Source organism: Hippocampus guttulatus, chromosome 3, assembly GCF_054856545.1.
Source record: "Hippocampus guttulatus isolate MCC_2025c chromosome 3, RoL_Hgut_1.0, whole genome shotgun sequence".
Classification (NCBI taxonomy): Eukaryota; Metazoa; Chordata; class Actinopteri; order Syngnathiformes; family Syngnathidae; genus Hippocampus; species Hippocampus guttulatus.
In genome coordinates, this window is record NC_141263.1 from 29,229,881 (window position 1) to 29,482,500 (window position 252,620).

The 252,620-nt window shown below is 58.7% G+C and overlaps 27 protein-coding genes and 1 long non-coding RNA gene across 97 annotated transcripts in view; 15 read left to right on the forward strand and 13 right to left on the reverse strand.

Annotated features, from left to right (window-relative positions):
* The window catches only part of vps13c (vacuolar protein sorting 13 homolog C), a 44,929-nt gene extending 7,610 nt beyond the window's left edge, over nt 1-37,319 (forward strand). For 8 of the 9 annotated variants that reach the window (XM_086108061.1, XM_086108065.1, XM_086108063.1 and 5 more), the window contains 77 exons: nt 337-396; nt 516-575; nt 1,122-1,202; nt 1,299-1,356; nt 1,549-1,676; nt 2,077-2,183; nt 2,476-2,650; nt 2,727-2,789; nt 2,997-3,132; nt 3,202-3,302; nt 3,381-3,523; nt 4,099-4,291; nt 4,363-4,477; nt 4,583-4,719; nt 4,884-5,013; nt 5,497-5,614; nt 5,765-5,897; nt 6,213-6,285; nt 6,366-6,460; nt 6,532-6,685; nt 6,924-6,997; nt 7,101-7,160; nt 8,273-8,420; nt 8,701-8,817; nt 9,231-9,334; nt 10,199-10,366; nt 10,739-11,043; nt 11,117-11,267; nt 11,331-11,442; nt 11,525-11,661; nt 12,161-12,335; nt 16,771-16,850; nt 16,936-16,995; nt 18,630-18,789; nt 19,337-19,456; nt 19,539-19,642; nt 19,717-19,884; nt 20,312-20,616; nt 20,717-20,864; nt 21,609-21,747; nt 21,815-21,933; nt 22,214-22,371; nt 22,709-22,962; nt 23,055-23,371; nt 23,517-23,753; nt 23,824-23,955; nt 24,216-24,305; nt 24,565-24,720; nt 24,917-25,181; nt 26,143-26,303; nt 26,386-26,507; nt 27,114-27,417; nt 28,196-28,585; nt 28,819-28,926; nt 28,999-29,154; nt 29,233-29,358; nt 29,433-29,566; nt 29,883-30,009; nt 30,324-30,559; nt 30,680-30,824; nt 30,893-31,033; nt 31,134-31,215; nt 31,290-31,359; nt 31,481-31,592; nt 31,990-32,103; nt 32,169-32,302; nt 32,406-32,487; nt 32,566-32,679; nt 32,755-32,830; nt 33,255-33,418; nt 33,516-33,561; nt 33,639-33,762; nt 34,466-34,580; nt 35,459-35,550; nt 35,625-35,748; nt 36,319-36,402; nt 36,497-37,319. In XM_086108061.1, the coding sequence (XP_085964187.1) occupies nt 337-396; nt 516-575; nt 1,122-1,202; nt 1,299-1,356; nt 1,549-1,676; nt 2,077-2,183; nt 2,476-2,650; nt 2,727-2,789; nt 2,997-3,132; nt 3,202-3,302; nt 3,381-3,523; nt 4,099-4,291; nt 4,363-4,477; nt 4,583-4,719; nt 4,884-5,013; nt 5,497-5,614; nt 5,765-5,897; nt 6,213-6,285; nt 6,366-6,460; nt 6,532-6,685; nt 6,924-6,997; nt 7,101-7,160; nt 8,273-8,420; nt 8,701-8,817; nt 9,231-9,334; nt 10,199-10,366; nt 10,739-11,043; nt 11,117-11,267; nt 11,331-11,442; nt 11,525-11,661; nt 12,161-12,335; nt 16,771-16,850; nt 16,936-16,995; nt 18,630-18,789; nt 19,337-19,456; nt 19,539-19,642; nt 19,717-19,884; nt 20,312-20,616; nt 20,717-20,864; nt 21,609-21,747; nt 21,815-21,933; nt 22,214-22,371; nt 22,709-22,962; nt 23,055-23,371; nt 23,517-23,753; nt 23,824-23,955; nt 24,216-24,305; nt 24,565-24,720; nt 24,917-25,181; nt 26,143-26,303; nt 26,386-26,507; nt 27,114-27,417; nt 28,196-28,585; nt 28,819-28,926; nt 28,999-29,154; nt 29,233-29,358; nt 29,433-29,566; nt 29,883-30,009; nt 30,324-30,559; nt 30,680-30,824; nt 30,893-31,033; nt 31,134-31,215; nt 31,290-31,359; nt 31,481-31,592; nt 31,990-32,103; nt 32,169-32,302; nt 32,406-32,487; nt 32,566-32,679; nt 32,755-32,830; nt 33,255-33,418; nt 33,516-33,561; nt 33,639-33,762; nt 34,466-34,580; nt 35,459-35,550; nt 35,625-35,748; nt 36,319-36,402; nt 36,497-36,601 (10,611 nt within the window). In that variant the 3' untranslated portion in view covers nt 36,602-37,319. Of the gene's footprint in view, nt 1-336; nt 397-515; nt 576-1,121; nt 1,203-1,298; nt 1,357-1,548; nt 1,677-2,076; nt 2,184-2,475; nt 2,651-2,726; nt 2,790-2,996; nt 3,133-3,201; nt 3,303-3,380; nt 3,524-4,098; nt 4,292-4,362; nt 4,478-4,582; nt 4,720-4,883; nt 5,014-5,496; nt 5,615-5,764; nt 5,898-6,212; nt 6,286-6,365; nt 6,461-6,531; nt 6,686-6,923; nt 6,998-7,100; nt 7,161-8,272; nt 8,421-8,700; nt 8,818-9,230; nt 9,335-10,198; nt 10,367-10,738; nt 11,044-11,116; nt 11,268-11,330; nt 11,443-11,524; nt 11,662-12,160; nt 12,336-16,770; nt 16,851-16,935; nt 16,996-18,629; nt 18,790-19,336; nt 19,457-19,538; nt 19,643-19,716; nt 19,885-20,311; nt 20,617-20,716; nt 20,865-21,608; nt 21,748-21,814; nt 21,934-22,213; nt 22,372-22,708; nt 22,963-23,054; nt 23,372-23,516; nt 23,754-23,823; nt 23,956-24,215; nt 24,306-24,564; nt 24,721-24,916; nt 25,182-26,142; nt 26,304-26,385; nt 26,508-27,113; nt 27,418-28,195; nt 28,586-28,818; nt 28,927-28,998; nt 29,155-29,232; nt 29,359-29,432; nt 29,567-29,882; nt 30,010-30,323; nt 30,560-30,679; nt 30,825-30,892; nt 31,034-31,133; nt 31,216-31,289; nt 31,360-31,480; nt 31,593-31,989; nt 32,104-32,168; nt 32,303-32,405; nt 32,488-32,565; nt 32,680-32,754; nt 32,831-33,254; nt 33,419-33,515; nt 33,562-33,638; nt 33,763-34,465; nt 34,581-35,031; nt 35,270-35,458; nt 35,551-35,624; nt 35,749-36,318; nt 36,403-36,496 lie in introns of those variants that run through there. The other variant, XM_086108067.1, reaches the window with a different exon arrangement.
* A 1,448-nt stretch (nt 37,320-38,767) lies between these two features.
* Nucleotides 38,768-45,555, forward strand: LOC147208168 (homeodomain-interacting protein kinase 3-like). 2 transcript variants are annotated; one of them, XM_086108072.1, is made up of 8 exons: nt 38,768-39,236; nt 39,300-39,491; nt 39,912-40,099; nt 40,256-40,379; nt 40,439-40,567; nt 41,021-41,104; nt 41,214-41,386; nt 42,055-45,555. In XM_086108072.1, the coding sequence occupies exons 1-8, from the start codon at nt 39,078-39,080 to the stop codon at nt 43,127-43,129; spliced, it is 2,124 nt and encodes a 707-aa protein (XP_085964198.1). In that variant the 5' UTR covers nt 38,768-39,077; the 3' UTR covers nt 43,130-45,555. The 2 variants fall into 2 exon arrangements, with proteins under 2 accessions (XP_085964198.1, XP_085964197.1); XM_086108071.1 differs by having other exon boundaries at nt 38,768-39,491.
* A 4,972-nt stretch (nt 45,556-50,527) lies between these two features.
* On the reverse strand, nt 50,528-75,557 carry adamts17 (ADAM metallopeptidase with thrombospondin type 1 motif, 17). Of its 6 annotated transcripts, XM_086108076.1 has the most exons (25): nt 75,409-75,557; nt 74,570-74,696; nt 73,482-73,811; nt 71,732-72,045; nt 71,116-71,284; nt 62,987-63,144; nt 62,759-62,842; nt 61,608-61,765; nt 60,750-60,793; nt 60,366-60,471; nt 59,986-60,126; nt 59,762-59,912; nt 59,071-59,172; nt 58,208-58,353; nt 57,474-57,643; nt 55,333-55,460; nt 54,733-54,853; nt 54,482-54,562; nt 54,108-54,265; nt 53,888-54,017; nt 53,661-53,796; nt 53,174-53,414; nt 52,667-52,819; nt 51,853-52,045; nt 50,528-51,634 (listed from the first exon to the last, which is right to left on the reverse strand). In XM_086108076.1, the coding sequence occupies exons 3-25, from the start codon at nt 73,537-73,539 to the stop codon at nt 51,486-51,488; spliced, it is 3,291 nt and encodes a 1,096-aa protein (XP_085964202.1). In that variant the 5' UTR covers nt 73,540-73,811; nt 74,570-74,696; nt 75,409-75,557; the 3' UTR covers nt 50,528-51,485. The 6 variants fall into 6 exon arrangements, 4 of the variants coding, with proteins under 4 accessions (XP_085964202.1, XP_085964200.1, XP_085964201.1 ...); XM_086108074.1 differs by having other exon boundaries at nt 53,888-54,265; XM_086108075.1 differs by having other exon boundaries at nt 53,888-54,265; nt 74,570-74,699; nt 75,409-75,556.
* Nucleotides 74,736-79,021, reverse strand: zdhhc1 (zDHHC palmitoyltransferase 1). 2 transcript variants are annotated; one of them, XM_086108080.1, is made up of 10 exons: nt 78,666-79,021; nt 78,366-78,579; nt 78,122-78,297; nt 77,700-77,801; nt 76,957-77,069; nt 76,735-76,872; nt 76,436-76,539; nt 76,310-76,371; nt 76,132-76,237; nt 74,736-76,057 (listed from the first exon to the last, which is right to left on the reverse strand). In XM_086108080.1, exons 2-10 carry the CDS (start codon nt 78,576-78,578, stop codon nt 75,746-75,748), a joined length of 1,326 nt encoding a protein of 441 aa, XP_085964206.1. In that variant the 5' UTR covers nt 78,579; nt 78,666-79,021; the 3' UTR covers nt 74,736-75,745. The 2 variants fall into 2 exon arrangements, with proteins under 2 accessions (XP_085964206.1, XP_085964205.1); XM_086108079.1 differs by having other exon boundaries at nt 76,735-77,069; nt 78,666-79,020.
* Nucleotides 79,022-86,539: 7,518 nt separating this feature from the next.
* hsd11b2 (hydroxysteroid (11-beta) dehydrogenase 2) lies at nt 86,540-91,514 on the forward strand. The gene is made up of 5 exons (XM_086108084.1): nt 86,540-86,760; nt 88,297-88,509; nt 88,889-89,074; nt 89,968-90,105; nt 90,183-91,514. Exons 1-5 carry the CDS (start codon nt 86,595-86,597, stop codon nt 90,620-90,622), a joined length of 1,143 nt encoding a protein of 380 aa, XP_085964210.1. The 5' UTR covers nt 86,540-86,594; the 3' UTR covers nt 90,623-91,514.
* A 640-nt stretch (nt 91,515-92,154) lies between these two features.
* Nucleotides 92,155-98,425, reverse strand: gpatch1 (G patch domain containing 1). Of its 3 annotated transcripts, none has more exons than XM_086108082.1 (19): nt 98,269-98,425; nt 97,811-97,945; nt 97,617-97,702; nt 97,349-97,515; nt 96,831-96,987; nt 96,223-96,468; nt 95,942-96,098; nt 95,786-95,862; nt 95,324-95,537; nt 94,933-95,196; nt 94,693-94,877; nt 94,502-94,629; nt 94,338-94,426; nt 94,114-94,247; nt 93,727-94,036; nt 92,718-92,795; nt 92,581-92,636; nt 92,345-92,490; nt 92,155-92,267 (listed from the first exon to the last, which is right to left on the reverse strand). In XM_086108082.1, exons 1-19 carry the CDS (start codon nt 98,351-98,353, stop codon nt 92,204-92,206), a joined length of 2,778 nt encoding a protein of 925 aa, XP_085964208.1. In that variant the 5' UTR covers nt 98,354-98,425; the 3' UTR covers nt 92,155-92,203. The 3 variants fall into 3 exon arrangements, with proteins under 3 accessions (XP_085964208.1, XP_085964207.1, XP_085964209.1); XM_086108081.1 differs by having other exon boundaries at nt 92,345-92,493; XM_086108083.1 differs by lacking the exons at nt 97,617-97,702; nt 97,811-97,945; nt 98,269-98,425 and having other exon boundaries at nt 92,345-92,493; nt 97,215-97,356.
* Nucleotides 98,426-106,193: 7,768 nt separating this feature from the next.
* cebpa (CCAAT enhancer binding protein alpha) lies at nt 106,194-108,974 on the reverse strand. The gene is made up of 2 exons (XM_086108092.1): nt 108,566-108,974; nt 106,194-106,892 (listed from the first exon to the last, which is right to left on the reverse strand). Exons 1-2 carry the CDS (start codon nt 108,797-108,799, stop codon nt 106,335-106,337), a joined length of 792 nt encoding a protein of 263 aa, XP_085964218.1. The 5' UTR covers nt 108,800-108,974; the 3' UTR covers nt 106,194-106,334.
* Nucleotides 108,975-110,595: 1,621 nt separating this feature from the next.
* Nucleotides 110,596-114,808, forward strand: cebpg (CCAAT enhancer binding protein gamma). 4 transcript variants are annotated; one of them, XM_086108096.1, is made up of 2 exons: nt 110,596-111,449; nt 113,410-114,808. In XM_086108096.1, exons 1-2 carry the CDS (start codon nt 111,330-111,332, stop codon nt 113,863-113,865), a joined length of 576 nt encoding a protein of 191 aa, XP_085964222.1. In that variant the 5' UTR covers nt 110,596-111,329; the 3' UTR covers nt 113,866-114,808. The 4 variants fall into 4 exon arrangements, with proteins under 4 accessions (XP_085964222.1, XP_085964220.1, XP_085964221.1 ...); XM_086108094.1 differs by having other exon boundaries at nt 110,604-111,448; nt 113,401-114,808; XM_086108095.1 differs by lacking the exon at nt 110,596-111,449 and adding an exon at nt 111,456-112,936 and having other exon boundaries at nt 113,401-114,808.
* Nucleotides 114,809-117,340: 2,532 nt separating this feature from the next.
* On the forward strand, nt 117,341-130,133 carry fhod1 (formin homology 2 domain containing 1). Of its 6 annotated transcripts, XM_086108102.1 has the most exons (25): nt 117,341-117,558; nt 119,882-119,988; nt 121,092-121,156; nt 122,195-122,262; nt 122,343-122,448; nt 122,538-122,632; nt 122,723-122,834; nt 122,910-123,151; nt 123,233-123,468; nt 123,556-123,597; nt 123,730-123,750; nt 123,881-123,934; nt 124,337-124,494; nt 124,584-124,739; nt 124,994-125,151; nt 125,233-125,925; nt 126,100-126,255; nt 127,152-127,334; nt 127,402-127,521; nt 127,605-127,766; nt 127,920-128,110; nt 128,192-128,384; nt 128,458-128,608; nt 128,677-128,856; nt 129,692-130,133. In XM_086108102.1, exons 1-25 carry the CDS (start codon nt 117,361-117,363, stop codon nt 129,769-129,771), a joined length of 3,927 nt encoding a protein of 1,308 aa, XP_085964228.1. In that variant the 5' UTR covers nt 117,341-117,360; the 3' UTR covers nt 129,772-130,133. The 6 variants fall into 6 exon arrangements, with proteins under 6 accessions (XP_085964228.1, XP_085964226.1, XP_085964225.1 ...); XM_086108100.1 differs by having other exon boundaries at nt 124,994-125,925; XM_086108099.1 differs by having other exon boundaries at nt 127,920-128,384.
* A 265-nt stretch (nt 130,134-130,398) lies between these two features.
* Nucleotides 130,399-137,574, forward strand: slc9a5 (solute carrier family 9 member A5). Of its 8 annotated transcripts, XM_086108109.1 has the most exons (16): nt 130,402-130,732; nt 131,448-131,750; nt 131,830-131,993; nt 133,615-133,693; nt 133,793-133,970; nt 134,455-134,675; nt 134,802-135,004; nt 135,309-135,398; nt 135,477-135,547; nt 135,625-135,751; nt 135,819-135,910; nt 136,086-136,212; nt 136,278-136,412; nt 136,497-136,554; nt 136,673-136,807; nt 136,874-137,574. In XM_086108109.1, the coding sequence occupies exons 1-16, from the start codon at nt 130,462-130,464 to the stop codon at nt 137,284-137,286; spliced, it is 2,667 nt and encodes an 888-aa protein (XP_085964235.1). In that variant the 5' UTR covers nt 130,402-130,461; the 3' UTR covers nt 137,287-137,574. The 8 variants fall into 8 exon arrangements, 6 of the variants coding, with proteins under 6 accessions (XP_085964232.1, XP_085964234.1, XP_085964231.1 ...); XM_086108106.1 differs by having other exon boundaries at nt 130,399-130,732; nt 135,365-135,398; nt 135,819-136,212; nt 136,295-136,412; XM_086108108.1 differs by having other exon boundaries at nt 130,399-130,732; nt 135,365-135,398; nt 135,819-136,212; nt 136,295-136,412; nt 136,700-136,807.
* Nucleotides 137,575-142,007: 4,433 nt separating this feature from the next.
* On the forward strand, nt 142,008-147,256 carry plekhg4 (pleckstrin homology and RhoGEF domain containing G4). The gene is given in 5 exon segments (XM_086106504.1): nt 142,008-142,360; nt 142,458-144,317; nt 144,447-144,534; nt 144,599-144,757; nt 144,760-147,256. Coding segments are annotated over 5 exon segments (3,183 nt in total). The 3' UTR covers nt 145,483-147,256.
* A 272-nt stretch (nt 147,257-147,528) lies between these two features.
* Nucleotides 147,529-155,133, reverse strand: wdr59 (WD repeat domain 59). Of its 3 annotated transcripts, XM_086108111.1 has the most exons (25): nt 154,938-155,133; nt 153,748-153,797; nt 153,089-153,224; nt 152,926-153,011; nt 152,662-152,742; nt 152,551-152,588; nt 152,364-152,452; nt 152,163-152,279; nt 152,007-152,084; nt 151,774-151,930; nt 151,479-151,558; nt 151,268-151,397; nt 151,074-151,204; nt 150,839-151,003; nt 150,676-150,771; nt 150,517-150,615; nt 150,329-150,450; nt 150,097-150,250; nt 149,880-150,007; nt 149,724-149,805; nt 149,549-149,661; nt 149,352-149,469; nt 149,138-149,280; nt 148,923-149,065; nt 148,468-148,835 (listed from the first exon to the last, which is right to left on the reverse strand). In XM_086108111.1, exons 1-25 carry the CDS (start codon nt 154,989-154,991, stop codon nt 148,600-148,602), a joined length of 2,826 nt encoding a protein of 941 aa, XP_085964237.1. In that variant the 5' UTR covers nt 154,992-155,133; the 3' UTR covers nt 148,468-148,599. The 3 variants fall into 3 exon arrangements, with proteins under 3 accessions (XP_085964238.1, XP_085964237.1, XP_085964236.1); XM_086108110.1 differs by having other exon boundaries at nt 151,074-151,397; XM_086108112.1 differs by lacking the exons at nt 151,774-151,930; nt 152,007-152,084; nt 152,163-152,279; ... (3 more) ...; nt 152,926-153,011; nt 153,089-153,224 and having other exon boundaries at nt 147,529-148,835; nt 151,074-151,397; nt 154,938-155,132.
* Nucleotides 155,134-155,143: 10 nt separating this feature from the next.
* nob1 (NIN1 (RPN12) binding protein 1 homolog) lies at nt 155,144-157,742 on the forward strand. Its single transcript, XM_086108113.1, has 9 exons — nt 155,144-155,314; nt 155,878-156,010; nt 156,079-156,212; nt 156,285-156,356; nt 156,419-156,559; nt 156,628-156,831; nt 156,938-157,035; nt 157,113-157,257; nt 157,346-157,742. The coding sequence occupies exons 1-9, from the start codon at nt 155,246-155,248 to the stop codon at nt 157,610-157,612; spliced, it is 1,263 nt and encodes a 420-aa protein (XP_085964239.1). The 5' UTR covers nt 155,144-155,245; the 3' UTR covers nt 157,613-157,742.
* A 367-nt stretch (nt 157,743-158,109) lies between these two features.
* Nucleotides 158,110-160,892, reverse strand: snrpa1 (small nuclear ribonucleoprotein polypeptide A'). Its single transcript, XM_086108115.1, has 9 exons — nt 160,696-160,892; nt 159,510-159,657; nt 159,335-159,413; nt 159,209-159,255; nt 159,033-159,135; nt 158,831-158,910; nt 158,609-158,684; nt 158,373-158,466; nt 158,110-158,303 (listed from the first exon to the last, which is right to left on the reverse strand). The coding sequence occupies exons 1-9, from the start codon at nt 160,775-160,777 to the stop codon at nt 158,188-158,190; spliced, it is 825 nt and encodes a 274-aa protein (XP_085964241.1). The 5' UTR covers nt 160,778-160,892; the 3' UTR covers nt 158,110-158,187.
* A 4,772-nt stretch (nt 160,893-165,664) lies between these two features.
* Nucleotides 165,665-169,619, forward strand: asb7 (ankyrin repeat and SOCS box containing 7). 5 transcript variants are annotated; one of them, XM_086108121.1, is made up of 5 exons: nt 165,665-166,497; nt 166,741-166,811; nt 166,910-167,151; nt 168,269-168,874; nt 168,972-169,619. In XM_086108121.1, exons 2-5 carry the CDS (start codon nt 166,774-166,776, stop codon nt 169,100-169,102), a joined length of 1,017 nt encoding a protein of 338 aa, XP_085964247.1. In that variant the 5' UTR covers nt 165,665-166,497; nt 166,741-166,773; the 3' UTR covers nt 169,103-169,619. The 5 variants fall into 5 exon arrangements, with proteins under 5 accessions (XP_085964247.1, XP_085964248.1, XP_085964251.1 ...); XM_086108122.1 differs by having other exon boundaries at nt 165,665-165,920; XM_086108125.1 differs by having other exon boundaries at nt 165,666-166,497; nt 166,949-167,151.
* Nucleotides 169,620-169,704: 85 nt separating this feature from the next.
* On the forward strand, nt 169,705-183,904 carry lrrk1 (leucine-rich repeat kinase 1). Of its 3 annotated transcripts, XM_086108118.1 has the most exons (37): nt 169,705-169,815; nt 170,650-170,792; nt 170,928-171,099; nt 171,156-171,338; nt 171,413-171,546; nt 172,300-172,526; nt 172,598-172,725; nt 172,808-172,971; nt 173,043-173,180; nt 173,397-173,509; nt 173,940-174,010; nt 174,086-174,215; nt 174,591-174,703; nt 174,830-175,053; nt 175,174-175,332; nt 175,429-175,601; nt 175,676-175,787; nt 176,262-176,421; nt 176,608-176,786; nt 176,861-176,958; nt 177,122-177,293; nt 177,504-177,658; nt 177,922-178,061; nt 178,326-178,596; nt 178,925-179,094; nt 179,182-179,382; nt 179,454-179,593; nt 179,807-179,944; nt 180,005-180,202; nt 180,293-180,444; nt 180,664-180,781; nt 180,852-180,971; nt 181,051-181,245; nt 181,340-181,554; nt 182,181-182,543; nt 182,631-182,732; nt 183,343-183,904. In XM_086108118.1, exons 1-37 carry the CDS (start codon nt 169,806-169,808, stop codon nt 183,527-183,529), a joined length of 5,868 nt encoding a protein of 1,955 aa, XP_085964244.1. In that variant the 5' UTR covers nt 169,705-169,805; the 3' UTR covers nt 183,530-183,904. The 3 variants fall into 3 exon arrangements, with proteins under 3 accessions (XP_085964244.1, XP_085964243.1, XP_085964242.1); XM_086108117.1 differs by having other exon boundaries at nt 173,940-174,215; XM_086108116.1 differs by having other exon boundaries at nt 175,174-175,601.
* An 872-nt stretch (nt 183,905-184,776) lies between these two features.
* On the forward strand, nt 184,777-187,286 carry selenos (selenoprotein S). Its single transcript, XM_086108127.1, has 6 exons — nt 184,777-185,064; nt 185,944-186,063; nt 186,163-186,269; nt 186,360-186,449; nt 186,613-186,688; nt 186,763-187,286. Exons 1-6 carry the CDS (start codon nt 184,953-184,955, stop codon nt 186,846-186,848), a joined length of 591 nt encoding a protein of 196 aa, XP_085964253.1. The 5' UTR covers nt 184,777-184,952; the 3' UTR covers nt 186,849-187,286.
* Nucleotides 187,287-187,826: 540 nt separating this feature from the next.
* On the forward strand, nt 187,827-193,519 carry chsy1 (chondroitin sulfate synthase 1). Its single transcript, XM_086108119.1, has 4 exons — nt 187,827-188,403; nt 188,652-189,147; nt 191,323-191,739; nt 191,855-193,519. Exons 1-4 carry the CDS (start codon nt 188,114-188,116, stop codon nt 193,013-193,015), a joined length of 2,364 nt encoding a protein of 787 aa, XP_085964245.1. The 5' UTR covers nt 187,827-188,113; the 3' UTR covers nt 193,016-193,519.
* A 725-nt stretch (nt 193,520-194,244) lies between these two features.
* lins1 (lines homolog 1) lies at nt 194,245-197,077 on the forward strand. Its single transcript, XM_086108120.1, has 6 exons — nt 194,245-194,779; nt 194,847-194,936; nt 195,318-195,450; nt 195,522-196,046; nt 196,121-196,289; nt 196,387-197,077. The coding sequence occupies exons 1-6, from the start codon at nt 194,462-194,464 to the stop codon at nt 196,787-196,789; spliced, it is 1,638 nt and encodes a 545-aa protein (XP_085964246.1). The 5' UTR covers nt 194,245-194,461; the 3' UTR covers nt 196,790-197,077.
* Nucleotides 197,078-197,789: 712 nt separating this feature from the next.
* On the reverse strand, nt 197,790-199,896 carry LOC147208186 (uncharacterized). Of its 11 annotated transcripts, none has more exons than XR_015100574.1 (3): nt 199,461-199,896; nt 199,056-199,099; nt 197,790-198,976 (listed from the first exon to the last, which is right to left on the reverse strand). XR_015100574.1 is itself a non-coding variant. In XM_086108129.1 (3 exons), exons 1-3 carry the CDS (start codon nt 199,593-199,595, stop codon nt 198,692-198,694), a joined length of 363 nt encoding a protein of 120 aa, XP_085964255.1. In that variant the 5' UTR covers nt 199,596-199,896; the 3' UTR covers nt 197,790-198,691. The 11 variants fall into 11 exon arrangements, 2 of the variants coding, with proteins under 2 accessions (XP_085964255.1, XP_085964254.1); XR_015100570.1 differs by adding an exon at nt 199,184-199,277 and having other exon boundaries at nt 197,790-199,099; XR_015100567.1 differs by adding an exon at nt 199,184-199,277 and having other exon boundaries at nt 197,790-199,099; nt 199,372-199,896.
* A 681-nt stretch (nt 199,897-200,577) lies between these two features.
* Nucleotides 200,578-201,597, reverse strand: LOC147208187 (interleukin-17F-like). The gene is made up of 3 exons (XM_086108154.1): nt 201,301-201,597; nt 200,951-201,138; nt 200,578-200,884 (listed from the first exon to the last, which is right to left on the reverse strand). Exons 1-3 carry the CDS (start codon nt 201,331-201,333, stop codon nt 200,623-200,625), a joined length of 483 nt encoding a protein of 160 aa, XP_085964280.1. The 5' UTR covers nt 201,334-201,597; the 3' UTR covers nt 200,578-200,622.
* A 2,793-nt stretch (nt 201,598-204,390) lies between these two features.
* Nucleotides 204,391-207,026, reverse strand: gtf2a2 (general transcription factor IIA, 2). The gene is made up of 4 exons (XM_086108155.1): nt 206,815-207,026; nt 206,187-206,291; nt 205,927-206,053; nt 204,391-205,472 (listed from the first exon to the last, which is right to left on the reverse strand). The coding sequence occupies exons 1-4, from the start codon at nt 206,884-206,886 to the stop codon at nt 205,447-205,449; spliced, it is 330 nt and encodes a 109-aa protein (XP_085964281.1). The 5' UTR covers nt 206,887-207,026; the 3' UTR covers nt 204,391-205,446.
* A 529-nt stretch (nt 207,027-207,555) lies between these two features.
* cog8 (component of oligomeric golgi complex 8) lies at nt 207,556-211,540 on the reverse strand. 2 transcript variants are annotated; one of them, XM_086108153.1, is made up of 6 exons: nt 211,134-211,540; nt 209,790-209,997; nt 209,326-209,688; nt 208,804-209,247; nt 208,288-208,456; nt 207,556-208,155 (listed from the first exon to the last, which is right to left on the reverse strand). In XM_086108153.1, exons 1-6 carry the CDS (start codon nt 211,460-211,462, stop codon nt 207,896-207,898), a joined length of 1,773 nt encoding a protein of 590 aa, XP_085964279.1. In that variant the 5' UTR covers nt 211,463-211,540; the 3' UTR covers nt 207,556-207,895. The 2 variants fall into 2 exon arrangements, with proteins under 2 accessions (XP_085964279.1, XP_085964278.1); XM_086108152.1 differs by lacking the exon at nt 211,134-211,540 and adding an exon at nt 210,102-211,127.
* Nucleotides 211,541-211,827: 287 nt separating this feature from the next.
* Nucleotides 211,828-217,117, reverse strand: katnb1 (katanin p80 (WD repeat containing) subunit B 1). Of its 2 annotated transcripts, none has more exons than XM_086108146.1 (18): nt 216,975-217,117; nt 216,256-216,348; nt 216,045-216,175; nt 215,847-215,964; nt 215,367-215,467; nt 215,225-215,266; nt 215,070-215,153; nt 214,876-214,991; nt 214,718-214,786; nt 214,412-214,562; nt 213,957-214,293; nt 213,833-213,883; nt 213,471-213,751; nt 213,260-213,403; nt 212,788-212,864; nt 212,640-212,714; nt 212,429-212,545; nt 211,828-212,350 (listed from the first exon to the last, which is right to left on the reverse strand). In XM_086108146.1, the coding sequence occupies exons 2-18, from the start codon at nt 216,296-216,298 to the stop codon at nt 212,209-212,211; spliced, it is 2,079 nt and encodes a 692-aa protein (XP_085964272.1). In that variant the 5' UTR covers nt 216,299-216,348; nt 216,975-217,117; the 3' UTR covers nt 211,828-212,208. The 2 variants fall into 2 exon arrangements, with proteins under 2 accessions (XP_085964272.1, XP_085964273.1); XM_086108147.1 differs by lacking the exon at nt 216,975-217,117 and adding an exon at nt 216,632-216,785.
* Nucleotides 217,118-217,368: 251 nt separating this feature from the next.
* LOC147208191 (uncharacterized) lies at nt 217,369-217,941 on the forward strand. Its single transcript, XR_015100578.1, has 2 exons — nt 217,369-217,467; nt 217,551-217,941. It is a non-coding gene; the product is annotated as an uncharacterized LOC147208191 (long non-coding RNA).
* On the reverse strand, nt 217,496-226,372 carry kifc3 (kinesin family member C3). Of its 4 annotated transcripts, none has more exons than XM_086108145.1 (19): nt 225,961-226,372; nt 222,925-223,139; nt 222,781-222,850; nt 222,481-222,653; nt 222,190-222,300; nt 221,753-221,953; nt 221,536-221,682; nt 221,254-221,401; nt 221,047-221,177; nt 220,748-220,859; nt 220,465-220,634; nt 220,277-220,381; nt 220,036-220,166; nt 219,833-219,959; nt 219,508-219,637; nt 219,200-219,429; nt 218,974-219,114; nt 218,641-218,770; nt 217,496-218,148 (listed from the first exon to the last, which is right to left on the reverse strand). In XM_086108145.1, exons 2-19 carry the CDS (start codon nt 223,057-223,059, stop codon nt 218,126-218,128), a joined length of 2,415 nt encoding a protein of 804 aa, XP_085964271.1. In that variant the 5' UTR covers nt 223,060-223,139; nt 225,961-226,372; the 3' UTR covers nt 217,496-218,125. The 4 variants fall into 4 exon arrangements, with proteins under 4 accessions (XP_085964271.1, XP_085964268.1, XP_085964269.1 ...); XM_086108142.1 differs by lacking the exon at nt 225,961-226,372 and adding an exon at nt 223,746-223,969; XM_086108143.1 differs by lacking the exons at nt 218,641-218,770; nt 225,961-226,372 and adding an exon at nt 223,746-223,971.
* Nucleotides 226,373-226,486: 114 nt separating this feature from the next.
* Nucleotides 226,487-240,341, reverse strand: LOC147208193 (cyclic nucleotide-gated channel beta-3-like). 13 transcript variants are annotated; one of them, XM_086108134.1, is made up of 26 exons: nt 239,336-239,920; nt 239,268-239,293; nt 238,052-238,156; nt 237,827-237,973; nt 237,720-237,735; nt 235,971-236,097; nt 235,743-235,883; nt 235,633-235,674; nt 235,181-235,271; nt 235,069-235,099; nt 233,819-233,924; nt 233,316-233,399; nt 233,095-233,246; nt 232,762-232,953; nt 231,479-231,849; nt 231,069-231,155; nt 230,915-230,979; nt 230,733-230,855; nt 230,225-230,366; nt 229,984-230,143; nt 229,793-229,890; nt 229,623-229,706; nt 229,422-229,540; nt 228,889-229,035; nt 228,620-228,806; nt 226,487-228,278 (listed from the first exon to the last, which is right to left on the reverse strand). In XM_086108134.1, exons 3-26 carry the CDS (start codon nt 238,139-238,141, stop codon nt 228,123-228,125), a joined length of 2,958 nt encoding a protein of 985 aa, XP_085964260.1. In that variant the 5' UTR covers nt 238,142-238,156; nt 239,268-239,293; nt 239,336-239,920; the 3' UTR covers nt 226,487-228,122. The 13 variants fall into 13 exon arrangements, 10 of the variants coding, with proteins under 10 accessions (XP_085964260.1, XP_085964263.1, XP_085964258.1 ...); XM_086108137.1 differs by adding an exon at nt 240,204-240,328 and having other exon boundaries at nt 229,623-229,642; nt 229,793-229,867; nt 238,052-240,105; XM_086108132.1 differs by adding an exon at nt 240,204-240,328 and having other exon boundaries at nt 229,623-229,642; nt 229,730-229,867; nt 238,052-240,105.
* On the forward strand, nt 240,296-243,414 carry LOC147208194 (annexin A2-like). Of its 3 annotated transcripts, none has more exons than XM_086108150.1 (12): nt 240,296-240,441; nt 241,072-241,134; nt 241,225-241,318; nt 241,411-241,505; nt 241,578-241,896; nt 242,009-242,088; nt 242,166-242,225; nt 242,297-242,390; nt 242,472-242,567; nt 242,653-242,711; nt 242,772-242,894; nt 243,087-243,391. In XM_086108150.1, exons 2-12 carry the CDS (start codon nt 241,084-241,086, stop codon nt 243,144-243,146), a joined length of 1,131 nt encoding a protein of 376 aa, XP_085964276.1. In that variant the 5' UTR covers nt 240,296-240,441; nt 241,072-241,083; the 3' UTR covers nt 243,147-243,391. The 3 variants fall into 3 exon arrangements, with proteins under 3 accessions (XP_085964276.1, XP_085964275.1, XP_085964274.1); XM_086108149.1 differs by having other exon boundaries at nt 240,307-241,134; nt 241,578-241,691; nt 241,806-241,896; nt 243,087-243,414; XM_086108148.1 differs by having other exon boundaries at nt 240,307-241,134; nt 243,087-243,392.
* Nucleotides 243,415-252,620: the final 9,206 nt, after the last annotated feature.

Genomic DNA, 252,620 nt, shown 5'->3' on the forward strand with positions numbered 1-252,620 from the left:
GGGCCGCGCAGAGCCCCTGCCTTTAGCTCATTCACTCCCAAAGACGTTTTTCAACGTCTTTTCAGACGTGGTCTAGAATTGGCTGCTACCGAATGAGTTAAGCAGCCCGCCATTGGTCAAATTGGAGTCGAAGTCGTCTTCGGATAAATTCCACCTAAAGATCTAGTTGACAAGGACCATTTTACGAGCAACGGAGGCGTGCGTACATGTACAGATCCGCATCGGCGTCTTGGTTCACATATTGATCTAGGGCCGCATAGAGTTTCAAAGTCCAGTTGTGTGGGTGCGTGTGCGTGTGCGCCTGTGTGGTCATGTCGACGTTTGTGTGCATTTCAGGTGTCGGACCCGCAGCGCCCCCTGTCCGTGGGACTCACCCTGGCAGAACTCAGCCTGCAGGTAACCCCTCCGCCATCTTACATGCGCGCCGGCGTCAGTTCTGGAGACGCCTCTCCCAAATCAGCCTCCAAAACCTTTGTCCTCGTGCACGACGTCTGAGTTTGGGGATTTCCTACTAGACTACCGATGAGAGCTGGAAGCTGTGCATCCTCAACGAAGCGGCAAAGATCATCCACAAGGTAAAGCGCCGTCGAGTTTGCGAGAGCACTTTGAAACGGCGGCTCACGCCTCGGTCACGTCTCGGCCGGATGACTGTCATCCGCGTGACTTTGGAGTCGGCCGATCCTCCGCAAAGTGTCTCCAGTGGCTCCAAAATGCCGCCGCTCGCCTTTTGACCGGAACTCGTCAGAGGGAGCGCGTCGCTCATTGGCTCATTTGAGAGTTCTTTGGAAGATCCTGTGATTGGCCTGGCCTAACCTGACCTCTCGGAGCCCCTCCGCCCCCGCCACCTTCTCCTGTCTTTGTGATGAATGTACATTATTGTTTGCCGTTGTCTGAATGATTTTTTTACTCCATGTACGACACTTTGTCAACAGCGGTGGTTGTTTTAGAGCGCTCGAGAAATACACTTAGGTTGACAAAGTGCTGGAGAAATGCAGTTGAGTTTGAATGCGAATCCACCCCACCTGCCGACCTGCCGCTGTCAATCAAACATCGGGCCCATTTTGCTGCCTGTAGCATTAGCGTGACGATAGATTGAATAACAACTGCTTTTGATGCGTCAGCTCGGCCGTCTAGAGTGTTTGTGTGCCTACTGGAACGTCAACAGTCAAATCTTCTACCGCGGATCACGGCAAGAGATTGTGGTGAGGTCCTTTTGAAATACGATTAAAAAAAGAATTTAAAAAAAACATAAGCTTGACGTCCTTGTGTACAAGTTTCAGCTGGCTGATGTTTTCCAGAATCAGCTCAAGAGTGGAATCACCAGCAAGGACCAGGAGCTGCCTCACTACCACTACAGTAAGTACATGTGTCCTTTGCACCACTCGAACGCGACCCTTGCATGGACCAGGAGCTCGATTTTTCTCTCTATGCTCGATATTTTTTTTGTTTGTTCCCCACCCCCCAGCCCCCAGCCTTTTGCTGAACCTTCTTAGCCAGTCGATCTGCATTCGCATTCAGAGTGTTCTGTCTCGCCAACCCCCACCCCAGTTTTCAAGCCCATCTTCGCTTCGGCCAAGATCCGCATCAACCCCAATGCCGAGCAGGAGCTGGACTCTCCAAAAGCCCAACTGCACCTGGAGGTCCAAAACATCGACATCCAGATCACCAAACCTCAGGTGCCATCAAAAAAATCTTCAGCAGATCGGACCATCAAGATGCGTAGTGCGCCCGAGCTCCTCGTGTTACCCGAGTTGAAGATTTGTCATCTTCATGCGTGACTTGGAAGAACGTCCGCTTCTGCTCGTTTTTCGATCGCGGGCCACCCGATTACGGAGCCCATGCGCGGGCAACCTAAATCTGCCATTGGGTGTTATGGACGCCCACGAGAATTGCCGATATCGCCCGTGTCACTATGACGGCGGTGCCGGAGACGGTCGCGATGACGGCCATCGCCGTGACGACAGTTGCTATGACGAGCGCCACGGAGACGGTCGATGTGATGTGCTGTGGCGATGCCGTCGTTCCGGCGATTGTCGCGCGGTGGCCAACTTTGTTTGTCTGCGGCGGTTGTTGAAGTATGTGACCATGGTGGAAATGCTGGAGTCCGTCGACCGCATGGTGAAGAACGCCCCCTACAGGAAGTTCCGGCCTGACGTCCCGGTCCGCGCCAACGCCGCCTTCTGGTCAGTTGTTCTTCACGTGTTAGCCACAATCAAAGACATGCAATTTCTATCAAATGGCTTTCATTCCAAATCTTTGAAATATATGAATTGGAATCCCCTGGCCTCAAGTAGGTCCTTGTTCATGTGTCGGGCTAGAAACACAACACATTCAACAATACCGAAACATCGTGCCTGTAGAGCTTCAAATTAGTTGTTTTTTTTGGGGGGGGGGGGGTTTCCCCCCCATCCCGGTCCTACTAAAGACACACTCAGGATTTTTGTGTGCGTGCGTGGGTGTTTGCCTGTGCACTAGGTGGCGCTACGCCTTCAGCAGCATCCTGGAGGTTGACATTCGCCGGTCAAGCCACATGTGGTCCTGGTCCAACATAAGACGGCACCGCCAGCAGGTCAAGACCTACAAGACGGCCTACAAAAGCAAAGTCCTGAGCCAGAACAAGCTGAGCCCCGATGCCGAGTGCCAGCTTCAGGTCCAAACGCTCCAAGCAAACAAATCCTCTGTTGAGGCTTTTGCAACTCACCCGGACTACTTTGTGCTCATACCAGGACCTGGAGAAAATTCTGGATGTGTTCAATATCACCTTGGCTCGACAGCAGGCCCACATGGAGGTACGCTACAAATTCAAGCTAGAGAATAACAATAAATATGTGGAGATCCCCCCCCTCCCCCCCAAGTCCAACAACCCCCCGGAAAGAAAAAAAGGACCTGAAAAAAACTGTGGTTGTGCATAGCAGTCTTGCCAGTGTTGGGGGGGAGCAAGCATAACGGGAGCAAGCCAGCTGTCAACAGCACAATGCCGCCCGGTCTTCCCGCAGGTGGTGCGCTCGGGGCAGAAGGTGGCCGCCAAGAAGGCTTCGGGGGCCCACAAGCAGGGCGGATTCTTTAGCGGCTTCTTCGCCCGCAAGCCCAAGAAAGAGGAGCACGAGTCGGAGGAGAGCAAGGAGACCGAAGGTCGGTAGGGGGGCGCCGGGACGGCAACGCCCTCGGGGACGTGCGCCGACCCATCTTTGTCCTCCTCAGGCTCGGCTTTGGACGGCATCATGACCGCCGAGGAGAAGGAGAAGCTCTACGCCGCCATCGGCTACAGCGGAAGCTCGCATAACCTCGCCTTGCCCAAACAGGTGCGCCAGGAAGGTTGACTTAGTGATCAATCAAACGATTGCGGCCGAGATTTTGACACGTGCGATGACGTTGCGCAGTACGTCGCCGTGGAGCTTACCTTCCAGCTGCTCCGGACCTCGGTGACGGTCAGGGAGCAAGCCCGCGTCCCGCAGATCCTCCAAGTGCAGATGATCCACCTCAGCAGCAAAATCTCGCAGCGACCGGGAGCCCAGGCCCTCAGGTGGGTGGACCCAGATGCCGTTCCGAGCGCGGCGGCGGAACTTTCATGCAGGGCAGCAGAGATGGACCAAGATTTACAGTCGAGATGCTGAAATTCCGAGTCCAAAGATCTCCAAAGCATTCAGAAATAATTTGTGATGAATTGACCAGCTGTTGCTTAATCATTGCACCTGGTCACCTGTGTGTATTTATTTATTTTTCTTTTTGTCATATTTTGACTTCATTTTTGTCGAACTATGTTCGCCTCGTGAAACAAAGTCAAGTCCACACTTTATTGGCAAATGTGCAACATATAGCACAGATGAAATGTCTTTCCTCTCAACCGCAGCAGAGAGCGGAGCCGCTGCGGGTAGGAAAATCAACATCGATTTTATTATTATTATTATTTTTTTTTAGTGCTCATAATATTCCACCTTGATGGTTTTGGATAGAGAGGTTCAAAGAGCGTACGAGTAGATGGGCATGAGAGATGGTGAATGAATGCTGCGGAGGCATCGCGGCAAGCCTACAAGGGAGTTGATAAGCGCACGCTACTCGTAGCGCTCGTGAATTTGTGGCGCGTTGACGTTTGGGCAGGGTGGAGGCGGCCCTGCGGCAGTGGAGCGTGACGGGCTTGGACAGCGGCGGCGGCGCGCCCTCCCTCATTTCGTCGGCGGGCGACTCGGCGGCGGCGCTGCTCCGCGCCGCCTTCGAGCTCAACCCCGACGACAGCCCGGCCGATCACCTCGTCCGCGTCCACTCGCAGCCCGTGCAGATCATCTACGACGCCGTAAGCCGGCGCGCCAACCCGCTCTCGCGCCGACGCCCTCTCAAGCGTTCTCGAATGTGCGTGTGTTCTAGATGACGGTGAACAGCTTGGCTGACTTCTTCAAGATGGGCAAAGGCGTGGAGCTGGAAGTGCTCACATCAGCGACGCTTTCCAAACTGGAGGAGATCAAAGAAAAGACGGCAATAGGTGGCCGGCCGGAAAGCCTCTTGGGCTCCATCGGGGGGGGCATTTCCATTTGGGGGGCGGCCGGCCTCCCGTTTCTGGCCACTTGACCTTGTGGCATCTTTGCAGGTTTGTCTCACATCATCGAGACGCGCAAGGTTCTGGACTTGAAAATCGACCTGCGACCCTCCTACCTTCTGTTGCCCAAAGACGGTTTCTACTCGGACACCTCCGAACTCATCGTCGTCGACTTTGGAAACCTGCAGGTCAGCGCCTCTCGTGACACACAAGAACGCGCACACACACACACACACACACACACACACGGACAGGTTTACTCGGCATTTTGGGACACGATGGGGGGGTTGGAAGATGCATGGAAAAGTGGATTGTGTATGTTAAATAGAGCGCGTGTGCACGTGTGCCACAGTTCAACAGTGTTGATGAGAACGCGCGCTCGTCCTCGTCGTCCTTCTCATCGCTGGAGGAGATCATGGAGCGAGCGTACGAGCGATACAGCGTGGAGCTGAGACGAGTCCAAGTCCTGTACAGCAAGTCGGGTACGGGTACAAAGAAGAGTGAGCGGGAGGAGAATCAAACCTCCCCATCCAAAGTCGGGCACTTCATATTTTTGCACATCTCGACCAATACCGAGGTCGAATATTTGATTGTTGAGCAGCACTTTGGCCGTTCGTATTTATTTTCACTTGACAACAAAGCGGAAATCGGCAAAAAGTTTTGGCCATGTGCGAAAGTTATTTTCTTGATCTTGTGTCTCGGGCAAAAAAAATCCATCAGCAAAAAAGTGGCCCATTTGAAAGAGCTAATATCCACTGATTCAATTGTGGTCAATTGAAGTCCTCGCTCGTTATTGCTTATGGAAGTCATAGGCGGGTGTTTGTAGTCGTGGTGGCACTTGTAATCATAGTCAAAGTACAGTATTTCGAATTGATCCTAGTTTTAGGAGCAGCGGCCTTACAGGTGATGGTGTCAGTAACGGGAACTGTTGAAAAAGGCCGCGTGCGTTTTGTTTGGGCGTCCAGGTGACGAGTGGAAGTCGTCCCGCTTGCAAAATTCTTCTGGCCAGCACATCTTGCGGCCCCTCGACCTGACGCTTCACGTATCCAAGTGCATGGTGGACAAGGACGTCCGGATGCCCAGGTACACGCCGGCCTTCCCGGACGCCCGCCTCAAATGAACTGCAATGACAAACGCGTGCCAGTAGATGGCGACGTTGTGGCCCATCTGTACCGTTTTGCATTGCGAGTGGACCCCGTCAGGCGGTTTGGCGAAATAATCATTGCGCCGCAGGTTGAAGCTTTCGGGGGAGCTGCCTCTTGTGCACGTCAAGATGTCGGACGAGAAGATCCGGAAGGTTGCGGAGCTGCTCCGCAGCATCCCGCTGCCCCGCCCGCCCTCCGCGTCAGCCACGCCCGCCGACAAGGTACAAGCTTTGGACATGATCTTTTCTGGCAATCCAAAAATGGTTCATTCTAATTTCAATCATTGCAAGCAATACATTTTAGTGCTGAGGAGTCATTATTAAAGAATAATCAATAATCAAATGAATCGCAAACTATTTGTTTAGATATGGACGAATCATCTCGCGCTCTCAACTGCTCAATACCAGTCACAACCGGCAAAAACATCAAGTCCAGTCCGATTTCGCATCGCCCCTGCAACCGGTTGAGAATTGCCAAAAATAATAACGGGCCAACTGAACAATGAAGACACCTTGACTCCATTTGCCCCGCTGCAGGTGCCGACTTTGGCAGAGTCGCGACCGCCGGCCCTCTCCCTCCATCCCGCACTCCTGAGTGTGGCCGAGACGGGTAAGATGACGGTCCCGGTCCCTCCCGGTCGCTCCCGGTCCCGGCCCCAAACTGATGCCGGATCTTGTTTCGCGTCTCAGATTCGGACGGCAGCGAGATGTCGCCGGAGGATGAACGACAGCGCTGGGCTCCGGAGGAGCTGACCGACCTCGAGTTCAAGTTCGAAGTCAAAGAGGTGCGCGGCGCTCGGGAGCGTTGCGGCGGGTGGAACGCGGCGTGAAGAACGCGTGTGGGTGTGGCCGTCAGGTGCTGCTGGAGCTGACGCGGCAAGTCGAGCGGGAGAAGACGGTGCTGGCGCTGCGCGTTTGGCAGCTGGGGGCCCAGGGCAAGATGAGGACCTTCGACACCAGCGTCACGACCTACCTAAGGAGAATCGCGCTGGACTACTGCGACGTGCCCGGTCAGTGGAGAAAGTCTACACGGATCCCTGCTCGATCCCCCCCGCCCCCATCCATCCATACTGCCGCTCGGTGGCACGCTAGAAGCAGCACGGATTAAGGCAGTTACAAGTGTGGTCACGGAGCTTAAGGCTGACGCGTAGTGCCAAAAGCCATAGTGTGCCGAGTTGCTGCTGCTTAACGCGCGCGAGCAGCAACGCGTACAAACGCTGGGCTGTTTTCCACACGTGGACCTTTCAGACGGCGGCCCTCTTCACCTGATCGGCTGCTCAGAGCAGCACCACGCCGACCTCCTCAAGGTGGACTTCATCAGGGTGAGTTGGCCCGCCTGCACCTGTCACTTGAGCTGAGCAGCCCAAGGTGTCGCCGGGTGCCTTTTCTAGCCCCCCCCCCCTTTTTTTTTTTTTTGTCCCGCAGGCGGATCCGAGCGGGCCCGGCTTCCCGACGCTCTTCGGCAACACAGAGCAATCGCTCAAGGTTAGCTACTTCTGCTCATAGTAGAACTACTGCCACTACTACTGGTAGTATGAGAAGTTATACCGCCACTCCGATTTTAGCAGCCTCAACTCCTCGTGCTTCGGCCTCAACTCCTGCCACTAGTAGTAGCAGTAGCTGCAGTAGTATTACTGCTGCCACTGCTACTTTTATTACTGAAACTATCAATAAGTTGTCTTACTCGTCACATTTTGTCCCATGAGTGTAAGATACCCAACCCACGACCCGAGGGCCAGTGTGGCCCGCCATCACAACTTTTGTGGCCTGCGGCATGTATGAAAAATAACATTAGGCATGGCCCGCAAGGCTCATTTAAAAAAAAGTAGAGAGAGAAAGAGCGTGGAGGTGGGCGGTGTGAGAAAGGAGGGTGTCGAGGGGGGGGGGGGGAGTAGGTGCCACTCCTGCTAATAAATTGATTCACATTCTGAACAGTTTTTCCAGATCTGCAAAGTTACAAATGAACCACTGTATTTCCGACGAAAATAATAACATTGTCTGGCTTCAAAACGCTGATGAATAAAGGTCATTTCATTTTACGAGCATATTCTGCTGCTCAAGGCCCAATTCATGAACGTCTCACCTTAATCATTCTCGTGCAACTGTTTTAAAAAATGGTCAGCTTACACCAGTTCTGAATGTGGAGATGGAATTCAGCATTCCACCCCCCCTCACTTTTTCGACGCAGGGGTGGATCTCTAGTGAAATACATGGCTGTTGGCCACCCGAAAATCTTGAAAGCAGTTTTTGCCTTATCACCTTGAACAAAGAAAGCTGGTATGTAAGCGTTTCCCAAAGCAACTTGAAAATGTAAACACGATGTCACCGCTTGCTGAACCCATTTCTGTGCGTTTCGTAAGTTAAAGTTGAAACATTTGGAGGTGGCCCTTGCATCCATGCGTTTGTGTGAAATATGTAATTTGACATTTGTACCCAGTCGTAGGACAGCTGTAGATGTGAGCTGTAATTGCAAACTCGTCGGGCAAAAATTGGCTCTACTGTCGTGGGGGGGCGGAGGTTCCTGTGTAGCGAGACACGGGTCCTTGTACTACCGCTCTGTTCAATTGAGCGCAAGATATGACTGTGCTGTGTCCCAGGTGGAGTTTTCCTCCCTGGACTTTCTTCTGGACGCCAAAGCCTTGCTGTCCACCATGGACTTCCTGTCCAGCGCCGTCGCATCGCAGCTTCCTTCGGAACGCAGCGCAGACGCCAGGAAGCCGGTGGACAAAGACCGAGGCAGGACAGGTGAGGCCCCGCTTCAAATGTGCCCCATTAAGGCGGGCCTTTTCCTGCCTCAAATTGCTCGGGGTTATATAAAAAGAACAAACCGTTCTGCCTGTAATTCATTTCTGCATTTTTTTTCGTGAGCTTTAAAGGACCAAGACAAAGAAAGTTGTTTTCCATTTCATTGTACCAAACCTGCTTAAAAAAAAAAAATTAAAAAAAATCTTTCGCTCTGGTCCTTATTATGATTTATTTCCTGCCCCCCCCCCACGCCCCTCACTTTTTTTTCCCTTGCCCTCAGCGTCGAAAGGCGTCAAAGACGCGGAAGTCTTCAGCTTGAAGTTGTTGGCCGTGCTGGGATGTTTCCACGTGGAGCTTTGCGACGACCGCCGCAGCATCGCCGACATTCGAGTGCAAGGTGAGCAAAGACTCGACTCGACGGAAAGCTTTCCTTCTATTCCGGAGCCTTGACCAAGAGGCTCCGAGTGCGCGGTGCGCGCCTCCCTCTTCAGATACGACCGTTTGAAATGAACCCGATCGTGTGCGAGACTTGCCGTCCATTTGAAATGCGAGCTCCGCCGTCTGACGCGCCGCGACCAAGCGCACTCAGACGGGCCGAGAGGCGTCAAGACTACTCGGAATGGACTCCGTGAGGCGAGGTTTGCCTGCCACGGGTCCGTCCGGCCCCAAACGGGGCTACGTCGGCTTAGCCCGTCGTCGGCGCAAGATGGCGCGTACATGAGGGGTTTTCTACGTTTGGCGCTTTCATTTGTCTGGCTGTCCCGCGCGCTGCCATTTTTTTACGTTTGGCCGGCTGCGGCCGCCCCGCAGGCATGGACGCGTCGGTGTTGGTGCGGGCCAAGCAGACGGAGGTGTTCGCCCGCCTCCGAGACATCGTGGTGACCGACGTCAACCCCAAGTGCGTTCACAAAAAGGTCGGAAGAGAAGTTCCTTTTTGATTTCAGTTTACATTCATTTCACTCCGAAAACAAACAAACAAAAAAAAAGCGCCCGTTTTCATGCTGGAATTGATTTGGTGAAATATGAGATGCATTTCCAATCATATTCAAATGTGAACAGGGATTATTTTATCAAAGAATGTTTTGGCCTTTGGTCATCATTCTTTGATTGTTCAAATGACTTTGTTTTGCTTGCTCTCTCATTAAAAGAATGCACTCGTTGTAAGGACGAGTGAAATATACCTGGCTCTATACGCAGTCCTTTCATGGATTGTATTTGATAATTGGCGCGTTAAATGTCAGAAAATGAAATGTTAACACCATCCACAATGAGACATAACATTTTCTTTAATTGTGAAGATTTAAAATAATAATAAAAAAAAAAAACTATTCGTACAATGAAAAGCATTTCATCGATAGACTACAATTCCAAAGTGGACTCAATGAAATTATTTCACGACAAAACAGATTTTAGTCAATAATCATAACAGTTGGGAGTAAAATAAACAACGGCGGATGTAGTGTACATTTAAAAATTGGATTAGGATTCAATGACCACTGACCAGATTCCAAAAATGAGGATGAATATAATCATGAGAATACAGTAGAAACTTTTGAACGCCAATGCGACGCTTGAGGACAAGAAGTTGCAAATGTCAATGCAAATGATTGCCCATGAACATTGAACCATTTGTAACGATCCAATCATATGTGATGGCATTAATACTCGCTGACACATATTCAAAAGTGAGGAGAATTATTCTTAGTTTCAAAAGAAATCTTTTCCTTCACTGTCTGAGGCAGTTTCAATACTTTGTTTGTTTGGTTTTTTTTGTCTAGGCGGTGTCCATCGTGGGCGAGGAGGTGTTCAGCTTCAAGCTGCGTTTGTTTCCGGGGGCCACCGAGGGGGACGGCTACAAGGACACGTCCAAGGCGGACGCCGAGGTCACCCTGCGCCTGGGCTGCATCAGGATCGTCTACCTGCACCGATTCCTCATGTCGCTGCTGGTCAGTGTGCGGCCAGAGATATGCTCGCTGCCGATCGCTTTTGCTGCGGTTGCACAATGGGCCCCGAGTGACCTTCGGGGGGAGGGGGGAGGTTTTTACGGCAGGAAGCCTTTCGGGGCAGGGTAGGTCGGTCGTGATGGCCGGAAAATGGATAAGATGGGTAGGAAGGTTGGGCGTGCCTCCAATTGGCTTTCCCGCTCACCCAGAGGGAGGTCGCTCCGTAGGTCCAAAGGACGGTAAGGTGCGTCGTGTCAAAGTTAGCGGGATGGTTCATCTCGTCGGGCGCCGCCGCTCCGCGTCTTCTCCGCTGCCGTTCATCCCCGGACCTCGCTCTCCTCCGCCCTTCGCGTCTTTGTTCCCCCCCCCCCCCAGATGTTTGCGGACAACTTCCATACGGCCAAAGAAGCGGTGAGCGCGGCCACGGCTCAGGCGGCGGAGAAGGCGGCGTCCGGCGTGCGTCATTTGGCCCACAAAAGCTTCCGCCTGCTCATGGACGTCAGGCTGAAGGCGCCGCTCATCGTGGTGCCGCAGTCGTCCGGCTCCCGCAACGCCGTCCTGGTGGACCTCGGCCTCATCACCGTGTCCAACAGCTTCGGCCTCACGTCCGCCCAGGGGTTCTCCCTACCCGCCGTGGTGGACAAGATGGACATTAGGCTCACGCAGCTCAAGCTCTCCAGGTAAGCCGCTGGCGTCTCGCACTCTCCGCCGGAACGGAAACGGGAACCTCTCCGACTCTTCCGCCCTCCGCAGAGCAACCCTGAGGGCGGACTCCTCTTCCACCCCGGACATTGAGATCCTGGAGCCTATCAACGTTGAACTCGCGGTCACCAGAAACACGGCTTCGTCCTGGTTCGCCAAGATCCCCGGCGTGCACGTGCAAGGGGTCCTACGCTCTCTGAAGGTAACGGTCGGCCGGCGCGGCCTCGACGCCCCCCGCCGCGCTAACGCCGAGCGTGTCCGCCAGGTGAGCGTGGGGGAGGAGGACCTGGGTGTGCTGAGCAAAGTTCTGCTAGAGAATATCGGCGAGGGAAGCCGAGAGCACCGCGACGCGGCGGAGGCGCGCGACGGGGCTCCAGGTGACTCGCGAGTCGTCACGGGACTCCAAAACGAAAACATCGTCGGGACTTTTCGTGACCGGACCGCTCCCTTGGTCCGCAGAGAAGCTCGAGCTCGGAGAGCGGCAGGTGGCGCCGGCGCCGTCCGGGCGCACTGGCGGCGGCGCGGTCGAGGCCGTCGCTAACGGGGAGCCCCAGGACAACCCTGTCAATGTCCTACTCAACTTTGAAATCACAGAGGTAAAAGAGCAGCCTCGAGACGCTCTCTTGTTTCGCTCTGCTTTTTTTTTTTTTTGGTCTTCAACCCGCTAAGGCAAACGAGCTCAGTTTTTCCATTGACATCGCCGACTTAGAGGCCATTCAGGGTTCAGCGTCTTGCACAAGGACACCTTGACGGCAGCTGGATTCTAAATGTCAAAGCGTTGACAAACAAATGAATGCGGGCCATTCAAAAGCAAAGTCAAGAACTCAAAAGTAGCTTACTCACACTACTGAAAGAACAGAGAGCGCAAGAAGCGGATTTCGGAAGCATGCACTCGAGAAACCGCTCGAAGACCTTAACTCATTCACTCCCAAAGACGTTTTTAAACGTCTTTTCAGACTTGGTCCAGAATTGTCTGGTACTGAATGAGTTAATGGTAGATCAGGGAGCGAGAGCCTCATTTTTCATCTGCATTTCAAAGCGTTTGGGCTGGGGGCAGCAGACGAATGCGAGTTGACGACGCGGTTGCTCTCGAAGGTTCTGCTGAGCCTGAAGAAGCCGAAGCAGGAGCCGGACAGCCGGCCGGAGACGGAACGTCCTTTCCTGGTGTTCCACCTAGGTCACCTGGGCATGCACACCAAAGTGAGAAAGTACGACACCTGTGCCACCACGTACATCAGCGAGATGACGCTCACCTGTCTGGAGTTCAAAGGTAATCGTCCCCGCCTTCCAACAGCAATCCCTAACCCTGAGCCCCCCGTCTCCCCGAGCCGTCCGACCGCGCGGCGATCGTCCCCCGTCGGGGCCTTCTTTCCCGCCGAGCTACCCAAACGAGCTAACTGCCCCGCCATCCGATCCGATCCGATCCGATCCTGGGCAGTCGGCCCCCGTCAGGGACTTGCCCCCCCTCCCGGGTCCCACACCCGGCACGAATCCCGTTGGTGTCTTGCAAGGTTCCCCGCCAACATTTCCTTCCCACACCTCCCGCAAGCCACCCTTCTCCCTCCGCGACCCCCCTCCACGCGCCACGCCCGCTCCCTCCCTTCTCCCTCCTCCCTTCTCCCCCTCATTCTCTCCGTCCACTCTTTCACAGCCTCTCACGTGTCTGGCATAGTTTGCTTTCGTCACCCACCTTTCACACCCTCCGCACTGTCTCCTTTCTCCCTTCTCCTCATACGCCCCTCCCGTGCAACTCCTTTCGTGACTTATTTTATTCCCTTTCGACCCAAACCTCCTCCCACACTTCCCACACTCAAACTCCACCTGTTCCTCGTTCCTGCGGTGTATGCGTTTTTCGTGCATGGTTAGACCAGCTCTACTCCTGCATACTTTTCCGCACCCCTCATACCTACATACCGACCCGTCATTCACTCTCCTAACATTCCTTTCCAGTCTCTCCTCGTTCCTACCCACCTCATATCTGTGACCCTTCTGATTTTCCCATTTATACAGGTGATCCATTCGCTCGCTCACTCTCCGCTTCCATCCTTCCCTGTCACTCGTCAATCTTTCCACCTCCGTCCAGTCCATTCCTGCATTCCTCATCACTCTCTTCCAGTACAACACCGTCTTCCTTTTGCGCCCCATCTTCTTCCCTCTTCCTTCCAGTTCCTCCCACCATCCCAATACCATAGCTTTTGTTAGTCTTTCATTTCCCATACGCATCACATGTCCGATTCTCTGCAACACTCGCCTCTCGATTTTCCATTCAACGGATTTTACTCCCAGCATTTTCCTCACGTCATACATATTCACTCCCCTTTCTTGCATTTGCCTCAGTGGTTCCCCATTCCTATCACTCCACACATACCTATAGCACCTATCCATCCACTTCTGTAGTTTTCCCACATCCTTCTTCAACCACGTTCTTACCTGACAGTCATACAACAAGCTGCTCTCCACACACGCCTCTACTACTCTCCCTTGCCACCTCTTTGATAGTCGTGTCCCTTTCACACTCCCCCATAGCTGTCCTGCCCTTTTGATCCTGTTCTTCACGTCTGCCTGAGTACCAATCCAGCTTCCTAACACTCTAATCTCCTCCCCCTCTTGCGTTCCAAACTCCAGCACCTCCTCCTTCTCCTCATTGTTCCTCTCTTCCCACTGAGTCATCACACTTTTCACCCTCCTTACACTCTCGTGTATCTCTCCTTTCGTTCCCACTATAGTAGTGTCGTCTGCAAACAAGGCGCTCGATACACGCACTTCTTTTGTTTCCGAGCTCCCTCTCTCCCAGCCATGTTCACCTGCGAACGACCCTCCCGGTATCCACCTCCACACCACCATTTTCTCCTCCCTGTTATCTCGGTTCCTCGCCGCCAGCGCCTGCCTCATCACCGCCTGATGGTAGATGTTAAAGAGGATCGGCGATGTAGAGCATCCTTCTCGCAGCCCTCTTGCTGGCAACCATCCTCCACTCACTCCCTCCCTTCCCCTCACCTTACACTCTGTCGTCTCATGCAGGTCCATAATGGTATCCAGACATTTGCCTTTCAGCCCATACCGTTCAAGCAACATCCACAACGCTGGTTTACTCACTCTCGGATACGCCTTTTTCAAATCCAACAGTCTTGCGCATGGCCAGTCGCCATCCTTCATATCCTTCACCCCTTCCTGAGTCACTCTCTTCTTACAATCTTTTACATCCTCCTGTATGCGTACCATCATCTGCGTCACATCCGCTGTGGACCTCCCTTTCCTAAAGCCCGCTTGGTTTTCGTCAAGGAGCCTCAGGTGTTCGGCCCACCAACTCAGTCGCTTCGCTAACATTCTTCCTAACACCCTGCTGCACATACTCAGCAGGCACACTCCCCTGTAATTGTTTCTGTCATTCCTGTCCCCCTTCTTATGTAACGGTACCATCAGTCCCACTTTTACACTTCTATCCCACTGGTCCGCCCTCTGCTCAAACATCCTCCTCACTATCTTAATCCCTCTCTCTATCACTTCCTCACACGCATTCCGTAAAAATTCCTATTCTCACCCCATCCTCTCCCGGTGCCGACTCTCGTATCTCCCCCACAGCCTCCCTGATTTCCTCCCTCTCAGGCACCTCATTCATGATCTTATTTGCTTCGCTCGCTCTACTATCGTCCCTGAGATCTACGGCTCCTCGAACCGCCTCTTCAATCACTCTTGGTTCTTCCTCGTACCTCTCCCTCGACACACTTTCAAAATGCTCCCTGAACTCATTTGCCGTCACGGTCGTGCTCCGAGCGGCCGGTTTATCCCTCTTTCCTAACTTCCTCAAACATTTGTACATTTCGCCAAACCTCCCTCCAGAACATGCTTCCTGACAGTCCTCAATCACTCCTTCCCACCAGTCTCTTTCCAGCCTCCTCAGCAACTTCTTCAATTCCTTTCGCGCTTCCTTCACTTCCGCTTTTAGTCTGGTGAGCTCTTCTTCCATCTCCCCCACTCCTCTCCCTCCTCCCCTCACTCTTAGCCTTCTCCTCGCATTCAGTGTCTCCATTATCTTATTCCTTCTGTCTACCCTCTCCCATACCCTCTTCTTCATCTCTTCTATCTCCTCCTCTCTCCCTACCGTCCAAGGGTTGGATATTTCTCTTCTCTCCCTTCCACATACCTCCACTGCTGTTTCCACCATTATTTTCGCCAGCTCCGTCCACCCGCACTCCTTTAGCAGTCCTTCCTTGTTCAACTCCCCCAATTTCTCTCTTGTCCTCTCCTCATATTCTTTTTTCTTCTCCTCCACTTTCAACACCTCCCACTTCGCTTGCACCACTCTCCTCTGGATCCTCTCTTCTGTCCCCCATCTCTTCCACTTCCCATTCACCTGCATACACACCGGCCTATGATCCGACAATTCATACTCACTCATAGTCCACATCCTTTTCACCATGCGGTGTCTCTCATTCCCTTTCACCAGAAATCCATCCAACTCATACCATTTTCCACTCGCCATGTGTCGCCACGTCCCCCTCCTTCTAAACCTCCTATAGCTATTAACATATGCCAGATCGTGCTCCTGACAGCATTCTATTAGGTCCCTTCCGGCTTCATTCATCCTCCCCAACCCATGCCCCCCACACACTCCTCCTATCTTCACATTCGTTCCCACACTTGCATTGAAGTCTCCTCCAATCACCAGTCTTTCACTCCCTCCCATCGCCACCCGACTCCCCATATCTCGTCGGCATCTCTCCATTTCTCGTTCATCCGTTCCCCAGCTCGGTTGGTAGACTGATACCAGCCTGAGCCCTCCCAGCACCACCGCCACCACTCTCTCTCCCAGCCCCTTCTGTTGTCCTTCCTCTATCCACATCCTCAATGCCGTTCCCCTCAACATCACTCCGGCTTTCCTCCCATGAACAAGCGCTACCCGTTCCTCCTCCTCACCCAACCACACCACCCCGGCTTCTTCTGCCTTTAGTTCCGTCATCAGTACCACTTCCCATTTTTCTTTGTTGACTCTTTCTGCTACTCTCCTCAACCTCAATCGCCTCACATTCCATGTGACTATCACTCGTTCTCCATTCTTACCCCGAGCTTCAGTTCTGTTTCCCCTTTCCCGTCCCGCCCTTCCTTTCCTCCTGTCCCCCCTTCTTTCATTCCTCTCTCTTCTTTTATCGTTCCTGCTCCTCGCTCCCCTCTTCCTGCCAGGGCCTGGATGGGGGGTGAATCCCCACCAGTCTGTCTTTCACCCATCCTCCCACATGTCTTTTGTCCATCCCGCCCTGCTTGCGCTTCCTTCTCACCATCCCCATCTCACCCCCTGGGGAACCTTTTTCCCCCCTCGTCGCGCCACGTGCGGGTCCTGAAAGGGCCCTCGCCTGACTTTTGTTTAAGGAGGGTTGTGGGGCGGCTACTCCCACTTCCCTCCGTTCCGGCGGGGCGAGCATCGGGTGTCTCTCCTTCCGGTGAGGTCCCTTCTCCTTCCCCGTCAGCTGGTAGGTCTTTAGCCGCAGCAGGGGCTCGAGACCCCCGGCGTTCCCCCTCGCGCCACGTGGAGGCATCCCACCAAGCGAGGTGCCCCGCCATCCTACATCCTACCAAACTACCTCCTCGTCTTCCGATCGCGTCCCGGCCGACCGATCTTGCCCCCTACTGCCGTCAACCGCTTTCCCCCGCCTCGTTGTTGTCGTGCCGTCTTGGATCTGGTGCGCGCCTGTGATTTTGTGCTCCAGACTCCGCCGGAGATCCTCTCCGTCTGGTCAGCTCGTCGGCGCAGCCCGGCTCCGAGCTGCTCAAAGTCCAGTACTTCAAGGTCAGCAAATCGCAGAACTCCTACGCGCATTTTGGCGAGCGCCGGCCGTGTCCTGACCCGTCTTGCAATTCCTGATTGCGCTCAGGCTGATCGAGAGGGTCCGAACTTCTCCAGCGCGTACAAGAACACGGAACAGATGATCAACGTGAGTCGCACAAAGGAAATGCCGTCTTTCTGTTCCGTGGCATTCTCTGAAAGCGTTCGGAGGATTTCTGCGAGTGACGCCCCGCTACAATAACACAAAGTCCGACCGTAGTCCGGCCATCCGTGACGTGATCCGCTTCTCTTCGGGAGGGTCGCGGGCGTGCGCCCCGAACCGGTTGCCAGCCAATCGCAGGGTACGCGTACGCGAGCGACCATTCGCAAGCGTACCTCGGGGCGACCGAGCCTGCCGTGCAGGATTTTGAAACGTACCCGCAGAAAAGCCAGGCGAGCACGGGGAGAACACGGAAGGCCTCGGCCGGATTCGATCCGGCGATCTCTGCGGGATTTTGGGTTCCGCGTAAATCCAAACGGAACCGTGCTCAACCTCGCCCAGCCGCTCCAAGTTAGGCTCGGTCACCCGCGGGGCGTTCCCAACAGGCGTAGGTAGGATGGGCCTTCCTCAGCTTTTTTTTGCCACCTGTCGCATCAGTGTCTTGTCTTGTGACGTTGAACGCAGCGTCCCAAGTTCTTTGGAACAGGCAGTGTACAAATTCATACCAGGAACCTGCCTTCGGGTCCGGACCAGAAACCACTTTTTGCCCCGATGTGGAATGAAATCAAACATTCACAAAATCCAACTTTCTAAACGAACAAGATGAGAGAAGACACACTTGAGACTAACTTCCCAAACTAAAGGGGCTTCCTGTCACTTTTGACACGGTGTTCTGGGGTCATTCATCGGGGTCGTTGCGTACTGTACTCGTGAGAGGTCCGGGAAAACCTCGGGGTGAGCCTTTTGAGCAGAACTTGAGCCCCAAATGTGTTCATCAACCAGAAAGAGTCTATATGCCTCCATTTATCATCAGTGGATGACCCATGACCTGGACGGTCTACGCCAGGGGTGCCCGACCTTTTTTGACCAAAGATCTACTTTTCGATCAACCGACCTCCCGCGATCGACTACGTTACCGCGCACGCCCGCATACGCACACGCGTGCCACAATGAGCAACAGCCACGACGGCCCCTAAGATGAATGAAACAGAAAAATAAAGTCGACGCGAGAGTTGATGAGTTTGTGAAAATGAAATCACCGCCTATCTTAGTGGGCGACCTGACGCGGAGGCATGCGACGCGCCTTTGCAGCCTGTACACTGTCGTAGCTCGCGCGTGCCATATTGAAATGCTTCCGATCGCCATTCTTTGGCAGTTCCATCGACGAATTGCACACGAAATGAACTTTGAATGGTACTGATAATAATAATTAAAGCTACAGCGCAACGGCTCTGACCGCCAGCCGCAATTGCAGACTGCTGTGCGCTCGCGGCTTCCGGTGATCAGTTTGAGGTGATATGCTTTATTTTATTTTATTTTTTCAATACTTGTGGTGAAAGTGAGACCGATAGGATGACTAGGGTGCAGAGTGCATTATCACAAAATATATATTGATAACAGGCACAGAGACACACAAAGGTTTGGGGGGGGGGGGGTTCCTCTACCCCCCGTCGTGATCGACTTCGGACCAGCCCGCGAGCTACCGGTCGATCGCGATCGACGTCATGGGCTCCCCCCGGCCTACACCAAGCCAAAGTCCACATGATGGTTTGCAAACACCTTGAGCTCTCCTTGCCCCGCAGGTGACCTTCAGCTCGCTTGACCTCACGCTGCACACGCAAGCGCTCCTGTCGACTGCCAACTTCCTGTCGGGGGCTCTGTCTTCAGGTAGCGCAATGGCGTCTCCCGAGAGGACGCTCGGGCCCAAGACTGAAGACGGCAAAATGACGGCCGCCAAGTCGGGTAAGTCCGCCGTCGCGCACCCCTCGTGGTCCGCGTGTGACGTCACCCGCCTCTTAAAACAGGGGTAGGGAACTCGGGTTCCCCGGAGAGCCATATCCTTCCTGTTTTTGGTCTCTCCCTCCTCCAACACACCTGATTCAATTGCTCATGAACGTTTCAGGCTTCAACAGAGCTTGCTGATGAGCTGATCGTTTGAATCAGGTGTGTTGGAGTAGGGAGGGATCAAATACAGGTCGGATAGGAACCCGAGTTACCTGCCCGTCTTAAAATACGGCCAAAGTCATATTTTGTGCCCTGAAATATCTCCTCACCTCCAAAAACCGGCGACTTCCTTCGTTAAAACCGATCATTCAGTTTGATCCCCGAAATGATTTTTTTTTCTTCTAAATGTTATCAGTATTTGGTTCCCAAGCAAAAAAAAAAAAAAGCTGACAGCGCAGGAATGTATTTGCCGACCGCTGAAAATGTTGGACATTTTGGGGGAGGGGGAGGTCTGGAATGGAATCGTGGCGTTTCCAGGTAGCAGCACATTTCTCTTTGCTGCCAGACACCACTGCATCATCGGAGCTTGGCGAGATCATCTCTCTGAAGGTGATGGTGGCTCTGGGGGCCTTCAACGTCCTGGTGTGCGACCAGAGCAGCAACATAGCGGACATCAAAATCCAAGGTAGCGAATCCAGCCCGCCGGCCCCTTGGGAGACTCCTCTCTCTTGCGCGTGCGCGCTTCAAGTTCTTGCCGCATCCCGCAGGTCTCCACGGCTCGCTGCTGGTGCAGGGACCTCAAACTTACATGTCCGCACGCCTGAAGGACTTTGCGGTCTTCAACGTGGATCCGGCCAGCATCCACAAGAAGGTGGCTCCGAACCGGCGTCTGGTATTTTGAGCGTGAAGCTGAGCGCCGCTTGAATATCCGTTGACCGTCCGCAGGCCATCTCCATCGTGGGGGACGAGGTGTTCAGCTTCTCCGTGAGCCTGACTCCCGAGGCCACGGAAGGATCGGGCTACGCCGACACGTCCAAAACGGACGGCCGGGTCAAGCTCAACGTGGGCTGCGTCCGGGTGGTCTACCTGCACAAGCTGGTCATGGCCCTCCTGGTGGGTATTCTCGGCCGGCCGTTGGTTGCCCCGCTTATACGCGCAATCGCTTCGGTGGCCTCCATCCGTCGAGCTGCCAGATCTACTCCATCGATGTCCTCTCGTCGCTCTCGCTGCCCGGTGGATAGAGTCAACCTACCGTACAGTTTGTCGATTTATTTCTCGCACAACCTCTCTGCCAGTGTTCCCATTTTCAAATGATCGCTTCTACAACATTCCAAGAAGATCCCATTGTCGCCTCGCTCGTAAACAACCTTCAGAACAGGCCCGCAGGCCTGCTACCGGATCGGTGCTGCCAAGTGTTGCCCGCTAGTTCTTCCTCCTCCATTTGCTTCCTACACAGCACCCGTCGGTCTACGCGATCGACCGTATCGCCACTTTGGATCCGTTCTCCGCGAGGCTCACGTCTTGTGCGTCCCCCCCGTAGAACTTTGCCAACAACTTCCAGACGGCCAAAGCGGCCGTGAGCGCGGCGACGGCTCAGGCGGCGGAGAGGGCGGCGTCCGGCGTTCGGGACTTGGCTCAGAAAAGCTTCCGTCTGTCCGCGGACATCAAGCTGAAGGCGCCTCTGATCGTCATCCCCCAGTCGTCCGCCTCCTACCACGCCCTGGTCATGGACCTGGGTCTGATCACCGTGTCCAACTCGTTCGACCTTCTGCCCATCGACGGATGCCCTCTCCCGGCTGTGATTGACAACATGGACGTGCAACTTACGCAGCTCAAACTCTCCAGGTCAGTCGCTTCTTTGATCCATCGTTAGAGACCCGAGACCGAAGTGTGAATGAAGCCAGCACAAAGGCGTGCTTTTCGCCGCAAGTGTTTTGTCCATCAGGAACTGTTTGGACCCCGCCTCGGGCGGAGCCTCCAGCGAGCTTCTCGAGCCCGTCAACCTGAAGCTGAGGGTCAGCAGGAACCTGGCCGCATCCTGGTACAACAAGATGGCTGCCGTGGAAGTGGACGGGGACCTTAAGCCCATGAAGGTGGGAACGCCGCTCGGAGAATATCCTTGGGGTGGGGGTGGTGGTGGTGGGGGGGGGGGGGGGGGGGGTCCCCCTTCTTTTCAGAAAAAGGAGGACAGGCATGAGTTTCGCAGCACGGTGTGTCCATTTCAGTCAAAGGAAGCTCAGTTTCAGGTTTTCTAACTTGTTGTGACTGCATCCGGTCCGTGAGTGCTCCTCCAAAGGTACCGAGCGCCCTCGACGGCTTCGTCAGCTGCGTCGGTTGCCCGAGAGTCTGAGATCACTGTGAAAGTGGAATCTGGCATGGCGGGGATGTTTTTCCTTCTCAACATTTCAAGATTCAATGCAGGCAACTGGACTGGGCTTCTTTCTTGAAAAATGTTCCATGTGAAGGCTCCCTATTTGTTTCTCTGTGTAGATATGTCCACTGTTGATCCCGGTAAGGGGAAGCGGATGGATATGTCGCTACGGTTGGCCAATGAGCGCTTTGCATACCAAGCGGTCACCTTCGTCCTCTGGGTGGCAAAATGTCTCGTTGCTCTCCCCTTTGGCACGTGCGGTGAGAGCGTCTTTGGGGGATCCTCACGTCAGGATGGTTGTTGTCAGCAGATGATGAGCGACGGATGCCGTCGGCCTTTTTAATAGGGATGTCCGACCGCAGAGAAACTTCAAATGTTCCCGTTGACACGCAGTTTGTAGGATAGCCTACTTTCCTCTTTGGCTCCGGAACGCTCCAAAAGAGGATGTTTGCCTTGTGGCCTGTAGGTGGCACTGAGCCAGGAAGATCTGAAGGTGCTGCTGAAGATCTTGACAGAGAACATGGCAGAGGCCGACAGCCTGCGGCCAAGTGACCCGAGACCGGGAACCGCTTCGCAGCTTCGAGTACCCGCAGGCCCTCAGCCAGGTTCTTGCACGGCCCATCTCGTCCCCGGTATTTCACCGCGATTTGACTTCCATGTTTGATGTTGCAGGCGGCGCTGGCAAGCAGATCATCTTGGATGAGGACCGGGATGAAAGTGTGGAGTCCATCAAGTTCAACTTCAGGATTGAGTCACTTGGATTGGTTCTGTACAAAGATGAACCCGAACAGGTTGGTCCACGGCTGCTTTTGATCTGATCAAGGCCGAGAAACAGCTGAGGACTGCGAGAAGGGGGCTCTCCCTGAACAACGAATTGAAAACATTGTTCTGGACTGATCTCAGCTGACGGTAGCCTGACCTCACCTTTTACTTCCGCCGAAATCAATTTCTGATCATCTTGTAGTCCGATATCATTTCATTGAGGTGCTCTGTGCTTCGGGGAGAGCGGCATTAGTTTCGGTGAAAAGAGGCTCTGTTTTTTTCCCCGGTTCACTCCGATGTTCTCTGCAGTCTTCCGACCGGGAAAATTCCCGCCTGGGCGAGTTCGCCCTCCACCTGCTGAAGGCCTCCGGGAAGCTCTGGAACAACGGCAGCATGGAGTTCGGCACCATCTTGACCAACTGCACTTTGGACGACCGCAGGAGCGGCATGGACAGGGTCACCTCACGGTAAGTGCCCCCACGGGGTGGGGAATGAGGCGCACACGTGGCTTGGGTATGCCCCGGGTGACATCTACAAAGCAAGACGTTACGTACCTACACACGTCTCATATAAGCCTCAAGTAGCGAGTAAGTCCCAAGTTACTGTGGCAACAATCACACGAGTCCAGTCGGATCACTTCCAGGGAAAGGAGCATCTGTTTGAGGGGAGCGGGATCGGTTTGAGACAAAAGCTTCGGATCGGTTCCTGGGGGGAACCTATCGATGAGGATCCATTTCACGGGGACCCGATTTAGTTTCAGGAAAGGGATGGTCAACACTATGCGGTTCCGGTCTTGGTCCTCAGGATGGTGAGCCGACAAGACTCTGAGAGCTCCGAGGCCATGATCGACGTGGTTTACCGGCAGAGCGGCGCCGACCGCTCGGTGGTGGCCGTCCTGCACAAACTCTACGTGTGCGCCAGCGTGGAGTTCCTGATGGCCGTGGCCGACTTCTTCCTGCGGGCTCTGCCGCGGCGGCCCCCCCAAAATATCGGCGCCGCGCCGAGCGACAGGCTGCCACTCAGACCCGCCGCAGAACCGAGGAGCGAGGCCGAGACCGGTAGGGAAACCCCTCGCGGAAGCGAAAGGACCGCCCACGGCGGCCCGCCATCCTCCTACCTCAACCCGACCGGCTCTTTGCGCTGCGCTTAGTGTTGCGGACGAGGACGAGCGTCCACGCGGTGATCGTGGACCCGCAGGTGGTGTTCGTGGCCAGCCTGATGAAGGCGGACGCCCCGTCCCTGCTTGTGTCCTTCCAATGCGACTTCAACCTGCAGGAGCAGGCTGGAATCCGGACCGCGACCGCCCAACTGAGGGCCCTCAAGGTCCTGGCCTGCCCCCTCATCCGCAACAAAGAGGACAAGACCGTTACCACGGTTTTGAGACCCTGCTCCGTTGTCATGGAAACCAAACAAGGTCCCAGCCAACCCCTGAGCGGCTCCGTCACGGTGGAGGAGGTCGTTGTCAAGGTACGTAGTCAGGGGTGGGGCTTCAAACAAGGTTTTGAGGCTGTAAAGTGGTAGTCTGTGCTTCTAAACCAGTTTTTGGGTGAGGTCTTTGCATCGGGGACAACATTTGTCTTTGGCCGCCGCGGTGTTGTTTTTCCTCGCCCAGATTTCCCCGTTCATCCTGAACACGGTCAGCACCATCATGGCGGCCATGACGGCCGGGCAACGGGACCGCGACAAGACTGGAGACCGACGGGAAGCCCTCGAGGACCTGTGGCTCACCAAGAAGGTCTACGCCTGCAACTACTGGTTCCTGGGCGTGGACCAGGCCAGCGAGATCACCGAGAACTTCAGGGAGCAGGAGGACCTTAACGTGGGCCAGCACTTTGCTGCCCACGTCAAAGTAAGAGCCGCTGCAAATTCACCCGTCATCTGAGCCGGACGAGGTTCCGATGAAGTCCCTGGCTTCCCAGCTCTTCCAGGTGACCCTGGAATCCGGTCTGGGTCACCGTACGGTCCCCCTGCTGCTGGCCGAGTCCTCTTTCAGCGGCTCGGCCAAGGATTGGTCCTCACTCTTGCAGCTCAAAGCCAATATGACTCTGGAGGTAACCGGTTTGATTCTTGGAGAGTTAGGGATGAAGTTTGTTTGTTTGTTCTTGTTTTATTCTGTTTTCCCACGATTGTCTTTAACCGTCCGGCCGATGAATTGGTCGGGCCTTAGTGTCGATTTATTATTATTTTTTTTTTTAGTTCCGCTGTCTTCTCCGGCTGTCCTAGGAAATCACAAAGTCCCAGCGCCAGAGCAGAGTCCTTGGGCAAAATAAAGCGTATGACTTTGGCGATGCGTTTGCCGGTGATGTTGCAGGTGAACTACTTTAACGAAGTCCATGCCGCGTGGGAGCCGCTGATTGAGCGCCTGGACGGCGGCGCTCGCAGGTGGAACCTTGACCTGGAGGTAGGTGATTGTCTCACGATGTCAACCGGGTGATCGTACGACCCGAATGACGACTCCTCCTCATTTCACACCGAGCCAGAATGACTTGAATTGTCATCAACCGGAAGAAGACGCACGCGCGTTTCCATTTTATTTTCTTTTTTTTCCTCGAACATTTTTGTAACTGATTGGCGAAATGTAAATCTGATGATGAACCGCCGCGATCCGCGCCGTCTGAATATGAAGAGCCACTCATATTTGACTTGTCGTGCGCACGCAGATGAAGACCAATCCCGCGCAGGATATGAGTCCGGTCCACGGAGACGACTTTGTGATCCTTCCGGAACCGCGCGTGGCCGTCAACATCTGCTCCGGCGACGCCCTAAACGTCACCTTGTCGCGCTGCGGCCTCAACGTCTTCAGCAACCTGGCCAAGGTCAAAGTCAAATGCAAAATCAAAATATATATACAGTATATTTTTTCAAATTCATCGGCAGATTGATGGATTATCGGAATCTTACTTGAGCAAATATCGTAAGCGGCGCGTGCCACATCCAGATCGGCCGAGCCCGAACGCGCTTCCGGCGCACGATGACGGCGACCGTGATGCCCGATTCCCGCGTTGTGTTCAGGCGTTCTCCGAGGGTGCGGCGTCCACCTTTGACCCGTCCATGAAGGAGAAGGCTCCGTTCACCGTCCTCAACGCTCTGGGCATCCCGCTCATAGTGCAGCACAGCGCCAACTTGAGGCCGGTGGGCGCGGCGCAGCACGGCAAACTGCACGAGCTGCCGGCCCAGCGCAGCATGGACTTGGAACATTCCGTCTTCGAACCCTCGTCTCGGGGCAAGCTGTCGGCTCTGCAGCGTCAGGAGAGCTGCTTGTTTCATCTCACCATCGGTCAGAACGTGTTTTCGCTATCGCTATCATGATGATGATGATGATTGTTAGGCTCCGTGCGCCGTTAGCAGGCTTGGCCGATTTATTCTTAGAAGGCAAATTTTGCATCTCTTACTTTGTTGAAGAACTTGAGTGTCTGCGGCCATCGCAACAGGATGCGGGAAAAGGTCTTGAGACGCCATGCCCTGGGCCACTTTGCTTTTGGGTTCCGCGTCCAAAGATGAAAATGAGGCAAAAGTTGAGAATTTCATGCTCTTGACATCTCGGCGTCCGGCGAGGCACCCGCCGTTCACGTGAGCTAAAGTCGTGGCACACGTGACCGACGGCCGCTTGAAGTCGCTGGCGGGTCACCTTTTAGATTGAGCGCTTCGGCGCGCTTGGAGGCTATTCGGCAAACGCCGAGACCGCCGAGCCGTCCGCGGGAGAAAAGCAAACCGTCGGGCAGCCGAGAGAAGAGGGAAAATCCGCGGCGGCCGTCGCGCACGCTCGGGACCGAGCCGACGCAACGATTTGGAACGGAAGTAAAGTGGAAATTTGTCAATTTGGAAAAGTACGGACAAAGACGAGGTTGGGGTCGTTGGGGGGGAAATCCCGTGAAACGAAAGAGCCGCACTCCTCCACTTTTGTCTCATATTCATCTTTTCGTCCGAAACCGAAACGGCGTCCCGCAAAAACAAAGGAACGGACGGCCCTTGCCGTTGTGCGGGGGCCATTTTGTGAGAAGACCTCGTTGCAACGTTAGGGGAAGGGGAGGAACGTAAATCAGCCCCCGACACGCGTCTTTTTCAAGGATCAGCCGGAAATTGAGTCGACGTGTCCGTCGTCAGAGGAGAGAGCCAAAAGGTCCCAAGAGCGCACGCCCCGAGTCGGGCAGCGAGTTGTCAATTTTGAGCGGAAGCGTCCAGTCGGACGGCCGGCGATTGTCTCGTCTTGTCATCTGCGCTGTTTTTTGACCCGGCAGTGCCGGCGGGCTACAGCGAGATCGCCAACGTGCCCGCGGACAGGCCGGGCCGCCGCCTCTACAACATTCGCGGGCCCGAGCTGCAGCAGTCCGTGTCGCTGGTGGTCCAGGTCGACGCCGCCGACGGCAACGAGCTCGTCACCGTGCGCTCGCCCCTGCAGGTACGTCGTCGGTCGCCGTCGCGGGCCGCCCCCCGTCGTCGCGCTGACCCGCCGGCCGATGGCCGTTTGCCTCGCCTTCCAGATCCACAACCACTTCTCGGTGCCGTTCGGCGTGCTCAAGTTCTGCCCCTCGGCCCGCGCCCTGCGACCGGTCGGACTCGCCCACCCCGAGAAGGAATTCCACATCCCGTTGGACGCCTACAGGTGACGTCGCCGCTCGCGCGGACCTCATTGCGAGCGGGAGCGGCTACGTTGATTGGCTACGTGCATTGCGACGTTTTGCCCGGGTTGCAACGGTCGCAATTGCCGGTTGAATCGGAAGAGCTCATCGGTTCTTGATCAGGACACTGGTCATTTGGGATGAGATTGAAAACCAACGAGATTCCATGTTTTATGATCAACTCAATCGTTGATAAGTTTAAGATCGAATCAATGCTGATTCTGATCCAAGTCGTGAGTCCACCTGAAATGAGAAGGCATGATTGCGACAAGGCACAAATGCTCACTTTTACGATGATGTTTTATTCCTCGCAACTCCTTCCACTTGGTTCCAACTTCAACCTATTTCCATTTTTCTCATTCCACAGAAATGTACGTTTGTTTTTATTTCCTCAAATTTCATCATTTGGCCATGGGGGAAAGTTGACCTCTGAAAGCAACTATTTTCAAATTTTTTAAAACATCCGCCCTACTTGTAATTCACGCTAAATCATTCCGTTGACGTTTTGCGCGGGCGGGTCAACTATTTTATGCGTCCCCTTCAAAACGATGAGATGACAAATGCTTGCCCGGCCTACTTTTGGGGCGCAGGTGTCAGCTGTACGTTTGCCCGGCGTCGGATCTGTCGTCGGAGTACGGTCCGTCATCCACGTGCGTGTCCTGGAAGGAGGAGGTGCACCGCAGCTCGGAGGTGCGCTCGCTGCTGCAGTGCCCCCCGCTGGACGGAGGCGGCGGCGTACTTCCTCTGATGGTCAGCACGCTGGCCACGCCCGACACCCTCAACCACATCGCCAGCCGCGGCGAGGACGACTGGGACCCGGCCTACATCCTCCACCTGCACCCCGTGGCCACGCTCAGGAACCTGCTGCCCTACACGCTCCGATACATGATGGAGGTAACCAAAGAGCACTTTGGACACGCAACGAGGTTTGGGGGAGGGATCGAACTCCTGCCGTCTGTTTGCTGCTCCGTTTTGACTGCGCGCTGCTATTTACGCTTCTTTTCGACTATGATTCAAAAGAATCCGACTTAAAGGGAGACCAAAGTCACACTGGTCGACTGCTTCTTTGCGACTCGATTGGGAAATGAGCATCGAGGCAAGGGAAAGGGCCGCCGCCGCGCGGCGCTTTGAGTGCTTCGCTCTTCTCACGGGGAACCAATCGCAATGAAAGCGAGAACAAAATCCCGTCCAAACTCATTGGAAATAAGTGCAACACAAGCAGGAACTGCCCCATTCAAAGATTTTGTTTGGGAGGGCGGGGGGGGGGGGGCAATAAGCATTAACTCATTCAGTAGCAGCCAATTCTAGACCGAGTCTGAAAAGACGTTTAAAAACGTCTTTGGGAGTGAATGAGTTGCATACTTGGCCAATTAATCGGATTTGGATCCAAATTTGAATGGGAAAAGAATGACGGCTCATCCACTCCAACCGTATCGGAAACGATGAGAGTTAAGGCAAGAAACGAGCGGCAAACGGAGCACAACCACTTCGGCTCCGCATGCAAACTTGAGCGGCGAATGCTCATCCATTCAAAGGTTAGCGGAAAGCAGAATTCAAGCCAGGAGGAGGTTTAACAAAACACTTTTTTTCATTCTAACTTCACGACAACATAGCAACGCCGGAAGCGCCGAGCTGCCGCGGCGAAGTTGAACGCGTGCGTTTCCCTCTGCAGAACTGCGCCAATTCTTACGAGCTGGCGGAGGGGAGCACGTCGGACCTTTTGAACGCCCGCCTCTCCGGCGAGATCGTGTCTCTGGTTCTGCTGCGCTACCAGGGCCGCGACTGGCACGGGCACCTGCGCGTGGACCGGAACATGCCCGAGTTCCTGGCCGTGTGCCTGACGTGCGACTCTGACGCCGCCGTGACTTTGGACCTGAGCGTCCACGCGGCCCCGGCGCCGGGTCGCCTTCTGCTGTCCGTTTTCAGTCCGTTCTGGATCATCAACAAGACGCGCCGCGTCCTCCAGTACCGGGCGGAAGACGTCGGCGTCAAGCATCCGGCGGACCTCCGAGACATCGTCCTCTTCTCGTTCCGCAGGAAGAACATCCTCGGCAAGAACAAGGTCAGACGGCCACCGCGACCGCTCGAACTTGATTGGAAATCCTCGGCATTCGGGCGGGAAGCGGGCCGGGCGCCGCCTCCCGATTAGGACGCTCCATTTTGACACTGAGGAGTCCATTCCGACTTAGCCGAAAACCGCCGGCGTTAGGGCAGCCGTCAGTCGCTCGAGCGGGATGAAGGCGAGAGTCGGCTCAGGCCGCGAGTTGAAACGTGTTCTCCTCGCCGTGCTCCCAGCTTCAGCTGTGCGTGTCGACCAGCTCCTGGTCGGACGGCTTCTCCCTGGACACGGTGGGAAGTTGCGGCTGCGTGCGTTGCCCCGGCAAAAACAAGAGCGACTTCCTGGTAAGACCCCGCCCGCCCCTTCCTGTCGAGATGAGATGAGGTGAGGTGACGCGAGGCGTTGTCGTGGGCCAGGTGGGCGTGAGCATCCGGATGAGCAGCTTTGCCCTGACCAAGATGGTCACCATGAGTCCCTTCTACACGCTGGTCAACAAGTCCTCCTACGAGCTGGAAGTCGGCGAGCTCGTCGGCGCCGCCGCCACCAAGTGGCACTACGTCCCCTCGGCCGAGGTCGGCGCCGCCTCGGGCCTAGACGGCGGCGTCGACCGTTGTGCCCATTGTGACTCGGATCGCCTTGTCGCCTTCCAGTGCCTCCCGCTGTGGCCCGAGAGCGCTTCGGGCAAGTTGTGCGTGCGCGCGGTGGGCTCCGAGCGAGCGTCCCAGTTTTTCTTCTTTGACCGTCAGGACAACGGCACCCTGCTCAACGTGGACACGGTAGGACGCGTCTCCCGCCCGGCTCGCGCCCGCCTGACTTTTCTGACGGCGTGCGTGCGTGTGCGTGTGCGCAGTGCGGCGGCATCACGGTGGACGTCAACGTGTCGGACCACTCGAGCATCATCGGCTTCGGCGACTACTACGAGGGGGCGGCCCCCGCCCTCCTGCTCAACCACACTCCCTGGGCGGACATCAGCTACAAGCAGAGGTCGGCGCGCTCTTTCGCCCCGGCAATGCCTCTGCGGCCTGCTTCTCTTTTCTTCTTTACCTTTAGCCTAAAGCAAAAACAAAAACAACCTTTTGTCTGGAATTTTGCATTTACGTAGAAGGCTAGTGTGTTCAGTGACAATGTGATCCAAACAACCCCGGGTGAGGTCCCATACTTCAAAAGAGGTGCCTCGATTTGACACCCGGCCGATCGTTGCTCCGTCTGGAAACGGAGTCATGGAGGAAGGGTCAAATAACAGGCCCGACTGCTGCCCGTGATGCATCTCTTTCTTTCTCTCTCTTTCTGTCCTCCTCAGCGGCTGTTCCGCCGTCCACCGGCTGAAGCCCGGCGAGGCGCGACGCTTCGCCTGGGACGACCCGGCCGGAGTGCGAACGCTCAGCTGGAGCTGCTCGGAACATTCCGGAGAGACCGACCTTCTCAAGGTCCGCCTCCTTTTTCTTCTGCGCTCGCGCTCGCGCTCGACCATCTGCCGGCTCGCTGGCATTTTCGGTCGAGAAATACGACGCGGGTCTCCTAACGTGACGCGGGGCTACACATCTCGCGCGCGCGCGCGAAACCGAGGTACGGGGTCAGTTCTTCCGAGGTGAGACTCCCAGGTCGTCGTGGGAAATGAGAACTGCTTCTCAACAGACCTACCCGCGTAAAGGAATAAAATAGCAACCCGACTCTGCGCCGCAAACGCAACGCGGGACTCCAAACGTGCGCGTGACTAGCGTCTGCCGTTGCGCTCGCCCAGGACGAGGTGGGTCAGTTCTCGTACGACGGCCTGTCCGAGGTTCACTGGGTGTCCTTCCTGGACGGCCGTCAGCGCGTCCTGATCTTCACCGAAGACGTGGCCGTGGTGACCAAAGCTCGCCAGGCCGAAGAACTGGAACAGTACCAGCTGGAAGTGCGCGTCTCGCTCCGGAACCTCGGACTCTCGCTGGTGGACGACGCCGGCCGCCAGGAAGTGGCCTACGTCGGCGTTCCCAGGTCTGTGCGCTAAATACTCAACTCAAGCTTTGAGCCGCGAAGATTTGAAAACAAATCGCAGGATCTTCCGGAGAACTCTCAAATGAGCCGGCGATGTCGTCGGCGTTATCGCGTGCGCAGTTCCGGCGTGGTGTGGGAGATGAGGCGCAAGAACCGTTGGAAGCCGCTGAGTCGGAAGCACATCGACTTGTTGGAGAAGACGTACCAAGGCGTTCGGAGCGGCCGGCTGCCGGCCGGTTGGACCAAGGTGGACGCCAACCTGGAGGTGAGTGGCCCCCGCCGACCGCCGCCGATGGCATGACGTCATGGCCCGTGATGGTCGGCGGTTGCCAGGTCAACCTCGGCGCCGCCGTCATGATGATGCGGCGGCCCTTTTCCTGCCCGCTCCGGAGGAACTTCCTGTCGGGCATCCAGGCGGAGTTCAAACGCTCTCGGCACCAGCGGAGCCTTCGGGCGCAACTGCACTGGCTGCAGGTCGGCACACGCTCGTCGCGCACTGGCGCGGCGTCGTACGCGCTTCACCTCGTGGATCGCCTTGTTTGCGGCATACTCGTGTGTGTGTGTGTGTGGCCAGGTGGACAACCAGCTCCCGGGCGCCATCTTCCCCATCGCGTTCCACCCGGTTCCGCCTCCCAAGTCCATCGCTCTGGACTCAGGTGCTTCCTTCAAACGCTTCCCGCGACTTGCCGACTCGCCGTTGTCCTCAACGCTGGCTGTCCCGCCCTCACAGAGCCCAAGCCCTTCATCGACGTGTCCGTGATCACGCGCTTCAACCAGCACAGCAGCATCACGCAGTTCAAGTGAGCGTTTGCGTGCGTCCGTGGCGTACGAGTCGAACGCGAGCGCATACGCGCACGCGGTCACGGTGACATCCCATGATGACATCACCGACGGTGCTCTCACGCAAGCGCCTTTTTTCAGGTACTTCATGGCGTTGGTCCAAGAAATGGCGGTGAAGATCGATCAAGGCTTCCTGTCGGCCATCTTGGCTCTGGTCACGCCTGCCGCTGACCCCCGAGCCGCCGGACAAAAGGTAGACACCGACCGGCCCCGACACGACACGTGACGCGTATCGCGCGGAGGACGGCAAATCGCCAACGCCGCAAGGAATAGAAATGTCGGCAAATGGCCGTCGTATCTCGTCCCGGACCGAATGGCGACCGAGGACGAAGACGTGGGGCCCGTCGTATTTTGCCGGCTTTCCTCTGTCACGCCGTGAGCGACGATCCGCTCGAGTGTTGTTGTCGTGGCGTCGCCGGCGGTCCGCATGCCTTCCGCGTCGCCGCCTTTCAAAGGCTCATCGCGCGCGGTCGGCAGAGAAGCGCGCGAGTCCACCTCGGACCGTGTCGCAGGCTCACCGCGCACCCGGAGAACCGCGGGAAGAAAGTCGGACGACTCCAAAATGGACCGCGGAGTTGCGTGCCTTTCAGAGTCAACTGATCCAAAAAGACGTTGAGCTGCTGCAAGCCGAACTGATGGAGAGTTCGCTGAGTGACGCGTCGGGACTCAACTTCTTTGAGCACTTCCACATCTCGCCCATCAAGGTAGGCGCCGGCGCCGGCGGGGTCCGATCCCGAGAGTAAGCGCTTGCCCTCCCGCCTGCCTCCAGCTGCACCTGAGTTTGTCGCTGGGCTCCAGCGGCGACCACTCGGGCCAGGACGCCGCCGCCGCCGTTCAGTCGCTCAACCTGCTCCTGAAGAGCATCGGAGCCACGCTGACCGACGTGGACGACCTCGTCTTCAAGTAAGCGGCCGCCGGCCGGCCGGCGCTTCCCGCCGCGCGACGGACGGGTCCCGCCCGATGCGCCGCGGCGCTCTGATCGGCCGCCGCGCTCCGCTCCCGACAGGCTCGCCTACTTCGAGGTCAAGTACCGGTTTTACCGCCGGGAGAAGCTGATGCGGACGGCGCTGCGGCACTACAGCGAGCAGGTCGCTCAGGCTTGCCGGCCGGCCGTCCCGGATCGCCGTCGTCCGATTGCTCAACGCGTGTCGTTTTGCCGCGTGCAGTTTTTGAAGCAGATGTATGTCCTGGTCCTGGGTCTGGACGTGCTGGGAAACCCGTTTGGACTGATCCGGGGTCTCTCCGAGGGTGTGGAAGCTTTCTTTTACGAGCCTTTTCAGGTACGAGCAAACGCACGCGTACTCCAGCGGGCGCGTAGCGCAGAGCGTGACTCGGCCGTGTCTTTGCGACGTCAGGGGGCAGTCCAAGGTCCGGAGGAGTTTGCCGAAGGTTTTGTGATCGGAGTGCGCAGCCTCCTGGGTCACACCGTTGGTGAGAGCGCAAAACAGACGCCCGCGGGGCCGCAAACGTGAAACGGCGCGACAAAGCGCCTTGCGGTACTCCAAAAAGGATTGCGCTGACAGCGGGAGTCTGCCGACAGGCGGCGTGTGCTCCCTTTTCTCGTCGTTTGGCACTTTTCACTATTGTTTATTCATGTATTTATTTATTATGGGGGTGGGGGGGGGGGGTATTTCAAATGTGTGCCATCAATGAGTTTTTCGAGCAGGTTTGTTCCCGTCTTTTACTTTTGTAAAAATGTTTCCTTCTGGTTTTGTTTTTTCTAGTTTCAGTATATCGAGATTAAAAACAAAAACAAAGACCGTTTTCAATTTGGGATTCAAGTTGAAGTTTGGTCGATGCCGTTGTTTTTTTTTTTTAACGCGCCCAATCGGGGCGTCTGACACCCGTCCCGCAGGTGGCGCTGCGGGCGTGGTGTCCAGGATCACCGGCTCGGTGGGCAAAGGCCTGGCGGCCATCACCATGGACAAAGAGTACCAGCAGAAACGCAGGGAGGAGATGAACCGAACCCCCAAAGATTTTGGCGGCAGCTTGGCCAAAGGCGGGAAAGGACTTCTCAAGGTGGGGAGGAGGCCCGGCCTTTAACCCCGCCCCACGGGTCCATTGCGATTTCCGCCGGCGTGCGCTGACTTCCTCGCGTCGGTGTCTGTGCGCGCAGGGGGTCGTCGGCGGAGTCACCGGCATCGTCACCAAACCGGTGGAGGGTGCGTAGACGCTCGAGCCTCAAGGCGGTCGACGTCCGTCCCTCTCACCTCCCTCCCTTTCGCTCCCGATGGCGCAGGGGCCAGGAAGGAGGGCGCGGCGGGTTTCTTCAAAGGCATCGGCAAAGGCCTGGTGGGCGCGGTGGCCCGGCCCACGGGCAGCATCGTGGACATGGCCAGCAGCACCTTCCAGGGCATCCAGAGGTACCGTCACGCGGGCCTTCTCCAAACTGTGACGCTTTTGTCCTTTGTCTGGTTAGGGTTCGGTTTTAAGAGTGGGTTCGGGAAGGGCGTGGTTTTAAGTTGAATTGGACTTTTTCACATATGGCGTTAAAAAGGGTCATGAAGTATCGTGTGTCGTCAAGTCAACTTTCTTTTCTTTCCTTCTTCTGCGTGAGCGAAAAAAAGGCCCCAAAGCATTTCAAATTAGGGCTGTCACGTGATCCGAAATCGCCGTCGATTTTCAGCTGATCGCGTGGAAAAGATCCCTTCACTCCCAAAGACGTCTTTTTCAGACTTGGTCTAGAATTGGCTGCCACCGAATGACTTCAACTCTTTTCTGGACATTTATTGCACAGCGTTGGTTTTTTTTTTGAAGTCGCGACGCAGTCGGCGGAACACCCACAGACACGTCTCCTCCGCTGCGCGCGGCTCTCCCCGGTCCGTATTGCGTTTCGGGTCGGCGTACGTGTCGCGGCTCTGGTGCCTGGATTTGCTCTTTTTCGAAAAAAAAAAAGGGGGGGGGTTGCGGGGGGACTGCGTGCCTGTTCCATGCTGCCTCGAAAGGTCAAATCAGGTGAGACGCTCTCTCGGATGTGCCCGCCACGCTTGTGGTCCTCGTGGACGTTTGGTCGTGTCTCGGTGTTCCTTTGAGTCATCCGCTTTGGTTTTTGCATGCGTGCGGCAGGGCGGCGGAATCCACAGAAGACGTGAGTAAGCTTCGTCCGGTTCGACTGATCCGAGAGGATGGAATCATTCGACCCTACGACCTCAGCGAATCGCAAGGCTTTGACCTTTTTCAGGTGAGCGCTCGTTTCTCCCGCCCTCCTTCCGATTGGTCTCTGCTCCCCGTCGCGCATTTCCAAAATAGTCCAAGATCCGATCTTCAATCAGACGACGCGTAGCCTGCTTAAAAGAAGGCCGCGGCTTACGTTTGCTAGCTTAATGCTCAGACCTGATGAGAAATGCCGTAGACCGGCTCGTGAAACTCGACCTTGCCGTCGCCGAACCTTTTTTTTTTTTTTTCCAATTTGTTGAGCGCAAACGGTAGCGACGCCGACGCGTGACTTTGCCTTCCAGCTCGCTAGCTCAGCGCTAACACACAACCGCGAGCGCCGGCGAGCAGCTGAACCCTTTGCGCAATTCGGAATGTCGTCGTCCTCCTTTCTTCTTCGACTTCTGCGTCTTGTTCTTTCCTCCGGAGCTGAAGTTAACACGTTTCCTTTTTGTGTGTGTTTGACTGACATGCGGCAGGATGGCGACTAAAAAGAGCTCCTTGGACTTTTTCTTCTCTTTTTCGTCCCAAGATGTTCACGTGTTGCTGCATGTTCTTCACTTTCTTACTTCCTCCTTTAGATGATTCAAATCTTTATAAATGACTATTGTGCCATTATTATTTATGTACGTATGCATTTATTTTTTAATGTATTTATTACCAGTGTCCCTCGCATCCGTCTGTTGGAAAATAAATAAAGTGTCCGGCGGAATAACACGTTGGCTGTGTGTGTGTGTGTGTGGGTGTGGGTGTGGGTGTGGGTGTGGGTGTTTGCGCACACACGCATGCGGTCATTTTTGTGTGTTTGTACACGCGCGTGTCTGTATGTTTGAGTGTGAGCGCGTGTCTGTGTCTCGATATAGTTTGACCTTGACCTTGACCTTGACCTTGCGTTTGCGGCGCCAGCGCTCTGAGCTCAAGCGGCTGGAAGGCGAAGTGTTCCGAGATCATTGTCCTCATCCCGGCCACCGAAAGACCAGCATCATCGTCACTAACAGGTGCGCGAGGCCGCCGCGCGACACGCCGTTTGTCCTGCCGCGCGCCCGTGCTGACGCGTGCGCGTCTGGCGTAGGAGGGTGGTGTGCGTGAAGGAGATGGACTTTGTGGGCCACTTCAACAAAGACTGGGAGTGCTTGTTTGAAAACTTCTGCTCTGCCCCCAACGTCTCCGGAACGCGACTCAACATCTCCTGCAAGGTAGCGCGACACAACAACACGCGGAGTCACGCTGGCGGGAACGGCACCTTGTGAGTTTTTGCGGGCGGGGGGGGCGTTCTTTTCCATTTTAAGCCCCGATGGGATTTTTGAGCTCATTTTGTGCAGCCAACGTGACGGTAATCTGTCCAAGCCCAAATCTCGACGTGTGCGGGGGAGTCGTTATTCTGACTGAGGAACATAAAAAAACAAAAAAGACGGCAAACATGTCCTTCCCGCCAGCTGGTTTTGTTGAAGTATTTCCCAAAGCAAGACCGTTTCGTCGTTGCGAATGAACATGTGGTATCACACGAAACAAGCGCTCTTGGGTGCCGAACTCGCTCATCGTTTTGTTTTGTTTATCGAGCGAGCTCCGCGGCTCACGCGCTCACTTAACTCATTCGCTCCCAAAGACGTTTTTAAGCGTCTTTTCAGACCGGGCTGCTAATGGATGAGTGTTAAGGTAAGTGGCGCCAAACAACAAGTCGGCGCCGCAAACGCAGCCGCGACGTCGTCGTGCGAGACGGTCGCGGCGTGGCGTCAGCGCGTGTGACATCATCACGTGTCTTTCAGGAGCATCACAAGTTGAAGCTTCCCAAGAAAGATCCTCAGCCGTCCACTCGCAGCATCGACTTGAACGACGCAAACACGGCTCAGGTACTTCCCGCGCGTGCCCGCGTCCGTATGCAGACTCGGACTTCTGATGCGCGTGTCCTCCCCCCTGTCGTTATGTCGCCGCGGCGACCCTCAGAGGATGCTGGCCTCCATCTTGGACGCTGAAGCGGATCACCGGCAACGTCGCTTGAGCAGGCAAAAGTCGCAGCGCTTCCTCAAAGCGACGACCGGCGAGCCGTGATGTCACATCCTGTCCCGTGACATCACTTCCGGCGTATGACACGGACGCCGACTGTCACGTGACTTCGCGGGAGAGCGGCGAAGTCCCGTTTCGGTTTGGACCGCAGGCGTGTCACCGCTTGGATTTTTTTTCCCATCGCGGATGCGAGAAGATTTTTCTTCAGAGGGGGGGTGGGGGGGCTTTTTGAATGAAGTTGCAATTGCTTTTAGCTTCAAACTTGCAAGTGTCTCATCACCAGCAGACACGAGGACGAGCATATCGGAAATATCCTCGGCTCGCTGAAAAGATACGCGCGAGAGATTTTTGATCGACTGGTATTTTGGAGGACATCGGGCAATTTTTGCGGATTTTGCGGGCAGCCGACGTTTTGAATGTTTTGAAATTGGAACGCGTGCGTGCTTAGGTGACGTCAGCTTCGCAAGCATTTTCTTTTTTTTTTTCTCTCCATTTCTATTCACGTTTTTTTTTTTTTCACGCCAACGAAAGCCATAGAAGGAGTCCGGCAAAAGTGGATCAAAAGACGCCAAAAACGTTGCTCCCGACCGGAGCGTCGGCGCACGCGCGTCATTTGAGGCGCTCTCGTTTGATCGGTGGCAAAAGACGTCCGCGTTGACATTTTGACTTCTCTCGCTGCGCTCGGTCATTGTTGTCATCGTTGGAGGCTTTTCTTCATCTCGGGCCAAAATCTCATTAAAAGAAAGATTTGATTTGCACTCGAGGACGTGCGCGCGCGTGTGTTTTACATTTGCGTTTGGAATTGCAAACGTGTGTCCCGGTGGAGCCATTTGTTGGAAACCAAAAGGGTCTTTTCCGGGCCCGCCGCCCTCCATTGAACCCGATTGCGTCCCGCTTTTGTTTTTCCGGATGCCCTTTCTGTCGTCGTCTCATGGTCCGAGGAAGCCGCGGTCCCGCTCGTTTTCCATGCAAATAGATCAGGATCGTCGGCGGGCTTTTGCGGAGCTCGACGATGAGCCGATCGTTTGGATCGGGCGCGTCGCAGCGGGGAGGGACGGAAAGCGCGCGTGCTCTCTGGGACCGCCTTCTCGCTCTCGAAACATCGGAAGCGGCGAGGGGGACGGCGAATAAATTCCAAGGGCGCCGATGCGCACCCGCTAAAGCACCGCAAAGGGTTTTGCTAGCGCGTGGCTACGGAGCCCGGTCCCGCGACGGCCGAGTTTTGTCTATTTGCGAGGGGGCGCTCCCACGGCGGCCGGCCGCCCACGTCGCGCCTCAGCCCGGCGGGGCGGCGTAGCCGGGCGACATCGCCGACCGCTGCGACGTCATCAGTGGGGTATGATGTCAGAGGTGCACCTTGATGACATCTGGCAACTTTGATGGCGGGCGTGTGAAACAAGGGAAACTTTCTCGCCGTCCCCCCCCTGACAAAGATTTCCGGGTGAGTTCATTTGTTTTAATACAAACCGGCCAAATGTTGCCCGGTCGCCGCCGGACGCGTCGCCGCCGTCCCCCGTCGCGCCGCCCTCCGCCGCGCCACCGTCCTCCCGACATCCTCCGCACATGACACAGGTAAGAATGCGCACCTCGCCTCCGGCAAATGCTCACCGCGAGCGGGCGAAGGTCCGGACCGGAACCCGCCCGGACCCGGATGCGGGTGCCAGCTCGTCCCCGGGCTCCGTTCCGCAACTCGGGACGGCCGCCCTCGCGAAGCCCCCGCGCCTAGGTCTCGGCGCTCCACCCGGCGGACCGGCGTCCCTTATCCGGCTCGGGTTCCGTCTTCTCGGCCGCGAGGCGGAACGTCTCGTCTCCCGACGCATTCCCCGCGCCGGCGGCCGTTCGAACGCTCGGGTGTTTGTCGTTCCGCCGCCCGGGCGGCGGCGAGCGCGCGGGAGGCCGCTTTCCCCGGACGGACTCGGCTCCGCCCTGCGGGTTCAGCTCGTCCGGGGCCGGGGCCGTCCCGCGTTTCGGCCGGTATCTTTCTCCACGATGATCCGCGAGTCGAGTTCCATCCGCCGCGCGAGTTTCTGTTCCGAGTACCGTGAACATTTCCACTCTGCGCTTCGGGTTCCGTCTCGGAAATGCGGGTCTCTTTCGGTGAGCTCGGCGATGTAACGCGGGCGGAAGAATCTCCGGGTTTCATCTTCTTTCTTCCGCCGCGGGTGTTGGGACTCGTCCTCTCAGATGCGGTTTCTGCGCTCGGTCGTAGTTCGGGGCTCCGAAGCCTCGGCCGCCGGTCCGGGATTTGGACGCCCTCTCGACGCGGGAGGCGTCTCCGCACTCCGATCTGTCCTCCGGACAAGGCCTCCGGTCTCGGGTCTTCTCACGCCCACGTGAAATATTCTCCGGGTTCGCCGCGACGTGGCTCAAGACCGACGGAATCGGACTCTTTCCGGTCCGGGACGCGCCGCGCCGCGCTTCGGCCGGATCCGCCCGCCCTCGGCTGACCTTTGCGCAGTCTGCGTTCTCCGCACGTTCTTCGGCGTGTTCTTCCGAGGCGGACTCCCGGGATCTGGCCGAGATGGAAGGTTCCGTGGTGGAGAGCAAAACCGGCTTCTACCACATCCACAAGCTTCTGGACCGAGGAACCAGCAGCCACGTCTTCAAGTGTAAAAACCTGGCCACCGCCAAGGACGTGGCTCTCAAAGTCCACAAGAACTACGCGCTGTTTGAAAACGAGGTGGGTCTCCATCCGAAGCTCGATTGGCCTTTTTCCGCCCCGGCTAAATGTCGCCGCCGTCAGATCGAGATGCAGGAGATCGTGAGCGTGCTGGACCCGGACAAGAAGAGCATCGTGGAGTTCATCGAGACCTTCACCTTCAACCGACACCCGTGCCTGGTCTTTGAGCTTCTGGACACCAACTTGTTCAGCATGGTGCTGGATAAGAAATGGAAGACCTTTGCGCCCAACGACATCCGGCCCGTCGCCCAACAGGTAGACGCCAGAGGTGGGTGGTGGGCGACTCCGATCGGACCCGACGGTTCTCGGACTTGAGGACGACGTTCGACAAAGTGCTTCTGACGTGAGACTCGATTTGACCTGACGCGGGGGGGTCCGTTGTTTGGTTGTATTGCGCTTTTTTTTTCCGATGCCGAAACAGTAACTGGGGATTTCGTGAAGCGGAGGACTTTCTGACTCGGCGCCGGCACGTTGATCGTCGTCGACCGGCGAGTGCTTTTGGGAACATTTGGCACGGCAACCTCCGGGCTGAAATTGGCCGTTTTTCCGACGCTCTTTTGAAAGCGACTTGCGGCCGCGCTCTTCGACCGAGGACGCGTGACTTCCTCCCGCCCCTTCACGTTGCCCGCCGTCCGAGGAGAGCGCACGCCAGTCAACCGTCCGATCTATGTTCAGCTTCTGACAGCTTTTGATGCCCTCAAGAGTATCGGGGTGATCCACACGGACCTCAAGTCGGACAACATCATGCTGGTCGACCACGGCGCCGCGCCCTTCAGGGTCAAGCTGATCGACTTCGGACTGTCCATCTGCACCGTGGACGCGCCCCTCAGCTACGGCGTGGCCCTGCAGCCCATGGGCAACAGGTCTGCAGAGCGCCGGGCCTCCCCCCGTCCGTCTCGGGCGGGCGGACGGTCCTCCCTCGAGAAGGCGGCAAAGTCCGCCCCGCGCCTTCCTTCCGTCTCGGGCGGAATGTGGAGTTCATCCGCTCCGCCGCCGCTGATGTGACTCTCCCCCGACAGGGCGCCGGAAGTGGCCCTCGGTCTTCCCTTCTCCGAGGCCATCGACATGTGGTCCCTGGGCTGCGTCCTGTCCTTTTTGTACCTGGGAAATTACCTCTTTTTGGCAAACTCCAACTACAACATGGTACGCCGCGCGCCCGTCCGGCCCATTCTTGCAGCGATGTGACTTTGGTGCGCTTCCAGCTGCGGAGCATGATCGAGGTGGTGGGTCGCATCCCCGATCATCTGCTGACCGCCAGCAAAAACACTCGCAAGTATTTCAAGAGGAGCGACCGAGACAACGACGGCGATCATCCCAAATGGCGGCTCATGGTAAGCCGCCGTTTTTTTCCCGCCTTTGCGCTTTGAAATGCGCTCAAATCGCCAATCTTCTCATCGAGAAATCTTTGGATCGACAAAGTCGGAACGTGACGGCCGGTCGGCGGTTGCGGAGGGCGGCGGGGGGCCGGAACGGCCGACCGGCTCGGTTTTGAATCGCGCCCGGGGCCGGCGGCCGCCGTTCGGCCGCTCGCTCGTCTCTCGGCTCGAACCCGTCATTTTTTTTTTTTTTTTGAGCCGGCCCTCGCTCGCTTCGCCGGCGTCGGCTCGGTCCCCCCTTGGGCCCCGATGCGGTCCGGCGGGTTTGAAGCGCGCATACGGGAACGGCTCGTACTGCCCGCCTGCCAAACGAACAAACGAGGTGCAATTTGAAAGGTTGGCGAACGACCGAATCGGGGTTTGCCAAATCCCAGCGCGGGCCGCTAAAGCCTCGGCGTTGGTTTGCAGACCGAGAGGGAGTACCAGGACAAAACCGGAGTGCGTCCCGAATCTCTGCCGTGGTCCTTCAAATGTTTGGACGATCTGGTCGGAGTAAGTGAAAAGGCCGGCCCGCTCCTTCTTGTCCGGCGACCCCCAAAACGGCCTTCTCGCGGGTCGCCCGGCAGAAGCCATCGCTAACGACCGTGACGTGCGCCCGCAGCTCAAGCCGGAGGTCGGCGAGCCGGCGGAGTTGGAGGATCGCGAGGCCTTCGTGGACCTGCTCAAGTGTCTTCTGCAGATGGACCCCGAACGCAGGATCACCCCCGAGGACGCGCTCAAGCACCCCTTCCTCACCATGAGCCACCTGAGCCGGCACAAGGCCGCCAGCTCGTAGTAAGAGAGCAACTCGCCTTTCCTTTGAAACGGAGACGGAGCGCCATCGCAATGGCAAAATCAGGGATGGCAATTTTCCGCGGATACCCGCCGTTTTATTTCTTAAATTGATTGTTTTTGAGAATCGTCTAAATCCTTTGGGGGGGGGTCACTTACCTTATCGTGGAGTTTTCACGAGCTCTCCCGATCAGTCTTTCCATCTTCCGATTGTAAACAGCCCTGCGATTGGACCCGTACGATGCCTTACTTGTTGCGATCGGTCGCCCCGTCCGGGCCACGCCCCTTTCCGCCTTCTTCATCACTAGCCGTTGGCATCCCTGCAAAATGCAGACGCATCGACAAATTCGGCTTCGCTTCCCGCGTTGCTCCGTGAAATTGCCGAAAAAGGAGGTGGGGGGGGGGGGTGGAATCTTCTCCCAACTTGGGCAAGAAGTTTCCTCAGTGGCGGTCGAGGCTCGGTCGCCGGTAGTAGAACGTCGGCGCCGCGTTTTCTTCCCCCGACTTGATCTCTCGGCGGTGCGCTTCCCAGTCTGTCCCCCCTTGCCATCTTCTGTCTAGGGGCGTTAGCAAGCCCCCAGCCCCACCCGCGGGATGCGCCGGGCTCGGTAACGCCGTCGCCTTTCTGTTTGATTGATTGATTTTTTTATTTATTTTTTGCTTCCTTTCAGCGTGACCGACAGCTTTGACAAAATGAAGTTCTGTCCGACAAGTACCTCGGAGAAGGAAGAGCCGGAGCGTCGGTCCGATTCGGGCGGATCGCTCAAGTCTAGGAACTGGCGTCAGAGGCTCTGCGGTTTCCTCGCCGCCAAAAGGACGGGCGCTCCGGCGAGGCCGGCGAATTCTGCCGCGGCCGACGACCAGGGCCCTGCCGATCGGGGTCGGGAGGGCCGGCCGAAGGCCCGCTGGCGGCAATTGGCTCGGGTCTTCGGGACCCGCGGGAAGCCGGATCGACTCCCGCCCGCCGCGGGTCCGCGGGGGCCGAGTCGTCCCGATCGAGGTCCGGAGCTTTGCCCCGAGAAGATCTGGTGGCATAAAATCTGTCTCTTCTTCCGAATGAATCGCATCGTTCCGGAAGCGCGCCGCGTTCCCCTCCGGCAAGGCGGAACGCCCGTACGGGTACGCGGCCGGCGGGACCGGGGCCGCCGTTCCGGCGGCGAAAAGTCACCGCGCGACGACGGGTCGCCGAGACCCGACGAGTCCGCGCAAACGCGCGACTCGTCCCGTCTTCGCCGCGCCGGCGAGTCGACGCGAGTTCACAGACGGTCGGCGGGAGCTCGCCGGGACCCGTCGGCGCCGGTCGGAGACCGGTCCCCGGGAGCTCGGGAGCCGCCGTCGCGGGCGAACGACGACAAAGGGTCCCGAGCGAACGAGCGGCTGTCGCCGGCGAAGCGCTCGTCCCGACCCCAGGACGCCAAGGCGCCGGTCGCCGAGACGCCGCGAGCTCGCGCCCGGGCGACGCGCGTTAAAGACCACCCGCCGCTGCCGAACAAGCCCTTGCGAGCTCGAACTGACAAGTTGTCGCACGGCGACAAGTCATCGCGAGCTAAAAAGGACGCCTTGCCGCCGGCGGACAGGTCGGCGCGCGTCAAAACGGACGAGCCGTCGCGACTTTGCAAGTCGCGGGTTAAAAGGGATCCGGCGTCGCCGGCGAGCAAGCGGCGGCTGGGAAACGACGCCGCCTCGCAAGTCGGCAGGCCGCGAGTCCGTCGCGGCGAGTCGTCGCCGGTTTGCAAGCCGACTTGATCCGAGCGGCGGGGAGCCGCCGAGTCTCGTGACCGTCGACCCCCGCCGCCCCAAAAAAAGACGACGCCCGTCACGGCCGTCGGCGGCTTGACCGGCGAGAGCGCCCGAGGCGCGTTCGCCTTTTGACTCTCCGTGAAAATCACGCGTTTAGGGTGCGACGGGGTGCCGCCACGCCGGCCTTCGTCGTCATGGCGACGTTTGCAAAAATTGTTGCCCGACACCTTCGACTTGATCGGCAGGTCCGGCGCGCTCCGCGTCGCGTCTTTCTTGCGCTGCGATCGGTCCGACCCGAAGCCGTCGGGGCGGGCGACGCCATCCTCCCCGCCGGCCGCGCTCGTGCTGCGGAACCTGCCGGGGGCTTTCCGACCGACCTCGTTTCCTGCCCTGAAACCACTCGATGGAATCCCAAATGATTCTTTGGAACTTTTGGGGGGAGCTCTCCAAATTCCCAGGGCTTCAGCCCAAAAATTCAGAACGTTGCCCAAAAAAGAAATTGATTTTGCCCATTGATCTCAACTTAGCTGGCCTGTGTTTGGTGTGAAACTGGAGCTGAAGTCGCAATGTTGGTCCGCTTGCTTTTTCCATCTTTTTTCAAAGATAGCACCTTTTGACTGTCAAATCCAAAGTTCCGTTGGTTCCGGGTCTGTAGAATCGAAATTCCACAATAGAAAAAAAGAAAACAAGGAGTGAGGCCACTGATGAACTGACTCGCGGGCACCTTGGTCCGCAATCTCGAATGATGTTTTTTTGTTTGTTTGGTTTTTTTCCCTTTGGCATGTTCCCCTTTGCAAAAAAAAAAAAAAAGACGCCTGTTGTTTTTCTTCACTTCCACAACCTGTCCTGCGGAACTCCGCCTCCCGGCGCCTCAGCAGCAAATCGTATCCTGGCGTGTGAACGTCCTCCAACCAGAAGGCCAGCTCGTCGGCGGACACGGACTCCGCCTACACAAAATCACACAGTTTGAAGCTGCTTGCAAACCTCGCGGGGACCAAAGGAGTACTTCTTTGACTGACAGCATTGTTGAAAGGAGTTGGCCGCTTGTTTTCATGTGCAAAAGATGGGAGTGGCCGCAGGCCCGGAAGCGTGGCATTTGCGCCGGGGGGGGGGCCTTACCTGCACGCCCGCGGCGCCGTCTCCCGCTCGGTGTCGGTACCGCTCCGCGTTGCGCGAATGCCGCAGGTCGGAGTGAAGCGGGCTTCCCGCGGCGTGCGGCCGCGCCCCCGGGGGCGAAGGCGTAGCGGTGCTCCCGCCCTGACGCCCGCGCACGCAAAAGCAAGCAAAGTCTCGCTCGCCGTCTGCGTGTTGCTCGAGCGTGTACTCCCGTGCGTTCCGAGGAACAGACTCCGGCCAAGACCACCATCATCGCCACCATCCCGCGGGGCTCCAGTGACCTTGAGGTGCGTTTGTCCCACCGTGGGGGAAAAAAAATACATATATGTATTGAGATGGAGATGACATGGACTTGAGACTCCAGTTCATTGAGTCCACCATAAGGCAAAGCAACCGTCCATCCAGACCATGGTCTGATGTAAATTGTTTTGGGCCTTCAACTGCACATAATCGCTCATCCGATTTCAAAACGACATCAATGCACGGATGAGGATCTCGAGCACATCTTTGCGTTACCCGCAGGAGATGCGAATCACGCTGAAGTACGCCAGCAAGGCCAGGAACATCATCAACGAGCCCGAGGTGCACCAAACGGTCAGAGAGTGGGTGCCCATGGAGGTGAGGCCGGCACCGCGGAACACGCGGCTTCCAATCAACGACGCGCCGCGCTGTTACGCCTCTGATGCACAACATGGGGCGAAAGCGACCCGGTCGAGTTTTTGGTTTGGATCAATTTCCTCTTTCGGTATTCAAGGTATTCCTCCAGTCACTTGTTTTTGACCATCACACACAATGATTTGATCTTTTTCCTTTCTTACTTTTTGAATCGGAAGCATTTTTCCATCACTACCCTTTCGGACGGGTCAACGTGGGTCTAAAATGACCCACGTTAATTTTCCATGTTCGGTCGCACGTGGGGGAGTTTATTTTTTTTTTAACGATGTCACTTTGATCCAAAATGTTCGTATTTGCTCTTCCAAGTATGCAGTTGGGTTTTGACGAACACCGCTCACGATTTCCACTTTTCCTTTGTGACGGTCTGAACAAGCACCGCTTTTGTATTTCGACCGCAAGGTTCCACACGCGGGCCAGAAAGACCCACGTTGATTTACGAGCTGTTGCGTTTGGAGAGGGAAAACTGTTCAAAGCTCCGCACGGGTCCCTTTGCCCATCTCGAACACGCGTCTTGTTTTTCAACTGCTCTCACGTTGCCGCAAAAGATATTTGGTGACAATTGTGAATTGCACCGATTGGATTGGGTGTGGTCGACTTTGAGCGTGACTTGTTCGAAAGTTGCAGGTCATTATTAGGAGGTAGCTCACTGGCTGGAGTGGCGTTTGCTCGTCGCGGTGGGGGGGGGGGACGCTGGGGCGTCGGCGACTGAGCTCAGTCGACTGCTGAGCCAAGTCCTCAAAATACATCTCTGCGTGTGTTTGCATGTCGATGTGGATCGGAAAACATTGTCGTGCTTTTGATTTTCTTGATCCAGGGAGCTGCTGATCAACCTCCTTACAGAAGACTCCTCTGATACAGAAGACTCCTCTCATCAATCTCCTGAAGAGGAAACTTCGATGTTCGTTTTGATCTGATGACACGAGACCGTCTGTGATGCAAATGGAAAAACACCGCTTGCAGGATACTTTGTCCAATAGACAAATCCATCCATGGCATGACCCCCGAAACTGAGTTTATTTTGTTTAGGTTGACCTTGTGTGATGAATTTGGCGCTGTTGCGGTCAATATGTGACATGTGTCCCTCATCCATTTTTGGAAGTTGACCCAAAGGATTTTATTGCCTGCAGCCGGCTCAACGAATAAAGCTCGACGGATAAAATTTTTAGTTGTCAGTGTAGGCCTACTCCTTATTGCGTTATTATATCTCTCTCTCTCTCACTGGATAGTCAAACCTGGGTTTTCGTCCATAATCCGTTCCAGAAGGCTGTTCGAAAACCGAAACCACGCTCATTTTAGATAAAAAAGGTGTATTGAACATGTCTACTCACAATGGAAAGCGACACGAGGAAGCGTCACATCCTCGTCTACCCGACGAAGCGTCCCTCCTCGTGTAAGGAAGGCGAGAGCAGTCAAATGGTGCATTTAAGTGCGCTCAGTTTGTTCCAGAACCGAATTTCTGTCGTAATCCGAAACACAAAAAACTCCAACAAATTTTTGGTCAAAAACCGATTTGGTCGAGACCGAGGTTAGACCGTATGTACACAGGGTCTGCGTCAGGTGCTGGGGAACCAGAGCACCTTGATGAAAAATGGGCTACTGGAACAAAGCGGAGATGGGCGAGATGCGATAACATGGCTCTGTTGGAATGCTACGACTCGAGCAACCCGAGTCGGAGGGGTTCCATGCAGAGAATGCGGGCTGAATGGTTACTTCGAAACCCACAGTCACGGTTGACCACCAAACAACGAGTAGCTCAGTGTTCCAACATCCACAAACGGCAATTGCTGTCACACCTTGAGATTGATGAGGTACAACGCAAATTCCAATGGTGAAGGGCCCCAGGCTGCCAGATCAGAGGACCAGCGATTCGGAGGCAAGCCCCAATGAATGCAGATGATGAATGAGATTGGGAGGCCAGCCCCATTGAATGAAATGCTGAGCGAGGCAGCAACTGACCTGAAAGCGAAGATCATGGCGAGAATGAAGGCTGAGCAACCTCGAAAGCGATTACAACGGCTATGTGAAGTACCACCTGAAAGTCTCATGGAAAGTGTGAATGCAGCACTGAGGACGATGCCGACCGTAACGATCACGGAAATCAATGAGCTGAAATAGGCTTCAGCATCAGTGATCCTAGAGATGCTTGGCTGTAAGAGCAACCATGGGAGCCAGGAGATACGTTCGCCGCCATGGAAAAGACGGTTGGAGGCTAAGATCAAGGCGTCTCGGAAAGATGTGAGTCAATTGACGGAGGCCCAGCGAGGTGTGATGAAAAGGCCGATACCCGAGAGGTACGTCCAGATGACCATACCTGAAGCACTCGAAACTGCCAAACAAAGGCTCCGAGCCTTGTCCAGCCGCCTAAAGAGGTACGCGAGAGACAATGAGGCCAGACGAATAAACGGGCTGTTCGCCACACAACCTGCGAAAGTGTACGCTCAATGGCAAGGGCCTAACAGCAGAGCAGACCCACCATGACTGGAAACGGAAAGGCATATGGGAGAAGGAGGTCGCACATAACAGCAGTGCACAATGGCTGGTGACCCTGAGAGAGGAGCACAGCAACCTCCCTGAACAGAACCCAGTTACCATACCAGTGGCAGACATACAGGAAAGAGTCTCAGATATGAAAAATTGGACAGCACCAGGCCCGGACATGGTCCACACCTACTGGCTAAAGAAACTCACAGCACTCCATGAGCGCCTAGCAGCACAAATGAACCAGCTGCTGAGGGATGGGACTCACCCAGGATGGCTAACCGAAGGGCGAACGATCCTGATCATGAAGGATCCCTCAAAGGGTGCAGTCCCATCCAACTATCGGCCAATAACCTGTCTCTCCACAACATGGAAGCTCATGTCAGGCATCATTGCGGCTAAGATAAGTGGACACATGGATCAATACATGAGCGAAGCACAGAAGGGCATTGGTAGAGATAGCAGAGGAGCCAAACGTCAGCTCCTGGTTGACAGAACAGTCGCACAAGACTGCAGGTCCCGACATGCCAACCTGTGCACAGCCTGGATTGATTACAAGAAAGCCTACGACTCGATGCCGCATACGTGGATCACTGAATGCTTGGAGTTGTATAAGGTGAACAGAACCCTAGGGGCCTTCGTTGCGAACTCGATGAGGATGTGGAAAACCACACTTGAAGCCAACGGCAAGCCACTTACCCAAGTGTCCATCAAATGTGGCGTATACCAAGGTGATGCACTCTCCCCACTGCCGTTCTGCATAGGACTGAACTGAACCCTCTAAGCCAAGTAATCGCCAAGACAGGCTACGGATACCGTCTCAGAAATGGAGCTACGATCAGTCACCTCCTTTACATGGATGACGTAAAGCTGTATGCTAAGAGCGAAAGGGACATAGACTCCCTGATCCACACAACCAGGATCTACAGCAGCGACATCGGGATGTCATTCGGGCTTGAGAAATGTAGTCGGATGGTGACTAAGAGAGGAAAGGTCGTCCGCACTGAAGGGGTCTCACTCCCTGAAGGAACAATAGCAGACATTGAGGACAGCTACAAGTGCCTCGGTATACCGCAAGCCAATGGCAACCTCGAACTGGCAACACGGAAAGCGGCTACGGCCAAATACCTCCAGCGAGTGAGGCAAGTCCTAAGAAGCAAGCTCAATGGCAAGAATAAGACCCGGGCAATAAACAGCTATGCCCTGCCAGTGATCAGATACCCTGCAGGAATAATCAGGTGGCCGTTAAGACCCGAAAGCTCCTAACCACGCATGCAGGGTTCCATCCCAAATCCAGCACCCTGAGACTGTACGCAAGCCGAAAGGAAGGAGGACGGGGACTAGTGAGTGTGAGAGCCACTGTCCAGGATGAAACATCCAAGCTCCATGAATACATCAAGGAGAAGGCTCCAACGGATGACGTACTCAGAGAATGCCTCAGACAATGGGGAACAGAGGATGAGGTGCTGGAAGAGGGAGCCATCGTGGGAGGACAAGCCCCTACACGGGGCTGAAGTGGCTGATCTCAAGAAGTCCTATCAGTGGCTAGACAGGGCTGGCCTGAAGGACAGCACAGAAGCACTCATCCTGGCTGCTCAGGAGCAGGCCCTGAGCACCACAGCCATTGAGGCCCAGATATACCACACCAGACAAGACCCAAGGTGTCGGTTGTGCAAAGAGGCACCTGAGACGATCCGACACATAACTGCAGGGTGTAGGATGCTGGCAGGGAAAGACTACCTGCATGGAACACCACAACCTGGTGGCTGGCACAGTCTACCGAAACATCTGTGCGTAGTATGGACTGGAAACCCCAAGGTCAAAATGGGAAACACCTCCGAAGGTGGTGGAGAATGACAGAGCGAAGATCCTGTGGGACTTCCAGATCCAGACTGACAAGATGGTAATGGCCAACCAACCAGATATCATATCGTGATCATAGACAAAGGGCAGAGGAAAGCCGTTGTAGTGGATGTCGCGGTCCCAAGTGATGGAAACACCAGAAAGAAGGAACACGAGAAACTCGAGAAGTACCGAGTGCTCAGAGAGGAGCTGGAGAGAGCCTGGACGGTAAAGGTGACAGTCGTGCCTGTGGTGGTCGGAGCACTCGGGGCAGTGACCCCCAAACTAGATGGGTGGTCGCAACAGATCCCGGGAACAACATCGGACATCTCCGTCCAGAAATGTGCGGTGCTGGGAACAGCGAGGATACCGCGCAGAACCCTCAAGCTTCCTGGCCTCTGGTAGAGGACCCGAGCTGAATGAGGGACGGACCCCACCCGAGGGGTGCCACAACGGCTCCATTTAGCCCAAAAAAAAAAACGATCAGGGCAGACGAGTGGCTTTGTTCGAGTGAACATTTTGCCGTCCCTAGTTAACGAGTTAAATCAAAGGACCATTTAACTCGTTGACTAGTGAGTAGGGTGACATCCACTAGTTCCACTAGTGCGACATTTTGACTTCACTAGTTTGACTAGTGAAGTCAAAATGTCGCACTAGTGGATATTTGGGGCATCGCTGGTGAGCAAGTAACATTTTTGGACTCACTAGTTAGATATCAAAGCTTTAGCGGTCTTAAACTAGAGCGTCAATGTTTTATCCTCCACTAGTTAACGAGTGGATATTTCAGCTCCCACTAGTTAACTAGTGCAGGAAATCTTAGGCCACTAGTTAATATGTTAGAACAATCCACGTTTCACTAGTTAACTAGTATGTTAATACTAATACGAGTAAACTCGTAAGAACCTTTGAACCTCACTCGTTTGGTCCAGTGGGCCACTAGGGCATAAATAGGCTGACTAGCTGGGAAGTTCCCTCTGCTTGTGTGCTTCCAGGCGTCACTAGTTGGACAAAAGTGGCACCCGTTGCCAAAAATGAGTGGCTAGTGAGGATTTCCGTGCAACTAGTTTGACAAAGTGCGTCACTCGGGCGGCCGAGTGTCGAACTGGTGCTGAAAGAGATCGAACTAGTGTAGCACGCTCATGTCTGATATCAGGGATTTGGAATAAATGCTCAAATGGCTTGCCATAAGAAGCCATCTGGAGGTCCATCTCACAGTGTTGTCGACTCCGCCGACACAAGCTTGCGTATTGTCATCGCGACACGGGCTGTTGGTGGAGCAGTCAAGCGGAGTGCTTGAGGCCGGTAGACATTTATTGTGTCGAGCACCATCAAGTACAGAAAGAACGCGAGGTACACAAAATGGCAGCTGACTCAAAACAAATATCAACAACAATCCGCAAAAATCGCCATCGTGTTAAATAACCGCAAATACAATCATAAAAATCATCATCAAAGTAAGAAGATAGCACCTTTGACGACCCTTCCGCTCTGGGAGGAGCCAACCGATGACATCATCGTGTCGCGACAACTCCAAATTTGCTGTTTGGAGTTGTGCGGAGTATGTTGTTTTTGGGGGGCGGGGGCGGTGGCTGTTCACTTCCTTCTCTTTGCAACGCACTCAGGTTGGCGTCAGTCAGCTAATTCATTAGCGCCGGAAGCGTTACGAGGTACGTGAAGCACTCCCCGATTCTGCCCACCTCCCTTAGCGACATCGGCTAAGCGCACGCGGCAACGCGGTCCGGCAACCGTTAAGAGCGGAGTAGCGTGCGGTACTGGATTATCTACGGCATCATTCATTTTCAAATTGCGTGCGGCGGAGACGCCTGCCGCGGAACGAGTCGAAGTTGCCAATGAGAAGAACTCAAACGGAGAAGGAAGGGCAGGAAAAACAAAGTCGACGTAGAAATGGAAAAAAACAAAAAAGGGACAAAAGAGACACAAGGAGAGCAAGCGATGGCACTTTCACAAGTAGAGAGGCAAAGTAGTCGTAAAAAAAGCACAAGCGGGCAGCAGCTCCGCAAATCGGGAACCGTTGTAAGAAGTGGAAAGAGAAGAAGCAGACAGGATCAACAACCAGAAATAGTCTCGAACGTAGCACCGGACAAAGCGGTTTGAGAGGAGAAGCCCAATCCGAATGGCCGCGCCGGGCGGGTTTTTGGTTTTGTTTTGCTTTCGGGTGTCCGCCAAAACATTTCCAAGTCTTCCCGTGCCGTCGGCTGTCGGTCCTCCGCCGTCACTCGGCGGCGGGCGCTCACGAAGAGGTCCGGCCGGCGTAAAAGTCTCCGCAGGTCCGGCAGCAACGTTGGTACCAGCGCACGTCCCGGCAAAGGCTCTTCTCGCGGATCACGCGGCAGTACACGGGCCACTGGTCGCCGCTCGTGCACTTGTAGGTCAGCGCGGCTGAGGTGGGGGGGGGGGCGACAAACAAAGGACGTGGCCGCAAAGGAGGACGAGTCGGACCGGAAGAAGCGGAGGCGGCAAAGCGGGCGAGAAAGCCATTCGGCGCGGCTCGGACGGAAAGGCGGAGGAGCCCGAGGAAGGCGGCAAGGAAGGAAGCGGGGAGAGGAAAGAGGCGGGGGCGGCGGGGGCGAGCCGGCGAGCGCGTCGTCCCGACCCACCTAGCCTGGGCGAGGTGATGGTGTTGCCGTCGACCTCGGCGGCCTGGCGGCGGCGGCACTCCCCCTGGGGCCGGCAGGGTCGGTAGGTGGGCGGGCGCAGGGCCGGCGGGCACTCGCTGCCGTGGCGACCGCTCACTTTGTGCATGCACTGCACCGCGCGCGACTGCAGGCCCCGCCCGCACGACGACGAGCACTGGCGGCCGCACCCAAAGACAAAAAGGCCCCGTTAGCCCGACGGCCCGATTCGGACGCGCGGTGACCTTTACAAGTGGCCCCGAGAACACAATGGGAACGCGGACCGGGAGAAAGACGCATTTGTATCGTTTGGGCGACAACCCGCTCGTCTTCCGCTTGAAGGACGGAAAACAAAAACGCGTCCTTCCCGCGCGTCGCCCTTCGGCCGCTTTGAATCCAACGCGTTCCCGCAAACGAAGACCTCGCAGGCACATGAAGCGGCGGGACCGCGATGGCCTCGTTTGCGCGTGTCGAATTTTCTCTGGCCGCTCAATGCAACTCCGTTGCATTCGGGGACGGCGCCGCCAAACCGGTCGCCTGAATTCGAGTGACGTCGTGGCGTCTCGGGACCTACGCGAGGGCCGTCCGAATTTGGGAAACGAGCCCGAGCGGGTCGAGAAAGCGAGACTTCGCATCGTTTGGATCGTGCGGCGCTCCGTCGGAGACTGTCGGGGAGCGCGCGACGGCGGCCGAGTCTCCGCGTTGGAAAAAGTCGGGTCGGGTGACCATTTGTCCAAAAAAACACGGATGGCGGGCCGCGTCCGCGCGGCGCGTGGGCTCTCCCGCCCGAAACGCGTACCTTGGACCACTGGGCGGTTTTCCACTCGAAGCAGCGCGAGTGGTCCCGGCAGGGCTCCCGGTGGGCCGGCCGCGTCAGCGGGTCGCAGCGGCCGCCGGCGTTGCCGCACGTGACGCTGCGAGTGCGCGCCCCTTGGCCGCAGCCCTCCGAGCACTGAAGTGACAACGGGAACGCCTCAGACAAAAAAAAAAAGCTTCCTGGCAAACGCGGGTGGGGGGAAGATTGGAAGACAAGTGGCGGGCGTGGCGAGCGTGCCGCTCGCTCGCCGGTGAACAACCTGCTCTCCCTCTCGGCCAATTTGATGAAATGCCGTTTCATCTCGCGGGAACTTCCCCCCCCCCCCCATTTCCTTTCCTTTCAAGACAACATTGATTTTTTAGTTTTTTTTTTAACACAGAAAGAAGAAAACTGACCCCCCCCCCACACTTTCTCAAATGTGAAAAAGAAGTGTGGATTTTTGTCATAGGAAGGGTGGCTCGATGTTGCGCAATTTGGCGAGCGACCCACCTGCGACCACTCGGAGGCTTCCCAGACGCCGAGGCAGAGGCGGCCCTCGCAGGCCTGCAGGTGCGGCGGGCGGGGCCCCGGGCAGCGGCCGCCGCCCCCGTCCTCGCCCTCCCGCTCCTCCTCCTCCTCCCCCTGCGCCTCACGCGAGCCGTCGCGCCGCTGCTGCGCGCAGAGCACCCGCCGCCGCTGCGTGCCGGGGCCGCACGTGGCCGAGCAGGGGCCCCACTCGCTCGCCGACCACCTGAAGCGCGGCGCACAAACAACATTGCCTTTCAAAGTGCGGTGAGAGGAAAGGGGGGGCGGGCTTTCCCCAGCCAAGTGGTTCGCCGCCCCGCCCGCACACCAGGAGGCCACTAGCAACTGGGGAAATAGTCCCCCCCCCTTATCCCTGTGCATGTGCAGGTGAATCTTCCCCAAGTTCCAGCGGGCGCGGAAACGCTCCTCGGCGGCGGGGAGAAAAAAGGGGACGGGAGGCTTCGGCGCGTACCGGAAGTGGCAGGGTTGAGGGTTGCACGGCCTGACTTGCGGCGGCGGCCGACGCTCGGCCCGACAGAAGGAATCGTCGGCGGCCTCGGCGGACCGGTTGGCCAAACGCACGCACGACACCGAGGTCCTCCGCTCGCCTGCGCGCGCGCCGAGAGCAGAGGAAGGCGGCCGTGTCAAAGTCGGGGAAGCGCCAGGCGCGGGCGCCGCGCCGCGCCGCGCGCGCGCTACCTCCTCCGCATTGCGCGGTGCAGGCGCTCCAGCCGCTGTGCGTCCAGACGTAGAGGCGCCGAGGGGGGCCCGGGCGCTCCGTGGTGTACTCGTAGTGAATGGCGTACGTCGGGTCGTGGAACAGCAGCACCTGGCCACGGCACAACACAGGCGCGCACCGAGCCCAGGCGGACGGAAAGCTTCGGTCGTGGCTCTTTTTTTTTGTTTGTTTTGGGGTTACCAGGAGGTGCAGCGGGGCGCGCGTGGGCCCCCGGGCCGACATTTTCTCCCACAATCCTCGCCTGACGTATCGGACGGTGGCGCCGGCCACCTGGAACTCTCCCGGGAGCTCGATCTTCCAGTCGCCGTTGATCGACTTGCCGCCGCCGTCTTTCAGGGCTGGAGCGGGCGCGGGGTCACAAGGTCACAATGTCGCGGCGAGCGAGGAAAAAAATGGGACGCGCGCGCAACAAAGGCATCTTGGCCGAGGAAATGCTGACAGCAAAAATTCAAGAAAAACATGAAAAGAAGGGACAAATTGCCACCGCCCCCGACACAAGATGGAAGGAAAAAGGACACGTTTCCCACAAGGGAAATTGCGCCAAAGTTTCTTACCCAGGAAGCTGTGCGAGGGTTTGTCCTCCACCACTTTGATCCGTCGCGCTCCGGCGGGAATGACGAGCGCCTCCACGTAGCCTGGCGCGCGCGCACACACAAGTCGCAGCAGGCGTCACGCTTTGTCCGGGACGTGCAAACGAGCCCGCGGCGGCCAAAAGAAAGGAAACTGAGCGGGCGGGGCGTGTCGGGTGTCAAGAGAAGAGTGACCAATCGGCTTTTGTCACGGGGCGACGCGGCGCGCGGCGTACCCATGCCGCCGCTGTGGTTGAAGTCTCCCCTCACCACGGCGCACGATCGTCCGTCGCCGTTGCAAACGCCGCAGGCGTCTTCCTCGGACGACGAGCCGATGACGCCGTCGCAGCCGATTTTCTGGCGGGCGACAAAGACCACGGCAACGAGAACCCAAATTCCTTCCTTTTGAAACGGGCCAAACCCGAGGACGTCGGCTCACGTCGAGATTTTTTCGCGCGGCTCGACTGACATCCCGAGGCAAAGCCGACGACGCTCAAATGCGCGGAGACAATTTTGGCCGTCGAGTCGCACGACGCTCAAGTCTTGGAAAAAAGGCTCCGATGTTTTCGGGCAGTGAGTTGCCATCTTTAGAAATCATTTTAGGAAAACGTATCACACAAAATAGAATTTTTTTTACCTAAATAGGTGTCAAAACAAAACAAAAAATGCTAATGTGCCGAAGCCAAGTGCACCGGGCAGCGATTCCCTGTCAGACCGCTAGAGGGAGCACAAGAACCGGCAGCGGCACTCACTCGGCTGCGCGTCAACCTCCGCTGGCCGCGACTCGTCCCCTTGAAACGTGACGTGACAGCTTCGTTTATTTTAGCTTAGCATACCTGGCAACTGCCGTTGACGCACAGGTCGGCCTCGTACGGACCGCACGGCGTCCCGTCCATCACCCTGTCGGCCATCAGCACGGAAATGTCACGACCCACCGGACTGCAGAACAACACGCATGGCTTCTCTAGGCGCAAACACGCGCACGCAACGAGACACACACACACACACACACACATTAAGCATGAAACGTGGAGACGCTGACACACCCTGACTCTCACAAGTATATGCCCACACATGTACACAAGGGCGCGCTCAAACACATGCACATTCTCTCTCACACGCACGCATACTAAAAACTAGTGCTGTCCAGCGATTAAAAAAGTCTGCGATTAATTGATTAGGGTTTGTAATTAATCTAATTAATCTATTTTTTAATCTCATCTAAAAATTACTGAGAAAACCCCCATTTTCATTTTAAATTCGTTACATTATTGAGGCAGATCAAAAGATAAAAGAAAAAGTGGCATTATATAATAATAATATATAATATTGCGGCCCGGTAGTCCAGTGGTTAGCACGTCGGCTTCACAGTGCAGAGGTACCGGGTTCGATTCCAGCTCCGGCCTCCCTGTGTGGAGTTTGCACGTTCTCCCCGGGCCTGCGTGGGTTTTCTCCGGGTGCTCCGGTTTCCTCCCACATTCCAAAAACATGCATGTCAGGCTGATTGGACGCTCTAAATTGTCCCTAGGTGTGAGTGTGAGCGCGGATGGTTGTTCGTCTCTGTGTCCCCTGCGATTGGCTGGCAACCGATTCAGGGTGTCCCCCGCCTACTGCCCGAAGACGGCTGGGATAGGCTCCAGCACCCCCCGCGACCCTAGTGAGGATCAAGCGGTTCGGAAAATGGATGGATGGATGGATATAATATTATATAATAAATAATTATATAATTATATAATAAGTATTTTATTGATTTATTTATTTTCAGCAGACTTGGGACAGATGCAGTCCTAGCCATTTACTTTCTGCTGTATTTGAGACTAGTCAAAGTCTGACCTGCAACCTTGAGTTTCGACCAATAGGGGGAATATCACTGTTTTGTTTGTTTTTGTAAATCTCCAAAGAATTACAAGTAAAATAGAACATCAGGTCCTTAAAAAGTGCTTCGGTGAACACATCGAAAACAGTAAGAACAATTTTCTGAGCAATATACTGTAAGTACTCAACACTGAACTCGGTTCAGATAATAAACAATAAATAAAACAGACCCTTGAATCACAGTGCTGTAAGAAATAACACTGTTCATCATGACAAACTAAAAGCGCTGAATTAAACTTCAATCACTTCTCGTAGTCTACAGAGGACACATCACCTATGGCTCGTACGTGGCGTGTTCTCGAGTTTAGTTTGCCCGAAGAGCTTCGCTACGGTCGGCTCGCTCGCTATCTTGCTCACGCTTTCGGCCGTGGCTGCGCTCCCGACTGGGTGCTTTGCATTGATGTAGGAGGCTAAATTTGAGCTGCTCCGGTGGTACGCAAACTCCTCCTTACAAATCGGGCACAACACTACCTTTCTCAATTGTGCCGCCAGGGCGTTTTTGGAATGTAAATTGTCCATTCATTGTGCGGAGAACTCTCACATGCTGCTCCATTTTCGCCTCCCCTCTCCTCTCCTCACCGCTGCTTACTAAGCCCGCCCAACTCCAATGGGAGCCAATCAGCTGATGCTAAACAAGCCCAAACATAATGGCGGCCAATCAATGTCCGCTTCAGGCTGTGACTGACAGTTGTTTCCCCACCCTCAACAACTCGGCCACAGGAAGCCAACACATAAAAAGGGATGTTAGAAAAAGGCAACCCACCGACAGAAACAATAAAGGCAGAGATTAAAATCGAGATGAATGCGATTAAAAAACAGAACGCGCTTAACAGATTGTTATTAATTAATCGCAATTAATCATTTGGCACCTCTACTAAAAACACGGCTCCACGAACACACGGACGCTGACACGCATCCACAAGGGGGCGCTCTTTGTGGCTCTCAAACACACACATTGCCCTTCAAAATAGACGTGCGCGGTCACGCGACACACACGTAGTCGATGCCGACACACGGGCACGCGCGCGCGCACGCAGACGATCCCGCGCACATCCGCGTTGGCGGCTTTGAGGCCAGTGGCGCGTGCGCGCGTGAGCATCACCATCGTTGACGACGGCGGTCAGCATGTCGCTCTTCTTCTTGCCGGCGTGTCGGTCGTAGGACAAACACTGAAGGTCCCTGAAGCTGGGCGCCCCCTTTGGGCACGGAGGACCTTCGCAGGCTTTGTGCTCCACGCTGGCTTTTTGGCAGGGGTGCCCGCCCGGTCCTGGCCTGCGCGCGGGCGCACACACACACACACACACACACACACACACACACACACACAAGCTGTTGTCATGGATACCAGTGATACTATTACCAGGTATTGATAACACGCCGATAGCTTATGGACCGAAAACGTCTCGGACACTGAAATGTGTCCATGTGACTACAAGCAGGCCGGCGTATCCTACTGCATTTAACAATTGTTTTGTTTTCCTTTGCTCGTGAAATATCCCCGCATCGCGAGTTAGAAAGCATTCTGCGGTTAGTGCTGTGTATTCATTTTGCGAATGACGCTTGTGCGAGCGCCCGTTTCGTGCTTTTGAAGCCAACTCGCTTGGGACCCGGTCGCCGCGCGTTGTCGGGAGTGAGACGTATTGCACCGAATCACCTTGAAGTTAATGCGGCGGACATGGCTTGGCGTGGCAACGACAAGATTGCTCGGCGGCGACGCAGAGTGAGCCAAAAGTCAGTCGTAGCGGGATCATCATTTCTCGTCAAACGCATGGGCTGCCGGCGGAAGAGGGCGCGACGCACGCGAGTTCAAGGCGGAGGTGCCAGTGTGGTACGCACGGGGGGTTGTCGCACTTCCTCTGTCTGAACTGGACTCCGGTGGCGCACGTGCGACTGCACATGCTCCACGGGCTCCAAGGGCTCCAGTCGCCGTCCACGTGCTGCGGGATCGGGGTCTTACTCACGCACTCCCCAGTGCGGCACCACTGACACACACACACACACACAAAAGGATGCACACACACATGTTAGACCAGAGGTGGGCAAACTACGGCCCGCGGGCCGAATCCGGCCCGTTGGTCTTTTTAATCCGGCCCGCCGAAGGTCGGTCCACAATTAAGGTTCGATGTGAATGATTGCATTCGTTTCAATTGGACTTGTAATGACAGGCATTTCACCGCCAGGTGGCGCATTGACTTGAAGTTGCAGAACACAGGGAGGGGGGGGGGCGGGATCTTTTCGACCACCTAGGACCTCTGTATCGCTCTACTTCTACTGGTCTGATCACAACCCATCTGCAGAAATGCACAGGCTAAAATAGGTCATCAACAACACTGTCGTCATTTTAAAAAAGTATATTAATACTTTCATGCTTTTGTTCTGTTGATGTTTGATATGGACTGTCAAACAAATGCAGTTTTTTAAATTTTTTAATGTACCATAGCTCGTGCTGACCTGGCCCTTCTGTCAAATTTTAAAAGTCAATGCGGCCCCCGGGCCAAAAAGTTTGCCCACCCCTGTGTTAGACACACAGACGCTACGCAAAAACACGCACATGCTCATACACACATGCTCGCCAACACCCTTGCACGCACACACGCAAGTTGACGGACATTCACAGTCACAAATGCACCTTCACGCAAACATGCGCACGCACACACACACACACCCACACAAAAGGCGAGAGAGCGCTGGCCTGCCACCTTGTCCGGTCCACACTGAGTTCCGTCCAGGGGCGGGTCCAGTTTGGTCTTGCAGGAGGCGTCGCCCTCCACCAGGCACCATAAACCGGCGCACATCAAGTGCTGCGGGACACACGCACACACGTCATCCTGGCGTCCCAAAGTCCGTTCCCGCGTTGGCCGGATCCATTGGCCGGCCTGCGTTTATCACCGCGCTCCTCGAGAGTCCGCCATGTCTCGCGCATTCCGAGTTCATCGAAGGCATTTTGGGTTGAGGCCACTCGCGGTGAGGTCGTTTGCCCACGCAAGGAGCCGCTGAACAACACGAGCGTGCGGCCGATGCGGCGAGTTCCAGTCCCTCACGGCGTGCGTTTAGCATTGAAGTTGGGATGAGTGGGCCATTTCGAAGATGAACTCGCGATTGGACACGATGGGCGAAAGGACAGACGGAAGCAATCGACGGGCGCACGGACAAGACGAACGCACAGCGGCGAGGATCGACATGACGCACGGACGAATGCGCGGACACGGCGGATCCGCCATGACGCCGGTCGGTTGCTTTCATCTGTCCTTTGGTGCTCGTTCGGGCCCGTCCGGGGCTCATCGCCGCGCCCGTTCGCGGGTCCGTCACGGCACTCGCGCGCCGGTCCGCGTTGACCGCCGCGGCGTCCGGTTTGCACGCACTCGTGGCGCGCGACGCGGGCGTAGCTACCTCCATGTCGGAGCAGAAGGTGGCGTTGGTTCCGAAGAGGATCTGACACTGTTCGTCGACGCTGTAATGCATCCCGGGAAGCTTGGGGGGAAGGCGCAGCTGGTAGCGGCTCCTCGGGTCCGTGTGCACCAGACACGCGCTCGACTTGGACCTGGCGCCGAGACACGCAGTGCAGCGCCGTCACCCGCGTAGCTCGCCAATATGCAAAGGAGGAAGGATGTCACCTGAGGAACTTCTCCAGGTCGTCGCGGCTGCACGGCGACCACGACAGGTCGCTGGGGTTGCGTCCCTTCACCCACTCGCCGGACATGATGTAGGCGTGGCCGCTGCACGAGGCGTGGTCGTCGTCGTGGCTCATACCCATGCTAGCCACACACACACACACACACACACACACACACACGCATGAGCACAATAAGTGCAGTGTTAAAAGGTCTCAACGGTCCCGTGCCATTTCTTTTTTTTTTCTATTTTTAGCCCCCCCAGCAAATCACTTTTCAGGCTCACTCAGTTGGTCTGACTTGCATTGCAGAAGCAAGAGAGCGGACTTTCCAACCGCAGGCGAGCTTGGCTCTGATCATCTGACTCTGCGATGGGAACTCACTTGTGCCCCAGCTCGTGCGCGATGGTGAAGGCCAAGTTGAGGCCGTTGTCCTCGGCCAGCACGCACTTCCGCTTGGCGCTGCACACGCCGCCCAGGTACGCCATACCTTGACACCCAAAAGGCCCGTGCCTGTTAGCCACATGCCTGTCAGCCGCATGCTAACCACCCGCCACGTGGGGCAAAAAGACGGGCGAGACCAACAACGACAACAACAAAAAAGACGTTGAGAGAAACACAAAAAGACATCAAACACAAGTCCCCCCCCCCCAAGCACGAGACTGACAAAAAGAGCCCCAAAACTGGCAAAAAGATAAAAACACATGGGCACACCAGTGTGCGTGTGTGAAAGAGTGAGAGAGAGCAAAGGACGGCGAGGAAGCTTACCAACAGTGTCACACGGTTCCTCCTTGTGCACGCAGAAGTCTGTCCTGAGACACACAAAACAACGGGTCAGCACATTCCTTCGGGAAAGCACAAACACAAGACGCTGTCCGGACACCAAAGTGGGCCTAGGATCCATTTTCGGTGGACGGCGGTGATGAGAAAGGTGCGTGACTGTGGGAGTCCACCTCACTTTTGCTTTTGGTTGCTCGCGCTTCTCGACTTCAGCGAGCGTCTGCCAAACGATGCCCTCTGGTGGTCGGGTTTACACATTGCGCCCCGATACCCTCATTTGCAGCGGTGTCCGAACTGCGGCCCACCCATCATTTTTCTGCGGCGCAGGGCATATGCGGAAAATAACAAGAGTGACATGGCCCGCAAAAAAAAAAAAAATTTAAAAATGGGGGGCGGGGGGGCGTTGACAGCGTCAGAAATGTGGCAGTCAAAAAAGATGACCGCCGTGACGATCAGGAAGGCTTTTCGAGATAGGCCGAGACGCAAATCTCAAATAGGAAGCGAATCACTTTTCATGAGCAAAATTGTTTTCCTCCCTTTTGTTGCCTCGTAGCAATTTTGCGACCGTCTCGCAGTCAGGAGCCTCAAGTAGGGTCGACCGTTGTTTGTATTTGGGCGATTGAGGCTGCAACTCCGGTTCTTCGATTCCATCGCGCTTCAGGGCGACAACTAAAATCTTCTCCCGGGAGGAGAATCTTTCCTTCGGGTGAGAGCGGGCAGCCTTCCGCGGCGGAAAAGATCCTCCCCCTGGGACCGACGCCTTCTCCCGCGGGACGAGAAGCGCCGAGAAGCTACCGGGGCCGCGCGGCCCAAGGCCAGGTCGCCTTGGTTGGGGGGCGAACCCACCTGGTGACGAACACGGCGCTGTCCACGGGCGGGAGTTGGTCCGCTCCTGCGGGCAGGCGATTGCTTCCCAGGTGGCGCCGGCCTCCAAACTCTTCGTGCTGCCACTGGCAGAAGCTCTCCAGGGAACGCTCGCCGTGGTGGCCCACCTTCAGCTTGTCCTGAGGGAAGGCGCAGAGCGGGAACCCAGAGCGTGCGGAATCCTCGCTCGAATGAAGGCCTTTGACAAGGCTCAAAGCAAGCAAGTGAACGGAAGCGCAAGAATGTCGGCGAGAAGCCCGAGTGGATGAAAAGTGGACAGAATCGGGACAAGGGGGCTGGCGGCAAAGCCCAAAAAGAGCCAAGAATGTTTCTACAGTGAAACTCCTCAACAACGATACCTACATGGGCGAAAATACCCCCTAGTGTGAAAAAAATCTTCACGCATTCACACCATTCCCACTTTCTTGCCCCCCATACAACGGAAAAAAACGCCGTTGCGTTATACGAAATCTTTTTCTCTGCCATTGCCTCGCGACGAGATTCACTACAACGAAGTCTAATCCAACAGTGACCTCTAGTGCTTCGTTCGGAAACGGCAGCAGCAAACACCACACCGGTTTCCACATGCGCAGTAGTAGTGGTCGTAGAAGTATTTGTTCTTGTTAGTTTCAGACGCAGCAAGAACGTCGCCTTGCTAAAATGGCTACAAAACGGACCTTTGGATGTCAAGCAGCTAAGACAAGAAGAGCTCCGACGCTGGAAGAGAGGGCAAAAGTGATCAGAATCAAAGACGGAGGAAGCAAAATAAAAGACATTCTCCAAGAAATTGATGTAAGTGAAAGTGAATGCAGATCGTCAATTTCGCAATTTCTTTCCCTTTTTTCTTTCTCCACTGACTATATGAGGTGTCAAATAAGTGTATGCTCATACTATTGGAATAAAAATAAAGAGTACACGTACGTTTGTGTGTGCGTGCGTGCTTACATCCGAGATCAAATTTGCTACAGTGAAAACCCCCTGTTGTGAAACATTTCTTGCTGCAAACATGATTTCGTTGTAGAGGAGTTTAACTGTATCGAGTGTTTGGGGGGGGGGGGGGGGGGGTGTTCATGCCTTCCCATCCACTCGTGACACACTTGACAGGACCGGCGCTGGTCCAAGTTGACACTCACTGGGCGACTGTGAAGCAGAACCAACTTTGTGACCCGAATGTTGATCCTCACGCCCAAACTCTGGTGCCGGAACATGTTGTACACCTGAGTCACACACACGCACACACACACATACAAGAGACGAGCACACGCTGGCCTTGAGAGCGGCCACCACCTATTCTGCGGGTGGGTGGTGGTGGGGGGGGGCATTTTTTTTAAAAAGCGGAAATGCCTTCTTGTTGCACTCACCATGTTCATGACGGTCAACAAGAACCTCTTGGCGGCGTCGGCGCCGTGGTACTGGACCATGCTGGAGTCGGCCACCAGCAGCGTTTCCACCGTGTAGGCGTCCTCGCCGGGGATGGCCGCGCGCTTGCGGCGACCTTCCTCCGTCGCCTTCTCCTCGTCTGTCAACACACGTGGCGCTTTTCATTGACAAAACTTTTTTTTCGGGCTTCGAGCTTGCCGGCCAGCGCTCCCGCCGTCCTGTTTTCATACGCCGCTCTCGCATCGTCACGCAAGATGTCGTTTGAATTTATGGGGAAAAAAGGAATTTTTGGAACCCGCCCGTATTCCTTCCAAAAAATAGATACGATTTTTTTGTTCCTGAATAACAAACGACATGGAGAACGTCCCCTCCGTGAGTCGTCACCTTACCGTGGTGGAGGGGTTTGTGTGTCCCAATGATCCTAGGAGCTAAGTTGTCTGGGGCTTTATGCCCCTGGCAGGGTCACCCATGGCAAACAGGTTCTAGGTGAGGGGCCAGACAAAGCACGGCTCAAAGACCCTTATGATGAGAAAAATATATGGACCAAGGTTTCCCTTGCCCGGACGCGGGTCACCGGGGCCCCCCTCTGGAGCCAGGCCTGGAGGCGGGGCTCGTTGGCAAGCGCCTGGTGGCCGGGCCTACACCCATGGGGCCCGGCCGGGCACAGCCCGAAGAGGCAACGTGGGTCCCCCTTCCCATGGGCTCACCACCCATGAGAGGGGCCAAAGGGGTCGGGTGCAATGTGAGCTGGGCGGCAGCCAAAGGCCCTGGCGGTCCTATCCTCAGCTGCAGAAGCTAGCTCTTGGGACATGGAATGTCACCTCTCTGGCAGGGAAGGAGCCCGAGCTGGTGTGTGAGGCAGAGAATTTCCGACTGGATATAGTCTGACTTGCCTCCACACACAGCCTGGGTTCTGGTACCAGTTCTCTCGAGAGGGGTTGGACTCTCTTCCACTCTGGAGTTGCTCACGGTGAGAGGCGCAGAGCAGGTGTGGGCATACTCATTGCCCCCCGGCTCAGTGCCTGTACATTGGGGTTCACACCGGTAGACGAGAGGGTTGCCTCCCTCCGCCTTCGGGTGGGTGGACGGGTCCTGACTGTGCATATGCACCAAACAGCAGCTCAGCATACCCACCCTTTTTGGAGTCCTTGGAGGGTGTGCTGGAGAGTACTCCTGCTGGGGACTCCCTTGTTCTGCTGGGGGACTTCAATGCTCACGTGGGCAATGACGGTGAGACCTGGAGGGGCGTGATTGGGAGGAACGGCCCCCCCGATCAGAACTCGAGTGGTGTTTTGTTATTGGACTTCTGTGCTCGCCACGGATTGTCCATAACGAACACCTTGTTCAAACATAAGGGTGTCCATATGTGCACTTGGCACCAGGACACCCTAGGCCGCAGTTCGATGATCGACTTTGTAGTTGTATCATCGGATTTGCCGCCGCATGTTTTGAACACTCGGGTGAAGAGAGGGGCGGAGCTGTCAACTGATCACCACCTGGTGGTGAGTAGGCTCCGATGGTGGGGGAAGATGCCGGTCCGTCCTGGCAGACCCAAACGTATTGTGAGGGTTTGTTGGGAGCGCCTGGCGGAATCCCCTGTCAGAAGGAGTTTTAACTCCCACCTCCGACAGAGCTTTTCCCATGTTCCGGGGGAGGCGGGGGACATTGAGCCCGAGTGGACCATGTTCCGTGCCTCTATTGTTGAGGCGGCCAATCTGAGTTGTGGCCGTAAGGTGGTTGGTGCCTGTCGTGGCGGCAACCCCCGTACTCGCTGGTGGACACCAGCAGTAAGGGATGCCGTCAAGCTGAAGAAGGAGTCCTATCGAGCCTTTATGGCCTGTGGGACCCCAGAGGCAGCTGACGGGTATCGACTGGCCAAGCGGAACGCAGCTTCTGTGGTCGCCGAGGCAAAAACCAGAGCGTGGGAAGAGTTCGGTGAGGCCATGGAAGCCGACTTCCGGACGGCTTCGATGAAATTCTGGTCCACCATCCGATGTCTCAGGAGGGGGAAGCAGTGCACCACTAACACTGTGTACAGTGGGGATGGGGCCCTGCTGACTTCGACTCGGGACATTGTGAACCGGTGGGCAGAGTACCTCTGGATTGGCAGACCGGGGTGGTAGTCCCTCTTTTTAAAAAGGGGGACCGGAGGGTGTGTTCCAACTACAGAGGGATCACACTCCTCAGCCTCCCTGGTAAGGTCTATTCAGGGGTGCTGGAGAGGAGGGTCCGACAGGAAGTCGAGCCTCAGATTGAGGAGGAGCAGTGTGGTTTTCGTCCCGGCCGGGGAACAGTGGACCAGCTCTACACCCTTAGCAGGATCCTCGAGGGTATGTGGGAAGTCGCCCAACCAGTCTACATGTGTTTTGTGGACTTGGAGAAGGCGTTTGACCATGTCCCTCGGGGAGTTCTGTGGGGGGTGCTTCGTGGGTATGGGGTACCGAACCCCCTGATACGGGCGGTTCGGTCACTATACCACCGATGTCAGAGTTTGGTTCGCATTGCCGGCAGTAAGTCGGAATCGTTTCCAGTGGGGGTAGGACTCCGCCAAGGCTGCCCTTTGTCGCCGATTCTGTTCATAACCTTTATGGACAGAATTTCTAGGCGCAGCCGAAGCGTTGAGGGGGTCCGTTTTGAGGGCCTCAGTATTGCATCCCTGCTTTTTGCAAATGATGTGGTGCTGTTGGCTCCTTCAAACAGGGCTCTCCAACTCTCACTGGAGCGTTTCGCAGCCGAGTGTGAATCGGCTGGGATGAAGATCAGCACCTCCAAATCTGAAACCATGGTCCTCAGTCGGAAAAGGGTGGAGTGCCCCCTCCGGGTCGGGGAGGAGATCTTGCCCCAAGTGGAGGAGTTCAAGTATCTTGGGGTCTTGTTCAAGAGTGGGGGCAGGAGGGAGCGAGAGATCGACAGGCGGATCGGTGCAGCGTCTGCTGTGATGCGGACGTTGTATCGGTCTGTCGTGGTGAAGAAGGAGCTGAGCCAAAGGGCGAAGCTCTCAATTTACCGGTCCATCTACGTTCCAACCCTCATCTATGGTCACGAGCTATGGGTCGTGACCGAAAGAACGAGATCCCGGTTACAAGCGGCCGAATTGAGTTTTCTCCGCAGGGTGTCCGGGCTCTCCCTTAGAGATAAGGTGAGAAGCTCGGTCATCCGGGAGGGGCTCAGAGTCGAGCCGCTTCTCCTCCACATCGAGAGGAGCCAGATGAGGTGGCTTGGGCATCTGATTCGGATGCCTCCTGAGCGCCTCCCTGGTGAGGTGTTCCGGGCATGTCCCACCGGGAGGAGACCCCGAGGAAGACCCAGGACACGCTGGAGAGACTATGTCACCCAGCTGGCCTGGGAACGTCTCGGGATCCCCCAGGGAGAGCTGGAAGAAGTAGCTAGGGAGAGGGAAGTCTGGGCTTCCCTGCTAAAGCTGTTGCCCCGCGACCCGGCCCCGGATAAGTGGTAGAAGATGGATGGATGGATGGATGGATGGATGGAGAACGTTTGACGGTTTTACGATGCTCTGGCATTTGTTGGTTTGTGACGGAGATTTGAAGAAAAGGAAAAAAAATCTGTAATTTTTTTTGGGGGGGGTGAAGGGGTTGAATGTCATTCTCTTTTTTTTTTGTTTGTTTTTAATGTGTCATATTGGAGGATTGTTCACAAGACTTTGAAAGAGCCAAGGTCACTCCGGAAAGGGACGAGCGCTTTCGATTCCCTTCAAGTCGGGGAAGAAATGACGTCACGGAAGAGCGGGGCGACCACGTGAATCAGAATCAGAATCATCTTTATTGGCCAAGTATGTAGAACACACAAGGAATTTGTCTCCGGTATAACACGCTGCATTAGTATCATCGTAAACAACAAATCATTGAACCATTTTAGAGTAACCAGTAGCAGTTTTTGTAGTACAAGAAGAGTGACTACGTCAGTGACTGTTTAAGGAGTTAATGGCTAGAGGGAAGAAGCTGTTTAAGTGTCTACTGGATTTGGTGCGCATGGATCTGTAGCGTCTGCCTGAGGGGAGTAGCTGGAAAAGGTGGTGGGCAGGGTGCGGGGGATCCAGGAGGATTTTCCGTGCCCTTGTCTTGATTCTTGCAGTGTGCAAGTCCTCAAGAGTGGGTAGGGCGGTGCCAACGATTTTTTCCGCCGTCCTAACTGTCCGTTGAAGTCGGATTTTGTCCTTTTTTGTGGCGGCCCCAAACCAAACCGTGATGGAAGAACACAGGATTGATTCGATGACTGCCGTGTAGTACTGTCGTAGCACCTCCTGTGGCGGGCCACGCTTCCTCAGCAGCCTCAGGAAGTACATCCTCTGCCGGGCCCTTTTCAGGATGGAGATGGTGTTGACTTCCCACTTCATGTCCTGTGAGACTGTGATTCCCAGGAACTTGAAGGTCTCGACGGTTGACACGGGGCAGTTGGATAGTGTGAGGGGCAACTGTGGAGAAGAGTGTTTCCTGAAGTCCACGATCATCTCTACAGTCTTGAGCGTGTTCAGCCCGAGGTTGTGTCGGCTGCACCAGAGCTCCAGCTGCTCCACTTGTTGGCGGTACGCGGACTCGTCGCCGTCTTTGATGAGACCGATGACCGCGGTGTCGTCTGCCAACTTTATGAGTTTGACGGCTGGATCTGTTGAGGTGCAATCGTTTGTGTAGAGAGAGAAGAGCAGTGGAGAGAGGACACATCCCTGTGGGGCTCCAGTGCTGGTGGTGCGTATTGATGATGTTGTTGCTCCCAGTCTCACCTGTTGTGTCCGTCCCGTCAGGAAGCTGAGGATCCACTGGCAGATCGTAGGGGACACACCGAGGTGGAGAAGTTTGGGGGTGAGGAGTTCCGGGATGATGGTGTTGAACGCAGAGCTGAAATCCACAAACAGAATCCTTGCGTAGGTCCCTGTGCTGTCGAGGTGCTCGAGGATGTAGTGCAGACCTATGTTGACTGCGTCTTCCACAGACCTGTTTGCCCGGTAGGCAAACTGGAGAGGGTCCAGCAGGGGTCCGGTGACGTTCTTTAGGTGGTTCAGCACAAGGCGTTCAAAGGACTTCATGACCACAGACGTCAGGGCGACAGGCCTATAGTCTTTCAGTTCCGATGTTGCCGATTTCTTGGGAACTGGGATGATGGTAGACTGTTTGAAGCAGGATGGGACCTCACACAGCTCCAGAGATCTGTTGAAGATTTGTGTGAAGACCGGAGCCAGCTGGTCAGCGCAGACTTTCAGGCAGGAGGGGGACACTTTGTCGGGCCCCGCAGCTTTCTTGATCTTCTGCTGCTTGAAGAGCCGTCTCACGTCCTGTTCGTGGATCTGTAGTGGAGGAAAAGAGGGTGGGGGGGTAGGTAGAGTGGTTTCTAGTAGAGGTGGGTGTGTGTGGGAAACGGGGGTGACCTTTTCAAATCGGCAAAAAAACATGTTTAGTTCATTAGCAAGACCCTTATTGTTCACTGTTTGGGGGGGGTGGCATTCTATAGTTAGTGATTGCTTTCAGGCCATTCCATACAGATGCAGAGTCGTTAGCAGAGAACTGGTTTTTCAGCCTCTGCATAGCTTCTCTTAGCGATGTTAATTTCCTTTGTCAGTGTTTGTACAGTGCCCGATCTCCACTTCTAAATGCGGCCTCTTTCTCTTTCCTGAGTTGCCTGAGTTTGGGAGTAAACCATGGCTTGTTATTGTTGAAGGAGCGGAAGGACTTCGTCGGTACACACATGTCCTCACAGAAACTGATGTATGATGTTACAGTGTCTGTGTATTCATCCAGTGTGCCCGTTGAAGTTTCAAAGACGCCCCAATCAGTGCAGTCTAAGCATTCTTGTAGAGCTAGCTTTGCTTCATCTGTCCATTTTTTCACAGTCTTAACAACCGGTTTAGCACATTTGAGTTTCTGTCTGTATGTAGGTATTAAGTGGATTAAATTGTGGTCAGAAAGACCCAATGCTGCACGGGCGACCGATCGGTATGAATTTTTGATTGTTGTATAGCAGTGGTCTAGAATGTTGCCTTCTCTGGTGAAACAGTCGATGTGCTGCTTATATCTGGGAAGTTCACGGTTAAGATGTGCTCTATTAAAATCGCCCAAAATTATCAGGGGTGACTCTGGGTATTTTAGTTCGAGTTTGTTTACTTGTTCGGCTAGCGTTTGTATCGCCGTGTTAGCGTTAGCTTGTGGCGCAATGTAAACGCCGACTAGTAAAAAGGAGGTGAACTCACGTGGCGAGTAGAATGGCTTGCAGTTTAAAGACAGCGACTCCAGGTCCGGGCTGCAGTGCGCGTCGAGCTTCGTGACATCAGTGCACCATTCTTTGTTGATATAGAAGCAAATCCCGCCACCTTTCCATTTCCCCGATAGCTCCGTGTCGCGGTCGGCTCGGAGATGGCGGAAGCCGGGTAGATGTAGCGCGGAATCCGGGTGGCGGTCACTGAGCCAGGTTTCAGTGAAGCAGAGCGCAGCAGAACGTGCAAAGGTTTTGTTGGTCTTTGTGAGGAGAAGAAGTTCATCCATCTTGTTTGGCAGAGATCGTAGATTAGCAAGATGGATCGACGGGAGCGGGGTTCGAAATCCGCGCTGCCGGAGCTTGACGAGCACGCCGGCTCTCTTCCCCCTCCTCCGGCGGCGTTTCCATGCTCCGTACAGCGCAGCCGCTCCGCTCGCGATTAGCTCCGAAAAACCTCGTGGGTTTTCGCGTGCTGGTGAAAAAAGACCGAGCGTAGACTCCCCAATGCGCAGCAACTTTTCCCTCGTGTAAGTAAGCCGCTCAGGGTCGCCAAAAACTAACGAAAATGACAAAAACAGGGATAATACTAGGGAGCGTGTGACCGAGGCTGCCATACCTGTCGGCGCCCGATGATGATGAGCGAGACATAAACGGCGGTCACGGAATAGGGGGGGGGGGGGGCGCCTGCTTTGATATGCGCAGAAGGAAACCACCGCCAACTCTTTGGAGACGACACCGCCCGACTTTTCGGAAGCCCACAAGTGACGGCGGCTACAATCCAAGGGAGGACCCGTGCGGGGGGGCTTCGCAGAGACCGTTCAAAAGGGAAGGGCAGGGGAATTTCAGGCATTTCCCAAAACAACTTGAGCCCGCTTCATCACGAATGCTCATTTATTTGGAGAGTTGGAAAGGTCCAACTTTGCAGGCAGAGGTTGTCATTTGAAAGATTGATTTCAAACATTTGCGAGGGCCTTCCTCATTTTGACACTCACGCTTTCAATGGACTCTTTGAAAGACCGACGGGAAGCCTGACGTAAGAGAAGCCGCAACGCTCTTAACGCTCGCTCGCTGGGCTCGCCGTCTGACCTGCTTGTGAACATGTGCAACGTATTAAGGGAGAGACTGTGTGTGTGTGTGTGGTCTTGCCTGAGAGGGCTTATGTAACTTTTGCGGGGTCAAGCTGCTTCGCTTCATGAGCGTGCACCGGGGACACACTCACGCTCAGAGTGTGCGTGCGTGTTGTTCCGAGTGATGATGACGAGCGTGTTTTTTTTCTCTGCTGGCTCGTGACGGCCCGCCGTCGTCGACTCCAGCTCGCGCAAAGCGCCCGCTAGAACGTTGCAAAAGCCCGGGTGCACTTTGGCATCTCGAGTGTCACGCGCTCTTGTGCGATTTGTATTTTTTTTTCCAGTCGACGCGCCGACTCGCACTTTGGGAATGGAAACGGCCCGGTCGCTCTTTGACATTCATTGAAACGCGCCGCGCTGAGCCGCGGTCGTTCCGGTCGACTCGCGACGGAGGCCGGCGGGTGCGGCGAACGTCCGGCAGAGGGAGCTGCGGTGGAAAAACCCCAAAAAGACAAGCTCGCGTGCCGGTGCGCGGTCGACGGAAGGCCTCGGCACCCGGCGGGGGGGCGCGGCCGCCCCCGCGGGGGAGAGCGGCGGTACCGAAGACGAGGTGCCGCCCGCGCATCTTCTCCATCCCGCGCGTGCGTATGTTGCGATTCTATTCCCGATGACGTGCGCGCGCCTCTTTATGGCGTGCGCGTTCTCGCTCCCGAGGAGGACACTTTCCAGGTCCCCGTTCGCGGGCGTGTCGGCGATCCCGTTTGCGTTCCCGCAGTACCGCCGAAACGCGCGTCCAGAGGGTGGCGCAGGCGCCCCCTCGTGGCCGGCGCGTGGCTCACCTCGTCGGCGTTGCGGCGCGCCGTCCGCGTCTCGGCGGCGCCGTCGCATCAGCTGATGTTTGATGCCCGAGAGCCACCCCGGCGAGCGCTCGCTCTGCCGCCGCCGCCGCTTTTCCTCCTCCAGGGGGCGGATGAACAGAACCTCGCCGTCCACGTGCACCAGACCCGTCTGGAAAGGGAAACGCCGAGGGGCGGGCGGTCAACTTGCTGGCCGGCTATTAACACGGAAATGAGGACGATGTCGCCCGCGCGAGCTCGCCGCCCTTGACGCTCGGAGGGAGGCGGGGGCACGCAGCGAGACGGCTCAGCTCTCACGAGGAATCCGCTCTGCGCGCGTGTCGTTTGGAGGGCCCGGCCGATGAATCCGTTTCGAATCGGCAAATAGCGGCCATTTTGGGCCAATTTCATCACTTGTTTTGACACGTTGCCACAACAGAAGATCAACAAACAACTATGTTTGGGTTTTTTTGGGGTGTGGGGGGGGGGGGGTTGTAATTTGTAAATTATTGCTGATCTGTTATGCTATTGTGCCAAATTCTGGAATCAGACACAAAATCCCACGTCAGTAGAGCCCGAGTCCTTTTGTGCGTGCGTGCGTGCGTGGGCGCAAGCGTACCAGGCCTCCGCAGGCCGTGATGGACACCAGCGAACCGGGTCGGTCCAGGACGGAGCCCGAGTAGAGGCAGAGCTGGTTGCGGGCCATTCGCACGCAGGCGGGCGGCGTCCTGCCGGCCCGCCGTTCCTCCACCAGCAGATGGGCGGCCAGCAGGCCGCCGTCGGCGCGGCCGTCCCTGGTGGCGTTGAGCCGGAGGTTCTGTCCGAAGGCCGCGAGCGACACCAGCAGGCGGTCCGGGTCGCCGGGCGCCGACAGCAGCCTGGGGAACACCTCCGCCGATTCCTCGGAATCCGCGTCGCCCTCGACCATCGCCGCTGAGCCAAAGCACGCCGATCATCAAGTCATCAACGGTTTACGAGGCAACGTTTCGTTTGCATCGCTTTTGAACAGGAAGCATCGTTTTTTCCTCTCCAAAAGATTTTTTTATCATTAACCGCAAAGGAGCATCAATTATTTGCAGAGTTCCGTGACTCGACCCGGCCCGATCGCTAACCGATTTTGGCGGGGGCCTGCCGAACATCGAGATTTCCCCAGAACCGACGACCCTTCTGTCCAAATGGCCACTCCGAGCCGAATCGGCCTCGGTTGCCGTTTCGGCCGCTTCATCGTTGCCGCCGATTGTAGTCGGGCCGCAACGGACTCGTCGCCGCCATGTTTTTGTGAGGCCATTTGTGTGGAATCGCGTCACGGGGGACTGTTTTGCGCTCATTTCGGAAAAAGTCCCTGTGGCTTGTGAAAAATATGTCCTTTGCGTGTATTTTTAGACACGGCGGACAGTGGAATCTCCGCCGTCGCCTCCTTTTCAATTGGATGATTTTCATGCACTATTTTGTGGCGCGCACGGCGGGATCGCTCATGTTCGACCGCCCACAAAGTGTTGACAGGTCACGTGGTGGCAAAATGCGTGTCACCTAACCTTAAATGGGGGGGGGGGGGGGGGCGGTGAGGACGCATGAGGGACGTCCACCGAGAAAAGCTGGCCATCCGTTGCCAGTGATGGTGTGGGAATGTCCGGTAGCCAAACGAACAAAAGACAGACGGACGGGGGGTGGGGGGGGGGGGGGGGGTGCTGCAGAGATGACTTTTATGGCACCCAAAGTCATTGCCTACGCTTAGCTTGACTCCAAATGCTTCTCTTGGCCCTCAACAGCCGCTCCGCACAGACACTCAGTCACAGGTCATTCTCCTGGAGCAACGGAGGAAGTGACCAACGTTTTCGCCCGCTTTTTCAAGCCTTTCATATGTCATGACGTCCCGACGGAGTCACAATGGGACACAATTTAAACACATCTGGTGGGAGGGGCTGGCATGTAAACAGAAGCGCGTGGAAGGTGCAAATGGAGAAATGAGATGAGCCCCGGCTCGAGTCGGTCGGTTCGGACAACTTGGCGCTCATTCGTCACATGCCTCGTCAAAAAAAGTTAGCAGCTAACGACCAGGCAAAATCCATCTCACTTCGAGGTGTTTCCTGAGAGTAGATCGACTGACATCTGTCAGTCGATCAGTCAGTCGGTCTTTTCCCCTCTCGGCTCTTGCGTGCATGCAAAAAAAAAAAGAAAAAAAATGGGCGCTTGAAACAAAAGCTTCGAGAGTATTCGGTCCAAGGACAAACACCGTCAAGGGGAGGACCGGTAGCCGAAAAGTGTCGTTCGGCGCGGTCCCCTAAATATTTGTACGCCGTTACTCGGCAGGCAGCCAGCAGCGGCTGCGACGCGACGCGACGCGCTAGCCGAGCCGACTCGGGACTTACCGCACGCTTCCGCGCACAACAGCGCCACCAGCAGGCAAGACACGCGGCCGCTCCGCATGCCGAAGCCAAGGAACGGTCCGGGACCGGGACCAGAGCCGCTCGCCGGGACAGGGACCGGGACTTGGACAAACGTCGTCGGGCCGGCAAGAGGGAGCGCGAGACGACCACCGCGTTTTCTTCCCTCCTCCTTCTTCTTCTTTCCCAAAAGTGGATCAAATCAGGCGGGCCGAGGACACGCCCTCGGGAGCCGGCTCCGCCTTACGTCCGATGCGATTGGCCCGCTTCGACTTCGGGCCGGAGGAAAGCGCCGCCTCTCAATGGCCGACGTGGCTGTCAATCAGAGCGGGGCGTGAAGTGAAACCTTACGCGTGCTGTGGAGGGGCGGCCGCCGAGCCCGCGCGTGCGCGGCGGTTGCAAATCGTTTGGATTCGTTGGCGCTCCGTTGGAAATGGGAGCAATTTCGTTCACGTCGTCCTGCTTTTAAGCAACGTATGCCGAACTACAGGATATTGCTGTGGTGTGCATTGTTAGAACGAAGACAATATAGTCAGACTGAAATGAAGGAAACTAGTTTTTGTTCTTGTTTTTAAAATTAACATGAACTCATTCACTCCTAAAGGCATATTTGTCCTTTCACACTCCACACGTTCAACGCCAGATACTTTTTTTCCCAATTTTTCCAAGACTTTGGGTAAAAAAAAAAAAGGAGGTCAAGAAAAGGCTGGTACTGAATGAGTTCACATCAGTGCTGCTGTGAGGACTATTCTTCAATTATTTGGTTGCGTTCTACTTTCCTTAACGTTCTTTTTACGCCCCCCCCCCACCACAAAAAGGCCCAAAAGTTATTTGTATCCAGAAAGTAATTGACGTACAATAAACCTTGACCGATCATGACTCAGTGCGATGTGATCATCGATCTGTCGCTTTCCCTTTACTTGGGGGGCAGGGAGGGCCTCCCCTCCCAGCGTGTCGTCATTCGGTCACGGAATCAAGTGGAGAACATCCATAGATTGAGACGCAGTCCGCGCAGCAGTACTGGCGCGCTGGCCGTATCGCGCGGCAAGCCGATGCGATCGTACGACACTTACCCGCGTTTTGAGGAGGGCCTCGCGACGCCCGGACGCTCGCCGACCGTGGGCCGCAACGAAGCCGACTGGCGCTACCGCCTCCGCCCCTCCGTTTTCTTTCTTTGACTCGTCAACGTTTGCAGCGCGCCTGCTGCCACGACAATTTCAAAACACGAGAAAAGCAAACTTATCAGCTGCATGGATAAGATTTATTTTGGGGGGGGGTGGCGGGGGGTTAAAAAAAATAATCCACAATGCGCACAACCGATGAAACGCAATATGGCGACGGGTGCGCGGTGGATGTCGAACGTCAGGACGTCGCAGTGGCGGACGCGAGAATATTTTGTCGTGCGGAAAATAGTCGGGGGCTTTACGGTTCAGAATGGGCCTTTGCCGGGGAATTTGGAGGCGGAAACAAAAATTGGAGTCAAGTGTGAATTTGGGGACCGTGGAAACTTTTGTGTCATTTCGACGGCTTGAGAAACATCGAAGGGGGATCCAAAGCGCCGAAACGAAATTGTACGTCGCACGTCGGCTTGGCTCCGGCCAGAGCAAGAATTATTTGGAGGCGGCCCTGCGAGACGCCGGGGGGGGAATTTGTCGCGTTGGAATCGTCGAGCGGAATTGGAAGGTGACATTTTACTTTGGGGAGGGGGAAAAAAAAAAAAAAAAAAAAAAAAGGTGCACATTTGCAAACGTGCGTCTTTTTGAAACGGGAACACGTTGCGAACCGGCCAACCGGAAGGTTGCTCGAACGCTCCTCGATGATGCAAAGGGAGATTGGCGGGCCCGGAAAAAGGGGCCGTCGGGTCGAAGGCAGTTTACAAAATCACGGGGGACCCGGCGAATTTTCGGAAGACCTTCAAGTCGGACGCGGTTGCTCCTCTTGGCCGAGGATCCCGGGGGGGGGGGGGGGGCGCGGGGCCACGTGGAGGCACTTCGTCGGCTCCCAAACAATCGACGGGAGGCGGGCCTGAAAATCAAAGCCGGGACCGGCCGGCGTCCGGTCCGGGGCGCGGACGACCGCTGACAAACTTGTGAGCGGACGTGGCTTCCCGCAAGCGCGTCGGTGGCGCCGCGGCGGGGCGAGCCGGAAGGGAGGTCACCGCCGCCGTCCGCCGGAAAAGGGAGGGAGGGAGGAGCGGGACCACCAAGGCGCGCCCGGCGTCCTTCCCTCGGCCGCCTCGCCGGCTCCGCTCACCGACGCGACGGCGAAGAGCCGAGGGCGGTCCGGCGCGGGGCCCGCGAGCCCAGTTTGTCCAGCGCCACGGGAACCTCCTCCAGGGACTCGGCCGAGTCGGAGTGGTACTCGGCGGGCGGGGCGGCGGCCCGCACGGGCGAGGGCGGCGGGTGGGGGCGGTAACGCCCCGTGGGGCCCGGAAGCCAGGCGCCGAGCCGCTCCGACGAACGGCCGGCGTCTGGACCGCCGTCTGACGCCGTGGCGCCGGCTCCCCTGCCCGTCTTTTTTTTCTTCTTCTTCTTTGTCATCGCCGTCGTTGCCGCCATTTTCTGCACGCACACACACCTCGCTTTCAACTCTCGTGTGCGTGTGTGTGTGTGTGTGTGTGTGTGCGTGCGCTCACCTGCGGGTACAACTCTGCCGAGTTGTGCTGTGTGGAGATTGTGGTTGGGGCTTTGAGCTTGAGAAGCGGGCTAGCCACGCCCCTCACACTGCCATTGGCCACCAACCTTGCAACATACACACACACAGAGTTGGTTGACAAAGGAGATCGCGCTGATGTGGTTGGCGAGAAGTCTCACTGCGCGCGGCCTCCGTTCGGCTCCGGCTCGGTGTAGCCCAGCGTCGTTGAGTCGTCTGCTTCCTGACAACCACATCATCATCATCATCAGAAGTGAAACGCGGCGCGGCGACCTCACGCGCGTCACCTTCAAGCGGACGCGCTTGACGTCCTCCCGGCTCGTCGTCCGCCTTCCATCCCGACGGTGGCGCTGTCGCACGATGTACTCGTACGTGCTCAACCTGTTCCACACTCAAATAGGCGGGCGCCATCGTCATCCGAGTCGCGTTTCGAACACGCGACCGCAGTCGAGCGCGTTTTGATGTCGTTTTTTTCGTCCGGCTACCGACACCGTTTGCGGCGCGCACGATGGTACTTTGCCACCCCTTTTACGCAGAAGGACACCACCAAAGCCGCCGGTGCGTTGTGTAGACCGACTCTACTTACTGAGGTAGAAGTGGAAGAGCAGCAGGTGGCAGAGCAGCACGCAGGCGAGCAGCGCCAGCGCGCCGGTGACGGCGGCCAGCGCGGGAACGGCGGCGGCCGGCGGCGAGAACGGGAACGGCGCCGCCGTCCGGTTCGGCGCTGAGTCGGCGGGAAGAGGCGCGGGCGGCCGCTCAGCGCGCCGGCGGTCAGCGCGGCGAGCGGCCGCGGCCGCGTCGGACTCACCCCGCGAGCGGTCGACGGCGGGCTCCGAGAAGAAGGCGATCAGCGCGTACGACGACACCGCCAGCAGGACGCACGCGCCCAGCGCGGCCGACGCCACGCTGTACAGGAACAACCTGGGCGCACGCAGACGGGGGGACTCGCATCTGAAGCCGCGGCTCCCATTTCAGCAAAACTTTCGGCCCAATCCGACGGAGCCCTTGGCAAAGATCCGCTTTTGAGAGCAAAATCGCATCTCGCCGGCTCCCCGGTTTCATTTTAGCGGTAACCTATCACGTGACCTCGACCCGCGTCGAGAGCGACACGCTGCACACGGATGCGAGAGAGAATGCGGTCGTTTTTCAAAAGAAAACATCTCCCAGATTCCAAAATAAATAGAACGGAAGTAATGCAAGTTCTTTATTCCTTCGGTGCGGCCCGGGACCAGGTGACCCGCGCGCCGAGACCGATCCGCGGCCCATTCGTTTGACTAAAGTCACGCCGCGCTCAGCGAAACGACGCGCTGGCGTGACGTCACGCGAGCGTCCCGGTTGCGAGCGGAACGCGCGCGTGACGCCATCTTGTGTTTCACGTCATCCTGGGTCCGATTTTTTTTGGGGGGTTCTTCGCTTATTTTGTCAGAACGTTTCAAGGAGGCGGAAAATGCATTTTCTTTTTTTTCTTTTTTGCAAAGCTTTTCCAGGTTTTCGGTGACTGGACGAACACCGCAAACTCGACCACGGAGGAAGTGGAAGACGTCGACTGACTTGTAGTTTCTGCTTCCAACGCAGTTGTTGAGCCATCGACAGTGATGATCAAAGTTGGCCACGCATTTGTTACACGCGCTGCAGTGCTTGGACTTGGGCCCTCTGAAACACACACACACACACACACACCATTAGCGCAAGGGTATGGCTGACAAGTGGCGGAGGGCGAGGGGGCCAAGGAGTTGAAACAAGACACAAGTTCCGAATGGAATGGCAAGTAAATCTGCACCGAAACATTTGAATCGGAATTAAAATGGCAAGCCGGCATATCAAAAGCGAATCCAATCTCCACCCAGAGATCCAAACCGGTCGGAGTTGAAACGAGCTCATCCGAACCGAACGGAGGGACAAGTTTGAATCTCAACCTCAGCAAGTGAGCCGAATTCAGATCCGGCAAAATCAGTTCCGGCGGCGCGACTCACACGTCCACCTGGCAGAGGTAGCAGTGGCAGTTCTCGATGACGTGGGCGCGCTTGGAGCGGTCGAAGACGGGAAGCGGCCCTCCCGGGCTCTTGGCTCGCACGTTGCGGTCGGCCGGGTCCACGCTCACCGCCATGACGTGAGTGCACAGATGGCACGCGAACATCACGCCCGTGCACTGAGCGGCCCATCGGAAGCTTCTTCGGGCAACGTTGGGGGGTGGGGGCGCGCACCGGTCAAGGATACGATATAGCCGGCGGGCCTCCAGTGGGCGGGCAGCAGCGGCACAAGGACGCCCAGGCCCACCGCGGCGAAGTAGGCGTAGAGGAGCCAGGCCAGCATCTGGAAGGGATGAGGAGGCCAGCTCCAGCCGTTGGTCCGCGAGCCGCCGGCTCGACGCCCGTCGTCCTCGCCGCCCGTCGGCGCCGTGCGGTTTCGGGTCTTCGCGCAGGAGTCCATCCTGCACCGCACAGTACCAGCCTCATCGTTATTTACACACGCGCGCGCACAGGGGACCCGCGAGAGAAGCGGAAGTCTGGCACCCACCCGAGCGGCTCGGTTCATTCCTCAATGCCACGAAGTGCGGACGAGTAGCTCCGAAAGCGTCCATCGATCGGGAAGATGAGCGGCACTCATCTGGCGGATGGCGCGAGCCCGAGCTCGTCCGCCGGCCGTTGGAACGTCACGGGGGGCGGTGAAAACCTTAGCTCACGTCCGCGCAGGCATGCGGGCGGCGACGACGAGCGGCGCGCGAGCCCGCGGGTGTTCCGTTCCGAGGACGGGAACGAGCGTCAGCCGACGAGCCGGCGACGCGAAGCGCGACTCGAGAAGGCGAGCTGAGGCGAGAGGGATGATCCTCGGGTGGCCGCCATCTTGAATCGGCGGGCCCCGCTGACGTGAATGCCATTGGAGCTACCGGACCCCGCCCTCTTTGCGATATGATTGGCTCCGATGATCGCGCTGCGCCAATCGTATAGGCTGCTGCAAGCACGGCAGGCCGCGGCCTTCCACGGATGGCGTGGTCGTTTTCCAGGCGCTCCCTATTGGCCACTTTCGATCTTGTCCCGCCCACGAGGCGGGCCGAGAGACGTCGGCGGGTGATAGGCCATCGCACACCAGCAGGGGGGGCCCGCGGCCGCCACACTGTCACCATTCGGCCCGGACGACGATGTCGGAAATCGTTCGATTCGATCCTCGGCAAATAGATGAAGACCGCCATGTTCAAGAAATACGGCCGTGAAAGAAGAACGTGCATGACATAAAACCCTCCCGTAAAAGTTTGTCAATGTATAATGCCAATAAATATCCACTCAACAATACTGCGATTGAATAAGTCATTTCATGAAGAATAACATCGTGACATTCATGTAAAATAATAGAAAGCGGGTCACAAAACAAATATCGTTTCAATTTAATGCAACAGAATGCAAAGTACAATAACGGTGAAGACGTTTGTTTTTCTCGTGCGGCGTTTTGAAATGTTTTATTTTCGTTTTCCACGCGCGACGGTCGCTCAAGCCCGGCGACTCACGCTCCCGGTGCCGTTTGCAAAAACGCTCCCCGAAACGGCAAAGACAATCACCCGACGCCGAAGACGTTCGGGCCTCCAAATGAGGAATGAACGGTCGTCGAAATATCGGGGTGGGCGTGACCATTTGTTTGCTCGTTGCTTTTCCGAGACCCGCAGCAGTCATCCCGTGCGGGCTGAGCGCGTTCCCGCGCCTTCAAGAGGAAATCGCAGCCGCTGGGGGTGAAAGAGGGGGCTGGCTGAACTGCTTTTGCGGGGGCGGGGGCGGGCGGGAAATGAAAGCGACGTTTGCAGCGCACGACGAGCCAGCCGGCATCCCGCAGAGCTTTGAAATATGCGCGCTTCTTTCGTCACGGGAGGGGGTCGGCTCCGGTACGCTTGGATCCGAGCGGACGTGCGGACACCCCCCCCGCCCCCGCTCGCGCCTCCCTCTTCGCACCCCCCTTCCCACGTTCTAATAGAAACAAGCTGCAAAGCGGCTCCGCCCCCGCGGCTCATCCGCCGCTCCTATCAGGCCACACCGGGGACTTGGCGGCAAAAGGACTCGAGTACTCGGGACGGGCCGCACTCAAGTGCTAAAAACCGCACGTTTTTTGGACTAGCCCAAGTCCTTGTGCAAGACCCGGACGCAGGTGCGGGTGAACATTTTTCCGCGGCAGGATGTGACCTTTGACCTCCGCACATGAGTACGTCCCCGGGAGCCCCCGTGCCCCGCCCCTCCCCCCCCCCCCCCACACACACAACGGCATTTTTCGTCGGTGCCGGATGCGATTGTCGGCGCGCGCGTGTGTGCGAGAACACAACGTGCCTCCGCTGGCGCGGTGTTCCGTTCTCACGCTCTCATCCTCTCAGCCGCTCATTCTCCTGTCGTCACCACGGAGCTTTTTCCTGCGCTCGCGCCTTCACCCTCTCACGCGCTCGCATGGTCACGCTGTCATCCTCCGATGCCGGCGCGCTACTCCGGCCTATTCGAGCACAAAGAGGGACGTGCGTGCGCATCAACACAATTCCTGTGAAAACATTCTCCAGAGGGACACACGCACACACACGCTGCTGCGCTGTCTCCAACAACCAGTGAGGAAATGTCAGAGCAGCCAGAGGACGCACATCTGTAGACACTTAATGCTGTGTGTGTGTGTGTGCGTGCAGGGGCACCGCTGGGGGGGAAAACGAGCAATGAGGATCGCGAGGCTCCGAGAAAGTTGTGAAACAATACTGCGGCCTTTTCAATGCGCAAGATTGAGGTGGCAGAGGGCCCCCCCCCCCCCCCCCCAGAACCGAGCCGGACGGCGCCGCGGTGTGCGCTCGTGCGTGGGCGTGTCGACGCGGGTGTCGCCGTCGCCCTTCATGGCCGAGACGCCCCCAAAGGGCTTGGGAGGGCCGCGGTCGGGGGCATCCCCACTTGCGGTTTGAGCGACGGTTGCCCCGCCGGCGACATTTGCCACCTAAGGTGATGCTAGACGGCCGCTTCCGAACCTAGTTCCGGGTACTGAAGCTAACCAGTTCGGCCTTGGTCCAACCCTTCTTTTGTATTTTTGGGGGGAAATTCAACACATAAAAGGGCATTTATTGAAAACTGAAAAAAAAGTCGCTAACATTTCGGGACATAAGTACAGTGTCCGTTTTTTGGAGCGTACGACGTCCGATCACGACGGCGGCACGGCGACGAGCGAGCCGAGGACATTTCCCCGCGGCGGCGTCACGTGATCTTCCGCGACCGGCGACGGCCAAGCGCTAACTCGTTGACACGCCGGGTCGCGCGCGTCTCGCCCTCGGCGGCGGAGGCTCCGTCGAACCCCTAAGACCGGAGGTGTCAAAGTCGGGTTTTCCAAGTCTCCCCGTTGCAACGCGCCTGGTCCAAATGAACGGGTTGGATGTCAGGTTTCCACAGAGTTTGCCGATGATCCGATCATTTCGATCGGGTGCGTTACAACGGGGAGACTTGGAAAACACGCGGGACCACCCGACTTTGACACCCCCGCCTAAGACCGATTCACCGAACCCCCGGGGTTCCGTCCGACCCGAGTCAGGAAGCGCCGCGCCGGACGATAATCGTCGCGTAAGAGTCCGAACGAGAGGGAGAAAAAAGCCGCTCACCCCCTCGCCCCCCCCCCCCCCGCCCTCTCCCCGACATGCGTTTGCCTCGCGGTCACCTCGAGCCACCCCGCTCCCCCCCCCCCGCCCGGCAGGCCGGGGGAGGAGCGGCCGGGACAAACGGAGGAAGCGGCCGACGTGCGCTTCAACTCGCGGCGAGAGAAAACCCCGAAAGTCTCGAGCTGGAAGTCGCAGTTTGAACCGCGAGGACCGGCGATCGCGGCTTTCCGGAGCAGAACCGCCAAACTTCTTTTGGGGCTCCTGGGAACACTCAAAGACCGGCGTGTTGTCAACAAAGCGTTCGGGACGGAACATGCGGTACCGCGGGCGCGCACGCGCACGCGTGTTTGTATTAGGGTCATTCAGGGTCTGGGGGGGGCGGGGGGGGGGGGGGGGGCTGAGGTTCAACAGGAAAGCAGCCGAGATTGCTTTGGATGTCTGGATTCCAGCCATGCGGTCAAGGTGCCATTGTATTCCCTTCGTATTTCAAGGTTTCCTCTTTCTTTCCATTCCCACCCCCAAAGCACAAGCACGCACTCGCTCACTTACTGCCAGGAAAGACACACACACAAAATTGGGTTGTCACTTCATGACATGTTTATGCTGGGCTTTTCAGGGGTGGGGGAGGGGTGTGTGTGTGTATCTCTAAAAAACAAAACACAACTTTCAGTGCTGCAGACCACCACAGTGGCCACTGACCTGAAATGTTTGGGGTCCGAATAGAAAATGCTTGACTTGCAAAGTGACCGGTCACGTTTGCGTTGCGGGGAAGAAGTCGTTCGGAAAGAAAAATCACATCGATTGGTCGGGTCGAGGAAAAAGCCAGTCGCCGCCGCCGCCTCCCAAAGGTTCGGATCCACAGTCGGGAGCACCCGTCGAAAAGCGTCCGTAGCAAACGAGTAGCTTCCGTTGAGCGCGCTCGTCGCTCGCTCAACGGAAAAGCCGTGCCGGCGTCGCCGGGGAACCTGCCGGTCGGGCGACGTTCCGCGCGGAGCGACGCGGTCCGAACGGATCCGCTTCCCAAATGTCACGTAGCGAGGTGGCGGCGGACCCCAAAAAGCGGGCGGGAGGGAGGAGCGGGGGTGAACGTAATAAAACGGAGAAAACGGAATCCAAAACAAACAAAGTGCTAACAACCAAAACTAATCCAAAGTAGCAAAACAAAAGCACCACCGTGACAGAAACAAACATGACAGTTGCAAGCAAACAAACAAAACGCAACCGACAAACTTGACGGCGGCCAAGAGCGACGAGCGCTCGGGCCGGGGGAGTCCTTTTAAAGCACCCGTGACCTAATGACCGGCGGGTGTGCCGGGGGAGCCCTACAGCGCCACCTGTCGGTCACAAACCAAATGAGCGGCCGCCGGCTTCCATCGCTAGCGTGCGCGCTTCGCAGGCTCTTCTCCCCTTCGCCCCCACGTCAGAGAGGCGTCCGCCCCCATCGCCGCGGTCCGAGCCGGCGTCGGCGCCGGCCCGCCCGGACGCTGGAGCGCCGCTGACGGCGGACGGGTGCCGCCGAGGGGCCGAAGATCGTCCAAACAGCGTTTGCGACTTTGGCTCAATCTTCTTAGCGGCTTCGCTCGACGCCCGCGACAAACATCGGATGGCTGCCGGTAAACGGGCGGCAAAAGTCACACCTCAACGACCGCACCGCCGCAAACGCAGACTCACATTTGACACGCGCGCGCGCGCACACCAGGGAGTCCCCGCACACATTGGATCGGGGTAGGCGAGCGGCCCGGCTCCCCCCCGTGGGAACCGCGGCAACCGAAGCCCTGCTCGCCAGACCCCCCCCCCCGCGCCATCCCCCGGAACGATCGGCGCGCCCTCGCCGTAGCGTAGCGAGCGCGTCTCACAGCTCGCCCGCCGCTAGCACCCCCGACGTCGACGGCCGAAAGCGTCCCGGGTCGACTGACGGCCAAACGGGCGCCGCCCTCTCTTAACGCTCGCCGCTTTCCACCCGGGAAATCCCCGGCCCGGTGACCTCAATCGGCCGCCAAGTGAACCGGCAGAAGCTTGCGTGCGGACGCCCCGGGGACGCTTTGTCCTCGCGCCGCCGCATCGCATTACCGCGGCGGCGGCGCGAGGACAAAGCGTCTGCCGGTCGCGCTGACGCGCATCGCCGGGGCATTCGCGGCCGAGCGTGATGTCGCGCCGACTGACGAGCGCCGCTAATGAGCCCGCTTCCCACGTCGGCGGGACGTGGAACTCGCGGAACCGACGACATCGTCGGGCGGGGAACGTCCTCGGCGCTCCGCTTCCGAGCAAGCGGCGGTTAGTTCGCCGGAGCTTCCTGTCGCTCAGCCGTCACCCGCGCCGGCGGCCGTCTGTTAGCCGCTCTCGCCGGGCTACGGCGAGCTAACTTCCGGTTCGTCGGCTGCCGTCGAGCAACTCGCTGCCGCTTGACTCCTTTGGGTCCTCGTTGGACGTGCGTGTGTGCGCGCGTGCGCGTGTGTTTTTCCGAGCGCTGCTGGAAAGCTATGCTGAGTTAGCGCGCGTGAAGGGGATGATGTCAGCACGTTGACCAGGAAGTGGAGTTAGGTGGGCATGGGCGGGGCTCTTGTCCACCGATGGCGTGAGGCCGGCGAACGTCAACAATCGGTTAGCCGTGAGCGCCGAGCGGTAAACGATTCATCGTCGCGGCCCGGCTGCCTCGTTAGCGACGCCTGCACAATGAGCGCCGGGGGGGGTCGGGGTCACTGCGGCGGAACAAAACGGCCCGCCGCCAACATCCGAGAGATGTCAATGGCGCAGGAAGTGCGTGCCGGGCAACGGCCTGCCCTCGACCCAAGTTTGGGAGGGGGGGGGCAGCTTCATCTCGGTTTTCAAGCGCCAGATTTGACATTTGGCTCCGAGTCGAGTTGGCTCCGGGACCCGGTGGCGGCTGTTAAGGAATTATTCCTCCAGAAGCGGTCGTAGGACATTGTTGAGGAATTTCACCTTGCTATGAGAACTACCGGTACCGGTCTCTGTCCCGAACATCCGCTAAAGTACTTAAAACAAAGAATGTAGGGTGAAGTCGGGGTCATATCTCCCCTTGAATGATTAACAGCCCCCCCCCCCCGGGGGTTTTCTTGCCTCCACCGCCTCGTAAAAAGTCCCTGAAGGCTGTCAAGTGCCCTAATCTCACACGCTCCTTTCGGTTTGGTCCGAGGGGAGCGTGTCATTTCGCAGTCGGGCTAAAGGATCCGATTGCCATTCGGAGACGGAATCCTCGCGGACGCCACCGAGGTCGACCCGTGAGATGGCCGGCCTTCTTCGGCGCGTTCGGAGCCCGTCCCCGCCCACGTTTGTGGGCCCGAGCGGGTCCGGGGCGCCCGCGACGCACGAGGACAGGCGGCCTGTTTTTCTTTCCCATTTTGCACGGGGAACGTGCGCCTCGCCTCGCCTCGAGCGACCTCGTGAAAAGGCGGGGCCTGGGATTTGTCGGAGCCCGTCGAGTCTCTCTCGTCTTCTCGGCCACCCGAACGGCGGCGGTCCCAAAAGGGTCGAAGCGAGACGCCCGGACGCCTCCTCTTCGGCCGGCGGAGCGCCGCGTTCTCTCGTGGAACGCCGCCTCCCACCGAAAGGCGGGCCGGAGCTTCTCCCGAGGACACGGCGAAAGAAAGAAAGGACGATGGCGCGGGCGGGGTCGTGCGTGTCATTGCGTGGCGTGTGTTGAGGAACGGGAGCTGTCAATTTGCTCTCGGCCCTCCTCGGACACGGGTTCGTTTATCTCTCTGTAAGGTGGAAGAAGACCCAACGCCACGTCGTCTTTTCTTCAGCTCATCACAACGCGACACGAACCGATTCGGGCTCCCGTGGGTCTCGGATTTCATCAGGAAGCCCCGAACAACCGCAGTCGCACGTATATATAGGCGTAGTATGTTAATTATGTTAATTAGGGGCGGGCGGTCCTTCCCCTTATGTAAAAATCAGAAACAAAGAAAGTCAAGCAAAGTTCGACCTTGACATGATGACAAAGTACAGACCACCGCTACCGGCCACAGATCTTGAGATTAGGGTTCCTCTTCGAGGGCACTTGACAGCCTTCGGGGACTTTTACGAGGCGGCGGAGGCAAGAAAACCCTCGGGGGGGGGGGGGGGGGGCTGTTAATTAACCAAGGGGAAATAGGATCTAAACTTCACCCTACATTCTTTGTTTTAAGTACTTTAGCGGACGTTCGGGACAGAGACCGGTACCGGTAGTTCTCATAGCAAGGTGAAATTCCTCAACAATGTTCGACTACTACTTCTAGCGCAATAATTCCTTCACGCGCGTCATTGGCTTGGTCTCTGCGCAAGTGTAAAACGGTGTTTGCATGTCTGACACCAGGCGGGCAAAAGTGATGGCAAAGGTTAGCCGAGCGGCGAGCGGCTCCGCGTTAATCTTTAATCCCGCGAGGCGCAGGTGCAGATTAAGCAGACGAGCAGCGGGAAGGGCGCGGCGTCGTCAAGTCAAGGTCGCGTGACCGCCGCGGAGTCTCCGCGACCTCGCGCGCCTTTTCGCTACACACCCATAGCGGTCGTTTGGGGGAGCGGCGGCAGCGAGCGCTTGGCCCCGCAAGCCGATGGCGACTGCCAAAAGGAAAAAAAAGACGCCGGGTGTCTTGTAAAAGACTTGCAAAAACATTGAGAAATGTTTTGGAGAAATGGCCGAGCGGCCGTTCGGCCTATCGGCGAGTCGGCGTCCGCTTGTGGGGCGCCACCCCCGGAGCGCCGCTCTATCCACCGCGAGTGCGAGTGCGCGTGCGCGAGAGAGCGCGAGCGGCGCGCTTTATAAAGAGCGAGCGGCCGCTCGGGCTTCAGTTCGCTCGAGAAGAGCGAGAGGCAGCCCGAAGCCCCGACGCGCGCGCACCCGCACCCGGGCGCCGATGGACGGCTGGGCGCCGGCGCTGCTGGCGCTCGCGGCGCTCCTGGCGACGGCGACGGCCGCGGCCGCGCTGGCCAGGAGGCTGGCGCGCGCGTTCCGCGCGGACGACGACGACAGAAGCCGGGGACGAAAGCTGCCGGTCTGCGGCAAGGCCGTCGTCATCACAGGTGACGCTTCCGCACGAGCAACTTTTCTTTGCGACTTTCCGACGCCTGGGCGGAGGAGCCGAAGCGAAGCGAAGGAAAGCCGCTTCGCTTCCGTCTCAAAGTGCGCGTCGGCGTTCGGCGAGGGGCGCGCGCCGGATCGCCTTTTGCCGTCGGATGCGCGCGTTGCGTTGAGGTGGGCGCGTCCGTCGCGCGCGTGCCACCGCGCTCCGCTCTTTGTCCCCGTGCGACCTTGAGCCGAGCGACGTCCGTGCACGCGCGCGCCGAGAGATAAGCGCCGAGGTGCGCTCGACGACGACGACGGGATCGCCGAACCTTCGATCATTCACCCGCACCCATAAAACACCTTCGCGCGACGAGCGCAAACACGCATCGAGGCGAGCGCGCGCACTCTCTCCGTAACCGGAAAGTCACCGTTGCCGACGTCACTTTCCGTCGTCGGATAGTTCCCTCCAACAAAACAAGACCGGCGGGAGCCCATTTTGCACGCGCCGGCTCGCGGCCGCGGCTCGGTCGCCGGCGCTCGGTACGGGCGGCGCCCGCGACGAGCCGCGAAATGGCTTCCTCGTTCGCCCCCGTTCCAAAGGCCTTTTGGACCGGCGAGGGTCAACCGACGCGTTCCGGATCCGGCCCCCACCTCGTTTTAGGTGGCCCGCGAGAGCAAATCGCGGGTGTCGACGTTCACGATTCACGAAATGTCAAATTGTCACGGTTCATAAATAGCGCACCGCTACCATTCCAAAGGCAACGCCGTCAAGCGTTTCGCCGGCCCTTCGGTTTGCTCGGTGGGCCCGCCGGCCGACGGTGGAGGCGAGGGACGAAAAAAGAATCCATCGCACCTCACGTGCCCCCAAAATCAGCAGCCGAGCGGGCGTCCGCCCGCCCGATAATCCCGACGCGGGCGCGCCTGTAATCATTCACCCGCACGCGATCCCCCGCGAACACACAAACGCACGCGCATACGTGTAATTATTCACCGCGGCAGCCACGCGTTGAACCTTTGGTGTCAGGTTGACTCGGCCCGGTCATTTGAGGGGTGGGGGGAGTTTGGGGCCTGCGCGCAGAAGAGCAAGGTAAGCCGCGGCGACCTTGAGCGCCGTCCGACCGCCGGCCTTTGGACTCCTCGCCAAGCGGTCCGCCTGACGACAGGGTCGCGTTCGCCTTTGCGGCGGGAAGACGGAGGCGAGTGGGTCCAAAGCCCGCACGGGCCTTTGGCGAGCGCTTCGCCGAGCGATCGCGAGCGGGACCGGGCGGCCGCGTCCTTGGCCCGCCTCGCCGACGAGCCGCGATCCGATCCCGATCCGATCGAGCTTCGGTCGGTCTCCGTTCGAGGCCGACGGATTTCGCGGTCGCCGAGGAAGGCGCGCCCCGACACGCGGCTCGCCGGCGGAGCCGACGGTCGCGTCGGAAACGGGCCGGCTCCGAATTTCTCGTCCGTCGGTGACCTCGAACGCCCCCCCCCCCCTGTGAAAATTCCACGTCGGCGACCTTTGCCGCTCACTTTCTTCCTGGGTCGGGTGGATTTTGACGCGCCCTCAGGCTGCGACTCGGGCTTCGGGAAGGCGACGGCCCGCCACCTGGACCGCTTGGGCTTCCGGGTGTTCGCCACGGTGCTGGACGCCGGCGGAGAGGGCGCCGCTGAGCTGCGGCGCGCCTGCTCGCCGCGCCTGGCCTTGCTGCAGCTGGACATCACGCGGCCGCGGCAGGTGCGGCGCGCGTACGCCCGGGTTCGCGCGTGGCTGGGACCCCAAGGTAGGCTCCGCCCCCTCGCCATTCCAGACCGTCGGCAATCCGCGAAATCCACTCTGTGACCGAGCGGAAAAAAAAAAAAAACAAGGCCGGAAGCCGCCGCCGCCGCCGAGGGCTTCTCGGACTGTACTTGCGTCCGCGGAGCTGCGAGTGGCCTTTTCGCAAAGTCGGCGATGACTTGACGCTTGGAGCCGCAGTCGTGACGACGAGCGAGAGCTTCGGAATTTTGCTGCCATTGGAAATTCCAAAAGAAAGCGCCTCGATCGCGGCGAAAACCGAAACGTTGCCCGTTGCGGACGGCGGCGGCGGCGGTTTTGACAACGCCGCTCGGTTGTTGCCCTTCGCGGATACGAGTGCGTGTGCGTGTGCGTGTGCGCGTCAGGTCTGTGGGCGCTGGTGAACAACGCCGGCGTGTGCGTGAACTTCGGCGACATCGAGCTGTCCCAGATGTCCACCTTCCGCGGCTGCATGGAGGTCAACTTTTTCGGGACGCTCCACGTCACCAAAACTTTCCTTCCGCTGCTGCGACGGGACAAAGGGCGACTGGTCACCGTCTCCAGTCCGGCCGGTACGCGCACGCGCCGAGTCTCGGCGGGAACCCGATCTCGGGGGTGCCGTCATTCTGCCGAGAGAGCCTTGATTGATGAAGGTGGGTGGGGGGGGGGGGGGGGAATGTGTCTCGGACTCCGTCCCTCGGCAAGCGCTGGCGGGGATTCGAGTGTCGGCTCCCTCTACCGGCCCGCCGAGGAATCGCGGGCCGAGCGCACTTGGAGGAAGTCCTTTGCACTTTTTCTGAACGCGCGCACGTCGAACGCAACCGCGACTTCAAAAATCGCCCACATTCAAAAACGACTCGCCTCACAAACGACCATGGGGGGGGGGGGGGGTCTTTTTTCTCCCTCCCATCGTCATCCCGTTTGATCACGATTGGAGTGTTCCGCCTTTCGTCTCAAATGATTCAAAAATGTGTTTTCTCGCCCTATTTGGACTCGACTCCGCCGCCCCCACGTGTCGACGAAAAGGCCCTCTCGTCACGCGACAACCCGCGGACGACGAGCGCGACGAAACAAAGCCGAGGCGCGTCAGAGCCGTCGACTTTCCCGTCCGGTCCAGCCCGGCCAGTCGCGGCGGACTGAAATTTGCCTCGAATTGATGCCCGCGGAAAAATACGGCGCAATATATGTCGATGTGATCCAGCTCATCAGAAAAAGAAGAGGCTACGACTTTGTCCGATTCATGTTCAGTTCGTGTCAAAAGGGGAGCAAAGAAAGAAATCCGTTTTTTTATCCCACGCGACAATTTGAAACACGGGTCCGGATTTTTGCAAAGAAGTGGACGCGCGCGATCGGCTCCATCGGGCCGCACAAAACGGGGCGGCGGGCGGGATCCGGCCCTCGGGCCGCCGCTTTGACACCTTACGAGGGCGCCGAACGAGCCCTCAAGCCTTTCTCGCCGCCGCAGGCGACCAACCCTTCCCGTGCTTGGCCGCGTACGGAGCGTCCAAAGCCGCGCTCAACCTGTTCACGGACACGCTGAGGCAGGAGCTGGCGCCGTGGGGGGTCCCCGTCTCCACCATCCTGCCTTCGTCCTACAAGACGGGTAAGGCGCCGCCGGCCGCCCGGCCCTCCCGCGGTTACGGCGTCACGGCTGTGATTGTTGCGGCGGGCGCCCGGCAGGTCAGTGCGGCAACGCGGCCTACTGGGAGGCCCGGCACCGCGAGCTCCTGGCCTCTCTGTCGCCGGCGCTTCTGGAGGACTTTGGCGCGGACTACGTGGGCGAGACCCAGGAGCTGTTCCGGCACTTTGCCCGCCGCGCCGACCCGGACCTGGGCCCCGTGGTGGACGCCATGGAGCGGGCGCTGCGGGATCCGCGGCCGAGGGCGCGCTACTTCGCCGGGCCCGGCGTGGGCCTCATGTACCTGGTCGGCGGCTACTTTCCCGCCGCCCTGCGGAACCGATTCCTCCGGAGCCTTTTCCTCAAGAAGAGGCTGGTGCCCCGGGCGCTCAGGGAGGAGGCCGGCGTCCCGGGGAAGGAGGCCCCTGCCCGCCGTTGCCACGACGACAACAACAACGACGAAGAGGAGGAGGAGGAGGAGGCGGCGGACGGCGTCAAGTAGCGCCGACAAATCGGGGGCTAAAAGAACACGCGCGGCAAAGCCGGTAAACGGCATTTCCTCCGCGCGACGCCGCGTTTGCAAATCTTCCGTCCGTTCGCCGCGGGCCCCGCGACCGCCGTCGGGCTCCGGTTGTCACGTTGCGAGGTGGCGGCGGACCCCAATAAGCGGGCGGGAGAGAGGAGCGGGGTGTATTTCAAGAAGCGTATCGACAAAACGCAGAAAACAAAATCCGAAGCAAACAAAGTCCAAAGTAGCAAACAAAAACCACCACTGAAGCTCAAAACTAGCAAGAACGCAAACATGACAAACACGACAGTAGCCAAGAGCAATGAGCAATGAGCGCTCGGGCCGGGAGTCCTTTTAAAGCACTAATGACCGACAGGTGTGCGGCCCCACAGCGCCACCTGTCGGTCCCGAACCCAATCGTGACACCGGTCGGCCGGGAACGGCGCTTTGGGGCCACGACGCCGCCTCGGTGGGAAACGGCCACGCGCCCATCGACTGGCGTGGACTTCAGATCCGAGCGTGCCAAAGTGACCCGCGCCATTGTCACACGCTCGCGAGCGGTCGCCGTACTCCGGACGGTTCCCGAAGTCCCGCTTCTTCGCCGGCGTTTCCTTCCCGTCGCCACTGTCGGACGGGCGACGGACGGCCCTCCGAGTCGTCGCCGAAGTCGGCGCGGCTCGACCCGAAAAAGCCGGGCTCGTTCATTCCCCGACGGGGAGCGCGCCGCTCAAAAACAACAAGCGGGAGTCGAGTCGCGAGCCCCCCGCCCGAGCGGGGGGCCGTTGTTCTCTTTCCGACCGATCGGCGCATCTTTCCGGCGCTCAAACGAATGTTATTTGATGTTTTTTCTCACTCTTTGATAGAATTAAAGATGTTTTTGCACACACTTGTGGCTTCCTACCATTTGAGGATTGATTTGGTGAGTTTCATCTGGCTTTCTTTTCTTTTCCAAATCACTGGAATGAGGCCAAATTTGTTTTTTTTCCCAAAGCTATATTTACATTTGTCAATTTTCTGTCTGAGAGGAAGGGGGGGGCAACGAGGCAAGTACATAGCTCCGACGTTGTCCAAAGTGTGAGAACAACAAAATCAAACATTGGCGTCGCATTCCAACCAACACCAATAATCCAAAACAATCAATAAAAACAAGACGGCGGCCGCTAGAGCGGCGCTTCCCGCGAGATCAGAAAAGTGGGACGGACGAGGGAGGATCGAAGGAGCGGCTTTGCGTCGGCGCTCCTCCTTCCTTCGCGGGTGAAGATTCGCCTCGCCCCGGTCGACGCGGCGGCCGATCATATTTCATTTCGTTCGTCGATGCGCAAAGCGCAAAGGACGGCGGAGCGTCCGCGCGCGTTGCCGCGCCGATGGCGTTTGCTTTCGGGGCTTTGACGTTTACTTTTGGGACTAAACTTCAGCGGGGAGCGGCGAGATGGTCCCGGGCGGCGACGGACGACCTCGGGCTCGAGCGCCGAGAACGGCAGAGTCGATTCGTCCATTTGCCAGGACAAAAGGCGAGGACGGCAACGTTGACGACTTGATTTTTATTGCCGGGTTGCCGAGGCCGGCCGGAAGGGGTCATCGTCGCCGCGGGGGGTGCGACGACGACAACGACGACGACGTCGACGACGCGCTCTTCAGCCTGGGGGAAAAACACCCGCGCGGTGAAAAAAACAAAAAGAAACACACACGCTCGACGGTGTTTTTGTGAGCTGCGACCTGGCGATCAACTCCTCGGCGACGACGCTCGCTCCGTCTCCGTCGCTCGGCTCCGACGCGTCCTCTTCCTCCTTCGCCTTCTTCTTTTTCTTCTTCCTCTCGCCGTCTCGCCGCTTGACTTTGTCTTTCTTCTTCTTGGTTTTCTTCTTCTGCCCGACAACCAAAAACAACAACATGAAGGAGGAGGGGGGGGGGGGGGCGAGGAGCAGAAAAAAAAAAAAGCGTCGGGCGCGCACCTTCTTGTCTTTCCCGCGTTTGTGTCGCTTCTTGTCGCCGGGCGGCGAGGCGGCGGCTGCGCGGGGAAAGAACGACGGCGCGCGTCAGCCAATGAGGCCGACGTGCGCGGGCGGGGGGCTCTCGAGCGGAGACTCACCGGGAAGGAAGCCGGCGGGAGGAAGGCTGGGACCGAACTCCGCCGCTTCACGGGACGGCGGCGCGCGGGAAGGCGCGGCTGCCGTTTGGAAAGAGACAAACGCGAGGGTGACGCCCGAGCGCGGGGGAAGGCTCGGGCCGTCGCGGACAAAACCGGGGCCACTTTTTCACGACGACCCGATTCATCCTCGAACGACCCCCCCCCCCCCCCCCCCCGGTAGAAAATGACCTCGCAAGTCGTAGACACGCGTGAACGGGAATGCCTCTGGCGCTTTCAACGGCAGCCGGCCGGCCGATCGGGAGCGGTCGCACCAAGTCTCGCCCATTCAAAGCTCCCAAAACGAACGCGTCGACGACAGAGGAAGTTCCCCAAACAACGTCGCCGCCGAAGCGTATCGGCCGGGTTTTGCCGAGCGCCGCCTCGGCCGCCGACGGAAGCGCTCGGCGAACGGCCGGCCGGGATTTTATTTCGCCGACGGACGCTCGCTTTTGCGGCGATCCTCCCGCGTGGACAATCTTCTCCGATGGCGATGTTTCTCGTTTGCAAAAACGTCGACGGCACGGGGGACGGCGGCTCTTCCGTCCGCCCCCCCCCGCGCGTTTGTACATAACAGGCGACCGGTCTGTCGCGCCGGACCTTCGCCAACAGAGGGCGCTCACGCACGGCCAAGAAATCCCGCCGCACGTTGAACCGGATGCAAACGCGAAAATTCAGAGCGGGGGGGTCGGTAGGGGCAAATCCTGCCGGTTGTTTTGACATCAAAGACGCGCCGACATCGCCCAAAACAAAAACTCCTTTTGCGCCGACAATCGTTGGCGCCCCCCCCCCCCCCCAAAACGCCCCGCTTTGGTTGCATTTTGTTCACCGTTTCGTTTTTTCAATTGGAGTTTTGGCGGCCGACGATCAGAACCCGGGTCGCCCGCGGTCGACCCCGACAGGAAGCTCGTTCCTCGCGGACGGGAGGAAGCGCGCGACATGAGCGCGGACGCCCGAGGCGAGAGGAAGTCACCTGCGGGCCGCGAGGGCGCGGCGACGGCGCGGGACGAGACGTCAAAGAGGTTCTTTGGCGGCGCCTCGCGGACGGCTTCCTCCTTGCTCTCCGCCTGGTCGTCGTCCGCCGAAGACGACGAGGACTCGGCGTCGTTGTCCGACGAGCCGGCGAAGATGGCCTTGAACACGTCCATGGGAGGACGCGCCTCCTCCTCCTCCTCCTCCTCCGCCGCCTCCTCCTCACTCTGGTCTTCGTCACCTTCGTCCTCTTCCTCCTCCGCCTCTTGCTTCCCGCTCTGCGAGAGGTCACGGGATGCGTCGGGTGCGCTCTGAAGAGGATGAGGAGCAAAAAAAGGAGGAGAAAATGATCGGGGTTGTGGGGGGGGGCTCCATCCTCAGACGTCACCTCCGAAGGCTCGGCGGGCGCTCCCGGAGGCAATTCTTTGACGTCGCCGCTCCGCCGAGCAGACACGTGGGCCGGCTCCGCCTCCTGGTCCCACCTGGACTTCTTGGTGGCCCGCGCCGCCGCCTCGGGAGGAGCTGCGGGAGGGAACATCCGACAAGCGCGCGTACGCGACATGGGCACGGGCGGCGGGAGGCCAGAAACGCGGCGGGCGGCCGGGTAGCCACCTGCTCGCTCGGCGCCTCGGTCCGGCGTCAGGAAGCTGAAGACGGAAAACTTGTCCCGCTTGACTTTGGGGAGCCCGACGGCCGACGACCTGCGGCGATGTCACCGTGAGATCATCATGGTCATCATCGCGGTGGCACGCGTGCGCGTTTGCGTTTGTGCGGACCCGGGGTAGGGGTGGGGCACGTTGAACCTCCTGCAGAGAATCTTGTCCGGATGCCACTCAAAGGTTTCCCGGGTCAGTTTGCCAAACATCTTCATCTTGACGGCCGCTTCTTGGTCCTCCGCGTTGCCCTGCGGGTCGCCGTACTTAGCGCAAACTCCAAAAAGAAAAAGTTTTCAAAAGAAAAAGCTTACCTCCCGCCGCGCCGCCACCTCCGCGCGCTGGTCGTCGTCGTCGTCGTCCCGCTTGGCCCGCGTGAAGCGGCTGGCCAGCGCGGAGGAGGTGGGCCGGTACAAGATGGACGCCCCCACAAACTCCTCCTTCTCCCTGCTGCGCTCCCACTCCGTCATGGAAGGGTCCAGGCTGGCCTCCAGGGCATCTGCCGCACACGCGCGCGCTCACAAAGGCTCGTGCGCGCGCCCACGTTGGCTCACCTTTGTCGCCCAGCCGCAGTCCTCCCAAGTAAGCGTCGTATCGGGCTTGCTTGCCGGCGTTCTTCTCAAAGGGCTTGAAGGCCCGCGGGTCGCCCTCGCGGCCTCGCCACGCCGCCGCCGCCTCCTCCTGCCGCTGCCGCTGCGAGGCGTCCGCGGGGGGGGGCGCCCTCGGCGGGGGGTCGGAAGGTACGGAGGCGGCCGATCGGAAACGCAGCAATCGCAGCCGGTCTTCGGGCCGCAGCAGCTCCATGACGGAGGCGGGGCCTGCTCGGGCGAGGGGGCCGCGCGAGCGTGAAAGGTTTGCTCCGTACGTGCGGCGCGGCGGCTTGCCTTCCCCGACCGCTCACTGGCGCGGGAGGCGAACGACGGCGAGGCTCGGCGCGCTTCCCACCTGGCAGGGCGGCCTCGCCCAGCAGCGCCCCCCTCCGGTCGGACGCCGCGCGGTGGCGGCCGGCTCCGGCGTCCCGTAGGGGCGCCTGTCCTTTGGATGACCTCAGCGCCTCGGCCAGGGCGGCGCTCACGCCCGTAACGTGCGACACGGCCACCGGGGGGCGGAAGTGGTGCACCGGACGGAAATCGGCCGGCAGCCGCGGCGCGGCGAAGACCTGCGAGCGGGCGCCGCAAACGTCAACGTCGCGCTTGCGGGAAACATCCGTCTCACTTCCTTTCCTTTTCATCCGCTCAAATAAAGTCGGCGGGGTCCGTCTCGCCCGCGCAAAGACATTTTCAGCCATTCAAAAAGTGATTCGGCACCCGGACTGCGGTACGGACGGCGTTCCGGGGACAGGAGCGCATTTGAACCGGGACGAATGTTTGGGAATGCTCATTTTTCACCGTTCGAGACGTGACTCACGATTTTCTTTTCCTGGGAGTTGCGCGCCAAGGTGAAGCCTTCCGGGATTTTGCCAAGGTACGACGCCTCCTTGCGGTCTGCAAACATATGCCGATGAGCGCTCCGTCGAGGACGAACAAACATCGGCGCGACAAAGCGGAAGGCGGAATTTGCTACGCGTCTTTCCGCGGTCGCCGTTGCCGCCGCGCGGCGCCGTCCAGCCGTAGAGTCCGTCGCCGGGCTCGTCCCCCAGCACGGTGTCGTACTTGGACATGGCGTCTCGCTGGTACACGTCTTCGTCGTCGTCGTCTTCCAGCGCGCCCACGCCGAAGGCCTAAACGACACGGCCGCACGCCAGCTCAGAGCCGTCGCCGACTCGGGCGCGCAAATGAATGGCTCGCCGCCGAACGCGGCGGGCGGATCCTTTTGCCGTGCGGCGGGGACGGCGGCGCGCTCACCTGGCCGGCCACGCCCCCTCCTCTTCGAGAGCCCCGCGGCGTTTCCCCGAAGAGCCTGCTGGTGGCGTCCGAGTGCAGCGAGAGCGGGGCCGGGCGACGATCGGCGGCCTCGCCGCGCAGCGCCAGCGCCGGATCCAGGCCGCTGTAGCCCAGGCCCTGAAGCCCCGCCCTCAGGACGAAGTCCACCGCCATCACGTCTTTGGGGGCGAACGTCACGTTCTCGGGGGCGAACTCGCCGTCGTCCTCCTGAGGGCCAACGTCGTCATCGTGAAGGGCGTTCTCACCGCCATCGCGGTCGTCGCTTTCCGCCTCCTCCTCACGACAAGCGTCGGGATTGCGGCGGCCGTCGTCGTCGCGATCGTCTTCGGCGTCGCGGACGCCATCGCCGTTGCTAATGTCGTTGCCGTCGTCGGCCTCGTCACTTTTCTCGTCGACGCGGTCAACCGAGTTCGGGGCCACGGGGCCTTACTCTAATGTCGCGGCTACCGATACCGAAGGTCAACAAATCAAATGGGGCCGCGGTCTCAAGAGCGAATTCTGGCAAGAAGTGGGCCGGAACACGGCCGGCCGTGACCAATGGCAAAGCGGCGACGACGGACTCCACTCACCTCGGAGTCCTCGGAGCCGGCGGGGGGCGGAGCGCAGCCAAAGACCCTGGCATTGCCGGCGGCGCCTTGGCGGCGAGGCTTCCTCTTGACGCGAGGCCCCACGCCCTGGCCCGCCTTCCAGCCCATGCGGGTCAAGAGCTCCGCGCCGATGCTAGACCTGACGCGAGACCAGCAACAACGACGGTGAGCACGCACACGCGCGCGCGCGCGCGCACGGCACCTCTTTTTTCAAACCCTTTGATCCAGCCACATGCCCCTGAATTTGCAATTCATATTTCTTGCTATCTAAAGTATATATGGCCAAACAAAATGTTGCTGTTTGCATGCGTTGAATTCATTTCTTGAGGGTCTTTACCGTTAGCGTCTGAAATTTGAAATCATTACCTCTTGGGAGCACAGGACCTCAAGCATGGCAGACATTTGCAAACAGACACAACATCAAGAAAGAGCAACAGTCGAAAAACTTTTTTTTGGGGGGTGGGGGGCGTGAGCAAGTGACGATTTGAGGGCAAGGTCACCTTGCCGGCGCGATGAGTTCATCGAGGAGGTTGTCTCCCGGTATGATGGCCGTCTGCGCGTTGACGGCCTTGGCCTTGTCCCACGGCGCCATCGCCGCCGCCGCCCGGGACGCAAACGGCTGCGTGGTGGTGATCTGGGCTGGGGCGATGCCGTGCTCGCCCAGATCCTGAAACGACCGACAACATCGGCGACGCGGACGCCGTTCTCGGATAACTTCTCGACGAGCGCGCGAAACCGCGATGCGTGCGGCTCCGCCGTCGTCGCTACCTCGTCGTCCATGAAGTCTTGGGGCGTGGCCTGATGTTTCTCCGCCTTCTGTTGCCGTGACGACACGAAGGTCGACGGCATCCATCCTGCGGCGGCGAGACCGCCGAACAAAGTCGACGCAGACTGTCACCGCTCCCGTCGAGCGAGCCATCGATCGGCGGCGATGGGAAGCGAGGGCGCGGAAAGGGGCTGACCTTCTTTGGATCCCACGGTGTTGTAATATCCCGCCGAGAAGCCGCCAGTGAACGCGCCGTGGAACCGCTGGTACCGCCCCTTTTCATCCCGAACCGTCTGCTCGTGGAGGGGGAGGGGCTTACGCGGGGCTTCGTCTGAAACACGCACACAAAAGTTAGAGCGGGACAAACATCGGTCTAACAAAAATAAATAAATCATAAAACGCAAACTCCAGCTAGCGCACACCCACAAGTCAACAAGAATGCAAAAACATAAGCACATAAGTTAGTACAGGTGTCAATGTTACCCCCCCCCCCCCAAAAAAAACCGAAATAGTTGCAATAGCACACACTGACACACACACACACACACACACACACACACACACACACACACGCTTTGGTTTTGTTTCGCTTTATGCACTTTATATGTCGTCGCTATCACAGAAGCGGCAACAATATGCAGGAACACAACCAACCTTCTTCCAGAGGCTCCAGAGGAGTCCCGTAAGTCACAAAATCCACCGCTACCGCCTTGTCGTCGTCTTGGCCGCCGGCCGCCATGTTGCTGCTGCTCGAAGTCGAAGGCGCCGCTACGGCAGCCGCAGAGGGACGAAAGAGCGCGAAAGCGCACGCTGCGAAAGGGTTGGCCACAGCGCCCTCTGGCGCCGGTCATAATAAATGGCACCATAGTAAAAGTTGGAAGGTACAAATAATGGAGAGGGGTCTGTCTGTCTGTCTGCCGTCCGGTTGTGGAGACTTCCAACTGAATTGGCCTGCCACGAGAGTGAGCCCGCGTAAGCGCACGTTACAAACGGATCCTGTGCGCCAGCTCAACATGAGGCTCGACCCCCAAACACTAGAGGGCGCTGGCTGCTCACTCTTCAAGCATCACCGCCACTTTGCAAAGAATTGCAGCGGGGCCTCTCAAATTTCTCAGAGCAAGTAGCAACTCCATGAGGTTGATCCGCGTATCCTCACAAGGGTGCCGGAGCCTATCCCAGCCGTTTTCGGGGCAGGAGGCGGCGGACACCCCGAACCGCTTGCCAGCCAAGCGCAGGGCACGCAGAGACGAACAATCATCTGCGCTCACGCTCATACCTCGGGACAATTTAGAGTGTTCCATTGGCCTGCCAAGCATGTATTTGGAATGTGGGAGGAAACCGGAGTAAACCCACGCAGGCACGGGGGGGGGGACATGCAAACTCCACACAAGAAGGCCGGAGCCAGAATCAAACCCTGCACCTCTGCACTGTGAGAGGCCGACGGGAGAACCAGTCGAGCACTGGGCCGCCCCCAAGTAGCACCAGAAAACCCCAATATATATATATATATACTGTATACAGTATATATATATACTTTTTGCTCAATTTTTGTGTTCTCTGTTCATCTTGTATGCTTTTTTTTTTTTTTGCGTGCGTTCTTGTGGGTCTCGTACACATCCGCTTCTGTCTTTTTGTGGCTTTTGGCCTGTCTTGTAGGTCCTTTTGGGCCTTTTGTGTGCTTTTCATGCATTTTTGTTTTTTCGGAGCCTACTCTTGTCTTTGCCGGTGCGCGCGCATGTTTTGTTTTGTGTCTCTTTTCAGAGTGTGTTTTTCGTGGCTCTGTTTCTGCAGAAATACATTTGAGGGCGTGAAGCCCATGACGGTTGGACTTTGGCCACAGATGCTTGCGCTCAACCGGCAGGTAAAGGAGCTCTTCCATGAAGAAGACGGAGGTAAACATCCAAATTGCAAAAGTGGGACCAAACTTGGGAAGAGGGCATTTCAATTTCAACACGGGAAGCCAACGGTGGTGTTCAGAGCGACTGAAGTGTTTCTTGCGGCACGCCGGTTGACGTTTGCCCGTCTTAAAGGGACACGCGCACGCTGGGACTCGGCCTTAAGATGAACTTTGACCCGCTTGCGTGTTGGGCCGATGACATGTGAAAACGAGCGAGACGCGTACTTTCCGCTCTTGAACGTCCGACCACTTGTTCTCCTTCCGAACGTCGGTCTTCTTGAGGTCGAGGTCACGCGAGGCGGGCACGTCCACCCCCCCCCCCACCCCCCCGAGAGTCCGGCTGTTCCCGGTCAAAGTCTTGCGGCCTCGCGCAGCCTTCCAGAGTAAACAGAGAAGGGAGGCGGGAGGCCGGCATTCCCCACGACGCGGCGGGGGAGGGGGCGGCCGGGTCGGGGCTGTTTGTCGGATGCTGGCCGGACCCCAAAAACGTCCTCTCGGGGCTTTGGCTGGGGGGGGGGGGGGGTTGCATTTACCCGGGAAGACTCGATCCTTTCCCCGAGTAAATGTTTGCACGTTTGGCTTATTGTGTGAATGCTGACACCCGACACCCAAAAACTGGATGATTGCTCTTCGCCCCAATTTTTGGATTTCACGTTTCGCAAGTGAAATATTCCACCTTCGACATGTTGGGAAAATCCTCGCCATCCAGGGGGCTGTGAATTTCACCGCTTCTCCCAGAATTGCCCACACGTTAGCTTCACGTTTGGCGGCATACTCGTTCGCGCGCCGCTAAAGCCGGACGCGTGATCCTCTCGCCTAAGTCCCACGACGACCAATTGACTCCCGCGTGAAGCGGGCGCGACCCCCGGCTGAACCCGAGCGCATCGGCGGCCGGCGGAGGCGTTAGCCGACGCGGGTGTTAGCGCCTGAGATGAGTCACGTGCCGAGGCCGCAAAGCGACGGAAAGGTCGCGCCGACAAGCGGGCCTTTGTTGGCGGCTAATCGCTCCGCTCGTTAGCCGCCCGTTAGCGCAGTTTAAGACGCCCGCCGGGATTACGCGCCGCGACCGATCGCCTCAGGAATGTACACGCGGGAGGGAAGGCGAGCTGGCGTGACGACGCGCCCCCGCCGTGACATCATCGGGCGGGACGTGGGATCCGGGGCCTTGTCGCCTTTCGGTGCGAACGATTAGCGGGACCCGCTCACGCGCGGCGATCGACGCGTAATGTTTTTTCCCACGAACGGCACCTGAAATGGCGAGAAATCAAGTGACTGAATTTTGGATCGATTTAGTTCTTGATGTATTTTCAGAGTCGGACACTTGTCGGAAGTCGGTGCTTGATGGGGGCTCAAATTGACCCCCGAGGTCAATCGCCGCTCCCGCCAAACTATCGTAAGCGGAGCCGAGGCGGAAAGCCGAGCCGTGACTCGGCACAAAAAGAAACCCGTCCAAAACGGGAAGCGGTTTGCCAGACTTCCTCCGCGCGGCCCGTCTCGTGACGAGCGAGCGCGTCGGGCCTCAGCTGACGCTTGGCCACGCGGCCGCGCGCTCCTCACGCCGCGACGGCGAAAGAAGACGTCGGAACCGAGCGTTCAAGATATCGCTCGCCGTCATCCCGACCGGAGTTGCGGTCGTGGCCGCGAATCGACCGATATACACGTCGGCGCGCCAACAAAGTTTGTCTGCGATCGTCGACTTTGTAGAGTGACGTCACAGATGGGGGGGGGGGGGCGGCACTTCTTCTTCTGTGGTCGTCCGATGTTAGCCAAGCGTTACGGGACGCGATTGGTCCAACAGGAAGTTAGCAAACGCCGCCCGTTAGGCTTAGCGGTTAGCGAAGAGGATGCGGCGGCGGGCGCTCGGGGTAACATCGGGGCTGTCAAAGGGGGCGAGCGGCCGGTCCGAGCCTCGCCGCTCCTTCCGGCTCGCGGAGGCAAAGGGAGGCCGCGGCGCTCCTTTCCGACACTTGCGGAACCTCGTTCGGGCTCCTCCGCGGGCGATGCGCGTCCGAGTTCAGGATCCGGTCGCGCCGAGGTCGACGGCCGCCAAAACAAAAGCGAAATCGTTCATCATCGGCGGCCGCGATCGATACGCGGCTCCTTCCGTTTGCGTTTGATTCACCCCGTGGCAATTTTTCATCGCTACCCCATTTGGTCCGATATGTTTGCGTGTCATTGTATTTGATGGAATATTTGAGTCGTTTGTTCGACGACGCGGCAAACCGCAAAGGCGTGGCGGGTTTCGAGAGTAGCCGGCTCGCGAGCGGGAGAATGTCGTCGTCCGGAGAGGTCGGAGGTCACGGCATGGATCGGGAAGTGAAGCCGAGCCGTCGCCGGCCCGTCAGCTTTTTTCACTTTTTCACTTCCCTTTTTCCCGTTGGGGCCGCCGCGGCGCCGAGCGTTACGCCCCGACTGACTCACGGGTCCGGGCGGCCCGCACAAACGCTCGCTCGCTAAGACGGAGGACGTTTGATTTTTTTTGGGGGGGGGGGGGGGTCGTTCTCCGGGCCGCTTTTCGCCAACGGTGAAAAAAGCCACACGTGTACTTTTTCACTCGGGCGGGATCTCCGGACACGAGCCGGTTTTTCATCGGACCGACTTCCCGCTTTGACGGGCGGGCAAAAGCCTGAGATGCGAGCGCAGCGCTTTGAAGGGTTGACTCCGAAGCCGCGCGGAAAGCAAAAGTGCCACTCCGCTCGGTGGCTCTCCCACGACCTCGCACCCCGAAAGAATGCGTGCGCTTACACCCTTGCTACCTCCTGCAGAGTGAGGGAGAATCACCACAAGATTTCTTTGGCTCCCACTCACTCGCTCAAACCCCCCCAACACACACTCACGCACGCAAACGGCAACCCCCCCCCCCCCCCCCAGTCGTTCCCAGGTGAGCTTTCGTGATTTATGGTAATTACGCAAATGAAAGTGTGAAACGAACACAGCGAGCCCAGATGTGTACGCCCACCGTTGTGCGAGCGCGAGCGTGTACGCGCCTTGGATTTCAACCCACGTGATGCCGTCATCATTTTTCATTCTTCTCTACTCACAACTTTGACATCTTCTGACACGCAGTGGAAGTCGGTGCCGAAGAGTGTGTTTCATGTGCGCGTGCGCTCAAGCGGGCGGGAGCACCAAAGAAGAGGGAGAGAAGTCCAAAAAGAGGAAGCGAGCTGTTGCAGGGTGCGCACGTTTCCTGTCCTGCTCTGCTACTGTCAATCACACCTTGTCGCCTCGGCTAACGTCATCTTATCTCAGCACACATCTGCCTCTCACACGCGCACGCGCGCACGAGACACGTGCGCGCGTGCGCTCGGTGGCCGTTTTCCGTTAGAAAGACTTCCTGTTGAAGAGGAAGTGACGTCAACAACTTGCGGACAAACCCCCGCCCTCGACAAGGCATGTGATTGTGTCAATACAACATGACATCACCAATAGTTGAAGAACAAAAATATGGACCACAATGCACACGCACACACGGGGAGAGGCGAGAAGTGCCAAATCGATTCCCCCCCCCCCCCCCAAAAGAGCAAAAAGGAAGCAAAGGAGGCACGCGGACTCTTGAAAAGTTGTGAACGTGAGCTTGAACAAGGCAACAAAGGCTCCGCAACAAAAATTGGCTCGCGAACGCGCGCCGACGGCTTCCGTCACCGGCTTCCGTCACCGGCCGGAAAATAGTCGGCCGTCTTTCGGGTCGAAATAAATTCAGCCGGTCGCTCGGGGTAAATAATGAGCAGATTTTGGCGTGAGGTCCAGACCCGCCCGGCGCAAGGACGGAAGCGACAAACAAGAGGGCGACGGGGGCTGAGCCGAAGGAGACGACCGCCAAATGGAAGAAAGGAAGCGGCGAGGCAACGCGAGACACGAGAGAACGAAACGGAACGTGAAAGCAAACGGCCGGGATGGGACGAATCTGGCCCGCGCGCGGCCGATCGCTTTCTACGGGGCCGCGCCCACCGCCGCGTCTTCGCCAAAACCGCCGAGCGTCCCGGGACGAACAATGGGACAATGGGAGCCGCGGCTTCGGCGTCAGCCGGCGGGAATTCCGCACGCGGGCTAACCGCCGAGACGCCTTCCGCCGCAACGCGCGCAGCAAACACGCCGACTGTTCTCCTCTCGCCGAGTCGCGCCTGCGAAACCAAAACGAGGCCCGCGCAGTACGATCCCCCGCAGGCTCCCGAGCGCGGCCGGGATGGATCTTGCCCACGGAGCGGAATTCAAATGCAATCTCCGCGCCGGCGTCCTTCTTCCCTTCTCGGCGTCAAGTCGGCAGCTCCGGCAAGGGAGCCCGGTCGGCGCGGGCCGATATCGCGTCACGGTTTTGCGCCTTCGAAGGACCCGCGCCGCCGATCGTCCTCCTCCGGAGCGGAAAGCGGCCGTCCGTTCGGAGGCCGCCGCCTGCGAACGGGCGCGCGGCGGGGCGGGTCGACGGGGTCCGGCGGGCGCGGCGTCGGGGTGAAAGTCTGCCCCGAGCGGGCCTCCGATTGGCCGTCGGACACCCGGATGCCGGCTTCCGTGCGGAACGGAAGATTCCGCCGAGGCCGGCGAAATCCCATTCTCGCGCCGACGTCGCTTGTCTTGTATTTAACGTTTCCAAACGCACCTCCCTCGTCTTTGTCGTCTGCGCGTGAGGCGCCTTCAACAATAGCCGAAATTTTTTCAGTGCCGCAGCAGACCGGCGACACACAAACAACGCGCAAACGTTGCGAGACACACGCGCACACATCTTCTGCCCCCCCCCCATACCCTAAGTGGAGGCTGTGTGTGTGTGTGAAGGGGGGGGGGGCGGCGGTTGCCACTACGAAGCGACGGCGTGCCATGTGGCCGGACAGCGCGCCGCCACGGCGACACAAAATTGCTCGCGCAGGGGGGGGGGGTGTCTGCCGAGACCGCGTCGGTGTTTGCGTTGGCTTGTCAACCCTGCGCGCGGGGGGGGTCTGTGTCTGTATCTGTGCGTGCGCGCGTGTTTCATTGTGTTGACGCGCGCGTGAGCGTCTGAGAAAGTTTGTCCCGGTGGCTTTTGTGGCTAGGCGGGATTCGGAGCTTCGGGAAGAGCTGCGAGCGTTGCCTTTTTGTTGAGGTGCGTCCCACGCGGACGCGGACGCGGACGCGGATGCGGACGACCAAACTGAAGGCCACAACAACCAGCGAACGCGGCGGAACCGAATTGAAGCGAGTCGAACAAAAGCGCTCGCTCGAAGCGGCCTGGACGGACGCCACGCTCGTCCGCTTTTCCTCCAGTTGGCTGCGGTCTGCTTGGGGAGGAGAGAGGCTGTGGGGTCTTCCTGGGGGGTTGTTGGAGCCAAAGTGTGAAGAGTGACAAAATCGTGCATTGCACACAAACACGCACACATGACCTGCCCCCGCCGCCCGAGAGAAACGTTTCCAGCTCCGCGGCGGAGGACCCCAGGAAGCAGGGACGAGCAGGGGGGACTGAACAAAGTGGATCGCACCAAAAATACAAACAGGAGTGCGCCGGAAAGTACTCGAACAAAGTCCCAAAGTAACAAAAACCGATGTCGGGAACAAACATGACAGGAGAGCCCGGAAACTCACAAGCCTCCACCAAAGACTGACAGAAGCCAGGCACGGACGCGCGACGGCTCGAGGGAGCCGACGGGTCGGACGACGCGAGGGACGCGGGCGACGAGAACGGCCGCGCCGGGGAACGAAAGCAAGAAGCTCCGAATCCCGCCTAGCGACAAGTTGCCAACGAGGATCGAGCCGCCGGCCGTCCCGGCCCCGCCCGCCCGCCCGGACCCGGACTCTGAGCCGCGTTGCTACCGCCGAGCCCCGCCATCATCGACTCACACTCGGACATGCGCGCGCGCGCGCGCGCACACACACACACACACATCACCACCACCAGTGCTCTGCTGCTATGAGGTCACTATTGACTGCAAACAACCCAAACTCATCAGACTTTCACCTTTGACTTGTGTAAGAGTGTGTGTGTGTGCGCACGCACTCAAAGACGAGGTGGTCAGAGTTCACGTGAGTTTGTTCGGGGAGGGGGCTCATCCCCGCATGTGCACGGCATCTCCGTCTTTCACGCCCCCTCCCGCGCACGCGCATCCACCCAGATCCTCCCGCCCGCGGACACGCGGCACACAAAGTACATTTGTGCGTCTTGACCTGGGGAACCCGGCGTCAGGCTCCTCCGAGTTCCTGGCAAACGTCGTCCTTTTGTATGTTGAAAGTGCGTGGCGACTCCGGCTCTCCTTTCCCACCCGAGGGGGCCCCGTGCCGGCGGAGGCCTCGGCCGCCCCCGGTTCCTTTGTCGCAAATGCAAATCTTGGCTTTTAAACAACGACCCCCAAAAGAAAAAACAAAGGAAGCGGCGGGCGCTCGCAAGACGACGCGGCGCCCTCCTCCTTCAGATGACTTTTTGTCAGGACGGCGATGGATCTTTCGATTGACGCTTGAGAGACGCGCTAGCGGCGGGAGCGGGCCAACTCCGGCGCGCGCGCTCGTGAGCCGCGGACGGCGAAGGGGTCCGCTTCCCGCGTGCCGAGTCGCGCCACCGCTTCCTCTTTTCTGGCCACCGTCTGCAAAGGATCAGCCCCCCCCCCCCCCCCCGACATCATCGAGCGGGGCCCGGACGGCCCGGCCCGCGACGATGCCGCGGGGTCGAAGGATGAGCGCGGCCTAGCTGCCGGCCAAAATGACGAAAACCACGCCCACGCCGCCCGATGAGACGACATCTTTTATTAGTCAAACCGCGAGAGATTTGCGTTTGCGTCTTAGCGAGTTTTGCGCGAGCCGCCAAAAGAGAAGAAGCAAAGTCACGTAGGGAGCGGCGGGCCGCATCGCGGCGTGCCTCTCGGGCTCCTCAGCTGTGCGCGTGCGCCCCGTAGCGGGCGTCGGGCGGCGGCGGCTGCTGCCGGAAGACCCCCCGCAGGGCGTCCAGTTCCCGGCTGAGGTGGTCCACGCGCCGCCTCAGTCTCTCGTTGTCCGAGCCGAGCTCCAGAACCTTCTGCTGCGTCTCCATGTTGCGCATCTTGGCCTTGTCGCGACTTTTGCGCACCGCCACGTTGTTGCGCTCGCGCCTCAGCCGGTACTCGGGGCTGCTTTTGTCCACGCGCTTCTTGGCCTTGGCCGCCGCCGCCGTCCTCCGCTGATGGTGCGGGTGAGGAGGATGATGAGGATGAAGTTCGGGGGGCCCGTGGAGGAGGGCGTGGCGGTGCGGGCTGGGCGCGGGGGTGGGCGGCGGGGTGGGCTGGCCGGGCTGCAGGTGCACCGCCGTCTGCGCGCAGCGGGCCACCTGGTACTGCAGGTGCGGCGGCGGCGGGTAGGGCCGGGCGTGGCGCCGGTAGGCGGCGTCGGGCGGGAGGTCCTCCTCGCGCGGCTCCCGCTTGATGCGGCACTCGTACGGATCCTCCGCGTCCGCCTGGGCGAGGACGACAAGGAGCGAGGTTACCGCCGCGGAAAAGCCCCAAACGACCGCGAGTGGAACGGGCGTCTTCGGAAAACAAAAGACACGGCGCCGCCCCTTCCGAACAATCCATCCCATCGGGCCGGCCATTTTCAATGTCGCCGGCTCCTTTTCCAAAAGGTCGCCTTTCGCTCGCCCGGCGGGTCGCGCCTCGGACCTTCGGGGGCCGGGAGGGGGGCCGTCGCGGCTTTGCCTCGCCGCTTCCAAATACGGGATGCGCCGTGTCAAAGTCATTTGGGCAAAAACGCGCGCCCCGCCCCCTTCCGACGGCCCGGCTCAAGGACGAAACAAAGGCCGCCTCGCTCAAAGGCCGGTATTTGTTTCACATTTGGGGGTCGGGGAAACGCCGTCTTTTACCTCGCGCCGTGTCGGTCGGGAATGTTTGACCGGAGATGACCTTGCCGTGACCTTTTACCGTAGCGCAGATTGGCGACGAGCGCGATTCGGCCGCGCTTTTACTTTGAAAGGCGTAGGGACGGAAGGGGTCGAAAATCCTTCACCGCCGACGTCGATAAGTGCCGCCGCTCCGATGCGCGGAGAAGAAACGCGCGCGACGGTAAAAACCGAAGGCGGGAAGCGAAACGGCACCCGGTCGAGGTTCGGATTTCACGTTCGATCGTTCGCTTCCTTTCACGGCGTCGCTTTGTCAGACGCTTTGGTTTCGCTCCATCCGCCGGAGAGCGCTATCGCTCCCCGGCAAGTCCGCGGCGCAAGGGTTCGCCCCGAAGCCGTACTTTTGATTTCACGCTGTACGCCGAGGCGAAGAGCGAGGTGTCGGGTAAACGCGCAACGTCCGACGAGAGACGGTCGAGGCGACCGAACGTCAGCGCCGAAGGAAACTCGCGAATGGCCCGCGCGGGGACTTCGGAACGGTATTTCCCGTCCGTGTCGGATCGTAGCCGCGACCGCGGCCGAAAAGCGGAGGCGTGCGGTCAGGGGAGGCGGGCGAGGCTCCGCCTCACCTCTGAATGGCCATTACATTGCGCAATCACCACAAACCGGGTGGATCCGTGCGACCGGCTGTCGCTTGTTCTGTTTGGATCTGGTTCGGTTTGGTTTCGATTGCTCATGCGGGCTTTTTTCGCCACCTGTTCTCGTTATCGGCGTTCCTCGCGTGTAACCGATCGGCTCCCTCAAAAGCCTTTGCGTGTTGTCCGGGTGTTTGTCGTCGTCTCGTCACTTAGCTTGTATTTAGTTCCCCGGGTTTCTGCCGGTCTTTGTGAGCGTACGTGTGCTCCCGTCATGTGTTATTTCCTGTTGTGGTTTGGTTTGATCCTTGTGATTTCCGGGCATTTTTTTGGGGAGTACTTTGACTTAGTGTAGTCCCGTGTGTATTTTTTGTTAAATACATTTGGGTCGATCCTCCCTGCTTTTTGGGCTCCTACAACTACCGTCGCCGCAAATGTAATGTTTAGCCAATTGAAAGAGCTCCCCTTTTTTTGCTTGATATATTTGTAAATCTGACACGAAAGGAGTCGGCGCCTCACCGAGCGCGCACCTCGCCGCACGCCGCTGCCGAAAAGTGGACGGCGATTCCTCGGAGTCAAAGCGCGGATGCGGCGGGCTCAACTTTGGACTCGGATCTTGGCTATTTTGGAGCGTCCCCGCGCTAAACGTCGGTGACGAACCTCGAGCGCCTTGGCGTAGGCGTGCGGCGGGGGTCCGTGCGCGTGCGCGTGCTCGTAGGCGGCCGCCGCGCGCAGCCGGGACGGGTGGTGGAAGAGCTCCGCCAGGAAGTCGTCGTTGAAGGCGGCCGGGTCGATGTAGGCGCTCAGGTCCACGGACGTCTCGGCGTCCCCGATGTCCCCCCCGCCGAGGCACGGGGGGCCCCCCGGCTCGTACGGCAGGTTGTGGAACTCCATGGGGCGGCCGGACGGCCGCGCGCGCACGCCCCGCCGCGCGCCTCGGCCCTCGCGCGCGCGCGCGTCGAGTGGCGCGGAGCCGAGCGGAGAGGAGAAGAGAAGAGCGCAGAGGAGCGCAACGTCCCCGAGTCCGTGCGTCCGCGCGGCAGACGCCTGTCGGGAGGGGAAAGCGGCAAAGTGCTTTTATAGCGCGACGAGCGGGTGGGCGGGAAGGCGGTCGGTCGTGACACCCATGAGCCGCGCGCGCGCGAGAGAGAGAGCGATTGACTCGCTCGCGGCTGCCTATCTGCGTATGGGGCAGACTTGGGTGCGCGTGCGCGCGTCAGCGACGGACACTCGCGCCTGCGTGTTTGACTTGTGGGTATCTGGGCGAATGCCTGTGCGCCCTTTTGTCTTATTCACGTGTGAGACTTTTGTGCTCGAGTGCGTGTGCGTGTGTCTTGTGGATATCTTTGCGTGTGGGCGCACGCGTGTGTTTAAATACTTTTTTCTTTTATGTACGCGCGTGCGGCTCGTGTGGATTGGAGTCGCGTGCGCGCGTTTCGCTCATTGGCCTTTGCGTGCGCGCGCATGCGTGTGTTTGCGTTGTTGATATGGACGCGTGTGCGACCCTTGTGGATGTTTGCGTTCGGCCGTGTGTGTGAACTCGCCAAACTGGACCGAATATCTTTGCTTTTCACTTTTTCTGGGCCGCGCGCGTACAAAATCATCAACAATGAAGAAAAAAGGCTTTTTTTGTTGTTGTATTTCTTCTTTAAGTCGCATCCGCGTCATATGTCGCGTCAATGTTTTTTGTTTGTTTTAGTCCAAAAGTCTCAAGACTGACGCGCGCGTTGGGATGGCCTGGGCCGCAGCGCCCTCTGGCGCATCTTCGTGCAATTGAACGTCAGCCATGAGCGCGAGGTCCGTCCCGCTCCCGGGGAACCTCGGACGCGACGGCAACGCCGCCGGCTTGAATTCTTCAGGAGCGGTTTGATTCTTTTAAGACAGAACACGCCCCGGAAACGCTACAGCCCCCCCCCCCCCCCCAACAAAATCAGAAAAAGACAAGAAATCGAGCCTGTCTCCTATCAATCACAAACAGCGTGGGGGGGGGGGGAGTGCAGGGAGCGTTGGGGGGCTTGACTTCAGCAAACGTTTGCAGGTATTTACATAGGTGGCGCTACAGCCTTCGAGATATGGCAACAGTGTCTCCGCAAAGTAGGAAAAGTATCACAGTTGGCTGGCGGAAAAGAGCTCGTCAAAACTACTAGTGTATCTACCCCGGTCAAGGATGACGCCTCGTACTGATGTCCAAAAAACGTTTACTCGCGGAACACCGTGAAAACCAAAACATATTTCACACAACAATCAAAATTAAATATCTTGAACAGGACGTTAAATAAATAAACACAAAATGACATACCGTGTGCACCTTGGTAAACCGAAAGTAGATCAAATTACAGTAAATCGCATAGACCGCACGGTATCGTAGTTCTGTCTCTCTCTCTCTCTCTCAAGTTGTCTTCTCGATCTTTCTCTCATTCCTCGCTATCCACGGCACGTGACCCGGAAGTGATTCTTAACAAAACATTCCAAATAACCTATTCAGAGGATTCAAAGAAAAAACATGTATGAAAGTTCACATAGAAATACAAAATACTTTGCAAAACAACAAGCCTAAAATAAATTGTATTTTCGTTGTCCTGGCAACCAACAACTCAGTCTCGGCGCCAGTTACAACTAGCGTACACAACTCAAACAAACATGTTTATGGTTGTGGAAGGGCCGGAGGGGAGTCGCGAGCAGTTTTGCCAACGCCTCGCGAAGGAAAGTAGCTGTTTTTGTCTTAAAAGTCGCTAAATGACGCCGTCGTCCGATTTGCATAATTAGCCGCGCGAATGCCGGAACAGACGCTGGCCGCGGGAGAAGAATCACGTCGTGGGAGAGAAGACAAAAACGAAACAAAACATGTGTTTAGGATTGCGAATGAATTTTCTTCTTTCGATTTTTTTTTCTTTTGTTGCCACAATTGCAACCCTGCGCCCTGATCAGGCGGTGTCGCTTAGGTTTTTTTTTTTGTCAAGTTCAACTCGAGCGGCTGATTTTAGGACGTTCGACTCCCCGAGCCATTTTATTTTTTTCACATTTGAAAGTAATATGCAGTGCTGTTGCCTATGTTGTTTTGGAAAGAAAAGTGACTCGCTTTTGCCCCGGGTTGACACCGGCGCGGGAAGCCTGGCGGCCGTCACGGGGGAGGCGCCTAATCGAAGGTTTCTCGTCTCGGTGTTCGACGTGGAGCGGTGCGCTCGTATTTTGGACCGTTGAACAATTTCCCGGTCTCGGAGATGATGAGGTCGCGCGTGTGTCAGCTCGTTCCATCGAGTTCAACCGGCTATTGGTTCAACGACACGTCATTCGTATCCAGGGTTGCGTCATGTCGGCCATTCTCCATCGCGATTGGTCGAGCCGGCGGTCGGGCCGCCCGTGATTGGCCGGCGCCAGACATTGCCCTACATGGCCAAAGAGATTTCGCAATCGGCTCGTGTCCATGTTGGAAACCAAAACAGCGCGAGCGCGCGGCGACTTTGGGGGCGATTCGAGCGGAAACTTTAGTCCCAACCTTGTCATTTGTCACCGCTTCTTCACGCTAGCGTCGCCCCGAACAAGGTAACGTAGCTTTTCGACGCAGGAAAAACGCCGGCGCCTGCCAGTAGCGCGACGTGCCGAGAAGCTAGGCGCGAGCGTCGGCGTCAACGTTGACAAAGACGGGAAGGGAAACCGTACCGGGGCTCGTTCGACGCCGTCGGCTTTCACGGAGCCACTCGTCCGCTTTGGCGTCAGGTCGCGTGGCGCCCTCGCGGGCGCCGCGGACGAGCTAAAGTGTGCCGCAAAGTAGTCCGGAGAAGCGAAACGACGCCGCTCTCGCTTAGCCGCGTTAGCCTCTCGGCCGAGCGCGCGCTCCCGTTTGTCTCGGTAATGTGTCGTTTATGCGTCATTGGAGTCGGCTTCCGAGTGAACGCGGAGTTCCCCGATGATGCAACGGCAGGCAAGAAGACGGCCGGCCGCTCGTTTCCAGCCGGGAGCGTCACGCATGCGCAAGAGAAACGCCTCCGCCAACCGCGGCGCAAATGCTCGTCGGGCGCTTTTGTTTGAGTTTTCTGGGGCGCCCTTTCGATGTTGTTGTCGTAGAAGCGCGCGGCTGCCAAAGCGGGAAGGAAGGAAGGCCCCGCGTCACCTAACGACATGATAACGATCGACGTTTGAACGTCAGTCGACATGTTGAATCGTGATCGGTTGTCACGTTCAAACGCGCCGGGGTTTGACTTTGGCATTCCTCACAAACAGAAGCAAGCAATTCCTTCCGAGTCTTTTCTAACGTCGCTACACCGCCCTTTTAAAATACTGCAAATAGTATTTGACAAAGACGACGCACACACACGGCTCACATTCGGTTCTGATCAGTCTTTTTCGGTGTCTTATAAATCGAAACGACACTGCTCTTCTGTAATACTGTGTCAAATAGTCATAGTGGGTTTTTTTTGGGGGGAGGGGGGGGTGAATGTATGAAAAAGAAGACAGGGACGTCAGGAAAGAGTTGCTTCATTTTGCGTTTCCGAATGCGCAAGTCAAACTTGGTGCAGTTTAACCTATCACCTTGAACCTATCACGTCATAACGTGATATCAACAACATAACGGGATTAAAAAAAAAAAAAAGTCAATTTGCGTTGCGTTTGTTAAATTGCTTGTGGATGTTGCGCGCCTGGCTGCGTGGAGCACCCCGAGTTGCCATGTGTCTTAAAATGCGAAATCCAAACAAAGTTTGCTTGCCCGACTTCAAATGTGCAACGGATCGCGTTATGACGTGATGCTGAGCTTTTGCTCCGGTGTCAAGTCAAGTACAACTTTATTGTCAAATGTGCAACATACAGCGCAGATGAAATTTCTTCCCTCTCAAACAGACAACAAGAGGAGCCATCCAAAGAACAGCCAACATAAAATGACTAAACAACACATAAGACGGTCGTGCAATCGGAGCCACTTTTCCTGCAGACGCTTTGTTGTCTGAAGCGGTTCTAGGTGAAAGAGGAGCGAATCAAAGTGTCCTCCTCCTCACCGGCGGATCAAAGACGTCATGCTGAAAACGTCTGCTACAAGCTAAGTTCGAAAGCAACAAGAAGCTGTAGCGTCCGGTCACGAAAAAGAGATTTTTAACTCATTCACTCCCAAAGACGTTTTTACACGTCTTTTCAGACGTGGTCTAGAATTGGCTGCTACCGAATGGGTTAAAAAGGTTTTTTCAATTGTCACAAAGGTTCCCGTGGGAATAAGACTTAGCTGTCCGCGTCAGGCTTTTTTTTTTTTTTTTCTTCTCTGTAATGTCAACGCTAGAAATGACAGCGCGTGGCTAAATCGGTGTTGCGCAAGCTTTTGGAGGTCCAACTTGAAAACCCGAAATGAATGCGATCCGATGCGCTTCGCGAGATAGGCGTCGATCAAAAGTTACCGTCGACCGGCGTTATCCTCGTCCCCCGTTTGCCGGCGTCCGCGTTGACGACGGAAAAGAAGGATGATGATTTTTCTGCCGGGCGTCTGAATGTGCGGCGTCGTGGTCCCTCAGGTGCCCGTCTTCACCCGCCGGTCAGCGGTCACGCAAATGAGCCGGCCGTCGCAGCCTAAAGTCACGTCATCGGAACCCAGCGGCGCCGGCGTCATCCGGAGTCGGAGCCGCGCCTCGGCCGCCCCCGCCCGGCCGTCGTCCCCCGGCGGCGAGGCCGCCGCCCCCGGCAAGATGAAGAAGTCGTCGGCGGACAAGGACAGCGACGAGTACCGTCAGCGGCGCGAGCGAAACAACCTGGCGGTGAAGAAGAGTCGCCAGCGCAGCAAGCAGAAGGCCATGGACACGCAGCAGAGGGTCAACCAGCTCAAGGAGGAGAACGAGCGTCTGGAGGCCAAAATCAAGCTGCTCAGCAAAGAGCTGAGCGTGCTCAAAGACCTCTTCCTGGAGCACGCCCACAACCTGGCCGACAACGCGCAGCCTCCCTCCGGGAACCCCGACGCCGGCCCCGCCCCCAACAACCAGTGAGCCGGCCGGCCGCCGCCTCCCCCCCGCCGGGAACGAGACCCTCGCGTCTCGGCTCGGCTCCCCCGGCCGGCTTCTCCGTCCCCTTCGATTCCGGTTCCACTCTCGAGCCTTCCTCCTCTCGCTTCGGGACGTTCCGCTCGAGCGCGTGCGCCGCGGGCTCTGGGTCATACACGTTAACTCTCGACACGGGTCCTTTTGACCGCGGACTCCCGACTCTTGAGTCCGGTCTCTCGACTCCGGACCGGCGACCGTCGAGCCTCGGGCCGACGTCGTCCGTGACGCCCGCCTCCCGGCGGTCGGCGCTCCGAGGTGATTCCGGAATGAACCTTCTGGATTCTCAACTGTTGATGACGGACGCCCGACTCTCGACTCTTCATTCGAGGTTCTGCCGTGGTCATTTGAGACCCCGTAATGGCGCTTTTTCTCCTTTGCGGACTTTGCCCTTGAAACGCCGACCCCGGATTCCGAACTCTCGGGCTTTGGAGCGCGCGTTAGCGTTTTTCACGGCTCGACGTTCATCGGCACGCTCGGCGTCACGCCGAACGCGCTCGGCGTTCCGAACCTCCGTTCGTCTTCCGTTTATTCGCATGTTCTCCCCAGCGTGGCTAATGCTAAAGTTGATTAGCGTGTTCCTTCCCCCTGAGAATGTCTCCCGTTAAATATTCATGAGCATGTTCTTTTCCCTAGCATGGCTAACACTAAATATGTTTTTTGCGGCAACGGCGCGACGGGCCGCTAGCTCGGTTACGATGGCTTCCGCTTGACTTTGTTTGATGCTGCGCTCCTCGCGGGTCCTCGTCAGGCTTTCACGAAATGAAACGTGTTGAAATTAGACCGACGGCATCCAATCTTATTTATTGACGCAATTGGAGACGAGATTTTTTTTTCTCATTGATCTTTTTGTGCTCTTGAGTGAAACGATAATAAAATCCTGTCGGGTGGACATTTGCGTCGTTTTTAACCAATGTATTTTTGCGGCAGTCGAGTCTGTTCGAATCCAGAGTCCTACGTGACAAAGTCATTGTCGCACTTGACACGGACGGCCTTGCCAAAAAACAAAGAAAAAGTGGACTCGAGACCCAAGACCTGCGACTCTCCCCTCTGGAGTCTTTTGACTTTGGTCTCGACACTTTTCTTTGCGGTGTCCGAACTCCCCGAGAGTTTTGATTGAAGGCTCTCGACCGTAGACCCTTTTGATTCGAGACCCTTAGCTTCTCCTCCCGATTCCAGACTCTTGAGTTTCAGCCCACACTCGACTGTTTGGGGGGGGGGGGGGGCACCGGGAGTCGTTTGGCCTTTTAATCCTCGACGTCATCGGCGGTCATTTCACAAACGCAATTTGTGTCTGCAACTTGGTGTCTTTGTTATTTATTTTTTTTATGCTAAGTCAAAGGCGGGGCCCGGGGGCCGGATCTGGCCCGCCACATCATTTTATGTGGCCCGCGAAAGCAATGAAAACATGGCAAATTTCATGAAGCTTGCTAAAATATGTACCGACATTTCAAATTCTCGGAGACCGGACTTTGCCAAGAACGCCAGCCCTTTTGACGATTCCACGTTGGAAGTTGTCTTCCCAGGTGAGACGGCGGTCTTAACGGGAACGTCATACAATACCTTCGCAAGAAAAGTCTGCCGATCATTGAAACGGGCAAACAAAAATGCCCGACGGGCGTCGGAGAGGAAATATTCAAGGGGCGCAGTCCTTCGCGCTCCCGATAGGCTCAGCGGGCCAGGGGGCGGGGCTAGTCTTTCTGCCTCTTTGGTGTGCTCTATCGGCAAACTCCGGGAAGCCGATAACGCAATCGCTTCGCGCGCACGCACGAAACACATTGGCGCGCACGCTCTCTTGTTGGAGGTCACGCGGGCGCGGGGTCACCCAGCGTGCGTGTTTGCTTCGTCCGCGCGCGCGCGTTTCCTTTGCGCGGATGCGTTCGGTTCCAACGTGCGCACGGATGTGTCTGGGGTCGAGCGATGCGCGCGGAGGCTAAACGTGCGTCCGGGGACCTCGGAGAATTGTTCTCGTCGTTCATCTTGTCCGTCTCGTTGTTTGCCAGAAGAATGGAGGCAAATGTCACCTCGCCCGAGTGTGCGCGGCGGGGCGGGGCTCCGCGTTTAACCTCTGTCCCGGTCGAGTGGGGTGTCCAGACGAGACGGCGAGCGCGGCGCTCTCGGCCAAAGTGTCGCAGGTCAAAGGTCACGTCCTCGGAGTCTCTCGCGTGGCCTTTGCGAGCCGCAGTCAATCGCGTCGCGTCTGCCTTTGGAATGCTGAAAACGTGGAAAGTTGCGATGCCGGCGCGCGTTTGAATGAGGCCGCAGTGCCCTCTGCCGACCGGAGAAAAGGAAAAAGAAGCATTTCCAAAACGGAGCCAAACCGAAGCGGTCCAGATAACGGATGGATGGATTTCATGCGCGCCGAACCCCCGAAGAGGCAGTGTAATGGACTGACCGCAAGAGGACGCTCTCGTGTAACTTTAGATCTTGGATTTGACGCCACCACTCCCTAAATGTTTCATTGAAACTCTTATAATGAACATTTCGATTAGTTGATAAGTATCAAAATAAATCAAGCAAACACAAATGTCTCGAAGAAAACATAAGGATGAATAAACTTCTTTCATGCGTCCATCCTTTTTCAAATCCTCTGATCCTGCGAGGGTCGCGGGCGTGTTGGAGCCCATCGCAGCTGTCTTGGAGCAAATAGGCGGGGTACAGCCTGAACCGGTTGTCAGCCAATCGCAGGGCACACAGAGACAAACGACCATCCGTGCTCACACTCACACCGAAGGACAATTTCGAGCGTTCCATAAACCTGCCATGCATGTTTGGGGAATGTAGGGGGGGGGGGGGGGGGGGGGGGAACGGAGTAGCCGGAGAAAACCCATGCAGGAAGGCCAGGGCCAAATTCGAGCCCTACGACCTGCGTGCTGTTAAGACATTCCCTTGACTGTATTTCTAAAGCTTAAATGATTAACGAGGTTTGCTGGAGGTTAACATGTGTTCTGATTAAGATTAATATATCCTTTATTTGTCCCACACTGGGGAAATTTACAGTCTGCAGCAGCAAATTTGGGGGGGTAGAAAAAAAAAAGTGTTTGCAAGCACAAAATAAATGTAGATAAAGAGAGCTGTACACAGTTCAATATAAGTGCAATATATATATATATATATTGCTATATATATATATATATGTATGTCCGTGGTTTCATGTTTTTCTTTTTTTGGGGGGGCGTGTGTTGGGGATGAACCTTTTTGCCTTAGGCATCAAAGTTTCAGCCAACACGGGTGACAGTGCGTAAATGTGTTCGCTCCCACGTGACAGGAAGTGACGCACGGGAGCGCACGCAACACGTGGAGCTCCAAAATGCATTTGTTTTTTTATGCCGGTGTATTTTTATTTTGAAGGGCCAACGCGGAAGTCGTTGCTCTTCGTGCACGAGGCTTGTTTGGAGCTCACTTAAAAGGCGCCGCTGTGAGCGGGCGTGGCGTCATTTTCCAATGTCGGAGCTCGCGCCGGCCGACTCGTCGAGTATGTCTGTGGTCACTTGCCGGGTCCAGTTCCTACTGGACCAGGATCCTTTCATCTGTACCAACTTTCCGGAACCTCGGCGGCCCCCCTCGCTGGACTTGGACGAGAACGCGGCGCTCAATCAACTCCTTCCGGTCGTACACAAGCTGCTGGACGCGCCCCTAAAGGTGAGCGAGGCAGGTGGCGACGTCAGCCTTCGCCGAACGCCGTTGCCAAATGACGTCGTCGAGCCGGCGCGCGCGTGCCCGTTGCGCGCGCCGGGTGACTCATTCCGGCAAAGAAGCCATTGAGAACCAATTCGGCTTCACGTTGAAATCCGTCCGTCACCTCTTTTTGTGTCCAAAGAGCAAAAAGAAACGCTCAAGTCGTCAAAAGGCGCTCTCTTCACACCTTAAACTTGCCCTTTTTTTCAAAGGAGTCTGGTCTCTTTTCATCATCGCGGGAACGAAATAGCGAAGCCGACAAGTTAACCGCGGTGTCATTCAAAATGAGGGAAAACGCAACTTTTAAAAAATGCATCTCTGGCCGTCGCGTAAAAAAAAAACCCGCGGGCACGAAGCCACTCCTCGCTCCGAGGAGTTTTGTTTCTGACCTCATTTGAGGAGCAATTATTTGCACTACAACAACGAATGAACGAAGAAGGAACGAACATATTGTTTCCTAGTTTTTATTTTGTATACCGGGGCGGTCGTCCGTGGCTTTGATCCCGGTTCCGCCCTTCCCGTGTGGAGTTTGCACGCGCTCCCCGGCCCCGCGTGGTTTTTCTCCGGGTACTCCGGTTTCCTCCCACCTTCCCAAAACATGCACGGCAGGCTGTTTGAACGCTCTGAATCGTCCCGAGGTGCGAGCGTGAGCGCGGACGGTCGCGGGTCTCTGCCTGCGATTGGCCGGCAAGCGGTTCAGGGTGTCCCCCGCCCACTGCCCGAAGACAGATGGGACAAGCTCCGGTGCCCCCCCCCCCCCCCCCCCCGCGAGCCTTGTGAGGATAAAGCGGATGGGAAAACGGACGGATGGATATTAGCGATTGTGAAAACAAACAAACGACATTGTCACCATTCAATATCTCGTCCCAAAGTACTTTGAGCCGCAAAGGCCGCGCCTCCCGGCTAAAATGTAGGGACACTCATTCCGGCGATACCGCCGTCACTGGAAAGACTCAAACTCTCCCAATTAGTTGCGATAAGGAACGAGAGGAAAAGTCCAAAAAGAACACAAAAGACGTCTCGATGATCCTCAAGACTTTTGGAAAAAGGCGCCGCGGGCCGAGGACGGTTTGATGAACGCGATCCCGCCCGCGCGTGATAATCGTGCAAAGAAGACGGGAAACGGGAAGGAGGCAACTACTTTTTCCACCGCGAGCGAAGACGAGACGAGCGGCGAGGACGGGCGACCGTTGGCCCCCGACGCGTCGTCGCTTAAAAGCCGCATCGGGTTGATTTCGGCGGCTCGGCTTCTGCAATCCGGAAGGGCTCGGCGGCGGCGGCGGCGGCGGCGGCGCGTGTCAAGTCTCGACGGCCGGATGCCGACCGTCGGCTCTCGCCTCGCGCTTCCCGCTCGTCGGGACCGTCTCGGCAGATCGGCGACGCCTTCCAAATCTTTGATTCTGACTCGAGTTTTTTTTTCCAGGCGCAAAATGGGAAACTTTGACCGGCGAGCCGCGACACCAAAGCGCTTCTTTGGCGCCAGCGGGCTTTGCGGCACGTGACGCCGCGCGCCGGCTCTCTCCATTTTCTTTGGCCGACGCTCCCGATCGGCCGCTCCTTCCCCTTCCTCCTCTTCCGTGCGCCAACTTGCGTTTTGAGCCGTCCGCAATGTTGGCGTTTGGGTTACAAATGCGGAGGATGCTGCGATTCTCTTCCTCGAGCGCGTGCGCCCGCCAGCGGTTTTGTGCGCGCGCGTGTCGAGGCGCGTACGGGGTTGGCGCGTCTCGTCTCGTCTCGTCTCGCGTTCGGTTTGTCGAAATGCGCCTCTCTGCGTTTTGCGTTCACGTACACGCGCGCGACGGTTTTCGGCGAACGTCAGAACGGCGGCCGCCGTGCGCCGCGAGGAAGGAAAGGGGCGGGGCTGGCAAAGAGCGCTCGCGCGCGTGTCGATAAGAGCGCCGTCTTCCCGTCACCGAGGCGACGGGAAGACCTTCTCCGCCGTCGCCGCGCGTCCAAACTTGGAGCCGGGCGCCCGGGACTTTTATTGTGAAAGGGTGTCCGCGCTCCTCGCAGAATGCCAACGGACCGGTCGTCTCGCGCGGGCCGCCGTTCGCGGCCGCGCCCGCGGGAGCCGCCGCCGCTGCGACGCGCGCGTGTGCCAAAAATGGAGCCGCCCCAAAGTGTATTTTGAGTTTTTGTCACGGATAAGAGGGAGGCTTTGGAGACGGGGGGGGGGGGGGGGGGGCAACTGAGCCGAGGGGATGCCTTGGCGCGGCAAAACAAGAAACCTCCTCATTTTTGGCCCAACACTTTTCATTTCACTGCTTGCTGTGTGTGTGTGTGTCAGTTGGAGGAGTGCACGTTGCAGGTGTGTCCTCAAGGCAACTACTTGGACTTGGAGCTGTCTCTGGCGGAGCAGCGTGACGAGCTGGAGAACTTCTACCAGGATGTCGCGTAAGAGGCCGTCGCCGCGGCAACCGCCGGCTATCTGCACAGCCCAAAGCCTTAAAAGGGGAAGTCGAGCCCCACATTTCTGCCGTTCATCCCGACGCGGCAAAGTGCGGCCGTTTGGAGGCGTCGGGGGGGGGGGGGGGGCCTTCTGCCGCTCGCTGACGACTGCAAATGACAGCACGGTTACGGTCGCTCAGCTAGGACCGATCGGCCCTTTCTTGGGTCACGTGACCGCGGCAACCGTCGCGTCCCCTTCAACAGCCCCCCCCCCCCCCCCGAGACGGCTCCGATGAAAGGCCGAAGTTAGGACGGCCGCGCGCGTCCGTTTCCGCCAGCGCCCTTGCGGCGCGGCAAGCCGGGTGCCTTTGGCCCGCGCCGTCTCCCGATCCGCCTTTAACCGCTTTTCGCCACGCGCGTGTGCCGCTCGTCCCCCGAGAAAACGTGCAGACTTGCTCCTCTGGCCTGGAAAGAAAGCGTCCTTCTTTCGCCTGCTTCCCTCCCCCCCCCCCCTTCCCATATTTGTCCAAGTTTCCATGCCCTCATCCCGGCACGCCGGCGTCATGACACATTTTTAGAACGCGCGTTGCCCTCGGATCAACACACGCATACTCAAGAAGTATGGAGTTCGCAGTCACGCGCGCATTCACTGGCGAGACTCGAAGTCGATCACACCCGCACACGAGAGCACCTTCTCGCGCGGGATCGCAGACGCGCATCCGCTCGGTCGCGGTCGCGCGGGCTCAAGAAGCCGCGCGTCGAAAGGAGCGTCGAGTCGAGCGAAACGGGCGGGATGCCGTCCGAGCGCCCGCCCCTCCTCGCGTCCGTCCTTGGCATCCGCGCCCGTTCCAGATCGGTTGTCGTTGGCGGTCGACCCGGGCCCGCGTCCGATCGCCTCCCCCCCCCCCCCCCCAAAAGGTTTCCTTTTGTTTTTGTTTTTTTTGTCACCCGACTGAGCGTTTGGGCTGAAGGCTCAAGCGACAAACCCAAACGGTCAGCCGAGGGGGGGGGGGGGGGACGTCTCGTTCGGCGCGACGATTGTGCAACAAAGGCCCCCTCCCCCTCCCGCCTGCGGTCATCGGCGCGATATGCCTTGTGTCTGTTTCCAGGAACGGGAAGAAGCCCCTCTTGACGCTGAGGACGCAATTGTCTGTGCGGGTCCACGCCATCCTGGGTAATTGGCACTTGCTTTCCAATGAGTTCCGCCGGCCCGCGGTCGGAGTCGGCGCTTTCCCGACGTCGGTCGGCCTCGCGCTCGCTCCCGTCGGACGACGTGGCGCTCGGTGGCGTCGCCCGCTCGGGTTGACCGTCGGCGAGTCTGGCGACGCTCGTGACTGCCTTGCGCCCGGCGGCCTCTCGCTTTCCTGACGCTCCTTCCTTGTTTTTGCTGATGAGGCCGCCTCGTTGCAAAGTGGCCATTTTGGTTTCTGTCGACGGCGACGACTTTTAGTCGGCTTCTCCGCTCTTTTTTGGGGGGGGGGGGGGAGGGGGGTTTCGAATGGACTTCTTCCTTCTTCTTTTTTTTCCTTTTTGCCTCTAACAGGAAATACCAGGCTAACTTTATCAGGACCGCTTCCTGTCTCCACACAACACGCATCCTGTGTGACACACGCACGAGCGCTCGGCTCTTACGAGTTGGCGTCGCACAAAAGCCCTTTTGGAACTTTTGAACGTGTCGCAGTGATGACTTGCTCCCGATCGCGGTTTCGGTTCTCATTTCAATTCATCGGGATGGCTTTCCACAGCGGATTTGTTCTCAATTTAAAAGCTTGAAATGCTCCGCTTTCGTTTTTGCCGTCGGTCTTTGTTTAGCTGTATGCAGCTGATATGAGTCTGCAGACTTCGGAGTGTGTGTGTGTGTGTGTGTGTGTATGTGAGAGAGTGTGTGTGCCAGCCAGAGCGAGACATGAGGCCAGTTTCCTTTTGCGCGCGCGGATCGATCAAACTGATGGTCGGACGCGGTGCGGGCGGCGTCGGCATCTTGGCGACCAAAGCTCGACAAGACCGACCGCCGCTCGCGGGGGGAGCGCGCGCGGCTCGGGCGGGCTCGGCGAAAGGCGCGCGGCCGAGACTCGGACGCGCCCGGGGAATCGGCGGCCGGCGCCCGACTCCCCGAGCGCAAAGCGCGAACATACGGGCCGGTCGGGAAGGGCGCGGTGATGCCGTCGCCGCGGTGACGTGAACTTCCCCCTTTCCGGGCCCCGTCCGGCAGAGAAGTTGTACAACAGTCACGGGCCGGAGCTGCGCCGCTCGCTCTTCTCCCTCAAGCAGCTCTTCCAGGTAAGGCGGCGCCGGCGCCCGCGCCCGCGCCCGCGAGGTCGCGGCCGCCGCGTCACCCGTCCGTCGCCTTGTCGCCGCAGGACGACAAAGACCTGGTTCCGGAGTTCGTGGCGTCCGAGGGATTGTCGTGCTTGGTCAAAGTGGGAGCCGAGGCCGACCACAACTACCAGAACTACATCCTCAGAGGTTGCGCCCGCCCGCCCGCCCGCCGCGACCGCGCCGTCCCCGCCGTCCGCTCACGCCCCCCCCCCCCCCCCCTCTGCGCCCGCTCTCAGCTCTGAGTCAGATCATGTTGTTCGTGGACGGCATGAACGGGGTCATCAACCACAGCGAAACCCTGGAATGGCTCTACACCTTGACGGGGAGTCAGGTCAGTGGGGGGGGGGGGGGGGGACCGTCGAGCGCCACGCGCGGCAAGGGGAGAGCTAACCGAGCCTCGCCGCGCGTCGTCCGCCTTCAGTCTCGCCTGCTGGTCAAGACGTCCCTCAAGCTCCTCATCGTCTTCGTGGAATACAAAGAGTCCAACAGCCCGTCGCTCATCCGCGCCGTCAACGCCGCGGACGGCCGCAGAGGTAGGCGAGCGCCGCTCCTTCCCCCCGCGCGCCGTACGCAAACTTTTCGTCATCCCGAGCGCCCTTGCGGGTTAGGCGCCAAGCCGTGGTCGTACGTGATGGACGTCCTCCGCGAGACGACGGCGGCCGGCGACGGCGAGCTCCCGGTCTTCGCCATGACCTTGGTCAACAAAACTCTGGCGGCGCTTCCCGACCAGGATTCCTTCTACGACGTCACCGACTGTCTGGAGAGCCTCAAGATGGAGGAGGTGGTCCGCGGGAACCTCGGCCGCGCGGCCGTCGAGCCGGAGCTGGGGGCGCAGTTGGCCATCTACGAGGTGGGTCCTTTTCAAAGCCACGCTTTTCAAAAGTGTGGGGGGGGGGGTGGTGTGAGCTTTACGCGAGTGCTCGGTGCGCAGAGCGCGTTGCGTCACGAGGACGGCGACGCCCCGGACCCGCCCCCTCACCTGCGAAAAGAGCGTCGCGAGCGGGAAGGCGGCGGGAGTCGGCGCTCGGCCGGCTCCTCCCCTTCCGCCTCGGACCCCGGCGGCGCCGCCTCCGGCCCTTCGGGGTCGCTTGGGGACTCTCCCGCTCCTCCGCCGCCCCCCCGCCACCCCGACGACGATGACGACGGCGCAAAGACGCCGGCCCTCCCGTAAGCGCTCCTCTTCCCCGTCCCCTCGCTCCGTAGCTCGCGGGCCGTCGCGCTCGCTCACTTGTGGCGCGGGCGCCGTGTGCGCAGGTCCCCTTCGGATGGTTCCGGTGTCGACGGGACGTCTTCCAAGTGAGTAGCCCGGCTCCGTCGGCAGGCGAGCGGGGCTCGCGCTTCCCCGAGAACGTGCCAAAAGTCCGCCGCCCTCGCTTGCGGTCGCGCCGCTTCAAAACCTTTGTCTGCGCTCTTTCTTTCCTCACGCAGCGAGGATGACCTTTTCCACTGGTGAGTAGGCGCCTCTTCCTTCCTTCTTTCCTTTTTTTTGTCACCCGCCGCTCTCGGGTGATGGTCCCGTGTTGTTGCGCGGGCCCGTTTCGGTGACGGCGTCGCGCTAATGTCACGCGCGTCTCCGCAGCCCGGACGAGCGCAACGCCGACGCGGACGACAAGCCCGTTCTCAGGAGGTTTGAGTAAGTCCGGCGGCTGAAGCTGTGCATGCTGGGAGCTGCTTTTGTTCCGCGTGGGCCCCCCCCCCCCCCCCTTAAAACAAAACAAAACCTTGGGCTGCTTGCAACCAGTCTGTGTGGGTGACTTCCGGTTTGTACGGAGGCGTGTGTGTGTGTGTGTTGCAAAGGTGCATCTTGTGCGCGCTGCCTCGCCGGCGACGGACAAATTGGGTGACGGCTCATCGGCGGCGCGGCTTCGGTGCTTTGAAATCGAGCGCGTTTTCCCCCTGCCCTCATTTGCTCCCGCTTTCCAAAGGAAAAGGCGGGCCCTCGACGGCGTAACCGGGGAAACGCCGACCGTCGCCTTTCCGAGGGCGCGGCGGCCCGCTCGGGCCGCGGTTAACGCTTGACTCCGCCCCCTCGCAGAGACGCCTTCCTACGCAGTCTGGCCGCCACCCAACGGGAGAAGAAGAGGAGGAGTCGACGCCCGAGCCGCGCCGAGCGGCCCTCGTCGGAGGATGCGGTCGCGCGGGGGGCCGCGCCGCAGGAGGACGAGCGGCAAAACGGAGGACGGGCGGCCGACGGTGCTTTTGCGCAACGACGGCCTCTTCGCGCGTGCTAACAAAAACAAAATCAAAAAAGTCCCGATTGGCGTGCGTGTATGTCGACACAGAGGTGGCGCGTGACCCGGGTGACCCCCCCGCCCCGCTTTCAGGCGGCGTCCGGCGTCAAGTCGGCACGCTCTCCGATGACAGGAAGTTCTTTCTGGACATGCTCTTCTCCAAAACGCCCCCCGACGGCGCTCCGGTAGACGAGCGCGCGCCGCCCGGTGAGGCCACGCCCCCACACGATGAACGCATTCACTCCCAAAGACGTATTTAAACGTCTTTTCGGACTCGGTCTAGAATCGGCCGCTACCGAATGAGTTAAAAAAACACAAAGGCCGGCGAGAGCCGCGGCGGCGCGTTCGGTCGCTCCTCGCGCCGTCTTGGGCGCCCTCGGGCCGCGTCCGGCCCGTCACGTTTGCGACGCCGTCGGTATTTTGACGGCAAACGAATTCACCCTCTTTGCGTTCCCTCCCAGGCGACGGCTCGACCGAAGCTGGGCGGGGGCCCGGGGTGCCGGAGCGCCTGTCCAGCCTCCGGGCGGAGTCCGGCGCTCCCGGCGAGAGCGGCGCCTCCCCGGAAGGGCCGGAAGGCTCCGCCCGGGCGGCGCGGGCGAGACTGGCCGAAGAGCGGCAGGTCGGGAGATGCTCGGAACGTCGCCGCCCGCCGGGAAAAGCTTTGCCCGCGCAAGATCGTCTCTTGCGCTCCTGTGTCCAGAGGCGTTACGTGCGTCAGCAGAGCAGCGTGGATGCGGAGAGCCCCGCCCGGCGCCTGGAGAGCACCCGGATGACCCCGCTGCCGCCGGGCGGGCCGGGGGACGCGTGGGACCACCTTCGGCCGAGCGGCGCCGGCCTCCGTATCAAAGACTTGGACTTCTCGGACCTCCTGGACGAGGAGGACATCGACGTCCTGGACGCGGACGCCTCGGACTCGGCCTCTTCCAGCCTTTCCGCGCCGCCGCCCCTCGCCGCCGCCCCGGCTCCTCCTCCGCCGCCGCCGCCCCTGCCCGGCGCCCCGGCTCCTCCTCCTCCGCCTCCGCCGCCGCCCCTGCCCGGCGCCCCGGCTCCTCCTCCTCCGCCTCCGCCGCCGCCCCTGCCCGGCGCCCCGGCTCCTCCTCCGCCGCCGCCCCTCCCCGGCGCCCCGGCTCCTCCTCCTCCGCCTCCGCCGCCGCCCCTCCCCGGCGCTCCGCCACCTCCCCCTCCGCCCTCGTCCGGGGCGGCGCCACCCCTGGGGAGGAAGAAGAAGAAGACGGTGAAGTTGTTCTGGCGCGAACTGAAGCAGACGGAGCCGCCCGCCAAGTGTCGCTTTGGCCGGGGCACCGTCTGGGCCTCTCTGGACAAGGTGCAAGTGGACGCGGGGCGGCTCGAGCACCTGTTTGAGTCCAGAGCCAAAGAGGTGGCCATCGCCAAGGTAGGCTCGGAGGGCGGATGGACTCCGACCTCGGCTTGATTTTTCTCGGAGGTCCTCCGTCGAGGCCCGACGAATCGTCCGAGTCTCAAAGGCGCTTTTCGGGACGTCCGACCGGAAAGCGCGCCTCATCTGTTTGAGCGTCGCTTGACCGCCCGCCCGGTCGTTTGTGCGTAGAAAGCGCCGGAGACCAAGAAGACCGAGATCCTGGTCCTGGACTCCAAGCGGAGCAACGCCATCAACATCGGGATGACGGTCCTGCCCGCCGTTCACGTCATCAAGACCGCCATCCTCAACTTTGACGAGTTTGCCATCAGCAAGGAAGGCATCGAGGTAGGTGCCGATTCTCCTTCCTCGCCCGCTCTCCGGGCCCGGGGGGGGGGGTCGCATCGCCGGAGGGGGTTCCGCGACGGTCGGAACCGCCCGCGAGCGTCTCCACTGGACTCGGGCGACCCCGAAGCCCATCTTAGCGCCCTCGCCCGAACGTAGCGCGGCTCGGGCCGACGTCCGTCCACGCGGACGCAGCCCGATTTTGAGCCGACGGCCGCGCGGCGGGCGAACGTAGCGCCTCGCCGCGCGACGCGGCGCCTGCGACGTGACGTTCTCACCCATCGGTCGTCCGGGCCGCTCGCGAAGGAAAGGCTCCGGAACAAACTTGGAGTGTACCCGACGGGTGGGGGCGGGCGGGGGGCGTCGGCCCCACGGCGGCAGCGGTCGAGCAGAAAAAGATTGAGACGTCGCGTGCGTGTCAACGTTCAATTGCCACGGAAGTGGTTCCAAGCAAACGCGTCTTCAAAATGAAAAGCCAACGTGGAAGGAAGGAAGGAAGGAAGGAAGGCGGGCGGGCGAGCGGGCCAACTGCAGTCGAGTGCGCGCGACACCCCAACGCCAGCAGAGGGAGCCCTGGCGCAAAAGTGCACTTGCTTGAACTCGGTCGGCTCTGCGTTTTCGACCCCAGCAAAGAGCCCAAATCCATGTCAAGAAAAATTGGCGCCTCATTCGAATTGCTGGAGGGGGGGGGGGGGTATGATTTTCCTTTCCTTCCTCCCAGATTGTCGAACGAGCAGAATTTGAATCATCCGTTGTCGCCAAGCGAGGCCATCGGCGGCCCGTCGGGTCGTTCCCCCATCCTTTGTGGTTTTCCCGAGCAAAAGCCGCGGATCGGCCGTTTTGCGCTCATTTGTTTCACGCCGGCGTTGCGGGCGTGGCCTTTGCCTTTGGCTCCGCAGAAGATCCTGAGCATGACGCCCACGGAGGAGGAGAAGCGTCGGATCCAGGAGGCCCAGCTGGCCAATCCCGAGGTGCCGCTGGGGCCGGCCGAGCGCTTCCTCTCCGGCCTGGCCTCCGTCAGCGCCTTGACGCCCCGCCTGCAGCTCTGGTCCTTCAAGCTCAACTACGAGGCTCTGGAGAAGGTGTGGGGGGGGGGGGGGGCCTCGCCGTCGCGGCGATTGTGACCCAAACGCCTTTTTGGGCCGGCAGGAGATCGCCGAGCCGCTTTTTGACCTGAAGCTGGCCATGGAGCAGCTGGCCGCCAATCAGACCTTCAGGAGGATCCTGGCCACGCTGCTCGCCATCGGCAACTTCCTCAACGGCTCCCACGTCAGCTGGCCGACGCTCGCCGCCTGCGTCTCGCGTCGGCGCCGCTTGACCTCCCTCCCTCCGTCCTCTGCGCGTGCGTGCAGGCGGCGGCTTTTGAGCTGGCCTACCTGGAGAAGGTGGCCGAGGTGAAGGACACGGTCCGCAGGCAGTCGCTGCTTCATCACACCTGCAACCTGATCGCGGAAAAACACCCGCAATCCTCCGACGTCTACTCGGAGATTCCCGCCGTCACGCGCTCGGCCAAGGTGCCCCGTCGTTCGACGAGTGTCTTTGTATTTGTCATCTTTCTTTCCCCGTTCTCACTTATATTTAGGGGGGGGGGTTTCGTTTCATTTCTTTGCGCTCTCCCGACCGCCGGCGTCCCGTCCCGTTCTCGTTTCGAGCCGTCTCGTCCTCAGGTGGACTTTGAGCTTCTGGCCGAGAATCTGGTGCAGCTGGAGAGACGCTGCAAAGCGTCCTGGGAAAACCTGAAGGTGGTCTCCAAGCACGAGACCAAAAGCGCTCTGAAGAACAAGATGGCCGACTTCCTGAAGGACTGCACGCAGCGCATCGTCATCCTCAAGGTGGTCCACAGGAGAGTCGTCAACAGGTCAGCGCGGCGCCGAGCGCCGGGCCCGTCTCGCCGGCGTTTGCGCCGCCGCCTCCCAACGTGCGCGTGTGCGCGCGTCAGGTTCCACTCGTTCCTGCTTTTCCTGGGCCAGCCGGCGGCGTCGGTGCGCCAAATCAAGGTCGCCTCCTTCTGCCGCATCATCAGCGAGTTCTCGCTGGAGTATCGCACCACGCGAGAGAGGGTGCTGACGCTCAAGAGCAAGAGAGAAAAACACCGAGAGAGGACTAAAACGCGAGGCAAGATGATCACGGAGGTAAAGGCGCCCGCGCGCGCGCGCGCAAACGCGCCCGCCCGCGCTAACGTACGCTTCCGTCCCGGGGTCGCAGACGGAGAAGTTCTCGGGGGCGGTGCCGCCTTCCGACCGCCCCGCCCCCGTCTCTGCGGCGCCCGAGCCGGGACGGGAGGCGGAGCACCGGAACATGACCCGGATGCTGACCGAAGAACGGCGAGCCCCGAGGCGCTCGCGCACCGCCCGCGGTGAGAACCCGTCAAATGTCCCCGTCGTCGATGGAGCCGGAAGTCTGAGCGGAGTTTGCCCGCGGCAGGTTCCGCGAGCGCGGGCCGCCAGAGTCCGTCTTCTTTGCCGTCGTCTTCGCCGCCTCAGGATGACGACGACGCCGCCGACGACATCATGGAGCGTCTGGTCAAGTCGGTCACCCGGAACCCATCGGCCAGGACGTCCAGTCCCAAGGCCCGAATGCGGTCCCGACTCAACAGGAAGTCCAGTAAGCGTGCGAATGACTTTGGGCAGAATCGGGAAGGGGGCGTCGGTCCTGAATATCAAGACCGCGTCCGCGACCCAGCTCCTTTGATTTGTCCGACGAGGTCGTCGCCGCGTTTGGGCTCGGCGTTGTGGTCGCAACACGCTAGGACGCTAATCCGAGCTCAGCCGATAGCCATCGTCGCGCTTAGCGAGCGAGCGGCGGGCGTCCCGGCGGCTTTCCGGGGACATCGCGGCGGCCATCTCGGCTTGCGTCTGTTTGACGACAAACGCGTCGCGCCGCCGAACGTCGCGCGCACGCCGCCTCTCGGAGAACGTCACGCTTTTCGCTCCGCAATAGTGAAAATGAACTCTGGTGAAAATTCCCCGGCGATTCCAACCCGGTGCCAACCAGTCAGAGATGAAGAGCCAATTTTTTTTTTTTACAGGCGGGTTCTCTGAACACGAACGAAATGGAACCGCACGGATACACACCGATTTCCGCGCTCGACTCGGGACCGGGTCGAGCGCGCTTGACGTATCGGGCACCCCTACCTTTGAAGCCGACTAGCTTAGCGCTTAGCGCCCGGCGGCGTTGTTTGCGCGTGAGCGGCGATTTATCCGTCATCCGATTGGTCTCCCGGTACGTCGCTCAAGTAACGGGATCGACGAAGTTCGTTCGGCGTATTTAGAGCCGTCGTTTGAACGGCGGCGACACCGCCGAGGCGTTTTGGAGCTTGTCGCGCGAAAGCCCGGGAGCCGCATCGAAGCGGCCGAAGAGCCGCGCGCGGGTCGGCCGCCGCCGTTCCCGAGCGAGCAAAGTTTGGCGTGCCATTGACACCTTGGACGCGTGTGCGCAGTGAGGAGGACTCTGAAGAGCGGCGTCGGCATGGACGCGGTCCGGGCTTTGGGCCTCAACGGGAGCGGCGAGGACGTCTGATGCCAGAGCGCCGCCGCGCCAAAACCGGCCGTTTTGCCCCGTCGGTCAAGTGGCAGAAGCGAGACTTGAACATTTTTCCGCAACTTGAATTCTTCGGACGAGGCCCGCTTACACACTTCTGGTGGTCCGAAGCGCGTCCGTCTTCAAACATTTGCTGCCCACCAAGTTATCACTTGGCCGATGCCACACGGCGTGCGTGACCTTTTTTTGGGGAGGGGGGGGGGGCGCTTTCCACACTTTCCACTTCCACCGTCAAAGGACTTATTTTGGTTTGTTTTTGTAACATTTTAACTTCAATGAAAGTTTGTTATAAGTGTTTACCGGGTGAACATGCAAGTAGAATAAATGGTATTTGGAACACACTCGCCGACTCCTATTTGGAGAGACTCACACACCCCGCGCGCGCGCGTTTCGTTCGCACGACCGAGCGGCGAGTGTCTGTGCGCGCTGAAGGTCGGGCGTCTCGACGAAGCGAGTCGAAAAAGCGTCCAAACGGCCGAATCGTCGGCGGCGCTGCGGGGCTGAAGGGCAAAAGGGGAGCCGACGTCACCGAGCGGTCGGCCGTGACGTGCCGAGACGAGGCGGGGCGGGGCGGGCTGACGTGCCTCGGCGGCCCCGCCCCCACCTCTCCTCACCGGGGGCCGTCGCGCTTATAAGCGGCGCCGGGACGCCCCGGGCCCGGCGGGGAACATGCCTGCGCTGGTGCCCGTGCGCGTGCGCGTCACGGCGCTGCTGCTGCCGCCGCTGCTGCTGCTGCTGCTGCTGCCGCCGCCGCCGCCGGCGCTCGTGGCTTCCGGAGCCGCCGCCGCTACCGTCGGCGTGCCCGGCTCGTCTCCCGCCGCCGGGGAGCATCGGGACCACGGCGGCGGGGGCTACCGCGTGGTCCAGTGGGAGTGGACGTACGTGCAGACCCCATACGTCATCGCCGTCTGGCTCCTGGTGGCCAGCGTAGCCAAGATCCGTGAGTACGCGCGCGCGCTCGGCTGGAGTCGATGACGTCACGGAGCACGACAGCTCCACGGTGCCGATCGGGGCGAAGTGGCGAGTCTTGTTCCTCGCTGCCGGCATCCCTCACAACTTTGAAGGCATGGCCGGGACAACTCCGGTCCATGTCGGTCAAGGCTTTTCACGCGCACGTTGAAGATGTTCTCCAAAGATGCGACCGAGTTCGCAGTCCTCCTTCGAGCTGCGCTCGCTATTCGTCCGCACGCGAACAAACGAGTCCGTGGGCGCATCGCGTCGCGGTTCCGCACGTGAAGAATCCGACGCGACGCGATCGAAATGCGCTCGATCAACACCCGGACGCTATCGGAGGCACTCGCCGAAGCCTCAAATTCACTGGCGAGAAAAGCCGCGCCAGAGGACGGATGCGTCGGAGCCGAGCGCGCGCCGGCGCCTCGACGCGTACGGGAAGCTTTGCCTTTTTTTTTTTTCCCTCCGACGTAGCTCACTCCAACTTCCGGGAAGCCTCGGCGCACCCGGTCGTCGTTCGAACGCGTCGGCGACCCGGCGCAAAGCTAACCCGCGGTCGGTCCGGCGTGCGAGTCGGCGCAAAGGCCGAGCCGGCCTTTCTCGACGCGCTCGCGAGCCGGCGACCGGTCAACAACGACGTCCCGGGTGACCTCGTCGGCATTTGGAAAAGCGGCGCCGCTGACGGCGCGGCGGGTGTGCGTCAGTGTTCCACCTGTCGCAGCGCTTCACCGCGGTGGTCCCCGAGAGCTGCCTGCTGATCCTGCTGGGCCTGGCGCTGGGCGGCTTGGTTCTGCTGGCCAACGAGAAGCAGCTGTGCCAGCTGGAGCCCGCCCTCTTCTTCCTCTTCCTGCTGCCCACCATCGTGGGCGACGCCGGCTACTTCATGCCCGCCCGCCTCTTCTTCGACAACCTGGGCGCCATCCTCACCTACGCCGTGGCGGGGACGCTGTGGAACGCTTTCTGCACGGGCTTCGCGCTTCACGCCGCCAGCCTGGCGGGACTCATCGGTCAGCCGCCTCGCCCGGCCCCGCCCCGCCCGCAAATTGGCCCGCGTGCCATCCCGCGCGTCTCTTGTGGCCTTCTCAGACCGGCGCGTGCGGGCGGGCCTGATGGACTTCCTGCTGTTCGGAGCGCTGATCTCGGCCGTGGACCCGGTGGCCGTGTTGGCCGTCTTCGAGGAGGTTCACGTCAACGACACGCTCTTCATCATCGTCTTCGGAGAGTCGCTGCTCAATGACGCCGTCACCGTGGTGATGACACGCACGCACGCACGCACGCACGCACGCATACTCTCACCGTTGTGACGCGCAAAGTTCCAAAGTCCGTTCTTCGTCTCGGCGGGGACGGCCGTCGAGGAGGCGGAGCTCCCCGAAACGGGCGCCGCCTCCCAAATTGGCTCTTTCCCCGCGGGAGAGGTCCCGATACGCGACTCGGCCCGCTCGCGAGGCGGTTCGTCCGGGAGGAACCCCGACCGGGAGCGGATGCCGGAACCGCGTCGACGTACGGCGGATCCCCCCGGCGACCGCGACCTTTCCGTCGGCGGCCTTAAATCCCGGTCGCCGCGGACGAGGGCCAGGAATGTGCCCCGGACCGCGACGTTCCCACGGACGGCTCGTCGAGCTCGCCCGTTCGTCCTCGGCCGACGGACTTATTAGTTGTGGCCGTAACTCACCACCCCCCCCCCCCCCCCCCCCGCGGGGGCCACCATCCGCAATCGCTCGCGTTCGAGGACGCCGGCTACTCTGAGCGCGGATGGCGTCCAGTCTCGAGGAAGAGCCAAAATCAACTTGGGCGGGGGAAAGTCAAATCCGGCCACGTTGCTCACGCTTTCTTGCCGCCGCGCCGTGCAGGCTTCGCAAACGGAGAACAGTCCGAAAAAAGAAAAGGGCCCTCGCCCGAGGTCAATCGCCCGCAAACGACGGGCGTCATTTGATTTCGACGGCTCTCCGCGGGCCGCGGGCGAGCGGGTTGGCGGCTCGCGTCGGCTCGCCGGGAGGGCGGAGTCGGTGTAAATTCGAGCACCTTCCATTTTCAAGTCGGCGGCAGGTCTCGGACACGTCACGCGGACCAATTCTGTCGTGTCACAAGTCACCAAAGTCCCCATCTCGCCCCCCCCCCCCCCTTTCTCCCCTTTCTCCCCTTGACCAAGTCGTCACATAAAAATGGGCGCATGAAGACGGCAGACCGAAGCGGCGGTCCGCAAGCTTCGGGCCTCGGCGAAGTTCGGCATGGATCTCGGGTCGCGGGGCCGTCGACCCCTTCGCGGCCCCATTTAGTTTGGGAGCGGTTGCGAAAGCGTCCCTCGGGCGGAGAACCTCGTCCGCTCGGACCGGCGTCCGGCCTTTGACGCCCGTCCCGCCGCGCGGCCTCCCTCGAGAGGTCTCGGGACGGCGGTCCGACCGGAGCGACGAGCGCCGCCCCGGTCCGCCGGTCCGGGGACACCGTCGCGGATTTCCACGGCATGGGAGACTCGATTGGCGGCGGGGCGTTGGAACGATTAAAGTTTTGAGCAGATAAGCCGCCCGTCGCTAATCCTCATCAGAACTCGGAATATGAGCTAATCCCGCCGGCAAGTGGACCGGATTGACCCGGCCCGCGCCGGTTTACGCCTCGACGGCGACGGCCGCGTTCCGCAATGCGGAAGCGTCGTCGGTGTCGGCGGGCTTCGGTTTCCGCGCGTGCGGCTCTTTGGTCCTCGAGTCGACGTCGTCTTCGGCGTTCGCGTGACGTGGTCCCTTTGCGCTAGCCAGGTCCCGTCTGGTTCCGTCAGCGGTTCATTCCGTGCGCGAACGAACCGCGACAAATAGCCGCCGGCGAGCCGTCGAGCGCCGGGGGTTCCGAGCGGGACGCTGGTCTCTTTGTGCCTTTCAGGTGCTGTACAAGGTTTACATTTCCTTTGTGGAAGTCGGAGTGGAGAACGTGCAGACGGCCGACTACTTCAAAGGGATCGGTGAGAGGAAGCAAACCCCCCCCCCCCCCCCCCCCAAAAAAAAAACCCCAACCCAAGGAGCCGGAGTCACCGGGCCTTTCCGTGTCGCCCGCGCGCCAGCGTCCTTCCTGGTGGTCAGCGTGGGCGGGACCTTGGTGGGTCTGGTCTTCGCCGTCCTCCTCAGCTTCATCACGCGCTTCACCAAAAAGGTTCGAATCATCGAGCCGCTCTTCGTCTTCCTGATGGTCTACCTGGCGTACCTCACCGCCGAGCTCCTCTCGCTGTCCGCCATCTTGTCGTAAGTCCGAGACGCTGACGTTTTCCTTTTCAAATCCTAACGCCGGGGTTTGCGTGATCGTTTGATGAATCGCCACAAAAGAAAAGAGAGCTTTTTCCCTTTCCGTCCCCCGACTGGGGAAAAAAAGTGCAATTTTCAGGTGGTCAAAGCGGACGCTTGCGAAGATCTCATTCGGGAAGCTTCCCAAAGCCGTCGGGCCGTGACGCGGGACGACAATTTGGGTTTCTGGCGGGAGCCGAGACGCGGCCGCTTTCATCCGGCTCCGAACGACCGATCCGCGATCCAAATTGTCGTCGATTCGTCCGATCGACCCGACGGGCTCGTCGTCGGACGTCCGAAGCGCGGAAGGACGCGCGTCCGGTCTCCCGACGGCGGGGGCGTCGGGGCCGACGCCCGATTCCCGATTCCCGAGTCGAGGGCCCCCGCCGACGGCCGGCCGCCGAAGCCGGCTCGAGACGTGACGCGCTTCGTCCGCCCGGTCCAGAATGACGTTCTGCGGCATCGGCGCCAACAAGTACGTGGAGGCCAACATCTCGCAGAAGTCTCGCACCACCGTCAAGTACACCATGAAAACCTTGGCCAGCATCGCCGAGACCCTCATCTTCATCTTCCTCGGCATCTCGGCCGTCGACAAGTCCAAGTGGGCCTGGGACACGGGCTTGGTCGCCTGCACCCTGGTCTTCATCTTCATCTTCAGAGCCGCGGGTCAGTGGCGCGGCCCCCCCCCCCTCCCCCGAGGGGGCCGAGGCGTCGCTTCCCGTCGAAAAACCCCCCGACGACGACAGAAACAAAAAACACACCAAAAAAAAGGGTGACTTCCCGCTGCGGCAGGTGTGGCGGGTCAGACCTGGGTCCTGAACCGCTTCCGTCTGGTCCCGCTGGAAAAGATCGACCAGGTGGTGATGTCCTACGGCGGCCTGCGGGGGGCGGTGGCCTTCGCGCTGGTGGTCCTGCTGGACGGCGAACGCGTCAAGGCCAAAGACTACTTTGTGGCCACCACCGTCGTGGTGGTCTTCTTCACCGTCATGTTCCAGGTACGGCGGCGCGCCGCTCGCAATGCGGACGGGTACGTGCCGTTTGTCGCGCGGGCTAAGCTACTCGCCGACTCGACGGCTTGCCGCCCGGCAGACGTTTAGCGTCTCGGCGCTGCGCGGACGTCCTCCCGTCTGCGAGGTCTGACCGTTGCCGCGAATGTTTTTGGTCCTTTCGACATTTTTCCGCGAGCGTTTTAATCAGAGCGCGGTACAAACATCCCGCCCGACACCGCGGAGGCCTTCCGGGGTTGTTTCCCCCCCCCCCCCTCTTCTAAGTCTGCGTGCGTGCGTGCGTGCGTCATAGGGCTTGACCATCAAACCGCTGGTCAAGTGGCTGAAAGTTCCTCGCTCCACCAGCAGGAAGCCCACCATCAACGAGGAGATACACGAGAGGGTGAGCGCGCGCGCGCGCTCCGTCGTGTTGTTGAGAGTCACGGCGCAAATTAGTGACGGGCGTGCGTCGCGCGCGCAGGCCTTCGACCACGTCCTGACGGCGGTGGAGGACATCGCGGGCCTTCAGGGCTATCACCACTGGCGGGACAAGTGAGTGAGGCGGCGGCGGCGGCGGCGGGCGGGCGGCGGCCGGCGACGTCACGGCGCTGTGACCGTGTCATCGCCAGATGGGAGCAGTTCGACAAGAACCACCTGAGCAAGCTCCTGCTGCGCAAGTCGGCGTACGCGAAGAGCGAGCTGTGGGAGGCCTACCAGAAGATCAACATCCGAGACGCCATCAGCCTCATCGACCGGGTGGGCGGGAGGCCGCCACCTCCCCGCGCGACGCCGCGCCACTCCTGACTTTGCCGCGTGTGCGCAGGGCGGCAATGTTTTGACTTCGACCGGACTCTCGCTGCCCTCCGTGAGCGGCGGGGCCTCCTTCCCGGACGCCTCCGACGTCACCGACTACCCGTGAGCCGCAAAACGTGCCCCGCTCAGAAGAGAAGCCGAAAGAACGACGAGAAATTTAATTGGGAAGAAAAAGTGCAAGAATGTCCAAATATCAGCTGCGCATACTCCGGCCCGTTGGGGGCGGTGTGGTGCCGCGCGGCGCCCCGTCCGGCTCACCGTTTGCTCGCTTTTTCAGGCGCGAGAACGGCGGCGGCGTGCGTTTGGACCTTCAGGTCATCGATAACGTTGCGGGCGGCAAGGTGGAGGAGGACATGGAGACTCATCATTTCCTGGCCGAAAACCTCTACAAACCCAGGCGGCGGGTAAGGCCGGCGCCCGCGCGGCCGCTCGCGTTCGGGTGCGTGACGCGCGCGCCGTGTTTGAGCAGTACCAGTCGCACTACAGTCGGCACTTCATGCCGGCGGGCGAGAAGGAGCGTCAAGATCGCGAGGTTTTCCAGAGGAACATGAAGAGCCGCATGGAGACCTTCAAGTCGGCGCGCCACAAGCGGCACAAGAAGAAGGTCGGGCCGGGGGGGTCGGGGGGGCCGGGCCGCGTCGTCCCGGCGGGGCCGTCCGTCGCTCACCCGGGCCGGCCGATCCCGCAGCGACGAGGTTCCGACGCCGGGGACAAAGCCGGAATGAACCTCGGCCGGCGGGACCGAGGTGAGGCGGCCGCGGATTGACGCTCGACCTCACTTCGCGTGCCCTCGGATCTCTTTGCTGGATTTGCAAAGCGTCCGCCTGTGTGTGTGTGTGTGTGTGTGTGTGTGTGTGTGTTGAGACCCTGCGGCGGTTCCTCCGGGATCAGATGAAGATGAGGATCAAGGCGAGCGTCCGGCCCCCGAGAAGGATGAAGATGTCGGGATCACTTTCATTGCCGCCAAAGCGGAAACTCCCAAACGCCGCCCACTTTCAGGTAGGCGCACGCCGACCTAACCCAGAGCGGCGGCGGTGGCAGACGTGCGCGTGTGCGTGTCCTCAGCGGCGGCCGGCGGGGACGCTCAGCTCCCGTGGCAGGGCGGCGGCGCGCTGTGGCCGCCGCCCTGCGTGTCCCTGGAGGCCACCAAGGTGATCCCGGCGGACCTCCGGCGGGCGTGGAACCAAAGCGTCTCTTCGCTGGAGAGCGCGGCCGAGCCCGTCCGCCCCGGCGCGGGCGCCCCCTCCCGGCGGGGGGCGGCCCCCCGCCCCGTCTCCTGCGCGCCGCCGCCGCCGCGTATCCCGCCGGAGAAGAACGAGGAGGACGAGGAGGAGGACGAGACCAGGCCGCTCGTGCCGTCGCCGAGATCGCCCTCGCCGGGCGGGCGCGGGAAGCCTCGCGTGTACCCGAGGAGCCCGGCGACGGCGCCCCCGGCCGGCGGCGAGGAGGCGCGCGGCCGAGGCCCCGCCCGGCCGTAACCCCCTCGATCGGCGCCGCTCGCCGTCTTTGCCGCGTGTCGAAATGCGCCCGTTTGCTCGGATTTGGCCTCCGCTCCCGTTGACGCCGTACCCCGTATTACATCATTATTATTATTCTTCTTCTTTTTAATCCGGCATTGATCAAAAGACCATTTTCGGCTTGGTGGAATAAGAAGTGGAAAGCAGACTTTGTCATGCGGGGGGGCGCCGTTTTGCAATTACCATTGAATGTTCCGAGGTCCTCCGCCCATGTATTTTTGAACAAACAATAAAATAATGACGCTCCCATTTGTCAGACGTCGATGCTTTCGATTTATGGGTCAAACTTTAGCTGCAAGAAAAAAAAACCAATGGATGAGCAGAGACCGGATTGAGCTCCAGAGTACTTCCCGCGCGCTTTGCCTCGCTTTAATAATTGGCAAAAATCAGCTGAAAAATCAAAAGAATCCCGTGCCCGACAATACTCGGAGAATATGCGCACGTGACCGTCGTTCTCTCATCTGTCCATCCGTGTGTTCAAATGGCCTCCGCTTCGAGGGGCGAAAAAGGCGGCGAGGCCACCGAGCGCTCGTATGCCTTTGCCGGTCCGAGACGCTCGCTCGCATCTCGGGGCCTCGAAGCCGTTGCGGCGAGGGGCCGAGAGGCGAGCGGGCGAGAATGGCGCGTGCGCGAGCCGCCGCCCGAGTTCTTTCAAGGCGACGTGCGTGCTCAGGCATGGCTTGGATTTGAAGGAATTTCAGAAGAACACGGGCAAACGTGATCGAGCAACGGAGCCCCCCTCCCCAACAACAACGACCGCAAAAGAAATTGCCAATACGTCCCAATTTGCGGCAGCGGGCGGGCGAACGCTGGCCGCGCTCTTCGACGTCGAAGAGCGCGGCGGTGGGCCTCTGGCGGGCAAAGGCAGAGCGGGGCGCCGACACGCCCGCAAATCCTCCTCGACCTTCTGGGTTCCGTTTCACTAAGCGGGATTAGCCGGATCGGCTCGCGTCGACTCGAAGCGCGCGAGACGCGCCCGGCTCGATCCGTTGCCGCGCCGACCCGCAAACCCAAACAATCCGGATCAAATGCCGCCTAAGCTTTCCGAGCAACCGCAACGAGCGAACGGCGCGTTGGCGGAAAAATAAGGCCGCCTTTATTTGTCGATTCCTTCCGTGCCGATGCGTTTGCCTCAAGAGAGACGCTTTGATTTTTCCCATTCCGTTCATTCCGGACGACGGTTTGACAGCAAATTGTTTTTCCGAAGAGGTGGTCGGCAAAACCGGGGGCGGGGCGTTCTTCTTTTTTGACACGGGTTGAAGTGATTCCGGCGCGGTGCATTTGATTTGATTTGATTTTTTTAGAGCGGCGGATCACCAAAAAGGACGGCCGTGTCCGCGCGTGTATCGATGACCATCGTTTCTTCTTGATCGTCGCTTCGCGCGACGCCGCGGTACTTCAGCTGCTCGATTGTAACCGGAAAGAAGTTACTTTTCCCGGAATTCAGGAAACGCGGAGCGCGCCCTTTCGCTTGATGGCGTTCGAGAAAATGTTCACGCCGAGACGTCCGTATCGTTTCTGAGGACACTCTGTTTCGCCCCGACCGACATGGCCGCCGCGTTGTCCGGTCTTCGGTCTTCGTCCACTCTGGTATGGGAAATTCGTCCGAAGCGACCCGACTCGCGGGCTCCCCCGAAGTGTTTTTTCTTCAAAGGAGCCGCATCTTCCTTCGTCCCTCGAGCGAGCGAGTAGGTTGGATTTTTGATCGTTCCGGTCGGGAACGAAATGAGCTCGATCATCTTCGCCGACGCCAACGTGTGCCGGCGGTTAGCCCGTAGCTCGCCGTTCCGCCTTCGGGCCTCTCGTCGGACTCCTTTGCTTCATTTCCTTCGGGCGGTCGCGGCTCGGCGCGAATCGGAGGCGTTTGTGTCGCCGCTACTTTACTCGCGACCTCGACTCGGCTTGAGATCGGGGCCGGCTTCCCCGCCGGGAGCACGGAGGAGCGTGAAGGCGGTCGCGGATGGCGAACGTGGTTTACATGGCTCAAGGTCTCGCGTTCGGGTCAGGGGCGGGAATACGACGTGACAATAAAGTCGTATTCGATTCAACGTCGGGGGCTCCGGACGAAGAATCAGGAACCTCGACCGGTGATCGTCGGCTAACGCGGATCCGGGTCGATCCTTCGATTCGGGAACAAGAATCGGGGACCTCTTTCTTCCAGGACCGGGGTCCGAACCCCTACGTTGCACGGGACGCCGATCGAGCGTCTGCGTCTGAGCGCGCGAGGGAGACGACTGACATTTTGTCAAGCGAGTCGACGCGTGGCGCGCCGCTCCTCCCGCACTCGCGGCGTCCGCGTTTGGATCCGCGTTGGAGTCCGCGAGGAGGACGAGTCTCCCCCCGCCGAAGGGTAAGTGCTTTGTCTTAACCTTTGTTTCATGACGACGCTAACGTTCGCCGGCCCGCGCGCACACAAGCGAGTAAGCTCCTGTTTTAATTCAAGTGTCACTCAGCCCGGCGGCGATCCTTGGAATTTCGCGCGTTCCCTTTCCATAAATCTCAACTTGGACTTTTCAAGTGACGACCACACAATTGAGTCTCCACGCCACGGAAACAATTTGTCACGCGGACTGAGCATGCGCGGCGCGGTGTCGGGGGAATGCCGGCGGAGTCGGTGGCCCGAGGGGGCGGAGCTCGTGTTTGTGCGTGGGCACGGGTTGGATGTTAGCTGGCAGAGGTCAGAGGTCAAGACAAGCCAAATGGGAATTCACTGGGTTGTTTTTGTGCCCGCGGGGCGTGCGTGCGTGCGCTTCTCCGGGCGTCTTCCCGCACTCGACGCGCTTCGCTTCCGGAACATTGCGTCCGCGACCCGGAATAAAAGCGGAACGAGCCGAGCCCCTGAAAGCTGACACCTTGCCCCCCCCCCCCCACTCGGCGCGTCTGGCAAAGCCGTTGCCCTTTTTAGAGGCCGGCAACCGAGCGGCGGCGGTTGAGGCGGGCGGATGGGCGCCGGCGCGTCACGCGGCCTCAGCCCAAGTCCGCAGCCCGTTTGGGGCCTCGGCATCAAAATGCGGACGGGTTGGGGCCATGCGCGGAAAAGCAAACATCAAAGGCCTCCGCAGCGCAGCCGCCTCTTTTCCGCCGAAGCTCTTGACCGACATCTTGATCGCCCCCCCCGGCACAAGTGTATTGTTCATAGTTTGGCATTTTGCGGTCGAAGCGTCATCGGTAACCCGAGTAACGCTTGCTTGCAAAAGGAGCAAGTCGGGGCTGTTGTTGAAAGATGGCATTGTCTCTTTGCGTCGGGCTCGAACGGAGCTGCGGCCAAACGGCCCGGTCGCCTTCGCTTTTGAAAATGGCGTCGCCGTGACGACCGGTGTCGAGCCCAGAAGAATACGAAGGGAGAGAGAGAGAGAGAGAGAGAGAGAGAGAACAGGTTGTGGCGAGTTACACCGACGACACGCCGCCCGCTCGCAAACCGGCAAAACCTGAACGATGGCCCGATGATCCGTTGACGCGCAAACCGGTCCTTCCTTCCTTCCCACTTCAGCCCTTCGGCCGGTCATCATCGTCATGGTTTTGGGGGACCTTATTTGACCCCCCCGCCCCCCCCCCCCCCCCTGGGCCACAAGCGGTCCTCGGCGTTCTTCGATGCAGCCTCCTCGAGATGGCTGCGGTGGTTTGGCCAACGGTTTGTTTTGTTGTCTTTGGAGCGGCAGGCGGGCGGGCGTTTTGCGGCATTTCGGCGGCGCCCGCGCAACCCGCTGTCCCGTCTCCATCTGAGCCAGCGACGCTCGCCAAGCCAAAAACAAGTTTGTCTCCGTTTGCGTTTGCGCTAGACCGCGCCTCGGCTTTGCCAAACGCAATTTGGGGGCTCTCGGGGCGCCGGCTCGAAAGACTCCAAAGAGCGACGCGAGCAAATGAAAATCCGTCCCAATGCGAAGTCCGCTCGGCAAGCCGAAGACGGAGCCGAGGCAGGCGGAATTCTCACCGTTTGAGAAAATCTGCTCGGACAAGGCCTTCCCATCGCGGCGGAACGCGATGGCCGGCCCACGGGCTCTTCTCCGTTCTCTCGTTTGGTGAATTTTCCGCCAAACCCGTCAGGACTCGGAATCTTTGGAGCGCCGCCTCCGGACGTCGTCGCCGTCGCCGCCCTCCCGGGCCACGTCCGCCGCCGTCCTTCGCCGGGTGTGCTGGAGAGCTGTTACCTTGGCAACCGCATCCCCCAAACACTTGCACTTTGCGCCAAAGCTTTGGCAAGCCGCCCGGGTGAGTTATGCGCTCGGCGTGCGCGTGCGCGTATCTAAATAGGGAGAGAGCGAGCGAGAGATCTAGCGCCATCTAGTAGAAACGGAGCGCTTAACGGAACCTCGAAAACGCATCCGAGAAATCCGAGGAAAGGCGCGGCCGGTCGTTTGTTTGCCGCGCCGAAGGTCTCACGACGGGCCTTTTTTGGGATCCGATTTGTCCGAGTGGGCTTTTGATGCGAGTAACGAGAATAATTCCGAGATTGGAGTTTTGCCGTCGTGACGTATCGTGTCCAAAAAATCTCCATCATCCGCCCGCCGAAGAGCCGCCGGCGCCGTTTGTCCTCATTTTTGCCTGCATGTTTGTCTTCTCGTCGGCGTGACCTTTAGCTGGCGAGGAGGAATCGGGGGCCCTCGGACGGAGGGGGGAGTCGGAGGGCGACCGCGCTGCCCGGATTCTCCCCGCAGAAAGGATCCTTGACCCAGTCGGTCTACATGCGGAACACGGCCGCGGGCGACCGCTCGGCTCGTCGCGCGCCGCCGAGCGATCGGGTTCTCGCCGACAAACGGGAGAATCCGACGGCGGCGGGGAGACGAAAGCGCAAGAAAGAGGGCAATCGGCGCGGATGGGGAGAAGGGGAGGAGCTCGACGGTACGGCGAGTTGGGCGCCGCGCTCGGACAACGGCCGGACGGCGACGGGCGGGCGGCGGGAACGGGAGGAAGGTCGCGACGGCGAGCCGCGGGGCGACGGGACCGGCGACCGCGCGGCGACAAACCGCGGCCCGAGGAACCGAGCCGGGGCGCCGGGCGAGGCGGCCAAAGTCACGACCGAGACGCCGGACGCGAGGCCCGACCGCGAGACGCGGAGGGACGACGCCGCGACCGGCGAGGAGACGAGACCGAGGCCCGGCCGAGAAGCCCGGCGGGAAGCGCGCGGGATGAAGACGGAGGGGAAAAACGGGCGGCGGGAGACCAGATGTTGACCACGCGTCAAACGGACGCGACGGGCTCCCGCTCCCTTGGGAAAAGCGCATCCGCGGCCGGGACTCTCGGTGGGAAAAACCCGCGCGGCAATTACACGCCCAAGACGCGCATTCTGAAAAGCCGCCTGAACCAATGCTCAGTCGGGACTCGTTTTCGGAAAAGCGCGCCGAGGACTCTCCTTTTGAAAAGCTACCCCAACGAATGGACGGCGACAACTCTTATTCTGAAAAGCCCACGGAACCGTTGCACACCGAGGACTCTTATTCTGAAAGGCGTCCCGAACAAATACGCAATCGGGAGTCTTATTTTGAAAAGTTACCCGAACAAATGGGCGGTGAGAACTCTTATTCGGAAAAGCCCACGGAATCATTACGCACCGGTGACTCTTACTCCGCAACGCATCCCGAACAAATACACAACTTTGACTTTTATTCTGAAAATCCCACAGAACCATTACACACCGTTTACTCTTATTCTGAAAGGCATCCCGAACAAATACACAATCGGGAGTCTAATTTTGAAAAGTTACCCCAACAAATAGACGGTGAGAACTCTTATTCTGAAAGGCCCACGCAACCGTTCCGCACCGACGACTCTTATTCTGAAAGGCATCCTGAACCAATACGAAATTGCGACTTTTATTCTGAAAAGCCGTCAGAACCATTGCACACAGAGCACTCTTATTCTGAAAGGCATCCGGAACAAATCCACAATCGGGAGCCTTATTTCGAAAAGTTACCCGAACAAGTAGACGTTGAGAACTCTTATTCTGAAAAGCCCACAAAACAATTAGACACCGATGAGTCTCTTGCTGAAAAGGTTCCCGAACAAATACACAATTGGGACTCTTATTTTGAAACTTTACCCAAACAGGTAGACGGTGAGAACTCTTATTCGGAAAAGCCCACGGAACAATTACACACCGAGGACTTTTATTCTGAAAGGCATCCCGAACAAAGCGACCCCGTGGGCTCTTCTCGTCCAAATTTAACACAAGCACACCTGCGCAGCGAAGGCTCTTCTGCCGAAAAGGTCCCAGCGCAAATACGCAACGAGGACTCTCGTTGCGAAAACGTCGCCGAGCAAATATGCGCCGAGAACTCCCCTTTCGCGAGGCTTTCGGAACAAGTACGCGACGGGGACTTTGATCGGCGAGAGCGGACGACCCCGCCGCGCGCGGACGCCCGCGACTCACGTTGCCCCAAACCTCCGCGAGAGATGCGGGCTGCGCATTCTTCTTCCGAAAAGCTGCCAGAAGACAGACGCCGCCCGCACTCGGATTCCGCGACGCCGACCGAACAAACGCACCCCGAAGACGCCGCTGCCGAAAGCGGTGTCGAACGCAGGCACGGCGCCGACTCTTTTTCGGAAAACTCTTGTGGCGGCGACCCGCTCCCCCGACGCGGACGCGGCGAGAAGGCTTCCCCTCGGACCCGTCCCGAAGCCTTTCACGCCGACGACGAAAGGCGATCCCCGCACGCAGACTCTCCGCAAGGCCTCGCTTCCTTCAGCTCCGGCTGCGGCGGGATGCTCCTGCGCTCTGGAGTTGTCTCTTTGCCCGGTAACCACACGCGCGCACACGCGGACAAAGACGCGCACGTGGCCACGAGCGGAGGTCAGACGTGGGCGCGTCTCGGTTTTTTGGGCTGGCCGTGCGTCGGATGGCGTAAACGCACAAGTTTCCTTTCCGCAGCAAGTGGAGATCGAAGCGGGCGCGCTCTCCCGACGGCGGACGCCGGAGCGGGTGCCGCGCGGTCACACCCCGAACGCCGCGGCGGCGAGCCGCTCCGCCCGATCCGCGACGACGTCTCCACGCTCGGGTACGTCCGCCGATGATGTCGCATCCTTGGGCGTGCCCTGGGGGGGGGGGGGGGGGGGCAAAATCCGCTAGCCCACCCGCGGCCGTGACGCGGCATGCTGCTGTGACGTCCCGTCCTTTTGTCGCTTAGCGTCGGCGCGCCTGCCGCAACGGTGCTCGTGGACGCCCGGCGGGCCGCGCCCGCTCCCGCCCTCCTGTCGGCGCTGGAGGCCGCGCGGGTAAGGCGGCGGGTCACGTCACGTCACGTCACGTCACGCGACTCCCTTGACATTGCGCATGCAGGAGGAGGTTCCGGGCCGCGTGTTGGTGCTGATGGACGAGGATTCCGACTCGGCCCTGCGCGTGGACCCGCCCGCACAGGTGACGCATCGTTTGCTAGCTTGCGGTCAGCCGGGTACTCGTCGCGCGGCTTCGGGTGTGCGTGCGGGTGCGGGTGTGGGCGTGTTTGCTTTTGTCAAGGTGCTCTTTTGCGTCCGATTGTTCCGCGGCCGTTTTGCTTTGGAGTGCGTCTCGGGCAGGGGAAGGGAAGCGCCGTCCCTCCCTACGCCAACGCGGCCGCCATCGCGGCCGAGGGGGACGCGCCGGCGGAGGAGCGGCGCGCCGCCCCGGACGAGCACCGGCGACGGCGTCCTCCCGTCGCGGAGGCCGCCTTCCGCGAGATGACGTCGCTGGCCGACGAGCGCGGCGAGCGGCGGCTGAGCTCCGCCCGCGCCGCGTCGGACGAGAAGATGGCCGACGCGCGGCCGGCCGGAGACCCCGCGGGGCGACGCCCCCGCTCCGGCTCCGCCTCCGCCGATCCCCCGCCGGACGGCCCCCCCTCACCCTCCGCCGGTCCTCGGCGCACGCCCCTCCTCCGCCGCCTCTTTGGCGGCGAGCCCCGCGGGCCGCGCCTCGGCTCGTTGGCCGGCTCCGCCCCCTCGCCCCATCCGCTTCGCAAAACTCAAAGCTTCGACCGTCCCGCCGCCCCGCAGGCTTGCCGCTCGGGCCCGTCGGCGGCCCGCGGCCCGAGCGCGCCGGCGCGCAGAGGAAACACGGGCGTGTTCATCCGAGGTTTGGAGGTCAGCGGCGCCGAGGCGGGCCAGCGCAGCTTCCGGGCGGGGACCGAGACGTCGCCGGCGGAAGGTGACGAAAGGTGGGTCGACGTCCCTGGGTTGTTGCTACGGTAACCGGGGCCGAGTGATTTCGGGTCTGGCAAACCAGATGAGGGCCAGTTGTGGAGTGAAGTATTTGGGCCAGAAATCAATTTACAACTCCGGCCCGTAGATGGCCAGCCAGGATTGAGCCACCCTTAAATGCAGTTTCTGATTCATTTTTTCACACACACAGCCTTGTTTTACAATTGCACACCGATGCGGAATTCCATTCATCACACACACACGCGCGCGCGCGCGCGCGCGCGAGGTTCAATCAGGCCCGCAGGATAATTTAAAAATGAAAAAAAATACATCAAAGACACAGAATTAATATTTGTATAAGGTGCAACTCGTTGAGTATCCGCTAGGGGACACTGTTTTGACCAGAGAAGACAACAGCAGCCTCAGTCCGTCACTGAGACAGACATTGTATAGTAAGCCGTTTTTACACGAAACAAACGGTCAGTTGAACCGGGGTTGTCTAGACCGAACACCTGCATGTGTACCCCTACACCACTATTGACTGTGACTTGCCCTGCACTATTGGCGTATTTGGCAATCACTAGAGAGAGTTTAAAAAAGAAAAAAAAAGAAAAGTGTTTGGTGTATTTTATTTTCACATGTGACTGAGCGGGGTTTGAACCCAGGGAGCCTGGACCGAAAGCCGGCGCGTGTGCCTCTACACTATGACATAGTGTGGTTTTTTTCAGGCTAAAAACGTTTTCCGGCTAAAAACGCCTTACTAATGTTTTTTTTCGGCTAAAAACGCCTTACTATACTATGTCGTATTTTTCGTTTTTTTCGAGCTAAAAACGCCTTACTATACTATGTCGTTTTTTTGGGGCTAAAAACGCCTTACTATACTATGTCGTTTTTTTTCGGCTAAAAACGCCTTACTATACTGTCGTTTTTTTCGGGCTAAAAACGCCTTACTATACTATGTCGTTTTTTTCGGCTAAAAAGGCCTTACTATACTATGTCGTTTTTTTCGGCTAAAAACGCCTTACTATACTATGTTGTTTTTTTTCGGGCTAAAAACGCCTTACTATACTGTCCTTTTTTTCAGCTAAAAAGGCCTTACTATACTATGTCGGGTTTTTTCCGGCTAAAAACGCCTTACTATACTGTGTCGTTTTTTCCGGCTAAAAACGCCTTACTATACTGTGTCGTTTTTTTCGGGCTAAAAACGCCTTACTATACTATGTCGTTTTTTTCGGCTAAAAAGGCCTTACTATACTATGTCGTTTTTTTTCCGGGCTAAAAACGCCTTACTATACTATGTCGTTTTTTTCGGCTAAAAAGGCCTTACTATACTATGTCGTTTTTTTTTCGGCTAAAAAGGCCTTACTATACTATGTCCTTTTTTTTCGGCTAAAAAGGCCTTACTATACTATGTCCTTTTTTTCGTTTTTTTCGGCTAAAAATGCCTTACTATACTATGTCGTTTTTTTTCGGCTAAAAACGCCTTACTATACTATGTCGTTTTTTTTCGGGCTAAAAACGCCTTACTATACTATGTCGGGTTTTTTTCGGCTAAAAACGCCTTACTATACTATGTCGTTTTTTTTGGCTAAAAACGCCTTACTATACTATGTCGTTTTTTTCGGCTAAAAACGCCTTACTATACTATGTCGTTTTTTTCGGCTAAAAACGCCTTACTATACTATGTTGTTTTTTTCGGCTAAAAACCCCTTACTATACATGGTCGTTTTTTTCAGCTAAAAAGTGCATTTTTCCAGTGTATGTGAGTTATATGTGAGGTTCACAAATGAAGACAATAAACATATTTTTATAACAGTCGTTTTTTTTTTTAATGTGGGTCAAATGTGGCTCATGAAAGATGTGGCTTAGTCCAGGTTGAATTCAGGCTGATATCAGGAACCTGTTCTGGCCCAGCGTCGGGCCGCAGTAGGGCCAGATATGGTTTTACAATGCGGCTCAGATCTGGCCCGAATGCGGCCCGCATCGTGGATGCCAGACGTGGGCCACTGCGGGACCGTCATTCATTGAGGTACTGTATGTGGGCCGAGTGGACGTGCCGTGTCTTCCCCAGAGCTGGGCCGGACCAATTTTGCTGACTGGGGGGGGTTTTGCTCTCTGGCTCCGGATTTGCCACCTCTGCTTCGTGTCGTGGGCCTCCGTGTTGGCGCAAAAGTGGGACAGAGGCCTTCCCCAAATGGTCACAGAACAAGGAAGCGCGCGCGGCAAAAACCTCAAATGAGACAAACGGGTGGAAAGAAAAAAGAAATTGGGATTGTGGGAAAACTACAGGCCAAGGTTGACAAGACGAGTCGATCTGACAAGAAAAAAAAGAAAAATACTCGACAGAATACTGCCGGATGTATCCAAGCAAAATTCCTAATTGGACAAAATGTCATTTTACAGCAATAGAGGCAAAAAAAAAAGGTGTCCCCAAGTAGCGATTCAATGAAAATGCCCCCCCCCTTCAACTCAAAAGCAAAAAAATTGAGTCCAAAAAAAAAAAAAAGTGCCTCAAACGACACAAAGTTCCTTGAACTTGAAAGTCCCGCCCCCCCTGCCTCTTTTCCACGTCTCCCTTTCAAAGGATGGTTCTCGGGCTTTCTCGGGCACGTTGTGTCGCCGCGGGGGGAGATGGACAGCGGGCCCGAGAGGCGGGACATTTTGCAGCACCCGCAAAGGAACCGGATGGGACCTCGGACTCGGGATCGGCTTCGGTCATTGTGCCCTCTGCTGGCGAAAAGCAAGACTGCGGTGGGGAAGCGGATCGCGGACGGTCAAAAAAGCAAACGTTCATTAAAAAAAAAAAAAAAGGGCAATAATGGATCACTAAGAAACGTCTGGCCGTTTCCCGTTTTGTGATCCACAAAAAAAAAGGAAATCTCAACAAATAAAACTCGATGAATGTGCGTATCGTGCTGGTGGGCAGTTCTGGGGGGAAAAAAAAAGACCTCCAAAGTTGGGCACGGGGGGGGACTTCTGATTGGCAATCATTGGCTCAGTCAGTCCAAAGGGAGATTGAGGCGAATGACAGAAAGGTGCGATCAATCAAGCTTTTATTGCGAAAGCGCGCCGACCTTTCCCGCCGACGCGTTGGCGGGCCGAAGAGCGCGGCGACTCGGACGTCGTCGAGCGTCGGCGCACCGAGGGCGGGGGGGTCCGGCGAGGCCTTCAGAAGTTGCTCCGCCGCAGACAGCGGCACCCGCAGCCGGCCGGGCACTGCTCCTGCCGCCGGAACCAGTCCATCATGTGAGCCGTGTGGCCGCCGTGGCCGCAGCTGAGGCAGAAGTGGGAGGAGCCTCGCACGGACACGTGACACACCACGCACCGGAAGCTGAGACGCCTGCACGTCGCGCACTGAGTGCCGCGGCTGGGACTCCCGCAGTGGCAGCACAACACGCGCAACCCTGAAAGCACAAGTGCGGGTGAGCCGCGGTCGAGGGGGCGGGGGGGTCGGACGCCGGAACGCGGAGGACGGGAGCGCCGCGGCGTACCGACGCCTTGGTGCGGCTCGGCCGGGCGGGAAGCGAACTTGAGCACGTCGGCCCGCTTGTCTCGGAGGTCCCAGCGATACAGAATTTCCGCGTAGCATTTCTTGAAGTCGTCGAACCGCGGCGTGCCGGTCGGGTCCAAAAGTCTGCGGAAGTGACATCGCCACATTTTTATTTAGGGATTGGGGGGGGGGGGGGGGGGGGGGGTGGAGTTTCACCTTTTGTTCATGTCGTGCCGCTCGCGCTCCCGCAGGTCGGCGTGTCCCCGGTTGCCGTGGCGGGCGTCTTCGGGGGACTCGCCGCCGGCGCCGGCCTGTTCCGGGAGGGTGTCCCGACACGCAAAGGTCTCGCTCGGGCCGGGCTGGACACAAGGCCGCCGCGCGTCACTTCCCGCGTCCCGACGCGGCGACCTCGGGGCGCGTCCATACTTACGTAGCGCGCCGGGTGGGCCTGCGGCGCGGCGTGCGGGCGGTCGGGGCCCGACTCGGTGAAGACGCTGCACAGCATGGCGAGCGTCTGCACGTCGCTCATGCGACTGTAGTGCTCCACGCTTGGGGGCAGACGACGACGGCGGGTTAGCGGCGAGCGGCGCGATCGGCGAGCGGCGCGATCGGCGAGCGGCGACTCACAGCGTCTCCAGCAGGTTGCGTCCAAACGGATGACTGGCCCACGGCGCCTCGGCGTCCGGGTCCGAGTCGGGACTCAGGCCCCGCTCGCTCGCCGCCGAGGCCAGGGCCCAGACCTGGAGGCGCGCGCGAGCAAATATGAAGGTGGACGTTTGCGCTTGCGCGCGCACGCGTCTACCTTGGCCACGTCTCGGCGGCCGGCGGCCAGCGCGGCGGCGGCGTTCTTCTGACACGTGTCCTCTGTGTCGCGCGCGTTCAGGCTGAGAGAAGGAGCAGACGACGTGAGGTCGCGCGCGGCGGGGACGTGACTCGCGGTCGGGCTCCGCCCACTCACATGTAATTCTCTCCCAGAACTTTGTGGACGGGAAGCAGGCAGGAGATTTCCTGGACGATGACCTTCCCCGCCAACTTGACGGAGCGGCCGTCGCCGACGTCCCTCTTGCTCTTGAAGCGCCGCGATTTCTGGAGGACGCGAGCACACGGGTACGGCCAACGTGCGCGTACCGAACGTCTCGCTACGTTTTTGTGCCGGATTTGCGCGCGCGCCTCACCCGTTCCTTGTAGTAGAAGGAGGAGATGGACACGGTGTCTTTGTCGGCTCGGGTGGGGCTGCCGCTGTAAAGTCGCAGCGCGTTCTGAGACTCGGAGCGAATCTTCATGGGCGTCAACACGCCGCTGTGGTAGGCCGACAGAGCCGACAGCGACCTGACGCGCGCGACAGATACGCACGCGCGTGAAAACATTGGCGCGCCGGGGCGGGCGCGGGCGCGCGGGCGGCGCTACCTGGGCGTGGGCTCGGTGGGCGGGGCCACGCGGTGCATGGTGACGGGCCGGGTGAAGTAAACCAGGCAGCCGGTGCCGCAAAAGCGGGCCCCCGACGTGCGCGGGAAGGGAATGTTGGCGTCCTGACGGGGAGGCGCACTTCAGCCATGCGCGAAGGCCGCCGAGCAAAGATCTCCCGCGCGGGTTACCTGGTAGGAGCCGTAGGTGTTGACGACCCGCGGGAAGGCCTGCAGCGTCGGAGCCACGGGATTGGACAGCACAAAAGGTCCCGAGGACGGGCCGTCTTCCTGCCGGGGACGATACGCGTTTCACGTTTTGGCTAGCTAAGCTAATTGGCCTCTTCTCACCGCGTCCGACTCGAGACAGGACACCAGCTTCCGGACGCAAGGTTCCAGGCAGTTCTGGTTCCTCTTCACCTTCTGCAGGGACACGTCGGTCAGGATCTGAAAGGCAAGAGCGGCACGTGAGGACGTCGCGGGGGGGGGGGCGCGGGGGGGCGGCGTACGGTACTTTGTGGATTTTGGTCTTCATGGCGGCGGAGATGCTGGTCGGGGAGATGAACTGGAAGGTGGGGGCGCTGTTGTTGGGGTACTGTCCCGGGAACTTCATGAGCAGGCGGACCCGATGAGTCCCGAAGTGAGCCGACACCACGCAGCTGCAGTTCACCGCGTCCATCTCCGCAAAATCGGGAAAGGTAAGCGTTAAGTCACCCGCGAGGCGGCGCCCGCCAGCCCCGGCGTCTCACCTCCACGTTGACGTTCCGGATCTGCAGGTTGACCAGAGAGAATTCCTGCTGGAGCGTCTGAGCCAGTCCGGAAGACGCCGCCGCCGCCGCCGAGTCCCGCCCGCCGCCCGCACGAGAGACGCCGTCGCGATCTGAAGGGGACGGAGCGCGGGGGTGACCGAGACCGAGATGGGCGGAAGGAGCGGGTGCGCCACCGTGCGGATGAGGCCCGACGGCGACTCTGGCGCGCCGTCCCTCCGAATCGGCGGACGCGGGCGACTCGTCCGTCTCGGCGACGGCGGACGCGCCGTCCGTCGGCTGGTCGGCAGGGTCGCTGACGCACAGCTGCGGCGCGACAAAGGGGACAAGGACGAGGACGATGAGACGTCGTGGGACGGCCGCTGGGCTAAGCGGGTGGAGCTTGACCTTCTGGAGCTGCGGGTCCAGCCTCCAGATCCTTAGCGTCTGATCTCTGGACCACGTCACCAGCTGGAAGTCTTTGCAACCTGACGCACAAACGAGGACGCGCGTCAACCGCTTTCAGGCGCGGCCGGCGGGCGCGAATCGGAAGGAGGACGAGAGGCAACGTGAGGTCGTCGCGGCTCGGCCTCTTTTGGGGAGGGGGAATGTCAAATCCTCTTCGATCCTGCTTTTTACGCCGACGGTCCGGAGGTTCTTTTGCCACCTGCGGCCGCACGGACGACAAGTTCCGTTTCCTGACCTTCCTTCCGCGGCCTCCACTGGAACTCCAGCACGACGTCGTCGTGTCCCACGAAGGCGTGCACCGGGCTGTTCAGGTCCAGCGTGGACCACAGGAGGAGACTGTTCTCGCGCCGCAGCTGCGGAACCATCACCGTCACCAGCCCGTTGGAGAAGGGCTGAAGGAAAGCGCACGTAAGCCCGTGACGCGCACGCAGACGCGGGGGAGCCTTTGCGGACGTGCGGCGTCCTGACCGTGTATCGGGCCTTCCACACGGGAACCTGACATGATAAGATGTTCAAGTACTTCCTGGGCTGCCGGTAGTCCCAAAACTGCACGCACAGAACATATCGCGAATGAGGTCAGGGTGGTCGCGGGGGGTTGGGGGTTGGGCGTCGCCGGCGTCCCACCCTGACGGAGTTGTCCTGGCTGCTGGTGGCCAGGATGAACTCGTGCTCCGGGTGCCAGTCCAGCCCGTGGATCTTGGACAGGTGCGCCGCCACGTATTCGCAGGCCGCGTTGGGTTTCTGCAAACGCGCCCGCAGCCGATTTGAGTTTGTCGCTTTTGTGGGGCGCGCCGGCCGGCCGGGCGGGCGGGCGTCCGTTCTCACCCGTCTGTCCCAGATGCGCACGTCGCCGTCGTGACTGGACGCCAGCACGTTACGGTTCCTGCGGTTCCACTTGACCTGCGACGCGCCGGCTGACGGCGACAAACCCGTCGGAGTGAAAAAAGTCCTTTCTTGGGGACCGCTTCGATTCGGGGGGCCGGCTCGCCCTCGCCCGTTTGTTTGCACTCACCGACGGCGGACAGCGCCACGGCGGGTTTGCGCGCGTCTCTGCGGCGGGGGACCGAAAACAAAAGCTCACGCGAGCTCACGTGAAAAGGAGCTCGGCGCGCGCCCTTCTCACCTGATGTCCCAGATGTACATGTACGTGTCCACCGAGCTGCTGACCAGGAACTCGGCTTCGAAGCGCGACCAGTCCAGGTCGCTGCGTCCGGTCGCGTGATGGCGAAGGGGGGGGGGGGGGTGGGGGGGGGGGCGGAGAAAATAGTCCTTCCGTCACGTGATCCCGTGCGCCTCGCGAGGTCCCCACACCGCCGCGAGGTCGCGCACGACGCCGCATCGTCACGCGTCGACATGACGGGACAGCCCGTGATGGGAGGTCACGCACCTGATGACTCGCGTGTGTCCTTGCAGCGACGTGTGGACGCTTCCTCCGCCGTCCTTCCACGAGTACAAATCCACCCGCTGGTTGCTCTGGAAACGGCGTACACACGTACACACACAGGGTGAAAGCGACGTCGGGCTCGTGGCGGCGTTCGGCGCCAACGCACCGAGGCGGCAAAGATGTGCGCCTGAGAGCGGTGAGGGTTCCACTGGACGGTGCCCACGTCCCACTTGCTCTGGCGGGACATCTTCCTGGGCAGCTCCGACGGCGCCTCCAGGTTGGCCACGTACAGGAAACGCCGGCTGGCGGGGGGGGGGGAGAAGGCCGCTTTTTGGCAAGGGGGGCCACGTCGCACGACCTCGCCCCGTAGACCCAAATCCGTAGTTTAGCGGCTAGCTAAAGCGCGAGATAGCGGCTAGCTAATTGCTAGCCTGTCGGCGAGCGAGCGACGGCTGACTTCTTGCGCTTCGGGTGCCTTGCCTCTTCAGAGCGCTTTGCGTGTGGGGAGCTTTGGGGGGGGGGGGGGGGTGAGGAGTTTGATGCCTTGGACATTTCAGATATATGAAGACGTGCTCTTCCGTACATTGGTTCAATGGAAAACCAGATGTGAAGACCTTCTTTGTCCTTCTTGAAAAGTGCATTTTGTAGAAGTAGACTGCCCTATGCCCCCCCCCCCGACCCTCCAAATAAATAAATAAATAAATAAAACGTCCGGTTGCCAATCCCCGATGTCGGACTTTAGGGAGGGATTGCTCCAAACCATAAGCAGAATGATTCTGATTCTGATTCTGATTCTGCCAGCGTGATGTTCGCGGGGCGACTTACCCAGAAAGCACGGCGTGCGAGCCCAAGCAGTCCACGGACATGGTGGTCGCCTGCCAACACCGACACAACATGACAACGTGTTGAGAGGCACTCACCGGGGAACCGCCGTTCACGCCCCTCGCGGCGCCAGAAAAACAAAAACTCGGCCAGAACGCGGACCGGCTCCTTTTTCTTCTCGGCGACGAAACTCCAGCATGGACTTCCCAAACAAAAACGCACGTTTGAAAGCGGCGCCGGCACCACGCTTGGAGACTCCGCCTCCAGGAAAAATGGGCGACTAACCGGCCCGAGAAAGGAAAGGAACATCGGCCGACAGAAGCGATGGAGACACGCCGCAATCAAAGGATTCCCGTTTTGGCCGGGTCGCTTCAGCCATAGCGTTGAACACGTCCAAAAGGGAAAATGCCCCGTTTTTGCGCAACTTCCAAAATGCGCTTGCGCCCGGGGATGTCCGCCCGCGATCCTCGAAGGCCGCCGTCCCGGATGTTTGAAATGTCTCCCTCCTCCAACGCGCCGGATTTAAATCACGGGCTCCCCAGCGAGCCTCGAAGAAGCCCGGATCATTTGAATCGACTGCGTCGGGGGGAGGGAGACGTGTAGAAACATGCGGCTCTCGGGGACCGGCTTTGAACAATCCTGCCTTGGCCCACTCGGACCAGTCTCAAGTTGGGTCGGAAGCCGATGGCCCGGTGTCGGGCCATCGGGCCGGCGTTGCTACCGAAGCCCGCGGAGACCCTTTGCCGATTTCATCAACAGAATCGATTTCGTGCCATCGTTGGTGAAAGCTACATTTCCAACTAGCGTTTCTTTTCGGTGCGACGGCGCAACAAAAATCGAACGGTGATGCGAACGAAGGAAAAAGAACGCGGGAAAGCCTCGACATTGTGCCGTTTGACACGTTACGTTCGAAGGGACGGGGAATTGATCTCGGCTCGTTGGACGCCCTCCACCGCGATAGCGAACAATCCACTCGGAGCAAAATACAATACACATTTGCGACCGTCCAAATTTCGAGCGGAAGAATAGAGAGAGTCGTTGAGCAACGGACGGTGTCCAGTCGTGCGGCAATACTCGCCATCTGGAATCGGATTGTGCGCCACCAGTGACAAAAACGAACTCACATCGATTGCCGTTTGTGCAAGCATAAACTCCGAGTTAGTTCAAGCTGGAGAAGAAGCGACCGAACGCACCTGCGCGTCTCGAAACTCCAGCACCACATTCTCGCTGCTCCAGCGGGCCGCCATCTTGTCGGAGCGACTGAGACGTCAACAAACCGTCACGTGACAAACTCGTCCACCGACGTCGCGCGCTCTCGGTGGCTCTCGGGCTGGTGAAATTGAATTGTTCGATACGGAAAAGAAAACAAACTGTCCCGTGCTGCTTTTCAACTGACTATCATCTCAATTTCAAAGAACGCGGATATTTTTCGGATTACTCGGATTTCCGAGTACCGAAGGTCTTCTCTGATTGGCCGGGCAGTTTGCGTCACCGATCCAAGATGGCGCAGCCCGGAGTGGAGCATGTCGTCGCGGACGCGGCAGCCTTTCTGAACAAAGCTCCTCTCCAGGTGACTTTTACTGTCGTTAACATTCATAAAACAAACTTTGCCCGATGCTCATCTGATATGAGGCATCGAATCGGATTTGATCTTTTTTTATCCGTGAGTATTGACGTTGCCTCGCATCAACCGGGTGACGTCATAATTTGCGATCCGTCGACGCGAAAGCGTTCACATTCACGACAACCACTTTATGGCGCGGCTACGTGGCACTACATCTGCTAGGCCACTTTGCGACTACTACTTGACACCACAACTACTACATTTAATGTAGTAGTGATGTCACCACAGCAAAATAGACTGAGAACATGCAAACGCTACACAGGAAGGCCGGAGCTGGAATCGGTTCGTCTGCACTGTGAGGTCGACGCACTAACCTAACCACTCGATCACCGGGCCGCCCCATATATGTATAAGCGTGTGTGGGTATATATTCATATAAATGTATATATATGTGTATGTATGTATAGGTGTACACATGTGTATCCGTTTTATATAATATGAGTCTATATAATGAGAAGTAAAAAGTAGATGGAGCGACGACTCGTAATTTGAAACGCGCTGCATTTCAGGACATTGGGAAGACCGTGTACACGCCGAGGGAGGTCGTGGATGAGATCCGGGACAAAGCCACCAGGAGGAGTCTGGCCTTCCTCCCGTACCGGCTCAACCTGCAACAGCCTGCAGCCCAGCACGTCCGATTCGGTAACGGCGAAGGCGGGGGGCGGGGGCGGGGTCTGCGCGGACTGACTCTGCCTTCGCCGCTCTCTCAGTGACGGAATTCTCCAAGAAGACTGGCGATTACCCCAGCCTGTCGTCCACCGACATCAAAGTCCTGGCGCTGACGTTGCAGCTGGAGGAGGAACACGTCGGGACGGGGCACCTGCGCAAGGAGCCCCGCTTCCAGGTGCGACTCCGCCCCCCCCCCCCCCCCGCCCCCACCGTGCCGCTCCCACAGCCTGCTACTCGTCCTTTGCAGGTGGACGTGAGCGACACGCGGCGCCACCCGGAGACGCCTGTCAACGTGGCGGGATTCCACTTCCCTTCGGAGGTCAGGGCTCATCTTTTGGCCCACGCGCACTTCGCATTTGACCCGTCGTCTTCTCCCGCCAGGTTTCCCAACGCAAACGGGAAGCGAGGAGCACGCCGCAGCCACCGGCATCGCCCCCCGGGGCTGACGCGGGCGATTTCAACAGCTTCCTGTTCTGGAGGCAAACACCGGCCCCCGTTGACCGCCACCTGCTGGCTCTGCTGGTCATTACAACGCCCGTTCGCTCGCGGCACTTCTCCGGAGCGGCTCATTGATGCTTTTGTCGATGTAGGAGGAAGATGGCACGCAGGAAGTCGTCGGGAAGGACGACGAAGAAGAGAAGGAGGAGGAGGTTGAGGAGGAGGATGACGACGACGACGACGGAGGAGGTTGGATCACGCCCAGCAACATTGGACAGATGAAGATCGAGTCGTCCGATTGGACGACGGCTGCCCGTGTCAAAGTGGGATGTTTGACCACAGACTTCGCCATGCAGGCGAGTGAGCGGCGTTTCCGCGGGAACTGCGCGCGACCCGCACGCCGTCGTGCTACTCCAGTGACTGAATCATGTGATTGATGGCGTGCGACTCCCCCCCGCGCAGAACGTCCTGATCCAGATGGGGCTCCACGTGGTGTCGCTCAACGGGATGTTGATCAAACAGGCTCGCAATTACATCCTCAGATGTCACGCCTGTTTCACGTGAGTACACGCGCGTTTGCTCGCCCCCGGCCGCAGGAAGTACGCGCCGTTGAGAGCGTGTGCGTCGTTTGCGTCAGGACCACGAGCGACATGAGCAAACAGTTTTGCCCGAAGTGCGGCAACCGAACGCTCAAGAAGGTCAGCGTCAGCGTCGACGAGGACGGACGCGTGCGCATGCACTTCTCCAGAAACCCCAAAGTGCTCAACGCTCGCGGCCTCAGGGTAAAAAAAAAAACAAGACACGCCCTCCAAAAACTCGAGCGGCTAACGAAGCTAACCGGCGGCATCGTTCCGCTTTTCGCCGTTGCAGTACAGTTTGCCGCTGCCGCGGGGGGGTAAGCACAGTCGGAACCCCCACGTGTGCGAAGACCAGCGCTTCCCTCAGCAGCGTCTGTCGCGAAAAGCCCGCCAGAAGACGGACGCGTGGGACCCGGACTACGCGGCCGGCGGGGCGTCGCCCTTTTGCCAGAACGACGTCTACAGCCGCGCCGCCAACCTCAAGCTCCGAGACGCCGACTGCGGCGCCGGCCGCCGCAGAGTCAACCCGAACGCCGCCCGCGGCAAGTACAACAAATGAACTGGCTTCTGCAGCCCCCCTTTGGCAGCCAATCGGCACTCCTTTCCCCATCCAACTGGAAGCGATTGCAAAGAAAGACCAACCGCTTTTCGGTTTCTCTGCTGTTGTATAAATCAAATCGAAGCTCAAAGTGCCTCCTCCTCGTCATTTGTTGCCACCTTGTGACCTTTGACCTTCATTTTTTTATTGGATGACCTATCAGATCCCGATCAGAGATTGTCCCAAAGCACATTAGAAATTTTCACAAGGGAGGGTGGTGTGGGGGGGGGGGGGGGCATAGGTCGGCGCGCACCCTCCAAATATGTATCTTCATTCATTTCAATTCATGACGGGGCGGTGGGGATTTGTTGAATCCCGTCCCTTCCTCTTTTTTGAGCGCACGACTTGCCCCGTTCCAAAAGAGAGTCTTCACTTTTGGGGGGGTCGTCTCTGCGTTCGAAAGGCCCGATTCCAGCATCGGCGCGCCAAGAAAAGGACGGTTCCCAGCACGGCGGACGTACAAAGTCAAAAAGAAACTTTAATGTGATTTGACGTCCATATAAAATGTACAAGATGGGGGGGGGGGGGGGGGGTATTCAGGAGCCGTTGACGTGAGGCTCTTGTTCCATGTCCTCGACCTCTTCCATCTGAGCGTCCATCTGGGAGGCGTGGCCTTCGTCGTCGTCCTCTTCCTCCTCCGCGCCGGCGCCATCTGCAGGAGAAGAAGAAAAGCGATGTGGCGCGTCGGTCCGGAGCGAGCGAGCGACGGCGGGCCGCAGACCTTGCGTGCGGTCTCGTCCCGGGATGTGTCCCGCCTGCAGCATTCCTTTCAAGCGCTCCACCTCGGCCAGTGACGACGCCTTGGCGATGGCGTTCTGACAACAAAGCAAAATAAAGCCACCCGCTGTCTCTCTGAACAATCGGCGGACGACCGTCGCCCTCGCTCCCGGGACAAGGCGCGGGTAGCACGCCGCGAGCCCACCTTTGCATCTCTCATCTTAAATGACGCCGCCCTACCTTGATGGCTTCGACGTCAGCGTGCGACGGACCCGTCCTCTTCTTCTCCAGCTGCGACGCCGATCCGGGCGTGAACCTGCGGGCAAGCCAGAGGCCCACGTTAGACGGGGAGCGCTCGCTCGGCGGCTTCCCCTCCGCGGCGGATCCGGCGTAGTATCTGTTCTCCAGTCAAATACGAGATACGCCGAGCGCGCCCGCCCCCCGGGGACCGACGCCCCTTACGTTTTGCTCTGCTTGGCGATATCCTTCGCCAGCTGAGCGCCGCGTTTGCCTTTGAACATTTTCTCGGCCTCCTGGCGTTCCTGCGACCACAAGCAGACCGCGGTTAAAGGCGACGGGGACGCCCGCGAGGCCGAGCGCCGGGGGACTTCCTGCGCCATCCGGACGGGGGCGGACAAAGCGGGCGAGGCCGGCGGCCACCCACCTTGAGCTTCACCTTCTGGAAGTCCAGCACGCGGATCTGCGGGACCTTGTGGATGACGTAGAGCCTGTAGTGCTTCTTGTTGGTCACGGGGTTCCTCAGCAAGCTGGCGGGGAGGACAGAGTCAGCGCCGCCGGCGGGCGAACCGCGCGGCTTCTCGCCGGCATCGCGCTTCTCACCTGAGCAGGGTCAAGGTCTTCACCGACGCCAGCGGCTCCAAGTCGCCCTGAAACACACCGGCGCAATTGGCGTTCCGCCACCTCGGGACACGGCTCGAGGCCCCCCCCCCCCCCTGTGTGACTCACCAGCTCCTGGATGTTGTTGTTGGTCAGGATAAGTTCTCGCAGATCGGGAAGACTCTGCTCCAGGTTCTCTCCGATGCGACTGCGCACAGCAACAAAAGCCAAGGGCAAAAATTTGGGCATTCCGCCGACTTCTCTCATGCACGCGTACTGCAAGCAAAGTCTCGACGTGTCTCACCAGATCCTGTTGTTGTTCATCAGCAAGGTCTTGAGGCGTCGGAGGAGCGGGAAGCCATCCAGTTTGCGAACTTCGTTGTCCGAGAAGTCCACCGTGTCAAACTGGTCCAAAGTGGCCCCCAGATTCTCCAGAACTGGAATTTTATAACCTGTTTCCAAAAAAGTAAATAAACGGCTCATCAAACACCCCGCCGCCTGGGAGCCAAAAAGGCACAAAAGCAAGTTTTCGGGGAACGTGTCGCAGCCAGAAAGGTCAACGGTAAAAATCGTTTGCGACCAACAGTCGGGTCTCTCAGCTTGAACGAGAAACGTCTCATCTTTTAGAAACTCATTTCCGTCTCCGGGCCACTTCGGAATGACATCATCCCTCGAAAGGCCGTCGAAACCGCAAACATTTTTAATCGTCTCGTCACATAATTATTTGCACACAGCAAATGATTGGACCACTTGTTATTTTTTTTAATCGGTCAACTATAATAGTTTGTTCAAATGTAGTTCAAGCGAGTGTAAACGGGATTACAAAATCTCATTTATTTATTACGCGTGTCAACTTGACATTTCGGTGCACATTTTACACGATTTTCTTTCGAGGGGCCACATAAAATGCCGTGCGGGCCGGATCTGGCCCCCGGGACTTGTGTTTGACACCTGTGTTTTAGTGTATGCGATGAATGATGCAGGTCGAACACGATTGGCAAATTCTTGCACCGTGAACACATCGTCCTTAAAATGACGACGACGTTTCGAGCGGTGTCTAATCTCCCCGACGATACCGCCGCTTTTGGGGAAAGTCAGGGGGGTTTGAAAATCGAATTCGACAAAAAACAGGCCCCACCTCAGATCTCCACCTCTGCCGACTTCGCACGAAGACGTCGACCAGATAGGTTCGCCGTGCTAAAAGAATCTCAACTTTCGCACCCGCGTCGTCGCCGAAGCCCTCGGAAACAAAGAACGCTCCGATGCATCCCCCCCCAGCCCCAAATTGACACGCGTCCCCACCCGCTGACATTTGAGCCATCTTGAACCAAAGGATTCGAAATGGAAAGAGGACAGCGAGGTGGAGGCCGGACGCTGTCCCCGTCTACGAAGGCGCCTTCCCGTCGTTCCGTGCCGAAAATGCGGCCAGGCGGACTCACAAGCTAACAGGCTAACGCGGGGGTGACGGGCGGCGGCGTGCGCTCACGTACCTCTGAGGTCCAGTTCTCGGTCCCTCACCGGGTTCGTGTACTGAGCTGCCTGCTCGATCAGCTCCGCAGATAGCTTCACCATTTTCAGCCCGAATCCAAAACAGCGACACTATTCGCTTCTTTTCAACGCTGCGCCGCTCTTCTATGAGCATGCGGAAATGGCGCACCCGACCGTCACCCGGAAATAATTCAACTTCCCGCTCGGACCGCCCCTTTGTTTATTTCCGGTTAAAAATATATTTTTTGAGATTTAAATCTTTATTGAACAAGTCAGAATACAATTCTCAGCAAACAGAGAACAAAACGAACGTGCTACCAATACATACACATTACTATTTCCGGTTCAATCACCGCTCCCCCTTGCGCTGTTTTTTTTTTAAACATGTGTTTCCGGTTCAATCACTGCTGCCCATCTCGTAGTTTTTTTTAACAATCTTTATGGTTAAAAAAAAACAATTTGGTTCTGCCCGAAGACGGCAGAACCAAATTGTTCCGCTCGGCTAGCTTAGCTGCTGTCGTAGTTTAAAGCCTCTTTAATACATACCTGTCAACTTTTCGGAGCGCCAACCTGTATAAACTACCAAAAAAATCCTTATAAAGAGCAAAAAATCCTTATAACATCCCAAAGCATTTTATATGTCAAAATAACGGCAGAAAAAAACCCACGAAATTTTCAATGATATTTATTGTAGATCTCCATAATACAATGTCTGCTTAATGTCTAATCATCATTCTACTTAGTGGCATTACTGTGTTCTGAGTTGTATTCCTGCGTTACTTTTTTCACCAACTCCAAATGATTTGGAGTTGGTGAAAAAAACCCGGAAATTTTCTGGTTCAAATTGTCCACCGTGTAGAGCCATTTTGATCTCCTTTTGGAGAATAAGGTATTTATTCAAATCGCCTTGTCTGACCAAGTGCCTCTCGGATTTTTGACATGTCTTATTCCATTGTGTGTGTGTGTGTGTGTTCTCCACAGCAGGGGAAATGGCATGCAAGAAAAGCAACAGACTGAAATTTAAAACACTGGAGCATCTTATTTTTCGAAATAAACACGTGTGAAGACAAAGCCCACAAGCATCCTCATTCACCTAATTTTCACATTATTGAAACACAACGATACAATATGAATGCATGGACGTGAATGATATTGTATACACTTCATCATCAAATCAGTCAGTTCAGTCTGTCAAGTGGGTTCGCCGCAGGGATTTTGAAGGTCCAGGAGGTAGAAGTGGTCAGCGACACAGTATCAACATGCACCCATCACGAGCGATGCCGAATGCATTGACAAGATACAGGATTGTGTACGATACGCAATTGAAGCAAGTTAGTGTGCCGACGGTAGGTGATGAGATGCCCCTTCAGCCGTACCTTTGTGCACTTTTTGTTGATGTTGTTGGCATCCCGCAGCTGTTGGCACCCGGCACCACCCGGGTTGACGTCTATAACGGAGTTGTGCCTCCCATCTTGGAAGATGTCCTCCGAGGGTTCAAGTGCACCATAATTGCGCCTACTTGGGCGCCAACTTGGACTTGAATGATCGATGGAAATTGCAAACCCCGCCATCATTCGGTGATGTGTCGAATTGTGGCCGGATATTGCAAATTCCCGGAGGGGCTGAACATTGTTCTCGGTGGATGCGTTGCAGCTTCGGGCCGATGGCAACGGGCAAGACGCGCACCGTGGCGGGAAGACGGTGGCGTCACCATCTGGACAGCGGCTGGCGGCGGGCGAGTTTGACGCACCTCTCATTGGGCGACGGCCCTCCGCGAACGTTTCCCGACCGCTTGGCTCTCGTTACGCTCGCAGAACCCGGAGCCAGGCATCATCCTCAGAGCCATCCGCTACATTTTTGAGGAGCTGCGTGGCACCGACTTCTCCGTCACAGCCTCGGTGATGGAGATTTTCAACGAGGCGGTCTTTGATCTGCTCCGTCAGGACGTGCCGGAGCAGCCGCGTCATTCGCAGCAGCTGCAGCTTTGCGACGACCCGCGGGTACCTTTTGCAGAGGTTCAGACATTGGAGAGAAGGCCCCCCCCCCCCCAAACCAACATTGGTTGGTCGATTCAAGGGACTCCGTTGATGAAGACTGTTGGGCCTTTCTTCAAAAAGTGGCAGTTTAGTTTGTCTCCAACTCGCTCAGACAGCACGAACGGCGCGTTGTGTATTTTGAAACACGGCCGGCGCGCTCAGCCGTCGTCTCGCCGGCAGCACGGCGCGGCGGTCAGAGGCCTGCGGGAGGTGAGGCTGACCGGAGGATCTACGGACGGCCGGCACGCCCCTCGACGCGCGCTCCGGGTCGGACGCGCGCGCCACCCCGTCTTTGATTCCGAAAGGTTTTGACCTGCGGCTCTCACTTGTCTTGAATATGTGCGCAGCCGCTCGGATGTGATCGTGTCCCGCGTCGATCCGTTTCAATCCCAAGTGCCGACTCTCAGATCCAAACACGCATCCGCGCCGCGCGCCGAAGCTCCTCCCTCCTCATCCTCCACTTCAGCAGCCCCCCGTGCAGCCGGACCGCCGCGGACTGTCCGACGGCATCTCCGTTTGAGGTTTTTGACATAAAGTCGTCTTGTGTCTCCGCAGTCATGGAAGCAGAAAATCCGCGTGCGATCGGGGGAAGCAGAAAATCCGGGTGCCCAAAATCCGGGCGCAGTCGCGGCTGCGCAAAATCCGGGATCCGGTCGACGTGAACGTCCGCGCGGTCGTCAGATGCAGGTCATCTCCGTCGTTTTTTTCCCCCCAATTATCAGTCATCAGGTCATCCTCCTTTTACTCGTGAGTGTCCATCATTCCGCATTCAGTCGAGTCTCCGGCAATTTGAAAACAAGGTCTAGATTGGGAGTCGGCAACCCGCGGCCGCGGAGCCGCATGCGGCTCTTGAGCGCCGCCCTAGTGGCTCCCTGGAGCTTTTAAAAAATGTTTGAACATGGAAAAAGTTAGACTGCCGTGCAGTCACGTGTCCATTGCAGGAGGTTGCTTGATCAAAAAATGGAGCTTTGGTCAAAGAGGGTTGGGTCCCCCTGCTCTCCAGGACGCCTGTGTGTGTGTGGGAGGCGGGGGGGGGGGGGCCTTCATCAGGAAGGCTCATTGTGTATTGGTAGCCAACTTCAGTCAGAATCAGAATCAGAATCAGAATCATCTTTATTGGCCAAGTATGTAGAACACACAAGGAATTTGTCTCCGGTATAACACGCTGCATTAGTATCATCGTAAACAACAAATCATTGAACCATTTTAGAGTAACCAGTAGCAGTTTAGTATAGTGTGAGGGGCAACTGTGGAGAAGAGTGTTTCCTGAAGTCCACGATCATCTCTACAGTCTTGAGCGTGTGTCGGCTGCACCAGAGCTCCAGCTGCTCCACTTGTTGGCGGTACGCGGACTCGTCGCCGTCTTTGATGAGACCGATGACCGCGGTGTCGTCTGCCAACTTTATGAGTTTGACGGCTGGATCTGTTGAGGTGCAATCGTTTGTGTAGAGAGAGAAGAGCAGTGGAGAGAGGACACATCCCTGTGGGGCTCCAGTGCCGGTGGTGCGTATTGATGATGTTGTTGCTCCCAGTCTCAGTCATTTTGAGAGGCGATGCGAATAGATGAATACAGCACGCGCCGATAGGGCTCTTTCAACATTTCGGCTTGCCGAGCCCCGGTCTCCATCGATGCGGTCATATTTGAGGTTGAACGACGCAGAGACTGAAGGGTGCTGAAAATGTTTGCGTGCACCTCGTTCCCCGCCAGCCCTTGCGACGGAGCGATGCCGAACGCAACGACGACATACGCCATTGAGCGCAATGTGCACTCGAGCCAAGTTAATGTGCGCAGGGAAGGTGAGGCGGCGCCCCGGCAGACGTACGCGTTCGATAAGTTCAGTTGATTTGCGATCTCCTCCATCTTTATCAACTTTCTGCTGACAGCACCTTCTTCTTCTTCTTCATTGGCGGGTGGCAGCTAAACGTTTGTGGTGCATCGCGACCTACTGTATCGGAGTGTAGCAATACTTGACTGTTGTATATTAAAGTACGTACGAGGAAAAAAAACAAAAAACACGAAAATTCAAAACTTGTGTAAGTTCGGGGGCTCGTAGGTTTTGGATGGATTGCTCTACGTTCGGAATGGGCAAAAAAGGGAGATGGACTTCGTTTGAATGCAGCTTTTTATTTTTTAACGTCTGCCTCGCAACTCTTTTTTTTCAAACAGTCTTTATTGAACAAGTCACAATACAATTCTCAGTAGACAGAAAACAAAACGAACACGTTATTAATACATGTACTTATTACAAACATTTCAACAAAAAGGGAAGCCAGGGGATTTTTAAACAAAACAAAAAAATCAAATAAGGAGCATATAGCCGGAGTCTGAATAGCTTTCTTGTTTTTGGAATCCTTAAGAGAACTCAAATACTGCTTTGTTTCTGCTTGAAAAAAGAAAAGATAGGTTTTGAATTACTCCATCTGCATTTGTGGATATGGAACTTGGCAAGAATGATTATTCAATGTATAATGAAGGTTTGTTTAGTGGTTTTTTTCCTATTTTTTATGTAACTACGGTATGGACGTGTGATGTAATATTCGATCAAAACGTGCAACGTGGTACCCGGTCCTGTCATTGTTCATTCGCGAAGCTTGTTTCCAGACAAAACGTGCATTTTTCCTTCCTAAAAAAAATCGGTGGATAGAAAAGCACCGAATAATGACTTAGACGACTAGAACCAAATCAACTGTTAAAAACAAAAACCAAAAAAAACCAGACATCTTCTCTTTTAAAGTTTCTTTGGCTTCAAAACAAGTGATAATGTTCTTCCCTTGTGTACCTTTGGCACACTAATTGTCAATCTCTTTCGGAAAAGTTGTGTTTTCTTCCGTTTTTTGGTTTGTTTTGTTTTTGGTTGCGCTTTTGTTTGTCGCGGTGGGGTTTTGTTCGGGCCGGCCTCGGGGGGCGTCGCTGTTATTCTGAAGTCATGATGACGGAAGTGACGACGATGACGCTTCCGAGCCCAGGCAGACTTTTGATTAAAGCTGACAGTTTTGACGCCTAAAACCCCACAAGATGCAGTCGAGTTCGATGCGTGTGCAGGAGGCCGTTGCGAGAGCTTTGGAGCCGCGACGACGAGAGAGCAAAATGCAGCGCTGACAAGTTGAGCCTCTGGGTTTTGCCTCGCTGCTGCTTCTTCTTCTGCCGCTGCCGTCGCTGTCGCTTTTTCCTGCCGCCTGGACGCTGATTGGTTCGTCAAATGTCCACTCGCCGTGTGTCAACGTTCGTTTGTCTCGAGTTGGCTTCTCGTCGTCTCGGACGTCGCAATCGCTTCGCTCCACGCTCGATCCCCGCGCGCAGTCCCAAACATTCCGTGGAACGTTTGAATGTTTGGGGCTAGCCTCCGCGGCTAACTAGTGCTAGCTTCCCGGCTAACTAGCGCTAGCTTCCCGGCACAACATTCGAGCCCGGGGGCTGTCGCGTTCAGTCGCGCGTCGAGTCGGTCCACCCGAAGCGTCTTCGGGCTCTCGCTCGCCGGCTTCGACTCGGCCCCGCGGGCGTGGGCACTCGCGCATTCGCACCCGCGCCGTTAGCCCGCGCGGCTAACGGCGCTAGCGCAAAGCGACCGCGTTTATGGAGCGTCCCCTCCGCGCAAATGTCAACGCGCAACGAAACGCACTTGGACGGAGATTTCAAGTACAGTCCACGATTCGGTCGACGAGATGCCTTTCGGAATGGCCGCTTGAACCCCGAGTGCTCCGCGGCAAGAACTTTGCGAGTGGGCCGGGCTTTCTGGAGCAGTCGAGGTCCTTTCCTTGTGCCCTCAGGTGAGCTTTTGAGAAATGTTTCAACGCCGTAGCGCTTCAAGAAAATCCGCTCGCCTTCCCATTGGGAGTCAGTCAGACGGGATCGAACTCGAGTCTTCCTCGAGAGCTTTCTCCACTCGTCCGAGCCGCTTGTGAACTCAACTCAGCTGTGTTTGTTTAAAGCGCCCGGCTTTTCATTCTCTTGTCTTCGGAATTGGGCCGAGCGTCGGTTTAAGCCCTCGCCGCAACCTCGGTGCGTTGCAGGAAACTCCAAGTCCGAGCTCGCCGGCGTCCGCTATGAAGAAGAGAAGTTTGTCTCTTCAGCTGATGAAAAGGTAGGACGGCGGCGCGGCGGCGTTGCCGCGGTCGACCCCGAAAGCGGCCGCCGCGGCCCGTCTCAGCCCGTCTTCCCCCCCCCCCCGCCGGAGGGTAGGTCGGAGATGAACCTTCCCGTCGCGCGATGTGATGGCAGGATGCTGAACTGCAGGAACCCCGAGCTCCACGAGGAGCTGCAGATCCAGGCGGCGGTGGCGGCGGGCGACGTGTACACGGTGCGGCGGATGCTGGAGCGCGGCTACTCGCCCAAGATCCGCGACGCCAACGGGTGGACCCTGCTGCACTTCTCGGCCGCCAAGAGCAAGGAGCGATGCGTGCGCGTCTTCCTGGAGCACGGAGGTCAGCCCCAAACGTGCCTCCCTTTCCTCGCGTGCGGTCGGCCCGGACGGGACGCCTTTCGCGCAAATCCCGACACTCGAGCGCGACGTCGGGCCGCCAAAAGCTCGGTCGGTTCCGGACTCTGACTCGGCCGGTCCGAAAATCTCCCCCCCCCCCCCCCCCCCCCTGCTCCGCGATCCCAGAGCGCTTGAGTTTGAGGACGCAAACGGATTCTTGCGGAGGGATTTTACGCTAGGTGGCAGAATTCGTTGTCCCGTCGATCACGGCAAGTTGTCCCGGTCCTGAGCTAGCCATTGGCGGTTTGTTGTTTTTCATCAAAGGTACGTAAGATTTTGGAAGATGCCGTTTTTGGCCCGAGCCGGTGTCGTGAACGCTGAGCCGGACTGAGACCGGCCAGGTCCGGAGTTCTTTGGGTCTTGTTTGAGGCGGCTTTTGTTTGTTTTTCGACCGCCACTGGCAACGGTGGCGACCACTCGTTCGGACCCTTTTCCCAATCGCTTTATGGCGCGCGCGATTGCTCCTCGAGAGCCCGTAGTGGACTTTGTCTGACAGATTCTTTTGACGCCATATTCCGGATTCCACAAGTGTGGCGCTCGCTCGGGTGCCGCCTGTGAAATTGAGCTCGGCTTTGCCAAAACTGTCGCTCGTCACGGTGACTTTGTGGTTTCGGAAGGGGGGGCGGGGGAGGGAATCTCTTTTCCACGTAGGGAGTTTTGTCGTCGCGTTTCTAAATCGATCAAATTGTCATTTCCAAACGGCATTTTGTATTTTCCTTGGCTCGTCTCGGCGCCATATCGGAATTTGCTTCGATGAGCCGTGTGGTAAACACGCAAAGAACGCAAAACGGGGGGGGGGGGGGGGGGGGTCCGTTTGCGATAGCGGGCAAAAAAAAAGAAGAGCCGCGTTTCCCCCAAAAAAACGAGAAATATTGCGAAAGGTGGCGGAGTCACACGGAAGGGGGGCGGAGCTCAATGCCGCCACGCAAGAATAAAGGAGCCGGCCCGACACGACAAACATTTGCAGTTTAGCAGCGCGTCCGTCCCTCGGCTTTCCGCCCGCGGAAACGGTCGTCTCGGGCGCACGACGGCGAGAAATAACGCGGCGGCTCGTCCCTCAGCGGACCCGACGGTGAAGGACTTCATCGGGGGCTTCACGGCGCTGCACTACGCCGCCATGCACGGGCGCGCCCGCATCGCCCGCCTGATGCTGGAGTCGGACTTCTGCGGCGACATCATCGACGCCAAGAGCTACGACGGCTGGACGCCGCTGCACGTGGCGGCCCACTACGGCCGAGACTCCTTCGTGCGGCTGCTGCTGGAGTTCTGCGCCCGGGTGGACCCGCTGAGCGACAAGGGCACCACGCCGCTGCAGCTGGCCATCATCCGCGAGCGCTCCAGCTGCGTGCGCATCCTGCTGGACCGCGGCGCCAACATCGACATTCAGAACGGCTTCCTGCTGCGCTACGCCGTCAGCAAGGGCAACCACTCGTACTGCCGCATGTTCCTGCAGCGCGGCGCCGACACCAACCTGGGCCGGCTGGAGGACGGCCAGACGCCGCTGCACCTGTCGGCGCTGCGCGACGACGCGCCGTGCGCTCGCATGCTCTACGCTTACGGCGCCGACACCAACGCCAGGAACTACGACGGCCAGACGCCCGCCGCCGTCTCCGTCGGCGTGTCCGGGCACAGCAGGCCGTGCCTGGACTTCCTGCGGGACGTCACCAGTGAGTACAAAAAAACGGGACGCCGCTTGGGTCGCCCGTCTTCTGCCGTGCTTTCGAGAAAGCAAACCCCCCCCCCCCCCCCCCCGTTTGTCCTCAGAACGTCCTCGGAGCCTGCAGGACGCGTGTCGCATCAAGATCCGCCGGTGCGTCGGCCTGCGGCGGCTGTGCCTCCTGGAGGAGCTTCCCATCGCCAAGGTCATGAAGGACTATCTCAAACACAAGTTTTAACGCACGCCGCGCACGCCGGGAACGAGCGCGAAGAAGGCGGGGTTAGGGGGGGAAAGACCGATGACTCGCCTTCCCCGCGCGCCGGGCCGGCCGGCCGCCGTCTTGCCGGCGTGTGTTGCCGCAATGTAAATACCTGACAGATATTTTTCTACCTTTTATTTAAACACGGCTCATATTCAACGCGTGCGCGCGCGCGCGCCAGAATGGAGAAACCCGAGTTCTGAAAAGCCGCAGAAAGTCGTTGCCATTCTCAACGTGGAAGACGAACAACCGTTTGTTGACTTTGTCACTTGCTGTTGGCGACGGCGACGCGAGACCCGTTCGCAAAACGCCGCAGCAAGCGGCCTCTCTTGTTGACTTGCCGACATCCCAGAATAGTCACCTGACTGCGGGTGTGCTTCTTGACATCTCGACGCTTCTCATCTCAGCATTTTTTTGGGGGGGGGGGCGAGTGAGCGACTTCCTGAATGTACACCGATGTGCGGGTGTGTCAATAAAGCTACTGCGTCTCTGTTCAGCTGTGCTTGATTGATTGATTGATTGGGGGGCGGGGTTACGAGTGTGTACCGGAAGCGTTTGTGTGACGTGCGCTTTTGTGTTCTGGTCGGCGGAAGAAGGAAGTGACTCGGGTCGGGACTGCCGCCGTCTGGTGCGTCATTGTGTCCGACCGGCTCGCTGCGCCTGTGCAGGCATCCCCCGGGCGATGTCGCGCGGTGAGTTGACTTTTCCGATTCACGTGTCATTTGGCGATCGCGACGATTGTCAAGCTTTTCGTTCCAAAAGTCCAAAGAAAGCAAAAACGCCCGCGAGTCAGAAATGCGCCACGTGTGCCGCGTCTCGGTGGCTGAGGAAGCTGTGAGTTGCCTCGGTAGTTTTTGGAAACGGGGGGGATTAATCCAACAACCAAAGCAATCTTCAGTGAGCTGAGATTTTCCGGAACTACTTGTTCAAGGTTAAGGGTGCCGATCCATTCCCGCCACGCCAGGATAAGGGAAAAAAAGGATCGCATGATAACGCGACAACCTCATTGTCACATTTGAGTGCGAAGAGGTTGACGTTGTCAAGTGATCATTTTCACTTCTGCATCGGCATTGTGCGCAGGCACGGGGGGGGGGGGATCCGCGATCGGGCCGAGCCACGCCCAGGCGGACGCGGTCGGCGGTGAGCTTCGCCGCGTTTTGCTCGCTTCCCCTTTGAGGGACGATCGCTCTCAAAAGGGGAAGTGAAAGTCGACGGGGCTCTGCGGCCACCAGATGGCGCCATTGTATTTTGCTCCCCAAACGCCAGATGGCGCCGTCGAGATTTCAGCAGTGCGCCGAACCGGGCCGTCATTCATCTCGGAGCCCTCGAGAAAGAAAAAAGACCTCTGCGGCGCCCGCGGCTGACATCGTCGCCAGCCTCCGGCGCACTGCTGTCAGAAGATCGCCGTCCCAAAAAGCGCGTCTGTCGAAAACGGCGGGGGAAGGAAATCTGCAGTCGCGCATGCCTTCAATCCTCCAATTTCGCGCCGGCAGGAAGTTCATCGTCTTTATCTCGCACCCGTTTAGGAGAAAACGGGCCCCCCGGCGACGACGGCGCCGCCGCCTCGTGCCCCGCCCCCTCCCCGGCCAGCATCCGGAGGGCGTACGAGGCGGGCCGGCGGGAGACGGCGAGGGACTTGATCAGGAGGGCGGACAAGCGCGCCCACGCCGTGAGTGTCCGAGGCCGCGCGACCCGAAGCTCCGCCCCCCCACCCCGAGAACTCGCGCTCGCACGCCGCGGGATTCTTAGCAGAAACCCGAGCGAGTACGCGGCGGTATAAATGGCGGCGCGTGCGTGTTTTCAGGACGAGCTTCTGCGGGCGGCGTGCCGGCACGGCGACGCCGAGAGCGTCGGTTACCTGCTGCGCCGAGCGGAAGTCCGGGTCGCGACCGAGGCGTCGGAGCGGAACCCGGCGGTGGCGGCGGCCCGCTTCGGACACGGCGCCGTGCTGAAGATGCTGCTGGACGCCATCCCAGGTGGGCGGAGCTCGGTCCCGCCCGCCACGGCGGGAAAATGACCCGTGTGTCCGCAGGGGTGCGCCAGAGGAGCGAGCTCCTCACCCTGCTGCTGTCCACCTGCTGCCGGCGCGCCGACGTGGACTCGGCCCGCCTCCTGGTGCGGGAATACGGCGCCGACGTCAACGGCGACGGCGACGGCCGCGGCGACCGCTTCCCCGTCATCTGCGCCCTGCCGCTCTACGCCGCGGCGCGAGCAGGTCGGGTCGGCCGCCTCGGCGGGACGCGTCGGCCCCGCCCGCCGGCGTCACGCCCGCCCGCGTTCTCCCCGCAGGCGGCGAGGAGCTGGCCGACTTCCTGTTGGAGAACGGCGCCGCTCTGTCGTCGTACGTGCTGCTGGACCATCCCGACCTGAGCGCGCGACTTCTGGCGCGAAGGCTGCGGCGCGGCGCCCGAGACGGGCAACAGGTTGACGTCTTGACATCGGAACGCGCAAAAGTCCAGCGCCGCGGGTTTCGGAGAGAGGCCGAAACCGAAGCCTCGACCCGAGCCTTGGAGCGGGCGCGTCCGGCTCCGGGCCCGGAGGGCCGCCGTCCTGCCCGTTTCGGGGCTCTCCCGGCCGCGACGCACCCGATTCAGATGATGGGCTCGTCACCATCGATGATTTGAATCGGGCGCGTTGCAAAACGGCGGCCCTCCGGGACCGACTTAGGACACCCCTGCCTTAGACTGACCTCGGACCGGCCGGCTCCCGACTCCACCCCGGCTCGGGTCCGACCGCACTACTCGCACCGAGCCCGACCGGAACGAACTTTGAATCGCTCGGGTAGGAGCCACTCGGAACCCGGCTCCGACCAATGGGCAAAGAACACGGGTCCAGGGCAACCCCTCCCCCTTTTGGCCAAAGCCGGAACTCGGGTTGTCGGTCCGACCCGAGTCCCGACAAACCCGCCTGAATCCAACTCCCGTTCGTCTCCCGTAAGGTTTGCGCTTGATCACAAATAACGAGACCGGGTGGGAACTGGAACTCGGAACCGGAGCTCTTCCGGCTTCGGGTCGTAGGCAACTCTGGCCCGCGGGGGGAGCACTCCCGATGGCGGCGAGCTATCGAATGGTCCTTTGCCGCGGCGCTTTCGTTTCGGCCCATGTCGGAGGTGAAGCCGCGCCCCGCGGGCCCCGCCCCCGCGGCCGGCTAAACGTTGCCTGTCGCCGTTTGCCCAGGCGGTCGGCGTGCATTGGGGCGGCCTGTCTCTTCCCTGGTTGGAGGTTTCCTGGCTCGTGGGCGTGTCCCGCCTCATCACGCATTTGGATTTGTCGCGGAACAATTTGTCGTCGTTGCCGTCCGTCCTTCCCTGGGGCTTGCCGCGCCTCCAGACCCTGGACCTGTCCCGCAACCGTCTGACTCGGATGCCGCCCGCCGCCACCTCGCGGGAAGTCATTTGCAGCAGGTGAGGGACCGGCCGGTCGTCGATAGCGACGCTTGGCCGTTTCTCAAGCGGCGTGCGGGTGCGGCGCGCAGGTTACGTGAGGTGAACGTGCGGCAGAACCAACTGAGCGCGTTACCGGCGGGTCTGCTGCACCTGAGCGAGCTGAAGAAACTCTGCGCCTCCCAAAACCGGCTGAGCGCTTTGTTCGACGTCCCTCCGGGTAAGCCGCGAGCGCTCTTCTTCCTCCTCCACCTCGCCGACGCTCAATTAGCCACGCCTCTTTGTTTTTCTCGCGGCGCCAGCGAGCAACTGGATGGGCCTGCGCCAGCTGGAGGACTTGGACGTGTCGGACAATCTCTTGAGCGCGCTGCCCGCCGACATCACGCGGGCGCTCAAATCCCTCCGCGTCCTGGACGTGTCGCGCAACCGGCTGGGCGGCTTTCCGGAGCCCTGGGCCTGCCCCCTGGTCAGCGGCGACGCGCGGCGGCGGCGGAGGCGGCGCGGTCTCCTTGACGTCTCTGTCGATGGGCGTTTCAGAACCGCTGCGGGGCGTCGTCCAATCGGATGAGCGGCCTCCCGGACAACATATCCGCCTTCTGGAAGGATCACCTGCGGGACGTGGACTTGGCCGACAACCTCCTGGAACGTCTGCCCTCCGACCTCTTTCGACTGGAGGTACGACTCAAAACGTGACCCGCGATGACCGCACGCGAGCCGCCTCTCGAACCCGCCGAACGCCCAAAAACAACGCTCGGCAAAGGCCCGACCGGAACTTTGCCGCGCCGCCGGCGTCCCATCCCGACCGGCGTGTCCGACGGAAAGTCCGGCCCCTCCTCTCCGTCTCCTTGTCTCTGACCGGACCCCCCCCCCCCCACCCCCCCTTGCCGTCAGGCTCTGCTTTCGCTGAGGTTGTGCGGGAACGCCATCAGGACTCTGCCGCCGCCGTCCCACTGGACCTGCTCGCAGCTCAGAACGCTGGACCTCTCCAGGAACCTGCTGGGAAGGTACGTCCTCTGGGACCCGGATTAGTCTTTGACCTTTGACCGTTGCGCAAGAACGGGACGAGCCTGAGCAAAAACGAGGGGGTGGGAACGGAGCGAAACCCGACGGCGGACGTCGACGCGTCCGTGCGCGGGCGGGTCAATTGGCCACCGAACGCCGACCTCAAATTGTCCCGGTCATTTGCTGAAAAACGAGAATGGACGCGACGGGCGTCGCGGGACATCGACTTGACAGCAGGCGTCGAAGAACGCTTTGCCGGCCCCGCGTATCGCAAGGAGAATCGCCGAGCGTCTCCCGGGATCTTCCGCCGGATGAAAAGCCGACAAAGGTCCCGCGAGACGGAAGCGGCGCCCCCCCACCCCCACCCCCCGCCGAGCTTGTCGGGTTGAGCGCGGGAACTCCCGCACGCGCTCATCGGCTCGTCTCCCGTAGGAGCCAAGATGGGCCAAAGTCCCGAAAACTTGCCTTCTTGACCACGTGGAGCAAAAAGGATCCGGAGGCAGGTAGGTCCCCGGCAGGCCCTCGCGCGTTCCGACCCGGGCCCGGGACCCACCCCCTTGTCGCTTGCGACCCGCCAGCGCCTCCCGTGGACTTGCCGGCGCTCCTGCGGGATTCCCTGGAGGTTCTGCGCCTGAACGACAACCGCCTGGAGCGCGTCCCGCCTTCCGTGTGCGCTCTGAGGGGCCTCCGCGAACTCTACCTGGCCAAGTGAGTCGCCCGAGCCGCTCGCCGCGACCGACCTAGCGCCCGCGTAGAGTGCGACTCCGATGGAACCGCCGAGAAGCCGCCCGCCCGCGATGTGGCGGAGCGACTCGTCAAACGACCGGTGCCGCGCGGCCGCCGCTCACGTCGACTCTCTTAGCGCGCGTCCCGAATGTCAACGGAACGGCGCCCCGAGTGCACGGAAGGCTGTCCGTCGCGCGCGCAAACGGGGCGCGTTTGAGCCGACCGCGCGGCTGGTCGCCGAGGAATCGCTTCTCAAAGCCTCTCAAACGTCGACAATCGATCCGCGCGCGTCATGCCGCATCCGGACGAGGCTCCGTCCCGGCGTCGCTGAGGAGCAACGTGTGCGTGTGCTCGCAGCAACCCCGGCATCCGGGAGCTTCCGTCGGAACTGGCCGGGCTGAGCCACCTGTGGCGGCTGGACTTGGAAAACCTCCACATCGGGAACGTGCCTCAAGAAATCAGGAGGGAAGGTACGGCCCGGCTTCTCTATTGTTCCGCCGTACGAGCGCCGATGCCGTCAAAGCCAAAAGAAGGAAGCGGAAGAAGGTCCGAGACGGGCGGCGAGTTTTGCTGAGCAAATTGTGGTGGCGGTTCAGGCTCGGCGGCGGTGCTGGGCTTCCTGCGCGCGCGGCTCCGAGGGGCGGAGCCCTGTTATCGGCTGAAGATGCTGCTGATTGGGCCGCCGCGCCAGGGCAAGTCCTCCCTCCTGCGGGCGCTCCGGACGGGCAAAGCGGCGGCCTCGGCGCCCTCGGCGCCGGGCCCCGAGCGCGCCGTCTCCACGTCGACCTGGGAGATGGACGCCGCCGCCGGCGAGAGCGAGGTCAGCCTGCGCCTTTACGGGACCCGCCGCTGAGCTCGTGTCCAAAGTCGTCCGACCTTGTCGCGCGCGTTGGGAGCGATTTGCCGACCGCTGACTTGGAACGCGCGGTTGCCGCATCAGAGCTTGGCGTTCAGCGTGTGGGACGTGGGCGGCCCGTCGGGCCCGTCGGCCGTCACGCCGTGCTTCTTCACCGACGGCGCCCTCTACGTGCTGGCCTGGAACCTGACGCTGGGCGAGGAGGCCGTCGCCGACCTGCGGACGTGGCTGCTCAACATCGAGGTTTTTTCCGCCGCCTCCCGTCCCGCCCCTCCCCCCTTTCCATTTCACGAAGGCGGTCCGACGATCTTTGCGCCGTTGTGTCCGCCGCCGTTTGAGGCCCGAGCGCCCAGGTCGGCGGTGGTGGTGGCGGGAACCCACCTGGACCTGATCGAGGCCGAGTTCCGCACGGAGCGGCTGGCCACGCTTAGGGCTCACGTCCTGGCGCTGTGCCGCTCGCCCTCGGGCGCCCGAGCCGGCGGCTACCCCGACGTCACGGCGGCCCACCTGCGGTGAGTACGCCGCCGGCCGCCCTGGGGCCTCAGGGCCCGGGCCGCTCAACGCCCCCCGCGTGCGCGTGTGTCAGCGAGGTGTCGTGCGAGACGCTGGAGGGCGTGGGCGGGCTGAGGAACCTCATCCGGCAGGTGGCGCTCTCCATGAAGGACACGCGCGGACGAGGCAAGCTGCTGGGCAGGATGGTGAGGACGCCCGACCGTCGGACCGTGCGTCTTAACTCGTTCGCTCCCCAAAGACGAATCGGCTGCGACGGAATTTGAGTTTTCGGCGCGGGTGACCCGGTCGGGTCCTCCGGGGGCCCGCTTTCCGCGTTTCCCTTCCCCAACGCTCCCGGTGGTCAGGAAGACCGGCCGCGCGGGCACCTGCGGCGGCTCCTCTTGTTGCACGCTGTCTTGAGAGGGACGCAATTTGCACATTTGACAAGAAAGTTGTACTTGACTCGACTTGGGGATGGGGGGACACGGAAAGCGGCCCTCGAGAACCGGACGCCTGCGGACTCGGCGGCTCCTACGCAGCGTACGTGGCCAACGCCCACCTGACGTCTGACCCGCGCGCGCTACGTCGGCAGCGTTTTGACTCGTGTCTGACGAACGTTCGACTTTGAGCGTGCGACGGCGAAGAATCCGGGCTTCCGATAACGGCCCGCTTCTCGCCAGATCCCAGGCAGCCACGTGCGCCTGCAGGAGGCGGCGGCGGCCGAGAGGCGACGGCGCCGCGCCGAGGGAGAAGCTCAATTCCTGACCGAGGCTCAGCTGGAGCGCCTGGTGGAGCGCGACGCCGCCGGCGACATCGCGCGCTACGACGACTTGCCGGCCGGTAAGATGGCGTCGCGGCGAAGGCTAACCCGAGCCGGCGACCCCCCCCCCCCGGCCGACCCCGACCCCCGAGTCTTTGGGCGAGGCGAGAGCTCGTTTCCGCCTCGCGTTTGACACGCGAGGTCGCGCGATTTGCGGCGGGCTTGAAGGCAGGGGGGGGGGCGGCCGCTAACGTGCTCCGACGCAGCCATCCGCTTCCTGACGGAGACGGGGACGCTGCTCCACTTCCCCGACAGCAGCCGCGGCCTGCGCACGCTCTACTTCCTGTGTCCCGCGTGGCTGGCCGAGTGCCTGCAGAGGTTGCTGAGCCTCAAGTCGCGGCGCTCCCCGGCCGCCAACGGCCTCATCCGGGCCCAAGACCTCCGGGTGGGTGAGACGGGAAGGGAAGGGGGCTTCGGGGAGCGCCGCCGCCGCCTGACGGCGTCCCGCGTGTGCTCCAGATGCTGCTGGTCGGGACCGGGTTCACCCGCGACACCGAGGAGCGGTACTTCCAGTTCCTGGCCAAGTTTGAGATCGCGCTTCCCGTCGCCAACGACAGGTAACCGGCAGCCGGGCGCCGCAAAAACTCTCGGGACGCCTCGAGAAAGAGCGGAGACCCCGCCGACGGACCGGCGGCTTGTGACCTCCGTGACCTCTTGCAAGCGGTGCGACTTGACTGGTGGCCGACGGGATGTGCCTGTCTTTTGTGCGGCCCCGCCCAGCTACCTGCTGCCTCACCTGCTGCCCGCCAAGCCCGGCGTGGACCTTCACCGCTTCCGGCGGCCCGGCGCCGACACGCTGCAGCGCCTCTTCCGCATGAGCTTCGTGCCGGCGGGATTCTGGGAACGCTTGGTTGCCAGGATGCTCATCAGCCTCACCGACATGGACGTGGAGGTACCCCCCCCCCCCCCCCCGCACCCGCTTTGCAAGAAAATGATGGCGCAAAAAAGCCGGCCGGAGTTTAGCACGCTAGCGGTCCGATGACACCTTTATCCTCACGTCGCATCGAGACGCACTTTTGGAACGTTTTCTCGGCATCGCGTGGCTTTGACGTGTGGGGAACCCCCCCCCCCAAATAACAGCCCGCCTGTGCTTTGGTCTTAGTCGTCGGGGGCCAAGCGCAGCGCCGGCATCCGGACGTCGTACCGCTCGGGAGAAGACCAACAGTGGAGCCGCCGCAGCACCTTCCGAGTGCGCCGCCGTCAGACCGTCTACTGGAGGGAGGGGCTGCTGGTCACCTTCGACGGAGGTTACCTCAGGTCAGGCGAGGGAGACGCCGCCCACTTGGCAAACAACCGAACGCGCTTTCCCCCATCCGGCGTCCGGCTCCTTTGCCGCCGTGTCCGGGGGGGGGCAAAATGCCTCAGATGATTGCCGCTTTCGGTTTTTCACAGAAGAACTCGCTAGGCTCTCCGGGCGCTCACTTTTTTCATCACGCCGCGGTCCGACGGCCGACCGACTATCTAGGCGGATGTCGTGACGGGCGGCGGAGTTCAAAGGTGACGCGTGCGTGTGTGCGCAGCGTGGAGTCGACGGATGTCAACTGGAAGAAGAAGAAGAGCGGCGGCATCAAGATCGTCTGCCAGTCGGAGAACCGGGACTTCTCCGCCATGGCCTTCGTCACGGACCACATCAACGCCCTCATCGAGCAGTGGTTTCCCGGTGGGTCCGCCGAGACCGCGTCGGGGCTAGGGGGGGGGGGGGGGGGGGTGTCCAAACTTAGCTTTCCGGGAAAAGAGCTCACGACCCCGAGAAGGCAAACGCCCGCGTCCGTCAAATACGAAGGTCATCCATTGGTTGTCGAGCGAGCGAATGCAAAGGGACGCCCGGCGAGCGCCCGTTCGGACACCCCCGCGGAACCGGCGCCGCCCCTTTTGCCCAGATTCCTATGTGGAGTTATTATTTTTTTTTTGCTTTGGCGCGCAGTGCTGACGGCCAGCGAGAGCGACGGCAGCCCGGTCCTGGAGCGCTACGCGCCCTGCCCGCTCTGCGCCGCTCGGGTCCGACGGAACGCCACGCGGACGCCGGAACCGACGGCGGACCCCGGCGGCGGGGGCCAGGTTCATCTCTTCAACGTGGAGGACTGCGCGCTGGCCGCGGTCGCCGGCGAGAGCGTGGCGTGCCCCCGAGGGCCCCGGCACGCGGTGCCGCTGCGGGACTTGGTCCCGGAACTCTTCATGACGGACTTCCCGGCACGGTAAGGCCGCCCGCGCGCGACGGGCTCCGATCGGCCCGGTTGCCCGAAGGCCATCTGGGTCGGCTTTGGATCGGGTCATCCGATTTTGGCTTTTCGCTCGGAATCATTTTGAGCCTCAAAAGGGAGGCGAGCCGGCGGCGCGCGCGGCTTAACCGCGGTTCGAAGTGGCAAAAATGCTCCGGCGCCGCTCGCCGACCGCGGCCGGACGGATATCCGGGGATCTCGCGAATTGCCGTCTTCGCCGTCGGCCGGTTTGTTTGGGGCGACGCGTACGGCGCACGGCACTCGAGGTGACGGCGCGGCGGGCACCTCGCCCGTTGCTTTTCAGGCTCTTCCTCGAGAGGAAGCATCTGGACTTCTCCGAGGACGGCTCCGGCGTCATCGGTCAGGGCGGCAGCGGCGCGGTGGTCTACAGGGCTCGCTACCGAGACCGGCCGGTCGCCATCAAACGCTTTCACTTCAGGAAGTCTCGGCGGGACGCGCTCTGCGCAGATGCCGGTGAGCCTCGCCGGGATGCGCGCGCCGCCCGCCGCGTCTCGCGTGACCTTTTGGCGTGAACGCGTCGCACCGGACGTGTGCCGTCAGACACGACGATGAAGCGTCTGCGGTCGGCGGAGGCGTGCCGCCGCTTCTCCGAGTTCCGTCAGGAGGCGGCGGCGCTGCACTCGCTGCGGCACCCGTGCGTGGTGGGCCTGGTGGGCGTGTCCATACGGCCGCTCTGCCTGGCGCTGGAGCTGGCGCCGCTCGGCAGCCTCGACGGCGTCCTGGAGGACGGACGGGGAAAAGGTGGGGGGCCTCGCCGACGCGATGCCCCGACTCGGCGAGGCCCCCGACTCAGCTCCGTCTCCCGCTCGCAGGTGGCGGCTACGCGCCTCTCGGTCACATGGTCACCTACAAGATGGCCTACCAAGTGGCGGCCGGACTGACCTACCTGCACAGGAAGAACGTCATCTTCTGCGACCTCAAGTCGGACAACATCCTCGTCTGGTCCCTGCGGGTGCGCTCGTCCCCGGTCGTGTCGCAAAAGGCGCCGGCGGGCGCCCGGCGGGTCCGACCGCATTTCACCTACGGCGCCTCGCCTGGCATCGCGCGCGGGGGGACCGGAGACGCGAAAGCCGACGCGGCTCCACCCCGCCCGACGGGCCGCGTGACGTGGCGCCTTCCCGCCCGACGGGCCGCGTGACGTGGCGCCTTCCCGCCCTGTTTCCAGGAGCGGGCGGTGGTCAACGTGAAGCTGTCCGACTACGGCGTCTGCCGCCGGTCGTTCCGCGAGGGAGCCGTGGGCACGGAGGGCACGCCGGGGTACCGGGCGCCCGAGGTCCGACCCGGCGTCGTCTACGACGAGAAGGTAGCGCCCGAATCCGATGAGTCCCGATGGAAAGACTCTGACGCGGCCGCGTGCGCGTAGGTGGACGTCTTCTCCTACGGGATGGTGCTGTACGAGCTTCTGTCCGGCCGGCGTCCGTGCGCGGGCCGTCACGGGCCGGACGCCTCCGAGAAGATCCTCCGGGGCGTCCGTCCGCAGCTGGCGGAACGTCCGCAGGAAGTCAACTTCCACTTCCTGCAGCAGCTCATGACGCAGTGCTGGCACGCCAAACCGGAGAAGGTGATTTGGCCAACTGGGCCCAGCTCGTCTTCGTCCCGTCGCCTCCTTTCGCGTCTCTGACTTTATTTTTTGCATGCGTGTGTGCGTTAGCGTCCAACGGCGTCGCGGTGCATGCGGCGCATGGCGGATCCCAGCTTTGCGTGTCTCCGGTACGTGTTGGCGTGCGGCCCCAGCTCGCAGCTTCTCCTGCCGCCGGTGGAGGGCCACCACCTGCTTTTGTGGGACGGAGACGCGGACGACAGGTCGGCCCCCCCCCTCCTCCCCCGCCTCGCGTGCATCGCGCGCTCTTGATTCCGCGGGCGCAATGCCGCAACGGCTCCATTTAGCCCGAAAAAAACGATCGGGGCGGACGAGTGGCTTTGCGCGCAGCGCCGAGCTCTCCCTTGTCGCGTTCGTGCTAACATGCCCGCCGGAGGTTGAAACGCGGCATTTGGATCGTCGGTGGTTTTGTGCCGCAACAGGAGCTACAGCGTGCTTAACGTGCGCAAAGGTCAGATGGAGGTCAACAGGAAGCGGTGTCCCGGCGGCAGGGTCAGCTGTCACGTCAAGGTGGACGACGCGTTGTGGGTAGCCACGCACGTACGTATGCGCGCGCCCGCCCGCCGCCGCTCGTCACGCGTGTGATTTGGTGTCGTCGGTCACGCCGCAGGAACAGGAAGTGCTGGTGTACGCGCTGAAGGACGCGTGTCCTCTCACGCGACCTCACAAACGCTTCTCCTGCCCGGCCGTCGTCACCTGCTTCCTCAGAATGCCGCGGCACGCGCGACGGGTCAGTAGGCGCAAAAAAGCGCCCGCGCCGTCGTCCCTTCGCGGCCGCGCTTGCGAATGACGTCCGTCGCCTCGTCCAGGGCGGCGTGTTGGCGGGCATGTCGGACGGGGCGGTGGCGCGCTACGGCGCGGAGGAGGCGGGACTCCCGGCCGAGGGCCACGCCTACCTGTGCTTGCGCGCGCTCAATAGGAGCGCCTTCGGCTTGACGGACGGCGACCCCAGACAGAGACCCGCCCCCGTCGCCTGCATGCTTCTCATCGGCTGCGGCTCGCAGGTGCGTCTCCGGGCGCAGAAGGCCACGCCCCTTCCTCCTCCTCGCTTCAACTCTTCCTCCTCTCCTCCCACACCTCGGCCCTCCCCCCGCGCAGCTGTGGCTGTCCAACGGTCCCGGCGTGCTGGTGGTGGACGCCGCCAGCCTGGCCCCGCTGCGCCGCCTGGACCCGTACCGGTGTCCGTCCTCGGTGGTCTCCATGGCGACGGGCTTCACCGTGCGGGGGGAGGAGTCGGTGTGGACCCTGGACGACGTCACCGACACGCTCGTCCTCTTCCACGCCGCGTCCTTCGCCGCCTGCGCCGAGTACAAGTCAGTAGCCCGCTCGCGCGCTCGCCTGCGGGGGGCCGAAGCGCCGGCGAAAAGTAGCTCGCGCTCAAAGGGCGACGCCCCGACCGAAAAAGCGTTGTCGAGCCGCAGGGCGCTACGAGATGACTTTGGGAAGCGGCCATCAACATTCTCGCGGATTTTTCCGACACGCCAGCAAACACGTCAGGAGCCGCATCCCCGTCCGGCCCTTTTCTGGGGAATTTTCTGCACTGACATCCTCTGAAATCGTGTCCTCTTTCTGACTCAACATTTGGGGATGTTGAAGCTTTGCGATTCAGCGTTTATTCTCCACCCTTGGCCGTGAACAAAAAAATAAATAAATTACCTTCAAGACGTGAAAACACGTCATTGGCACTGAGTGCGCTCAGCGAGAAAAAAAAACCCCAACCCTAATCAGGGCCACACCCACATCGTACCAGAACTTGAATGGAACCTCGAGAAAAAAAAACAAGAGCCTGTGAAAATTTCTCGAGGACGTCAGAAAGCCGCAGAACCCGTCAAGAAGTGTCGGAGGCAGCGGGCAAAAGTTGCGCACAACACGATGTCGGAACTGGGCTCGAGCACGGAACGACGACTGATCGTCTCGCTCGTGGCGTGTTTTCCCTCAGCTGCGGCGACCGCAGTCCTTTCCGCGACGTCTTTGCGGTCCGCCGTCCCTCGCCGTTCGGCCCGGACGCGGCGGCGAGTGAAGCCGAGGACGAGGAGGAGGACGCGAAGCCTCCCGGCGGCGCCGCCGTGACGATCGGCGACAGCGAGGGGGCGGGAACTCAGATCATCCGGCACCGGGATCGGCCGACGGACGGATCGGCGTCGTCGTCGTCGTCGGAGGACGCGGAAGACGGCGCCTCGCCGCCGTCTTCGGAGCGAGAAGACGGCGAGGAGCCAAGCGCTGACCACGCCGAGTGCTCGCCGCCTCCTTGTCGGCGGGCCTTCCGGGTTCTGGTGGTGAACGACGTACTTTGGGTCTTCAGGTAGCGGCCGTCCCGGTGTCGGCGAGCGATAATACGGCGGAATAGGCGATTGAAAGCGGTCACGCCGAGATTTCCTTTCCTCGCCAGGCGCGGCGGAGACGTGGTCCTGATCCAAGTCGAGCCGCACGGCGAGCAAATGCGAGGACGGGTCAGCGCCGTACTCGGCCCGCCTTCAGGACACCGCTTGGGGTCAGTCCACTTCGTCGCTCGGAACCTGTCGTTGCGCTACGCGACCAATCGAAATCAACGGGCCGTCGCGACGTCAGAGCCGCGGCGGGTCGCGGAACCCCAAATCACAAAAGGAACGACGGAAAGTTCCGCGACCCGCCGCGGACGGCGCACAAAGCGCACAAGAAAAGGGTCGGAAGGTTTCGGAACCTCCGGCCAGATGCCGGAATGTCCCAAAAGGTACTTCGGCCGGGGAAGAGGGGTTTTCCCCAAACTTTAGGACCGCTCGGCGGCTCCTCCGGCAGACCCCTCCAACCGGCCAAAAAGTCTGACCTGGCCAAGTCGAACAGAATCGGAATCGGTCCAAATCAGACTCCGCCCAAAAAGGATTTGGCCCGAGAAGACGCGAGGCAAATCCGCACCTTCGTGGAGCTTACGTAGCGTAGCGGAAGTCATCGCCGGGCGGTCCGAACGTGAGCCGGCGGTCATGCCGTCGCGGCCTCAAAAAAGAAGAAAGATCCCGGCGGCCGTGGCCTCGTCCCTCCGTTGAGCCTCGAGGCCGCGGTCGGAGTCTTTCCGCATTTTGAAGCGCGGCCGCGGGCTGAAGGCGGTTCTCTTTGCCTCTCGGCAGGACGCTGGTGGAGGCGGGGCTGGCGGGCGAGGACGCGGTGGCGTGCGGCTTTCGGGGCGGGTCCCCCCCCTCGTCTTGTTTCAGCGTCTGCGTGTGGCGCGCCTGGGACGCCGCGCGCCTCGACGTCTTCTACCGCAGCGCCGAGGACCTGGCCCGCCTGGAAAGCGCCGCGCGCCGCCGCAGGTAGCCCGTCGGGAAGACGCCGCCCCAACTGGATCGACGCGTGCATTCGTCAACGTCAGTTTGGAGCCAGCTGGAATTTTGCTTCGATTGCAAATAAAACCGGACGTGATCTCGGAGGCAAAAAGGGGTAGTTTGGCACCGGCGGGTCCTGAAGTCGCAAGTTGGGCCTCTTGAGTCGGGGGAGGGGCGAAGGACGGACAGTTTCTTGTCGTCGCGCATCTGACCCGCACAACGATCGAGAGGAATTTCGGACCGTTCCCCTTTCGGTTCAGTCATATTCTGGAAATGTTAACGTCTCAAACCCGACCGGTCGAGTCGCTGTACTCTGGCGGGTAAGCAGCAAAAAATGATTAAAAAATACAATAAAAATCCAATTTGATCACCGCGGTGACGGGATTCGCACTTTCCGGAGTCACCCGGATTTTCACCGGGGTGGCCTTTCCTTCCACTCTTAAAATGCCGGCTTTCAAAGGTGGCTGGGGCTTCCAAATCGGGATCTTCGACTCGGGTTTTTTTTAAAGCGTGGTGAGGGTTTCAAACCATTGGAGAGTAGAATTGGGGTTTCGATCTGGGGTTTTAAACGGGGTCGGACTTTCAAAGGATGTCATTTATCCGAGCGGTGTTGCCTCGTGGCGCCGTCCGTCCTTTTGAAAACCAACTCGAGATTTCTGCACCGAGTGAATTGGTCAAGAAAAGAACGAAAGGACATTTTTGCTGCAATTCTATTGAGTTGGCTTATGCCCTGCGATCGTCTGGCAACCAGTTCAGGGCGTGCGCCGCCGACTGCCCAAAGACGGCCGGGATGGGCTCCGGCCACGCCCGCCGCGTGGATGGCAATAGTCGGAGTCGTAGTAAAGATCGCGGTCTTCTTCCTGTTCGCGCATGTACAGTATATCATTTTTGTTCTGTTTAATCTGTTGGTCTCGCAGTGTTATATGAATCAAATTCATGTCGACTAACTCCCCCCCGCCCTTCCACACGCGTGACCAGAAGCCGAACGTGACGCATTTTGGGAATTCATTTCCCGTTTTCGGTTTTGACTTGATTTGTAATACCCGTACTCAGTAGATGTATTGCATCTTTCCGAAAACGATGTCCAATGAGCCATCTTAGGATCCGTCTTGATTTGTTTCTCCAATTCGTGGCCGTTCGCGTGAACGGGAGACCGACGCGATGTGCTGCGGTAGCGCCGCCCCCCCCCCCCCTGTAGATGGCGATACGTCGAACACCGTGCCAACAGCCGGCAGCTCCGCGACGAAGAAGAAAAGCTGACAGATCCGAGCTCGTCGGTCGGTCGAACTTCCGCCGCCTCGCCGAGTCGACAACTCGGCCGTTGTCCTCGTCTGTTCATCGGGAGACGTTCCAAGTCACCGTTTGCGGCCGGGCCCGATTATTAAGTGCGCTCGCGGCGTGGAATTGGCGGCCAAATGAACGACGTGGTGATTACGGGCGTGGACGACAACGGCGACGCGCTCCCGGAGGCGGACGCGGAAGAGCTGAAGCGGCAGCCGCGCGAGCTGTCGTCCGTTGGCCTCCTGGGTAACTCGAGGGCCGTCTTGCCCCGCACGCGAACGCGAAAAGAACCCTCGGCGACTGTTTATTTTTATTTTTTATCGATGTTGACCCTTCCGTGCCGTCGTCTTCCGTTCGGCGCACAAGTGACCGCACTCGAGCGAGTCAGCCCGGTTAGCATGTTCGCTAGCACCCGGGCTGGCTTCCGGATGATGAATACGAATAATTGCTATATTTGACGAGACTTTCGACACGGCAAGTGTCAAAAAAATCCATATAACATCCCAAAGCATTTTATATGTCAAAATAACGGCAGAAAAAAAACCACACGAAATTTTCAATGATATTTATTGTAGATTGCCATAATACAATGTCCGCTAACTTTCCAGTAAAATCAGATTTGCCGGAAATGAAAGCATTCCAGTAGACTAGCACCATTCTGGGCAAAAGCAAACTGAACTAATGCGGGGAAATTTTCAGAATCCGTATGATTTGTGCGATACGGCCATATACGTCAGATTCACCGTATGAACTATGGCTAAACCGTATGAGTTGACAGGTATGCGTCCCGCCTGTCTTCGATGTCTCCCTCCTCCAACGTAACCCGATTCAAACGACGAGCTCGCCAGAAAGCTCCGCGGAAGCCGGATGACCACCGTGGTCAGTTGAGTCGGGCTGTTGGGAGACGTGGATGACACGTAGGGTAGCCCCCCCCCTCCCCCCTCCCGAGTTGCCCGCCCCAAGAATGAATCTGAATTCCTACGAGCCGACACCGCTTGGATTATTGCATCCTAGTTTTGTTGTCCTCTTCCTACCTTCAAATCTGACATTTTTTTCAGCCACAAATTCGCTTTTCCATGTCGTGACGTTGCGCAGAAGCTCCGTGTTTGGTTTGCCTGATTTCAGCCGGGGAGCTGGTGTGGACGCACGGCTGCTACCTGCTGCCGGCGCTGGCGGCCCTCCTGGCGCTGCTCGTCTACTTGGCCAAAAGGAGGAGCGGGTCCCATCCCGCCTCCGCGCCGCAAGGTGACTCACTCGCAGTCGACGTCGTGGCGTTCGCTTTGTCGGCGGTTTTTTTTTTACCTCCCGGCGCGCCCCTCAACGATGCCGACGCCGATTGTGAAGATGCCGAGGCGGTGGTGAGGAGGCAGGAGGCCATGGAGGCGTCTCGAAGGAGGATGCAGCAGGAGCAGGACGCCAAGGCGGCCGTCTTCAGGGAGAAACGCAAGCAGGTGAAGCACGCCGGCTCGCGTGGAAATCCGCCGTCCCGCCCCCCCTTGCTCACCTCGCCGGGCTTTTCTTTGAATTGACGTGCGCGTTAGCAAGAGGAGGAGAAGAGGAGGCAGAAGATCGAGGAGTGGGACAGCATGCGGCTGGGGAAGAGCTTCCAAGGAGCTTCCGGACGATTGCGGGTAAGCGCGCGTTGGCGAGTCGAGACCGTCGCCCGTCAATTTCAAACCATCGCGATCGCCGGGTCGCGTTAGCCTACGCGGGCCGCTCCGCTAGCCACCCCCCGCAAAAATGCAATAATGTCGTGCGTGCTGACGTTCTCCGTCTTTTCCAAACTCTCCGCAGAGCCGCGATGAAGGCGCCGCCCCGTCCGGCGCCGCGGCCAAACCCAAGAGCGACAAGAAGCCGCTACGCAGCTCCGGTAAATGGCCGCGCGCGCGCGGCTTCCTGTCACCGTCGCACAACGGCCGCTTGATCCGCGTCGTTGTGTTTCAGAGTACAGTCCTCTGAGCGGCGAGGGCGGCGGCTCGCGCTCGTGGCGTCCCGCCAGGCGGGGTCCGTCTTCGGGCGGATGAGGTTAGATGGAGGTCGCGCCGGACGACCGTCCGCGCACCCGCACTGGCTGACGCCAGCTTGCAGCTGCCCGGACTGCACGCTGCGGTGAACCCACGTTATTCATCATCATCAATTGGAGGGGTTCACTGTAGCGTAGGTTGGCATTAGCGTGTCGCATCCGGGCGCGGCTGCCAGCTCGGGATGACGCCGCACTCGGAAATGGTTGCCGACCAGCGAGTGAGGCCGATGAACGTCAGTGTCTGGTGTCTTGCCTTTTTCTTCCTTGTTTTGTCACGAAGAGCCTCCACACCCTTACTTCAAGGGATGCGGCCCCCCCCCCGTCCAATTTCGGAAGAGTCGCCAGATGTCACAGGACGGGCAGGACCTGTGAGCAAGTCCCCTTTTCGCAGGCGGGCCTCTCGACTCGGAACTTTTGCATTGAAGCAATAAACAAAAGCTGCCAACTCTGGTCTTCATTCTTTTTTTTCCTGTTAAAATGATGGCTTAACGAATACACAACACGCCAGACAGAAGCGTTATTTTCCGTCTATTCGTCTGGTCGAGGACGCGGGCGACCCGGCTTCCCGGAAGTTGACTCGCGCTGCGTTTGGGGGGCTTCCGAACAAGTGGAAACTGGGACTCCACGTCGACGCATCCCCAAGGAGAAGCTCGCTTTCTCTCTGGCGTTCAGAATCAACTCGATTTGTGGGCCAAACCGAGAGCGGGTTAAATGGAAACGAACCAAAGCGATCCTACTCGCAAGCAGGGTTTATTTGGGCGCGAATTTGCAAAGGCAACACATTTCGTTAGTCCTTCCGAAAGAAACGGACCTGTTCGTATTTTCGAAAAATAAGGAAGCTCCTCTCCAAACGTATGAGTGTCTTCGGTGTCCTTTGAGTTGGGCCAATGTTGAGTCAAATGAAGAAGTGAGGGCGGTTGTGACCCGAGGCCGAGTGTGCTTTTTTTTTTTTTCCGCGTGACGTGAACGCCTCTCGAGCGCCCGCCGGGAAGAGGCGCTCGCCTGGTACGGAAGCCCGCGAAGCTCGGGCGCGGTGGCACTCGGACGCCGGACGCCGCGCCGTCGACATGGCGAAATAGCCGAGCCGCCGCTTTTTCAAAACCGGACGCCGGCAACTCGCGTCGAATCGTTTTTTTTTTTTTTCGGGGATGCTACGCGGGCACAAGAAGAAGAGAAAGAGGAGGAGGACCAGCGAGCGAGACGCAGAAGGCGCGCGGCCGACGCTCGGCAGCTTTCCTCGTCGGATTTGAAGTTTCACGGTTGTCGGGAGCGATGGCGGCTCGGAGCCGGAGAGCTTGGTTCGGCGTCCTGCTGGGTCTGGTGCTGGGCTTCACGCTGGCCTCGAGGCTCATCCTGCCCAAGGCCGCCGAGCTCGCCAAGGCCAACCCGGGCGGCTGCGGCCTCGGCGAGGGACGCGCCGGCGCCGGAGCCCCGCGGTCGCCGCGCGACAACGGCTCGCCGGCCGCGGGGGGGCCCGGGGCCGCGCGCTCCACTAACTTCCTGTTCGTGGGCGTCATGACCGCGCAGAAGTACCTCAACAGCCGCGCCGTGGCCGCGCACAGGTAGGTGCGCGCGCGCACGCCGACGAGCTTACCCGAAGCCTCGTTCGTACCCCGAAAGCGCACTCCCTTCCCCCAAAGTCGGCCGGAGTGACCCAAGTCGACCCCCTTCGCCCACCTCCCGCCATGACGAGTGGGCTGCAACCGAGTTACTTTGGTCACCGATTCATCTGCCGAATACCAATCGAGGCTAATCGCATTTCAAAACAAAACGCTTGGCTCACGTTTTTTTTCTCCCTTCTTCTTTGCAGAACGTGGGCCCGGAGCATCCCGGGCCGGGTGGAGTTCTTCTCCAGCGAGGGCTCGGACGCGTCGGCGCCCGTGCCGCTGGTGGCGCTGAGCGGCGTGGACGACTCGTACCCGCCGCAGAAGAAGTCCTTCATGATGCTCAAGTACATGCACGACCACTACCTGGAGCGCTACGAGTGGTTCATGCGGGCCGACGACGACGTCTACGTCAAGGGCCGGCGCCTGGAGAAGTTCCTGCGCCGGCTCAACGGCAGCGCGCCCGTCTTCCTGGGCCAGACGGGCATGGGCGCCCGCGACGAGCTGGGCAAGCTGGCGCTGGAGCCCGGCCAGAACTTCTGCATGGGCGGGCCCGGCGTCATCATGAGCCGCGAGGTCCTGCGCCGCGTGGTGCCGCACCTGCGCCAGTGCCTGCGCCAGATGTACACCGCGCACGAAGACGTGGAGGTGGGACGCTGCGTGCGGCGCTTCGCCGGGGTCCAGTGCGTGTGGTCCTACGAGGTGAGCGGCCCCGCCCGCCTTTCGCCTTCCGGCGCTTTTTGGCCACGGGGGAGGGAGGGGGGACGCTCGCTACGACCGGCGGCGGCTAACGGACGGCCGTCGGTTCCGGCCCGTTCCCTTTGGCGCTCCCGGGAAGGTTCAGAGCTCGGAGGGGGGGCAGCAGTTTTTCCATTTGGGGGTTTTTTTCTGGCTACGTGGCGATATTTGAAAGGGAGCGCCGCGGCTTCCGACCAGCGGGCGGCTCCTTTTAGGGGCCTCTGAAACTCAACACCCGGACTCGAACGCCGCCTTCGGCTTTTTACGGCATTTGTCCTTTTCAAGTCGGCTCGAAAACAAATTCCACCCGAGCCGCGGAGGCGTCGCGCTAAAGCCCACGTGGGGACTTTGCCGTCGATTGGCGGCCTATCCCCCCCCGACGCGGCCGTGACGCCGATTCGTCCGGCGCGGAGTTGGAATTTCCACCCTTTTGATTGCAAAACGGGACGGCGTTTCAAACCGAAAATTGGCCCCAAATGCGCTCCATTGTTTTGCAAAAGTCGAAGCAGATGTCCGATTTTGCAAAAGCACCCGAGGGGCCTCCCATCGCGGCGGATGGCGCGAAGCGGAGGACCCCTTTCTTCGAGGTTGCTGCGTTCGATCGTCAACGAGTGGCGCGTCTGACTTGACCTGTGCAAACGGAATCTCCCCCTTTCTCAAACCAACGACTTGACCTACTGTCGCCCCCCCCCCCCCCAAAAAAGTGACAGATTTTCCAACCCCCCCACTATTTTGGCTGGGGCGGCCCTCACGGGATCCTCGCGTGAGTCCCCGGGGAACACAAAGCACCATTGTTCCCCACGTGACAACGGCGGCGGATCGACCCCCCGCCCCCTCGCGGCTCTCGTGAATGTTCCCCACGCACGAGACGTTCGCCCGCCGCCCCCATGCCGGAGGTGGCCGCGCCGTCGCCGGTCCCGCCTGGCCACGCGTCGACGCAAATAAAGCGCAGAGCTGTCGAAGTGCGGACGGGCGCTTCCGCTCGCGTTCTGTGGAGCGGAGGGACCAATTGCAGAAGCGAGCCGACGCAGTGGAAAAACCATCCAAACAAATGGGTGACATCCCACTCGGGGAGACGTTTTCACAAAGCATCTACTATTTGAAAAATGCCCCCCCCCCCCATAGCTGGCCGAATTAATGTCACGGCGTCCATTTTGGGTGGGAAGCTTTTTCCGGCGCCACGGGGTCAAGCCGCGACCTTGCCGACCCACATCCCGGCGGTGCGCCGAAGCCGCTAGCATCCAATTAGCGCGGATTAGCGGCTAAGCGTCTTAGCGCCGGAGGGCAGGTCGGCAACGGGGCCGCGCGTCGGCCCCAAGCCCCCCCCGCTTCCTCCTAAGCCGCAGACGGCGCAGTCATTAGCCCCCGAGCCCCGCCTGCCGGGCGGCGGGGTTACAGCTCCGCCCACTTCCTGTGCCGACGCGCGAGAAATGCAACCGCTAGCCCGACCCGGCTCGATCGTTTGGGCGCGGGTGGAGCGCCGGGCCGGGACCGAGCTTCCTCGTCACATGCGCGCGGCGCCGACTCGGATGACGGATGGCCGCGGCGCGGCTATAATTACCTCCGGCGGGTGGGGGGAGGGGGAAAAAAGAAGTCACTTTGACCGAGGGGGCCGCGTTTGGAGAAGGCTTTAATTTGGACGTTGGGCGCAAGGTCCGGACCCGCCCGTGTTTGCTTGGGAACGCTTGACAGCTGTTGCCTCATAGATCCCCCCCCCCCCGTCCTCCCCCTTTCCAGCTGGGAGCCCCCACGCTTCTTGCCGGCTGGGAGCGCGGCCACGCCAGAAGGGCTTTGCGGGAAGACGGAGAGCGCCCCTCGGCCGCGGCTATCTTTCGTTGTTGCGGGGGGGGGGGGGGGGGGGGCGAGCAGCTGAACAAAGGGAACGGCCGCATCCCCTGCCAACCGGAGTCTCGTCTGGTCTCCTCGGCGGGCCCCAGTTGGGCGTCGTCCCTTAGCACGTCAAATCTCCCGCGACCGCTGCGGTCGCGAAGGCGTCCTCCCTTGTCTTTGCCGCCCCGCCCCTTTTTGGGGCGGGACCGAAATCGCCACGCCCTCTCCGAGTCGGCCGGCCGCTTTCTCGCGGAAACGCTTGGGGTGGGCCGAATCCGTCGAGCAAAGAAACGTTCGCCGTCTTTGCAGATGCAGCAGCTGTTCTACGAGAACTACGAGCCCGACAAGACGGGCTTCATCCGCGAGCTGCGCAGCAGCAAGATCCACCGGGCCATCACGCTGCACCCCAACAAGAACCCGGCCCACCAGTACCGCCTGCACGCCTACCTGCTGAGCCGGCGCGCGGCGGCGCTGCGCCACCGCAGCGTGCGCCTCCACCGCGAGCTGGTCCAGATGGGGCGCCCGGGCGGCGCCGAGCCGGGCCGCGAGGACCGGCGTCTGGGGGCCCCGCCCTCCCTCACCAGGTTCCGCCCCCGCCGCCGCCGCGACGTCCCGGAGTGGGACTTCCTGAGCGCCGGGCACCTCTTCTCCGCTCGGGACGGGCAGCCGCCCCGCCGCGGGACCGACGCGGCGCAGCGCCGGGCCCTGGACGACATCGTCATGCAGGTCGGCGGGCCGCGGGCGGGGGACGCTTACGACCGAAATACCAAAAACCCGACCGATTCCTCCGACGTGCCGTCGAAAGCGCCGTTTTCACGCCGCCGTTGCCGCTCCGCCGCAGGTGATGGAGACGATCAACGCCGACGCCGAGAAGCGCGGGCGCGTCATCGACTTCCAGGAGATCCGGTACGGCTACCGGCGGGTCAACCCGCCGTACGGCGCCGAGTACGTGCTGGACCTGCTGCTGCTCTACAAGAAGCACAAAGGCAAGAGCGTGACGGTGCCGGTGCGCCGGCACGCTTACCTGCAGCAGAGCTTCAGCCGCATCCAGTTCCGCGAGGAGCGGCCCACCGACGCCGCCGCTCTCCAGCGCGCCTCCGACTCGCTCTCCTTCCTGAAGATGCTGGTCCCCTTCCGGGCGGCGCCGGCGGCGGCCGCCGGCGAGCGCCCGCACGAGAAAGTCAACATCCTGGTCCCGCTGTCGGGCCGCTACGAGGTCTTCGCGCGCTTCATGGCCAACGTGGAGCGCGTGTGCCTGATCCCCGAGCGCAACGTCAAGCTGCTGGTCCTGCTGTTCGACGCCGCCAACGCCAGCGAGCGGGTCCGGCAGGTGGAGCTGATGCGCGACTATCACGTCAGGTACCCGCGGGCCGAGCTGGAGGTCCGAGCCGTGGCCGGCCCCTTCTCGCGGGCGCTGGCGCTGGAGGCGGGCACGGCGCGCTTCTCCGACCGCTCGCTGCTCTTCTACTGCGACGTGGACCTCCTGTTCACCGCCGACTTCCTGCAGCGCTGCAGGGCCAACGCGGCGGCGGGCCGCTCCGCCTACTTCCCGATCGTCTTCAGCCAGTACGACCCCGAGGTGGCGTACGGCGCCGGCGGCGCCGGCCGGGCGGCCGCCGACCGCTTGGCCTTGAGCGCCGACGCGGGCCTGTGGAGGAACTTTGGCTTCGGCGTGGTGTGCGCCCACAAGGGGGACCTGGTGCGCGCCGGCGGCTTGGACACCTCCATCCGGGGCTGGGGCCTGGAGGACGTGGACCTGTTTGACAAGTTCCTGCGCTCGGGCGCCGCCGCCGCCGCGCCCTTCCGCGCCCGCGACCCGGGCGTGGTGCACGCGCATCACCCGGTGACCTGCGACCCCGAGCTGCGGCCCAGGCAGTACGAGATGTGCTTGGGGTCCCGGGCGTCCTCGCGGGGCTCCGTCCGCCAGCTGGCCCGGCTCTGGCTGGACAAGAACGCCGCGGGCCCCGCGCCGCCCGTCAACGCCTCGCTGCGGACGGCCTGACGCCGGGGACGCCCGCCGCGCCCCATTTATCGCACTTTGGCTGCGTTCGGGGCTTTTTTGCCGACGCGCGAGCAGATGGCCGGCGGATTGTCGTCGCCGGCCAAATGCGCCGGCGCGCAGCCGGTTTGAATTTTCAAACGGTCGTTCGAGGCGCCGGCGGATGTCGTCGGCCATTTTTTTCCGGGCCCTCGACAACGGCTGAATTTCGCATCTAATTGATTGACTTTGACGACTCACCAAAGACACCCCCCCCCCCCACACACACACACACAAAGAGACGCTTGCGAAACACTCTCGGTTGTTGAGTCAACGTCGGCGTCTCAGGCGGGCCCCGCAGTCGCAAAATTGAGCGGGAACTCTGGGGGGGCTTGCGCTTTCGGGCCACGTGTGACGACGGAATGACGTCTTTCTCGTTTTAATTTGGTATTGGATTCTCCTTCGACTCTGTCCAAGTGGAATGTTTTTCTATTCAACAAATAATAATAAAGCGGGGAGGGAAACGTTTGAGTATTTGCTCTGTCGCATTGGACAAAACGTTCCGTCGGCGACAAAAGCGGCCGTTGCCTTACTGCGGCGCTTTCACAACAGCCGCAGCTGTAACGCGGCGCTTGACTTTTACCTTCTCGAATCGCAAAGTAACACGACGCGATACGTCGCGTAAAAAACCGACCGTCGTGCGATCTTCGCCACTTTGCCCTCTTAGCTAACGAACCCTTTGTCGTTTGAAGCCGTTCCGGAGGAAAGGAGAGCATCCGAGCGGATCGGAGCCGTCGTGCTCAAAAGGCGCCGCGGGCGACGTTTGAAAGTAAAGAAGAAACCGTAGCGTCCGTTGACAAAAGATTTCTTCATTTTTCCTGCCCCGCGTCAATCCGTTTCCATTCCAAGCGGCGACTCTGCCTTCCAAATACGCATCGGCGCAGAGCCCTCTGAAACTTCCCTTTTCGCACTAACTTTCACGTCGATTCTATTTCCTTCTTTTAAGCGACTCGACAAACAAACAAACAAAAAAAAATACAGTACTACAAGTACCGCTACCGGTCACTTGAAAACGGTCACCGGAGACAAATTCCTTGTGCGTTCGACATACTTGGCCAATGAAGATGATTCGGGTTCTGAAAACTGTAAATGCTTCAAGAAATACTGGTTGTTGGGGGGGGGTTTATACACTATTATTTCATGTTTCGAATACTACGTTAGTTCAAAGAACGTCGTGTAGTGTTCTGTGCTTGTTGGTTGCGAAACAGAGATTTTTTTTTGAGCGGGGCGGGGAAAAAAACAAAACATTGCGAGGTCTCGCAAAGTTTTGTTTTTTTCCTTCCATGTCCCCTTAGGGGCTCCGTAGGATTGTGCAGGCCCACCACACTCCATTTCAGACGTTGGCGTAATGCGCCGCAAGTTGTTTGCCAACCGCCACAACATAGAAGAAGAAGAAGAAGCGGGAGGAAAATGGCGACGGCGACAACGACGTCCCCCGACGGGTCGCCTCGGGAGCTCGAGGCCGTCCTCGTCGACGTTTATCGGCGTTGCCTTAGCGCGCGCGCCGACACCGCGAGACCGAAGCGGGACGCCGAGGAGCTGGCGCGCGCCATCCTAGACGGCGTGCTCGCGCACCGTCGCGACGGCGCGGCGGACGCGAGCTGCTTGGCTCTGACGCTGGTCGGCCGGACGGTCGCCGCGGCGACGGCCGGGACGCCGCGCGACGCCCGCTTCCGCCGGGACGTGCTGGAGGCCCTGCTTCGGGACTCGGACGTCGTGTCTCGGATGGTGAGTGCGGCTCGCTCGGAACGTTGGAGCTGAGGCTAATGCTAACGCTAAGGCTAACGCGCCGCAGGTGGCGGAGTTTGGCTGCGAACACCAAGTGCTGCGTCACTTGGCTGCCAAGAGCGCCTCCGCGTGTGTCCTCTACCAACTGCAAGTATCTGTAAGTACTCTAACTAACTAACACAAAGAAAAAAGTATTTGATCATCTTTCATATTTCACCGTCGTCCTGCATTCACGCGTCACAAATGTGCTCGTCTCTCGTCGAAACACAAGGCAATTGGCTCGCTGTTGCTGCTCCCTAGCGGTACGGGGGGGGGTACTACACGATAACTTTCTGGGCGAAAGAGCGCACAGGCATCCAAATTGGATATTTTTCCGCAAGCCCGAGCTCCTCCGGCCCACCCCCGCTTTCCTTGACATGACGTCGCGGTGATACGTCACGTGTCCGCGCGCGTGTGTTTTGCCTTTCGATGACTCGCGTTTGCTGTCGCGGTCGCGCTTCCGCACGCGCGATTGACACGGCGACGTATGTGACGACAGGGCGCGGTTAATCCCGCGTGGCGCGGGACGTGCGAGCGGGCGCTGCTCGGCTCGCCCGCCGGCCCCGAACTGGACTCCTGTTTGTGGTCGCTGACGTCCGTCCTCCAGAAACTTCTGCGCGACCGTCGTCAAGGTCAAAGGTCGCGCGTCCTTCCGCCGACGCCGATGACAGCGACCGGACGGCTTTGCCTTTTGATCCATCAGAACTCGTCGGGACGCTCGTGACGATCTTCCACGCGAGCGTCGGCGCCGCGGCTCGCAGGTTCCTGTCCGCGGACCGGCGCGCCCGGGGCGCGGGGGCCGTCGCCGACACCTTTTGCCTGCTGCTGGACCTTCTGGAAATCCTCGCGGCGTCCGGGACCGGAGCGCACCTGACGCACGTCCACGCCGCCGCCTTGCTCGCCGCCGTCAACCGAGCGCCGCGCTACTTTGTCGGCAAGAGGCTGGCCTTGTTGCTGAAGCGGGCGGCGCTGCGCAAGGCCGGCGAGGACTGGCTGGACGCGTCGGCGGAGGGCGGCGCCGACGTCGGCGTTCTCGCCGCCGCCGTGTCGGACGCGGTGGCGGCCGACTGGTTGCCGAGCGTTCGCGTGGAGTCGCCGGCGTTTTTCGGCGGGACGAGCTATGCCAACGGCGGCGGGGAAGACCTGAGGTGCGACGCGGTGATGCTGCGTGCCGTCGGCCTGCTGGTGATCAAGAGCGTCCAGCGCCACGCCGCCGCCGCCGCCCCGAGTGAGAGCGGTAACATTTCGTATCGAGCCGTCGCCGCAAACAGCTGACGGAGGCCGCCGCGGTGCGCTTTTCAGGTGGGGCGCGCCGGCATCTGGCCGCCCTGTGGCGCTTCCTGCGCGACAAAGGCGTGCGGCCGACGGACGCCGCCCACGACTGCGCCGTCCTCCCGCTGCTGTTCGCCGAGCAGGACGACGACTTGATGGAGGCGGCCCGAGCCTCGCTGCTCATCTTCCTCCGGCTCAGGTACGCGCGCCGACGCACCTCCGCGGATTTGCGCGCGCGAGGGGGGCTGCTCCGCCTTGACCGCGCTTGGCGCCCCCCCCCCCCCCCCCCCCGGCAGAGACGGCTCGGCGCCGCCCGACGACCCCTGCGCCGCCGGCTGCAACCCCCACTGCCACTTCCTGTTGCTCCTGCGCGCCGTCCGGTGGGACCACCGCATCCTGCTGGACTTCCTCATGTCGGCGGAAACCCGCTTCCTGGAGTACCTGCTGCGCTACCTGCGCTACCTGAGCACCGACCGGCGGGGCTTCGCCGCCTCGTGCCGGCGACTGGACGCCGAGGCGCCGCGTCGCCCAGAAGGGCGGCGGACCGGCGAGGATGCCTCGGGCGGGGCGGCGCGGGACTGCCTGCTGCGCCTGCGCCTCCTGCTGGCCAGGCTGCACGGCAAGAAACTTTTTCCGTACAAGGCCGACGCCCTCCTCCGACTCTTGGCGCGAGCCGCGCCGCCGCTCGGCCCGGACTGACCGACTCGGCGCTCGTCTCGTCCGTTCGTCGGCGGCTGTTCGAAGATCCCGATGAGTCTAAAATTTTGGGGCTCGCCCTTCGGAGAGCCGGTCGGCTCAGTCTTCTCCCGTTTCGTCGGTCTTCCTCCAAAGTCTTCTGGCGGGGGTTGAAGTTTGTACAATCAATGGGATCAGTTGCAATGCATTGATGTGAATGATAAAAGTAAATTGCACATTTGTTGAAGGAAATGGAAGGTGCCTCATGAAATGGTTTGTAAAAGATACGTTCATTAAATTGTTTATAGCAAAGTATGGAATCATTTTAATGGTCCGGCCCACTTGACATCTACCGAGGTCGTATGTGGACCACCATGTGAAATAAGTTTGACACCATTGCGTTTTTAGCCGAAAAAACGACCATATATACACTAAGGTGTTTTTAGCCGAAAAAGAACGACCATATATATAGTAAGGCGTTTTTAGAAAAGAAAACTCCGACCATGTATAGTAAGGCGTTTTTATAGCCCGAAAAAAACGACATCGTATAGTAAGGCGCTTTTATAGCCCGAAGTAACGCCTTACTATACAGGGTCGTTTTTTTCGGCTAAAAACGCCTTACTATACACGGGCGGTTTTTCTCGTCTAAAAACGGCTCATCGTTCACTCCCAAGAGCCGGCTCTTTCGCGACCGACACATCACTTGTGAAAATGTCGGTGATTGAACAGTCAGAGGTCCTGCCAAAAAGAACCCTTTCTGCACCGGCGTCACTCCATTCATTTTGTGGCAGCGCCTTTCATTGAGCCGCTTCCGGAGGACGAACCTGGCGACCGCTCCCGTCGGTCCTCCGTTCTCATCGATAGCAGGCGGGGCGCCCGCCGCGGAATTGAGGTGCGCAGTCTTTCTCCGCTCCTCTGCTCTTTTCCAGTCCCAAGGCGCACGAAAGGCCATTTTTGCCCCCCGCCCCGACAACCCACACGCTCAACTCACATTTCAGCGGTGACAAACAGATGGGCGCGCACATTTTTGCTTTTGATCCATTTTAATAGCAGCCGCCGCCCAGTCGGCAAAATTGGTCCGGCCCAGCTCCGGGCCAGACACGGCGCGTCCACTCGGCCCACATACGGTACCTCAATGAACGACGGTCCCGCAGTGGCCAGCGTCTGGCATCCGCGATGCGGGCCGCATTCGGCCCAGATCTGAGCCGCATTGTGAAAGCGTATCTGGCCCTACTGCGGCCCGACGCCGGGCCAGAACAGGTTCCTGATATCAGCCTGAATTCAACCTGGACTAAGCCGCATCTTTCACTTTCACCGACTGCCGTCTTCGGGCAGTAAACGTAAAATGAGGCATCAACCCGAATGCCTGTACAAGGGCCAATTTTTGAAATTGTACGGGTTAAAACGACGGCACCCTCGAACGGTTCGCCCGGGCCCTGTTCACGATGTTCCCGGCGTCGCTGGCGCCCTCCAGGATCAGCCGCGTCCCCTGCACACAACGCAAAGGCAGGCTCGAGGTCCTCATCCGTGCAACGATGTTGCTTGAAACCAGATGAGCCATTATGTGCAGTTGAAGGCCAAAACAGTGACATCAGACCACGGTCTGGATGGACGGTTCCTTTGCCTCGTGGTGGACTCGATGAACTGGAGTCCAAGTGCATGTCATCTCCATCTCAGTATTTTGTTTATTTTTTGAGCACGGTGGGACAAACGCACCTCAAGCTCACTGGAGACGCTCGGGACGGTGGCAATGATGGTGGTCTCATGCAAGCGCCACACGGGGAGGCCGGAGGCGCAATCGAACCCCGTAGCTCGGTGAAGCACTATGAAGCCGACGGGCTAACCCAGAGGTGGGCAAACTACGGCCCGCGGGTGGAATATCTGGCGGCCCGAGGCCACGGCGCGGCTCGTCTCCGCCTTCGGGGCTCATCGACCTCGACGGCGGGCTTTGCCGTCAGCCGGACGCGGTCCGAGGGCCCCGCCGAAAAGCTCCGGAAGCGAGGAGGATCCGGGACGCGACTCACTTTGTTCGTAAGCGCCATGAAGGGGGGCTCGGTCTTGTAGAGGATGCTGCAAAGACAAGGGTGGATATCGGGGAACGTCCCGAGCGGCGGCGGCCTTCCCGACCTGCAGGTTGGACATGAAGGTGACGGGGCTGACGCGGCGAGACGTGTCCATGACGTAGCCCACCACGCAGGGGAAGGACGACGCCTGCCGGGCACAAAGGGCGCGTCAAGCGCCGGCGAGGACGGGAAGCGAGCGGCCCGAGGGCGGCCGGCGACGGACGCACCGGAGCTTCCGTGATGATGCCGCCGGACGCCGACCACGTGAACACTTCGATCCAAGAAAAAGATCAATGACGACCGATCCCACTTGCGTGGATCGAATTCAAAGTGTGGACTAAAAAAGGGCACTGACGGCAAGGTTTTCACGTGAGAAAGAAAGGTGTCGCGGGCAAGCCCTCGCAGCAGCCGCGCTGTGACGTCAAGTCGCAAAGTGGACATTTCGCCAACTGAATCAAGAAATGGAATCAAAAACGTTCCGCGCTCTTATCCGGACAGCGTCGCGGCGAGTCAGAACTCGGCGGGTTCGGTTGTTCGATAGACCTTGTTGGAGGGACGACGTCGGCGGGCTGGGCTGTTAGCATCGCTGAGCTAAATGCGCTAAGATTTGCTCCGTTTCTTTGGAGCGCTACCTGAACGAAGGTGGTCTTTCCGGATCCCGCCATGCCGAGCACGAGCAAACGCACGGCTTTCCTCCCGTCGTTCTCCTCCGCGAGATTCTTCTCAACATCCGACAAGACGCCGCGCGTTGCACCGGGCGCCGCCATTGTTCTCCGCTTCCGCTTCTTCTTCTTCGGCCCCTTCTTCTTCTTCTTCTACTTCTTCTTCTTCGGCTCCTTCTTCTTCTACTCCGCGAGATTCTTCTCAACATCCGACAAGACGCCGCGCGTTATACCGGGCGCCGCCATTGTTCTCCGCTTCGGCTCCTTCTTCTACTCCTTCTTCTTCTTTTTCCGGTAGAATTTCATGGCGGCGCTCGGCAAACAATTCGCATTACCGCCAATTGATACAAAGCGCGAACCAAGTCAGACGACTAAACCAGTGGCACAACAACCCACCCGACTTAAATCTTGTCCCTTTGCACCCGCCCCCGACCCCCCTGAGAAAAAGGGGATTTAACTCATCGATGACAGAATTAGCATTTTGACATGGCTAAAAGCTCCCAAAAGTCAATTTGTGCATTTGATGCCCCCCCCCCCCCCCCCCGGTCATTTCTCAACTTTCCCAAGTTCCCAAATCTCCTGCACTTGACATCAGGGCAAAACTAAAGTAAGCTTCTGTACAAACAAAGGCTCCCTAAGGTGGTTCCTCGCCTCAAAACCCCTTTGGAGAACTTCGGACCTCTCGAGTGACCACATTGGACGTTTTAGGGAGGGAACTTTCTGGGTGAGGAACCTGCCCCCCACCCCCAGCAAGGAACACAGCGGTCACCCCCGCGGGCCTGTTTTAAATTGAGCTCACCCAAAGATTGATTTTCTAGGAACGGTGCAAACGTCATCATTTGATTTTAAAATGTCACGGATTCATCCGAGTAAACCGTTGCCTTTCGGTCCGTTTCCCGGCGCGAGAACTCCCGATCTTGATCAGAGGAGATCGTTCATCATCGATCATCCCGTTTTTGGCGAAAGAAATGGAAATGTATCTGAGAACGGAGTGTGAAACTGGGATCCCTTTTTGCATGAATCGATCTCGGTCCTCCGCTCGCCCCCCCCCCCCCCCCCGGGTCTTCCGGCCAACGACACCGAGGAGTTTCGTTTCCTCCGTTCAATCTTTATTCACAAAGGAGATTCCATTTCATCCAAAAGGCGGCGGGCGCCGGGGCTCCCGATCCCTGACGCACGTGCAGCCGACGGCGACGAGGCGGGGCTCCAAGCGGTAGCGCCCCCTCTGGCGCGGGGCGCCGGCGGGCGACCTGAGGCGGCGCAGCAGCAGAACCTGATGCAGGATGGGCCGCGACCTGAGCCTCAGGTCCTCCGCGCCGTCGGAGTCCAGGCAGCCGCGCAGCAGGCAGCGGGCCTCCGACACCGGCGGTAACACCCACGAGTCCTGCGACACGCTGAGCGGCGCGGGGGAGAAGCGGCGTCACAAATGCCAACAAACGTCTCTCGGCGTGCGTGCCTACTTGTAGGTCCAGGGTGAGGTGGAGTGGTTCTGCAGCGGCCGGAAGGTTTCGGGGGGACGCAAGATGTCGGGGTTGAGCTCGAGGGACACCGTCTGGGTCTCCGCCATCCAGGACTCGCCGGATCGGCCGTCTGCCCCCGCGTTGGCCGTGCCCCCCGACAGCAACGCCACCATCGTCGTCATGGCTACCTGAACACGTCGCCGCTCATCGAATCAAAGAATCCTCATCGACCGGCAATTTTCGGGGCCCTCGTCGGCAACCCGTTTGCCTCGTACGTGCCGACGATTGCCGACGCTCGGTATGGATCGCGGCGAATCGATGGCGGGCAAACGTAAGCCGGACGGACTTACCGCGGCGACGGCGGCGTTCGGCATGGAAAGCATGGTCGCGGCCGGGCGGGATCTTCCGTTCTTCGCTCGGGGAGGCTCCTCGGGTGCGGCCGGAGGTCGAGGCGAGCGAATGACGAGAACGCGGCGTTCCTCGGCGCCTTTATCCCGACGTCATCTTTGATCTTCCTCGGTAAACCGCACGGGCCGACCGGCCGGCGTGACGAAGTGTGACGCCCGACCCACTTTGGCGCACATGAAAGCTTCTAGGTCAGCGTTTGATCTCGTCGGGATGAAAGGACGGTGGCTTCCGGAGGGCCCCCCCCCCCCCCCCCCCGCAGACAAAAGCCGCTGACTGGCGACATAAAGTCGATCGGGTCGGCCGTCGGTAACGGCGACGGGCCGTCGGACGGGAGAAGAGCGAGATGAGCACACTGAGCACGCGCGCGCGCGGAGCCCGAGACCAGCCCGCGTGGCCCACGTTTACCGGTCGGCGCGCATGACTGGCGTAACGTGGCCGGAATCGCCGCGCCATCCGCGTCGCCGGCTATTGCCAGCGGGGCGACGGAGCGAGAGAGGGCGCTCGGCACAGGAAGTGACGAGCGTCGCAGAGTCTGACCTGGTTTCGAGTGACTCACTGTCAACCGCACAGAGTGCGCTCTCATCACATTTTCTGCTCGTTTGCGCCCACGTCGCAGCTCGATGCGCGCGAATGATTTCCTGGGGCGCCCCCGCCGCCGCCTTCGGCCATCGATGCGTTCGAGCGCGTTGCGTTCACGTCCGATATTCGTCTCGTCTCTCGAGCCGGTCGACATGCAATGTGCTTAATCCTCGACATCCGCTCGGTAGCAGAGACGTATTCCTCATTCCGGTCCTCCGGACCTCTCCTCTCACATGAACACTTTGAGACAGTAATTCATGCCTTTGTCACATCCCGGCTCGATTACTGCAATGCCCTTTACTTTGGAGTCAGCCAGTCCTCCATGAAGCGCCTTCAGCTGGTCCAGAATGCCGCCGCTCGCCTCTTGACTGGTACTCGTAAGAGGGAGCGCATAACTCCTACTCTGGCATCCCTTCACTGGCTCCCCATTCATTTTAGAGTTCTTTTCAAGATCCCCTTATTTGTTTTCAAATCTCTGAATAATCTCGCGCCACCTTACCTCTCTGAGCTCATCCGCCCCTACGCACCTGCCCGGCGCCTCAGGTCTGCGGACCAGACCTTATTAGAAGTACCAAGAACTAAACTGAGGCTCAGAGGGGATGGAGCCTTTTCTGTTGCCGGTCCCTCTCTCTGGAATGAGCTCCCACTGAACATTCGGCAAGCCTCCTCGCTGCCCATCTTCAAAACCCGCCTCAAAACTCACTTGTATTCTTTGGCATTCGACTCAGCACGACTTAGATTTGTTCTCGGTTTTACCGTTTGGTGCTTTCTACCGCCTTTATTACCGATATGTCTTACTGTTTATTGTGCATGTTAAATTGCTCCACGTACAGCACTTTGTATGCAGCGATGGCTGTTTGAAAGTGCTCTAGAAATACTGTTGACTTGACTCGGAGTCAAATCCTTGGTCCTAGGGCTCGGATTGCCTGTCCTCGGGCACAATGAGGGATTGGAGCCTCGAATCCCTTGTACAAGGACCGTAAAAATCACGAAGGAATCGAATAAATTCCATCGACATCCATATTGATGGGTTAACTCTGTCGTTTTAAAAGGGGGCGGGTCTGCCACCGACGGGTGACAGTTAGCGCGCAACGTGTAAAGAGCGGCATCACAGTTAGTTTCAATCACGGTTCGTTCCGTTCGCGATCGGCAGTTTAAATAGCGCGTAAAGCCTTTCCGTAACAGTGGTGTCTTCTATTTAGTTATTTTTACACAGTCGTCACGTGTGTGCGGTCGCACGAGAATGTTTGTTTGAACCAAGTCATTTGCGTTCCAGCTGGAGTCAATCATGTCGGCACTTCACTTCCGGGTTTGGCCGTTGGGATTCGGAGTCCTTTTGCTCGATTCCAGTTACGTTTGCTGAATGCGTTCTCACGTTTGGAATAATGAATATTGATAATACATAGTTTGAAATCGTGGTTGATTTAATTATTTATTATTATTGTTGTGTCTTGAAATGACGAGGCACACACACGCGTTTTCTATACTAGCAGTACTCGGAGAATGTTTAGAGATTCAGCCATATCGTTACCTCTGCGTCCCGCGTCCTAGACGCATCATTTTCCCACGGGACGCACGGTTCCAAACAATGTGCGTTTTGGGGACGCAAGGACATTTCTCAGTCAAAACAAACAAACAAAAAAAACTACGGCAAGCCCGAGGACTTCGCAGTAACAATCGTTACCGGTAGCGTGTCGCTTCCGTGGCGTCATTTTCACGATACCGAAAAATAGTTGAACTATAAAAGTCACCGCGCGCGAGTTGACTGTGTGATCAACGCGATTTCACTGCGCCTGTAAGTGTGTTTGTGATGCGGTGTGGTGTGTGAGTGTGTTTCTTTCTAATTTACTTTCGTTTTGTTTTGTTTTCAGTGTTGGGGGGGGAGACGCAACAGATGACGTTATGTGCGCATGCGGGTTGTTATTTTAGTCCGCAAAGTGAGGATTCGCGCGGATGAAAGTTTGAGATGGCGGCGGAAAAACCCCCCACCAAGGTCTACTAATTACGATATTTAAGAAATAGTAATGCTAGTCAGATTTTTCGTATGAATCGTCCAAAGGGCGTATCACTAAACTCACCTGTGACGTATGCACAGAACGCGAGAGCGAGATACGACGCGAGGCACCATTACGAGGCAAATTGGTCATTAGATTTGTAGGCTAATCGCTGTGAAAAATATTACGAAACTATCGGTTATTCTATAATTTACTGGTTGTAGCATGGTAACTTTATGAATAAAACATTCGTCACAAGGTGTAGTAATGCTCATGTTAACTGTTGGTAGAACTCATGATGACGTGTGTTAAATTCTTTCGTCAAATTGATCGTAGATTACACGTGCGTCGTCTCGGGAAGAGGCTGTCAAGCCGCACCAATACTTACCTGGATTAATGATTACCAGTCAATTCATCTTTGCAGTGTGAGATTGGAAAAAATACTCTGATGATGCCACGTGAGTACACCAGTTTTTGATCCATTTATTTTTTGGACTAAACCTGGAGTACACGGCTGTTCATTGTTAATGCATCGTTTTCAAACATTGACCCTTGAAACATTCTACTTTTGAGTGTCAGAATTCTTGATTATGAATATTAGTCAAAATAGAAAAACGAGTTCCCGTGATGAACGTTTACGGAACCCGACATTTGTTATGGCGGTTTCCCATCGGGTAATCCGACGGAACCGAAAAACGGTTAGCGTGAATTTCCCAAATCCTCGGGCCTGCTCCTGAATGATTTCAATTTTTGCAGCATTTCTTTATCATTGTACGTATATGTTGTCGTTTGTGTTATTATCATATGCAATTGAATAAGTAGACCCGATCGACTTCTAAGCAGTCGTTTCTCAACTTGTGTTCCGTGCCACGTCATGCCTGTTGAGTGTTGATTTACTTCTGCACTAAAACATTCATTCATAAATGTATACCATATGATTTTATTTTATTTTTCTCAGTATAAATAACACGGACCCTGACTGTTCTACTCTTTGAATAAAAAGACTTCATTCGAGCGTTAGGGAGTGCAAAGGGCTTATGATGGAGGGCTGTTGCAAATCACGAAGACCCGCCAAGTGGTATGGTAGCATTGTTTTATACATGTCCTCGACTCGGCCTCGGTTTCAAAATCAGTCCTTGGTCCTTGGCCTCGGCCTCGGAAAATTTTCCAAGTCCTTGGACGCAACACCGCTCAGTAGCGGGCTCCTATTTTTGGTCCAATCGTGAACTTCTACTCTGGCGGAAAGACTAAATGAACCATCTTGGTTGTTGTTGTCGTTACAAAGGGCTGCGACTTTTTTTCCTCGATTTAAACGGTTCCCGGAATGAGCAACGCCCGATCGGTAGCGCCGCCCGGTGGTACGGAGGGGTATCGCTCGCCTCAAATGCACAGGAGCTTTTTTGGATTCAAGTTTAATCAAGGTAGAAAACAAGACGAAAATAAAACGCTGCGAGTTGACACGCGCAGGCGAATTACACGCGTATGTACACTTGAGGCTCTTGGTGGAGGGCGTGGTCACTCTGCCGCATTGGAGCCAGAATCTGGAAAAAATCAAATTTAAAAAAATTCAATGACTTTTTACACGCACGCACAAAGTTTGGTAATCTTTATGAAAAATGTAAAAAAAAGAAAAACAAAAATCAGGCTCCGGGTATATCAGGAAACTAAAGACATTGAAGTAGAAGGATGACATCATCTCAAACAATTGATTGAAAGAAAAGCGGTAAATGCAGTTTTGGTTTGTCCTGAAAATTCACCTGAAAGCCAAATAACTGTCAGTAGTAAATATGCATATGTACACAGGCGCGTGCGCCCCCCAACTCCCAAAACTATACCGAAATGTTTTTCCACGAACTTTAACTCATTCAGTACCAGCCAATTCTGGACCAAGTCTGAAAAGACGTTTAAAAACGTCTTTGGGAGTGAATGAGTTAAGGGCCTGGAAACAGGATTTTCAAGTCCAGAAACTTTGAGCACGCGCGCGTGACAACTTACTCTTTCCGTCGCACGCCACAATCTTGACCTTGTCCACCTTGACGAGGTCGGTGACTTCCCGGAACTCCACGTCGTTCAACACGAACGTCCACACGTTATCGCAAAAGCGGTAAGTGTTCAGCGAACCCTGACAACAACAACCGCAACGTCAAAACGTAACCCTCCATCCGCCCGGTTTGCAAGCGGGACAAAGGCGACGATTTCACGTCCGAAATAGCGATAGCGCGATTATCGGCATATTTGACGGAGTGCGGACTCACCTTGAAGTTGACGCGGTTGCGTACGCGGTTGGCGAGTGCCGTGTTGATGGCTTTGTCAAACTGAAGCAGAACCTGCAGGGCCAACTGGGGTGTGATCTGCTGCGTCTGACCGACACGGACACACACACACACACACACACCTTTGGCACATGCTTTTCTTGAGCCGGCGTTTCACTGAGAAGCATACAAACGGTATTCAAATGTCGCCTGTATGTGCGCTAACTTCATTTCCCACTTTTGTTCGCCCGGTGGAGGATGTCCGCAGACATTGATCGTTTCCAAACATTGTCGCGCTGCCGCCACCTATGGGGATCTGTTCATCATTACAAGCTGGGCTCCACCTGCCTTGATGCCGCCCCGGGGGGTTGCTAAAACATTTCACGTCTCCTGTCCGGTAGGGGCGGAATGATTAATAAATCCACACTTTGCTTCGTATTTCGGTTTCGTGCTCATTGTTTTTGGACCAGTACTGGTCGACGCCCCAAAAACAACCATGTCCGCCGGCTTACAAGTGAATATAAATGTTCTGGGCTAGTGTGCGTGTGTGTGTGTGTGTGTGTGTGGGGGGGGGGGGGGGTTGGCTAGCGGAAGCTAAGTAGCATTAGCAGGTAGCGCGCTTGCTGCTCACCTGAATGAGCTCGTCCAGGCTCTCCTGCAGGCTGTTTCCCAGCGTGGTGTTCCTGTACAACTGGTACGCCATGCTCGACCGAGAGAGAGAGAGAGACAACGTCGAGCTCACGGCGAGGCCCGCGACCACGCGGAAAAGAGCAAACACACACGCCGCGACGAGATAGCGTCCACCGTTCGTTTCCTCCTCGTCGTCGTCTTCTTCTTCTGCTCCTTTTTCTATTTACGGTCGAGCGGAAAACAACTTCTTCGCCCGCTCAGTCGTGCGTTGTGATCAGGTGGCGCCCCCTTGAGCGGCCACAAGATATCCGGACTGGAGATGGACTAGGAAAAGCGCACTTTGAGGTCCGAGAAGTCGCTAATAAAGTGAGTCCGAGTCCAATGATCGTCTTCGGAACTGGGACAATCCGAGTGGGCTCAACGTGGGGTAAACCTAAACGCCCTCGTCCTTTTTTGTTTTGTTCAATTCAATTTTCCTTGGCGGCTTGAATGAGGCGCCGACTTATGACGTCACGAAAAAACCACTTCAATCGCCGAATTCCAAACCTCACAGGAAACGCGTCCCCTGGCTGGGGACATGTGCTCTTGCTCATTGGTCAGCGGAAGACGTCTTTTGACCACTAAAGACCTCGACCGGGCGGTCCCCCGCGTTTTTTTTCCCTTCTTTCGTCACGGATCAGTGCACGACAGTTTTTTTTTTTCAATTGCAAGTTTGACGCAACGGTACAGACAACAAAGAAGGGACGGAAATAATTCCATTTATTGAAGTCCTTTTGTTTCCAAAAAGCCAACCGGGACGTAGGCCTTTTCTTCGCGGTTGGATTTGAATTTGTTTGGATGAAAAGGCCCCGCAGGCCCTTCATCTTGTCACGTGTTGCGTGGATGATTTGACTTTACGGTAGCCGCAGCTGTTGTGAAAGCGCCGTACACATCAGCATGTGTCGTCTTGCATTTTATTGTCTTTGCTATTCCGAAAAGCAAACGAAACGCAAGGGATGCCTTCGGCGTTTCGGCCGCGCCCGCCTCGGAACGGGACCGACGGCATTCTGCGCCGATCGAGTGGTCCGCGCGGGGGGGGGTTCTCAGAGTTCCGGTTGCCACGACAACAGCGTCTCCGTCTCTGCGGCATCTTTGTCGATCGGCGGCGCCGCGTCACCGGGGGGCGGCCGCGCGGCCGCGTCGCGGGGAGGCGCCGGCATCGACGGCGCGCCGCTCGCCTCGGCGGCGATGTCCGCCGGAGCTCCCTCGTCCTCGGGCAGCAAGAAACGGAGCGGCTCCAGTAGCCGCTTCACATCCACGCGACCCAAACGCTCGCCGCTGAGCATGTGAGACGCTGGAACACCTGCACGCACGCACAAAGGAAAGCAAAGTTCAGCCTTGTGACACGAGTCATGCGTGTCACCCATACGACTCGCGCTATTTTACTCGCGGCGATGTTTGACATTGGGCTAGCGTAATAACGAAGGCTTCTGACCGAGGACGAGCGCCATCTGCGGGGCGGGGAAGAGAATCTGCAGGCATCGGTCCAGGAAGGGCAGCAGGTCTCGGGCGTAGACGAGACACATGCGCGCAAACACCCGCCGCTCGCCGTCGCTGAACGCCGAATCCTCGGCGCGGTGGAAGGCCAACAGCTGAGCGCTCACCTGATGGGGAAAAAAGGCGACGCGACGTCAACGCGCCGCACCGATAAAGACGGATTTCGCATTGTGCAAAGGCGTCGCGGGTGTCCGCCTATGGGGCGAAAGGTCAGGATGGGGCCAAAATCTCAAAACCGGCTTCCCGGGGTCGGTCGAGTGGTTGTCACGGCGCCCTCCGGTGGACGACGCGAGCAACCACGATTGCCAGGGCGCACGAGCTCCCTTTTCGTCCAATTGAAAATAGAGAAGGCGGGGATAGCGGATGGGCGTTTTCTCTCTTTCCCCGCCCACGGGTTCCAAGGGATCTGGGCTCCTCGCGACCCCCCCGCTTGGCGCGAGTGCGTTTGTCTTACGTGGCAGAGGGCGCGGTGCAAGTCGGCGGTGACGCTCTGGGCGAGCGCCAGGGGGCAGCACAGGCGCAGGTCGTTGAAGGCGGCCAGGATGCGATTGAGGAAGCGACCCAGCGGCGGGAAGTCCAGGAGGGCGGCGGGCGGCGTCGTCGTTCCCGGCGGGTCCGCCGGCGGCGCCGCCGCCTCCCGGGCCCCCGGCACGGAGGGCGCGGCCACCGGCGCGTAGGCGCCCACGTCCCGCTGGAAGCACGCCGCCGCTTGGCGCGCCGCGCTCCCGAAGGCCTCGGCGGCCGCCCGCGCCAGGGCGGCCGCCAGCCGCCCGCGGAAGTCCGCGCCCACCCGGCTGAAGGACAGGCCGAGGTACATGCACTGGGCCGCCAGAGAGTCCAGTCGGGCGCCGGCGCCGCGCCGCAGGTCGCGCTCCAGCGCCTCCGCCAACTCGCACACCTGCGGGCACGGGCATAAAAAAAGCCGTCTCAGTCGCGGCGGCGGGTCCGCGCGGTCAAATCGGGAGTCCGGCGGCACCTTGGCGAGCACCCAGCCGTGGAGGACGTCGGGCCGCCGCGGCGCCTCGGCGGCGGCGCGGCGCTCGGAGAAGATGGCGCGGTATTGCGTGATGATGTCAAAGAGGTGCACGCGGCACGTCTCGGCGCTCTTGCCGATGTGCGCGTACGGGTCGGCGTCGGGCACGGCGTCCAGCGCCGCGCGCAGCCAGGCGCCGCGCGCCTGCAGGAACTTGACGCGCAGCTCGCCCTCGTCCAGGGCGTCCATGCGCCGCAGGTAGCCCACCGCGCGCAGGCACGACGACAGCTGCCCGTCGCTCCGCAGCTGCCGCAGGAGCTGAAGCAGCATCAGCCGAGCGCTCTCGCCCACCTCGCGCACCAGGCCCTGAGATGGGGGACACGCGCGCACGCCAGACAAAGGAACGGGTTAGGCGGCGTCGGAACGCGAAATCGACACGAGACCGCGGCGGGCGGCCGCGGCGTCACCTGCACGACGGGAAGGGCGCCGTGTTTCTTGTCCAGCCGGCGGACGTACGCGGCCAGCTCCAGCGCTTGGTCGTAGTAAGCGTTGCGCACGCACGTGTCCATCAGCTGAGGGATCTCCAGGATCTCCAAGATCTCCGTGTGGCGGTTCAACGTGAGCGTGTTCATGCGGCGGCTGGCCGACATCTGCTCGGCCTCCTTCGCAAAGCTCCTGACGGCAAGCAAAGCGCACAAGGAAGCGCCGTCAGCGCCCGCCTAGAATTTTCGACGGAAAATACTGTCCGAACGCGGTCGGCCTCAAGACGCAAAGCTGACCTCGGTGTCCCGTTCAAATGACTCGATTTGCAAACATCCACTTTGACTCTGGAAAACAATCGTCGGGATTTGTGCCAATTTTCTGACGGATGCCGCCCAGCAAAGCACAAAGTCCATTTGCGTCGATTCCACCCGTGCGAGTCGGGCCCGTTATTCAATGTCAGCTTTTGAGCATTGCGCCTACGTTTGACCAATACAGTACGACTTGAGCAAAAGGTCGGAAGGACTATACCGGGGGTCCCCAAACTTTTTCCTGTGAGGGCCACATAACTTTTCCCTTCCCCGATGGGGGGGCCGCTGTCAGTTTGTAACAGAAAAAGTGTGACGATCGTAGGGGAGCTTAAAAAAATTATTGTTTTCCAGAAAGCCACACATAACCAAATAACCCTTTCCGGGTTCTTGACAGAAAAAAAAGTCAGGAAACAAATAATAACACTATTAATGAAATAAATAATAACTAAATAACCCCCTCTGAGTTCTTCACAGAAAAAACAGGAAATAAATAATAACTAAATAACTCTCTCTGGGTTCTTCATAGAAAAAAAAAGCCACGGAACATGAACTTGCTGTTGTGCCATGCACAATCTTAACAGATAAAAGTTCAGCTCAGTTGTCAGAGCAGAATCTCTCTGACACATATGAGCAGTCTCTTAAAGTTCTTGTGTTCCTTCCTTATCATCCTTTTGTAGGTTCCAGTAGGCTTGTAGACGCCGCTGTTTGCAGTTGGGGGGGGGGGTCATTTTGACCCGAGGACAACAGGAGGGTTAGAGGGCCGGGCCAAATGTGCTGACGGGCCGTAGTTTGGGGACCCCCTGGACTCTACGAATCCGCTCGAACAAATCTATCGATGTCGGTCGTTCAAACGACTCGATCATTAGTTTGGAAGGACTTTGCGCTACGAACGGCCGACGCCGTCAAAATACCCGCGCCGTTTCATACTCGAGAGCGAGGGAAAATCGAAAACTCTTTTGCGTCAAACGGAACATTCTTCTCGGTCGAGCGTCAGGCGGCGCGGGCGTGTCGGACGCGCACCGGCATCGCTGTCCGAAGGCGGGCAGCTTGTCGAGAAGCCGCGACGCGGCGGCCTCGACGCGGCCGAAGTCTCGGTAGATGCGCTCGGTGCAGTCGGCGGTGCGAATGAAAGTGTGGTAATTGGCGAAGGCCAAGTGTCGGGTCTGCTCCAGGATGGCGGCTCGCTCGTCCGCCAGCCGCTCCTGCTCGCGGCCCAGCTGCTCCACGCCCAACGAACTGAGTTCCGCCAAGTAGGCCGCCAGGTCCGCTCGGTCTCTCCAGCCGTCCGGGAAGCAGTCATGGAAGACCGAGGCCAAATTGCTCTCGTCCTCCACGTCCACCGTCGCCATGGCCGAAAAAAGAACCGCTACGGCCACGCAAAGCGACGCGTCTGTTTTCCACTTCCGCGTCTTTTCTTCTTCTACCGCTTCTTCCTCGAGGCGTCGGCCCAAGTACAGACGTGCTCTTCATCGCCACCGGGCGACCTCCGCAGGAACTGCCGGTCACCGATGACCGAGCGGCGGCTCGGGGTTGAAACAAACGGACGTCGAACGTGTGTGGGGGGGGGGGGGGGGGGGAATAATAATAATTCGATTTTTATAAATAATAATTGAAATTATTATTTCAACGAACGGTGGCTACTCGAAATGAATGACATCTGAAAACTCACATTTGTCCAGACGGAGTCCTGAGGTGCGATTGTGAGCGAGAATGGTTGTCTGTCCAAGTCCAGAACATTTTTATTGGTTTTGTTTTCAAAATGCAAGCGTTTCAAAGCGCGCGGCCGGCCGACACCGTCGCAGTGCAACGATGACATCGAGAAGCGGCGTTTTGACGGAAAGCGCCCCACCGCGTGCGCGCACCGCGCCGTCAAAGAGCCCGTCGCCGAGCGGCCAATCGGGAGATCTGGATGCGGCGCTCATTTCCTGATTTCCACGTGGGCGAAAAGGACCGAGCGAAGCCAGGCGGCTCCCGTCGTCGTTTGTTTGACGGTCGCCCGTTTTCAGGGGACGTTTTGGGAACGACGCCCCAAATTCCCAATTTGTCCATTTGCCGGCCGGCCGAGCGAGCCAGCGAACGCGGATGTGGCGGGCGTTCACGGGTGCTGGTCGAGCTGCGCCATGAGCATCCCGAGTTCCCCGAAGGCGGAGCCGTGCCGCCCCACCTGCGCGGCTTTGCTCTTCACCGCGTCGTTGATGTTCCGCAGATGCTCGCGGCACACGCGGCACTTCTGCTGCCTGAAAGGTCAGAGCTCTCGGTCACGACGGCCGCGGGGGGGGGGGGGGGGGGGGGGGGGTCGCGGCGCGGCCACTCACCGTTCCTCCCGCGTCACGTCCACGCCCACCGACGGCCCCGCCCGCAGCGTTTCCCAGATGAGCGGCCAGAAATATTTCATGATGATCTTCAGGGACGCGCAGCCGCACTGCACGTAACTGAAAGCGGCAAACCGAGGCGACGCGCCGAAATTCGTCGAAGAGGTCACGTCACGTTACAAAGCGCGTGACGCGCACTCGCGGCGCAACTGACCTTTCGTATTTACTCTGCAGCAGCGTGTCGATCTGAGGAAGACTGGTCGCGCACACGTCCAGAGTCCAGAGCGACCTGAATCCGCAAACGCATGCGCGTGCATATTGTGGAGCAGACGGGACGGCGTGCGCGCGTGCGTGAGATTTACGGCTGCATGTTGATGATGTTGACGACGTCCACGACGATAGAGAGGTCGTTCATGGCCACGGCGGCGTCCAGGGCGCTCTACCGACACAAATGGAAGTCTCACAAACAGAATTTAGCAATCGTGAAGATCACCACCCCCCCCCATACAAAAAAAACCCTTTATTTTGGATGAGCCGACCCCCCCTCCCCCTTTCAGTCTCTTTCCTTTCATCGTCGGGCCGGGCCGGGCCGGAAGGCGCTCCCACGCGATCGATCCCCTCGACTCGAATTGTTTTCCTTTGTCTTTTTTCCGGCGCCCCCCAGAGCGCCTATCCTTGCCCCCTCTCATTCGCCTTTGGATCCTCTGCCACCGACTCTTTTGCGATGGCGGCAAGTTAACCGCTAAACTGGCGGATTCGTTCCCACCCCCCCTCCCCCCTCCGACCGGTCGTCGGGAAACGCGCCTCGGCCCTGTTTTTTGGGGGGCGTCTGACCTTGATGCCGTGGCGGGCCCAGGCGTCCCTGACCGTCTGCAGGTTCTTGCGTCGGTTGCCGAGCATGACGCGCATGGTGGCGTGGCCGTTTTGGATGTGGGTCAAAACGTCATTCTCGCTCAGGACTGCGCCGCCGCGGCGGCCCTGGAAGGAAAAGGAAGCGGCTGCGAGCCGGACCGCCCGAAGGGAAGCGCCGAGACGCGAGCCTCACCGACAGGAAGCGGGCCGAGTCCAGGCCGGTCGGCTCGTTCCTGTCCACCGGGAAGATTTGGGGCGGCGGGGGGGCCCGCTCGCCGGCGCGGGCCGCCGCCGTGGGCTCCGCCGTGGGCTCCGCCCTCTGGACGGGAGCGGACGAGGCTAACGTGGAGACCTGACGGGCGGCGCCGCAAATAGGCGCACTTTCGGAAGCGGCGGGAAGGCGTCGCGGCGGGAAGGCCGGCCGGCTGACCGGCGCCGGCTCGGGAAGAAGCGGCGCCTCGTCCGCGGCTCCTCCTGAGGAGGACGAAGACGGCGACGGCCCCGTCAAACCTCGAGCGGGCGACGGACGGGCGAAGGGCGGGCGACGCCGCTCACCGTCCTCGGGCGGGGCGGGAAAAGGCCGCGACATCCCGGGAGGCGTCCGAGCTGAAGGCAAAACGATCGGCGTCAGTGGCGAGCGCGCCGCCACCGCCGCCGCCGTGCGAGCTGCGATGCGTACAAATGGCCTTGCGGGGCTGGAAGATTTCCCGGTAGTCTTGCGCGTTGTGGATTTCCGCCGAGGAAACCTTCTCGTCCGCCTCGTCTTCGCTGGGGCTGCGCCGCTCGCCTTCGGGACTGCGCCTCTCGGCGTCGTCGCGGGGCGGCGGCGCCCCGACGTCCGACCCTCCGGACGGGCGTTCGTAGTTGCGGCGCGGTCCGCCCGCTTTGGCGTCGGCGGGCGGGGCCGCCGCGGCGACGTCGTCGTCGCCGGCGCTCTCAAAGGCGGAGCTCCTCTTGACGCGCTTCAGGTCCACCACGTAGGTGGACACGCCGCTCAGCTGGTGAGACACGCCGATCTGGCGAGAAACGCAAAAAGACGGAAAAAGGGAAATGCGCAATCGCCGGCGGTCCCGACCGGCGCTCCCGTCGAGGAAGCGTCAAAGGCTGACGACCGAGATGCGCAGCGATACGCACCAGCTGCCGGTTGCAGAGCGCCAGGTCGGCGACCCGCCCCCAGCCCACCGCCACCGTGTCCAGCCAGCGCTCGGGTTCCCACGCGCACACGCCGAGGACGTCGGCGTGGCCGCTGAACAGGCAGCCGCCGTCGGCGCTGAACGTCAGGCACCTGCGAACGCGCGGGGGGAGGAGGATTAACTCATTCACTCCCAAAGACGTTTTTAAACGTCTTTTCAGACTGGGTCCAGAATGAGTTAAGGGGGGGGGGCGCCTTTTCTCAGGAAGCCGCTCGCTCGGAAAAGGTTGCTCGTCGTCGCCACTCACCTGATGGCGCCCGTGTCCTGCAGCGCCCCCACCTGGCAGAACTTCTCCAGATCCCACAGCCTCAGCCACCTGCGGCGCCACACACACACAAGCACGCACGGCAGGGTCAAATCTCGCCGGCCGTCGGCGGGCGCGCGAAAGGCGGGGGCCGCCGGCACCTGTCTGCGCCGCCGGAGGCCAGCAGGTACTCGTTGGGGTGAAACTGAACGGCGCCGACGGCAGCCGTGTGGGCCGTGAACTCCGCCAGGGTCTTGGCCTGCTTCAGGTCCCACAGCTGCGGCGCGACAGGGTCCGGCAGATGAAAACAAAGTCGGCGTGTGTCGTCAGCCCCCCCCCCCCCCCCCCCCCTTACCTTGACCGTGGAGTCGTCGCCAGCCGACGCCAGCCACTTCCCGTCCGGGCTGAAGGCCAAACTGCGGACGGCCGCCGCGTGACCCTGGAAGAGGGCGCCTGCGAGGTCAGCTCCGAGACCCCCCCTCCCCCCCCCACGTCCGGCCGCCATCTCACCTTGTACCTGTAGATGGGGCCTTTCCTCCGCACATCCCACATCTGACGCCATCCGTGGTCGCGGCACATGGAACGGTCGCGTGACATTAGCCGACGCACAAAGGGCTGCGCGCAAACGCACGCGACGCACGCGCGCACGCACCTTGATGTTGGCGTCGGTGGAGCCGGACACCAAAAAGTCTCCAAAAGGGTGGAAAGCGAAACTGGTGATGCTGGATTTGTGTCCCGGAAGGGTTCGCAACACTGGGCGGCCACACACGCACACACACAAAGTTGGTCGTGAGCGACTTGCCGCGCGGTGAGCCGCTTTGCGCTCATCTTTTTTTCCCGAGCGCCAAACGATAGCGGGCTCCGTCACGCCGCCGCAAAAGCCCGCGGCATCGAGCTCGATCCGGAACGTCGACAAATCCCAAAAAACGACATCAAATACGCTTGGAATCGGCGCCGACCGCCACAGTGCGCTCGGGCCGTTTGCAAATATTCAAATAGCTTCTTCCGATTGGAATTTCCAGTAGGCCGCGCGAATAGCAAAGCGTCGAATAGCCGCGGCCCGACAAACTTCTGCCTTCGACCGGAACGAGCGCGCGGCGACGCGAGAATGGGGCAAAAAGGCTGTTCTGACTCTTGGCGGCCTCCAGGTCCCACACCAGGATGGCTCCCGACTGCGAGCCGGTGGCCAGTTGCTCCTCGGACGCGCTGAAGTGGACGCACTCCACCGCCGTCCGGTGGCCGCGCAGACTCTGACAACACAGGTGCGCGCGCGCGCGTTAGCATCGCGCGTCGGCGGCGCCGCCGGAGGGCGTCGGGGCTCGGCGAGTACCATGATGCAGTTGGCCTTGCTGACGGACCAGATGTTGACTTTGCAATCCTCGCCCGCGCTTGCCAGGAGGCGCCCCGTCCCTTTGCCCAGAGAGGCGCAGCAAACGCGACCGGCGTGAGCCTCAAACTCCTCTGCGCACACGCAACAGGCCGTCGGCGGCGGGAAGGCGCGTCGGCGGGATACGTGGAGGCCGACGGGAAGCGAGACTCACGCAGTCGCCAGGAGATCTTGGTCGTGCCGGCGGCCGCCGCCATGGCGACACCGCGCGCCTCGCCCGCCGCCCGGTCCTGAACCTTCTGGTGAGCTGCGGCGGCAGGTTGAAAAAGGTTAGCGCACAACTTTGCAATTTGCTTCTTTTGGGGGGTTCTGCGCTCTCCTTCCACATTCCAAAAGCATACACGGCAGGTTGGTGGAACGCGTTGCGACAAAATGCACCTCGCGGGCTTGCTCGCACCTCAGGTTACGAGCGACCGACAAGCGACGACGGCGCAGGTGAGCCGTGATAGGTCGACAGAAGGTCCCCCGCGATGGACCAAACAGGTGGATTTTGCTGCTAAAATCCTGTCCCACAAACGTCTTCTACTCACACTCAATAGAAGCTGATGCTGGTCGGGAGCTTGGCTTCCCCTTGGTCGCATGTGAGCCACGTCATGAAACGCACCGTCATAAAAAAGTGAGTTCGGTCGTTCGCCGACTCGCCCTTGGGACACGGCAGCCTGCGCGTCGTTAGCACGGCGCCGAACCGACGAAGCTTCAAGAGAAGAAGGCGATCGAACGCATCGTACCGCGAGACGAGAGCAGCCAAAGTCGGCGGCGGCGGCTAGCTCGTTAGCCGCCCGCAGACAACGTTAGCATCAATAGCTAGCAACAAAAAGACCAAGGCGAGAAAAGCTCAAGGGAGTCGCCCAAAAGTTGACTCTCGCGGCTTACCCGCTCAGCCGAACTCCGACTCGAACGACGGCTGACGAAAAGGATCTCCCGCTTGTTGACAAACGGGCGCGCGTGCGCAGCTTAGCAACTGTCGGCTGCCGATGACGTCACAGCGAAAGCGCCTCCCGCTCCTCCCGCACAGGAAGAACAGCTCTCTGGTTTGATGGTCGTATTCGTCCTTTGAAACGCCTCGACAGCTTGGGATGCTCGTCTTCTTCTTCCTTCCGGTGTATCCCTGCCGTTGGAATCGTGGCGAGCGTTGTCGATGATGTCTCTGGAGTTGACTACTCGTACCGCTGACGTTCTCGACTCCCCGATTGGCTCAAGATGCTTCCCGCGCGTCTCGTCATCAAAACAATCGCACGGTTCGCGTTTGTTCCAATCTAATGTCGGATCCGCATCACCGCGCGTGTCATATTGGAACTGTCGTGTGAGGAACGTGTGTCGGAAAGAGAGTTTTGACCTCCCACCCAAAAGATTTCTCGGAAATAAGGTTCCTACGAACGACACCTCCAGCGAGATCCTTTTTGAAACAAAGTTTAATCGTGAGACACAACTGAACTTTCTTCCTTTTAGCTGCGTTTCGATGCGCTGCGGTGGAGAGGAAAGTCGTGTCATCTGTGCCGCATGTTGCGCAAGCAAGCTTGACCCGACTGGACTCTTCCACGTTGATTTCGGAAACGCACTCGGACTGGCGTGGCGCACCGTGGCGAGACGTGGACGGATTTCCATTGGACACCACCCGATGGAACTTTGACGTCCGTCCGAGCGTTTCTGATGCGGCGGCGCCTCCTGGCGTCGCGGGCGATCAAAACGACAGGGGGGCGCACATTTTTCACGCCGGAATCGGGCCATCGGCGGCCACGTCCGCACTTTCCGCGGAGCAAAATTCATCACGCCCGGAGAACCTTTTTCGAGTTTCCGCGTTTATTAAAAAGCGAATAAAAAAGGCAAAGCCATCAAAATACTTTCTATCGTTGTCACACACCCGAGGAAGCCCAAATATGGTCGCGCGCCGGCAGGAGGGTCCTCATTGGACGAAAACGTCAAAGTCCAAAATTCCAGAGCAAGACGAGCAATTCTACAAATGGTCCAAAGTGCAAAAGAAATCAAAAAGACGACCGTCGGCCGGCTGCCGCCAAACGGGCCTTTCACGCCGCCATCTTCAGTCGCCCTGCGGAGAACAAGCGGCAGGTCGGATGACAGGCGACATCATTCGTCCGTGCGCGTCAACAAACATGCAGTGTGTGTGTGTGGGGGGGGGGGGGGCAGTGAGGGGAGGGGCTTCCACCGCCCCCCGTTTCCTTCTGCAACCAACCAACGGCAGGACACGGGGGGGGGGGGGGGGGGGGGGCGACTTGCAAGGGACCACGCGCCGCCCGCCACCGTTGGGGCAAAAGCTGCCAACTTGTCCCCGCGCACACTCAGATCGACGGTTGCACAGCCAATCGAGGCCCAATCGGTGGCGGCCGGCGTTTGGGGGAAGGGTGGGGGGGGGGGGGGGCTTGCGCAGGTTCCATCCGATCACCGATCGCAACTTTCTTTCACAGATTTGTCAATCGGGCCGCACGCGTGCGGCAGTCCGGCGACACGCCTTTGGGGGTCCGCTTACGCCTTTGCTTTCGGCTCCGATAGGGGGCGGCGATGAGCAAAAGCGCAAACGTACCCGTGGAAAGTTGCGAGTTGGATTTCCGTCGAGAGGCGCCGGGCGTTCTCGAGGCAGAGTTTAGGGAGGAGCCAGCACTGCTGCTACGAGATAAGGGGAGGGGCCCCGGGGTCAGGGGGGGCGAGTCCATCTGCGCAGACAAGCAAAATCACCACACGCACGCCCGCACGCCCCAAAGTCATCCATTCAAGCCCCGCGCTCATTTCCGGGCCAAAGCGAAGCCTCTTCAAAGCCAGAGGAAGAAAAGGCGGAAATGTTTCAAACGCAAAGAAGGCGGGGGGGAGGGTTTGGCCAAAATGGCGCACGGGGGCGACGCGAAAGAAGTGAGGCCACCTCGAGGCTTTGGGGCGTGGGCGAGGACGAAGCCGAGCGGCTGTCCGGCCGCTTGGAGGCGTTGAGCTCCACGCTGCGAACGCGCTGGGCGAACTTCAGCGAGCACAGCGACTCGCCGGCGTCGGCCGGGACCGGAGACACCTAAAGCAAAGGGGGGGTGGGGCAAAGCGGTGAGACGCCGGTGGGCGGGCGGGCGGGCGGAGTGCCGGCCGGCATCTCGTCGGACCTGCACCATCATGAGCGTCTTGCCGTCCCCCTGCAGGCTGTCCTGCAGCAGAAAGGTGAGCCGCGAGTTCCTGAAGGGGACGTGGGGGCGCTTGCGGCGCAGCGCGTCCATCACGTCGCCCAGCGCCGACAGAGACTTGTTGATGTGGCGAGCCTCGCGCAGACGCCCGCCCTCGGCGCCCGATCGGCCCACCCGCTCCGAGCCGGCGAGGTCCACCAGGTTCAGCTTACCTGGCGGGGGCGGGGGCAAAAAGGCCGCGTGGCTGTCAAGCGGCGTGGCGTCAAGCCGCGCCGCGCCGGCGGCATCACCTTGCGTGCGACTCCCCGTGGTGCCGTTGAGTCCCGCCACGCTGACCATGAGCAGAGCGTGGGAGCGAGAACTGCGCTCGTTCAGGTCGGTGCACGCCGTGGCTCGGCTGGCTCGGCCCGCCTCCAGAACCTGAAGCGCAACGGCGAAGGCGTTTGGGACAAAAGAGGCTGCAACGGGGGGGGGGGGGGCAGCGCCGCCACTCGCACTCTTGCAAAGCTTTGGCGCTCAGTGGGACTGCACTCATTTATATTGACACAAGTCAACAAAAGATCAGTGAGACTCAACGTCAAAGTCAAGGGTGCGCGAGGTCGCGCCTTGCGGTACCTGGTTGACGTCGTCAACGGTGCGCACGGCCACGCGCGTCAGTCCGGGAACGTACAGCTGGCCGCTGCCGTCGGGATTCATCTTGATGTCCAGTTTGTCCGCCGCCGGCTGGTCGCCGAGAAGGTCCCTGAGCGGCGAGACACCCGCGTGACGTGGCGCATGACGTGACGGGACGGGACGGGAAGCGGCAGACGCCGGCTCACCTCAGCGTCTCGTTGTAAATCTCCAGCATGCTGACGCAGATGTGGAATTCCCACTCGGGGCTTTTGTCGGCCACTCGAGAGAAAAGCAGACGCAGCGCTCGCCGGTTCAGGCCCGGGTCCGACGCCACGCCCTGCCGGGCGCAGACACACGCGCCCGCTCGCTACGTCCTTGCGCACCTCGCCGCGCTCGGGCAAAGACTCGTGAAGCTCGGCGGCGTCGGCGGGGCCGCGTGAAGCTCACCTCCATGGTGTAGGTCTTCCCCGAGCCCGTCTGCCCGTAGGCGAAGATGCAAACGTGGAAGCCGTCCACGCACGACGTGACCAGCGCCTCCACCTCCGAGAACACCTGCGACGGCCCCGGCCGGTGTCAAGGCGCCGCCGGACGGCTCCCCGGGGGGGGGGGGGGGGCGAGAAAAGACGGGAGCTCACCTCTTCCTGTGTGGCCTCGGGCCGAAAGACTTTGTCCAGGTCAAAGGTCGTCACCTTGCCCTTGTCGCTGAGGTGCAGGACGCCGTCGTCGTCCGGGTCAAAGGTCAACACGCCCTCCGCCTCCTCGCCGCCGGCGACGGGACGAACGCGGCACAACACCCGGATGTTTCCTGACAAGGAAACATCCCCCCCCCCCCGCGCACGTCACGACGACGGCCGTGAACATGGAAGGAATCCCGCCGCACGGAGGATGCGATGGAAGGCCGCCGAGCGGCGAACCAACCTTTGAGCTGGACCAGCTGGTTGTGGATCTTCTTCCTCAGGTTCATCTCGCGTTTATATTTGTCCACCAGCTTCTGGTTGGTCACGCTCACGTCGCCGATGGCCCGGCAGATCTGCACACGCGCGCGAGTGCTCATCGCTTCGAATGAGCCCTCTTGAAGTCATGAGTGGCAACCGCCAACAGAGGGCAGTCATGCGCCATTTTTTTTTCCGCCCCCCAGGATCGAAAAGGATGATCGCAACTTTCCAGGAGTATTCTCAACGAACGGGGCGACCGAGACGAGATTTGCTCGCACTGACCTCGCGCTTGGCGTCGTCGATGGCGTCGCGCAGCATGGCGGGGAAGTGGTGCACTTGCTTCTTCAGCGCGTTGTAGTCGGCGGTGAGCGTCCTCAGGGCGGGATGAAGACCCGCCAGCTTGCCGCGCACGCCTGAAGCGGCCGCACAAGAGCAGCTCTTCATTCGGCCGCCGCCCGCGTGCGGACGAGGACGGCGGGTTCCGCTGACCTGCCAGGTTGTCGTGCACGGCCTTCATTTGGATCTCGGCCCTGACGTAGGCCTCGTGGACGACGCGCTCCTTCTCCTCCTTCAGCAGCAGCAACTCGGCGTCCAGCTGCCGGCGAGCGCGGGCCACCTCGCCGTCGTACAGCGCCACCTGCGAGCAAGCGCCGTTCGGACGGGCGCGTCTTCGTTTGTACGGAGCAACGAGCGAGCTTTTCGAAAGCCGCAAAATTCCAAGTCGATGATCATCTGTCCAAAAAACAATCGGTGGGCTCGACGGCGCTTTACCCGCGTCCTGAGTTGAGCGCACGTCCTCTGCGACTGCTGCAGTTGCGCCTCCAGCTCTCTCAGCGCGCGGCGCTGCGCGCAAACTTGCTCTCGAAGCAAAGCGTTTTGCACGCGCAGCCAGTCGCCCGACTCCGCCTCCTCTGCCGTCTGATGAGCGCAACGCACAATGACTTTGCTTCGCCGCACGCGCGCGGCGCGCACTCCCGCGAGGCGACACCTGCGACGGCGGCGCTTCGCGGCGCGCGAGGTCCCAGAGGTCGCGGTCCGAAAGTCCCGGATGAGGTGCGGACGGGTCCGACGGGGGGTCGGTCCGGTCCGGTCTCGGGCGCGAGGCGTCCGCCGGGGCGCTTTTGCCCGGCGGCGGCTTCCCCGTATCCGCGAGCCGACGGTCTCGCCGCCGGCCAATCGGCTCCGCCTCCTGGGGACACGCCCGGCGTCAGTCGCGCCGCAGTAACCGACGGGGGGGGGGGGCACCTTTTCCATCTCGCCCCGCTGCCGCACGCCCGATCCAAATGATCGGCTCATCGCGGAGCCGTGGAAGAGCCCGCCGGCGGTCCCGATACATTTGAAGCGGGCGTGTCGGATGAAGGAACGCGCAAAACCAGCGGGACCGGACGTCGCTACCGCCCCCCCCCGTACTTGTCGGCGACCGACCTGAGAGCGGGCGCGGGCGCCCTCGGAAGCCCCGCCGGCGGCCAGCTGTCGCTTCAGACTCTTGTTCTCCAGCTCCAGAAGCTCCAGATGCTTCTCCAAGTCCGTCGCCCCCTGCGGGAGGAACGGCCTCATGAGCGTTTTTTTTCCCGGGGGGGAGAAGCGGCTCCGATCACGACAAAAAATGTCGACGGTGGCGGGAGGTGATGGAAGGCAACCGACCGCCCCCCCTGACAAAGGAGGGCCGACGACCACGGCGGCAAAAATCCGTCAAGCGCGGCGGCCTCGACGTACCGGTCCCGAGCGGACTCCGGCCACTTGCTGCGGCGGGTTCTTCTCCGGTTCCTCCGCCTGCGCGCACGCGGGCGACATCGAGTCCGGAGCGGCCGCTTTGGCCGTCGCCTCCCCGGCTTCGATCGCGAGCGTGAGATTGGCCGGCGCGCCAGGCCGCTCTTTGTCCGCGCCGCCTAACGCACGCACGCAAAGACAAAGATCAGGAAGACGCTCCGCGGCGTCGTCGCAATGCGGAGCGCAGCGCCTCCCCCCTTTGCCAAAAAGCTGGAGATGGTTTGCAAAGCGGCGAGCTGAACTCACCGCAGGCGTCGTCGTCGTCGTCGTCTCGGTCCAGGCGAGCCTGAAGGTCGCACAGTTTGTCTTGCAGCATCTGGGCGCAGGCAAAAAGAAGCGCGTGGAGCAACGGCAGCTAGCGGATGGGGAGACGCAGCGTCCCTCTCTCACCTGGATGAGCAGCAGCTGCCGCCGCTGCTGCCCGGCCGCGTTGGATCGGCTCAGCTCGGCGCCCGGCAGGGAGTGCCGGGAGAAGGCGGGGCCGGGCAGAGACAGGAAGGAGGCCTCATCCTCGCCGTCGCTCATCGGGAAGTCCGCGGAGTCGCGTCCGACGTAACCCCCCCGCGCAAAGTCAGATCCCGAAAGCTGGTCGAGTGGATGCAAATCTAACGTCGGGCGAAAGAAAGAACGAAGATCCGAGGATCCAAAGTTCAGCGGGTCGTCCATCGATCCGCGTACGCAAACGAGCGGCGTGTCCCTAGAAGGCGCTCGCGGCGCCCGATACAAAAAACAAACAAACATGGGGGGGGCTGTTGACACGGTGGATGCCGTGGCGGAGCGTACGCGAGAAAGCCGGCGCCCCTGAAAGGCCAACGCAGAGCGACGCTGCGGAAAAGCAGACGCTGGCCTTTGACCTCCCAGCTCAGAGGTCGCTCAGGGTCGGGATGACGACGCGGCGCGGCGCAAGCGCTTCTTTCCTGAGCCGATGCGTTCAAGGCAACTGCGCTTTGTTGCCGGGGAGAAGCAACGGGAGCCAAAAGTGGCAGCCTAGACGGCGGGAGCCTCGGACGGACGCCCGGCCCCTTTCCCTCGCTTTCCATCAACATTCCGGCGTTTGTCCAGAATCAAAGGAGGCGTCGCTCCGTTCGCGGCTAGCGCCGTGCTAGCGCCGTGCTAGCGCCGTGCTAGCTGAGGCCCCGTTTGACATGAAACAAAAACGGCATCACGCGTCACGCTGTGTCCTCATCATGGCGTCCGTCTTCCGGTCTTACCTCCGGACAGCCAACATCCTCCCCCCGTCCTCCTCGGCGCCGTCGCCGTCGTCTCAGCCTCGCCGTGACACGCGGCGGCAGGAAGTGTGTCAACTTGGCCAAGCAAGCCCCCCCGAAGCGCACACGCGCGCACACTTTCATCCTCTCCGTTCTCCCGGCAACAGCGGGGACGGCGTTGCGGCTTTATCTCCGCCCCCCACCCCCCATCCGATAAATATTTCACCAGCCAGTCGAGTGCGACAAGCGCCCTCCCCCCCCGACGCGCAAAGACAACATTCATTCAGTACATTCACCCGGAAAAAACATTTCTGCTTCCGCGGCTGCCGCAGAGTGCGCGAGCATTTGCGAAACAAAGAGCGGGGGGGGGGGGGGGGGGTGTCAAAGGCACAGGGCGCAGGCCAGAACCGGATCGGCCGATCGGACCGCCGCCGGAGCTCGCGCTAAGCGCGGCTTGGACGGCATCGCCGGAAGGGCCGCCGCTCCGGATTCGCCGAGGCCAAAAGGCGGCAAGCGTCAGCGGCGAGGCGAGCCGAGCCGGGCCGCTGGCCAAAGGTCATGGCCAGCAGTGAAAGGCAAAGAGAACGGGAGAGGCGCCGTTGGACGTTTGGCGGCTAACTTGAGGCGGGCGGGCCCTGAACTTGCCTCTCTCTCCTTGGCATCCCTTCCCTCTGTCGCCCTTTGCGCGCGCAGGACTTGATTTCAGCGAGGTCGCGCACGGGCACATGGGCTAGGCACGCCCCCCCCCCCCAACCCCCGGGCAACATCAGACAGGTTAGACCAGCGGTGGGCAAACTACGGCCCGTTGGTCTTTTTAATCCGGCCCGCCTCGAATAGTTTGATTGTTATCATGTTAAAAACTTTCCGCAAACTGGACCGCCGATAAGAGTCGGAGAGCAGTCAAATGTGTAGAGCGTGAACAACAGGGGGCTCGGTACACATCCTTGAGGAGAACCGGTGCCGAGTGTGATGATGGGGGAGAATGTTACATTCTTACTGGCATACAAAGACATTGTGCTATCTTGTTTATTTTCTATTTCTATTTCTAACTTTTGGCCCGGCCCCCCACAATATTTTCTGCTTCTCATTTGGCCCCCCCGGGAAAATAATTGCCCACCCCTGGGTTAGACCTTCTTGCGGACGAGGCTTCGCGGCCGCGTCCTGATCATTAAATTGTTCAACCGAGAACTGGGACGGACGGGAGGGAGGGTCCTTTTTTTCCTGCGGGACCGGGCTGGGATGCAAGTGAAAATCCACGCCCGCGTCACCCTCGAGTCCACGCGTCTATTTCGGGTTTATGGAAGAGCGACACACCCAGACTTAACCACGGCGAGGGCGCGCGCGTGCGCATTCCAAATGTTTCCGCGGAGGAGATTTCAACGTCAACATTGAAGTTGGACGACTCCCGAACGCCTTCGTGGTTCGTGGTCTTATTTCACAGCACGCGGGACGAGGGCGCCCCGCTGTGGCCGTCAGTGTCATTACACGCTGACCATCAGCGGTTCGCAGGACAAAAGAAGCATCGTCGTCGATTGCTTCAGTTTTGTCGAGTGGACGAGACACAAAAAGGTCAGCGGAAATGTGGAGATTTTGAAAGACGAACGAGCGGATCAGCATTGTTGTTCCTTCAAGGAAAGCCGACGATCAAACATCCTCTCCGCGTGACACATGCGTGTTGGTTTTGCCGGTGACATCGGCGCGCTTTCGCTTGGAATCCGGTGCCGACAAATGACGTCTCAAGGGGCGGTCAATCGCGTGGACTTTGGCTCCCAAGTGAACGCTTTGAGTCTTTCCGTCAGCGTGGACTCGCGCTTGCTGCCTTTTTTTTGGGGACACACGCACCGCACCGCACGGCACCGCACCGCACCGCACCGCAGGCTGAAAATGCACCCGGCCGAGCGAGCGGGCCAGCGTGCACGTCCTACCGCGCCACGGTGTCATTCAAGTTCAATCACGTGATCGGCGTTGGCACGCGCTCGGGCTGTCAGTCCGACCAAACCCAGCAACACCGCCGCCGCCCCCCCCCCCCCCATCACCACCTCTCCTCCTCTCCCCGTCGCCATAGAAACACGAGCACGTGAACCTTTTGTTACGAGAACAAAAGCGAAAAACGGCGAAAGTTCTCCAATGACAGCGTGAGCCTTTTCAGCTTGGAACGTTCTAGAACGACGCGCACAAGACAAACAGGCGGGCGGGCGGGCGACTTTTCTGGTCGTACCTTGGGCGAAAAGCGGCGAGTCGACGAATCTCGTCAGACAGATTCTCTTTCCCTCGCTCGACGCGTCCGTCCGTCGGTTCGTCGGTCGGCCGGCATGAATGCGCAGCGCGAGTTCAAGTTGGGACTTTAGCGAGTGTGCGCGCAAGCGACTCGAACGGCGTTGGCGCCGGTGGAACTTGTCATTTCCGGTGGCTTCTCGCAGCTGCCTTCAAGGACTTGCTGACATGTGGGAAAACACGCGGGCCACGTGACCAAGCGTCACATCGTCGCAAGTACAGTATGATGGCGGTTCTTGTTATGATTGTCACGCGCCGTGTGTCTTCGCGGTGCATGAATCGCCGGACAGCTTGAGCCTTTTATGATTACGACTGGCGATTCCAGATTTTTGGGAATTCCAGTGGGCGTGGCCAACGCAACACGAGTCAAGAAGACGAGACAATTTATCTCGGGCAGGCGTAGGGAAGTCCGGTTCCTCGAGAGCCACCTCCTCCCGGCAAGGGAAAAACAACAACAACAAACAACATGGTGGGGGGGGGACATTTTAATAGACCGATTGATCTATTTCTTCTTTGTGGCTATCCAGTTATTTCCTATTCAATACAACGTTCGCGACTTCAGCGGTCACTTGAAAACTCGACGACAATAACTTCACGTCAAATGGTATTAAATGAGCTGTCGCTTTTCGAATTCACCGACTGATGAACCGGCAGCAGGAGCAACTTGGGTGATTCCGTATCTCGCTCAAGGACCTCTGGGGTGGGAACTCAACCAACCCGTCAGCGCGCGACTGACATAAGACGCCATGGAGGTTAAAAAAAAAAGGACAAACAAAAGACAACGCCGAAGGGAGGTTAAGATGCAACCCGAGGAATATGTGTGTCAAGTTGGTCAGAACGGTGTGCTTTTGCAAGAAAAATACTTTGATGACATTCGCCATTTCGTCGACGCGGAAATTTGGCTCGATCGGTTAAAAACGGGGAAAGTGTGACGTCACGTGGACGGCCTGGATTCGTCGAGTGGAACCTTTCCGCGGAAACAAACACGCGCCGGTGCCTCGCCCGCCCGCCCGCAGTCGCAGGCCTCGGAAGAAAGTCGCGCAGGCGCAAATCCGCCACGGCAGGAACTGGGGTAGGGGGGGAGTCGCTTGCTTTGAACAACGGCGACACCTGCTGGCTCGGCAAAGGTCACACGGTCGTTCAAAGGTGGCCCAACACAATGGACCTCCGCAATCTGGCGGCATTCCGTCTCCTAATTTATCATGAAAAAAAAAGAATTTCTTATACAAATTAGCATTTTTGAGGGTGGGTGGGGCGATCCCCGCTTTAATTCTCTTTTACCCCCCCCCCCAATTCAGTTACAACGGGCATCAATTATAAACGGATTTTCCCTGTTTGTGAGGCATCTGTGTGGAAATAGTGGAGGGGGGGGGGCACACCCCGCTGTAATACGATTGGCCGTAGCACTCGGGCGGGAGGTGCAGGCTACGCCGAAGGAACAAGATGACAAGTTTCTCATTTCCCCCCAATGTGACGAGGCAGACAAACACACGCGTTTTCCACCGTGTATTATCGAGCTATCAGCAACGTGCGGAAGGAGACTCAACGTTGCAACATTCTCACACATGCGCAGTCGATCTGCAAGGTACGGGAAACCCTGTGCATCCAAACAACAGACATATGCGGCTTTCATCTTGATGCCGTCACACCACGCGGAAGTCCAGATCTCGCTTTCCCCGCCGAATCCCCCATTTTGGATCTTGTCATCAGTCAACAAGTCATATTCCTCCAACGCAGGGCGATTGACACTCTGCGCGACCACAACTTGAGCAATTGAGAACAGTCCGCAATTGACAACGCTGACCCGCAGCCAATTTAGGGTTCAGTGTCTTGCCCGTGGGCGCAGATATTTGGAAACCATTGTCTACCGTTGACCTGAGCTATAAAAAAAAAAAAAATCCCCAATTTTTTTTGTCCCCAATCCAACGGAACCTGTGGGCGAGGAAGATAAGGTGGCGTGGCGGCGGCGGCGGCGGCGGCAAATAGTTGTTGCGAGACAAATTGCAAGATGTCGTAGCCCCAGGCACGGGACGGAGCGATAAGCAAAGCGCCATCGTGGCTTTTGCGGGAAAGCATTTTGTCACGGCCTGCCCGGTGGGAAGCCCTTTACTCGGCAACTTCCTCCACCTCCCTTTTCTCCGCTCCGTCCGCTTCCCGGTCCCCGGTGGCCGCCGCCCCGACGGAGAGAAGCTCCTCCCCTTCCGTCGGCGACCTCATGGCGATGACCGACGAGTGGCCCGCGGGCAAAGCAGAGGGCGGAGCCTGCAAAGACCAAAAAACAACACAGGCGCCATGTACAAAACCTCCTGTCGATTTCTAGCCAGCCGGCAAGCCGTCTCCCCGCCCGCTCGCTCCCCCGGAGGCGACCGGCTGACTCTTAACTCATTCACTCCCAAAGACGTTTTTAAACGTCTTTTCAGACTTGGTCCGGAATTGGCTGGTACCGAATGAGTTAAAAGTCCTCCGGTGAGTGGCGTCTATCAAGAATGGCCACTTCCTCCTTTGCACCCGTTTGGCTCTTGGGAAGGCCAAGACGGCCGCGACGCGACAAGCGACTTGGGGAGTAGGGAATGCGCCCGATGCGTTCAGCCGGCGATTCCCACCGTGTAGCGAGGCCGGCCGTAGCTCTTCTCGAGTTTGGCGAAGGTTCCCGCCAGTCCCGCCTGCGCCGTCACCCTCATCGCCGCCTTGAACATTTGGGGTGTGTCGGGCGGGACCGGAATGACCCGGGGCGGGTCTTTGCCGCTTCCCTTTTCCCGCGGCTTCTTGTCGTCCTTTGTCAGCATGGTCCTGAGGGACGACGCGCGACGCATGAGGTGGACTTCCCGGCCCGGGACGACCGCAGACGGCCCCGGGGGTCTTTCCGGCTTACTTGGCCTTCTTGCGTAGAAGTTTCTGGGATTCCGGATAGTGGACCAGGATTTCCGCCAGGTCCTTTTTGTCCAGGATGAACAGGTTGGCGAATCCGTGCGCCTTCACATTGGCGGTGCGCCGGTTCCCTCCACCCCCCGCCAACAAACTGACCGACGGGAGAGCACAAGGTTGGCGCCTCCACTTGGCCTCGGACAATCCTGTCAAACATCCGCGTCTACTTTTCCCTCCCGCGTACGATCTCTTTGTCCGTAAACGTCGAGGGGGAGGACTTCTTCCGACTCCCTTTCAACTTGTAAACCGACCGCATTGAACTATAGCAATGTCCTGACATCACTGGCCTCTGAGACGCCCTCGGACTCAACATTTACAGATGGATCGGTCACGGAACGAGAGACGCGATTCGGGGAATCTCCGCATTCGGCCCGCGGCTACTTTCCGGTGCGCATCTCTCTCAACTTGCGAACGTCAGCCATCCCCGCTCGCCGTCGCGGACCGCGTTCGAGTCTCGGCGTGCTCGTCGTGACGACTGACCTGATCTCGCCAAACACCGAACCTGCTCTGATGGTGACGAAAACCGTCCGGAGGTCTGGACCGCCCACCACTTGGACCTCGCCCTGCTTGATGATGTACATTTCCCTGCCAATCTCACCCTGCGCCACAAACACAAGAACACAAAGACTCATTCCCACACGCGTCGAAGCCACACAGAGAAAAGCAGCAGTGGACACTCGCCTTCTTACACACAAAGTCTCCTGGCAGGTAGACGACAGATTTGAGTCTTGTCAGCATGTCAAACACCATCTGACGATCACAACCCTGACAGGCACGCGAGCACGCACGATTGATCGATGCTTGCCGTCTACAAGTGTGGGTGCACGTCCGTGATCTTGCGAGCCGCTGACCTGGAACAGCGCCACTTTGCTGACGATGGAATAGTTGACGTCCACGGCGATGTCCAGCCTCATCTTGGCAGGAAGCTGCAACAGCAACTCTTGCTCATCTACACGCACACACGCACACGTGACCCAAACACGTACAAAGACCACGCGACGCACGCCGTGCCACGCGCTCCAAATGTGTGGGGTCGCATTACCCAGCATGCCTTGGCTCTTCCAGGTGTAGTCGTACCAGGTCTTGATGCGGTTGCGGACGGCCTTGGGAATGTCATACGAGTTCATGTATTTGGCGGTGCCGTCTACGCAGGCCCGGTAGTAGTTCTCGCCGGCCGTGGCCGCCCCCACCACGTCCCTCATCTGGGAGACACGGTCAGGGCTCGGAGTTAGGGACCGGACGGGTCCGGCGGCGCCGCATCGGGATTCTCGGCTACGACCCACTTGTCCAATCATGATGGAGAAAGCGAAGACGCCCACAAAATAGTTGATGAGCTGGAAGCAGATCTCGAAGACGGTGGTCGGGTCCGGAAGCCCGCCGATGGTGATCAACGTCTTCACCGCAAAGTAGTAACAGCGGATGTAACTGCACACGCGGGGAAGCAAGGCAAGGCAGCTCCATTTATGCCGCACGTTTCATACTCAAAAGTGCTTCGCGCGCAAGCAAAGACACCGCGCCGACGAGCCTTTCCAAACCGAACGGTACAGGCGAACGGCATCCGGAAGCGAAGCGCACGAGACTAAAGTATCTTCGTAACATTTGAGAAAGGTCAAGGTGCATGCTATCACAATCAATGCTAACAAGCTACACGCTAACAGGATACATTCCAAACTGGACGTGCGCGGGGGTCAAGCGTCATGCTAACAGGCTACATGCTGAGAGCAGACGTAACGAGGTCAAGCTACGCGCTAACGGGCAAGACTGGCCGGGTACACCGGTTGATCTCCTTACGCGTTGCCATTGCCGTCGTAGACCCACTTGGTGGAACCCAAGCCTTGGTAGTCGGAGCCCCAGTAGAACAGGCACGCGTTGATGTGCAGAGAGTACAGCAGGTAGCTGGAGGTCCGGATCACCCTGACGCAAGCGAGCCCATTTCAGTCCATCTCCCAGAAACCAAAAGCCACTTGCTTTACCTGTAGATGTAGGCCTTCTTCATCACCGCTTCCATTCTGTCATTGAACTCGAAGAAAACGTGGTACTGAGAGAGACGGGCCTCGCGTTAATCACTTTGGTCTGCAGTCAGACTGGATGATGTGCAAACCTCAGAAAAACAAAACAACTCAACACCTTGAGCAGACGAGGGAATCGTAGCAGAGACGTGACTCCCGTCCAGTAGTAGAGGATTTCCATGGGGAACAGACTGATGACGTCCATCTGAAGAGGACAGCAAAGCAATAACCCGAGACTGCCTCTCCGCGAGGACTTGACCGGTGCGTCTTTGGAGTGACTCGAGGGTCGCACTCGACCGCTTCTCGGCCGTTTCCGCAAGAGACTGGATTTCTTTCTCGCCCGGGCCTCGAATGGGTCTAGTATGCCTCTAATCTTTCTCGAGATGTGTCCCCGACTTGTTCTCAAGTGACACCAGCTGATCACTCGAAGGCCTCTCAATGATTAGATCGATACTAAAGCGGTTCCGTCTTGCCCCTAGAATTCCTCGAGTCGTACATTACTGTTTCCAAAATAGTTGGAGAACGTACCTTGAACCTGTCGGTGGTCATGTAGTTTTCTTGCATGGCTTTTTTATCGCACTGAAAGAGAACGTCACGGATGCGGTAAGAGGTGGGAGCAGGCGGCACGGGAAGAAGAAGAGGCAAAAAGACAAGACGGCAAGTGGTCAACTCGCGTCTTTGCTCCCTGACCACGATGTCTCCCCCGCGGACAAACTGTAGGCGGGGCTGGAAGACCAGGATGTCCGCGATGTAAATGAGGTCACAGGTGTAGTCGACCAGAAGCCACAGGTGGAGGTTCTCCGGGGTCTGGTAGGGAAAGGCCCAGCGGATGGGTATCAACCAAACGTTCCAGTTCCAGGCCGCGACCACCAAGAACAGCCACAGCACGTAGACCAGGTCTGCAGGCCCACACAGCAGCTCGTCACGGAAGGATTCGGACTCGCAAATCATCGTCCGTGCTAACGGGTCCACGCTGGAATGAAAATGGGGAGACTGGCCCGAGAGAGGCCATCACTTCGCTCTGGAATGCCTCCGGACTTCTTCCGGACTGGGTTCTCGAGCGATTCTAGAGTTTCTCAAAAGGTGTCATCGATTGCCATCAACCGAGTTCCAGCTTGTCAACAGAATGCCCACGGAGTTGTCCTGGTCCATTCCGGGACGGTTTCAAGAGTAGGTGTAAATTTGACCTTGTCCGGCCCGAAACTAGTTCCAACCCGTGTCTTGGATGCATCGAGAGCTTCCTGCACTGATGTGAAAGTCAAATCTAACTTCTCACTAGAATACCTTTGGAGTTTCACCGCGGCACCGAACGAACGGTTTGGTTTCGACCGGCGCTTGTTATTTGGCCGCTTGCCGTTGACCGAAAACCACGACACGGTTGCTCGGGGCTCAGACAGCTCAGCCGCGATCGGTCGTTACCCGAGCGACCGCGGTGTCATTTCCAGTCGACAGCAAGTGGCAAAATGGCCGCCCCCCGAGACGGACGACACGGCGGTACGCCGTGTCGGTCGCTGCCGCTATTCGATCATTCACGGCATGTTGGAGGCAACGTTTATGTTGCGCCACTTCCGGCAAATCGCGATGAGATGAAAGCTCCGATAAGAGCCCCAATCAACGCGGCGGAGCCGCGCCATCCCGAGGCGCGTTTGGGAGGAATTCTCAAACCGGATTGATGTTGTCCGCGCCGGAAGCGGCGTCCCGCGTTGAGCGCAATGCCATCGAAACGATCTCATGTGCAACGCACGTGTCCAAGCGAGAGTCTCCTATGACCGTTCATTTCTGAAACGTCACTCTGTGCGCTTTATACAAACCGGTGAACGGGTCGATGCTGGAGGGGAACCGGAACTCCACGATGGCTCGGAGCCATTTGGGCACGGTAAGACGTTTGGGAATTTGAACAGGATGCCCCAGAAGATGAAAGAGAAGAAGGGCCTCTTCCTCTTCCTTTCCGACGGCGGGGCCTTCCATCTCGTCTTCTGCAGGCGGCGGTGGGGGAGGCGGAGCTTTGCCGGAAGCAGAAGGCACGCGACGAGGTCAAACGCTGAGAGGTGGCCATTTGGTCGTGAGTCGCAAAGCAGCCCGTCGTCGCGTGAACGATTCCCAACGTGGCCGAGGTTCAAGGGGGCGCCGATGTTCAGACTTACAGGCGGTGGGACTTTCCTGGCCCTCCGACTCGTCCGGATCGACCAGGCGGTCTTTGCGGCGTTCCGTACGACCTTTGAAGAGCCGGACCAGCTGGCCGAGACGGTCCTGGACCGCCGCGCTTCCGACGCTAGCCGCCGACGCCGGACGGACGCTGGCGAAGAACAAAGGAGACGTGAGCAAAGGCGGGCGAGCCGGTCTCCCGCGTGACGCTTCTACTCACTCCGCAGTCAATAGGTCCCCTTGACCGGGTCCTATCTTTACCGACTCGTCTTTGTCCTCATCGACGGAGAGATCTGCCGTCCCGCTGGGACAAGATCACGACAGAGAGGTCGAAATCATATCGCCGTTCGTTGATATACGACCGTCATTTCTCGAGACCGGCACGTGCACGTCAACGACCGTTGGCGCGGCAGCCGGCTCCACTAACCGGCCTAGCTCCAGCGCTAAAACAGCTCCACTCGCCGGTAGCCAAACGCGGCGTAGGAGAGCCGCCGGCGAGACTGTTATCTCTGCGTCGCCACTCCTGGTACTCATTTGAGGACCACGCCACGATTTTTATGTACCCCCCCCCCCCCCCACCCCCGCCTTGAGTATCGTTGTATGCGGCTCTGCTCAATGCGTGTCCTCGACCGTGCGGATTTGAACCCGTCGCGGCCGGCCCCGCCGTGATCTGGGCTTCTGGTCTAAGATCACAGGGTCACTTTGGAAACCGGGGAATGTCACCTGAGATTTGAGAGATCGCCGTCGACGACCCTCAATGCGGGGGCACGGCCTGGCGGCGCGACGATCTCGGGGAGGCGCCCGCTTTTTCCCGTTTCTGGTCGCCGACCTGCCGGGCCGCAATCGCATCAGCAAGCGCCGGAGAACAGCCGGCTCGTCGTCAGGATGGGAACCGGTCGGAGGAGCGAGGTGCGCGTCGATGGAGCGATTCTCCGCGACGTCGCACTTGGGTCCGTGCGGCGAGAGCCAAAGTGTTCTCCGACGGCGCCGCGATGAAACAAACCCAAATGTGTCATTCGAGCACGCCGAAGCCATCGAGCGAAACGGGCCGAACGGCTCCAATGAGGATTTCGCCGTTGCGCTCTCGCGCCCTCGTTTGGCTGTGCAAAATTTCAGGCCAAAGGATCCGATACGCTGCGCGAGCGCGACCGAAGCAGAAACTCGGGCGTCGTTGACATTCGGTCGACCGATGAGAAACTCGGCGTGGCGGGATTGAGGCCGATACGGGAGGGAGTGGCTCATTTATTCGGGAAATTGTGATCAGTGCCTCCCCCTCCCTGAGCGAAAGGTAGTTGATGCAAGTATCCTAGGAGTAGACTGAAAGTTACATCGGATTTGAACCGAGAGTCACGACAAGACGGTGATCCATTGATGTGAATACAGCCAAACCTCGGTTTTCGAACGTCTCGGTTCTCGACCAAAAATTCCGAGTTTTTCAGGCCTCGGATGACAAACACGTCTCGGGTCTCGAACAAACTGAGCGCACTCGAATGCGCCATTTGACTCCTCTCGCCTTCCTTACGCGAGGAAGTGACGCTTCCTCGTGATGCTCTCCGTTGTGAGCAGACGTGTTCGATAAACATTTGTATTTTAAAAGGAGCGTGGTTTGGGTTTTCAAACAATTTCGTTTTTCGAACAGCCTTCTGGAAGGGATCACGGACGAAAACCCAGGTTTGGCTGTCGATGGCAAAAGTCCTTGTTTTCGGAGGATCGGAATCGTCGTTATGAATGGCTCACGTGGGCCCACGTGAGATCAAATGGGGTTCAACGTGGGCCCCGGAACTCCAATGTGTTCGACGGCCCCGGCGTGTTCAATTTGTTTGGTCTCAGAAATTGGGGGCGGGGGGGGGGGCACGGTGAAGCAACTTCCTGCAATCGGCAAGGGAGAGAAACGAGAAAAGACCGCCAAACGCTTGCGCGTCAACTTGCGGACGGCCGCTAGAACTCGCGGTGAGCGCGAAGGCGGTCGTCACCTTCATCTGCAGCTTCTGAGCCAGTCGCCACCTGAAAGTCAAGCCGCCCGGTCTCAATCCGAGGGACTCCGGCGCGGGAGCGGCCGAGCGGGGTCCAGGCCCACGAGCTTACCCGACCGTCTCGTCGGCCGGCGGAACTCTCGGCGAGGGCGTCGGCTTCCTGGGAGCCGGCTGAGCTTGGAGCGCCATCTTCAGGCGGGAACCTGCCGAGCACAGTGCAATAAGGGAGTCTTTGTTGTATCCTTAGCACGCTTCTCCTTACGGCGCTACCTGGACGGACTCGCCGGTGAAATTTGTTCGGCGACCAAGCCTCGAAGCCTCAAGTTACCGCCAGATCGATTGAATTTTCCGAATCCTCGATCGTCAAGCGACGGACTCGCTTTGGAAGATAATCGCTGTCCCCCCTTTTCTCCCGGAAAAGGAGCAAAGCGACCGACGCATTTGCTTTTGATCGACAGTCGCGGCCTTGTTGGTCAGTCGGGGCGCGACGCAGCTTTTTTGCACGTCAGTGCGGAACACCTTTCGTATTTGGCGGGGACGGATCGGGACGGGAAGCGGACTTACTCGGGCCGGTCCTCGTTGTCCGCCTCCGGGATGTTCGGAAGTCTGTCGGGCGTCAAAGACAAAGCGGATTACGCTTCCGCCGGGTCGGAAGCGGACGAGAGGCCACTCACGGCTGGGCGGCGGACTCGGCCGGAGGTCGGATGACCGAAGAGGCGGAACGTTCCGGCCGCAGCCGGAGAACGGCTTCCCGCGCCGCCTTCCCGGCCGCCTCCTCCGCCGCGCGGGCGGCCTCCGGACGCCGTTGCCGCAGCCTGCTCGCGTCACGGACGGCGAGCGCATATTTCAGCGCGCGCCGGAGCAAAGGCGGAGGGACGGAAGCGCGCGGCGCGAGCGCCCACCTTTCCTCCATGTGAGCCAGGAGCGCCTCGCCGGCATCCTTCTCCATCTTGTCCGTCGGCGGAGTCGTCCCGTCGGCGTCTTTCGCCGCTGGCTCCAAACGTCGCGGCCGGCTTTCCTTTCGGGTGGCTAAAAGTCAAAGCGGGAGGAGCGTTTGACGTACTCGGTTGTGAGGATCCTTACCCGAATGACGAAGACCGAGTCCGCGTTTTGTTCCTTGTCCCATCCCCGCCAGCGTACCCGCCTTCCCCCACGTGGCTTCGGTGGCCACCCCGCACCTGAGCAGCGCGGTTCCCGCTCGGACATGTTCTCCTTTCTCAAGTCTGGACCGCGACGCTAACGCTCTCGTTCCCGTTCCGAGAAGAGCGCGCCCCAAAATGGCTTCCGCCCCTCCGTCCGGCCGTCTCCCGCCGACCCGTTAGCTGCTAAATGCACTTTGTCGCGTCCGTCTGGGAAAAGTCGCCGCGCGAATTGTGTTTTGCCGGCTGGCTCAATATCCGATGATTGGACTCGCGACGTGAGGCGGCGAGCCGCTAACCGAAACGGCTTTGATCGGGACGAAAACAGCACTTGCTCTCCCCAACGTCCGCTTCCTGCAGAAAGAAAAAGGATTCCTTGACTGGTGGCTGAGACACGGCAAAAAAAACAAAAGAAAACCCAACAACATTGCTCAATTGAAAAAGAAATCAATCGAGTCGCATTTAGGCCGGGTCGCGGGGGCAGCAGCTTTAGCAGGGAAGCCCAGACTTCCCTCTCCCCAGCCACTTCTTCCAGCTCTCCCCGGGAGATCCCGAGGCGTTCCCATGCCAGCTGGGTGACACCGTCTCTCCAGCGTGTCCTGGGTCGTCCTCGGGGTCTCCTCCCGGTGGGACGTGCCCGGAACACCTCACCGGGGAGGCGTCCAGGAGGCATCCCAATCAGATGCCCGAGCCACCTCATCTGGCTCCTCTCGATGTGGAGGAGAAGCGGCTCGACTCTGAGCCCCTCCCGGATGACCGAGCTTCCCACCTTATCTCTAAGGGAGAGCCCGGACACCCTGCGGAGGAAACTCATTTGGGGGATCTCGTTCTTTCGGTCACGAGACCATAGATGAGGGTTGGGACGTAGATCGACCGGTAAATTGAGAGCTTCGCCCTTTGGCTCAGCTCCTTCTTTCCCACGACAGACCGATACGACGTCCGCATCGCAGCAGACGCCGCGGCGATCCGCCCGTCGATCTCTCGCTCCCTCCTGCCCTCGCTCGTGAACAAGACCCCAAGATACTTCAACTCCTCCACTCGAGTGCAGCTTTCTTTCCACGTCCATTTCTGAAAGTGGGTTCTTCCCATTGCCCAAACGCGCTCACGAGGTTCACCGAGGACTCCGACTTGTCCTCAACGCAACGAGGACGCGCCGTACGGCAACGGTGAAGCTCGATTTCGGCACGCGGTGAGAAAGCCGACGTCATCGTCGTCCCGATGGACCGCTTGAAGTCTCCGAGCCGCCCTCGGCGGATGCGCTTGAGCGGCGTCCGTCCGATCGCGCCGACGGGCCCGCGGCGCTTCCGCGAGGGGGATTAGATCCGCTAAGCCCTCACGAAAAGGCTCCGTCAGCAACGGCGGCGCCGCCGCGGGAACGCGCGGGAGTCGGGCGGGGCCGCGTTCGGACGCGGCCGTTCCGTTTTCCAAGCCGCTGGTTCTCGCGGGAGAGAAACCGGCCGGCTTCCTCCTAGCGGGGAACCGCCAAAGACTTTGCGGGCCGCCGGGCCTCACCTGCCGCCGTGGCGTCCTGAAAAACACGCGCGACAGGCGCGCGGACGGGTCAGGCCAGCCGAGAGAGGAGCGCGGCGAGCGCCGACGCCCGGCGGGGGCGATCGAACCTCTGCGGCGGCCTCCTCCTCGCCCACGGCCGCGGGAAAGGCTGGGGCCGGACCTTCGCTCGCGCCCTCCCTGCCGCCGCCCTCTGACGCCGCCGCCGCCGCCGCCGCCTCCTGTTTGGACTCGTCCCGGGTGCTCGCCTCAGACTCCTGAAAAAAATTCCAAAGTCACACAGAGCAGAATTAGTTGCCGGGCACGCGCGCGCACTTGCGCACATGGCGCCTGACCGTCAGAGGTTGCGGCTCAGCGGCGTGGGCTTGATGGGGTCGGTGGGTCTCGGGGGGGCGGGGAACCATTTGGAGCAGCCAGCTCAGCATCTTGAAGACTTTTTCCTGTGAAAAGGGCAAAGTGGACATCGGGACCTTCTCGCTCTCTTTTCTTTTGAAAGATGAGTGAGAGCAGAGGGGGGGGGGGGGGCAGGACCAGCAGTCCCGCGTGTCCAAGTCCGGTCGCTCGCTCCCTGCGGCTCACGGTCGGCCTCCGCAAGAAACGCCACCGTCGCCCTTTTTCGACACCTCCGGCTGCGCCGCCGTCCGTCAAAGTCGGCCGTCCACGTGACCGATGTGATCTTTTCGGGGGGGGGGGGGGACGCCGAAGCTTACCGAATGGAAACGCAGCCCCTTTTTCGATGGGTGCGGCACGTGGCGCACGTCGAGGCGGGTTGAGCCGCTAAGCCGCTTACGCGATGGATTTGGCCTATTCATAAATAAGCCGCCCGAGCGCACGCCCGACCGGGGCTCGAGAAGAACCTTTCAAGCACCGGGCGGATTGGGAGCGCCGCCCCGAAAGAGTCTCGAGCGTGAAAAGTCGGCGTTTTCCCGCAGCGGGCCCATTTTCCTCGGCGCGGCGGACGGCGTCCGCTCAGGCCGCTCCTTTGTCCTTTGCGGGCACCGTCCAAACAAAGGGAAAGGACGGGAGCCGGCGAGAGCCGAGCCGCGCCGGAAGGACTCCGGCTCCCGAGCCCGCGACGGACGACTTTTCTCATCCCGCCCGCGACCACGGCGGACGGGAAGCGCTTCGCCGCGGCCGAGGCGCTTCCGTTTCGAACCGCCTTCCGTAGCGTTGGCCTCGCCAGTCCGTTTTCGCCGTTCCGTCGGCTGCGGTCTTCCCGACGATGAGGCGCCACGTCTTTTTTTTGTTTTTGTTTTTACAAAGCCACTCCACATTTGGAGCGGAGGGCTTTTGTTTGACTCTTTGGAGAAAAATCCTCCGCACGACTAACAACGGCGGCCGAAATGAACTTTTGAAAGGCTCGCCATACCGGCGCCGCGTGCACGCGGACGGCAAAACTTGTTGCCGGGCGTCCCGACCGGGCGCCGATGGCTTCACGTCCGGCCCCCCCTCTCTGTTCACGCCGGCTCAATCGTATCGATTCCCGTCGAGCGGAATGAGACGTCGGCAACTCTCAAGGAGTCAAGACGAAGCGCGGTCGGTCGCCCTCACCCGACCGATCGCGTCACCTCCGGACCGGAGCCGGGAGCCGGGAGCCGGGAGCCGGGAGCCGGGAGCCGGGAGCCGGGAGCCGGGAGCCGGGAGCCGGAACCGCAGCGTCCACGTCGCCGACGTGGAGGGATGACCAGCGCGAGCGCCGGCCGGGACTTATGGAGGAAGCGTCTAAGCCGATTATGGCCGGCACGTATTCAAATCATCACGTCTCAACTTTCCGCCGAGTCGGCTCCTTTCTGTCCGTCACGTTTGCGAGGTCGTGGCGGACCCCAAAAAAAGCAGGCGGGAGGAAGGAGCAGGGGTGGACTTGAAGAAGTGTCTTGACAAAACACAGAAAACGAAATACTAAACAAACAAAGTCCAAAGTAGCAAACAAAAACCACGACTGAAGCTCAAAACTATCAAGAACAGAAACATGACCAGCAGGGGGAGCCCTACAGCGCCACCTGTCGGTCCCAAACCCAATCACGACACCGTCACGTTGCCAGGTGGTGGCGGTGGAGCCCAAAAAGCAGGCGAGGGAGAGGAGCGGGGCGGACTTGACAGATTGGAAGTCCGAATCAAAGAAAGTATCAAACAAAAACCTCGGCGGAAGCTCCAAACTAAGAGGAACAGAAACACGACGGCGGCGAACGAGCCGACAGCGGGCGGAGCGCTCGTGCCGGGAGTCCTTTGAAAGCAATCGTTGCATCGCCAGCGACGGGCGCGCGGCTGCGGGGGGAGAGCAGCCCGACTGCGCCGCCCTGCTGCTCGCAAACAGAATCGCGACGCTTTGCGCTCGGGCTCGTCCCGCCGACTCCTCGGCTCGGGTTCCCGGACGCCTCTTTCTAGTTTTCTGGGAACAAAAAACCCCCAAATGGCATTTTCAGCAACAGCAATAAGAAACCGATCTGGTTTTGCCCGGGGGAGGAATCGAAAAAAGGGGGATCCCACCTTTTGAAGGCGGCACGAGACCCGTTTCCGCCCACGCAGAGGAACTCGTCGTGAACCGTCCTCGAACAGGCAGGACGGGACGTCACAAAGTCCGGGTCACGGCCGGCGACGTCTGAAGTGACGCGGGGGGGCTGAGGCCTGACTCGCGGGTGGGCGTGACTGCGCTGGCGGTATTAAAAGAGCGCCGCGCGCGCACACACGCCTCAGCTCTCCTCGCCTCGAGTGCGCGCGCGTGAAGGTAAGAAGCCACCTTTGACAAACACAGACAGGAAATCCTTCGCAAGCGTCGTCTTCAGATGCGTCGGACGTGGCTTCTGAAACGCCCGTTTTTATTGATTTTTTTTGTCGCAAGCGCAATTCAAAAGCAAAGTCCGGTTTTCATCGGTTGATTTGACGAAAGCTTTGCTCACGATGGCGTCATTCCTCCGACGACGACCGTGACCCGTTTTCATTTCGCGCCGACGACTTTGGGTGACCAGGTGGAAGATTTGATCTTCGTCTGTGCTCGCGGTGAACTTTGAATTTGCGCACCATTCAAAGCGGGAAACGCCGCTCCAAAGTCAACGTGCGTCCATTCGCTTTTATGGCGTCTTATCGGCTCTGGCGGCCCCGCCCGGCGCCAGAAAGCAAAGCCGCGCCCGAGAGCAAAGTGCGAACGTGTCAAAGGCTCGCCGCGGAGAGGATTTATTGTCGCGGTTATGTTGGACCTCGATCAAAAAGGGGGGGGTGGGGGGTGGGGGCGGTAGTGACGATTTTTCCACGCGATAGACGGCGCGTCGCTATGAGCCCGCCTCAAAACGGAAAACGTACTTTTGCTAGTCTCAAACGAGCGCAAAGAAGCGACCGGGCCTCCCCCCCCCCCGCGCAGGTCCGAATCGAGATGGCGCTGGTGTCTGAGTTCCTGGGTCAGCTGACGTTGTCGTACGGCGCGGTGAGTGCGACGAGGAAGGAAGCGGCGAGTCCTTCTTCGCCGGGCCCATCGCGCAAACGCCGCCTCGTGTCCCCCCCCCCCCCCCCGCAGGAGGCGGAGCCCGTCTTTCCCACCGTGGTCGCCTTCCGAGACTTCGACCCGATCGGCGACGCCGCGCGACTGGACGCGGCCCTCCGGAGCAAAGGTTACGATGAGCGTCAAACACTCGCGTCGAAAAGGAAGCGGCGGAACGGAGGCCCGCGCGCTAACCGGAAATTCCGCCCTTTGCGTTTTCAGGAGTGGACGAGCAAAGCGTCATCGACATTCTGACGCGAAGGTCGTACGAGCAGCGGCGGGAGATCGCGTTCGAGTACGAGCGCCTCGCCAAGAAGGTGCGTGCGGCCGCGGGACGGAGGGGCGCGCCGGGACGCGGGCCCCGCGTGACGCCGTGGCGTGTCTTTCAGGACCTGCAGACGGCCCTGAAGGGGGCGCTGTCGGGATCCCTGGAGGCCCTGATGCTGGGCTTGATGAAGAGCCCCGCCCAGTACGACGCCCTGGAGCTCAAAGCGGCCATGAAGGCACGTCCCCCCGACAAAGACGGCGAGCGGATCGGCCGTTGCGACGGCGACGGCGCATGTCTGATAAGTCAAGGGGGGGCCGTCGATGTTTTTTTTTTTTTTTCCCCCGCTCAGGGCCTGGGAACCGACGAGGAGACGCTCATCGAGATCGTCTGCTCCCGAAGCGACCGAGAACTGGCCGACATCCAAAAAGTCTACCGAGAAGGTGAGCGAGCGGCTAACTTGGGGGGGGGGACGCCAGGTGGCGGCGCCCCCCCCCCCCTCCTTCCTCGCTCTTCCGTCCCGCCCACCACCCCCCCCTGCGCGTTTGTCCTCAGTGTTTAAGAAGGAGCTGGAGAAAGACGTGGCGGGAGACACGTCGGGGGATTTCGCCAAGCTGCTCCTCGCCCTCATTCAGGTGGGCCCCCCCCGATTCCGCGGCGACGGGCGCGAGCCGCCACTCGTGCCGCCAAACTCCCCTCGGGTTGCCCTCAGACCACGCGAGACCAGCCTTCCAACGTCATCGACTACGAGAAGATCGACGACGACGCCAAGGTTCGCTCGATCCGTCCACCCGTCCGTCCGTCCGAGGCTCATTCCGCCCCCCCCCCCTTTTGCGACCTCAGAGCCTCTACGAAGCCGGCGTGAAGCGCAAAGGAACCGACGTGGCCGTCTGGATCGGCGTTCTGACGCGGAGGAGCGCCCCCCACCTGCGGCGAGGTGAGCGGCGCCCGTCCGTCGCGCGGTCGCCGTTCGCCGTCCGCCGTCCGCCTCACGCTCCCTCCCGCCGCCGCGCGCTAGTCTTCCAGCGCTACAAGTGCTACAGTCCGTACGACCTGAAGGAAAGCATCGGCAAGGAAGTCAAAGGGGACCTGGAAAAGTCCTTCCTGGCCCTCGGTACGCCGCCCCCCCCCCACCCCGCCTCCTCCGCGGCAAACTCGCGCGGCGCTGACCGGGTGCGTGTGTGCGTGTGTGCGCGCAGTGGAATGTTTGGAGGACAAGCAGGCGTACTTTGCCGACAGACTCAACGAGGCCATGAAGGTAACGCGGCGTCCGAGCGACCTCCGTCTGACCTCCGTCTGACCTGCGCGCCGCTTTCAGGGCAAAGGCGCCAAGGACAAAGTGCTGACTCGCATCCTGGTGTCTCGATGCCAAGTGGACCTGATGAAGATCAGAAGCGTGTTCAAGAAGCGACACGGACGCTCGCTCTACCGCGCCATCAGCGTGAGGACTCGAAGCGGCGCCTCGCGTGCCCGCTCGCGACCCCAGCTCGGCCCCCCCCCCCCCCCCCCCCCCCCGCGGCGCTTCGTCGCGGAGGGGGACGGCGTTTGGGCCTCGCCGGTGCCGACCTTCCGGGGGCTTGCTGGAAGAAATCTTCTCTCTCTTGGTCTTCAGCTTCCTCTCGTTTCCTTTCAGGAGCACACCAAGGGCGACTACCAGAAGGCTTTGCTCAGCTTGTGCGGAGGAGATGACTGAACTCACTCCAAAGTGCCCGCGCGTGTGCGAGACCTGACACGCACGCGCGCGCCCTCACAAAAGGCGCGCGCTCGCCTCGAGTGCTTCCCGGGGTGCACGGGTCGATCAGACATTAAAAAAAAAAAAGAAATCCAAGCGGTCTCCTGTTTGTCACTTGCATCATAACTAGAGGGCGGCAAAGGATGTCCCCCTCCAGCTATTTCGGTCCCGGCCACGTCCCGAAAGGTGGCGCGCGGACGCAGTTTGGGGATCCAAACGTCCATCGCAGCCGGCGGACGCGAAATGGAAACGACGAAACCCGCGTCGTCTTCGCATCCAAATCAGCCGGAGGAATGACGGCGCTTCGCCTCCCGCTCCCCAATGTTGGCGCGTCGTGTCGTGCGGCGAGGAAGAGGGAAAAGTGTGGCTGGGAGAAAAAAAATCCAGACGCGGCCATGGACGCGGGGAGGTGCGCGCTCCTCGTCGACGCCCCCTCCGGCAATTTAGCACCAAAGGTGCGCGCTCACCCGGCGGCCATCCATTTGACGTCAAAGCGGCTTCGGTTGTCAAAAGCTTCCGACCTCGCGTCCAAACATATTGTGCATCCGCGCGGCGTAGCGCGGGGGGGGGGGGGGGGGGTCGTTTGTCTGCGGCGGACCGGTAAGCGTCTCGGGGCGTCCCCCGCCTCCTTCCCCGAGACGGCTGGGAGGACACATTTATCGGAGCGCTTTGCGGCAGAAGTAGTAGTAGATGTAACAGAAGTAGTTGCAGAAGCAGTAGCGGGTAATAACCTCAAGCACACATAAATGCAGTCAAAAATGAATATATCTCTCTTTCTGCATCACGATGTAAATAGGTATTGAATTGACATTAATTAATACTTTTATTTTATAACAACACATTTAATAAATACTTTAACCAACCACGATTTCACTATGTATTATTATCGTCATCATTATCCATTATTTTAAACGTAAGAAACCATACATCACAAACATATCAAGTCTACTCGAACAAAAGAACTACAAGTCCCAAAGGTCCAACCCGGAAGTCCTGAATATGGCTCCCTCTGGTGGAGACCTCGCCCCATTGCACCCCTCCATTTTGGATAAGACTTCCGCTCTAATCGTTGACACCCCCTTGGGAGCCTTTTCGCAGCAGCAAAAACAGCAATGGCATTCGCAAACAATTCTTTGCTGTCATACGACTAGCTGTTGGATGATTTAGGTTTTCATTCCAAATTCGTCCACGTATCAACTCGTGTTGAATCATCTACCTCAAAGCCACACTCTCCGAAGGCCTGTGTGTGTCTCCCTCCGGTGGACACACCGCGCCATCGCACCCTTCCAAACCGTTTGAATCGTCGAAGGTGCGCTTAGTGCTCGTCGACCTTTACCAGCCACAAAACTAATGAGGGCATGAGAAACAATTCTGCCCTGTCGTCTCACCTGCTTTTTGTCTCTTCGTGCTTCCATCGATCAACTCGTTTATTGAATTGTCTTCCAAAAAACAAAGCCACGATCTCCGAAGGTCTGAATCTTAGAAAGAGAGAAAAAAAACGACTGAATAAATGATGTATTCAAAACAAATAAGAAAAGAAATGTCACAAAACATGCATTTAAACACGATTTTTAGTGCCACAAAGCATGGTGGGAGATATTACTAAAAAAAAAGCCAACTGAAATCTATTTTAGCTGATTATGAAAAGGAAAAATCGACTGAATAAATAATGTATCCAAAACAAGTAGGAAAATAATTGTCACAAAGAAAATAGTTGTCAAAAAACGCATTTAAACGCGATTCTTAGTGCCGCAAAGCATGGTGGGAAATATTCAGAAAAAAAGCCGCAATCTTGAAGGCATGAAAGTGTCTCCCTCCGGTGGACACGCCACGCCATCGCACCACTCCGATCCGACCTTCCAGTACAATCACGGTACCACTTTTAAACACATTTATGAAAGCAAAGTGAGATCAATCTGAGCTGATGAAGAAAAGAGAAAAAGCGACTGAATAAATGATGTATCCAAAACAAATAAGAAAATAAGTGTCACAAAACATGCATTTAAACACGATTTCTAGTGCCACAAAGCATGGTGGGAGCTATTGCTAAAAAAAAAAAACCCAACTGAAATCTAAACCAAGTGCCTCAGTTTTGAGGGGTTGATCCTGTTTCTCCTCTCTGTTAATATTTGCCCCGTTGTGGAGAAGATTCTGAGGGGACACAGCCGGTATGATTTGTCTTGATTAGCCAGCCGCGGGGAAGGGAATCAAGCTGAGTGACTCCAGTCGGGCTTAGGTGGACAACTTTGGGGGCATTTTAAATCTGTTACCGCAGCTCCTGGAACCAAAGTGCTGTGGCTAATCTGCGAAAACATTGTGACTAGATTGGTCAGGATTCGCTTGGTTCTTATTTTTTTAATACGGATTGATTTGGGTCATGCTCATTCCTTGAATCTTAAGACTTCTTTATGACCAGCAAATAGGTGACCTTTATGACATGTTTTCTTTCAAGTTGGAGTGACTCAAATTGGGGTTGCTCTCTTGGGCGCTTTGGTGTCACTACAGTAATCTGTGTTTGATTCTGACACTTGAGGAGTGAAAATGCTGGCGCGTGGAAACTTGCTCACACTGTGGATTTCGCTGCATTTCAGCGTCTCGAGCAGCTTTCAACTTTAAGCTCTTTGGTAAGTTGAACCAAACAAACACAAACACCATCAATGCTTGTGTGTTGCAGCCGAAACCTGATAGTGGGTGAATTGATCCAAAAATAGTGATTACAATGAAGGCATTGCCGATGATCAATATAAGAAGGGATGTTAATAAAATTAACTGGACTCGAATTGAACAAAATACAGCTCAGCTTGAATTGATGATAAACACGTCAGCGTTGACTGCGAAAGGGATGCTTGTATTATACATTCGCGAGTTAAAAAACTTTTGAAAGCAAACTGAAATCAATCTGAGCTGATGATGAAAAGAGAGAAAAAACGACTGAATAAATGATGTATCCAAAACAAATGAGAAAATAATTGTCACAAAACATGCATTTAAACACGGTTTTTAGTGCCACAAAGCATGGTGGGAGCTATTAACTAAAAAAAACAACCCTGAAATCTATTTTAGCTGATTATGAAAAGGAAAAATGGACGGACTAAATAATGTATCCAAAACAAATAAGAAAATAATTGTCACAAAGAAAATAGTTGTCACAAAACGCATTTAAACGCGATTCTTAGTGCCGCAAAGCATTGTGGGACCATTTACGTAAAATAAATAGCCCTCTAATCCGACTGTCCAGTAAACTCAAGGTGCTACTTTTAAACACATTTATGAAGCAAACTGAAATCAATCTGAGCTGATGATGAAAAGAGAGAAAAAACGACTGAATAAATGATGTATCCAAAACAAATAAGAAAATAAGTGTCACAAAACATGCATTTAAACACGATTTTTAGTGCCACAAAGCATGGTGGGAGCTATTACTAAAAGAAAAACCCAACTGAAATCTATTTTAGCTGATTATGAAAAGGAAAAATGGACTGAATAAATAATGTATCCAAAACAAATAAGAAAATAGTTGTCACAAAACGTATTTAAACGTGATTCTTAGTGCCGCAAAGCATTGTGGGAGCATTTATGTAAAATATATAGCCCTCCAATCTGAATTTCCAGTACAATCACGGTACCACTTTTAAACATTTATGAAAGCAAACTGAAATCAATCTGAGCTGATTGATGACAAGAGAGAAAAAAAGACTGAATAAATGATGTATCTTTAACCCAGCCTTGATAAGACTGTTATTTTATTGTTAGTTCTGGAGGGTGATATTTGTTTGCGATACTGCCGTTTCCGAGGGACGATGAACGCACCGCAGCGCTCGGAGCGAGGACCCGTTAGTGAGAGAGACAGAACATTCTCGCACTTTTCCCAGGCGGGTCGAAACGAAAGAACGATAAATGAAAACTAGTCCTTGAACCTCTACCTGTACAAGATAGTAAAGTTAAATCCTGTGGCAATCTTTCTTTTTTTTCTTCTCAAGGCAAGAGAAGGGTTTAGAAGAGATAACGTTCCTGGTGAGTGTTTTTTGTTGAATATGTCCGATTAGCATTTTTAGCATTCGATTTGTAACATAAAAAAAAACAGTCAGGAATGAAGTTGGTGAAAATGGAGATTGTTGTTCTGTTGATATAAGATATAACTGTGCCGTTATAAAAGAAAGAAAAAGGGATAAACCATTGTACCGACACGTGCGCTCCATAGCAAGTGTATTAGCATCGAGCTAAGCTAACGTGCTCACGGCGAATAGCGCTGTGGCCTTCGTTCGAGCCAATTTTAGAAAATCGTTATTTTCCCTAGCCGATTATTGCCACGTTTAGTGAATGCCTTGCGCACATTGTGCAGGCTGTTTTTTTTTGGGACTCATAGACCATCAGAAGATTGGACTACGTAGCCTGGAGATTGGATGCCACGTGAGACGTTGGTGAAGGACATCTTGGACTTCAAAGCCACCCGTCCGCTGGAGGGTGGTAGGACAGTTGAAAGGATTTCCCTCTTTTTTTGTTGAATCTGAGATCTGTCGTTTTTTTTATGGGTCAGATCTGATACCAAAAAACAATTGATAAGAACTGATAACAATTTAACTTACTGTATGTTTTTTTCCTTGTTCATCTTTATGCATTCTGGTTCAGTTTCCCATCTACTATTGTAAATATTCACTCAATATATTTTTTTATAAAAACCTCAGTCAGTGTGTCTTCTTCCTGTTGGAGGTTTCCCCTTGACTCTAACTAGAGTCTGCTGTTGCCAATCTCGCTGTGACCTTAAGTAGTGCACCCTAACTCAAATAGATTTGATAGATTGACACACTTTCCCTTGACTGACAACTTAATAGAAGGGTGCCACTAGTAGCTGCACCTAGGGTGGCTACACAATTTGGCGAGCTAGCCAGGAGATTGGCATAGCAGCTTAGTTACCTCCAACGCAACCCCTAAGACACAGGTGACAGGTTAGTCTATTTGATTTTCTTTGCAAAGAAAAAAAATGGATCTTTGTGAACGATTTGGAATTGATGGTCAGAAAACCTTGTTTGTTACAGGGGTTGAACAAATTTGCACCGATGATAACATTTCTGATGTGTTTGTGATAAATGGCAAAATAGCTCAGGTCATTCGAGTTCCTGATGAGTTACATCAGCCTAAAGGCAGAACTCTTGTTGTCTATGAATCAGAACAGGCTATTCTGAAAATTGATCCATTGACTTTAGGGGGACTTGTAAGCCCTGTCGATCCAAGTTCAGTTTGGACTTCTAAAACTGTTAGAGACATCACTCAAGGCGAGATGGGCAAAGAAGTGGCCCGTCGATACCTTAGGGAACTTGAGTCTATGGGGAGTAGTGGGAAGGTTGGCTTCCTTAGCTTTCTTCAAAGTGAATCACAGACAGACCCCACACCAAAGATTGCAACACAATCGAATGACGACCAGAATGTTGACACTGCCACTCACTATTCCGATCGAAGTGAACCAATGGAACCCAGTAGCGCTTTTAGCCCTAGGAATGTCCGCATAGATGAGAGCCTTTACAACCCTCCTCATGTTCAGAAGGTAGTAGTTGAGCACATTGTACGTAGTGAGCCAACTCACACATCACACACGAGAATACGCACTTTCTCAGGTCGAAGTCCTAGGCCCAACGGTGAAGTGGATTATGAGACATGGCGCAGCCAAGTCGATCTCTTACTCAGTGACTCTTCTTTGACTGATGCACACAAGGTGAGGAGGATCCTTGAGAGCTTGCTCAGCCCTGCTTCTGAAATTGTAAAGCCCCTTGGTGTCACTGCGTCACCAAACACTTATGTCGATCAGCTTGAATCTGCTTTCGGTGTTGTCGAGGATGGAGAAGAACTCTTCACTTCCTTTCTTTGCTCGAACCAAAACAGCGGAGAAAAATCCTCTGCTTTCTTGAGCCGCCTCCACAGTCTTCTCACCAGAGTAATTTTTAGAGGGGGAGCAGCTGCTACGAATGCAGATGGGCTGCTCCTTAAACAATTTATTCTGGGTTGCTGGGACCAGAGTTTGATAATAGGTCTCCAACTTGAAGGGAAAAAGGGTTCTCCTCCCTCATTCCCTGACCTCCTTCTCATGTTGAGGACAGAAGAAGACCGACGGTCAGCCAAGTTTGATCGTATGAAGAAACATTTGGGTACAACAAAGGCTGCTGCACATGCCCACTCTGCATTTGGCATTCCAGTCTTTGACCAAGTACCGCTTGTAGGCCCCACTTCATCAGATAACGAAACTGTGAAACTTGATTTGAAAATCAATGAACTCATGAGACAAGTCGAAAAGTTGAGCAAAAAAGAGAGAGACGCCACCCTACTGACAAACACCGCTGTATCCCCACAACCCATTGAGCAACCCCCAAATGAAACTGCTAAACTTGAAAATCTAATTGCTGAATTGACCAGACAAGTTCAAATACTTGTCCAGAACCAGAAGGTTACATGCAAATCCGAACCCCCCAATCCGAAGGAGTTCTCGGCTGTAAATATGAGACAAACACAGGCCTCTACAAGAATCCCTGGAATGCCTCGTGCATGGTTTTGTTTCAAGTGTGGGGAAGGAAATCATATAGCAGTCCATTGCACGAATGAGCCAAATCCCACGCTTGTCAAGGAAAGGAATGCAGAGTTAAAGAAGAAACAAGCAGACTTTGCTGCAAGACAAACTACAGCTCCTTTTGCTTTAAACTAGTGACAGCTCCTGCGGTGGGACGTCCAGGAGTTGAAACCCTTGATTCTCTGAGTCCCAAATCCCTGGGCATTGAATGCCAAACCCAACCTGTTGACATTTTTAACCCTCAATTGATATTACCCCAAGGTCTTATAGGCCCACGCTGTGCAGCCTCTGTACTTGTTGAAGGTACGCCATGCGAATCCATAATAGATTCCGGTTCACAAGTGACGACAATTTCTGAAACTTTTCACAAAGAGCACCTTTCCCATCTTCTCATCCAACCCATCCACACTATTCTTGAGATTGAAGGAGCTGGAGGACAAAATGTCCCATACTTGGGCTACATTCAAACGAACATTTCGTTTCCACAGCACATAGCGGGAAAAGAGCAGCAATTGGTCGTACTCGCACTTGTGGTTCCTGAATGCCACTTCAACAGTAGAATCCCACTACTGATTGGGACAAACGTGCTTTTGCGACTCCATGAGCAATTAGTGGAGCAAAATGGGCCCAAGTTTATTCAGATCTTACCTTCTAAACAGTTTGCAATGATCCTCCAACATGTTGCCCAGGCACAGAGAAGTGATACTCATTCCTACCCTGTCATGCTGCATAGTAAGAAGCCAATCACAGTCCTTGCAAACCAAAAATTGTGCCTTATGGGGATTGTGAGATTAGGACGTAAGAACCAGAACACAAGATTTGTGCTTGAACAGCATGACCAGTACAGATTACCAGGAGGACTGCTAATCGAATCGACTTTAGTGGACATCCCCTTTAGGGCCAGTACCAAAGTACCGGTCATAGTGCATAATGTGAGCGAACATAGTGTGACATTGCAGCCAACTAGTGTCGTGGCTCAAGCTTGTGCAGCCCAGCTGGTTTCCCCTTTAGAATCTGTGCAAGCTCAGTTTTCCCCAAGTCAACCGGAACAGGAAACCAATAGACCCCCATTCAGTCTTGATGAGTCTCCCATCCCATGTGAATGGAAAGAGCGCATCCAGAAAAAGCTACAATCTATTTCTGAAGTTTTTGCCCTTGATGAAATGTCGTATGGCCACACCACTGCTGTAAAACATCAGATCCGGTTACATGATGAGACACCTTTCAAAGAAAGACCAAGACCTATCCACCCAAGTGACAGAGAAGCAGTGAAGCAGCATCTCAGACAGTTACTCGATGCTGGAATAATTCGTGAGTCTCAAAGCCCTTTCGCTTCACCCATTGTCTTAGTTAAGAAAAAGAATGGCTCAATTCGCCTATGCATAGACTATCGCAAGCTAAATATGAGGACCATTAGAGATGCATACGCCCTACCGAATATTGAAGAGACCTTTGCAGCTCTCAGTGGAGCAAAGTGGTTCTCTGTCATGGACCTTAAGTCTGGCTATTATCAAGTCGAAGTAGCCGAAGAGGACAAGCCTAAGACGGCTTTCGTGTGCCCCCTTGGCTTCTATGAGTTTAACAGGATGCCACAAGGCGTCACAAATGCCCCAGGCACTTTCCAACGCCTCATGGAGAAGTGTGTTGGTGACCTCCACCTCAACGAAGTGCTTGTTTTTCTGGACGATCTAATTGTGTTCTCAGACACATTAGAGGAGCACGAAAACAGGTTAATGAAGGTGTTGTCACGTCTCAGAGACTATGGACTCAAGTTGTCCCCAGAAAAGTGCCAACTCTTTCGAGATTCAGTGAAATACTTAGGACATGTTGTGGATGCACGTGGAGTTCATACCGATCCTGACAAAATCTCAGCTTTGAAAACCTGGCCACGTCCATCTACTTTCAAAGAATTGAAGTGTTTTCTAGGCTTCGCTGGATACTATCGCCGTTTTGTTGAAGGATACTCCAAGATAACTAAACCCCTTAACCGCCTCACTGCAAACTATCATCCACCAAAGATTGCCACAGGATTTAACTTTACTATCTTGTACAGGTAGAGGTTCAAGGACTAGTTTTCATTTATCGTTCTTTCGTTTCGACCCGCCTGGGAAAAGTGCGAGAATGTTCTGTCTCTCTCACTAACGGGTCCTCGCTCCGAGCGCTGCGGTGCGTTCATCGTCCCTCGGAAACGGCAGTATCGCAAACAAATATCACCCTCCAGAACTAACAATAAAATAACAGTCTTATCAAGGCTGGGTTACATATCCAAAACAAATAAGAAAATAAGTGTCACAAAACATGCATTTAAACTCGATTCTTAGTGCCGCAAAGCATGCTGGGAGCTATTCCGTCGCCATTACATTCAATATAAAATGGCTTCCGCTCTTGCTCCTTTTTACTGATTTAATGATATTCTGGGAAAAAAATAAAATGACATTCTGACACTTTTCCAATCTTCATAATGTGCTTTAACAAGTTTTTGAAGTTGTACGCATTTCTAAATTTGAATTGTCTGCATGGATATACAACATACAGTCGCGGAATGCTGGGCTGAAAACTATACCTTCCCAGCATTCATTGCGGCACTCGGGAAGTATGTAAATTTGGTTTAAATGTCTGTTTTAGGTACTTTATTTCTTTATTAATTTTATTGCGTCATTTTTAGTCATTGTCTTTATTGTGTCATTTTTACTCATATTTTATTCAGTTTGTGATGACCGAATGTGATAATTTCGAATTCGATGTGACACCTTGACTGTAAGGGCTGGCGTGATTAAATAAATTCCAATGCATTCTACAACGCGATCGATGGAACAACGCTCTTCCTGTAAGAGTTACATTCTTAAAGGGGCGCCTATTTGAAGGCGATTTAAACTCTC

Coding starts and splice junctions, on each gene's coding strand:
- LOC147208168 (XM_086108071.1), top strand. CDS start 39,078: ATGGAAGGTTCCGTGGTGGAGAGCAAAACCGGCTTCTACCACATCCAC. Junction 40,380..40,438: donor CAAACTCCAACTACAACATG/GTACGCCGCGCG, acceptor GTGCGCTTCCAG/CTGCGGAGCATGATCGAGGT. Junction 40,568..41,020: donor ATCCCAAATGGCGGCTCATG/GTAAGCCGCCGT, acceptor GTTGGTTTGCAG/ACCGAGAGGGAGTACCAGGA.
- adamts17 (XM_086108074.1), bottom strand. CDS start 73,539: ATGCGGAGCGGCCGCGTGTCTTGCCTGCTGGTGGCGCTGTTGTGCGCG. Junction 60,472..60,749: donor GGAACCGTGTGACACTGTTG/GTAAGCTTCCTC, acceptor TTGGGTGTCAAG/GTATGGCGTACCTGGGCGGC. Junction 52,046..52,666: donor AAACCGCCCAGTGGTCCAAG/GTACGCGTTTCG, acceptor TGCGGCCGCCAG/TGCTCGTCGTCGTGCGGGCG.
- zdhhc1 (XM_086108079.1), bottom strand. CDS start 78,578: ATGGACTCCTGCGCGAAGACCCGAAACCGCACGGCGCCGACGGGCGGC. Junction 78,298..78,365: donor GGAGGCCCGCCGGCTATATC/GTATCCTTGACC, acceptor TGGGCCGCTCAG/TGCACGGGCGTGATGTTCGC. Junction 76,058..76,131: donor CGGCAGAGTTGTACCCGCAG/GTGAGCGCACGC, acceptor GTGTGCGTGCAG/AAAATGGCGGCAACGACGGC.
- hsd11b2 (XM_086108084.1), top strand. CDS start 86,595: ATGGACGGCTGGGCGCCGGCGCTGCTGGCGCTCGCGGCGCTCCTGGCG. Junction 86,761..88,296: donor CAAGGCCGTCGTCATCACAG/GTGACGCTTCCG, acceptor ACGCGCCCTCAG/GCTGCGACTCGGGCTTCGGG. Junction 90,106..90,182: donor GCCTTCGTCCTACAAGACGG/GTAAGGCGCCGC, acceptor GGCGCCCGGCAG/GTCAGTGCGGCAACGCGGCC.
- gpatch1 (XM_086108081.1), bottom strand. CDS start 98,353: ATGGCGGCCGGCGGCCAAGACGACGACAAGGCGGTAGCGGTGGATTTT. Junction 95,863..95,941: donor CGGCGACCGCGGAAAGACGC/GTAGCAAATTCC, acceptor ATATGTTTGCAG/ACCGCAAGGAGGCGTCGTAC. Junction 92,268..92,344: donor GCCGAGGAGTTGATCGCCAG/GTCGCAGCTCAC, acceptor TTTTTCCCCCAG/GCTGAAGAGCGCGTCGTCGA.
- cebpa (XM_086108092.1), bottom strand. CDS start 108,799: ATGGAGTTCCACAACCTGCCGTACGAGCCGGGGGGCCCCCCGTGCCTC. Junction 106,893..108,565: donor CCTACGCCAAGGCGCTCGAG/GTTCGTCACCGA, acceptor GTCCTCGCCCAG/GCGGACGCGGAGGATCCGTA.
- cebpg (XM_086108096.1), top strand. CDS start 111,330: ATGTTGGAAACCAAAACAGCGCGAGCGCGCGGCGACTTTGGGGGCGAT. Junction 111,450..113,409: donor TAGCGTCGCCCCGAACAAGG/TAACGTAGCTTT, acceptor CAGGTGCCCGTC/TTCACCCGCCGGTCAGCGGT.
- fhod1 (XM_086108097.1), top strand. CDS start 117,361: ATGTCGGAGCTCGCGCCGGCCGACTCGTCGAGTATGTCTGTGGTCACT. Junction 123,751..123,880: donor GAGGATGACCTTTTCCACTG/GTGAGTAGGCGC, acceptor GCGTCTCCGCAG/CCCGGACGAGCGCAACGCCG. Junction 128,857..129,691: donor CCGACTCAACAGGAAGTCCA/GTAAGCGTGCGA, acceptor GCGTGTGCGCAG/TGAGGAGGACTCTGAAGAGC.
- slc9a5 (XM_086108104.1), top strand. CDS start 130,462: ATGCCTGCGCTGGTGCCCGTGCGCGTGCGCGTCACGGCGCTGCTGCTG. Junction 130,733..131,447: donor GGCCAGCGTAGCCAAGATCC/GTGAGTACGCGC, acceptor GGTGTGCGTCAG/TGTTCCACCTGTCGCAGCGC. Junction 136,555..136,672: donor CCTCGGCCGGCGGGACCGAG/GTGAGGCGGCCG, acceptor GTGTGTGTTGAG/ACCCTGCGGCGGTTCCTCCG.
- wdr59 (XM_086108110.1), bottom strand. CDS start 154,991: ATGGCGGCCCGCTGGAGCAGCGAGAATGTGGTGCTGGAGTTTCGAGAC. Junction 150,008..150,096: donor CCTTCTACTACAAGGAACGG/GTGAGGCGCGCG, acceptor CGCGTCCTCCAG/AAATCGCGGCGCTTCAAGAG. Junction 148,836..148,922: donor CGAGCCGCACCAAGGCGTCG/GTACGCCGCGGC, acceptor TTGTGCTTTCAG/GGTTGCGCGTGTTGTGCTGC.
- nob1 (XM_086108113.1), top strand. CDS start 155,246: ATGGCGCAGCCCGGAGTGGAGCATGTCGTCGCGGACGCGGCAGCCTTT. Junction 156,357..156,418: donor GATTCCACTTCCCTTCGGAG/GTCAGGGCTCAT, acceptor TTCTCCCGCCAG/GTTTCCCAACGCAAACGGGA. Junction 157,036..157,112: donor AGATGTCACGCCTGTTTCAC/GTGAGTACACGC, acceptor CGTTTGCGTCAG/GACCACGAGCGACATGAGCA.
- snrpa1 (XM_086108115.1), bottom strand. CDS start 160,777: ATGGTGAAGCTATCTGCGGAGCTGATCGAGCAGGCAGCTCAGTACACG. Junction 159,658..160,695: donor CCGAGAACTGGACCTCAGAG/GTACGTGAGCGC, acceptor TTTTGGAAACAG/GTTATAAAATTCCAGTTCTG. Junction 158,467..158,608: donor CTGACGTCGAAGCCATCAAG/GTAGGGCGGCGT, acceptor CTTTGTTGTCAG/AACGCCATCGCCAAGGCGTC.
- asb7 (XM_086108121.1), top strand. CDS start 166,774: ATGAAGAAGAGAAGTTTGTCTCTTCAGCTGATGAAAAG. Junction 166,812..166,909: donor TCTCTTCAGCTGATGAAAAG/GTAGGACGGCGG, acceptor GCCGGAGGGTAG/GTCGGAGATGAACCTTCCCG. Junction 168,875..168,971: donor CTTCCTGCGGGACGTCACCA/GTGAGTACAAAA, acceptor GTTTGTCCTCAG/AACGTCCTCGGAGCCTGCAG.
- lrrk1 (XM_086108116.1), top strand. Junction 171,339..171,412: donor CTACGCCGCGGCGCGAGCAG/GTCGGGTCGGCC, acceptor TTCTCCCCGCAG/GCGGCGAGGAGCTGGCCGAC. Junction 177,294..177,503: donor TCACCGACATGGACGTGGAG/GTACCCCCCCCC, acceptor CTTTGGTCTTAG/TCGTCGGGGGCCAAGCGCAG.
- chsy1 (XM_086108119.1), top strand. CDS start 188,114: ATGGCGGCTCGGAGCCGGAGAGCTTGGTTCGGCGTCCTGCTGGGTCTG. Junction 188,404..188,651: donor CGCGCCGTGGCCGCGCACAG/GTAGGTGCGCGC, acceptor TCTTCTTTGCAG/AACGTGGGCCCGGAGCATCC. Junction 191,740..191,854: donor TGGACGACATCGTCATGCAG/GTCGGCGGGCCG, acceptor GCTCCGCCGCAG/GTGATGGAGACGATCAACGC.
- lins1 (XM_086108120.1), top strand. CDS start 194,462: ATGGCGACGGCGACAACGACGTCCCCCGACGGGTCGCCTCGGGAGCTC. Junction 196,047..196,120: donor CGCCGCCGCCGCCGCCCCGA/GTGAGAGCGGTA, acceptor TGCGCTTTTCAG/GTGGGGCGCGCCGGCATCTG. Junction 196,290..196,386: donor CTCATCTTCCTCCGGCTCAG/GTACGCGCGCCG, acceptor CCCCCCCGGCAG/AGACGGCTCGGCGCCGCCCG.
- LOC147208186 (XM_086108128.1), bottom strand. CDS start 199,595: ATGGCGGCGCCCGGTGCAACGCGCGGCGTCTTGTCGGATGTTGAGAAG. Junction 198,977..199,460: donor GAAAGACCACCTTCGTTCAG/GTAGCGCTCCAA, acceptor TGTGCCCGGCAG/GCGTCGTCCTTCCCCTGCGT.
- LOC147208187 (XM_086108154.1), bottom strand. CDS start 201,333: ATGCTTTCCATGCCGAACGCCGCCGTCGCCGCG. Junction 201,139..201,300: donor CGAACGCCGCCGTCGCCGCG/GTAAGTCCGTCC, acceptor CGACGTGTTCAG/GTAGCCATGACGACGATGGT. Junction 200,885..200,950: donor ACCTCACCCTGGACCTACAA/GTAGGCACGCAC, acceptor CGCGCCGCTCAG/CGTGTCGCAGGACTCGTGGG.
- gtf2a2 (XM_086108155.1), bottom strand. CDS start 206,886: ATGGCGTACCAGTTGTACAGGAACACCACGCTGGGAAACAGCCTGCAG. Junction 206,292..206,814: donor GCCTGGACGAGCTCATTCAG/GTGAGCAGCAAG, acceptor CGTGTCGGTCAG/ACGCAGCAGATCACACCCCA. Junction 205,473..205,926: donor TGTGGCGTGCGACGGAAAGA/GTAAGTTGTCAC, acceptor GATTTTTTCCAG/ATTCTGGCTCCAATGCGGCA.
- cog8 (XM_086108153.1), bottom strand. CDS start 211,462: ATGGCGACGGTGGACGTGGAGGACGAGAGCAATTTGGCCTCGGTCTTC. Junction 209,248..209,325: donor ACGGCTGGGTGCTCGCCAAG/GTGCCGCCGGAC, acceptor CCGTGCCCGCAG/GTGTGCGAGTTGGCGGAGGC. Junction 208,156..208,287: donor GCAGATGGCGCTCGTCCTCG/GTCAGAAGCCTT, acceptor GCGTGCGTGCAG/GTGTTCCAGCGTCTCACATG.
- katnb1 (XM_086108146.1), bottom strand. CDS start 216,298: ATGGCGGCGGCCGCCGGCACGACCAAGATCTCCTGGCGACTGC. Junction 214,787..214,875: donor GCCTCCGGCGGCGCAGACAG/GTGCCGGCGGCC, acceptor GTGGCGCCGCAG/GTGGCTGAGGCTGTGGGATC. Junction 212,865..213,259: donor GGGCCCGCCACGGCATCAAG/GTCAGACGCCCC, acceptor TTGTGTCGGTAG/AGCGCCCTGGACGCCGCCGT.
- kifc3 (XM_086108145.1), bottom strand. CDS start 223,059: ATGAGCGACGGCGAGGATGAGGCCTCCTTCCTGTCTCTGCCCGGCCCC. Junction 221,402..221,535: donor GCGCTCAACTCAGGACGCGG/GTAAAGCGCCGT, acceptor GCTTGCTCGCAG/GTGGCGCTGTACGACGGCGA. Junction 218,149..218,640: donor CAACTCGCAACTTTCCACGG/GTACGTTTGCGC, acceptor TGTTCTCCGCAG/GGCGACTGAAGATGGCGGCG.
- LOC147208193 (XM_086108131.1), bottom strand. CDS start 238,180: ATGTCCACTTTGCCCTTTTCACAGGAAAAAGTCTTCAAGATGCTGAGC. Junction 235,272..235,632: donor GACAACGAGGACCGGCCCGA/GTAAGTCCGCTT, acceptor TGTGCTCGGCAG/GTTCCCGCCTGAAGATGGCG. Junction 233,247..233,315: donor GGGGACCTATTGACTGCGGA/GTGAGTAGAAGC, acceptor GTTCTTCGCCAG/CGTCCGTCCGGCGTCGGCGG.
- LOC147208194 (XM_086108148.1), top strand. CDS start 240,787: ATGGCGTCTTATCGGCTCTGGCGGCCCCGCCCGGCGCCAGAAAGCAAA. Junction 242,089..242,165: donor TGCTCCTCGCCCTCATTCAG/GTGGGCCCCCCC, acceptor GGTTGCCCTCAG/ACCACGCGAGACCAGCCTTC. Junction 242,391..242,471: donor CGCCCCCCACCTGCGGCGAG/GTGAGCGGCGCC, acceptor GCCGCGCGCTAG/TCTTCCAGCGCTACAAGTGC.